Below are 288358 nucleotides of genomic sequence, written 5' to 3'. Positions count from 1 at the left end.
AATTTTAGGAATGATCTAAAAAATGGATCAAAATATTATGATCTTGGCTAATATTAATTTTTGGATCAGTTACCATAAAATATTCGAACGGTCTCTAAATCGAGTTTTCTCCAGATATGTAGTTCTCCAGGTATAAGGAGCACAAGAAAAATTTCGATTAATGAAATATTTTGGATTTTTTTTTTATAACGGGTCACAAAATTTTTGGACGGTCCCTAAATCGACTTTTCATATATTTTACGCAATAAGCATATCACACTGAGTTAAGTGATATCTTGGGTTGGGTTACAGTATATGTAGTTCTCCATATATAAGACATACAATAAAATTATTGATTGAATGAAATATATTGGACTTTTTGGATCAGGGGCTACAAACGTTTGGACGGTCCCTAAATCAAGGTTTCGTATTTCTTTCGGAATAAGCACATCATGCTGAGTTAAGTGATAGTTTTGGTTTGGCTGCACTATATGTAGTTCTTCAGATATAAGACGTACAAGATTTATTTTTTATTGAATGAAATATATTAGATTTTTTGGATCAAGGGCAACAGAATTTTTGAATGGCCCCTAAATCGAGTTTTCGTATTTTTCAGGCACTAAGCACATCATACTGACAAGGAAGGGTCACGTAGTGGCTCCGCTGAGATCCGAACGAGACAATTGTGTTTGCATTTGAAATGTTATAACTAGATGAATCCCAAAGTCATACGTGCCACCGGGAGGAATATCGTGAGTTACAACATATTTTGTAATGTAAGAACTACAAAGAAATTACATGGCAGAATAGTTTGAAACGAGTCATTTGTTCGGAAACGGTTGGGTAAGTGGAAAACTCGACCAACACGTATCCCATCATTTTCAACGACAACCTTTTTGGGTAAAAAACTTTGTCCCAGGGTCCCAGACGGGGTCCAACTCAAAATTTTCAAATGGCAAGGGGGGTTAAGTGGCACATCATTTGAAAGCTGTTGTAAAATAAAAGAAAATGCAGCAAGTCTCGACTCTCTATAACAACACTGTGCAAAATGACGGAAGGTCAAAATGTGAACAAAAACTTAATTGAAAAGTCCATGGTCACCCCTATAAATCGGAAATGGTGAGACTTGAAAATAGGAAGGGGGTCTGGCATTATATTCAAAGTACAACAATTTAAGTGAAAACTTCTTGTCCCAGGGTACTCACAGGATCCCAGGTGGGGTCCAACTAAAAAGTTTCAAATGGCAAGAGAGGTTAAGAAGCTCATCGTTTGCAAGATCTTGTTAAATGAAAGTAGATGGAGCAAGTCTTGACTTTCTACGACAACCCTGTCCAAAATTGTGGCGGTCAAAATGTAAATAAAAGCTTAATTGAAAAACTATGGCCACCTTGAATCCAAGACGGCCGCTTAAAACCTATGCCATTCATAACAGTACAAATCTAAATCTCTATTTTTCTCTATTATGTATTTAGAAATACTAGGAAGACTAAAGAACAATTGAATTTCGATTCACTTCAACTATTATTTCATTCGGTAACAACACATATATGGTTTCTTCTTAATGTACGTTCGTCACGGTTCTCTCGGCATTATTTACTTGAATATAACGAATATGCGATGAACACACAACTATGACTTCCTACTCATAGTAAAAAAAAAAAAAAAAAAAGTTGAATACCTTCGGATATTTTTCTAATTTTGTCATACGTAGTTCATAGAGAAAGAACTTGCTGCACCAGTAAGTTGGTGGCTCTATTGTAACGTATTCGTGATGGTTACATTTGTATGTCATTCGTTGGTTTGATCTCAATACTTCAAACAATACCAAATAAAAAAAAAATCATTTGCAAGATTGGCAGGTAGTACCAAACATATGTAAGTCATTTCAGTACATCGAACTGCGTCAAACTTTGTTGGCTTGGTCACAGTATTCCAAGAAATAACATGTTTATATACAAACTCATTTTTCACGCTGGCAGCCATATTGGATTACAGATTATACTCTTTGATATTTTGTGGACTATTAACCATAAACGTTCACTTCTCCAACACCAGTGGTGTGAGCTGGATATGCGTTCGATACATAGTGCGGCATTTTGAACTCAAGATGTCGCGTTTTTGAACATTTTGCATATTTTAGTCACTTACTAATCAACATTAATGCCAAATTTGTTTTCCTAGCTTCAGCAGTTTGGTATGCTTATCCTTTCGATATAGGTTTTAAGCGGCCATCTTGGATTGTTTTTCAATTTGTTTACATTTTGACCCACCGCAATTTTGGACAGGGTTGTCGTAGAAAGTCGAGACGTGCTCCATCTTCTTTCACTTAACAAGAGCTTTCAAACGATGTCCTACCTCTCTTGCCATTTGAATTTTTTTAGTTGGACCCCACCGGGACCAAGTGGGGACCCTGGGACAAGACGTTTTCACTTAAATCGTTATACTTTGAAAATAATACCACACATCCTTTTCTGTTTTCACATTTGTCTCACCATTTCCGATTTATAGGGGTGACCATGGACTTTTCAATTAAGTTTATGTTTACACTTTGACCATTTTGCACAGGGTTGTTGTAGAGAGTCGAGACCTGCTGCGTTTTCTTTCATTTTACAACAGCTTTCAAATGATGTGCCACTTAACCCCCCTTGCCATTTGAAAATTTTGAGTTGGACCCCGTCTGGGACCCTGCGGGGGACCCTGAGACAAAGTTTTTTTTTACCCCAAAAATATTGTCGTTGAAAATGATGGGATACGTGTTGGCCTTTCCACTTACCCAACCGTTTCCGAACAAATGACTCGTTTCAAACTATTCTGCCATGTAATTTTTTTTGTAGTTCTTACATTACAAAATATGTTGTAACTCACGATATTCCTCCCGGTGGCACGTATAACTTTGGGATTCATCTAGTTATAGCATTTCAAATGCAAACAATTGTCTCGTTCGGATCTCAGCGGAGCCACTGCGTGACCCTTCCTTGTGAGTTCAGTCATAGTTTAGGTTTGGGTACACTATATGTTGTTCTCCAGATATAAAGCCTTCAAGAAATTTTTTGTCTGAAATATATTGGATCTTTTGATCCAATAATAGTCCTTCATCCTCCATTTATACATTAAGCAAGTAACAATATAACGTGTACATTACGTGATACACTTTGTATTTTATGGTGTGATGTTTAATAATAAATTATTAACAGAATACCCGTTCCTCGCACGGGGAGAATAGTTTCATTTTGAGCATAAAGGGCAATGGTATCTGAGTATGGATTTAAATTGCATTGGAAGTGTTACTGTTCGTCTGAGTGACTCCAAATACTATTTCATCGACACTAATATCGGTATTATTTTTTATCGTTATATATATATATAGGGTGTAACTTAATTAATGTAATGAACGTCTGGAGGTGATTCCTGGACTCGGAAGAAGAATTTAAATGAAACGAAGTCTTTAGCTTATCACAATTATAACTTCTATGCTAATGGTAACGGATGATCAATGAACGGCTTCCTGTTCAACTTAAGAGTGTGTAAAAATGGAAAAAATAACTTTGATCCAGAGTCGGTTTATAACGACTGTGCATAAGACAGTCAGGGGCAAAAGATTATGTATGATGAACTAGAGTATAAAGGATTCTTCACATAACAACAGTGATTCCCACAAATTATGTGAATATAATTTGAGCCAAAGTAAGCTGCATTAAAAGAGTTTCTCCCCGTAATGCGTAAATCCGTGGAAGATAACTACGAGTACAGAAGGAATGAAACTCGACGATACGCAAGGTGTTGCGCGTGTTGCACAAGGAAAGAAAGAAATACAATTTCAAATTATCGATTTATTCTGTTTCGTACAAGGTAGGATAACTGTGAAATACTCAGCGGTACCTTGTACAGTATTTGTGCAATGCAGTATGTGTACACGAGACAGCTATGAAGAATAACAGTTCACAGTCTGATATTGTCGACCGTTGACCGCATTGCAAAGATGACATCGGCGAAGCAAATTTTTCCGCGTGTGGTCAAGCACATCTGAAATTTCGTAGATGATTGCCGCAGCTATATTAAATCGAGCTACAAGTTCTTCGACTGTCGTGGCCGGAGTTTCATACGTATGCCCGAAATAAAAAATCAAGCAGCGTGAGGTAGAATGAACGAGGTTGTCATAACAGGTTTTTCTCTCCCAATCAAACGATCTGGGAATGTTTCATTTAAGTAAGTCTGCATATTCCTGTCAAAATGTGCAGGTGCACTGTCATAATGAAATCACATCTGCTGTCTTATGTTCAAGGGCACATGTTCTATCAATTTTGGGAGAAAATTACGTAAAAATAAAAGATACGTACTCCCACACAGGCAGGCCGGTAATAAATAAAATCCTACCACAAAATTATCCACCATACCACACCAAATTTCTGCTGCTGATCGTTTACTAGAGTTGCATGTGGATTTTTACGCCATACACATGATAGTTTGAAGACGGTCTCTGATCATTCGACGTACGCTGTCTTCAAGTTCAGCTGTCCATATGGGGCTATTTCCTCCGATTTCACGTACGAGAAACTGAAGGGACCCCTCTCTCGAAGTCGAATATGGAGGCGTGGAAAAATACAAGGAAAGTTACTCTCTTTTGAGGGCGACGGTCTCGATATAAACGCCTCGCCTCTGGGCTATTGCCCCTTGCTACTCCATAAATGAATTGCATATCTGCCAGCTCGTGGACAGGGTAATCTTCCATTGCGCAGGCGTGTACAGGTTAACACAATCAATTTTACTTAAACACCAACGTCTACACTTTTACACAACCTTAAATACCTGGACACAATCCTCTACCGTTGAACGCAGCACTTCCCATTCTGTTATACAGCAATTACACGTGTAACAGTAGAGCATCTGACTATGTATATCACTCACAAGTTGCGTAGATGCTTATTACAACTCAGCCATGCTAATTGATGCCATTCCACAATAAAACTGCAAAACAGCCTTCTGCAAGCCACTCGCAATTGACACACAAGGGACGATAGTTCCGTAGGTATTCCTCCGTGTAGGTATTCCATACAGCTGTAAGGTACAAATGGTGTTCAGAAAAATTGAAACATCTGAACGAAATTGCAACTTACCAGATTAATATGGTGTCGGGCCACCTTTCGCCTTCAGAACAGCCTTGATGCGACGGGGGATGGAGGCATAGAGGTCGTGAATGGTAGCAAGTGGAATTTTACACCATTCCTCGTGCAGGGCATCAGTCAGTTCTGTGAGAGAGGATGGAGGGGAAATCATCGCTGGAGTCGTGTTTCCAAGACGGACCACAGATGTTCAATTATGTTGAGATCTGGGGATTGGGCGGGCCAGGGGAGGTATTGAATTTCATCCCGATGTTCCTCAAACCACGCTGCAACAACGCCAGCTGAGTGAATGGGTGCATTATCATCCTTGAAGATGGCGTCATTGTCCGGGAACAACATCCGGACCATAGGATGCAAGTGGTCTCCTAAAATTGCGACATAATTGTTGGCAGTGATTCGTCCGCTAAGTGTGACCACAGGACCCAATGAAAACCATGATATGGCGGCCCACAGCATCACCGAGCCTCCGCCATGTTTCACAGTTGGGCGGAGACACTGCAGATCATAAGCTTCTTTGGGCGTTCTCCACACATAAACACGGCCCGTGGTTGGGAATAGGGTGAAGGATGACTCATCCGACCATATCACACGTTTCCAGTCCTCAACGGTCCAAGTTGCATGGTCGCGGCACCATTTGCGGCGTGCGAAAGCGTTATGGTCCCTGATGAGCGGTTTGGCCCGTGCAACACGACCCCGTAAGTTTATGTCATGTAATTCGCGGCGGACTGTGATTGTCGAAACAGGCTGGGGGAGATGCTGATTGAGTTCCTCCGTCACTTGCTCCGCAGTGGCACGACGGTTCTGCGTGACAATGCGCTTTAATACCCGGCGTGACCTGTCACTCATGATTTTCTTCCGCCCACTGTACCGCTTCCCCGATGTTAGGGATGGTACCGAGACCGAGACCGAGACGGACTTTTGTATACCAGACGAGACCGAGACTGAGACGGACTTTTACATACCGAGACGAGACCTTGGTCAGTCTCGAAAGTCTCGGTCTCGTCTCGAATATTGATAGTTATTTTGCCTTTACTCAAAATTTGTTTCGTTGCTGTGTGAGCTAATATGGGAACGGTTGACTGATGTACAGTGGCGTATTTAGGGGGTAGGTATGGGGCTCAAGCCCCTTCCGAAATATATTTATGATCATTTTTTCGCATTACACGTATAACACAAAGGTTTCTTACCCGTTCCTCAAGCCTCTCCCGAAACAAAATCCACTGCTGTTGTACATAATATCCTCTCTCTCTCTCTCTCTCTCTCTATATATATATATATATATATATATATATATATATATATATATATATAGGCGCAGATCTAGGATATGATAAAGGGAGGGGCTTGAGGGCCGGGAGGGGAGAGGAGGGACCATACTTTGCCTCTTTATCCAGTTTAAAGCAGGAATGAAGCTCATTTTATTCAGTGTATACCTGGGCGTTACGGGGGAATATAGCCCCTTGGATCCACGTATATATATATATTCAAAATGCTGAAATTTTATACCATGTTGTGTGAAATATTGAAGGAAAAATTCTTCTAGATACCCTTCAATATCACTAGATAAAGAAGCAGTGTTGCTAACGCAAAATAAAGTTTTATTTTCTCAAATTGCATTACGTAAAGTATTACCTATTTCTAATTTAGGTATTAAATAAAACCACAATACCACATACATTATTCCGTGTAACAAAGGACAATACAGTATCACTAACATCAACATTTTGGAGATGACTAATAACTCAAATGGAATGGTGCAATGCTCATTATTTGTATCTTAGCGTCAAATACTATGATCATTGCATAATGCATTTCGAATGAATGAAGGAACAAAGTTATAAGAAATGAAAAAAATAAGTCTTTTGGAAGAATCTACATGATGAGACGTGATATGTCAGCACGTTTTCGAAGTAAAGTCTTCAGAAAAAGTTAAGTGATCATAATGTCATTTACAACAATTGTTATTTCAAACCGTTTCAGAGATACCAAACACTTGGATAGTGATTGTTATACTGCTTAAAATATCGTATTTATTTTAAATTTTTATAATGATTGGTGCTTTAGTTTGCTTCTATAACATTACAACAATAGTTTCTGGTGGTTTTAATTACAAGTCGCAGTTCCATTATTTTAAGCAGTGTTGCCATCTTAAATAAATGCTAGATATCATTCTAAATACAGTGAAAATAACGTAGCTAAACTGCAAAATATTTTAAAATTACACGTAATTTGTTTTATGGTACAAGAATGTTTTCAAAAGACGATGTTTTTCACAGTCTTTATAATGTTAATGTTAATGTCAAAGTTTTGGTTCCAGCAATACATGTAAATGCAAATTGTAACTGAAATTAAATGTAACTGATAACTTTTTAGTAACACTAGTTGTTCCCCATAGCCTTAGGCCTGATATACACAAAACCATATTTAATTAAAAGTTCTAATTACACCCTACTTACATTTCACTTGTTTTTTTGTTTGACTACCGACCACCTCACACTCGATCCATACCATATAGCTATATGCAAATTATTTAAGGACTTACAGTTAGTAATACACACTGTGTTGATTTTTGGTTTGGATTGTTTTAGTTTGGAGCTAATGATTATAATGGAATCCGAACCACTTCGGTCGTTCAACTGTACCCCCACCGGAAATCGAATTCGGGACCACGCGAAACGAAGTCAAGCGTGCTAGCCGCTAGACCAAATGGAGGTCCTCATATTGTGTTGATTTAAATCATTGAGTCAGTGTTGTCAGATTCAACACAAAGATCAAAAACTAGCGTTTCAGTGCTCCAAGAATAGCGGATTTGAACTATTTGTAGGCCAAATATATATAAAATAGAAAGAATTATTTGGCAATTAATGACTGGTACTAATAAAATTATTTTTAGCATGGGCTGGAAAATGTGCTGGACATATTGCAAGAAATTATGATCGATGGACGAAAACAATTCTAGACAGGATACCACGAGATAGAAACAGCCTAGGAAACGTCCTTATACAAGAAGGTTTGACGAAATCAAGAACAACTGGGGAGTGACCTGAAAAAGAATTGGTCAAGATAGATAGTTGTAGAGAAGACTTGGAAAGACCTTCATCCAGCAGTGGATTGATAATGGTTGATTAGGATTATGGCTATGACTTTATTATATCTGGACCTCAGAGGTAAACTAAACCAAGTCACAATTTCGCAATTTTACAGGAGAAGCGAAAATCCGGTTCCTTAACTAAGACCTATAGTACTGTTTTCAAACTATACTAAGCAGTTACAAAGTAATAGGTTGCTTTTAGGCTTACATTATTAAACCACTGGAAAGAACATAGTATATTAAAAAAAAGTATAGTTAACTCAATTTCGACCAAAAAGTGTCTACCTCTAAAATTTAAAATTCATATATATATATATATACTTTTACTAGGTAAGGTAGGGTAAAAACGGATCCAAAATTTAACGAAATTCGTACAGCGAAAAAAATATATATTGTTGATCCTTCATATTGCAGCAAAACTACGAAAATTAATAGAAAAGAAATCTAGAAAGTTAAGAATCACTTCTTTTGCCGGGACAGAGAAAATAGATACAGATAGCTCGAATTACCTATATACTTATATAATATGTGTGTCCTTGTTTCGCAAGTAATTTTCAATCAATATAAAATTTCAGCGTAATGAACGCATGATTAGTTTTCTCTAATAAAGATAACATGCAGCGCTGAGAGCTCAGGAATAAGCTTAATCTATGTTACGACACTGAATATATGCTTATGTAATACATTACGACATTATGAACTTGTATAAGAAACAGAATGTACTTATACGCATACTATACGAGACGCATACTATACGAAGCATCGGACTTTGAATCTAATTTGTTTGGTGATCCAACCAGAGACCACAAACAGCAAAGATGAGTGTCGTAGCTTCCACCACAAGGTTAAGGAAATGCCTGTTTTAAAGTGTCAATTAAACACTGAGTTGTGAAACGGTAATAAAGCATTTGATCAATTTGAAACAAAATATATTGTAGTAATAATTTACTCTATTTGTTAAGATAAAGACCGTTATATTCTGTTTTTAAAATGACAGTCAAAGCAGAATGTATTGGATAGTAACTGAGAAATTGTAATATTTCAATTTCGGTACAATTAAATACATTCGTGTTGCTATGTGTTGCGTTATCCGTTAGGAGGTATTGAACAACTCTGTTTCAAAGGAAGGAAATAAACTACTGTATAGTACTGGAGTTAATTTAATATATTTTAACTGTATAGGCAGTACTGAGGCTATATGAGACAGTCTATTACTGAAAGTGAAATATGGTTACTATTAGGTTTTTATCCCAGGTATGTTATACCCACACTGATGATTGAACCTGGAACACACGCATGGAAAGCATTAGCGATAGCAAATTAGCTACGAAGAGGTACATCATACCATAATTCTAAATCAAGAATGAAGGCAAAAAAATAAGAAGCGAAAACGACAGACTGTACGATAATAATACTTTCACAATTTTAATTTCACACTATTTATTTCGAGACTTTCGAGACAAGACCCGAGACGAGACCGAGGCCGAGATCGAGACAAGCATCTGCTGACCGAGACGGCGATTTTTGACTCGAGACGAGATCGAGACCGAGACCGCTACTTATCTACCGAGACGAGACCGAGACTGTACAAAGTCTCGTCTCGTCTCGTCTCGATACCATCCCTACCCGATGTAGTTTTCCCGTGTGGTGTGTAGGCCGTCATCACCTTCGACACTGTCCCACGCGACACACCTAACACAGTAGCCACTGCCGTCATACTCACTCCACATAACCGCGCACCAATAATTTGCCCTCTTTGAAAATCTGAGAGGTCTCACATTTTACACTACCTCCGTCTGCTGCAGCCACTGGACACTGCTGTTCCACTGCGCCTGACGTAGTATGGAGACCGACCAAACACACCACCACCAGCGGTCCGGCGCTGCGGGCGCACGACACCACTGCCAACCCATACATCTGACGTGTTGCCAACTACAAGTGTTTCCATTTTTCTGATCACCATCTGTACATTAGAATGTCGAAAAAAGACTATCCTTTTTTTTAAATGTACTTTCAACGAGCTTCCTTTTAGAAAATTTCTCCAGCAATGACAAAATCAAAATGTAAGTGGTCTACACTAGGATAGTATTTTGGTATATTCAAAATAGCAATGAAGTTTTTCATAGCTTAGGGAAAAGTGGAGGTTTGCCAACTCGAAGGAAGGGGAAAACGCCATCAAAATTATTCCTGGGAGAAGATTCACCTAACGGATAAATCAAGTATACTGTTCCAGCGCACTTCTTGGTATCCTTATGCAACGTGTACAACATCCCTTGTTTCTCCACTTTTGTTGCTTCTCTGCACAGAAGTACCATATTGCACGGAATTACATATTACGAGGAGGAAGCCGTTTAATGCAGCCTACTTTTGCCCCAAATGTATTCACACAATATTTGGAATCCCTGGGGTCATGTGGAGAATTCTTTATAATCAAGTGTGCAGGCGGGACATAGAGCCCGGTTCCTCTATTTACACCTAGAATTCTTTTCCTTTGCTTCAAGAGAGCTTGGTTTCTCCTTTATACCAGCGTTAGGGTCGAGTCGAGCCAAATCTGGTGTGTAGTTTTGAGTATTCTCTTCAAGTATCTTGCATAGACAATATAGGTTATCAATGATACTAGTACTACTACTAGTACAACTTTTATTATTATTATTATTAATAATAAATAATAATTATAATTATAATTATAACAACACTGTGAATAAACATGAAAGATACGCGGTCTGTATTTGAATACTAAAAAACTAGTTGAGTGCTAACCTCGGTAGTCGTGAATTCTAGGAGTCAAGGATATTGTTTACGAGCTTATGAATTTGGGTTGAGGGTTTAGGTTGAGTATTCGGGCTCAAGCCAAACATTGTTAAAAGTTATAGGGCACTGGCCAAATATCTTCAAAACTGTTCGCCCCGAGTATACAATTGTCAACAACTTGAGCAGCTCGGCTCACAGCGCACTCACTATCGACCCGAACCGAGAAGTGAGCCGAGCCAACAGCTCACCGAACCGAGTCAGCTAGAGCCTTCGGCCCAGATGAGCCGAACCGAGCAGATGGCTCATCCCAACCAAGCCAGCTCGAGCCGATGGTTCACCCCAAGCGAGCCGGCTCGAGCCATCGGCTCAGTTATTACTTCCCAACTGAGGTTCTTATTAAAAAATCTCTTGTATTCTCGATATCGAGACGAGAAGACATGCGAGCAGTGTTTCCTCTAATGAGCAACTTTAAAAGTATTCCATATTAATACTTAGCTAACATTTCTCATGGCTTTCGCTTTCTAGTGTAATCAGGCCATGATTTCAAAACGAGTTAAAATTTCAAAACGAGTTAAAACGTAATAATAATAATAATAATAATAATAATAATAATAATAATAATAATAATAATAATAATAATAATAATAATAATAATAATAATAATAATAATAATAATAATAATAATAATAATAATAATAATAATAATAATAATAATAATAATAATAATAAAAATAAATATTTATAAGTATTCCATACATATAGAAATGCTTTTGACCAAGCACACAAGAAATTATATTTTGTCCGTTTAGCACTATCATTCTTTTGTCACTCACAATTATTAATATTCATATAGTAAATATCTTAAAATTCTTATATTCTAAAATCAATTGACAGGGCTCTGATTGCTTTTATGAGAAATAAATGTTTGGTTTTATAGATCCTACGCAGTGGCGATGATCGTGCGTCGTTTCGGTCCTATGCCGTTTCGGTCTTGCGCCGTGTCGAGCCGTGTCGATCCTGTGCCGTTTCGGTCCTATGCCGTGTCGATCCTATGCCGTTTCGATCCTATACCGTGTCGGCTCTATGCCGTTTCGATCGTACGTATTCTATGCATATAACTTGCACAGGCATAGAATCGACAGGAGTTTATAATTTGTAAGAGCAAAGATTAAACAGATAATAAAAATATTATTTTTTAGGCACATGATTAAAAGATAAATTATTTCAGAGCAGCGGCGTGAGAGCAAAACGGCACAGGACCGAAACGGCATAGGATCGACACGGCATAGGACCGAAACGGCACAGGACCGAAACAGGTTTCTGAGCTGAATTGTCGGTCGTATGCCGTGTCGATCCTGTGCTGTGTCGATCCTGTGCCGCATCCCCCCAATTACCAATTGTCCTTTGGACGAAATGTTCTTTGGACCAATTGCCTTTTGGGCGAAATGTCATTTGGACCAATTGCCTTTTGGAGCAAATGTCTTTGGTTGAAATGTCCTTTGGACCAATTGTCTTTAGGCGAAATGTTCTTTGGACGAATTGTCTTTTGGACGAAATGTCATTTGGACCAAATGTCTTTTGGACCAAATGTCTTTGGACGAAATGTCCTTTGGACCAATTGTCCTTTGGATAAAATGTCCTTTGGTCCAATTGTCTTTTAGACGAAATGTCCTTTGGACCAATTGACTTTTCGACGAAATGTCCTTTGGACCAATTGTCTTTTGTACGAAATATCCTTTGTACCAATTGTCTTTTGGACAACTCTAAGCGGCAAAATACTTTTTATATCTCGAATTTGTCTTTAAATCTTGATATATATATATATATATATATATACTACATCTGAATGTCCCCCCAAATTTACAGAGAAATCGGCGCTTTTTTATGGGGCTGAGCCCCCCTAGGATATCAATACACGTGCATTGAATTATTTGCTTTCTCTGTTTATTTTTCGGAAATAAAAGTCTTAAGAGCAAAGATTTTTGATTTTCGAAGAAAATTTGTTTTTTTCATTTGCTCAAAATAATTGTTCTAATTAATAAACCGCGTTCTCGTGATATTTTTGTGGCATAATTATTAATGACGTATTTTCTCTTGATATCGTACCCATTCTTTCCTTATTCTGTGATTTTATTTTCGTATATATAGCACGAAGAGAGAAAGGAGCGCTGGGATTGGTATAAAATGTTGATATAAAAAGATTGGGAGGTGAAGCACTATAGTAAGGACTTGGTAAACAAAATAAAAGAACCCCGAATAAGATTCAAATCAGCCGTCATCCTCTTGACTCATTCTTCACATAGTGTCTTATTAATAATGTTATGTACAGGGAAAGTCAAAATGATGGATTTTGTTTCAGAAATTTACAATGTATATATATATATATATATATATATATATATATATATATATATATATATATATATATATATATATATATATATATATATATATATATATTAGGTTCATAAATAACCATATAGCATATATTCAAAGTCCCCAACATGGCGATATTTATCGCTGAAAAAGAAAGACTAGATATACCTGTATAAAGGGCCTCATTACTTTCAACAGCTTAGGGCCCCATGAATCCTAAATCCGGCACTGAGCACACTTGAGATTAGTTTTTATTTCTAAACTGTTGAAGTGGTTTAATTTTATTGTGGACAGAGTTGGACCATTTCCACGGAAAGGGAGATAGCACAGGTATTTTGAGTGAGCCATACCAGTTGGTCAGAGGGGGTGTATTGCGCCATTCATAGACATTTGCTGCTATAGACATCTCATATTATGTTTGCAACTACTTTTGATTTTACTAGTAGTAACTATAGCATAAGAACCCTTCCATCCGTACGTAGATATAAAAGAGGACAACTGAATGACCCATTATCGTCCAGGCAAAATTACTATAAGTACAGTAGAATTTACCACTCTTTATTCAGATAATGTAAACTGTAAGGATTCGTGTGGTCCCGCGTGGCGTAGTTACTAACACTCTCGCCTTTGGTGCGAAGGTCACGGGTTTGATGTTCATAGGGTTGGTTTATAACAGCTTTGTCTTGCCAGCCATTATGATGGACGTTTTTCCTGGTTTTTCCTCATTTACACAAGGCAAATAGCTGGATAATACCTAACATTCAGGTCCCTGGCTGCTTCCTTCCTTCCTCAATCCTTTCTTCCTTTCCCCCGGATATTGCGCTCGCCTAGAGGCGTCCTCTCTCATACTTGACGGGCTTAAGGCCGTAGATGAGAGTAATGCTCATAAATATGTATAAATAAATAAATAATGTAAGGATTCATTTAAGTTGGAGATGTGAAATTAGGCATTTACTCTCTTACCTAAAATTATAGTTTCAACATTTTTTAAGGTGTCGCACCTAAAATTATAAAGCATATATTTTCTTGAATATTAAAATTATCCACTATTTATTCAGTAAACATCAAACGTAAGGATTCGTGAAAATTGTGGGTGAAAAAGTTCGCATTTAATCTCTTAACTGAAAATAATGAAATCCGTGTTTCAGCGTTTTAAAAAGTTTCGCTCCTAAAAGAAATGGCAATTTCTTGAATATTAAAGTTTCTCATTATTTAATCAGAAAATACCAAATGTGAGAATTAGTTTAATTTTGAAGTATTAAATTTGGTATTTGAACTATCTAAAAATTGTGGCATACGTGTTTAAGCATTTATGGAAATTTCGAGCCTATGGGAAGAAAGGGAATATTTTTTTGAATATTAAAATTACCCACTATGTATTCAAAAAATATCAATTAATAGCATTCATTAAAGTTGGACATGTGAATGTTTGCATTTAAGCTCAGTAAAAATAACATATTACGTGTTTCAGAAAGTTACGTTCCTAAGTAGTGAAAGAGAGTATCTTCATGGATATTCAAGTTACCCTCTATCCGCTCAGAAAATAACAAATATAAGGATTTACTTAAGCTGGAGGTGTGTAATTCGTTTGAACTCTTACCAAAAAGAAAAAATGGAATACGTGTGCAGCGTTTTCGAAGTTCCACTCCTAAGGGGAAAAGGTGTACAATTCCTATCATATTAACTCTAGGAGGACCAAGGTGGGTCAAATTTGCCCGCACTTCCTATTTCTCTTTGCTCTGAACAAATCAATTTTTGAACATGTTTGATTATTTTTTGTTTTCTTCTGTTAGTCCTAACTTAAATTTAGTTGTACAGCGGGGGACACTTCTAAATGGTACAGCCATATGGAGATTTACGGCTAAGGTGTACCATTTAGAAGTGTCCCCCGCTGTACTAGAATGTATACTATCATGGTAAATTACGAAAAAAAAAATGTAGCGCGGGTGATTGGTCAATACATTTGTAAGCAACATAGAATTGATTAGAGAACTACGGTATTACTCCAGTAATATCTTTGTAATCTTGTATGTTCATTGAATTCATGATTAAGCTAATAAAATCTACTTTCAGATATTGATCAAACATAACACTGGCAGATTTAGTATTGTAATTTGTCCACAAATGATAATGTATTTAATGGCACTTCATATCTGCTAAACAAATGTCTGTAGCCTGTACTAAGATATATATATTTGAAATATTTCGTATTAAAATAAAACTTCAGAAGATTCAATATAATTTTAAAACTCATACTTATTAGTAGGTCATTAAACAACTTGAAATTATATTAGTAATGGTTAAAATGGTTTTTACAACCTCGGGCAAAAAATTGACCCCCTTGGTCTTCCATGTGTCAGATTACACCTCGGTCTTTCTATGGTAACGTTCCCATTATGTATCGAGAAAAATGTAAAAATGTAAAAATTTCCTTAAAGCGTAAGTGCGAAATTTGGCAACTAAAAAGTTAGCTAAAAAAATGTAATATGTATTTTGGCATTTTTCATACTTCGGCTCGTAAGTGGGGGAAAGTGAGCAGTATTTATAATATTAAAATTTCCCTGTATTTATTCACAGAAAAAAAATATATGGATTTGCTTAAAAACTATTTTCTAAATATTGGTTAACTCATTCGAAGTATTCGGTAATTATGTTTCGAAAGGGGAAACCTGGACAATTTCTAATATATTCTCATTTTATACATACGAAATGGCTAAAGCGAGGAAGTGATTTAACCGTTTAAAATAAAGTTTTGACCAAAGTACTTGGGTCGACCTGGGATTTTTTCGGCTCTTTTTGACTGAAATGTGTATCCTAAGCGAGAAAGACCGAACAATTTTTTTCAAGGAATATTCGCTGCACCGGTTGTTACATTTGTATCATATGGGTCAATTAATAAAGTTGATTTTTTTTCACATTTCACCTTGATTCAAATACTGGGAGAAAAGTTTTCATAATACCTTCCAAAATTTTTTCTGTAAACGTATTCTTCCCGTGTGAGGAACGGTATTTTACATACTTTGCATGTTTGAAATAAAGATACTTGAAAGAAAAGTGCTATTTCGTTTTGATGCTCGATTAAGAACGCACTAAAGCTTCTAATACATTTGTAACTTCAGATCAGTTAATCTTTCTCGCGCGGCATAACCGTGGGACGTAAAACTCAAAGATTTCATTTCATTTTTTCTCGCGCCTTGAAAAGTTATTATCAACAGATTCACGAGATACGCGAATTATTTTGTTTTAGTACAGAAAAATAGTTTAAATATATCAGGAAAATTTATTCATTTGGTTTTCATTATTAAACATTTTTCGTGGGAAATGGGTACCATAAAGTGGAAAACGAAAAGGGCGTTTGCCCGGTTGCCCGGCGGACAAGTCCACCTCTGATTCAGGACATTGAAAATCATCATTCACGGAGATAAGTTTACAAGAACTGAATAAGTATCACGTAGCTACATTACACAGAAGAACATTTAAATGTATTATAATTGTAATATGCACTGCTCGTCATTACAAACGTTACATTAAAAAGAAGACAAGATAGCAGCCCAAACTTAGAAGACAGATAAATTAAGGTTTCATTAAAATATTACAGTATCCGCTTAGTATAATTAGTACAAAATAACCACAGTGAAGCAGAATTGCTAAAAGTTAATAACGTGTGAGCAAAGCATTTGCTTTCAGAAAACCTGCAACACGACGAATGCCTAGAGGAGGCAATCAACTGACAAGCAACGACAACACATCTCATAAGCAATAACTATAGGAGTTCACTAGCGTGAGAGGAAACATAAGATAATATATTAGACTTGTTCAAACGGCGAGAGAACTGTTGAAGGAATTGTCCAAACAATCGGATACATTACTCCAGCTGGACAGTGTACGTATGACCCTGCTGGAATGACGTCCATTTGACTATGCACCTGAACTAAAGAAACCAAAATCACGAAAAGAACACCTAATTGGATGTCAAATTTTCCAGTGTATAAGAAAAACAAACGTCCAAGGAATCAAACAACACCAAATGATACTGAAAGAAAAAATGAGTTTTGTTTTATTTTCTTTGAGTTCAAGAAAAACCGACAGGGCGGTAAGAATATCCTAGGATAGATTTACCCCCCGGTATATGTTCACTGATGTAGATGTACACTTCAATATGGTATTAATATTATATCTTTTGTCTTCATTTTCTTTGAGTTTAAGGAAAACCGACAGGGGGTAAGAATATCCTAGGATAGATTTACCCCCCGGTATATGTTCACTGATGTAGATGTAAACTTCAATATGGTATTAATATTATATCTTTTGTCTTCATTTTCTTTGAGTTTAAGGAAAACCGACAGGGGGGTAAGAATATCCTAGGATAGATTTACCCCCCGGTATATGTTCACTGATGAAGATGTACACTTCAATATGGTATTAATATTATATCTTTTGTCTTCATTTTCTTTGAGTTTAAGGAAAACCGACAGGGGGGTAAGAATATCCTAGGATAGATTTACCCCCCGGTATATGTTCACTGATGTAGATGTACACTTCAATATGGTATTAATATTATATCTTTTGTCTTCATTTTCTTTGAGTTTAAGGAAAACCGACAGGGGGGTAAGAATATCCTAGGATAGATTTACCCCCCGGTATATGTTCACTGATGTAGATGTACACTTCAATATGGTATTAATATTATATCTTTTGTCTTCATTTTCTTTGAGTTTAAGGAAAACCGACAGGGGGGTAAGAATATCCTAGGATAGATTTACCCCCCGGTATATGTTCACTGATGTAGATGTACACTTCAATATGGTATTAATATTATATCTTTTGTCTTCATTTTCTTTGAGTTTAAGGAAAACCGACAAGGGGGTAAGAATATCCTAGGATAGATTTACCCCCCGGTATATGTTCACTGATGTAGATGTACACTTCAATATGGTATTAATATTATATCTTTTGTCTTCATTTTCTTTGAGTTTAAGGAAAACCGACAGGGGGTAAGAATATCCTAGGATAGATTTACCCCCCGGTATATGTTCACTGATGTAGATGTACACTTCAATATGGTATTAATATTATATCTTTTGTCTTCATTTTCTTTGAGTTTAAGGAAAACCGACAGGGGGGTAAGAATATCCTAGGATAGATTTACCCCCCGGTATATGTTCACTGATGGAGATGTACACTTCAATATGGTATTAATATTATATCTTTTGTCTTCATTTTCTTTGAGTTTAAGGAAAACCGACAGGGGGGTAAGAATATCCTAGGATAGATTTACCCCCCGGTACATGTTCACTGATGTAGATGTACACTTCAATATGGTATTAATAATATATCTTTTGTCTTCATTTTCTTTGAGTTTAAGGAAAACCGACAGGGGGGTAAGAATATCCTAGGATAGATTTACCCCCCGGTATATGTTCACTGATGTAGATGTACACTTCAATATGGTATTAATATTATATCTTTTGTCTTCATTTTCTTTGAGTTTAAGGAAAACCGACAGGGGGGTAAGAATATCCTAGGATAGATTTACCCCCCGGTATATGTTCACTGATGTAGATGTACACTTCAATATGGTATTAATATTATATCTTTTGTCTTCATTTTCTTTGAGTTTAAGGAAAACCGACAGGGGGGTAAGAATATCCTAGGATAGATTTACCCCCCGGTATATGTTCACTGATGTAGATGTACACTTCAATATGGTATTAATATTATATCTTTTGTCTTCATTTTCTTTGAGTTCAAGGAAAACCGACAGGGGGGTAAGAATATCCTAGGATAGATTTACCCCCCGGTATATGTTCACTGATGTAGATGTACACTTCAATATGGTATTAATATTATATCTTTTGTCTTCATTTTCTATGAGTTTAAGGAAAACCGACAAGGGGGTAAGAATATCCTAGGATAGATTTACCCCCCGGTATATGTTCACTGATGTAGATGTACACTTCAATATGGTATTAATATTATATCTTTTGTCTTCATTTTCTTTGAGTTTAAGGAAAACCGACAGGGGGTAAGAATATCCTAGGATAGATTTACCCCCCGGTATATGTTCACTGATGTAGATGTACACTTCAATATGGTATTAATATTATATCTTTTGTCTTCATTTTCTTTGAGTTTAAGGAAAACCGACAGGGGGGTAAGAATATCCTAGGATAGATTTACCCCCCGGTATATGTTCACTGATGAAGATGTACACTTCAATATGGTATTAATATTATATCTTTTGTCTTCATTTTCTTTGAGTTTAAGGAAAACCGACAGGGGGGTAAGAATATCCTAGGATAGATTTACCCCCCGGTATATGTTCACTGATGTAGATGTACACTTCAATATGGAATTAATATTATATCTTTTGTCTTCATTTTCTTTGAGTTTAAGGAAAACCGACAGGGGGTAAGAATATCCTAGGATAGATTTACCCCCCGGTATATGTTCACTGATGTAGATGTACACTTCAATATGGTATTAATATTATATCTTTTGTCTTCATTTTCTTTGAGTTTAAGGAAAACCGACAGGGGGTAAGAATATCCTAGGATAGATTTACCCCCCGGTATATGTTCACTGATGTAGATGTACACTTCAATATGGTATTAATATTATATCTTTTGTCTTCATTTTCTTTGAGTTTAAGGAAAACCGACAGGGGGGTAAGAATATCCTAGGATAGATTTACCCCCCGGTATATGTTCACTGATGTAGATGTACACTTCAATATGGTATTAATATTATATCTTTTGTCTTCATTTTCTTTGAGTTTAAGGAAAACCGACAGGGGGGTAAGAATATCCTAGGATAGATTTACCCCCCGGTATATGTTCACTGATGTAGATGTACACTTCAATATGGTATTAATATTATATCTTTTGTCTTCATTTTCTTTGAGTTTAAGGAAAACCGACAGGGGGGTAAGAATATCCTAGGATAGATTTACCCCCCGGTATATGTTCACTGATGTAGATGTACACTTCAATATGGTATTAATATTATATCTTTTGTCTTCATTTTCTTTGAGTTTAAGGAAAACCGACAGGGGGGTAAGAATATCCTAGGATAGATTTACCCCCCGGTATATGTTCACTGATGTAGATGTACACTTCAATATGGTATTAATATTATATCTTTTGTCTTCATTTTCTTTGAGTTTAAGGAAAACCGACAGGGGGGTAAGAATATCCTAGGATAGATTTACCCCCCGGTATATGTTCACTGATGTAGATGTACACTTCAATATGGTATTAATATTATATCTTTTGTCTTCATTTTCTTTGAGTTTAAGGAAAACCGACAGGGGGGTAAGAATATCCTAGGATAGATTTACCCCCCGGTATATGTTCACTGATGTAGATGTACACTTCAATATGGTATTAATATTATATCTTTTGTCTTCATTTTCTTTGAGTTTAAGGAAAACCGACAGGGGGGTAAGAATATCCTAGGATAGATTTACCCCCCGGTATATGTTCACTGATGTAGATGTACACTTCAATATGGTATTAATATTATATCTTTTGTCTTCATTTTCTTTGAGTTTAAGGAAAACCGACAGGGGGGTAAGAATATCCTAGGATAGATTTACCCCCCGGTATATGTTCACTGATGTAGATGTACACTTCAATATGGTATTAATATTATATCTTTTGTCTTCATTTTCTTTGAGTTTAAGGAAAACCGACAGGGGGGTAAGAATATCCTAGGATAGATTTACCCCCCGGTATATGTTCACTGATGTAGATGTACACTTCAATATGGTATTAATATTATATCTTTTGTCTTCATTTTCTTTGAGTTTAAGGAAAACCGACAGGGGGGTAAGAATATCCTAGGATAGATTTACCCCCGGTATATGTTCACTGATGTAGATGTACACTTCAATATGGTATTAATATTATATCTTTTGTCTTCATTTTCTTTGAGTTTAAGGAAAACCGACAGGGGGTAAGAATATCCTAGGATAGATTTACCCCCCGGTATATGTTCACTGATGTAGATGTAAACTTCAATATGGTATTAATATTATATCTTTTGTCTTCATTTTCTTTGAGTTTAAGGAAAACCGACAGGGGGGTAAGAATATCCTAGGATAGATTTACCCCCCGGTATATGTTCACTGATGAAGATGTACACTTCAATATGGTATTAATATTATATCTTTTGTCTTCATTTTCTTTGAGTTTAAGGAAAACCGACAGGGGGTAAGAATATCCTAGGATAGATTTACCCCCCGGTATATGTTCACTGATGTAGATGTACACTTCAATATGGTATTAATATTATATCTTTTGTCTTCATTTTCTTTGAGTTTAAGGAAAACCGACAGGGGGGTAAGAATATCCTAGGATAGATTTACCCCCCGGTATATGTTCACTGATGTAGATGTACACTTCAATATGGTATTAATATTATATCTTTTGTCTTCATTTTCTTTGAGTTTAAGGGAAAACCGACAGGGGGGTAAGAATATCCTAGGATAGATTTACCCCCCGGTATATGTTCACTGATGTAGATGTACACTTCAATATGGTATTAATATTATATCTTTTGTCTTCATTTTCTTTGAGTTTAAGGAAAACCGACAAGGGGGTAAGAATATCCTAGGATAGATTTACCCCCCGGTATATGTTCACTGATGTAGATGTACACTTCAATATGGTATTAATATTATATCTTTTGTCTTCATTTTCTTTGAGTTTAAGGAAAACCGACAGGGGGTAAGAATATCCTAGGATAGATTTACCCCCGGTATATGTTCACTGATGTAGATGTACACTTCAATATGGTATTAATATTATATCTTTTGTCTTCATTTTCTTTGAGTTTAAGGAAAACCGACAGGGGGGTAAGAATATCCTAGGATAGATTTACCCCCCGGTATATGTTCACTGATGGAGATGTACACTTCAATATGGTATTAATATTATATCTTTTGTCTTCATTTTCTTTGAGTTTAAGGAAAACCGACAGGGGGGTAAGAATATCCTAGGATAGATTTACCCCCCGGTACATGTTCACTGATGTAGATGTACACTTCAATATGGTATTAATAATATATCTTTTGTCTTCATTTTCTTTGAGTTTAAGGAAAACCGACAGGGGGGTAAGAATATCCTAGGATAGATTTACCCCCCGGTATATGTTCACTGATGTAGATGTACACTTCAATATGGTATTAATATTATATCTTTTGTCTTCATTTTCTTTGAGTTTAAGGAAAACCGACAGGGGGGTAAGAATATCCTAGGATAGATTTACCCCCGGTATATGTTCACTGATGTAGATGTACACTTCAATATGGTATTAATATTATATCTTTTGTCTTCATTTTCTTTGAGTTTAAGGAAAACCGACAGGGGGTAAGAATATCCTAGGATAGATTTACCCCCCGGTATATGTTCACTGATGTAGATGTACACTTCAATATGGTATTAATATTATATCTTTTGTCTTCATTTTCTTTGAGTTCAAGGAAAACCGACAGGGGGGTAAGAATATCCTAGGATAGATTTACCCCCCGGTATATGTTCACTGATGTAGATGTACACTTCAATATGGTATTAATATTATATCTTTTGTCTTCATTTTCTATGAGTTTAAGGAAAACCGACAAGGGGGTAAGAATATCCTAGGATAGATTTACCCCCCGGTATATGTTCACTGATGTAGATGTACACTTCAATATGGTATTAATATTATATCTTTTGTCTTCATTTTCTTTGAGTTTAAGGAAAACCGACAGGGGGTAAGAATATCCTAGGATAGATTTACCCCCCGGTATATGTTCACTGATGTAGATGTACACTTCAATATGGTATTAATATTATATCTTTTGTCTTCATTTTCTTTGAGTTTAAGGAAAACCGACAGGGGGTAAGAATATCCTAGGATAGATTTACCCCCCGGTATATGTTCACTGATGAAGATGTACACTTCAATATGGTATTAATATTATATCTTTTGTCTTCATTTTCTTTGAGTTTAAGGAAAACCGACAGGGGGGTAAGAATATCCTAGGATAGATTTACCCCCCGGTATATGTTCACTGATGTAGATGTACACTTCAATATGGAATTAATATTATATCTTTTGTCTTCATTTTCTTTGAGTTTAAGGAAAACCGACAGGGGGTAAGAATATCCTAGGATAGATTTACCCCCCGGTATATGTTCACTGATGTAGATGTACACTTCAATATGGTATTAATATTATATCTTTTGTCTTCATTTTCTTTGAGTTTAAGGAAAACCGACAGGGGGTAAGAATATCCTAGGATAGATTTACCCCCCGGTATATGTTCACTGATGTAGATGTACACTTCAATATGGTATTAATATTATATCTTTTGTCTTCATTTTCTTTGAGTTTAAGGAAAACCGACAGGGGGGTAAGAATATCCTAGGATAGATTTACCCCCCGGTATATGTTCACTGATGTAGATGTACACTTCAATATGGTATTAATATTATATCTTTTGTCTTCATTTTCTTTGAGTTTAAGGAAAACCGACAGGGGGGTAAGAATATCCTAGGATAGATTTACCCCCCGGTATATGTTCACTGATGTAGATGTACACTTCAATATGGTATTAATATTATATCTTTTGTCTTCATTTTCTTTGAGTTTAAGGAAAACCGACAGGGGGGTAAGAATATCCTAGGATAGATTTACCCCCCGGTATATGTTCACTGATGTAGATGTACACTTCAATATGGTATTAATATTATATCTTTTGTCTTCATTTTCTTTGAGTTTAAGGAAAACCGACAGGGGGGTAAGAATATCCTAGGATAGATTTACCCCCCGGTATATGTTCACTGATGTAGATGTACACTTCAATATGGTATTAATATTATATCTTTTGTCTTCATTTTCTTTGAGTTTAAGGAAAACCGACAGGGGGGTAAGAATATCCTAGGATAGATTTACCCCCCGGTATATGTTCACTGATGTAGATGTACACTTCAATATGGTATTAATATTATATCTTTTGTCTTCATTTTCTTTGAGTTTAAGGAAAACCGACAGGGGGGTAAGAATATCCTAGGATAGATTTACCCCCCGGTATATGTTCACTGATGTAGATGTACACTTCAATATGGTATTAATATTATATCTTTTGTCTTCATTTTCTTTGAGTTTAAGGAAAACCGACAGGGGGGTAAGAATATCCTAGGATAGATTTACCCCCTATTGTGAGTAAACAATTTTTCCTTTTGTGAGTAAGATTCATCGAAAAATTTGATTGTTGTCTCTTTTGGCGATGTTTTACCGGGGGGTATATCTGTCCTAGGATAGTTTTACCGGGGGGTATATCTATCCTAGGATAGATTTACCGGGGGGTATATCTGTCCTAGGACAGTTTTACCGGGGAGTATGTTTATCTGTGGGACTATTTTACCGGGGAGGTACATTTGTCCTAGGATTTTTTTACCGGGGGTACGTTTGTCCCAGGACTGTTTTACCGGGGGGTATATCTATCCTAGTACTTTTTTACCGGGGGGTATGTTTTACGGGAGGTACGTCTATCCCGTTACACGGGTAACTATCTTGTTGCTCTGGATAAATGCATTCATTAAGTCTTATAGGAATCCGCTCACTGAGGCGACGGCGACAGAAAAGTTTCCGAGGTGTCGCCAAGCAGGCACTCGGTGACGGAACAGTTGGGCAACATCTAAAAATGCATTGAGTATGGGAGTCCGTTCACTGCGGCGACGGCGACAGAAAAGTTGCCGAGGTACTTCCAAGTAGAGAGATGAAAAATAAATGTTTTCTTCAAGTTTTTGCACATAACAGTTCGTTCCGTGTGTAGTGTATGAAAAGAAGTGTTTGCAATGGAAGGTAATACATGTATGTCTTTAATTAGTGATAACGACAATGAAAAATTGAGGAAATAGGGAAATACCCAGCGTTATATATATATATATATATATATATATATATATAGTGGACTCTTTTTAATTCGAAGTCCAAGGGGACACGAAAAAACTTCGAATTATCCCAAATTCGAATTATCCAACAATATTCATTTTCACATATATAACAACAAACAAACCAAAGTACTGTACATCAGAAACATATTCATATGGTGTAGACTTTACCTTTAAAGCAGCTTATTATTTGCGTGATAGAATACCGCAAACTCACAAACGACATTGACTTCACGTAATTCAAACTACGTGTACAATGGAAAATATATTTACGTACAACACTACAACATACATTGAATAGCCCAAACAATTAAACACCAGTAACAATTTGAATGTTCTGTTCTCACTTTTAGGAAGTCGTAAACCTCATTTCCTTAAGTTTGATTGTTTTTGTACGATCAATAAATCTTGCATTTCATGTATTGCGTGGAATACGATATTATTAACATTTGGTTGACTTTATCAATAATTTATCTTAAATTTTCAACCAATTCTGAAACAAGATGAGATTGGCACACGTTCTCTATCTTTACTTCTTCCCCAATTCACCTTCATCTTTATCATTACATAGATTTTATATTTATCTTTTGTATTACTCTTCCCTATGGCTGCATCTGGATAACTGAAAACATGTTAAAACTGTATTTCTCTGTTTACATCTGTCCAACTGTATTTACTTCGAATTATCCAAAACATAGGTTCAAAAGTTCGATTTATCCACGTTCGATTTTTTACTATTGTTTTCAATACAGTTTTCAAGGGGAATGGACTTCTGTTCGAATTATCCAATATTTCGAATTATCCAAGTTCGAATTAACGATAGTCTACTGTATATAGATAGATAGATAGATAGATAGATAGATAGATAGATAGATAGATAGATAGATAGATAGATAGATATAGATATAGATATATATAGATATATATAAAGTTTGCAATATTCAGATATAAATTTAAAGAAATTGTGGAAGGAAGTGTGTTTCGCTATTGATGAAACTAGAATGAGCTTTCCGGCCAAGAAAAAATAACACAAGTACAGTGAAACATCCCTTAAAGGGCCCCTCTCAATAACGGACACCTCTATAATAGGACAATTTTTTTTTTGTCCCGGCAAAAATATAGGTTCTCTTACGGAATAAAACCCTCCTTTTTACGGACACCCTCAGATACGGACGCGGACAGTCCTTTTCTTCCTAGGGGCCAGTGGTTGAGGATTTACCTCTGGTGTTTGGGGTCCCGGGTTCGATCCCAGTCCCCGCCAAGTGAACTTTGTGGTGGACAAACAACGCGTTCGTGGGTTTCCTCGGGGTTCTCCCGTTTCCTCCCACTTTCTTCATTCCACCATTTCATTCATTACTCATCATCACCGTCTCCTTTAGCCTAACCGGCATAATCGTGGGACGTAAAATTCAAAGATTTCATTTTCTTCCCTAAACGTTTAATAACATCTTCATAACGGACAGGTATTATTCTCAGTTCTGCGATATATTACACTAGACAGAAAAGTCTTTTCCCCACAGGTGTATATGAGTGTATGTAGAATTAAATTTAGTGGATTCAACAAAATTCTAGGTTCTAGGATTATTTTTATATTACCGGAGTGTGGAGTGATTCTCTAAGTATTGTTGAGTTTTGATGTATTCCAAGAAAGCGAAAACTGCATCTAATAGCAACGAACATGTATCAGTCGTAACATATGCTTGTATTATTTACTGTCTTTCTAGAGTAATGTCATACATTTAATGACATGTGTGGCATTTAATAACCAGTTTCAATATATATTTTTGGAAAACAAGCCTCATTATTCATTACTATGGTTAATATTATCATTTCTATTTATTTCTTTTGCAAATTTGTTGTTAAATAATCTGATCACACAATATTTTCCAGACAGAACTTTAAGATGTTCATGAGCAAGGAATCAAATCTCTTCTTACACCTTTTATTACTTATTTTTCTTTTTAATTTTAAACTTATTTCGGAAAAACAACACGCAAATGCCTAATTGAGTAATGGAAATGGAAAAGGCTGAAAGTGCCACAAAGTAAAATTTCCAGTATTCAATAAAAAACTTCCTAAAACTGTACTTTATCCTTTAAGGTGCTGCTCCTTGCGAGTGCTCTAGAAACTAGTAGGAATTTTTCTGGCACTTTGGACCTTCTCTAGGTTATTGGCGATGTCGTTTACAACACATTCCATGCAAAAAATCGATTTTTTATTTTTTGGCACTTTCAGCCTTTTCCATTTCCACTACACAATTACAGTTTTCCATCATTATATGGGAATACACTTTAAAAGCATATATAGATATATTAAAATAATAATATGAAAGCAAAATATACGTTAAAATACAGATAGCATAATATACGGCATACAGCAAATTTATATAAAATAAAAATTTTGTTTTTACCTAAAAATATCTATAACTGGGTGTCTTTGTGACATCTTATTACACAATATACACATTATCTTGACAGGCGATACATCCAATGCATTAGTCCTTTGCGCTGAGAGATGAAATATGTCATTATGGTGTCTCGTTGCTCTATGTGGGACGCGAATTTTGATTTTTGATAACAAATATTCTGAATCTATTGCACTGTGAATTATTTTATGTAAAAAAGATAAAATGAAGTGAGTTCTGCTTTCAAGAGATTGTAATGAATATTTGTTTCGAAGACCTTCGTAGTTCTCAAATTTTAGATATATCCTTGTTTCTTTATATGTCAAAAAGCACACAAATTTATTTTGAATGTTTTCGATTTTTTTATGTATTTCTTACTATTAGAATCCCATATTATCGCTGCATATTCCAGCATAGACCGTACATAACCAGTGTATAATATTTTGAGGACATTAGTGTTTAAAAAAATCACTTCCTAATCTCATCACAAAGCCAAAGTTTCTAAAGGCTTCACCAACTACTATGTTGACATGAATATCGAATGATAGGTTAGATTGCAGAGTTACTCCAAGATCAGTAACATAATCCACTCTCTCAATTAGCTTTTGGTTAAGAGTATACACATTGCGTACATAGTTCCTTTTCCTGGTGCACGATACTACTTTGCATTTTCTAATATTTAGTAGCAACTTGTTTGATTCACACCATTGGGAAATAGCATTAACGTCACTTTGCAAAGAAATAGCGTGTAATTCCGTGGAAATACTGCGACAGATTTTTAGATCGTCAGCAAACAATTACCCTTCACTGTTTAAGAGTACAAAGGGCTAGTATCTTCTTGCGTTACTCTTGTCAATTTACTTAATAATATATGAAATTCGATATACGGTATTATATCAAACTCAAACTCAAAAAGGTAGTATCCTGTTAGTTATACAACCTTTCGTTAAACAAAGTGTTAGCATCAAGCAGGGAAACTAACACTGATATACAAATATTCAGATTATGTCTTGCCTCCCCACTTTTATCGTCCAATCGCCGCCACTGCTGATTACTTACCGTTTTTCCCAAACCTTTAAGAAACTTGTTTCTTCCTTTCTTATTTCTCCCTCAAGTGTTGAAGAATAGCTGAAGGAACTTGAGAATATGTTCACAGAGGTTTTGTTAATCTTAAATAGAGTTGGTCTTGGTATTCAAGAAACTAATTGTAAGGAAGAAGACACATATGGTGAAAGAATGGGAGGTCCTAAGGTGAGGTAACCAGAGGGGGAAGAGTACAGGAGGAGGGAAAAAGGAGTAGGTATATTCCGATATCAGACCAAGCTACGCACGTATGTGGTCGTTTTAGACAATGTAGAACGTTAGAATTCGAAACAATAGACTATTATCTAACTGTAACATAAATCTGACCTTTCTAGGATTAATACAATACAAGATATTGACAGTTGAAATTGACAGATAGCTCTGTGAGAATAGTCTAACTGTAGGAAGTCAAAAAGTTAGCAGAATAGCCTTTTTATGTATCTGACATATAACTTAGATGCTTCTATTTAGAAGAAGTGTAAAATCTATAGAATAGAATATTGTTTAAATGACATAGAATGATAGCTAAGTGGTTGTGGGAGGCTGAGGATATGTACAGAATCCTTTGACGGCATGTAAAGAAAGGAAAGAGGAACATATGTTTGAATGTGGGTGTTCCAGGTGGTCGGGGTAAATTGTGAAGTCTTTTTTTGAGTAAAGGAACTCCTTTTAATTGGGTTGTGACTTGTTACGCAGTTGTTAACGACCTTACCACCTGAGGTTACAGGAAGAGCAACCCTTCTTACCTGAGTTTGAATGGAATAAAGAAGGAATGAAATGTTTACGTAAGGTGAGGCTTCCTTTGTTGCTTTTGGAAGAAGGCTTGAAAGATTTCTTTAAGATATTTCTGCATAAATTAGTTTAATTTTTAAAACTAGATTAATGAATTAATTATTTATGAATATTAATGAGCTGGCAATGAAAGGGTTAGAAAGAATGATTTTTCGTGTTTTTGTATATTTTAGAGGTATATTATATATATATATATATATATATATATATATAGAGAGAGAGAGAGAGAGAGAGAGAGAGAGAGAGAAAGTAGTACATATTATACATAAATGTATGAGATATTTTGGGAGGAAACGGACGCAACTCTAAGAAACGTATTTTATGTATTGATATGGTATTTTTACTAGTTGATATGGGATTTTAGCATAGAATATCATCTTTTGGATGCTGTAAGGGTATATAGGTGTACGAAAGGCAGATGCATGACAAATTACATGTATATATGAATATATGTATATATGAATATATGAATAGTTTGTGAATGGGTGCATGTATGTATATTGGTTCTGATATCGGGACAGGAATATATGTATCATATTGTAGACATATTATCTTTCGTTTTCATGTAAGTGTTTTAAGCATGTATTGTTGGGTTGCATAACTTTAGGCGCTATGATAGCCTGGATGCAAACATTTTAATTGTTTGTATTGTTTTAATATTGGTTTTTATTGTAGAGTTATATATTGTGACTTTTTATGCATGTAGCCTTATTTTAACGTAATGTAGGGTTGCATATCTTGTTTAGGTGATATGCTAGGTGAATGCAAACACCTGAAGTGTTTGTATTGTATTAATATTGGTTTGTATTGTAGGGTTATATATTGTGACTCCTTATGTATATAAGTGTTTTAGATTACCTTGAATACAATGTTAGGGTATATATTGTGATTTTTACGTATGTAGATGCTTGTTAGACATGTCCTAGTTGTATTTTAAGCACAAATTATATTATTGTAGTATAAGCCATTTACTTATTGATATCTTTTAACTAAAGTCTTCTAACGAAATATATTGGTACCTTTACTTACTTCTAAGATGCTTCAGCTTGTAGAAGACGTTATGGCATCAACATGGTTTCCAACGTAGGATGATTTATTGTAGGAACATAAAATATTATAAATACGTATAAATAGCCTTATATGAAGCATACGTATTCTTCCTTTATCTTATATAGAATACACATACTTCGTAATATATCAATATTTGTTTGTATATAGGCATAGGAATAAAACATATTATCGTAAATTATAACGATTTATTGTATTTATATAGTCTACAATATTCTGTTTGCAATATATATATATATATATATATATATATATATATATATATATATATATATATATATATGTATATGTATATGTATATTTAAATAAGACATCTACTGTACTTAGAATATTCTTTAATAACTTATTCTCATATTTACATTATATATACGTAGAAGTACCAACTGGTAGATCTTGTGAAAATCTTATGAACATATTTGACGATATTATAACTATGTTACGACATCATGGTAACTTTAGAAAGTTTACTATTTACATATTTACTTATATATACAGAATACCTATCATTTAACACACTTAATACTTTGATAACCATATGGCAATGTTCTATAGTCAGTAATACTGTTATGATTTAATCGTCGTCTTTTATTTTGAACTTTCTGATGTGTTTTAGTTTCAGACTTGGATACGATGACAAACCCTGGTTTACGTACAATTCTTCCTGGATTGTTTAACTGTTTTTGGTCAACCTTATCCCGAACTAGTTGATAAAAATGTTCAAAGTTAATTTCTTGTCGTGTACGATGATTTAAAGTTATTCCTCTGATTTTAAATACATAATCTACTTTCCCCGTTTGAACTTCTTTCATTCTATAGGCATAATTTTTTGGCCCTAAGCCTATAAATCCATCAATTTCCCAGCCACCAGGAACTTCATTACTTAGTTGACCCAAATAGGAACCCAAAGAAAGTGGAGGCTTTTCATTACGTCGCTGTACAAACATAATACTATCAGTGTCACAGTACAATACACGATCAGGATGTACAGCTGTTAATAACTCGTAAAGTTTTAGACGTGCCCAGGATGTGATGAATGCTGCAAGGACAACATTTGAAAATTTCCATGGTTTGTTTTTGTTTTCAATGTTTTTATATGATACAATGAGATTTACTCTCCAATAGATAATACAGTGTGTACCTCATATTGTGGTGCCCATAGATAACTTAAAAATTTTTCTGGAGTATCTACAATTACAGATTGAGATAAATCTGTTCGCTGTCCCCATTTTCCATATAAGGAATTCAGGAATATTTTGGAAATATACCTTAGACCAGGATTTGATTCAATGTTATTTTCCGTTAACTGAATGCTTTCATGGACATAATAGTCTGCAATATATTTCTCTTGGTTTTGTTTAGTTTTGCACCAGCTAGGAAACCCTGAAGACTCCTGTTTCATTTTTAAGAAGAAATTGACATAATCTTTAAATAGATTATTTTCTGATCCGGATAATTTGAATTCCCAAATTTCGATAATTTGTAAAATTTTGTATCCGAGATGTAAAGCTACATGAAGTTCAGGAGTACAGTATGTACCAGTAAGGACACGTTCGGTATCGTTATGCATGCAATTGTTATTACTTTGTTCCATACACGTACGACATAACCCAAAGAAAAGGCTTCATTACACGTATATGGTAAAATTGGAAAATATAAGTTTTTGGGAGGTAAGATACTACATTTGACTAATCCATGAATACTTTGCACTTGTGGAAAGTCAGGCCCCTTGTATATTTTAGGTTTACCTATAGGCAATGGCTTACGTGCCATCACACAAGGATATAATGAAGTTACATCATAATATGCCACAAACTCTTCGCTGGTACATTGGTACAATGCATTGAAACATTCGGTACGTCCACCATGAAAACTATCTTTAGGTACCAGATGATGAACAAGATCATGACACTGTGTTTGAATAAACTGCTGTAATTTTTTGTCATTTTTTACCATGTGGTCCCATTCACATTCCCACATTTCAATGACATTAAGATTTAATTTTTTAAGAAATGCTATTTTTGTAGTGGTTTATTCATACCGATCTTGTAGTGATGTACCTTGCTTAGAGGTGGAATCTAGGGACACGTGTCGTAGTGTAGGATAACAGTTTAAACACCCGTGATAGTAACACCCATGAAATTCGTAAACTGTATTTGTTTTACTTTCAAATCCATCGACCTTATACCTTCCAAATTGTTTTTCCAAGCTATTCCCAGAATGGAGAATTTCATTACCAGTAGTACGTTCTAAGTATCGTAGCCAGTACATTGGCTTTAGACTTTGACGATCACGATGGTCAAACCCATAGGGTGGAATAATTGGAATAATTTCTTTGGGTAAATATAAGGTACGATACGTTAGTATTGCCAAACTAGCAATAGTTGGTGCGGCGATAAAACATGGGATACTATTTGTTTTGTCTTCAATTAAGTTTGAAAATTTAATGACAGCCTCTGCTAAAATTTTAACATCATTTCTACAATATTCCATCATTTCCTTTTGGAGATTATAATCCTCATTACTTGCAGCACGTTCTTCGTGCCAGATGATAAGTTGGTTTCGATCTTCAGTGTTCCTTGAATCAGGATCAAAATAATTTAGCTAAGGAATTTTGCCTATATAATTTTGGTTTTCTAGTGTATTAAACAAGTACGGGAAATCTGCCTTTCGTAAATTTGCAGAAAGACCTAACGTCTTAGGTAATTTTGATAATTTAACTCCCATATAAAAATATATGTCACGGAAGTAAATCTTTTGTCCTAAACGCATTTCAACAATTTTCAACAATTCAACATTATTACTTCAGGTGTAAAAATGATGGTTTATTATCAAAATTTTAGCACAGAATTGCATATCATAATTACTGCCATTATGGGAAAGTACAATGTTTTTTTTAAACATTGGTCGAGTTATTAATACATGATTAACAAATCCATCAATGTTGTGGAAATCAAACGAACGGAATCCATTTTTATCTCCGCATACAAAGCATGTATCATCAAGTTTCATGTCCTTACACTTGTAACAGGCATGAATACAATTTACGAAATTCACGTGATGTTCTTGTTCTCCCTGTTCATTTTTAGGAAGCAACATTGTTTCTACATCAAAGATGATGTACAAAAAGGTATCTACATGCTGCATCATAGCCATTTGAACAAAACAAATATGGTCAGCGCTTACATATGTTTAACATGTTTTACAATAACGTTCACCACATTCATGTTCAGACTTGCGTGAACGCATGTCAACCATATCACCACATTGGACACAAATTTTCTTTGTTTCGTATAAACTCTTTCCGCAAACATTTATCGTTTTATGATTGGCAAAGCATTCATCCGTAGAAAACAGTCTATGACAATCAATGCACTCGAGTTTAATATTATTATCATTATTACAAACATTGTGATACTTTTCACACATTCTGCATTTGAAGTTACACTTATGATTTTCTGTATGATAACCTTCCAAACAATATTGACAATAACTTTTTTTGTTTAATACTGTTGTAATATTAGTAGTTAATTCATATTGTCCTTCAGTATACAAAATTAAAATTTTCTTTGATGCATGTATTCCAGGATAAATTACATTGTAGTTTCGAGTTAAACGATTTTTTCGTAAACAACAATTTGATAATGAGCTAGCTTATTTTGAAACTTTTTCACATCATCAATAGACATCCATAATGGATTTCAATGTCAACTTTAACACTGACACACAAATCCTTTGCTTGTTTTATCAATCGTTCAGGATGATTTTTCAATTGATATACATAGTTATAACGATGTTCAGCCCTACCTTTTTCAAGGACAATACTTTTGGGAAGACAATACACATCCTTTTATATAGGAATAGTACATTGTTGCATGTGTTACAAGATCAACATATTTTGCTGAACCCATAGTTCGTCCCCTGGTACTCTGTGATCTGTACCATGTTGTCAGCACAAGAAGCGCGCGGAAATGAAAATCCAAATGAAGTTTTATTTACGTAGGAAGTGTTAACACAATGTCATGCAACGGGTGCAAGGGTAAGCAATGAAGCTTATTCCAAGCTATTGCAAGCGTTGTTTATGCATTTTGGTTGTGATCCTCGTGTTGTTTTGAAAAAATCTAAGTCCGCAAAAGATATTATTGATTTATATCATGTAGGCTTCTTATGTCAAGATAATATAAAGAATTTAGCTCGTGAGAAGTTTATGGAACTTGTGTCTGAAGGAAAAACTAATAGTTTAACTACATATGACTTTAGCGTGTTCATGGAAAATTTTATAAACTCTCCAAGTCCTAATACTAATTTTGTATCACAACCTAACATGTATGGGAGTGGCAAAACAAATGAATATTTTCGTATTGTTAATAGTACAACCAAACATTATACTTATTTTGGACTTACAGGAAAGGAAGTTACAATTGAACGTATGCAAACTAGAGGAATAGATGATCCTGAAAAATATATTCAGTTATTATTTGAATTTGTAAAGGAGCATGTTTTAAATGATGCCGACGATGATATGTATGTTGGTATAACAATAGAAAGTTCTGCTTCCACGATTAATAAACCAATATACATTTCGTGGCGTCAAAAGTCGGATTTAAGCTCCGACATTCTATTTCGTAATATTGAAGAAAAGTAATTATTAAAGTGCATAAGAAGGGTAAGTCTTTGAGAAAGATAGCAAACCTCAGGGGCAGATCCAGAGGGGGGCGATCGGGGCCATCGCCCCCCCACAAGAGGAAACTTTCTAATTTTATATATAAATAAACCCATCCATAACAAGTTTGGAGCTCTTAAAAGTAGCAGTATTACTGCCGACCGCCCCTTCCCCAGGAGTCCGTCCTGGATCCGCCCCTGTATAGAGTAGCCACAATCGAGTATTTTCCGCTGTATGTTTGGAGTCGTTGTATTGCTGAACAATAAATTGTTTTCAAGAACCATCTTCTGCGCACTAGTATGGAGATATTCCTTTAATATGTTAATATACACTTTGTGGATCATCACTCCATCGATAAGGTGGAGACGACCCACTCCTGGGGCACTCATACAACCCCAGACGAGCACGGACACTCCTCCGTGTCTTACTTTAGGGACGAGATTTTGAGGATTCATCTCTGTATTCACCTTGCGCCATACCATACGCCTCCCATTGGACTCGATAAAATTAAATTTACTTTAGTCCGAAAATATGATCCTATTCCAGAAAGAAGCCTGATCCCTTATCTTTATACTCTTTTTCAAACTTTAGTCTCTTTATACGATTTGTCTTGTTCACCCAGAACATTTTCCTGGCTATCCGACCATGATACCCTGCAAATATTCCGCACTGTACTGGCTGATACTTTAACACCGCGTGTTTCCAGATCCGTTGCCAATTGCACAGCACTACTTTTTGGAACCTTTTTTCTTTCCCTAATAATGTAACGTTTAACTTGTTCACTTAACACTCTTGGTCTTCCAGTTCTTTTCTATTATTATTATTATTATTATTTTATTATTTTTTATGGTTTCGCACAGTGATAGAAACATTATACATCGCAATTATTATTTGTACTGTTGAACGAGGCCTGTCTGCAAGGTTTGCCAGGGACGGATCCAGGACGGACTTCTGGGGGGGCGGTCGGCGGTAATACTGCTACTTTTAAGAGCTCCAAACTTGTTATGGATGGGTTTATTTATATATAAAATAAGAGTTTCCTCTTGTGTGGGGGGCGATCGCCCCGATCGACCCCCTCTGGATCCGCCCCTGACTCTATAATACCTTGAAACAGCTTCGCACACCTCCCCAAGCCCCAGACATGAACCCCATAGAACATCTACGATCTGTTCTGGACACAAGAATCAGAAGGCACAGCTTGTCTACTAAAGAAGGCCTAAGAAAAGCTATTCAAGAAGAATGGGACATAATCAGTCCCGAAGCTACAGAACTACGAACTACTACAGGTGAAATCAATGCCACGAAGACTACAGACAATCATTAACGCACAGGGTAATCCCACAAAATATTAAATAACGTAATATACTTTATAAGCATTAATTCAAGCATAAGTGTACGGTGACTTTTTGCGTTTACAAAAAAGGAATTCTCTCTTTTCTTCTGAAAAAAACAGTGATTGTGTTTGTTTGGCCTTTCTCTTGTAGGCCCTATATAGATATAAAATGTATGAATGTGTAGTCTTAATTCTGGTTATATATATATTTTCCACCTCCCGTTCTCATGTTAGCTGTTTTCAATATAAAGTATGCACGGTGTACGAACACTTTCTGCGCTCACTGTAGGTATGTTGACAATAAGCGAATGTTATTAGAATATTTGTTGAGATTTATTTTCCTTCACTGCCTTTCGCCTGGTTAAAAAGTAGTTTGCAGTGCTTTCGAGCAGCTGCAGGTGGGAACGCGATAATGTTTGAGACATACCGGCGACTTTTTTGTGTGTGAAAATAAGACCTTTCTCATAAAGTAGTAAATAACTGCAGTAGCAATTGTCTACGAAAATGATAAAGACATATCCAACTACAAGAAATTAATACAGTATATATAGCCTATTCATTATTGTGTTCTCTTTTAACAGCTACTAGCTAAGGATGGCCAATTCCAGAATTTTTACTTTCCGGAATCCGGAAAGTAAAATCAGAAAAATTCCGGATCTCGGAAAAATTCCGATTTTTTCTAAATTCCGGATTTTTTCCGAATGTCGGAATTTTTCCGAATTCCGGATTTTTTCTGAATTCCGGAATTTTTCCGAAATCCGGAATTTTTCTGAATTCCGGATTTTTTCCGAATTCCGGATTTTTTCTGAATTCCGGATTTTTTCCGAATTCCGGAATTTTTCCGAATTCCGGAATTTTTCCGAATTCCGGATTTTTTCTGAATTCCGGATTTTTTCCGAAAACCGGATTTTTTCTGAATTCCGGATTTTTTCCGAAATCCATAATTTTTCTGAATTCCGAAATTTTTCTGAATTCCGGAATTTTTCTGAATTCCGGAATTTTTTCGAATTCCGGAAAGTAAATTTTCCGATTCCGGAAAACAAAATTTCCGGAATCCGGATTCCGGAAAATTTTGGCCATCCCTAATATATATATATATATATATATATATATATATATATATATATTGCAAATAGAATATTGTAGACTATATAAATACAATAAATCGTTACAATTTACGATAATATGTTTTATTCCTATGCCTATATACAAACAAATATTGATATATTACGAAGTATGTGTATTCTATATAAGATAAAGGAAGAATACGTATGCTTCATATAAGGCTATTTATACGTATTTATAATATTTTATGTTCCTACAATAAATCATCCTACGTTGGAAACCATGTTGATGCCATAACGTCTTCTACAAGCTGAAGCATCTTAGAAGTAAGTAAAGGTACCAATATATTTCGTTAGAAGACTTTAGTTAAAAGATATCAATAAGTAAATGGCTTATACTACAATAATATAATTTGTGCTTAAAATACAACTAGGACATGTCTAACAAGCATCTACATACGTAAAAATCACAATATATACCCTAACATTGTATTCAAGGTAATCTAAAACACTTATATACATAAGGAGTCACAATATATAACCCTACAATACAAACCAATATTAATACAATACAAACACTTCAGGTGTTTGCATTCACCTAGCATATCACCTAAACAAGATATGCAACCCTACATTACGTTAAAATAAGGCTACATGCATAAAAAGTCACAATATATAACTCTACAATAAAAACCAATATTAAAACAATACAAACAATTAAAATGTTTGCATCCAGGCTATCATAGCGCCTAAAGTTATGCAACCCAACAATACATGCTTAAAACACTTACATGAAAACGAAAGATAATATGTCTACAATATGATACATATATTCCTGTCCCGATATCAGAACCAATATACATACATGCACCCATTCACAAACTATTCATATATTCATATATACATATATTCATATATACATGTAATGTCATGCATCTGCCTTTCGTACACCTATATACCCTTACAGCATCCAAAAGATGATATTCTATGCTAAAATCCCATATCAACTAGTAAAAATACCATATCAATACATAAAATACGTTTCTTAGAGTTGCGTCCGTTTCCTCCCAAAATATCTCATACATTTATGTATAATATGTACTACTCTCTCTCTCTCTCTCTATATATATATATATATATATATATATATATATATATATATATATATATAATATACCTCTAAAATATACAAAAACACGAAAAATCATTCTTTCTAACCCTTTCATTGCCAGCTCATTAATATTCATAAATAATTAATTCATTAATCTAGTTTTAAAAATTAAACTAATTTATGCAGAAATATCTTAAAGAAATCTTTCAAGCCTTCTTCCAAAAGCAACAAAGGAAGCCTCACCTTACGTAAACATTTCATTCCTTCTTTATTCCATTCAAACTCAGGTAAGAAGGGTTGCTCTTCCTGTAACCTCAGGTGGTAAGGTCGTTAACAACTGCGTAACAAGTCACAACCCAATTAAAAGGAGTTCCTTTACTCAAAAAAAGACTTCACAATTTACCCCGACCACCTGGAACACCCACATTCAAACATATGTTCCTCTTTCCTTTCTTTACATGCCGTCAAAGGATTCTGTACATATCCTCAGCCTCCCACAACCACTTAGCTATCATTCTATGTCATTTAAACAATATTCTATTCTATAGATTTTACACTTCTTCTAAATAGAAGCATCTAAGTTATATGTCAGATACATAAAAAGGCTATTCTGCTAACTTTTTGACTTCCTACAGTTAGACTATTCTCACAGAGCTATCTGTCAATTTCAACTGTCAATATCTTGTATTGTATTAATCCTAGAAAGGTCAGATTTATGTTACAGTTAGATAATAGTCTATTGTTTCGAATTCTAACGTTCTACATTGTCTAAAACGACCACATACGTGCGTAGCTTGGTCTGATATCGGAATATACCTACTCCTTTTTCCCTCCTCCTGTACTCTTCCCCCTCTGGTTACCTCACCTTAGGACCTCCCATTCTTTCACCATATGTGTCTTCTTCCTTACAATTAGTTTCTTGAATACCAAGACCAACTCTATTTAAGATTAACAAAACCTCTGGGAACATATTCTCAAGTTCCTTCAGCTATTCTTCAACACTTGAGGGAGAAATAAGAAAGGAAGAAACAAGTTTCTTAAAGGTTTGGGAAAAACGGTAAGTAATCAGCATAAATTGTATAAAATCATAAATTGTATCAAAAAATAAAATAAAATTCGTAAAATTTTAATTAAATAGTATTAAAAAAAGATTATTTTTATCATGGAAAGTTTGCATCCATTGTCGTGAGATTTTCGGTCTCTGGGTCATTTTTTGTAAAAATGAGGGGAATTTGCAGCAATTCTGGTGAGATTTTCGGTGTCTGGGTAAATTTTTGTAAAAAAATGGCGGAATTTATACCCATTTTGGTGAGAATTCCGGACAAATTTGGTGACAATGACGGTCTATACTACTAAGGTTTATAATCCACACCTTCCCTAAAAGGAAACGCAATTAATTGTCAATCAATATTACACGAAATGACGGTTGAAACAATAGAAATATCTGTCTAATAAAGCTAATCAGTGCCGATTTCCATATAAGCTACAAGCTTCGGGTCTCACAGAAAGAAATGTAAAGAAAAAAACTGAATATAGATTAAAAATAAATAAAATAAAAGTTTAACTATCTTAGAGGCTCCCAAAGAAATTTAAAGGAAAAAGCTATGAATATAGGTGAAAAATGAAGTAAACGTTTCACTTTCTTGGGATCCCCAAGAAAATCAAAGAAAAAAGTTGAATGTAGGTGAAAAATAAATAAAATAAAAGTTTTACTCTCTTGGGGCCGCAAGGAAATTTAAAGGAAAAATGTATGTGAATTAAAATATGAATAAAATAAAAGTTTCACTTTGTTCAATAACCTCAGAGAAATTTAAAGGAATAAGCTGAGTGTAGATTAAAATATACTTAAAGAAAGTCAAAGTATATTGTGTTGTTTACATTCTAAGGTCTTATGATACAAGTAGTGGGGCCCCATTTACTAGCCTGTTTCCTAAAACATCACTGTTTATTTTTTTGTTCACATATCAGTTCAAGAGAAGGGTAGAAAGAGGGGATGAACCTAATGCTTTATTAGGGTAATAGAATTGTTGCCAACTGAAAGTTCTTTGGTGCAAACGCTATAGTCACAGATTCACTTGTTTATCTTCTGTCTTTCTCTTTTGTCCTTTACAAGTTGAATTTTCAGCGAGCGAAACCCTTTTGCTTAGCTGGTTTCCCCATTTCTGCTCTTGTTTTTTTTTTTTTTTTTTTTTTTTTTTTGGCGTATGAATTTACATTTCAGCCCACAAATTTAGAATGAAGAAAATGTTCAATAAGAAAACGTGTTCAAATATTCAAAATACTTCAGCATTATATTTAATTCAACTCCTGATTGTTCTCATGTGGAACAGTTGTCACAAATCATTCGATTTGTTGACATACAACGTGATTCTGTTCAAGTTCGTGAAGCATTTATTGATTTTATCTCTGTCAAAGGAAAGACTGCTGAGAGTATTTCTGCTGAAATACTGAAGTAACTACAACGGGATAGGATTGATATTAAGATAGCAGAGGCCAATCTTGTGATAAAATCAGCCTACCATGATCGGGCAATATTCTGGAGTTCAAACTTTGTAGGAATATATATGTTCTTTGGCCTTTTTCGTTCCTTGTAACAATAATTCGTTGAACCTTGTGGCTTACATGGTGCGCACGTTAAAGTTCTGGGGAACCCTTTGTTTGGAGCAATGGAACGTTTTTGATATTCTTCTCTAGATTTACTCACCGATGGAATGTGCTACAAAATCATGTAAAGATCGGTCTGAAACGTAAAACTGACACTAGATGGAGTTCAAAAGCAGAAGCTTTTAAGACACTTTCTAGTCGATTGGATGAATCTGCGTGACACTTCGACTGAAACACTTGGTACTAGAGGAGTTGCTGGTCTTCTTCTTGCAAGCATCCAGTCATTTAACTTCATCGGTTTACTATATTTCTGGTCTTCAGGTCTCTCATATATTGATCGGATCCAAAAATTCCTTCAATCTCAGGATGAGTTTCAATCAAACTCTTATTCAGTTAAAGAGCCTGATTGACACCATTGATACCTAGAGACTTAAGCTGGGCAAGGAAATCATATCTGCAGCTGAAGGAAGGTGAAGGGCATGGAACATAACTGTGGATACACACAAGAGAAAGAAATGCATGCCTGGAGAAGCAAAGAATGAACCCCTGACTGCATAGGCCAAAGTGAAGCTCTCTATCAATGAAATTCTAGATGAGATGAGACAAGTGTATGATCATTTTACTCAGATGCATGACCTGAACGACAGATTTGGATTCCTGTGTTCTATGGCCAACTTTGTGCAGCAGCTAGATAATGAGAGCGAGGAAAGGCTAAAAGATGTTGCTCTGATTTGACTTTGTTCTACCCGAATGACCTGGATGGCTTAGAATTATTTCAGGATTGTAAGAATATAATCCGTTTACTAAGGTGTGCTCAGAAAGCTAAAGAACAGCTTGACTTTTTCCCACAAGGCATCCTGAAATATGTATCTTCAATGGAGCTTGAAATTTACTAAAGTTTGCCAACCCCTCTTCAGATTTTGATAACACTGCACGTATCTGTCGCATCATGTGAAAGGTCTTTCAGGAAAATGAAATTGAAAAAATCATACTTGCGTTCCACAATGAGTCAAGAGACTTTCGCTGCTACCAAAGCAAGGAAGGTATCATTCTGAATGTTGGTGGAACACAGGCTAATATGGTAGTGGAACTACTGTCTAAAGTAGTTTCATGTTTCAAGTAAGGGAAATAAAACTACAAAAGTACCAAAAGAGTAATAAAACGCCGTTAAGATCTGTCAATTGACTAGTGGTAGCTGGTAATGAAAAGTAGGATGGTATAACCCGTAGTAGAATTCTGTGCTTACATATTTAATCTATAGTATATCCCCAATTATTCAATACATTCAGAATTTTTTGTTATATATTCTAATACTATGTTAGTAAGAGGTAATGGAAATAGTCATAAGTGATAGAATATAAACATGACTGAATTATTAAATACAAAATAATATAATCATAAAACAAGTGTGAAATCTGGAAACAATAGTAAAATAGACAAGCAGGAGAGAAATATTCTAGTGCTTAACTATTCATTGATACTTCGGAAAAAGTAGTGGGACTAAATAGATCGTACATTATCACTGGAGAGAAACCTAGTGAAAGATAAATGAAGAAGACGCACAGGAAAGAAATCTATTTTAGCCATTATTTACTGATAGTTCGGTAAAAAAAAATGAGTATTGTGTATGATCACTGGAGAGGAACCTAATGTTAAAGTGAATGGGGCTAATTGTACCAGAAAAATCTAATCAAATAAAACCCGTGTAGCACAAATTCAGACAGGGAATAACTATGAATAAACTTACTCATATGAGAAATTGCACAGGAGATACACCAAAGGCGAGAACCGAACAAAGAATTCTAGAAAAGATAGAGCTTACATTTAGAAATCGCTTCGGTTATATTATTATTTGCAATTTTTGCAATATCAGCTCATTGTTACATTTTGTAGGTAAATTTGTCTCTAAATGTATTATTAGGAGCATTACTTCCACTATTCCATCTAATTACAGTACGCGTTGATACTAGGATAGTATAGGTGTAGGATAAATTCAGGATTCTTGATTGTTAAGTTTTGTTTGTTCTTAAGATTATGTTATTTCTGTCGTGGGTTGTAGTTTCCGTTACACTTGTATCCCTAATCCTTTTTCTATCGTGTGCTTTGTTTAAAAATGAATAAAAAAGAAAACAATATGCAATGATAGTCCTGGTCCAGTTTTATTTTTAGAGACCAGCCTGAAGGCGGTTCTAAGTATTAGAAAAATAGACAGGGATGCTGAATGTCTCCCCATTTGTTATATATATATATATATATATATATATATATATATATATATATATATATATATATATATATATATATATATATATATATATATAAAATCTCAGATTAAAATGATCTAAACACAAACACAATGGGAAAGGGGGAGGAGTAAACAGAAAAAATGATTATGTAAATGAATGTCAAAAATAGAAGTATAAATCACGATTGCTCGAAAAGGGGCCCCGATCTACTTCACTGGCCCCGGGCCCCAGTTTGCCTTACGCCGCCACTGAGGACATAAGAAAGAATTTTTGGAAATAAGTATCGCAAAAAGGGTGGGGCAAGGTTTTTTTAAAGGGTAGTGTATCTCGCAAGTTTCTGAAGCTAGTAAAATGAAACTTGGCATATAAACTTTCCTGTTTAAAAAACTGAAAATTGAACACATAAAAGGGAAAGAGCAAAGGGAGCACTTTTTTAATGTTCGAATTCCCCATTACTTACTCAGAAAATATGTAAATAAATTAAGGAAGGATTGTTTAAGTTAGGTGCGTGAAACTCGGTATTCGAACTTTTAACTAAAAGTAACAAAATACTATATGTTTCAGCGTCTTGAAAATTACACATATACACACATACACCGCATAAGTGCGTAAATTTGAGCAGCGACAAATATATTAAAGAATTTAACATGTGAAACTTCCGTTCGTTATTCTTAAAGACTAGCAGAATACTCGTTCTTCACACGGGAGAATAGTTTCATTTTCGGTATACGCAGCATCAAAACTGTCACCAGTGAACTTAGGGACCCCAAAACTATGAGTTTGACACTAGTATCAGTCATTTTCACTTACTATTACATGTCATCCTCTCTTTTTAGCAGTAATAATGGGGGCTGAATTTGGATTTAAACGGCATCGGAAGTGTCACTGTTCATCTCAGAAACCCAGAAAAGTATGGATTCGACACTGATATCGACCATTTTCGACCATTTTTATATACCCACTTCTTCTTTCCCCACAACTTGCGGTGCTGAATTTGGATTTAAATGTAATCGGAAGTATCACTGTTCATCTCAGGACCCCAAAAACCATGAATTGAACACTAGTATCGGTCATGCGGTCATTTTGGATCATATATATATATATATATATATATATATATATATATATACAGGATGTTTAATAAGTAATGGTCATAAATTAAACCGTAGATAGTACACGCCAAAACTAACAAAAAAGTCTTAGTAAACATGTGTCCGCAAACGCTTCGTAACGGAGATAGGGACTGTCAAAAGTATGGGAAAATGAAGTTTAGAGACGAATATCTCAAAAAGTATGAATCGGACAGGGGGCGGTCCAATAAATAACTATCGAAGTCAGATCTGCGCTATGCAGAAATGCATGGTTGATAACTCTGCAATGCGCGCGCAAGAGATTTCCCAAAGAAACGGAGGAATTCCCGGAAAATTATCCAAGGAAAGGGGGCTCGATATGAACATCGAGGGCGAGTCTCTCCACCAGTAATTCATAAGTCGTGGTACCAGGACGAAAGCTCGAAAATATACAAAATGGCAGACAATGTTTAAGTGCCGTGTGTAGTTGCATAACCAGCAGGAAATGAGAGAGGCAATGGAAGTGTGGTGATGTACGTTGTAAATGGCTCCAGGAAAAATTCCGACAACTAATGCATACGTACAAATGTGGCAGCACTTAGGTAAATAAAACGGTATGCAAGGCACTGATGAAGCATTATATGCTAAGCAGCTAATGTAACTAATATTCGCAATGGGAAAAGCATGCCATGATTCGAGTATGTCGGAGGCGAATCTGAAATATTCCGCATGTATTGAAGATATCCCTCTCGATAGGCGTCAGCGACTGTGGTATGTGCATGATGGAGCACCAGCACATTTCTTTAACCTTGTCAGAGAACATTTACATGCCCGATTCGGACGAAAGTGGATAGGACGTGGGGGTCCTATTGCTTGGCCACCGCGCTCTCCGGACTTAAATCCATTCGATTTCTTTCTCTGGGGCCATGTGACATCGCGAGTTTATTCTACCCCTGTTGCAACATTAGAAGACCTTCGAGAAAGGGTGGAACAATGTTGCGGACATATTCAACAGGATGCCGATGTGTTATCACGAGTACGTGGATCTTTGCGAAGGCGGGTACGAGCATGCATTCGTATGAATGGACGACACTTCCAACATTTACTTTAATGATAGAGGTACGTTAATTTCTCATGTATCTCTTCTGTGGTTACACATCAGGGTATTTGCTGTTTACCTTATGATTAATACTGTACACATTACCAACATGAAGATTTCTGTTTGTTGATATGGACAAACACGACATGTCCATCATTTTTTGCTTGTTGTAACACACTTACGCGTTCAACATGCGGAATGTTTCAGATTCGCCTCCCACATACTCGAATGATGGCATGCTTTTCCCATTGCGGATATTAGTTACATTAATTGCTTAGCACATAATGCTTCATCAGTGCCTTGCATCCGTTTGATTTACCTAAGTGCTGCCACACTTGTACGTATGCATTAGTTGTCGGAATTTTTCCTGGAGCCATTTACAACGTACATCACCACATTTCGATTACCTCTCTCATTTCCTGCTGGTTATGCAACTACACACGGCACGTAAACATTGTCCGCCATTTTGTATCTTTTCGAGCTTTCGTCCTGGTACCACGACTTATGAATTACTGGTGGAGAGACTCGCCCTCGATGTTCATCTCGAGCCACCTTTCCTTGGATAATTTTCCGGGAATCCCTCCGTTTCTTTGGGGAATCTCTTGCGCGCGCATTGCAGTTATCAACCATGCATTTCTGCATAGCGCAGATCTGACTTCGATAGTCATTCATTGGACCGCTCTCTGTCCGATTCATACTTTTTGAGATATTCGTCTCTAAACTTCATTTTCTTACACTTTCGACAGCCCCTATCTCCGTTACGAAGCGTTTGCGGACACATGTTTACTAAGACTTTTTTGTTAGTTTTGGCGTGTACTATCTACGGTTTAATTTATGACCATTACTTATTAAACACCCTATATATATATATATATATATATATATATATATATATATATATATATATATATATATATATATATATATATATATATATATATATATCCGCCTCCAAGTTGCGGGGATGCATTTGGATTTAAACTGCATCGGAAGTGTCACTGCTCATCTCAGCGACCACGAAAACTATTGATTTGACACTAATAACGGCCATTTCCAGCCATTTTTATATATCTCTTCCTACCCAAGTTGCGGGCCTAAATTTGGATGTAAACGGCATCGGAAGTGTTACTGTTATCAAAACAACCCCAAAAACGATGTATTTGACTATAATATCGGTCATATATATATATATATATATATATATATATATATATATATATATATATATATATATATATATCCCCCTCTCCTCTGTCCCCAGGTCACGGCGCTGAATTTGGGTTTAAACGGCATTAGAAGCGTCACTGCTCATCTCAGCAACCCCAAAAACTATAGATTCAACACTAATATCAGTCATTTTCAATCATTTTTTATATATCACCCCCTTCCCCCTCCCTGAAGTTTCTGCGTTTAATTTGGATTTAAACTGCATCGGAAATGTTACTGTTCATCTCAGTGGCCCTGAAAACTATGGATTCACCCTGATATTGATTATTTTGCATCATTTTAATATACCTCCCCCTCCCTCAATTTGCGGCGATAAATTTAATTTTTTTAAACGGCATCGAAAGTGTCACTGTTCACATTAGCGACCTCGAAATCTATGGATCCACACTACATATGAGTGAATTATTAAATAGTTCCGATCCCTTATGTTAACCAAACAGTTGATGAACAAGTATTTTCCTTAACTGGAAAAGAATTGAAAATGTTGATGGAAATAAGTACATTATTTTGTAAGTTTAGTATTTCCACCAGTGCCGGATTTAGATTTGATGCGGCCCTAAGCTATTGAAAAGGGCCATTTATACGTCATGCTTTCTTTTTCAGCGACAAAATGTCGCCTTTTTCATTGTTTGAATCTTTGCTATATGCTAATTTATGGACCTAATGGATATCTAACTGGAAACAAGGTCCATTAGAAGCAGAACTTGAAACGAGGCTCCATTATAAGCGGCCCAGATAACAGGGGCCTTATACAAGTGGGGCTGAGAAATAGAACCCTATTACTTGCTTCATAAAGCCCTGGTATTGTCTGTCAAACAAATAAATGCATGTTTTCTGTGGGATAGTATCTTGCCCCTTGCTGCTATGAAAATAAAATACTACACATTACCCCATATCATTTCGTCAGTAGCTTTCTATTTGCTGATCAGTTAAAACAGTATTCTTGAGCATTCTGGCGAAAAATGTATTTGCTTTTTCGTGCATTGTACGAAAAACACAGAGTGAACGCAATAAAAACGAAACAACGGGAAAAACTACATTGCGATGTAAAGTGCTTGGACTCTTTCGACAAATCACTCAATACAGAGCTTTCCTTGTAAGCAGGTCTTGATAGTGTAATCGGTAACACCGTGAGTTCAAGTTCACGGGGTCCTAAGATCGATTCCCCCTGAAGACATACTTTTTATTTTCTTTACAACAATAGAAGTTTTTCTTAAATTATCCACTCATCCGAGAAAAGGAAATTGTGAAGAAACACAACATTTCAGTTTTGTATTCACATTATCGCCAACAAATATGATCATTTCTTGTAGTTCAAACCGTAGACAATAAGTTAGTGAATAATGTTTATCGGTCTTTTTATAACCAATGTCCAGTGTGTTGTCGTCGGCAGAGCTCTACACTGAAGACCTTAAAGTCGCAAGTTTCTGAGAAAAACAGGGCCCATTTTATTATTATTATTATTATTATTATTATTATTATTATTATTATTATTATTATTATTATTATTAAAATGACAAAAAATGGAAGAAAAAGACACATAGTCGAAGCTATTGATAGGAACAGAAGAGATATACTTTATGTCAGATTCTTTTTAGGTTTACACATGAACGTAATAATACCTTATTATTGCATTTAGGGATTGACGGATAGAATTATTATTTTATTATGAGAACAAGAAATGGAGTATAAATATTTGTTAGCTGGTAGCATTAATGAATTTTGTTTCGCTCTGCTTCTAGATAGATTGAGTTGATTTTGAGTTTAACGTCCCTTTCAGCTTTTCAGCAACAAGGCTTAGTGCTCTCAACGGGTCGGGTCGGGTCGGGTTGAAGACCGACCCGACCCGACCCGTGACCCGAATTGACTGACACGACCCGATGACCCGACCCGACCCGACTGACCCGAACCGTGATCCGATCTGATTGACCTGACCCGATAACCCGACCCGAGTAGCCTGACCCGACAACCCGACCCGTTTGAGAGCTCTATGGTCATGACACTGGGTGAACGCCAAAATGCACTCACATTGGGAAACTAGTTTTAAAAGCATAATTTTAGAAAATAAAGCATAAAGCATAATTTAAAATATATAGCACAATTCTTGGAAAATTCTCTTTAACTGAAAGTTTAACATACTGTGTTAATATTTTTTAAAGCCAATATTTACAATGCAAAATCATTGAGAACATAACAATGCAACAATGAAAAGCTTATTTTCATTTCTGTAAACTTTTCGGTGTAATCCTTTGATGTGGAGAAAAGAAAGTAAAAGAAGAAATTTTTCCGCCAACAATGAATAGTATGCAAGAACTCCAACTATATTGTTACAGTGACGACGCCAGCTTTAAGTTCTTAGGGGGGCAAAGGAGGGGCAGATACATTTTCGGGGGGCGGCTATTTGCCATACCAAAAATGACATATTTATTACGTTTGACTTATTTTACATTACATTGTGTATTTCGTTGCTGTTTTTATGTTAGATCTATATGATTATAAATTAAACTTATTTCAAACAAAATTTTTAACTAACAAATAAGTAACGTCTGCACATGAAATATTTTTCAATGAAACTTTTGAAGCCTAAACATAAATTGAATTACTTTCGCGTATGCTACAAGTAACACATTCGTCTATATGCTACGTATCTCTCTCTCTCTCTCTCTCTCTCTCTCTCTCTCTCTATATATATATATATATATATATATATATATATATATATATATATATATATATATATATATATATATATGTAGAGAGAGAGAGAGCCAGAGAGAGAATTTACGAGGAGCTGCTGAAAATGTCGTAGTCCAATCCAGAAGGAGTGTAGGTACTAGGTAGAAAAATGAAACCGTAGTTTAGAAAAACATATCTCTGTATGTACAAATATAAATGTTCATATTAATAATGAAATTCTTATTGTTTCTGAGGCCTCTGAAGTGATTATGTGTGCCCAAACAGATAATTTCACGAACATCCAGATCCTTACTGTTATAACATTTTTGTTCCACCAAGGAAAGTCACCGAAGTAAATTAATTAGGAAATCAGTGAAACACCACGGGACTCTCCTTCGTTATATATAGTGGTGAAGAAGTAAGTGGCTTAGTATAAACGTAGCAATTTCTTAACAAATTATGCTTTACATCCAGGATGATTAAAAGCAATGACTCTTCCTGGAATCATGGATGCAATTTGTGACATTATTCTTGAAAATTGCAGCATTTCAGCCAGTGGTGGATATAGCCCGGGGCCGGAGGGCCTAGGCCACCCCAGTTTTTGTGTGACAAAAATAATTTAAGCTATTTATATTTATTATAGTCTGAGGTCTGCACCCCGCTTTCTCAGTTTTTACCTTCTCAGGAAAACTTGTGTCAGGGATTCTGGGCATTTCTTTGGAACTCGTCGGTAGCATAATTCAGAATGGCTTGGGTATGCGCAAGTTCTCGGCATAATGGGTTCCCAAAATATATGTCAGGATAATAAAAGGGTAACGGCATTAAGAGAAGTATTCTTCCAATTTGACCGTAATGCTGATCAATTTCGCTGACGAATAGTAACCATAGATGAAATATGGTTGTACCACTATGATCCTGAATCGGAACAACAGTCAATGGAGTAGTAGCACTCATTTCTCCATCGCCCCAAGAAGTTCAAGACACAGAAGTAGGTTGAGAAACTGTTTGGAACATTCTTCTGGTATAAGTATGGAGTGGTAGACTACCTCCTCAATGGTCAGATATTTAATCCAGAATCTCTACATTACTTACAAAACTGAAAGAAAAATTCAAAGTTCAACGCTGCGGAAAATGAAAAGAAAGGAATTCTGTTCCTTCAGGAGAATACACCTGTCCATCAAGCCCCTGCGAACATAACTGACATTGCATAATCTAGGATTTCAATGTCTAGATCATCATTCTTATTCCGCAGATTTAGCTCCGTCTAACTATTACGTGTACTTATTTCCCAAACTTAAATAACACTTGAAAAACACCATTTTAGATCTGATAGGGGTAGTGCTACGAACAGTGGTGCGAGGAAATCTAGATTTTTTTTTTCTGCAAAAGCTGGAGCACTGTACAAGGTAGTATATTGACTCTCGGGGGAAGAGAAGAAGAAGTAAAACTTCACCAATCCACGTGCACTCCTTCTGGATTGGGCTACGGATTTTTCAGCAGTTCCTAGTCAATATGGTAGACGTCACGTCAGTACTTTGAAACAAAATAAGTAAAGGAGCACTAGTATAAACCAATTACTAACTAAAGATCAGCACTCTGACAATACATTTTATTGGGAATCAATTTCGTTCCATAATTTTATTATTATGATTTGCAGGAAGGGAAAACAACTCTTTTTATCTCCTTCAAAAAATTAAGCCCTGGTAGTTGCAAACTAAGCTGTTATAAGCACATCCTCTGAATATTGGAAGCCGAGAATAATGTTTCAGAAAAAAGAAGTTTTAAATAAAACAAAATATGAAACTGAAAACTTCAAACCTGGACAAATACAAACAAGTTACGTAACTGATTTTACCTTTCTTTTGTTTCCAATTGAAGTTGATCCAATGAGAAAAAAACAAGTCGACCAAATCTACTATTGTTCGCTAGGCACAATTATTAAAAATCATAAGAAAGAACTATAACTAAAATTTACCTCAAAAGGGGCTAAATTAGAAAACAGAAATATGCGTGCATACCCAGACGCTCAAAGAAGAAAGCTTGAGGATTAATCTGCCACATAGTAAATTCATGGAAAATAGACTACAATTTGTCAAGGAGATTGATTATGATACTGATATATAATACTACATGAAGAATGTTTAAAGATTGTACGAGTCTGGGGGGGCAGTCTAGGTGGCAGTCAGGGGGACAGAAGAAGCTACTAGGGGGGCGCTGGCCCCCCTTGCCCCCCTCTGGCGTCATCACTGTATTGTTATGTTTACTTTTTGAACTTAAGCACTTTCTGTACTTTTTGGTGGCATCTTTTACTTTCCCTTTCTGTATATATGTACTGTACCTGTAAGGCGCACACAAATGATAGAAAAAATTTATTCGAGCAAAGCACATCTCTTTACAATGAATTAAGTAGAAAGTTCATTAAATATGAGAGAAACTAGTTGCAAAAAAATATCAATAAATAGATCAAGATATTTAGAATATTTGATGTATAATAAATATACATTATACACGATTAATGTAAAATAATCATTGAAATTTACAATAAAGCATAATTTAAAAAAAGCATAATTAAACAAGAAATAAAGCATAATGTGGGTTGCTCTAACAATTAAGTTGTATGAAGACGAGAAGAAAACGAAAGCTGATTCCTTAACGAATTTCGTTGATCTTCTTTGTGTCTACAAAAACGCATTCCTAGAAACCTACAAGCTAGGTATCATCTCTGTGATTATATCAGTTTCTAGTGCTAGAAAAGATTAAAGACTTGTATACACAAGTCAATGACTCATGATAGGTTGAAAAACTTAGTGTTACTTTATATTGAGAAGAAAATTGCTAAATCGTTAGATCTTTAACAAGTTGTGGATATGTTTGATGCTGCCCACACGAATAGAAAGATCCTCTTCAAGTAGAGGCATGAACCTATAAGTTATTTTCTTTACCTGTAAAAGTGTATTTGCTTCCACTTAAGTCAACCAGCTACACATATTTTAAACGCCATGATTAAATAACTATTTACTTATATTAGAAATCAATTGCATTAATGAATCCTAGTTGTTTGAGGTACTAAATTCTTATATTTTCACTGTTTTCCAAAGAGTAAAATCATGAACAATAAAGATTGAAACATTCACCTTGAATACACACACACATAATATATAGACCTATATATATATATATATATATATATATATATATATATATATATATATATATATATATATTGGAGATGTCCCTCTCAAAATCCTCTTGGGCCCTTCATTGGCCCCCCCTGAAAAAAACTAGCTACGCTACTGGACACCATGCACCAGAGATGAATTCTCTACCACTGAGCCACCGCGGCCCTGCTTGGGCTTGGTCGTCCATATCCAATCTCTCTTTTGGCGTTGCTTAAACAACTTCTAGTTTTGTTCTAAATCCAGTCTCCATATTGGCGTAGATATTAATATTACAGTCGATTGGTAAAATCAATCTTCCACATTTAAAAATTGAAGTACACACAAGTAGAAAAATAAGCATTTATCATAAAAACACTAGCTGCAAGTGTTCAAAATAGATTTATGGTTTCTATAAAATCAATTGAAAATTGCAATTTTTAATTAGGCAGCTAGTGAAAACAGCAACCTTCGACTCGAACCGAATTTAAATTCAACCCAAACTCAGTTGACCAAAGTGAACTGACCTGACTGACCCGACCCGACAACCCGACCCGAGCTGACCCGATTTACCCGACCCGAATAACCCGACCCGACAACACGACCCGTGCTGACCCAATTGACCCGACCCGACAACCCGACCCGAATAACCCGACACGACAACCCAACCCGAGTTGACCCGATTGACTCGACCCGACAACCCGACCCGACAACCCGACCCGAGTTGATCTGACCCGACCCGTTTGAGAGCACTAACAAGGCTATATGAGACGGGACCTACTGATTAACGTGGAATCTGAAACACATTAGCTCCAGCTCTAGATAGAAAGGTGAGGTGACACCTTGAATAGAATCGTTCTTGTGACTAGAGTTGTAAGTTCGATTACTATTTGTAATTTGTGTTATTCCTTTAATGCTTTATCAACGTTGCATCTAGCGTTAAATTTAATAATAACTTGTTAGCGAAATCACGTGTAAAAATTGAAGACCGAGTTTGTTGTCTAAATTCGCACACAGATCGAGGTAACGAAGCCAGAGTAATATGCGTATGTCTCTTGAACAAAGAAATCAGTTTCTCTGCTCTGGCCATCCTCCCTCGTAGAGTATTTAACAACAAGGTGGTCTGAAGAACTTGTAGTCCACGGATCGATTCCAGCGCAGAACCATTTTTAATTCTTAAGCACAAGTAAAAAGGCAAAAAAAAAGAAAAACAAACGAATCGAGACGCATGAAATTTAGAGCTAACAAGTAAGACCGAACCAAAGGTATGGGTCATTACGTGATTTGTTTAAAAACAATAAAATGGAGAAAAGTTGTTTTGTCTGTGTATAGGAATGGAGTATAAATAAAAGAAGAAACTACAGTTGTGTCCAGAATTTCTGTCGCATGTCTTTCAAAATTATATAAATAGAAATAAATCTCTTTCTTATGATAGAAAATGTTAAATGTCTTCTTAGAAATATGCAGAAAAAGGAAACCACAATTTTACAAAAAAAAATTGTTCTGTAAAAAATTAAGAGATATAGAAGTTATATATAATAAAAGAAATCTCCGAAACTCATCGCCAAACTCTAAGTTTCATTTTCGTAAGCGTTTCAAACGTGCGGCGATATTTACAGAGGGTGAGAGAACGAATTTTATGCTTTATTAGAAAAACAACGTAAATCTTTCATAATGTTAGTTACTATATATATTACACAGCTCTAATAATAATATATATTAAACATTTTATACAAAAACAAAAAGGAAAAGAAAATAAGCGACAAAATATGCGAAGCGATTCGGCAGTTTGTGGTAGTGATTTTCTAATATGCGTTTACTAAGAGAATGAACCTTAACATACCTTCGTAGAGTAGACGGTTATCGCATGCTCCCCGAATATTTTGTTTTTATCCACGATCATCAGTTCGAGTTGATTGAGTTGATTTTGAGTTTAACCTCTCTTTTCAGCAGTGAGGCTATATGAGACGTAGACCTACTGATTAACGTGGAATCCAAACCACATGAGCTCCCGCCGGGAATCGAACCCGGGTTTCCCGCGCCGATCATCAGTTCGAATCCCACACCCTACGCTGCCCTTTTTTAAAGGAAAGCTGTCAGTTTCTTAAACAACAATGTTTTGTTCTAATAATGTTGCTTAGTATTATCGTCTTCATTCTAGTTTATTTGAATATTTTCAAATAGTCCAGAATTACGTCCTTTAAATAAGGTATTACAATTATGAAGAATTTTATGAAAAGAGGGAACTTCCTTCCTAATCATTATCCTAGCCGGAAGGGGAAACATAAATATTTGAAATAGTAATTAACATATTTCTAAACTTCAATGAAACTTACTAAAATAAAACATTTACTCCGAATAATCTCTGCAAGTAATTTATAGAAAATGGACAAAAATAGTGAACATAAACTCGTAGTTGTCAATTAAAAGTGTAGTAGCGATAGCTCTAAACCCAAGTAGAATATTCACTCTTTGCTTCATGAAAATAATAAATATTTTACAAAAATAATGATCTTTTGGTTGTATCGTAAATCTTTTAGTAAATAAATAAATAAAATACATATTATGAATAATTTAAATATCGTGACTCGATAGCTGATTTCGAGGGTGAAGATAATGAATATTATTACAAACTGTTACAAAGCTAGGGGCCGCAGTATCCTAGTGGGAAGTCGATGGGTGTAGCTGAACAGCCTGAGGTATTAGACTGTAGTGTTGTCAACGGCTTGAGCGGCTCCGTTTACGGCTCAGTCACCACCGAGCCGAACCGAGAAGTGAGCCGAGTTCACAAGAATGGTTCTATTCAAGGTATCACTTCACCTTTCTATCTAGAAAAAAACCGGGTTCGATTCCTGGCAGGAGCTAATGTGTTTCAGATTCCACGTTAATCAGTAAGTCCCGTCTCATATAGCCTTGTTGCTGAAAGGGACGTTAAACTCAAAATCAACTCAATCTATCTACAAGCAGGGCGAAACAAAATTCATTAATGCTACCAGCTAACAAATATTTATACTCCATTTCTTGTTCTCATAATAAAATAATAATTCTATCCGTCAATCCATAAGTGTAATAATAAGTTATTATTCTTTCATGTGTAAACCTAAAAAGAATCTGACAAAGTATATCTCTTCTGTTCCTATCAATAGATTCGATTATGTGTCTTTTTCTTCCATTCTTTTGTCATTCTAATAATAATAATAATAATAATAATAATAATAATAATAATAATAATAAATGGGCCCTGTTTTCCTCAGAAACTTGCGACTTTAAGGTCTCCAGTGTAGAGCTCTGCCGACGACAACACACTGGACATTGGTTATAAAAAGACCGAAAAACATTATTCACTAACTTATTGTCTACGGTTTGAACTACAAGAAATGATCATATTTGTTGGCGATAATGTGAATACAAAAGTGAAATGTTGTGTTTCTACACAATTTCCTTTTCTCGGATGAGTGGATAATCTAAAAAAAATCTGGTATTGTTGTAAAGAAAGTAAGAAGTATGTCTTCAGGGGGAATCGATCTTAGGACCCCGTGAACTTGAACTCACGGTGTTACCGATTACACTATCAAGACCTGCTTACAAGGAAAGCTCTGTATTGAGTGATTTGTCGAAAGAGTCCAAGCACTTTACATCGCAATGTAGTTTTTCCCGTTGTTTCGTTTTTATTGCGTTCACTCTGTGTTTTTCGTACAATGCACGAAAAAGCAAATACATTTTTCGCCAGAATGCTCAAGAATACTGTTTTAACTGATCAGCAAATAGAAAGCTACTGACGAAATGATATGGGGTAATGTGTAGTATTTTATTTTCATGGCAGCAATTGGCAAGATACTATCCCGTAGAAATCTTGCATTTATTTGTTTGACAGACAATACAAAACAACACAAAACAATACAAAACCCATTGTTGTATGTGCGTTTTATCTTATTTGCTTTCTCTTGTTATTTGAAAATTACATTACAATCAGTTTTTCTGTTTAATTTTTCTGGTCCCCAAGCGAATGGGGCTCTAAGTTATAGCTTATTTAGCTTATAAATAAATCCGGCACTGATTTTCTATTATGCTTTTGTACCATAATCTACTGAACGTAATAAAACTAGATAAACTTCATTCTTTAGTCATTTCATATGGAACTATTTGGAAGTTGGACGTTTATCCTTTTATTTTCTTCCGTTAAGAAGCCTCATGCCGGCGAAATTAAAATACCGCTAATTTCACAGTAATTATGTGTGACATCTTCAAATAGATAAAATATAATCGAAATGTGGAACAAGAGCGCCCTATACAATATTATTTTGCGTGAGGTATCGTTATCACGACTCATTTATCTGTTTTCCATTTCGAGCCATTTTGAAAATCGGCATTTATTTTGCTTTTCTAAACGACTGAAAACGGAAAGTCACTAGGTGATTTGTGATAACGGTACCTCACGCAAAATAATATTTAGTCTGGTCTGTTAAGGATACGATCGTGACAGACCGGACACAAGTATGAAACTTGGCAGACTGAAAGTATTTCGGTATTCAATTCGTTTTAGGGTCGGGTGCCAAAATTTTCTGGCCGCCATTTTGAAATATGCCGCCATATTGGATTCTATGTGATGATCTCTTAAAAGATAATTATCTCGGTAACCAATGGTCCGATTTTGATGATTCTTTTTCTAAAGTGTAAGTTAAGCCCGAATGCAATCGATTATAACAGTAATGAAGACAAAGAAATATGATAAGAACGAGAAAATTAGAAATATTTAAGATTTTATGAAACATATTTGCATATGAATGAGTTTTTCTCCAAAATGGTCCATTTTATGAAAACATGTACCCTATAACGTTTGAAAGAGCATAAAAAGAGCTTTAATTTGATGTATAATACGTTAATATGCGATGAGAAATAGCCGAAATATAAGTCTTGGAAACAAACTCAGTGTAAATAGGAAGACTGCGTAATCGGTCAACTTTGTGAAATTTAGCGGTGTCTGGCAGAAATTTTTTATCATTAAATTATCTAGTTTTTATTCTTGTTATGATTACTTAATAATAACTACGTTTAATCATTACTTAGAATAGTTATGGGAGTTTTCATTGTAGGAGTTCTTTGTAAACATGAACAGCTTGTTCCTTTTTTTTTTCCATAATATTGGTTATTATAATGTAACTGTGAACACATTAAAAGTGTATTGTGCCTTTTAAGTTAAAAAATATCATTCCTTGTAGTATTTGAAATTATGTGTTTATTAAGTATTTTCTAGGAGAATCGTGTTCAGAATTCCTGAGGATCTATAAAGATTTCGATAACTTAGAAGATATATGTGAAACTTGTCACTAGAAAATAATAATTAGTAAACACACTAATTGACAATGCAGCGAAGTGGCATAAACAATGCAGTCTGAAGTTTGTTGCCTCAAAACTAAAAAGAGAAATCGCAAAAGAATAGAAAACAAAAAGTAAACAGAAATCAACAGAAAATAACCAAAGCGTAAGAGGAGAAATGAAAGTAGAGGAAACGTAATTCCACTGGTTTATATTTTTTTATAATTCCGGGAAAGGAGTTAGAAGAAACTGTCACTTACATTTGACAAAAGTCTTAAGGAAATGGCTTAATAATTACAGGATATATTTCTGCTTTCTAAAATTTCCGGAGGAGACTTGGTAGCAATGGAGGCTACATACCACATACAGTGCTTATGGATGTATAAAAATAGGTACAGAAGTTGGGAAAGGGAGAACAGATCTTTAAATGAAACCGAAAGTCAAGATGATGATGTTTTAGAATCTCGTGTATTTGATGAACTCATATATCACTTGGAATGTAAAATAGAAGATGTTCATTTCATTTTCAATTTGCCAGAGCTGCATAGTCTATATGAAAACAAGTTTAGAGCTGTAGGTTTATCAAAAGCAGTAAATAAAACAAAACTAAAGAACAAAATTCTCGTTCATTTTATTTCTGATTGTACTAAACAGTGATGGCAAAATATGTTATTGGTATTTAAAGAAAGGACACTAGAAATTACTCAAGGGTTTCATGTCTAAACGATCAAATGAAGAGGAGATTTTGCCTTCTCAACGTGTTCAAAGTCTTTAAGAAGAAATATGATAAACTGGGAGTACCAAACATTTTCAGGATACTTTACAGAAAACTGTCAAGATGAAAGTGTTCCAGAAAATCTAAAGAATTTCGTTCAATTGCTGTTGTATGGATCTAACATAGAATAAATTTCTATAACATATTCTCAAACTGCCATAACAATATGTCAATTAATATATTTTAATCTTAAGAACAGAAGATTAGCACCACGAAAAAAAGGCACCTCATGAACCGCCGCTCCCACTGTATGTAGGTTTACAGGTACACACTCTTACTTGCTAGAAAAAAATTGTCAGTAATTTACATGACTTAGACATTTTTGCAACATATAATCGTGTGATCCAAACTGAAGATCAGATAGCAGCAGTGACATGCAGACGTTACAAATTAGAGGGTCTTGTGCGTCCCTTTTCATTAATGACTAATGTGTACACCATTGGTACATTGGACAATTTAGACCACAAAACATCATCAACTACTTCGACAGGATCTTTCCATGGAACAAGTATTAGCGTATTCCAATTGCCTTCCGATTCCAACCCTGGTTTACCCCCAATGCGAATTGAAGTTTCTTCATCAGTAGAAGATTACTTATTACCAGATATCTATCCTATTGTGCCATCAGTATCATTATGTGATTTTGACAAACTGCAAGTTCAAGAACCAATATAATCAGGGCTCGAAGAAGCACTTTAAACAGAGAGGCGGTGGATTGAAAGAAATTCTCCGCTAGGTGAAAATAAATGCTTGTGGGCAGAGTATAATTTGACTCAACCAGGAAGTGTACGTTCTACTAAAGGTACCAACTTCATGTTGCGAATTTTTACTGAAAAGCGGCCTGTCTTTCAATGGTGAAGCATGATATGTCTATCATAAAGAAAATTACTGATCGATGTAGTCCTAATCAAATACATGTTATTTTCCTTGACCAACCTCTCTTTGTAATAGCAAAACAAATAAAGTGGAGATGGTCAGATTCATACTGTGGAGAAGTTCTATCGTTATGTTTGGTGGATTACACATAGAAATGGCCCTTTGAAGAGTGTTAGGCCACATACTAAGTGGTACTGGATGGACATCGTCCTTAGCTGAGGCCGGAGTAGCAGGTTCAGAGTCAGCTGATTTATTCCTGGACTGCTCACACCTAACCAAAGCCAGAAGAGACAGCAGAAACCAGCTGTAGTTGTAGGCTTTCTTCAAGTGGCAGGGTTTCATACAGAACAAGAGTCCAGAAACTGTAAACAAGAATTCCAACAGTGGCGGGAAGGAATGATATAGAAAAGATGTATGTTTTCATATTGGGATCTTGCACTGGAATTGAACTTCTAATTTTGATATTTGTTAGAGCTCACCGACAAAGTAACTTCCAATTATATGTAACTGTGTTGGAGCGTCTTCTGCCTCTATCTGTGCATCTCAAGGACATGAAGAGTTTAAATGAAGGAAAGGCAGAATTTAAGAAGAACTGGGTGTTTTCAAAGACTAACCAAAAGTTTTGTTTCATGCAGTTCGACCAAAATAACAGAAGTGTTAGAGACTCCAGTGGAGCCATTAACTAAAAATCCACTTGCGTTTCAACGGTGGATGCTCACTGCTCCTGAGTTATGCAGACCCACAAAAGAATTTGAAGATGCTGCACACATTGAGGAAATAATTAACGAAAATTATGTTGGAAGTGATGTAAGTTTTAAGAATCTTTGTCAAATATTGCATGACACAATTTCTGCTGCAGGAAATCCTATTTTAGATACGTAACAGTTAATGAATCTATCATCACATGCGTATGCCTTACAGGATCTTCAAAATCTGTTGCAGAAATAAAAGTGATTGGTAAAAACCAATATGAAGATTTTGTTGACTCGGTGTTTGTAAAACGAAGCAAGTCAATTTAGTCTCCCATAAAAAAGAATAGTTTTTTGTTTTCTTGAGAAAACTTAAAGAAAGGTAGGAGATCATCTGAACAGAAGATAGATGAATTGAGAAATGATTACAGTTTGTTCAGTGGGCTGTATATGTCATGCAAACCGCGTGAGGGTGATCTGCAACTCTTTTTCTCATGAAAATCGTAGTTGGCTATCATTGATCACCAGAAAGTTTTACTGTCGTCAAACAAGTCTGAACTACTGAATATTTTCAAGTCCAGAAAACTTCGGCTGGGTGAAAGAAGGTGGATCGTGGAAGCCCTTATGGATGACCAAACCAGAAGTTTCTAAAAGTTCAAGAGAATTACTAAAGTATGGCTGCAAAGCTCTTCCTCTTTGCTCAAAACAGTGCGTATGTTCAACGAATGGTGTTCAATATACAGATTTTTGCTGCTGCGGAAGCTCCTGTGATGAACAGCAATGTAACTAAGAAGAATTTTTTCTTTGTGGAATAGACGATTGGATGTTATCAATTTTTGTCACTTTGTTAGCATTTTGATTTGGAATATTCAGTTTTTCAGTAGCTATTTATTATGTTTGAAAGAGTTAAAGTTAAAAATTGACATATATGCAAAGACGTATTTATAATGTAGCTTTTTAGTGTTTTACATAATATAATTTATATTAACAGTATAATGATCATTTAATAACAACAGCAATAATGTAAATAATATTGATTTGAATAACAATTCACAAAAGTGGAGAAAAATATTAATTTGCCAGGTTCCGAGCATGCTTGTTATCAGATAACACCAAGTTTCGTCTAGTTGACTCCCTGCACACTCCTTGTATTCTATTGTACTGATTTCATAATTTAACTATATTTCGGTTATTTTTCATCGCATTTTAACGTATTATACATCAAATTGAAGCTCTTTATATGCTCTTTCAAATGTTATAGGGTACATGCTTTCATAAAATGGACCATCTTGGAGAAAAATTCATTCATATGTAAATATGTTTCATAAAATCTTAAATATTTCTAATTTTCTCGTATTTATCATATTTCTTTGTCTTCGTTAATGTTATAATCGATTACATTCGGGATTAACTTATAATTTAGAAAAAGAATCGTCAAAATCGGACCATTAGTTACCGAGATAATGATCTTTTAAGAGAACATTATATAAAATCCAATATGGCGGCATATTTCAAAATGGCGGCCAGAACATTTTGGCACCCGACCCTAAAACGAATTGAATACTGAAGTACTTTCAGTCTGCCAAGTTTCATACTTGTGTCCAGTCTGTCACGATCCGAGCCATTTTTGTTGTTAAGAGACCAGACTAATTGTCTAGGGCGCTGTTGTTCCACATTTCAATTATCTTTTATCTATTTGAAGATAGCACATAATTACTGTAAAGTTAGCGGTATTTTAGTTTCGTCGGGATGAAGCCTCTTAATTCTTTTCTTTTATTCATTCTCTTTTTTCGATACCAGAGTACAATTAACGTTCCATTAACGGTACGGATGCGGATGCGATATTTTGTATCCGCGCAGACCTCTACTCATGAGTGACTCATAAATGCAAAAACCACGTAATCTTGTTACAGAGGCGACGCCGTGATATCATATATCATGAAAGTGATCTCAAATCTCTTTCTGTTCGGGTTCAAATTGTTATTTCTCCTGGGCCAAGAAACTAAACTTTCAAGAATTGTATTGTCAGGCCACTATACTTTCGGCTCCCTTTAATATTCCGCGATAGGAAGCGTGTTGGATTTAACTATTGTTTTTGCTTGCACCATCATGACTCTGAACCTGGCATGGCCCATTCTTACTTTAAGAGGACATGAGTCGCAGCAAAATTTTAATAAAACGTTCACAGAGCTTGATGTATGCAGATTACCGTCGTGAATGTTCACAAGAATATTAGTTGTAGTACACGCTTTCCACATTTTCTGTCTTTTTCCTGACCTTCCCTCTTTATTAAAATTTTCATTTGGCCCCCTTTTGATTTGGCTCCTGTCTGAGCGGCGATCGCCGCCTAGCCACATGGGCCAGTCCGGGCCTGCCCACGGGGGGTCTTATACATGTCCTAGTAACAACTGCATAGTAACAGTAACTCAAGGTCAAATTAGCCGAAGTATATTATTCACTACTATCATTATCGATGGCTAAAAAATCGAACCCAGAGAGAAATGAGAATTATAGAAATATTATCGAATGTAGCAAACATTTTGTTTCGAATACTAAACAGATGATTGCATAGAAGAAACAAATGAAAAAGTTGAGGAGGAAGAGTTTGGATTTAGAAGAGGTGAGGGCAAAGAGATGCTTGGATGATTAAGGGTAATCAGGGAAGGGCCTATAGAGAAAGGAAAAGAGATGTATGTTATATTTATGAGCCTAGAAAAGAGTTTGACCGCCTGTATTGGAAATTGTAGTTAGGAGTTCTAAAGAAGGTTGGGTTGGAATGGATAAGAACATATATGAACCAACAAATGAGTGTTAGGATAGAAGAGAAAAAAATGAAATGAAATCTTTAAGTTTAACGTCCTACGGTTATGCCGGTTAGGCTAAAGGAGACGGTGATAATGAGAAATGATTGAAATGGTGGAATGAAGGAAGTGGGAGGAAACAGGAGAACCCCGAGAAAACCCACGAGCACGGTGTTTGTCCACCACAAAGTCCACACGGCGCGATCTGGGATCGAACCAGGGACCCCAAACAGCAGAGGTGAACGCCTAGGATAGATCATCTTCATAGGTATTCTGCCCTTACTGGCAGGTCACTTGCAGCAGCTGAGAAGCTTCCATGCTCCACGGTCCTCCGCTAACCTCTTCGTCCTCACGTATGATCTTTCTGTTTTTATATCATCCATTAATTGTAATCTCCTTCGCCCTCTGCTTCTCTTTCCTGCCACCATACTCTCTATGATGTTCCTCATGATACAATTTCTTCTTAGGCACTGTCCCAACCATTTTCTCTTCCTCTTCTTAACAATATCTAAAAGTGTTATTTTCTCCCCCATCATTCCTAACACCCACTCATTCGTTTTCCGCTCGACCCAACTATTTCTTTCCATTCTTCTCCACACCCACACTTCGAATGCTTCCAGTCGTATTTCATCACTTTTACATAATGTCCACGTTTTCGCCCCATACAGTACAACAGTCCACACGAAGCATTTTATGAGTCTTGTTTTCAACTCTCTATTCAAGGTCCCACAAAACAGAAGAGCTTAGGATAGAAGAGAAATGAAAATGAAATAAAATTAAATCTTTCAGTTTTACGTCTCTCGATTATGCCTGCTAGACTAAAGGAGAGGGAGGAGATGAGAAATGAAAGAAATGGTGGAATGAAAAATGGAAGGAAACGGGAGAACCCCGAGGAAACCCACACACATATTGTTTGTCCACCACAAAGTTCAATTGGCGCGAATGACAGAAGAGAGCGCAATTGAAATTGAAGTTGACAAGGATGCTGTCTCTCGCCAACATTATTTAATAGCAGTCTAGAAGAAACTCAAAAACAGCCTATATAAGGAAGACCGTATTTCGATAGGAGGTAGAATGATTAGGTATATATAGTTTGTAGATTATATGACACTTCCTGCGGAACCAGAAAATAAAATCAATAATACGTTAGAAAACTTAAGGTAGAGCTGTGAAGAATAAAGGATGAAGGTAACCGTTAGGGGAGAAGTAACAGGGGAGAAAATAGAATAAGTTACTAGTTTTTGATACCTGGGTAGTACTATTAGTGATGATACGAAGCGCGAACGCGAAATTAAAGCAAGGTTAGAAATGGCGAAAGAAGCCGTTAGAAGGAAGACCTTGAATAAAGAGTTGAGAAAAAGATTCATAAAATGGTTTGTATGGAGTAATGTACTGTATGAGACAAAAACATGGATATTATTTGATAGTGATGAAAAACGACTGGAAGTATGCGAAATGTATGTGTGAAGAAGAATGGAAGGAAACAGCTGGGTTGAGCAGAAAAAGAATAAGAGAGTGTTAGAAATAGTGGAGGAGAAAAGGAAAAATATATATTATTGAAAAGAGGGAGAGAAACTTGTTGGGACATTGGCTAAGAAGGAACTGTATCAGGAAGGACATGCGAAAGGTATGGTAATAGGAAAGAGTGATTTATGATTTCACGGTTTTTGTCGTGAGGCCTCGTTTCGTATCGGTTGTGAACTCAACACAAAATTTCCCATAATCGTCATAGTGTTTTGTTTTTCTTCGTTAGGTTGCGTTACGATCCGAAAATATTGTCCGTTACGCTATTAGACTCCTTAGGCCTTATTTCGTACTAGCTTTGTACCAGAAATTGAGGAGTGTACCATAAACGCGAACTTGCGATAGTCAATTATACATAGGCCTACAACCTTATTTTAGGGGCATATTTATATTAATGAAATAATGCCTTCTCTCAGCAGGAAATTAATTCTTATTTGCTTAGAAAGTAGTGGCCCCATGCCGTAAGCGTCGGTGAAGGACCGATGGGCAACTAGCTACATCTAGCCAAAAATTGACGGTCCTTCAGCAACGATCCACAGTGATTCCAATTCCATTCTGAAAATTATACCACCACCGGCAGAGGCGCGACGAATCACCAATGAACCACAAAATTATTCCCTCAAAATATGTTAAATCGCCTATATGCGCAATTGGTTTACATTAAGATGATTCTAAAAAACACATTTAAAAAGTTTTAAAAAAAGTACCCGGTGGTGGCCGCGAACAATCAACCTTAAGATTACTAGACACGTGTTCTACCGACTTTTTTTCTTTAAAAAGGTCAACTGATCATACCCCAGTTTCCTGAGCAACCCGAGTTTCCTCGTATACAAGGCCTCTTTGACCTTTACCAAATTCAACAGGGACAAGAACAAGCTGTCGCGTGGGCGGGGGACCGGGGCGATTGCCCCGGGCGCCGCATCGAGAGGGTTGCCGGGACGACAAATCAACAAAATTCAAGGAATTCAGATTATGTTGGTATATGTTTTTTTTAATTGATGATAAAAAAAAACTTGAGAAGTTTTAGTACATAGAGAAATATCATTAATAACAAGAAGAAACAACAACGCATCTAGATTAGATCATTGAGGGACTTCCGATAGAGTATTATACTTGAAAATTACTAGGATTGTTCAATTGGAACTCTCTCCGGGGCGCTGTGGCTCAGTGGTAGAGCGTTCACGTCTGGTGCAAGGGGTCCCGGGTTCAAAACCCGCTCCCGCCAAGTGAACTTTGTGGTGGACAAATACCGTGTGCGTGAGTTTCCTCGCGGTTCTCCAGTTTCCTGCCACTTTCTTCATTCCACCATTTCATTCATTTCTCATCATCACCGTCTCCTTTAGCCTAGCAGCAGAGATGTGCGTCTACGCGTAAAAAACGATAGTTTACGTTTACGTGTCAACTATGCGTAGACAATGTAAACAACGTAGACTATGTAGAATATGTCAACAACACGTAATTTAATCTTATATATAAAAGAGAACGCACAAATCCTTTGTTCCCTCATCACGCTAATACGGCTGAACCAATTTCTTTCATTTTTGGGGGGTTATTAGGATTTGGACCCTAGATGGTTTTTATCATATCACTTTAATTTTTAATTACCAGTGTCTTGAGATAATTGACCATTCAAGTGTCCATAACGTACAAATCCTTTGTTAGTTCATCATAGGTAAAAATAAACGTATTTATATGCAACCCGCATGACCGTGTCACTCGGCGGGTTAACATAAATGACAGGCGATATAATGTTAACATTTACTGCAATCTACTATGGTTTTTATCATATCACTTGAAAGCGAAAAAGTAAAAATTATCTAAGTAACAAGGTTTATTGCGTTCCGGGGTGACCCCAGCGAAGCGGGGTGAACGCTGCTAGTATGGCAATAAAGGAGCTTTCTTTTGTCGTTACCTTGCGAAATTGCGTACAAAATAAAATGCCTAGACCAGCGAATAGTAACTTTCGAATACTTAGTTTCGTCTTGATGAAGGAAACTGAAAAATATTATGCATTTTGTAAAATATGAAAGAAAAAATTGGCAAATACAGCATATTCAAGACTGAAAGCCCACAGGTGAGAATTAGTTTTGTAAATTTCATTATAAAAGCAGTGCTCGAAGTGGAAAATCTAAGGAAGTGGTATGTGCAGAGCAGAGTAAACATACAGATTAGATAATTCCCTCTACTTTTTATAAGTTAGTCGTTTCCCTAATCTTTCGCTGCACCGAAGCAAAACAACTGAATGAGGAAATATAAACAAACGAGCAACGAAATTCTTCCTTACATTTGATAGTGGTTGTCTACATAGTCTACACTACGTATATATTACAGTAGAAAATCGCGTAGACGTAAAATTATAGTTTACGGCACATCACTGCCTAGCAGGCATAAATGTGGGACGTAAAACTCAAAGATTTTTGGAACTCTCTCCAGCCCTCTGTAAGAAGTTTTTTTTTTAAATGTTGGAATTTAATATCTGTATCGTTATTTGTACTTTCTATGCTATTACTATGTTGATGTGTATCAAATTCAAAATAGACAAGAATAGCACTCGATTTCAATAATTCAAAACCATGTTTTCATTAACTTTTATGTTTTAACTACAAAAGCCATTCGATTTTTTAAAAAAGTGATATAATAGAACTTCTTTTATTTTACATTATGATCTTACATTCCATATTTAAATCTAGGAATACAGAATAAATACTGGTCGTATCTCATGACACACTTGAAGGGAGGCGCCTGAGAATTCTCGCCCCGGGTGCATACAACCCATGCGACGGCCCTGGACACGAACATATACATATCCAGGACAGTTAAAATTCCAAAGGCTCTCCCACCGGTAATCGAACAAGGGACCCCGTACACCAAAGGCGCACGAGATCCTTCGTGGCTAAGCGGTTAGCGTATGCGCCTTTGGCGTGGGAGACATTGGTTCGATTCTCGGCGGGAGCTCATGTGGTTCGGATTCCATGTTAATCAGTAGGTCCACGTCTCATATAGCCTCGCTGCTGAAAGGGGCGCTAAACTAAAATCAACAACAACACCCAAAGGCGCACGTGCTAACCACTAGACCAGCGGGGGAGGGCAGACTAGGCCACAGAGGCGTTGAAAGAAACGTCTCTTGTAGAGGGATAAATCATTGAGGTCTTTCTAATTTGGCTAATCAGAGTGCTCCTTTAACAGTATGTATTCGACGATAACCATTTGGGATCAGATAAAATGGACTCGCCAATTGATTTTATAACAAAATAACGCGCGTCTATTTACTTTGTTTCATAGTTCTCCCACACTCACTTTCTAATGATTGGTGACAGTTGTCCTCTAAATTCAAAAAAAAAAATATAGGCTTTCATCTCAAGATTTTTCACTTCATGATGTAGAGGCAGGGGTTACTCATGACTCCTGGAGTTCCCTTTAGGAACAGTTCGTCAAGAAAAAAAATTTTATATATATATATATATATATATATATATATATATATATATATATATAACCGCATGCACATGACTCGTGATAGTTTGTGTTGGTCCCTTCGCGATTCTCCGCGACGAATCGAAGGAGAACGGACCAAAATGAAATCCTCGTTGCTACGCGGTGGCTAACTTCAACACTTCGACTCTAGATATCTGTTTCGACTCGATGAAATCTTGCCGCCAGTGGCACACTAGCTGCAATCCTTCGACGCGTCGCTATATCGACGATTTACATTTATCAGCAGTGTTGGCGACGTTTACGGCATAAGGGGTATTAATGAGTGCAGATTACCTTTAGGATGGCTGTGTAGAAATACGGCATAAAACCACAGTGCATAAGAAACGAAACAACTTAGAAACACACACCAACTTGTGCTAGGTGGTCGTTGGAAAGCACGAATGCTAACTAACCGAGCCAGGGCAGAAGCGCAGCAGACGAGTCTGCAACGGTGGAAAATGCATAAACGAAGATAGTGAAAAATATTCGTTAAAACACATGTTTTGTGTGTGTCACAGCTCTGGGGCCTTGCCTCACTGTCCTCACGTTGCAATTCTCTTAATCATATCTTCCCTACGGAGTAAAGAGAACACTTTGCATTTCGTATTTCTACCTTATTATGCATGTAAGAGGCAAGACCTCATATTGTATTGTATAGTATTTTCATCTTTTTTCATATACTAAGTACAAGAATACATACCAGACGTATAGTTTGAGTCAGGGGGTATTTAATAACCCTGCAAATGCTGGAATGAGCGGTGCCTCAAGCCATTAGGCCCCCAAAATCATAAAAAAATTAATTCATTTGAAAACTTTTAATAAAGTGTTTATTACAGAGTGCCAGTACCAATTGTATTTGATGAGTTGATTTTTGAGTTTAACGTCCCGTTCAGCAGCGAGACTATATGAGACGTGGACCTACTGATTAACATGAAATCCAAGCCACATGAGCTCCCGTCGGGAACCGAACCTTTGTCTCCCACGCCAAAGGCGCGTACACAAGCAGCTTAGCCACGAGGGAACTCAGCACCAATTGTAGTAACATACTAAATATTATTAATATTGCTGATGTTGTAGATTAGATTCATAAATTGTTCCAGTAGGTACTCTGCTTTAAAACATGTATGAGTGCAGAAATCAAAAGAAGGTTTACTAGGTTGGCAATTTTTTCAGCCGCAGAGAAGAGGTCGGATTTCTTAAGTGAAAAATAATTTAAAAAAAAAAAAACAAAAAACATTGGTTTGATTTCGAGAAATCGTCTAAAAATGTTTAATGTTTCTAGTGTATCTGACATCCTGTTTCTTAAATTGTGTTGTTTTATGTTCTCTCTCTCACATATGTATGTTTAATATGTTTGATTTCTTACAATCAAATACGGCATGAAACCATATAGAATTCAGTTCTGTATTCAGAAGCAGGTCATAATGAGAACTTATGCATAAGTGTGTATGCCTAAACTATGACAGCATAAGCCTTCATACCCAACACATCTATGTTTTGTTAAATTGATTGTATTCTTCTATTTGTAGGGCCAAAATAAACGTTTTCTGTGTTTGAGTCGTCCAGTGGATCAAATATTTTCAGTTGTATAAAATATATCGATCCTACATAGTTTCTGTTTCTTGAGATTTGCTGTAAACAAACAAATACCGGTTTGCAACTGAATGACTCACATAGCTAGGACTTTCAAAGCCCTGTCCAGGAATGGTTTCCGATCTATAGTGATGAATTTCACAAGCAATTGTAGCATCAGTAGGTAATCCTTGAAAGTTGCAATAAATGTATTGTCTTCTCAGTAGAAGCATGGAGAAAGAACTTAACTTTCGCTGTCTGTTAGAGGAGCCCCGAGCCTTAATCACGCCACTAGTTTGGATATGTCATAAAGTTACAAACTATCTTAATAAACACATAGTATATATCTATAACATTGCTATAAGTATAAATGATTCGCTGTAATTTTCATATATTCCACAAATTAATAATCTTCAAGCTATATAGGTCTATATATTAATCGAGATATTTATTCACACAAGAAATAATAATAATAATAAAAAAATGGGAAATCAGAAATTCTTTGACTAGTTTTCTAAATTCCCATACTTTCTACTGCTTTAAGTTTGATGAGTAATTTTGTTATATTACTAATTGTATATATAACATAGGCCTATATGTATCTGGAACCTTGCTCATATAACGAAGCAATATCAGGAAGCATATGGAATTCCTTCTGGTTTCTCTTGTTGTATGAGTATTTATGTTCATTTAATTGTATTACGTATACAATCATATTGTAAAATAAATTAATATATTTTTTCTATAGATTTTACAAATGTATGCTCCCTAGAATAGGATAGCATACAAATACGAGTAACGAAAACGCAGATTTTGCGTTGCGTTGAAGCAAATCATTACGGAATGGGATCTCTAGGTAGAATTTGGGTACTAATTTTAGCAATGAAATCGAAATGATTACCATCTGTTAACTGTATCTGTTAAAATTACGAACTTCCGCCGAACGGTAAGACATAATCAAATGGAAACCGAAACAAACGTTACAATACAAAGAAAATAAAATAAAGGAAATAATGTGTTACACATTTTCTGAAATTAAGAATTTCAAGTAATTTGTAAAATGATATGGTGTTAAGTTGTAAATTGACTGTGTCAAGATTAAATACAATTTAATTGCTCACTAGATTTTTTGGTATCAATTTGATTAACGTAGTTGCGCACTAGGTCAGCAACAACATGGCTGTTTTTTTTTCGATTATTGTGTTAAAAGTGTTTGTAATATACACGAAAAATCTATCAAGAATGTGATAATGATATGAGAATAGATGATAGTGGTAAGAATACTTCATAAGTTGAATTTTAAGTTAATTTTGTTATCGCAATTTGCTAAGTGGTACAAAATTGATTAGTTTCTGAAAGATGATGCTTCGAATATAATTAGTGACAGGATAAATTCGCATTGTACCTATTTATTAGTCTGATTTTTAACTTCGATATTTATGTTAGAATGTAAATTTTGTGATTTTATTAACTCCGTGAAAACATGCAGATGATTCGTAATAGTTGTTTCTTCAGTTTATCGTTCACTATAAAGGAGGTTATATTGCTTAAATCTTACATGATAATAACGTATAACAGACAATTACGATATTGATATGTGAGATAGTCGCTAAAGCGTGCAAACTTATTTGCAATACAGACAAATTATTACGTTAGTTCTGTAACTGGTGTTCATATATAATTTACGTTTTATTTTGATAGGTCAATGTTTCGTTACGGCGTCTTCTAAGGAACAATGTTGCGTTGCTGGTTTAATTAACTTTTTATATTTCGTAGGATACCTTTTAGTTTCTCCCCCGATCATGTACATATAAGGTCTCCAGTGTTACTTACTTCACAAAATATAGCTGAACGAGCGAAGGGGGTTGGAAGCACCGCAGGGCTCGTTGTTTTCTACCTTTGTCACAGTTTAGACAAAAACTAGGTACTCGATTCTGAAACCATGTAACGAGGGATACTGAATGTCATCCATTTGGTAAATAGACTTTTATGCCCCAGAGTAGGTCCATTATTTTCATGCTGAAAGTCGTAAAATTTTTATTTATGAGGAAATTCATTGTCATTACCGTGGAAAGTGTTCCTTAAGAATTCGTCGGTTCACAATCACTTGAAGAAAACTCCACCGTTGTGTGTGTAAATAATGCGTCCGGAAACATGCCATTACGATGAAAAACTATAAAATAACCTGTGCTGCTTCACCTTCTTAAGTTTTAGAGTACCCCTCCAGTTTCAAACCTACAAAAAAGCCGTTAGAACAATAAAAAATGGTTAGGTTTGGTTAGGCTAGGCCAGGCTTGGTTAGGTTAGTTTAGGTTAGGTTACTTGTTAAGACTAATTAACTAGAACTGTGACTGGAACCAGTTCTCATAGAAGTTTCAATTATCACTTAAGTTCAGTAATCCGTGGTTCTTATAAAGATTTAATAGATTCTCTTCATTATTCTTATATAATTTTATAAAACTGAACGCGGAAATATCACATTCAACGCACTGATTCGGTATCGTATACGACTAACATGCTGCTGAATCATCAAATAGTATCCACTTTTACGCATCTTCTCATATAAAAAAACGTAACTTTACTGCCAAACTTACGCAACTAAACATCACATAAGAACTTCAAATCATTATTTCTTACCCCCATTTCTCCTGTAAATTTTCCTTTATATATATATATATATATATATATATATATATATATATATATATATATATATATATATATATATATATATATATATATATATATATATATATATATATATATAAAGTGGAGGGGCAACTCTAAACTTAAACCCACTTCACCGGCAAAAGCACGAATGTAATCTAATGGAGTCAGAGTAGGAGAGCAACATGGGGGCCCGAGCCGTTTGAAAAAGGGCGTGTTCGTAGGGAGCAGGCACGTAAACGAGAATGCCGCGAAAAAACACGAGGTTTAATCTTTAATTTTGCACCAATACACTATGAATAATAACATCTCTGTTGACAACTTTGTGTCCTCGAGAAAAGTACCTTTCAGTGCCGACTTTCCTCAATAACGTTTCACACTATCAACACGATGTTCACGTTGAAAAGTAACGTTCCTCTTCTTTATTTTCATTGCTTTCCTACATTTGCTTCACTTTGTGCCCAATTCTAATAATCCATGGCGACCCACAAAACGTAATAACTCTTCTTCTGCAGCATAGGTTGTTATAAAACTCACGATCGAAATGTCACGTCCGTCACATGCAACTCCCATCTTTGATTGCTGGGAATTACTTTCCTCATTACATTATAATGTCTGGCGTCAGCATTCCTCTACTCAAAATAGTACCAACAACACTCAGCTTCTAACACTTGAAAAATGCCACGTAGTACGTCTTTTGTTAGCATGAATTTCATTAAAAGGAACTAATGAACCTGTAATTTTTCCGTATTTTTGACATTTCTGGACCTAATCTGCGGCATTGTGGATCTTACACGTATTTAATGCCTCAATTGGGGCATTTACAGCATATCGCAAAAATGATTCAATGTTTGATTCAATGAAACAGTGCGGATGATCCAACTACGTGGATTGTTACATAAATACAATAATAGGAACAGTGAAACGGATATTTCAAAATAATCAGTAAGTCTATATCTGTACTTTACATAGGTGATTTCGTCGTTTTTGGAAATTGAAATTTTTAATTTTACACTTCACATTTATGCCCTTTGGGCCAAAGGTGGCTTGTTAATAAAAGCGAATCTTTATGAAATAATTGATGATATACGTAAGAAATCTGTTATCCATTGGAAACTCTCATGTCCTGGGATCGAACCAGGAACGCTTTGCACCTGAGATGAACGCAGTGACACAATCACTGTTTCCTCCTTTTCCGAAAATTTTGCTAGTAAAATCTTTGAATTCGCCAAGGAAGTGATATTTTTAAGGGGAGAACGTAGTATATTCTTAATCTGCACATCCTCTTCACATCGGACAGGAAGTACTTTCAGTTCATTCGTTTTTAGCACAGAAAGTGATTTTGCAGTTTGAAAACAAATGTGCGATACAGTACGGAGACAGAAAATCTCCTCCCTACAAAATGTCCTTATTATATTTCTGTGATTCGGTAAATTAAACACAGAATGATTGGGTCAAGCATGATATGCTTCCGCCTTTATTTAGGATTTATATTTCTGGACTTTCGGTATCTATGGTCATTTAGCTGTCATGCATGAGGGATGTCCTGCGGCGAGCACACTATCAGGGGAGAAGGAAGCGGCCTGGGACCTGTAAGTTAGGTATCACCCTGGTATTTGCCTGGTGTGAAGGAGGAAAACCTCATTCATTATTGCTGGCTTGAGAAAGTTGTACACTTTTTCGACCGAGTGCCTCCACCGGCACTCCTTTCGATCCTTTTTTTTTTTTTTTTCAAATGTCTTTCTGGAGAGAAATCTTTAAAAAAAAAAATAGATTCTTTGTTAGCCCATTTTTTCGTATAGATCTTTTATAGAAAGTAACTAAAAATGTCACATTGTCGAAAACTTTCGAATACGAACATAATGTAAATTGATGTCTAGGTTGAGCTGAAAGATCAGTTTGTGCTTTTGCTGTTCTCATATGAAAATTCGGAATGAAACCTTCAAACAGGGAGGAAACAAAATAAATTAGTTTAGAAGTGTGGCAGCGTTGACTCCTTCGCGAACCCCATTGAAGTTAGCAGTTGCTAAGCCACAGGGGGTAATAGAAAAGCCTTCCGTCTTCTATGGAAAGTGATTATCCATGGCCCCCTAGATTAAGTGGCGTTTTCCTTTTTCTTTTAGTTTATTCGAATAACAACTCATTCTTCCGTATATAGATGATCTCTGAAAAGTTTATCTATTTCTAAATTCAGAATCGTTGGACCAGTTATGTTAGAGGCTCTACAGAGATGAATGATAAAACATTACATAATGAAGAAAAGAATATGTCCGCGCTTCTGGTCGTTCATATTACAGTAATAAACAGTAGTAATACCTGTGATTGCGATGCTGACCAATCCTTAGGATTATTCACTTGTCAGTATTTTTCTTCTTTCATATTATTTTGTTAGAAGTTATTGCCATCTATATTGTAGTATCTAGTTCCCCTTTGTATTTGGATACATCGGAATACACTAACTTAGTGAATTGTATGCACTAACTGTCATGTGAACTTTCGTGAGTGACTAATTGTACTTAGTCTGTTTTCTGCGTCTTGTGCCTTTCTGTTCTTTTCTTTAGTTGAACCTCAGGATTGTGCAGCGAGGATAAGGGAGACAGTAATGAAGACAGTGAACGAAATAATGGAATGAAGAACGTAAGAGGAAATGGCTAAACTCCGAAAAAGTCGATGCAGACTGTGTTCGTCCAACACAAAGCCCACTTGCCTTTCCTGCTGGCCTAGTGGCTAACGCGTGTGCTTTTGGTGCACATGCATCTGGTTTCGATTCCTGGTACAGGAGTACAAAAATTTAATTTCACAATCATTAACTTCAATTTTAATGATCCGTTTTCTGTAGCATACGAGGGACTATCAAAAAGTTCGTACAATCACCTAGAGAAGGTGACAAACTACAAACCTTCTTGTACATGAATTTTACAGTAAGTCTTTGTATATTAACCGTGTATAATTCTGGACACGTTAGAACTTTTTTTTTTTTTTTTTAAAGTTAAATCGCCGAAGGTGTAATGATTGACAAGCATGAGGCACGGAGCGTCATTAAGTTCCCCCGTTTTCAGGAGAAATCAGCAAACTAGATCCACGAAGAGATGAAAAAAGTCTATAGGGGTAAAAGCCAATTCTGTGAGATGGTATCCAAGTGGAAACTGCAATTCCGAACTGGTCACACAACCACCGCGGACGCCTCTAGATCTAGAGGAGCATCTTACACTGGTGATGCTGTCTGGGCGGAGAAAGTTGAGATCATAATGGAAGACAGGAGGATAACCATTGAAAGTGTTATGTGAGCAATAGGTATAAGTTATGAGTCTACCTAGAATGTCATTCACAACCAGCTGCACATCTTTAGTAAGTATCAAGCATGGTGGGTACCACGACTGCTCAGAACTTTCCAGAAGAGAAGTCGAGCTAGCGCTGCAAGAGAAATGTTGCATCGCTGTGGAATGGATGGAGAAAACTTCTTTCGGCTGACTAGTGACAATTAATGGAAGTTGGGTTTAGCTTTATAACCCAAAACAAAGGAAATGAGCAAACAATGGAAACACCCGCCGCTAAAAAGTCACGAGTGCTGAAGTCTTCCTCCTAGGTGATATATATATATATTACAGGGTGTTTCAGGTAAAACGTCCAGTGCTTATAAATCCGAAACGGCTAAGAACAAAAAGATGAAACAAAAACTGAGATAGGAAAATGTCATAGGGCACATCACGTGGTGTTGTTGTGGAGACCCCCAGGGGCCCCCTTGGGGGGCCCAGGGGCCAACTTCAAATTTTCAAATAGGAACACGTATTGAATCATACCTCATTCAATAGTACTTGAAAAACGAAACAACTTTTGTAGGAAACAATTTTCGATTTGGACCACCGTTTTCAAAATGGCCGCAAAAAGTGGGTCCTGTATCAGATAAAACGTCCAGTGCTTATAGGCCTAAATCAGAAACGGCTGAGAATAGAGAGATGAAACAAAAACTGAGATAGAAACGATGATAAAGCATATCAAGTGGTGTTGTTGTGGTGACCCTCAAGAAACTCCGTGAAGGGGGCCAAGGTGCCAACTTGAAACTGATACAGGACTTTTTGCGGCCATTTTGAAAACGGTGGCCCAAATCGAAAATTGTTTCCTACAAAAGTTGTTTCGTATTTCAAGGACTATTGAATGAGGTATGATTCAATACATGTTCCCATTTGAAAATTTGAAGTTGGCCCCTGGGCTCCCTTGAAGGAGGGCCCTGGGGGTCACCACGACAATACCGTGTGATGCGCCCTATGACATTTTCCTATCTCAGTTTTTGTTTGATCTTTTTATTCTCAGCCATTTCGGATTTATAAGCACTGGACGTTTTATCTGAAACACCCTGTATATATATATTTTTTTTCTGGACTGTGAAGGATCATGACAAATTACCTACCACAGGGTCAAACTGTTATTCAAAAGGGGTACTGCTATTGGCAGACAATGCACCAGCTTATTCCACCCATCTGCCCATGATGCAGGCAGTGGAATTAGGATATGATATATTGCCCCACCCCATACTCACCGGACTTAGCACCAAGTGACTTCTTTCTCTTGACGTTATTTCTGATGCTGAACTGTGGTTTCAAATCCAAACTGCAGACTTCTACGAAACAGGATACGAATACTGAAGGACAGCTAGCAAAAATGTGTCGTTAGGCACGGTGACTACGTAGAGAACGACTAACACCATGATGGTGTCAGAGTTCTCCAGAGTGGATTTCTTCTAGATGATTGCACCAACTTTTTGGTACCACCTTGCAAAGGGTATAACGTGGAACAGTAAAAGATTTCATTTCATTTCACAAAACCCGCTTGGCAGCAGCTCTTGTTCTTTTCGTTGTCTGTCCTTTGTTCATGGAAAAAAAAAAGTTGATAATTTTTGTACAGAGTATTAGTGTACTGAAATGTTTACGAATCCATTATTTTTGCTTTATATGAGGCTTGTCCAAGAAAAAGAAAGAAAGAAAAAAAAAAACTAAATATAATGACACTTTGTGGAAATTATTCAAATTTGTTTTCTTCAAAATGATTCCTTTTAATGTGAATGTGTCTTTCTGAGCACATTTTCCACTAAACGTATCCCGGAACAGACTTTTTGGAATGGCCCGAAGATCTCGTATTGAATGTTTTGTTTTCTGTATGTGTTGGAAACAGCGACCTTTCAGGATGGTTCAATTACACAGAAAGAAGTGTGTAGGTGTCAGTTTAAGCGTGTAGGGTGTTTATAGTAGAACAGCCTAATTATTCTTCTCCAAAAACTTCCTGATGGTGAGAGCCTAATAGCTAGGAGCATTGTCATCTTTTCGGTTATTCTTCCTCACAGCCTCCCTCAAACACCTAATTACTTCTAAATGATAATCTTTGATAATGGTTTGACCACGTAGGACGTATAAGTTACTGACCAACACCACAAAAATGAAGGATAACAATAAGCATCACTTGAACGTTTGAGAGTGCTTTTTTGGGTCCGGCGATTTTCCCACCTATTGGTTACTTTTGGTGTATGGCTATTTTGTTTTTTAATTTTACATTTTCATTTAAATATATAGTATTTAATTATGTAGTAAATCCCTTGGCTAAGGTACTTTATAAATTATATACTTAATGTAATTTTGTATATGTCTGTAAACGAAGTTCATTATGTATACTATGTGTGTTTATATATTTGGCTTAGCAGTTTTAGGAAGTTGCAGGGATAAAATAAGTTCTGGACATGCGTCCTCCTTACATTGCGGGAAGCTTCGGTTTGTGTAAGGGGAAATTCGTTGAAAGGCTGAAACAATTTCAGCATACTCTGCGTCTAGGTTGCAAACGTTAGACTTCATCTATTGTTTCGGACGTAGTTTTGACGAGGCGTTCTTCTTAGTTGACAATTATGATTCTTCTTTCGGTGAGTGATTTTTTTTTTTTTTTTTTTTTTTTATGTCCATAGTTCAGGATATTGAAGTGCACAGCATTATCTGTAATTCCCCCCTTTTTTTTAACATTGACGGAGCGAACGGAATGAGCTACACTGATAGTTTTTTGTGTGTGTGTGGTGGTTGTTGTTGCAAATGTCAAAGTGATTGAGATTTACGCTTTTAGTGATAGCTAGCTTTTATTTTTTATTTATTTATTTTTTAGAAACAGAACATAGGTCAGAGTAGCCCTAAATGATCAATACTCTTTAGATCTTCCTGGCAGTTGGTGACTTGAGGAGTGTTCTTAATGTGCCCGCCGTGAAGAGAATTTTAATGGGATTCTCTAATACCGTAAAGATTTGGGAGTAGCATGAGCTTGAATGAAGTCTGCCTCCCATACAAGTGTTAAATATTTTTTTTTTTTAGAGAATTTTGATGGGAAACAGAAGGCTTGATAATAGAGTAGTCTGCCTATAGTGTATCGGGTGTTCGATTGAGCTGCCCTGGGGGAAATACTTATTTTTAGTATGGATAAATAGAATCGAAGTAAACCATGAATTCGAAATAAAGGTTTCACTCGAGAGTAAATTCAGCTTTTTACTTATTTATTTATTTATTTTGTCTTATATCGCTCGTAACTTACAGTCCTAGCTCGTTTTGTGGTTATCTTTTTCTTTTCCATTTCTTCTTCATTCTTATTTAGGGTGACAGAAGAAGCAGACGGAAAGAGGATCCTTTCTCAAGCACTCTGTGCAAATCTTGAGCTATATATACATACATAATTTTAGTATTGGAAGAAATAGAAGCAAAAGGCTGGTATAGCCACAATGCATGTTCAGCTGTTTTGCGGATGGCCAAACGACAGTTTCTCTATACACATGACGCCCTTTCTGAACGCGAACATCTTCACATGATGTTGATGGGTGTCTAGGTTTTCCACTGGAGCCACTCACAACACTGGGTTCGACTCATAAAATTCTTCCCCGTATACTTCCTTCAGCATTTTCAAAGTTTCTCTTGTCTTTCTCAATTTGAAATAAAAGTTGATGCTTTTTCTTCATTTTTGTTTTCGTAACATTACAAAATTGCCACAAGTGCGGAACACAACTTCACTTCAACGCTCGCAGTGAAAAATGAAGATGGTTTCATCGATCGTGGTTTTAGAAGATCAGTGTCTTTCTGGACAGATTTTTGCATGTATTGTGTTAGTAATGAGCAGAAGGCATTTGCTAAAAAGGTGTATCATTATTCTGCCTCAGCTTATAGAAATATATTTGCTGTTCTATCTGCATCGAATAATAGTTAATTGTGGTTTCATTCCAGAGATAGGAATAGATCTCAAAACAAAGGAGGAACACAGCTCAAAATACTGTTAGCTGCAGAATATGCTTAAATGGCAGATACGTAGTACAGTCGTCATCAAGATTTGAATGCACATTCTAGCAGTGGGTTGGTTGTACATGTAAATGGAGAAACGTGGACTTGTTATTGTGACAACTGGTGTGATATTTCATTTCTACGCAACCAGGAATTTCAGATGAAAGGGGTATGCAGTATATCATAGTAAAATTAATATATTTCATCCTTTATATACACACCGACTTATCACTCAATTATTAGCACATACATAATAGTGCGTAAATTTTCCTTTGTTGTTCGACGTGACATGATGTAATGGCATGTCGCTAGTCGTCCACTGGTGTGACCAACCTGGTTGTTTATAATGAGACCTTTAAAACCGAGATGAAAGTGAGCCTGTTTTGAGAGACTACAGGTGTTCAGTGTGGTTGAGATCCATGGAAGATCCTGAAAATCCGCATTGCGTTCCTCGAAACATTTATGCGCAGTACGTGGGTAGATGAATTAGAAATAATGCAAACCGGTGGGATATATCCTGTTTGTGACAAGTTTTTCGATACAGGACACTAGGCATGTGTTTGTTTAAAATTACCAATGGTCCTAGTTCTTGCCATGTGGACATTTTCCATACCAAACGCTTGCCGCCACCGGCCTGTAATGTTGGTATTACGCACAAGGGCTTCAGTACTTCATGGACTTGCAAACACACACACTCCCATCCGTTGAGTGTAAAAATTTTGGTTCATCAGACCTGCCAATCTTCTACCGTCCAAGTTTTCATTTTCTTTGCACCAGAGTCGTCTATTTGAAATGTCATGTGCGCGAATATACAACGTAAGGTATGTTTTTTGAGTTGACTACGTTGTAATGGATAATCAGGTCTCTGTCTGTGAGTCTTTTAAGTCACAAAATGCGACGCGTACTCCTAAATCAACCTAGGTCATCCTGTTAATACTAGTCTAGGATGCACATTCAGAACGAGTGCTTTCCAGCAATCCAAAAGTGCAGCCGTTCGCATGATCGTGGCATTAACACCATGATCTGACAATTGTCAAACATAGGTAAATATTCGCATTTACTCATCACGCATAAACTCTCTGCTGATTACCTAGGCCTGTAACTATCCACGGCTGAGGTATTCTCTGTATTCTCTGCCTCATCAGGAAACACGTGGTAACAAGATCGAATCCACTGTTCAGAGAGGTGGTCAAAATTCAGTGATAGGTCGGTGTATATATTACGTCCAATTGGAAAACGTGTAGTTAGCTCACCGCCTCACATTGCCATTATATTAATTGAATTAAAATATAACTTTCTTGCTCTTAAAGAAAATCAAATTGAAGCTATAAATGCATCATAATCATGCTCTATAATCATTACTGCTACATTTTAATATAAATAATTCTCATATTTTACCTAAATATTAATGTTTTGAAGTATTATTGTTAATACTCGTAAGACATTATATCAGTTGTATGCTTATAATATGCATTTATACACTTCTCATGGAATTATTTGGAATGGAAGTTTTTTAGGAGACAAGCATTATGTGTATATTGCTTTTATTTAAAAATATTTAATTTATACTTGATTCTTAGCTTGCATCATTATGAGAGCATATCAGTTCATCGGGGTTCATTTAAGTTGTCCGGAGTAGTGTTGTGAAGGCCTGGCAAAAAAAAAAAAAAAAAAAAAAAAAAGTTTGGGAAAAATTGAAATTTTCAAATATTTTACTACATTATGCTTTTAAAATGAAAACCATTTTATATTGACTAGTTTAGAATTAAGATCATTGAGTACTTATATTGTATTTTGAATAGGGAAATTTTGTGACAACAGATATATGTGCATCAGTCATCCAAACTCTTTAAACTTAGCACCGTGACAGGATGGAGTTACGGCTATAAAAGAAACTAAAATATAATCCTAGTTGGATTAATTAATATAGACGCATTTAAATTATTTTAACCAATCTTATGAAGCAGGGTGGAAAAAAATCATGATATTAAAAAAAAAAACATTTTTGTTGATTTTTTTTATTTAAATCGATTTTTTTTATTTAAATCAAATCTTTCTCCTTGTATAATACAAGTCGCGAACTGAAGAAAAAGCATTAGGAATTAGTATTAAATGCTAATTATGCCATTTAAGTGAAAATATTGGGGTTGAATTTTGAATTATCCCCAGTCGTTAACCTATATCAATCCCAAGCAATGTTTCTTAACTCTTTTAAATTATGGCTCTTTTTAAAGGGAAATTATAGACTTTCAGTCAAGCAGCTACAGCATCATCCCCATTTATCCTAGGATCATGGTACATACATCACTCTCTTTAGAATAGAACAGCTTTCGAAGCGGTAACATTCACATTTCCCTATCTTGTCCCTGAAGCGGGAAATTTTGCGAGTAATCGGCATTTCTTTTTACTTTTTTTTTTTTTTTTTTTTTTTTAAATTTTGATCCCCTCTGGATTCCCCCTGTGTCAACGCACAGATCTCAAAATCAACTGGGAAATACTAAGGGTGTACTTAATGTGTGTACAAAATTTCAAGCTTCTATCTTGAGTGGTAAGGGTGAGGAAATTATTTAACAGTGAGCTAAGAACATTCCCATGATGACCCGGATGTAATATAAAAAATTCCTCAGACATCCCTATTTATCCTAGGATCATGATTTGTACATTATTCTCTTCACAATAAAACAAATTTTCAAACGGTACCATTCAAAAGTTTCCATCATGTATCTGGGGCGGGTAAGTCACGAAAAAAGGAATTTTCTGTTAAAAATATCTTTTTCAATTTTTTTTATTTTTCTTTTTTTATTTTATTTATTTATTTTTTTTTACCTCTGTGGACCCCTTCGCCTGTTCTAAGGCAGAGATCTGAAACAAATCTGAAAAATACTGAGGGGTGCACTGAGTAAATGTGCAAAATTTCAGTCTTGTAGGTGCAAAAGTATTCTAAGCCTACGAAAAATAATATTCCCCAAATACCCCAGATTCCCGTATAAAACAGGATCTCAGGTAACAGTTTCCTGAGACATCCCTATTTATCCTAGGAGCATAGTACGTACATCATTTTCTTCAGAATAGAACAGCCCTTCAAACGGTAGCATCATATGCCTCCATCTAAGGCGGGAAAACCACGAAAAAAGCTATTTTTGTAAAAAAAATCCTTTTTAAAAACATGTTTGCCCCTCTGGACCCCGCTGTTTCCACGCAGAGATCTGAAAATTATTAAGGGATGCACTGAAGGAGTGTGCAAAATTTCAGTCTTCTGAATGCAAAATGTAACCTGCCAAATAATAATAATAATAATATGCTTAACAAAAAATACCTTTAAATTTATGACGTCATCACACACTATGCCCCAACGCAGAAAGGCGTGAAAGCATATGTAACGTGTTCTAAAATGCCTCTAGTCTTGAAGAAAACTAAGTAAAAAGCCTTATTGGTACTTTTTTAATCGAATAATGAAGATTCTACCTTATCACCTAAAAATAGGTGATATCATTTAAAAGGCTAAGAATTAAGAAAAAAGTACAACAACGTTTATCAAAATGACACTTTTTTCACAAAAGTTACTGATATTTGGCAGGGGCCTATTTTTTAAAACTCAGAACTAGCTTGCAGCATGAAATTTCGCCTAAAATTAACAAAATTTTTTTTGGGGGGAGGGGATAGGATCCCTCTAAATACGCCCTATTATCTGGGAACAAACAAACACAGACACGCACAAAAAAAGAATTTTCGTCTTAAATGTCGATGGTGATTTCCCCGTTGAAATAGTTAACGATTTTAAAACCCAAACCCAATGTTACGAAAAGAAGAAAGCAGGATTGCTCCCTTATCTGTTCAAAATGGGATTTTCCCTAATCATCCTCTGCATGACACTTGTTTTCATACTATACTGCACATTTGAGTCTCATTGTGTTATGATTATTAACTTCCATAATCGAAATAACAGAACAGAAACGGGATTTTACTTATTTTCACTTTAAATTAATTTATTTCGGAATTTGATTTAAATCAACGATTTTTATTAAAAAAATCAAGTGATTTAAATCGCGAATTATTTTAGTTAATATGTTAAAATCAAATCTAAATTTTGTAGAGATATCTTCCTTGTACTGTGTAAAATTTCCGTAATTTTGAACCTATTAGAAAAAAATAATCATGTAAATTTTTTAATCAAAATATATACATTCTGTTATTTCTGCAAATGCCGGCAATCGAGAACATTGTTGAGATTCCATTATACATTGTTGATTGTTTGGAATAGAACTTAAATATATTCCATTGTTATTTGACGTGAAATACGAACACCATTGAATTTTTAAATTTAAATATGTAATTATAACGTCAAAAGAAAAACTATTGTCCAGGAACTATTATATATAAAACAATTCTTATCAGAGTATAAACACCTCATCCAGTTCCTTGCCAGGTGATAAAGTGCCAGTGACCGACGAGACGTTACCACGTTGGATAGAAACGGTTATGCGCTGTATTAGATAAAATGTGGAGCGAACTTCGCCGGAAACACAAGAAATGCGTCTTCCTATCTCCCTAATGAATTCAAGACTTCTTGCACCCCAAGCACTACTGGTTTCAATAGCAATTGGAGCGAAAACAAACTTTTCGAGAAGGTTGTTGTTGCTTTTCAGCTTCTCTGCGATTAGCAACAGCTCCAGCGTTCATTACTGACAGAGGGAGACGAATGAGCGTATGTATCAGCGCATGTGAAGTCCCACAATAAACATTTACCTCTCATCCATGGAACCAGTGTCAACCCATCTGGTCGCTTTCCATCCGAACGACAGCAGCCAGAAGGTTACCGTATTGTTTTGTTCAGAAATATTGGCAAAAACCGGAAAATATAATTTAAAAACTATTTCTTCGTCTGATGCTAATCTTACTTGCTGAAACCTGTCTGCAGCATGTATACAATGTATTTCGCTAGTAGGAAAATCTTAAAGCGAAAATTACTGTTTTAATTTTACCTTTTAGTTTTGTGATTTGTGGTAAAATCCCTCTTTACTATTTATATTTTTCGAATAACTCAAAAAGAGATAGAATCTTAATTTACACATACTGACATACACCGTACAAGTGAGTAAATTTGAGCAGCGAGAAATACGTATATTAAAAGGTTGAATATGTGAAACTTCTGTTCGTTATTGTTACAGATTTGCAAAATACCCGTTTTTCGCATGGGGAGAATAAGTTTCATTTTGAACATAAAGAACACGAAAGATGTCACCAATCAACTTAGGGACTCCAGAAACTATGAATTTGACACTAATGTCGGTCATTTTCAATTATTTTTACATGTCACTATCCCCTTTAGGAGTACTAATGAAAGCTGAATTTGGATTTAAACGGCATTGGAAGTGTCACTGTTCATCTTAGTAACTCCGAAAACTGGATTCGACACTAATATCGGTCATTTTTATCTCTCTCTCCCTTCCTCCTCTTTTAAGTTGCGGAGCTGAATTTGGATTTAAACGGCATCGGAAATGTCACTGTTTATCTCAGCGATCCCAAAAATTATGGATTCGACACTAATATCTGTCATTTTCGATATATCTTCCCCCTTCCTCCAAGTTTCACAAAGTGAAATGATAAAAAACATCTCAGGCCTGAATCTCATCTATGTTGAAAATTTGATTTTAGATCGGTTTGGTAGTTCAAGAGTTATTAAGTTACAAACATAGTCATTTTCATCTTTTTACATGTATATATATAAAATTTGTTGCATTTTAACATTAGAAAACAGGTATTTGCTTACATACAAAATTTTGCACGTAAAGTTTATAGAGAAGTCCATATTAGAATATTAAATAATAATAATTACATGTTTTAGTGCACGACTATTTGTGAAATTTACCTACTGCTCTTTCTTTTAAGAAGTAATTTGGGTAAAATTTACAAAACATCACCAGATCAAAGAGCATATTAAGAACCGTTTCATTCAAGAGCGTGATTTCTCGCAACAGAAATCTTCATGATTGTAGACTTCTATGTAACTGTCAAAGCTGTGTAATTAATGCACATCGACGAATACACGACTTAAAAGCAGAGACTAAGTGCAGACTATTAATTTTCAAGAATAATTATAAGTTTCATTTCCGAGTGTTTTTTTCTTTTCTTTTCTTTTTTTTTAATCGCAATATTGAAATTTCTCAACTTATATTTTTCACGGATTCGAGAAAAAAAGGTTACATTACTAGTAAAATCAACTTGATATAAAGATTTTTTTTAAAAAAAAATCCAGTTTTTCTGAAAAAAAAAATAGAAAATTGGTTTTTTATCAACAGGTTCAAAATTTCGGGAAATTTTACTACACTAGTCTGGAGTTTACGCTTTTGCATAGTTCTTTAAAACCACTCATTTCACTTACGAGGGGAGCTATCCAACTCCACGACGATATCACATTGAAACTTGCACAAGTAGAAGAACATGTTGAAAGATGGAAACATGCTTACTCCGACGATTCGCAACGTCGTCGAACAGGAATTATTAATGATTGTTCCCCATAGCCACTGAAAGTTATGTACTCTGGTCATACATTATTATTATTATTATTATTATTATTATTATTATTATTATTATTATTATTATTATTATTATTATAACTAAACAAAATAATGAACAAGAAGACAACAAACAATATCTACTACTACTACTACTACTACTACTACTACTACTATTGTTGGGACCGTTCAGTTACGAAGAACTTCGGCCCGTCTTTGAGTGTCCTTTAGTACTGCTATGAAGGGTTTAACATCCAGACAACTATACCCCAGCTGGGACCTTGGAATTGCTGGTTTGATGCTTCAACCCACACGATCACTATGTCGACAAGAAGACGAAGATCCATAATCATCACTATTATTATTATTATTATTATTATTATTACAACAGCAAAACGGTACTAGTTCGGAGGTGCACGGGAACAACGGCGCTGCGTCAGTTGAGCTTTGTCTGTTTTCAGTGCTGGAGTGTAAAGTTTCCGAGTCCTGGAATTTCTGTTTTGTGTGTTCGTGAAAGCGAGGGAAGCAAGTATTTTTGTGTGCGTTATGAAGGTTAGAAATATACCTTCATAATGTGCTACTCCGAATGCGCCTAATCTTGTCGTTTGATACAGATATTTTGTAAAAAGAGGAATGGCGACGCGCGGGGCAAATTGCCACAAATAAGATGGGGCATGTTGTCACTGTGACAATGTGCCCCACTGTGTGTTATGTTTGATACAAGCGATGTATTCCTCGTTTAGTAAAGGTGTATCTCTGTTTCGCAGATGGTGAGAACATACAAATGAAAGACAGAGATGAAAGCACCACTAATGGAAGACCTACTGGCTGCAGCAAGAACCGTGAAAAGAAACGACAACCCCATATCAATACGTAAAGCTGCTAAAGAATTTCATGTCCACTACAGAACATTGGCAAGATTTTGTGCACGTGTTACAGATGGCGAACTACATTCCGGCCAACATTCATTTACATTGGGTTACTCAATATGCAACAGAATATTTTCGTAACACTAGAAAGAGTTACTAGTATCATACCTAAAACAAGCTTCGGACATGTACTCTGGACTCACTACAAAAGAGGTTTGCGATTTGGCTTACGACTATGCAAAAGTGCTAGGAACGAAGTGTTCGGTGTCGTGGAACGATAGGGCCATTGCTGGTCCAGACTGGTTTCCAGGATTTCTGAAAAGACATGGTGATCTCGCTATTAAAACTCTCCAAGCAACCATACTTGCACCGAAAAAACAATGTCGACGAAGATTCAAAGATGATAACGACTCTTCCTCAGGACAACGATATATTGTGTTCAGTTTCTGGCGATCCATACAGTGCAAGTACATGTAGCGTGAAGTTGATTCAGTGCATTCGATGTAAGGAATCGGCGTACGAAAAGTGACGGACGCAGAACTTATTTTACGTTTGTATTAACTGTGACTGCTGATGACCTCCAGGTATGGTACTTCGTAGAAGCAAAAGAATAAAAATATTCAAACTAGTTTGCGGTGCATACTGATAAAAACGCAACACAACTTGTAATAATAATTACTCCTCTTCTAGCTATACAGTAGTTCAATCATAGGAATTCGTGTGCAATTCATAAACTACAATCAGAAGCAAATTAAATGCAATTAGCTAATTAAGCCTATTGGAGGAGATGTAGGCTATCATTTGATAATTTTGTTCATTTTGTTATGACCTTTCAGTTTGCAGTTTTGATTCCTTACCAATGAGTTAGTTCTGTTTTCATATCAGTTTTGGTTTTCCTACAAAGCTTGATGTAACAATAAATCTTTTTATGTTGAGAAAATATAGGCTACAGGTCCTCCTACTGTCTTCTCTGTTTAACTAGTGTAATTTCCCCTTTCATTTAATTATGTTTTAATTCCCTTTCAAACGCTAAGTATTCAATGCTGGTAACATTTACAGTCTTTTTCGCATTAGTAATAGTTGCAGTAATAATATATACCTATTTCTGGAAACTGCCATTAGAATAACATGTGACAACTCACCCCGCATATGGGGTACATTGTCACAACTGTATTGATCATAAAACAAACTTCATAAGTCCAATTCAGAACGAGCTACATTGGACAGAGTAATATATGTTATGCACAAGATAATCAAGTATGTTCATACTAAAAATTATAATTTTCAGCCTTACATGAGCGGAAAAAATAATGGTGACAATGTGCCCCGGTCTTCTTCTTCTTCTTCTTCTATTATTATTATTATTATTATTATTATTATTATTATTATTATTATTATTATTATTATTATTATTATTATTATTATTATTATTATTATTCGTGAGAAAACAAGTTCAGTGCATCAGATTCATATCCTATCCAAGGTATTTATGACCAGAGTACATGATTTCCAGGGGCTATGGGGAACAATCATTCCTGTTCGACGACGTTACGAATCGCCGGAGTAAGTATGTTTGTATCTTTCAACATGTTCTTCTACTTGTGCAAGTTTCAATGCGATAATCGTCGAGGAGTTGGATAGCTTTCCTTGTTAGTTATTTGAGTTGACTACCTTATTCATAGAAAAGTGCTTCCCTAGCGTGTGTTCCTTACAACGGAGGAAGAGAAAGATACTTAAGGTGGTCAGGTGAATAACGAATACAGCAATTGGATGTGACCACATTCCCTTATAGGTTCAACTGACAAGGGAACCTTCCGAAAATGATAGTTGCAGTGAAAGATGTGACCTATGCCAATTGAAAGAGCTCTAACAGAGATGATCATTCCCAAAAAATTAGCTGCCCATGACAATAGGTACAAGTAATATAAGGGGTTGAAGTTCGGGAAACAGCAAGGTTGAACAAGGGGGGAAAAGTGCAAATTCCGCAAAAAAGGTGGGCACGGCAAAATAAAATGCTGACAAGTGATATATAGAAAGAGACTTGCCATAATAGGGAACAAGTGAAGGCCACAAGTGGGGTTAACAGTGTTGCCAACTGCAATGAAAAGAACATGTTTTGCAAAGAGTACAATATTCAGTGTCAACCTGTCATGTAGAACATAAGATATGACGTATATAATCAGTGGTACAATCTAACAAAAGAAAATATAAAAAACAGAAGTACGAAGAATACGGAAAAGACGGAGTTGGCCATAATGCACCACGTTTGATCACGAGCTGTGCATATTAGAATGAATAAAACAAAAAAGCACCAACTATGCAGGAAACCGACGTACCTAGGTTCGAAAAGAAAAACGAGTTCCGGAGTTGGCAACACTGGCCTTGAAAATCCAGACAATTCTAATATAGTTAGGCCACTCGCTTCACAAAAAGGAAAATTCCGGCAACAGGCATTAGCTTTCGCATCATTTGTGTATGCTCGTCAACATTGTACGTGCAATTGTTCGATGAGACAATGGTCCAAACAGAAGATACATTTGCAGTGAGCACAGCGGAATACTACCAATCCGTCACATATGGTACAATAATCGCCTGTGAATGTCTCGAAACAGTACTCTAGAGGTGTCGGAACCTTTGGTGGTCTTTCTATCACATATCCACACCTGTAGAAAGCAAACATAATCAAAGGCTTGAATAAACATGCCGTAAACTGGTAATGGGTTAAGGCTTGAAGTTTCAGAAAATTCTCGCGGGACCAAATGTTAAAGTGAGTATCTGATAACACAAGCTCTATAACGTAGCGCACAAAGTTCTTGTATGGTCTAAAAACATAAACACACAAGTGGTTGTATCAGACCCGTGGAGCCAGGAGGGATCAGCTTAACTTTGAAATTCCCTCCGGATGGTACATGCTCGTAGAGCAAGTTGGTGTCTTTGTTCGCTGTCCAAGAATCAACAAGTTGCAAAACATCAGTTAGGTTTCTTTCTGCCAAACTTGGCCAAAACATGTTGGCATAAAACACGTTTAAATCACTCTTCCGCATGTTTGCGATTGTATTTGGGAAGGCATTAATATTCAGAAGAGTTGACAAAAAGGTTTTGGTCTTCTGGGGTAATGTTCTTTGCCTTCTGCCACATGCACATACATTGGTGACAAGAGAGTTCCATCAGCAGAGATGACAGGCATTATCATATACGAATGTGATGAAGACGTGATGACGGAAGAAACCTAACTGATGTTGTGAAGACCACCAAAGGTTCCGATACCTCTAGAGTATTGTTTCGAGACATTCACAGGCGATTATTGTACCATATGTGACGGATTGGTAGTATTCCGCTGTGCTCACTGCAAATGTATCTTCTGTTTGGACTATTGTCTCATCGAACAATTGCACGTACAATGTTGACGAGCATGCACAAATGATGCGAAGGCTAATGCCTGTTGCCGGAATTTTCCTTTTTGTGAAGCGAGTGGCCTAACTATATTAGAATTGTCTGGATTTTCATGGCCAGTGTTGCCAACTTCGGAACTCGTTTTTCTTTTCGAACCTAGGTACGTCGGTTTCCTGCATAGTTGGTGCTTTCTTGTTTTGTTCATTCTAATATGCACAGCTCGTGATCAAATGTGGCGCATTATGGCCAACTCCGTCTTTTCCGTATTTTTCGTACTTCTGTTTTTTTCTATTTTCTTTTGTTAGATTGTACCACTGATTATACACGTCATATCTTATGTTCTACATGACAGGTTGACACTGAATATTGCACCCACTTCATATAGTGCTCTTTGCAAAACATGTACTTTTCATTGCAGTTGGCAACACTGTTAACCCCACTGGTGGCCTTCACTTGTTCCCTATTATGGCAAGTCTCTTTCTATACATCACTTGTCAGCATTTTATTTTGCCGTGCCCACCTTTTTTGCGGAATTTGCACTTTTCCCCCCTTGTCCAACCTTGCTGTTTCCCGAACTTCAACCCCTTATATTACTTGAACCTATTGCCATGGGCAGCTAATTTTTTGGGAATGATCATCTCTGTTAGAGCTCTTTCAATTGGCATAGGTCACATCTTTCACTGCAACTATCATTTTCGGAAGGTTCCCTTGTGAGTTGCTTTGTGATCGGGAGCATTGTTAGTCAAGAAAAGCATATTTTTTGTGTGTTTTTTTCTTTCTTTCTTTCTTTCTTTCTTTCTTTGAATGGAATGCTTCGCATAGACGTTCTATTTGGTGATAGTTGCAGTAATGTAATGTCTAAATTTCAGTAATTATCAGAATCCCTGTGCAATCTCTAGACATCGATATCATTTACTTTCTTTGCATTGTGGCTATTGAAAGACGGGTATGTAAAATGTTCCCGCTCTATGCGCATCATTTCGTCATTTCAGAATCATAGTGTTGCACTCAGGAGTCATTTGTTTTCACCTTGTTTGAAAATGCTGCCACTGTTCTGATGTGCCGCTAAGACATGTGAATAGGTGACTGACTGTTCCTTCGAAATAGAAATCAGGAAGCCACCGAAAACAGTTTGTACAAATGCCGATTTTTATGAAGTGTAGTCTGATCCATAGTTCAGTCTAATCAAAGTCATAGCAGCATGAAATAGTAATCCTTATGGCCAAAAGGCTTTTCTCGCTGGTCTAGGGTCAGCGCTTGTGTCTTTTGGTGCACGTGGTTCTAGATTCGATTCCCGGTGGGAGAGCACAAAAATTTAATTTCACAATCATTCACTTTTATTAATCATCCGTCTCCTTTAGCGTAACTGTTCATTGTTAAATGAAAATATTTTATTTCAGTTTCCCTATCAGATTTCAAATGTAACGCGTTAACAGGTGATTACGGGTCTGCCAAGTTTGAATAGTTCAATATATTTTCTCATATAGCTCCATTTGCTTTGTCTCCTCAGGCAGAAAAAATATATGATTTCTGCAAAGATTACTTATATCAAAGCACTTAAAACTAGCTTTAAATATTCAGGCTTTCCAATGCTCTTGTATTTCCTGTTTTTCCTATATATTTGCGTCCCTTCTTATAAACTCCTATGTTCCTACATTTTAACGAAACCTCCTATATTTTTGTGACATTGCTACTTCTACTTGCGAAAATAACGTAAGGAAATAAATTGTGGATAGTTGGAAGGCTTTTTGTCTCCAGAATAGGTTGGTTGAATGAAGACTCTTCTACTCAGAGTTATCAGAGCTATCAGAGTTCTGCTATTGAGGTTTGTGAAGCCAGATGTGTTGGAGAAGAAGGAGGGTACTGACTGGTGCAGTTGATTTCAACAACTGCGAATACCATCTGCGGTAACCTGAAGTTCAAGAGTTAGCGCGAACTGTAATAGCTAACTGCTCAGAGCTGCAAAAGAGGGAATTCAGGGAGGATGTGAAGCGATTCTACATGTGTGGTTTCAAAACTGCGTAAGAAATTACCAATATCGAAACCATTGTTGAAGTATTTACAGTGTGTACATCCACTATTCAAAAAGGAGGTTATTTGTTTATCCCTTGCACGGAATCTGGCAAAAAAATGAAGCATGTATATATTTGCAGATTGTAAGAACATTGATGTCTTCATGGACGAGTGGAAACTCTATTCTGTGGAGCCACTTATCGAAGATTCTTGGTTTATAGAAGAAACTGAGATGGTGATCTCAGATACTTGCGCGTGAATCAATACTGGGTAAGAGTATGCAGGATGTCTACCAGTCAGGGAATTTGTAGGGCCAGGGAATTTCATTATGTGCCAGGGGAAAATCTTTCCCTAGACCTCTATAATGGGAACTAGCCTACAACTAGCTGGGGCTTCACTCTAAGACCTTCGCGCTAGCTCAGGCTACGGTCTCATACCTCATAAACCTACAAGCATGCCAAATTTTGATGTTATCACCCTACCGGAAGTACCAACATTTTGGGGTGCAGAATATGTGCCACTTAAATAACGTGGGAAAGATTATTCAGTTTCCCATAAAACCCACAATTTCTTCTTTAATTCTGTGCAGTTGGAACCTTTGTTGGTCGCTCTTCAGACAAACAAACCAGTAGTTCCTTTTTTATATACAGACCTTACGTGTGTGATGATGAATTTAATGATGAGGTTCTGAAGTCATCTGTTATCAGTGAACCAGTGGTAAAAATAGATGCGTTGAAAAAAGAAAATCAACTTCTTTACCATGAGTGTGGTATTGGATTTGCTGCAAAGGCTGCCCTGAATAAGTGAAAGTAAAATACGGGAAGATTTAGAATTCCAAAAAGGAATGTGACACCATTTTGGTGGCAAGATTAAGGATCGTAGTCCCCTGAAATATCCGTTAACCAAAGAACTCACTGCTTTGAATTCTGAAATTATCGTTACTCAATCAACATTGTCAGTACCAGTCATTGTCATAGTGGTGTGTGTCTTGATGGGCATTGGCGGTTGGAAGAAGTTTAGAGGACTATGATGTACAGAGTGCGGCAGTGGAGCGGGTGATTTTAAAAACGTTATTACGAGAAAATGATATTTATTTGTGAATTTACATCACTGAACAGAAAGCAGTGTTGCACAAAATAATAATTAAAAAAAAAAAAACTATTGCACCACAAAAGATTTTTTTTTTTTTTTTTTTTTTTTTTTTTGTCTGTCAAAGATCGAGTTTTCTTGTGTGTATATGTCAATTCGGGAACTGAAAAGTTACATTCAAGAAGAAGTTTCGAGAATGCTGCAAAGAGTAATGAGTGGCCTTAGCAAGAGGGTTACTGAATGTGTACAGCGGAATGGCGATCATCTGCAAAATGTCACTTTTGGGCACTTACGATTTCGGTACATTATTTCCTTTATTTCGTGTCACATTGTGTTCTGTTTGGTGACTTAAACCTACATATAACTAAATAATTTCATGTCTAGTTTGTATTCCAACTTATTAAACCCAAATAACTTTCGTCATTTTCTCACTTTTAAATCGCCCGATCCACTGCGGCACTTTATATGTATGATTTTATCATCCTCTAGAACCTAGAATGTCATTTAAGAAGTCTGGCAGTGATCGTGTGTGGGTATTAAAAATGTTCCAGGAAAAATATCGCCTCTTGTACTTGAATGGTAACAGGCAACTGACGTAGCACTCCACATAACTTGTAGAAATAAGCATGCTTCTTAACAATCATTCAGATAAAAAAAAAAAAAACGCAAATCTAAGTTTCTTTTTCATTACAGTATTATGGTTTCTTTTTCACGGAGGAGTAATTTATTTATTTTATTTCAAAAGGATTTCTGTAATATATATATATATATATATATATATATATATATATATATATATATATAATATGTGTGTCTAAGTTTTATAATCCGTGTCCCATGAGAGACATCGTACTTAAAAAATGACAAAAGTTCAAATTTTTAAAATTCATATGTGTAGGAAGAACTTACCAGTGTTGTTACTATAGCTGCAGTGAGTATAGTGCCATATATAATTATAATAAGAAAATCAACTTTAATATTTTACCTTTTCATTATGAACTTCATTTGTAAAGAGGAAAAATTTTTAAATTACGATACTAAACCAAGGAAGTAATTTTCACCTGTTAGAGTTCAATGAACGGTTTTCATGTTAATAAATAATAATAATAAATAGAGAAGATAAGGTGCTGAAGCAAATGGTGTTTGTTGCAATGTTTCTGAATAATACAGTCATAAGATGTACAAGTATATGCTAACATTAGGAAAGTCACTAATTGGCATGCACTACTTAATAAAAAGTACCGCCACTCACAAATGGGCTGGGATCACTGTTTTTAAACAACAGTTTTGTGTTGCCAGTGTATATGGTAATAGTATATATTTTTTTTAAAGTATCAAAAATGGTTAAGGAACATACATACATACATACATACATACATACATATATATATATAATTTTATTGGATCACTTCATATGGATTGACTCTCTAGCTTTTATTTCATCACACTTCTGTGCATCACCTACTATTTATATATCATCACAGTTGATCACAGTTTAGTATTCAAGTTTCAGGAGAATACTATTTTCCATCGATTTGAGTGTCCTTTCTATACATCAAATAGATGTTCTTAGCTATATGTTTGATTTTTATACACAGGTTAAGTTTCATACTTCCAATCAGTTCTTATGGGGGAAAATTAAGTTCCAATCAAATTTCACAAATAAGTATAGAACACCCAACTTAAATATACACACACTACTAGTGAAAGCTCATAACATGAATCTATTCTTTTACCCAATAAATAGTTACGCAAAATCATCTTTGTAAAGAATCATGCTTTTTTTGTCAAAGTTTTTTGTAAGTAAGTGCACAACTACTGGTTGCACATATAATTTACCAGGTACAGATGTTATTGCCACCCCATGTAATTATTCGATGCCATCTGTCCATACCAGCAAAATATGGGGAAACTGGTTCTACACTGAAGGAAAAAGCTGGCAGTTTAAGGCGGGACAGTGTTGCTAGGCTGGAAATTGCTCTAGAAAGGTTCTACTTTAAAAACTGATACAATGTGTAAAATAAGTTGAAAGTCATCTTTTTCATGTGATTTTTAAATTCCGATTTAATTGTTTTTAAATCATAATATTTTGATGTACAGACGTGTTCAAATTATTAGACTCAACATTCAGTTTCTGAATATTTTACTGTTCTTACAATATTACGTGAGAAAATACGTTCGAACTTAGTCCAAATTAATACTTTGTAATTCTGTCCTAATTTCTAGTGGGTGTGGCATATGCTTTTCAATATCAATAAAACAAATGCGTACGTAACATTCAAATATAATTATTATAAAGTGTGTATATCCAAATTGGAAACAAAAAATGAAATGGAATACTTACAAGAAAATTATCTCTCACACAAGGCTTAATATTTCTTATGAAATCCCTTATTCTTTATTAAGTCTTATCCTTTGTGGCATTCTATGTACGAGTTTAGTACATTTTGCCTTCAGTTCAGCATCGTGATACCACAAATTCTTGATTTCCTTAATCAATAGAAGTTTGGTTCTAATGTGCTTCTTCTTTAGCTTTTCTTTCATGAAGCTCCAAAAGTTTTCAATCGAGTTCATATCAGGACTAGTGCCTGGCCACGGAAGAGCACTAACTTTGTTGTCCTCGAAGAATTTTGTCTCAGCTTTGGCTGGGTGGCATGGAGCTCCATCATACATCAAGATGAATTTTACGTCATCAAACTAGAGTGCAGTCTGGAAAAGCAGTTTTTCTTGAAGAACTTGTATGTATTAGTCGTGCTTCATTGTTCTCTCTACTATATACAGTCTTCCAGGCCCGAAGACAGAGATCATACCCCAGACCATGATTGAAGTAGGATGCTTCACGGTTTATTAAAGACATTCCAACTTGAATTCCTCCTAGGTCAACGTCGCACATATTGTGAACATTCATCAGACACAAAGGTACATGATTCATCACTGAGAAAACACTATTCTCCAATCGTCAGTAGTCCAATATTGTAGACCTCGTGCTCATTCGAGACTTTTCTTTGCCATGATTGGAGTAGACTCTAATTTTTGTTTTCTTTCTTGACCGTGTGCTTTTATTCCCTCAACTCACAGAATCCTTCGAACACTTCCAGGCCAAATGTCTGCGCCATTCCCAGCCATTTTTATGCTTAAGTCTATTAGAAGTTGCACATCTGTCTCCCAGAGGCAATCTTTTTAGTTTTCTGATACCTCTTAGCGATAGCTTTGGTTTTCGCCCACACTTCCCAATCCTATTTTGACTCTTGTTCATTTCAGCAGATATTCTACTCACATATTTTTGTTCTATCCCAACTCTACTAGCAATGTATTGCCGTGTATATCTTGTTTCCACCAGAAGTATTTTGTTAACTTCCGTTTCACGGTCTTTTGCTTTTCCTACTATGATGCAATTCCAGGACTACACAGAACAAAAGATTGATACATGACACACGTCACGATCATTTTAAACTGGCCTATTCGAACTGTTGAACGCTTTGAATCTCGTCAACTTCTTACGACAGCAACCACAATACTTCAAACTGTAACTTGTTGATAGGAACCACAATAGCTATCTACAACTGAAACACCAGTTTCAGAATTTCTCCCCCTCATTAATACCATCTGCTATTCAACGGTGATATCACCATTTCAACTGTACAGTAAACAAATGAAGGATCCAACATTGGTCGTTTAACCATTAAATTAAATGTTCTAGAACTCTGAAATTAGGACTCCTACATCAGTTATACTTTTTTCGAGCGTGAGTCTAATAATTTGAACACGTCTGTAAAATTGTTGCTTTTTTTTTGTTTATTGTTGATGCACAGAAAGAAAATAATTTTTATATATATGTATTTCATGACACTGAACGCACAGAAAGTGAGAAAAACACTTACTACCAGTAGGACACAGTTCTTTCATGTAATTCCGGAGGACCATTTCACTGAACTATCTTCCTGTCGCACACCTTGCTCACAATATGTTAAAAAGAGAAACATTGTGCAAATGTAATTTTTCGATTATACAAATTCACTATAAAAGTCTCTACAATTGTAAGGATTTTAGTTTCATTTTTAATTTCTAGCTTCTTTATGGTATATTCATAATTATCTGATTCACTGCTGCACTCTATGCATCACTATAAAACAGTTCGTTGAAATTGAAGAATCTACTATGTCTGCAATTTGCCTACTTCTTTCCTTCGAACTCATTTTTTTGTTTGTTTGTTTGTTTTAAGAATACAGTACTTGAAATTTTAGAAAAGACCAAAGCAAAACAGTCATTAAAAACTGTTTCTTTTTTCTTTCAAAAAGCAATTTTTTTTTTCTGAATCCTTGTGCAACTATTTTGAATTGAATGAAATTATATATATATATATATATATATATATATATATATATAGGGTGTAACATAAATGGATGGCCAAAAGTGACGAGCTGATTGCAGACATCCAAATAAGTAAAAATGTTTCTATAAACATAGGTCCGATGCCGCTTTGTTTCCGAGATACAGGGTGTTCAAATGTCGAGTTCCTCCAATGGCTCAATATGAGAAAGTGTATGGAAATGTTCAATATTACGGGAATAATACAATTAAGTGGAATTGTGTCTGTGCAAATACATTTACACTAACATAAAGAATGAAACTAATCAACATTTGAGGCTATTGGGTTGCCAGTGTTGCCAACCTGATACAAAGTGTTATGTTTTCAAATAGCACTAGACGTCCATACGTTAGCATATGATTGCGGACATCAAAACGTTCCTAAACGTGATTCAGATTCCACTTCATTTTCGAAAAAACAAGGCGTCCAAGTGTGATGTCAATTAACGGCGCACAATAGAAACAACGGTTCATAGATCACAACTCAAACGAAAGTGTTACTATGTCGTTACAAATGAATGTACATGAGAATAACTTACGTATGAAGCCACAAAGTAATTTAATGTTAAAAGTCACAAAGTAATGTTGGATAAGTGTTGCCCACATCGCGTGGTTGTCTAGTGTTATTTGAAAACATAACACTTTGTACCAAGTTGGCAACACTGACAACCTCAAATGTTGATTAGTTTCATTCTATGTTAGTGTAAATGCATACACTATACAATCATAATTCCATTTGATTGTATTATTCCTGTAATATTGAACATTTCCATACACTTTCCCATATTGAGCCATTGGAGGGACTCGATATTTGAGCACCCTGTATCTCGGAAACGAAGCGGCATCAGACCTATGTTTATAATAACATTTTTACTTATTTGGATGTCATGCATTTATGTTACACCTTGTATATATTCGCATTCACTTCAGATTTTGTGATGAATGTTTCTTGTTATGTCGCATCAAAATTAGAAACAAATTGAAGACAGTTTAGAGCCACCTGGAAATTTGTTTTGAAAAGAGAAGCTACGTCTCGAGGTCAAAGATCACCGACAGAGAGCCAGTCATAAGCACCGTGGAGGTGGTTACAAGTGGAAGACCCTGTAGAAAATGACAACATAGAATGTTTCCGCTCTGTAACACATGTTTCAGAAGTGTTCATCTACCAAAGTGGACACCTGAGCGAAATACTCACGGTCTGGCATCAGGACAATCGTGCGATTCCAGATGTCAATTTGTTTCTTATTTTGATCCGAGTATAGTTGTTTTATTTGCCTTTAAAAATGAAATGAGATGGATTCCTAAATTTTCTTAAGGAATGCCTCTTGTTAGTTGTTTAGTTTCTCTTTGGAAGTAAAATGAAATGAATTTCTAAAAACAAATAAAAGAACTAACAAGAAACATTTTTTCTAAAATAAATGCAGTGTGAGCATACTATAGATTTGACGATTGAAGCAAAATTTATTTTCAGATCGAATGCAGCAACATGTCTGGCAGATACTCGCGAACATACAATCGAAAACATACAACTGCTCATTCACAAGCCAGTATTCAGTTTGACAGAATTTTCAATACTAATCGTCCATCTGCAGCTAAATCAGCAGGAACAGTTGGAAGATGGGGAATAACATCCTTTACATCAATAAGAAGTTCAAATATTAACGGTAAGTCGTAAAATTCGGACATCAAATTAAAACTGTTTTAATGTCTTTTGTGTTTGGCAACTGTAGAGATGTATACATACAGATACAAATTAAAACTGTTTTAATGTCTTTTGTGTTTGGCAACTGTAGAGATGTATACATACAGATACAAATTAAAACTGTTTTAATGTCTTTTGTGTTTGGCAACTGTAGAGATGTATACATACAGATACAAATTAAAACTGTTTTAATGTCTTTTGTGTTTGGCATCTGTAGAGATGTATACATACAGATACAAATTAAAACTGTTTTATGTCTTTTGTGTTTGGCAGCTGTAGAGATGTATACATACAGATACTAAATAAAGTTTGATGCAAGTTGTGGTGTGAATATTGAAATGTGTATGAAGTATCCGGGAGGTGATCCATATGTCCACACGTGTATAACATCAATTTAAACTATACTCACCTACAGTGTTCTTAGACACTGCCCAGCATGGGAAAATTTGGATCTGTTATTCACAGTTCGTTCGTAGCTGAGACGTCAAAGTGTCCATCTACTTCAGACGCATCATTTTGAAATTACACTGGAAAAAAGTAGTGGAAGTGGTGATAAAACAATTAGGATCAAATTGTGTAAATATGCAGGATAACAAAGGATTACGTATGTCCAGTACATATGATGTCAGTTGCATTTTTTATAACATGTAGAGACAAGCGATACCTTGTACTAATACTATATAGTATATACCTATTCGCCAGTTGTGGCGTCTGGTGAATTTACTAATTCAGTTCTCACAATTTTACAGTAACGGTCTAAAATTTATAGAATCATTATGCCTAAGGAAGAATCATGAATAATACTGGAAGCCATCACACAAACAGAAGCGCTTTTGATATAGGAGTAGTTTTGGTTACTTACTGCTGATTCAGAACCATCTAACCACTGAAATCATCCTGGGCAGTTGCAGTACCAAAGTGATATTTCGTCATGGCAGAATTACTTAACAATTTTTTTAAGGAGTTTGTGTCCTGTATAATGTAATAGTGAATGGACACTTGTATACCTGATTTTTTTTTAAAGCTTCCCTGTTCCTATTGATATTCATACAATGGAATGTTGCATATACAGTTTCTTGACCCTTGGTTTACTCGTCTCAAGGTAATAATAGTGTTTTCTGTGCTAAATTCGCATACCACTCACAAATGATTCGTCCTTTACCTGTATGTATTTAGTGTAATGATTTCTGTAGCAGTGTAAGCAGTTTGAATGTGGACAGAAAATCGCAACCCACTTTGTTTTGGAAACAGATTAATATCGAAATTATAGACATCAGATTACTTTCTCTAAAGTGATAATTGCAATGGGCAAGGTGCATCGAACTTCAAATTAAAGAACAAATTGAAGATTGAACAAGCTGCAATATTGCTATTTTTTTGTATTCGAGCATAAAAGCTCAGATACGCTTTCGAATCTTCTTACATTTTTACAAGAAAACAATTAGCTTTCACTTAAACTTTCTTGCACAAAGCTCCGGAGGGCTGAAGGCCACGATCTGGCGAATTTAAATTCAGGAATGTGTGGCCAGCACATTACGAATCGATTTTTTTTTTTTTTTTTTTTTTTTTTTGTTTTGGGTTTGCATTTATTATAATTATTATTTTTCAAGTAGCTTCATAATTCACTCCATAGTTCAACCAATCTGCTACGCAATAAAAAAAAGCTATTATAAACTTTAGATTAAGGTAATGTGCAGTGTCAATTAAAAAAGTTCAATTTTTGGTGTTTCATCCCTGTTTTATTTATTTTATTTCAACTTGTACAGTGAATGTGTTCATCGTTAGACGTCAAGTAATTTGAGAATTGTATAATTATTGTGGTGTAATTTGAATTCTAATATTTTATAATTTTATATTTCAATATGAAACAATTAAACATTGCTTTAATTTATGGTTTTATCCGAATTCAAAATATTTTCTTTATTATTATTATTATTATTATTATTATTATTATTATTATTATTATTATTATTATTATTATTATTATTATAAATCACTTAATTTTAAACTTTCCTCTCTCCTCGGTGTTCTATCACGTAACATTATGTCCCCTTTTCTTAATCTTTTGTATCTATGAATGGATTTACATATAACCGACGCATTGATCTTGTATGCTCCTCACATCTGTTTCAGTTGTTTGTCTAATGTATGTTAGGCCACACTTACATGGATCAAATAAATACTTAAGGTGTCTAATCTTTCTAAATCTAAGAAAGAACGCCCTCCCCGAAACACTATGCACTAATGCCTTCTCTTCTTTCACTGATTACTGTCGGCCCGTAAATGGCACACAATTCCTGAATTCCGTCCTTTCGTGTTTAGAAATCATATAACAGATCTAACTTCACATTTGGCAGAATTTTGTAGTAGACAGCCATCAGAATTTTGTAGTAGACAGCCATTTCACCTTACTGCTACTTGCACATGCAGAACTCCAATCGAACAATTCGATCTCTGTTACAGACACAGAATACTAGGGCATGCTCAACTTCATCAGTGTTGCCAACCCTGCGTAAAATATTATTAGCCTTTTTTGACATGCATATCGTACTATTGGTTTTTGTGATTTATTTCTACTTGTATATTGAATAAAACTATTGAAAGATATTTTATAGGCTGTTAAATATTACAGCATGCGGTCGTATGTGGCACTTTTTAAGTTCACCGTAGCATACTTGAAATTTTTCTACCAGGACACTGGAAATATCCAATTCACCTCCAGTAGACATCCTGTGCAAATCAGGGAAACCTTGTGTTGATCATCTTCAAAGTTTCTCTATGTATTGTCCAGAATACTTACATGAAGTCATCACGTCTTCTTTCTGTTCTGACTATTGAAAGTTCATCTACGTGGGAAAAAGTTTCGAGATGACAACGAGCCCATTGTGCGTGTGAAAAAGTGATAACTAATCTCAAGTGCTTCACACACATTCATTCATGTGATGGAAACAAAGATAGCTGCAATGCAGTGAAGCAGATGGATCATTGGGTGACATTTCTAAACAACCAATGCTTGTACCTACAAAATTTCATTTCTTTAGTGATTACCATTTTCAAGCTACAGTGGATTTTGCGTTACTTTTTGATCGATCTTTATATTTTGAGTGGACAATAACTTCATCGTATTCTAATGAGGTGCGTAAACTGGAAAGCGCAAATTACAAAATCTTGGTAAGAGTTTAAATTATTTGTGTAACGTGTAACGTCTTATGTAACCGTCCTCTTAAAAAGAAACGTTAAACTTTAAAACAACCAACGAGTCAGATTTTTTTTTTTGTGCTTCCCTATTTTATATTTAGTTATTTATTCTCATTTGCCCTTCCGTCTTCTAATGACTCGTAAGCGCTAGATTAAAGTGCGCAGTACGAGAATTGTAAGGTTTTTAGGAAAAAAGCATTGGTACCTTAAAATTTATAATTTTTGCTTTGGATAATTTTTCTCAGAATCTGTCGAGTTATTGCATATGTGGCTGCTGGAAGATACAGTATTAGTGTACGGAAATGGGATGAATTTCACGGGTGTTTGCGAATTTAAACGTGATAATGCGACTTCAACTATTTTTTTTTTTTTTTTTTGGACTATTAGAAACTGGAAAAAAATCGAAAAAAAAATGTTGTGGGTAGTGGTTTTAAGGGTAATCATTTGAATTCGCTAAGAAACACAAGGGAAAAGATAGTCAGAAGAAAATTATCACCGAATGATGTGCATTTCTGGATAGCCAAGCAGAGTAAATTTCTTTTTAAACCATTGTATGTAATTACAGACAGAACTTTGTTTCTCTGTTATGCAGTAGATCCGAAGTAACGTTAAATAAGTCTTGTTGTTTCAAGACAGTGCCCATCGTTAGTTGTTTTTGTCAAAAATGAATACACTTCCATATGGTTTAATACATAAGACGGGTAGCCAACCACCCATTCTTTTTAGATTTGAGAGCTACATTTCGTTTCAGAGTTACTTGCGATCTGTTTATCGTAAATACGGGTAGTCGAGTGTAGTTTAAATGGCATGGTTTCTTGGCGCTCTTCCAAAGCAAGTTTAACTGTACTGATTTTATTCATATTTCGAGACAAAACTATTTTTGAATAGCTACGTTAAATGTTTGCATAATTATTCCTCTTCCTTTAGATCAAAAAACTTTAGCAGTATTTTTTATATCCAATTAAATAGTTAATTAAGCAACAATACTTTTGTGTAGTAACACGATAATCATTTCAAAACTTACTTCTGTATCAAGTACTGATTTCTGTTATGGTCATTACGATAAAATTGACAAAGATGTTTTAAGTATTTAAAAAACATAATTACAGCCTTATTATCTCAAAAACGTTCATTTTTTATTGTTCAGTGGCAATCAGTGCATCGAAATATGCATATCTAGTTTATTAACATTTAAGGAGTATTGAAGTATTACACTTATTGTTGGACATCACATAGTGGAGGGAAAAATAAAAAGACGTTGCTCGTTTTGTACTTCATAAAGGGACAACTGACTTGTTTCTAGATTCTTGACAGAACATTCCATGAATGAGTTTATCATGTTGCAGTCATACGACGTATTTGCTACTCTCAAGTTGAAAAGCAAGTGATCATCAGTTATTCGGTTCTCACTTTTTATCGAATTCATTGTAGAAAACGCTGACTTACATAGATATGTAGATCCGAAAAGTGCTGTCAAATGAAGCGCCATCTAATATTTAGATATGGTTCTTCAATATTCCGAAATCAGGTAGGTTGCTATCAGTAGCTCTTATCTTCAGGCGCATATCGCAGCGCAATCTCACTACTTCCTCTTCTACTTTATCGGGGCCTCCGCCTAATTCTGGCATTTTAGAAAAGAGTATATCCACATACGTTCATTTTTCATTTCCTTAAAAGAGTATGCTATCTTCTTTCAGATTCATGCCCAAGTCGCCTATTTGCATTGCAAAATATTTGAAAGTGGAGAATGTTTTACCAGTGCACTCATCTTTCATACAACTTAAGTTTTTAAAATCGCTGAGTTCTCATCTTAACATCATCATCTTAAAATTCTTAATCACGCTTGTAATTTCCATTACAGATTTGTTTTCCTTTGTAATTTAACATTTACTTTTAGTTGTCTGGTATATATATAAAATGCTGATCTAACACAATACACACTCCTCTGGATTTAAAAAAAAAAAAACTGATAATTGGAGGAAGATTAGTGAATCCTCTTGAAACTACAGCACACGACTGAGCCGGCGTACATCTGTGTACAAAATTAGATTCTACACTCCTTGAGCAAAGCCCAGTCGTTGCGAGATATTGACGTAAGTGAAGTTCATAATGTTGAATTCCATTCGAACTCAGAATTTTGAACATAGCACTTGTTGACGAATGATGCAATGGTACAATGTGAATGTAGACATATCTTCATTATCCTTGCAGAATGTAATGAAACCAACTTTATTTCCCACCATAGCTGATGTACCATATGTTATAAACAAACTTGTGTAACGGATAATTTGTATCTCTAATGTTATCTTTGAAATCATTGTGAATGTCTTATGTTTACTTTGGCTTTTGGCTATAACTAGTTAGCATTTCAGATAGAAAATTGCATTTAGTTCAGTCTTTCTGCAACTGGTCTTCCAGATTCCGTTTTTCTCATTATTTTGTTCCGTGAAAGGATGTATGTTTTTATGGCACCTTTCCGGCTTTACAGAAAAACTGTTGGTGACTCGATCATCATTATACATTTATTTACTTATTTTTCTTTCATAAGAATGTCATAAAGGATGTTAATATTACTGCTTTTTACTTACCGTCAGTTTCGTGAAAGTGAAGCCCTGAGCACTCGTCTTTGGCAGATCACAAAGTCTAATCTGAAGTTCACTACCCATAGGACATGCAGTAGCGATTAATAATAAGACATATACACTTACCTTTCACCATAATAAATAAGAACTCCTCATCCCATTCAATAGTTAACGGTAAGTTTTCAGTGTTTTTTCATGCTTCTTGCAAGACTTCGACTGAAAGCTTTTCGCTGTCATAACATCTAATACCAGCAGCTGAGTTCAGTGGTAACACATGTACACTGTAGCGAAGTCAGATCGGCTGCTTGTGGCACAAGTAATCTACACTTCACTTTCCTCTAATATCTATAGTCACAGCGAGTCTAGAGTTTTTACGATCGGTGAACTTCCGAGGTTCGTCCATGTTGCCATGTGAAAGCCGTTCTAGAGGAATTTTAAGCAAGTTAGACCTTTAGTTCTTTGGAAGTTTACAACCAATTAGTTCGTTAGGGGTCAGTTGTAGACGGAGTCTGTTTACTAGCTCGCTCTCAGAAATCATAAAATAACAATGATCGATACAGACTATCGCAGTCACAGTCCATCGCGGGCTACCTCTCACGACTTATCGATCAACTAATAGACTGCAGTCGACGCATTGGCCACTCCTCCATTAAATCGAGTTATCAGAAAATAACTCACCAAGTCGGCAAGTATGGTAAAATATATTTCATATTTCACTATATATTTCATATCGTCGGTCTTGAATTGGAGAAATGATAAGTAAAGAATGGGATAAAAATGATAGAAACAGCTGATAAATTTGTTTTAAGTTAGGAAAGTGAACTAGTTAACTTAGTTTTAAGCGGGTGTACGTTCAATTTAGGAGTATGAACACTCTTATCTTAACTCAGTTTTCATCTCTCTTTTAATAGGGTGGAATATCAAAATTAATTAAAGCACCAAGTTGTGACAAGTAATTTATCTTGTGTGAAACTATGAATGTTGAGAATTTGATTTATGACATCGTTCACAATATATTCTTCGTTTTATTTTTAGTTGTAACGGGGAGAAATTTCAGGATGATACCGTAAGGTTGAGGGTTTTTTCTTCGTTAGCTTCGAATAATTCAACTGTAAAGAAAGAAAGATGTGTACTAATGTACAGAGTGGTCAGAAAGTCCCTTTACACCTGCACTAACACACTTTCCAACAGGAATGGTGGAGAAGGTCTCCAACAAGATCCTGTACGCTTCCTGCTGGTGTTTTAAGTCATCGTCGGTTAGTTCATTGATGGCTATTGGCCAGAATGCGTGCAGGCCTAAGTTCATTTTCATGTAAAGCTGCATTGTGCTCCTTGCAATTCCATGTTGTGTTGATTCTAAGTATAAAGTGTTTTTACTCTAAAGATTACAATTAGATATGATACACTGAACTTTGCCTATATATGACTGTAACGGCAAAGAAATTACGAGCAATACGAGGGTTCGAACTTACAATAGTGATGTGTACAGATGCTTATTAATTTAATAAACATTTGGAATTGGCAACACGTCAGATGTTATGTGGCGACATCAGCGCTGGACTGTCGGTGCTGATACGTTTGAGTAAACTTCGTAGTACGTGAGGAGCAGTAGAACTACAGTGTGCAGTAAACAGAACAGACGATGATAGTTGAAAATGGACTCCCTCTGTAATTTCCGAAGAAGGCATATTGTTTGCACTTGGTTATGTGGTACGAGCGTGACGCAAGTGACAAATGTGTTGGGTATGTAGCGAGTCATGACGGTCCCAAGGTGATGACGGTCTACAATACTTACAAATAAACCATATCGGCAAAGAGGAACAATGGTCGGAATAAATCCCTCAGTGATAGGTCCGCTGAGCATTAAAGCAGATTGACACTCAGAACCGTCGTATGAGATAGCGGAGACAGCGAACTGTGGCTGCAGTGCAAAGAACGGAGAAACTCAAGCAGCACCTCTCACAGCCTGTGTTGACAGCCACAGTTCGCTACGAGTTACATGACATGGATATACCGGGTTGGATTGCAGGGGGAAACCGCTGATAAGGGATCATAACGCTGAAGCTATACGATGTGAGTGGAGCCACGAACATGCAACGTGGACTATTGATAACTGGAAACGATTAGGTGAGTAATTGGTCACCGTATTTCAAACCACGGGCCATGTTTGTGTGGCGGATGCCCAAAGAAACGTATGATTCACAATGTCTGCCCAGGCGTGAAAGATGTTGGTCATTTTGTGATGCTGTGGGCTGCAGTATTCTGGTTTCCAGTGGGTCCTATGCTGATGCTTCCTGTTGTGTCACTGTTCGTGAATCTGTCTCCATTTTAAGGAACCATGTGTATTGTTACCGGATAGTGACGCCATATTTCAAGATGATGATTCCTCCATTTATACAGCCGAAGCTGTTATGGCGTAGTTCGAGGAGCATCGGGATGAAGTTAAATACTCTCTGTGGCTACCCAATCCCGGACCTTAAGCACATATGCAATGACTAGGAGAATAGAATCTTGTGTAAGTAGGCAGTCTAAAATTGTGTAGCCGTAATGTTCTCGAAGAGGAAGATAAAGTAGAATAAAAATCGATTATGTACTTTGCCATATACAATACGACAGTGTCATCAAGTTATTCGTGAAATGGGCAAGGATCTGCGTTTCCATAGAAGTGTCACTGAGTAAAACCCTTCAGTTTGGGAACGTTCGCCGAGTTACCGTAGTGTTAGTGAAGGGGAAATGCAGGCTGAGACGCGTTTCTGGAGACAGATCGACGTATGAGATAGCGGCACGACACTATTTAGACTCACTTGTAGTGCTATGAGCCTACGCCATATCATTACAATGGATGAGACACCGGCAAAATCGTACGACCTAAAACTTAATTGATAATCGGATGAGTGACATTGTCACCTCGAACATCACAATTTTGTCCGAATTCCAACAGTGTGAAGGCTATGGTGGTTTACAATTGTGATACGATATCCTTATGCATATCATACCCAACAACAGGCCGTTAGTGCGAAGTATTACTTTCATTATTTGGAATACAATTTGCGACCAGCGTTCCGAAAAGGCTGGGACACTTTTTGCGAAATTCTTGCATCCTATTTGAAGACCGTGCTTGGATGCATATAACGCAACCTGTGATTGATTTGTTCGCTCAATGAGATTGGAAAGTACTCTACTGGACTTAATGCCTTGTGACTGTAATCTGATTTCTAAGATAGGGGCATTAGTTTCTGAATTGTTCCAGAGATTCTTCAACCAATAGACAGTTTCAGTTGAAAAACCAATCAGACAGGTATACTATGACTTCCATATCACTCGCAACGGGTCACTTACTGACTATTTCCATAACACTGATGACTGCGTCGGAAAACAGGAAAGGTTTCATAAAAGTTTCCCCTCTTGTATCAGTTGTAAATAAATAGTTGCCATTACGACTCTTACGGTAAAAATGGTAGAACACGAAGCCCCAGTCAGCGGGATGCAATAGGGCAGCATTGTTAAGTGATTGAATATATTGTTGTTGTCACTTACAATAAAATGTAGTGTACAATCTGAGTTGACTTGATTTTGAATTTAACGTCCCGTTCAGCAGCGAGGCTATATAAGACGTGGACTTACTTATTAATGTGGAATTCGAACCACATGAGCTCCGCCGGGAATCGAACAGTGTACAATGTGAACTCTCAGTATTAAAAGTAATACTCTTCTGTACATTTGTTAATATATAGTTTTATTATAGGATCGAAATACAAATAGATAAATTAAGATAAAGAACTTAAGAAATGTGGCATGCTTTATTAGAACTTAGTACGGTTCCAGTGAACACTATCAGCTTCCTCAGTTGACAGTCTTTGAATAAAGTCTTCACATCCAAAATTCTTTCGTTTCACTAACAAATTACAACTAGAAACTTGTTGAATGTGTAAATATTTTGTTCACCTGAGTTCATGTTAGGTCTGCTGGTTTCTTCCTTCCAATACACATAATTATGGCAAATCCTCAAAAAGTATTACATAGAAAACACTGCGCAAAAATAAATAAAGGAGTTTAAGATATTGAACAGCCTTTTGACTTATCAGCGTTGCATGGCCCAGCTATGGATATTCAAATTTTAATAATTACTAAAATATTGATGTTTGAGCGAGAACTTTTTTATATCTCTATCTCGTACTCATTGAATATTTAACGTTTGTGTAAAGTATTTATTAAACCACTGAAACAGGAGTCTAATAACGTCAATTTAATTTGTATGTCTTACGTGAAGTCTATGTGGATACTTAGCACAAATCGCTTTTTAATTGGTCGCCAGGAACCTTCAAACAACCCTAAAATCGCTGGTGTCACTAACACACACGATCTTGAACGAAAAGCACAGTACTGTTGCAACTAATAAACGTTTCAGGGTAGTGATACATAGAGGGCGTTTCATGCAAACTATTCACTTAAACCCTGACAACACAGTAACCAAAGAAGTTCTTGCCGTTCTAGAGCAGTGATAAACAAAGAGCATTACAGTGGACACGGTACGTACGTTTAGATTTCTTAGTAATTTGCATCAGCATACAACACCTTTTGCGAACGTTCTGCAACTGCACAATAACCTAATGAAAAAAACTGGACGGTCGGGGATGCAAAGAAGTCCGTGAGTGCTTTCCGCAGGTCTCCCTCATTTGAAAAGGATCTCCCACGGAGGTTTTTGTCGAGGAAATGAAACAGGTGGTAATATGTTGGAGCAGGATCCAGTGAATATGGTGCATGGAACCGTCTCTCCCAGCCAATTTGTTGAAGGGTCTCCTGGGTCCTCTTTGCCTCTTGGCATTGTTGTGCAGGAACAGTACACACTTGTGATTCCGGCTTCTTTTGGCGCAATGCACGGTGCAGCCTTTTGCAACTGTTGAGAGTAGAGGTCAGCAGTGGTAATCTGACCAGGTGGGAGGAGCTGGTAATGCACCACTTGCCGTCATTTTCACTATAGAGAGAGCATAATCTTTCGTGGGCGCAGAGATGGTCTTGAGGTGCGAGAACAGGGTCACGTGGTGACAACCAATGAATGTACACTCATGTCAAAATTATTGTCACATGTTTATAAATATATTGTAGGAATACAATTTGATAACGAATTCGCCCGGTATTTCTTATAATGTTAGTAAGTGTATAATCAGCAAAGACATGTATGTGGCAAATTTCATGTCAAAAGAGCAGTAAATAAGAACAATAAAACGAAAATAAAATTGTCTTATCCATTTAGCAACTTTTTATTTTACTCACTGTAATTTTCGTATTTATAATTCTTTTCCTATGAAATTTACTATAAATATACCAGGGTTGGCTGGTTTAAACCAAGGTGGTTTAAACCAGCTGGTTAAAAAAAAAAACTGGTTTAAACCAAAAAAAAAAAGTTCGTAAAAGTGTAAGTGTTTGTAAAATTTTGATGAACACACATTTGTGGATTATCACGTTTCACTCCCGTATAATATTCGTATTATATTCAGACCTAAATTCCCCATTCATTACTCAAAAAGATTATACTATTTGGTCTAGGAATTAATTCGTGCTGTTGGTACGCACACATTGAAGCTGTAGTACAAACACAAAATACATAAATACCTTAAGAAAAATATTGTCCATCGCTAGCCACCACTTTCGCCCATCTGTCAGGCAATGTACGGATTCCGTGGCGAAAGAAGTCCTCATCCTTTGAAGCGATCCAGTCAGAGACCCATGTTTCGATATCTTCTGAAGAAGTAAACCGCTGTCCAATCAAATCGTTGTTCATGCAATCGAACAAGTAGTAGTCCGAAGGAGCAACGTCTGGTGAATACGGCGGGTGGGGTAAAACTTCCCATCCGACATTTTCTAAATAGGTTTTGACCGGTTTTGCGACATGTGGGCGAGCGTTATCATGTTGAACAATAAGTTTATCATGTCTGTTCTCCCATTCTGGTCGTGTTCTGGCCAGAGCTTGCTTCAAACGCATTAATTGTCGTCGATAACGTTCTCCATTCATAGTTTCACTCGGTTGCAGCAGCTCATAGTACACCACACCTTTCATATCCCACCATATGCACAGCATAACCTTTGCACAGTGAATATCTCGTTTTGGTTGTGATGGACCTGGTTCACCTGGTTTCACCCAGGCCTTTTTTCGTTTAGGGTTCTCGTAATGGATCCACTTCTCATCACCCGTAATAATTCGATGCAGAAACCCCTTTCTGCGCTGTCGTTGAAGCAGCAATTCGCAAATGGTTTTGTCTTTCAACGTCTCTGTCTTTCAATTCATGTGGAACCCAATGTGACATCTTTTGAATCATTCCCATGGCTTTCAAGCGTTTGGAGACTGTTGTTTGATCAACGCCTAATGCTGCTGCAAGTTGTTCCTGCGTTTGACACGAATCCTGCTCGAGCAATGCTGTCAATTCTTCGTCTTAATTTTTTTTTTTTTTTTTGGCTGTCCAGCTCGCTCTTGGTCTGCCAAGCCGAAATTACCACTTCTAAACCGTGCAAACCACTTCTGACACGTTCGCTCAGCTAGAGCATGGTCACCATACACTTCCACCAAAATACGATGACTTTCAGTCGCACTTTTCTGTATGTTAAAGTAATGCAGCAGGACACCCCGCAAAAACACTTTATCAGGCACAAATTGCGCCATGTTCACTTAACTACAAACTGGTGTTGTTGACGCTTTAATCCACTGCCCTATACTACGAACGATACGCGATGACAGGGGTTTGCAACACATGTGTGGATACACGGAACTGTGGGACGCTCCGTTCGTTGCGCCATCTCTTGTCCACCCGCACGAATTAATTCCTAGACCAAATACAAACTGGTGTTGTTGACGCTTTAATCCACTGCCCTATACTACGAACGATACGCGATGACAGGGGTTTGCAACACATGTGTGGATACACGGAACTGTGGGACGCTCCGTTCGTTGCGCCATCTCTTGTCCACCCGCACGAATTAATTCCTAGACCAAATACAAAAGCAACTTTTTTTTACAAGTTTATAAATGTTTATTTTGTGATTTTTTTTGTAGTTGTTGTTATTGTTATGTAATTGCAATCGAAGAAAAATTCTAAATATTGTTTCGTTTCAATGTTTACTATTGACAAAATACATCGAAAATGCCGTACTTTGTGTGTGTGTGGGGGGGGGGGTGTCATACAGACCCCACGAGAGGCATTTAGTGAAATAAGTATCTTTGGTATCTATTTATGTATAAATGAGTCTGAGCCAAAGTGGACTCAAATAATTCGTATCTTTATTCACTTTTCTTATTGATATACAGATTAAGTCGGTGTATTTCTTTAATTTGGACCAATAAAAGTCGTTGTTAACTAACTCGAACTAAATTAGTTCTTCTGTACTCCGTCGTACTTTGAAATTGTTCATATGTAATTCTGTGTAATGGTTTCACTTGTGCAACTGTTTATCTTTTTGTCCTTCTGAAATGACTCTTGACAGTTATATTAAGAAGCATGTAAAGATCAGTACAACGTATTTTTTTTTTTATCAGGATTCCTTCGTGAGTGAGTCGGCAGACGTATCGCATTTGAGGCCAATTAGTTCTGGTTCCGAGTTCAAATGGAGGACAATTTCTCTCGGATATAACTCGAGAAGCGGTTTTTATTCCGCTTTAAGCTTATGTGACCCCTTCCAGCATAACCCGGTTGTTGCATAATAACATCAAGGCGAAACAAACTTATTTCTGTCCATATATGGTATGAATATATAGAGCAAATCATTTAAACCAAAAAAACCTGGTTTAAACAAACAAACAAACAAAAAAAAAAAAACGGTTTATTTGGTTTTTTTTAAATAAAAACCATGGTTTTTGCCAACCCTGAAATATACATTTCCCGATTATACACATAGTATTAAAAGTACCCTGCAAATTCATTATCAAATTATATTCTTACGAGAAAAGACTTATAGATATGCGACAATTATTTTGGACATGAGTGTACGTTTGGTAGTATCATAGAGGACCAACTTTTCGTTACCAGTGAGCAAGCGATCAAAGATGGGTGTGTTCAGGTACCGAATGAGCAAGAAGAAACAGGCTGTCACTCGTTACTTCTTGGTGGCTATCGACAGTGTACCCACTTGCTTAAATTGTATGATTCCCTATTCCATGCAGATGCAGCCTAACTGTTTCAGCAGGAACATGAAACTTCTCTGCAAGTTCATCATATTTCAGATTATTGTTGTCCTCGATGGCTCCTTTCAGGGCATCATCATCTAATATATGTGATCGTCCACTGAAAGGCTTACATCTCCCGAACGGAGTTTCATGAACCAATGCCTGGTGGTGCGTTCGTTCACTGCATTCTGCCAAAATGCTTGGCATGTGCGGCGACTCGATGCGGAAGCTAACAGACCCACTTCAAAGTGATACAACAAGCACACTCGAACAAGCTGCTTCGATACCTCCATTTCTCGTCGATACTTGACGAGCTATGACCCCTGCTGTATGTGCGCAACGTGCCTGTATTACTGAAGGTCGATGGTCAGACTAACTTTCGTTCGCTTGGCAGACACGTTCATTTTGTTTCCTCCCTTATGAATGCATGATTAATGGGACGTCATAAACGGCAAGAACTTCTTTCGTTTTACGCTGTAAATTAATCCAACGGTAGGATCAGTGAAATCGAATGCATTTCTTTCGAGACACACCTGAGTGATCTTCGTCTTGGGAAAAAGTGCAGTCCTGCTAGATGTTCCTTATTTATTGAACGTAATGTCGATTTGACGATTGCTTCCAGCACTGTTTTCCCAATACGCTGAAACGTGTTTCCACTCTGCAAAATTCGTTGTAGTTTAACACCTCTTTTTAGCTTCGAGGCTACGTGAGATGAGGACCTACAGCTTAACATGAGTTCCAAATCACGTAATCCCACCAGGAATCAGTCTCAATTATGCACCGAAGGCTTGTATTCTAATAATATAGCACGAGGGAGTCCTTCAATAAAGTAAAACCTCATCAAATATTCACAGAGCCTGCAGAAACGTCAGAACTTCTTTGAAACAGTGCAGAGGTTTGTATATACATCTTGTCATTTTGGCGGATGAAAGTGTGCTTGATTCTTATACTATTATCATTATTAATCGTAAAGAAGATTCGTTTGCCAGTTTCCAGAATAACGCTGCAGGAGGTGCTTATATTTTATTCTGTGTATCTGTTCTGATTGAGGGATGAAGAAATGACTGGTGGTCCTCCTATAAGGCAATAGTCTTAAGTCACCTCAAAGGATGTAAAGTATTGATATGTTTTAAAGCTTCATTAACGACGCTGTCGTCAGTTGGTGTCTGATGGGAGTTCTTGACCAATTCGCGCCGTTAGAAACTGTTGCCCTGATAACGTCGTGTATGACCTGCACTACAACGGCTTTCCTTCGACAGTCGGTGTCTCTGAATTTTTGAATGAGTTACAAATCATCCTCAAGAGTTTGAAAAATCTTATTGGTTGATTTACGGCAATATGGTTTCCATAATTGCTGTCCCATCTTCATTATCACGCAACAGTATATGCTTACTGTTTCTTAACATACAACAGCGGAATGGTCCTGTACTCCAGCTCTCTTGAAGGCAAATAATGCGATGGGAACAGCCCGTGTTGTAATGATTAATCTTGGATGATGCTTTGCGTACCGACCGATTCCACCATATTCAAGCAAGTTGTTGTTCGGAGCTCACGTTCATAGTAGATCATGTGTCTCATTTATCGGTGCTGTATGGGAACCTAAAACAAAAGCTAAAACTCAGCATACGACACCAGTCACTACTGCTTGAACTAAACTGAGTTTCTTAATCTCTAACACCGGTTCTACATCATCTGCCCTACTTCGTTCCAGTATTTGATGAGATGGCGTGAACAATTATTAAAAAAAAAAAAAAAAAAAAAAAGCGGTACAAATTATTTAATATGTTCAGTCATGTTGGCAAACGGTCTTACGTTCATTGAAGTCCTTGGTACATTGAATCGATTTCTGCGTTACATCGTCAGCTTGTTAATCAGACGTGTCAAGATGTGTCAAATAAGAACTTTTCTATTTTCCCTACTATATAATTGCACTCGCCATATAAGAACTTTTCTTGATTCCCTACTATATAATTGCACTCAAAATAATGAACGAAATCTTTATTTGACTTATCCCTTCCGTATTTTGGAGAGGGAGCGTTCATTTTCTTCGGGGAGAAATATCATATTTTGAGTGTTCAATATAACTGGAACTATTCCAGTAACTGTATCATCTTATCTGAGTAGTTATCACGTTATTGATTTAACTTCTGCTGTACTGTATGTTATATGTTAAAATACGAGGGTTTGTTTCTTTATATAATAATAATAATAAATATTATATCACTCAATTTTTACAGACATGTTAGAGTTATTTGGTCTTTTTAAATTTAGGTTCTTAATTTTGATTAAATATGATTACAATGTAAGTATTTCTTTGTTTTGTGGTAAATGTTTGATATTTTTCGTATGATTCTTCGTTTCAATACATCTGTTTAAAAAGACTTCAAACAGCTATTTATGTTGTAATATCGTCAGTTTTATTTATTTATTGTGCTTCCATATCTGATTCGTACATTCCGTTCCGAAGTACACTATATATATATATGGTGATCAGAAAAATGGAAACACCTGTAGTTGGCAACACGGCAGATGTATGGGTTGGCAGTGGTGTCGTGGCGCCCGCAGCGCCGGACCGCTGGTGGTGATGTGTTAGTTCGGTCTCCATACTACGTCAGGCGCAGTGGAACAGCAGTGTCCAGTGGCTGCAGCAGACGGAGGTAGTGTAAAATGGGAGACCTCTCAGATTTTCAAAGAGGGCAAATTGTTGGTGCGCGGTTATGTGGAGTGAGTGTGACGGCAGTGGCTACTGTGTTAGGTGTGTCGCGTGGGACAGTGTCGAAGGTGATGACGGGCTACACAACACACGGGAAAACCACATCGGGAAAGCGAAACAGTGGGCGGAAAAAAATCATGAGTGACAGGTCACGCCGGGTATTAAAGCGCATCGTCACGCAGAACCTTCGTGCCACTGCGGAGCAAGTGACGGAGGAACTCAATCAGCACCTCCCCCACCCTGTTTCGACAATCACAGTCCGCCGCGAATTACATGACATGAACTTACGGGGTCGTGTTGCACGGGCCAAACTGCTCATCAGGGACCATAACGCTTTCGCACGCCGCAAATGGTGCCGCGACCATGCAACTTGGACCGTTGAGGACTGGAAACGTGCGACATGGTCGGATGAGTCATTCTTCACCCTATTCGCAACCACGGGCCGTGTTTATGTGTGGAGAACGCCCAAAGAAGCTTATGATCTGCAGTGTTTCCGCCCAACTGTGAAACATGGCGGCGGCTCGGTGATGCTGTGGGCCGCAATATCATGGTTTTCATTGGCTCCTGTGGTCACACTTAGCGGACGAATCACTGCCAACGATTATGTCACAATTTTAGGAGACCACTTGCATCCTATGGTCCGGATGTTGTCCCCGGACAATGACGCCATCTTCCAGGATGATAATGCACCCATTCACACAGCTGGCGTCGTTGCAGCATGGTTTGAGGAACATCGGGATAAAGTTCAACACCTCCCCTGGCCCGCCCAATCCCCAGATCTCAACATAATTGAACATCTGTGGTCCGTCTTGGAAACACGACTCCGGCGACGATTTCCACCTCCATCCTCTCTCACAGAACTGGCCGATGCCCTGCACTAGGAATGGTGTAAAATTCCACTTGCTACCATTCACGACCTCTGTGCCTCCATCCCACGTCGCATCAAGGCTGTTCTGAAGGCGAAAGGTGGCCCGACACCATATTAATCTGGTAAGTTGCAATTTCGTTCAGGTGTTTCCATTTTTCTGATCACCATCTGTATATATATATATATATATATATATATATATATATATATATATATATATATATATATATATAAACAATATCATATTTGGCATTCTCTACCTTCTTTCCTATCCTGTTCCTAGCATATAAATAATTGTATGTCCTTGATTATCTAAAATTCTAGCCTGTACCCCATAATATGGTTTCCTGTTTTATGATTATATAGACTAGAGACATGATCACTTTTGTACCAACCAAACCAAACCAAAACCAAGATTTACTGTAGTGTTTCAATGAGAATAAATGCCCTGAACCATCATGAATTCTGTATTACTATCTTAGGTACTTCATGTGTTTATATTTTCTTTACTTCGTATTCAAATGCTTCTCTTGTTTTTCAGGTCGAAGAGATGAAAACACCTCCAAACGACTACGTTTAGATTTTAGCAGTCAGAATGCACAGATATCATCTCCTTCTAAGGATCCATTTTTATTTGATCCTGATCCAGAGACATTACAGTCGAAATCAGTTCCCGCTGTTGCACCATTGAAACCTCGAAAGTTTTTCAAAAGCAGGGTAACTGATCAGTATGCAGTCCAGAAGAGTACAAGCGCCGATGATGTGAGGTTAAAGTCTTCAAATTACGCGGATAATAGGAACAGAGGTTTACGGGACTGTGAGAACGTGTCGCAAGAAAATGAAGAACAGTATTCTGGTAGAACATACAAAAGAGAAATGTGTGGCGACAATTCTCAGTGGCAAAAAGGGTACCAAAACGAAACTAAAAGCAATTCTAAGTCAGTGAAGGAGAGTGCGTTTTCTACTACATCAAGTGGGTCCAAGAAATTTTTTACTTCTTCTAATAAAAATAATGAGAACGTAGGACCAAGTAATATTGTAGAAACTGAACAAACGCAGGCTATAAACATGTCATTCTCTGCACTGAATAATAGCACACATTTGTTAAATGATAGTGTAACAAGTGGACTTATAAATTCACCAAGTTTCGGCACTACCTCAAGTGATTCTTTGCATTATTCATCGGGAAGTGTTAATGCGGTGCAACACGGAGATTCGAAACCTCCAATTAGGTTGCGAATTTTTAAGGACAAGAGTACGTGTCATCTTGTAAGTGAAACTCAGGAAGGTAGTAGTTCGTATGCTACACGTAACACCCAAAAGCACATAGTACAAAGTAAAGGTGATTCAGATAGTGAAACGCTTAAGGAAACAGACAAAATTGACAATTCTACTGACCAATTAGTGCAAAATAAAGTAACTGAAGAGAAAATTGAACCACCAAAGAATATTAGCGAAAACAAAAGTGAACCAGAAAACGTAAAAGAAATCGAGGTGTTAGTTAGGAAATGTGTAAGTGACGATATAGAAAAGACGACCAGTGAAGAAAAAGATCCTGCTAGCGAGAAGGAAAGCATTGCTGTATCGTCTCAGAATAGTGACCAGCTTAGTGCTGCCAAAAGTGTAGAAGATAGTAGTGATCAAGACAAAACAGTTTGTGTGAGTGATACTGAAAAAGATGATAGGGAGAAACTGAAGCAGGTTGAAGAATTATTATCAAGCACTTACATGGATTTTCAGTCTGCTACAGAAAAACTTTTAATGGACACGAAGCCAGAACCACCGAAAGTATCCCTAGAACAAGATTGGTTTTCGGATTCCGATGAAGATAGTAACAGTGAAGCACGGATCAATATTGCTCAGTGTGAGAAGGCTCTTGAACCTAGTCCACAGCCAGAAACTTCCGAAAGTCAGACATCAGAAGAAACTTCGCAGGAGCCCTTATCTGTAAATACACAAAAGAAAGAAAATACTGAAAATCCTGGTGAAGAACAAAGTGAACGAGAACAAGAACAAGAACAAGTGGTTGAAAGAAATTCAAATACAAGGAAGGGTTGCATATTTAAAAGCAGATCCATCGTGTCTGGAGGGAACAAAAAGAGATTGGCTTTGTATAAACATAAGTGGTGTGATGAGAAAGAAGAAAAAGACACAACAGCTTCTACCTCAGAAACTGTTGAATCGTCGTCTCAACCAAATGTTTATAGTGATTTTGATGAAGAATTTGAAGCGCCAAAGCTAACAAGAGTAACTACGTGGCCAGGTTCAAAATCAAGTCCTGACGATTCATCTGAGGGTGTAGTCAGTGTAAAATGTTCCAGAAAAGTAAAAGAGGTATTTATTCATTTATTTACTTACTTAAATCTATATGTTTAAACATTAGATTGCTTTAGATTTAGATAAGTTGGCCTGAAATTTATTATAATAATAATTTACAGGGTGGGCCATAAGTCCCTTACCACCCCGTGTAAAATCCATGTTCGTGGAAATAGTGAACAACAACCATGTAGTAACATAGTAGGCCGAGGAGGAAGTCGGATTGTGATGGTGACCAAGATGGCGGCCATCTGGAAAGCCGCCATCTTGAATTCACGTCAAGATTTTTAAATGGGAACATAGTAATGCGGCACATCATTTTAGGCTAGAATTTAAAGACAAACACAATGGTGAAATTGGTTTGTTGATACCTTAATTTGTTCAAAAGTTAATAGGCATTTCAAATTGCTAATTTTACCTGTCAAGCATGGCGGAGCACGTGTTCTACGTGCCCCCCCATCCCGAGTTATGCACAAGGTAAGTCGTTCAACCCAATTGTCCATGACCCTCAAAAGAGTTTCTGGTTAAATATCGGCACAGGTTACAAATATGCGTTCTTCCAGGTATTCAAGATCCCGGATCTTTTCGGCGTGTACCTTTGCCTTCAGATTACCCTACAGATAAAAATCCAAGGTGTGTCAGATCTGATGATCGTGCTGGCCATTCAATGGGACCACGGCGCCCAATCCAACGTCCAGGAAATTGTTCATCCAGATAGGTACGGACCTGCAATCCGAAATGCGGAGGGGCACCATCCTGCTGAAAAAAGAGTGGAAGTGTGCCGTCCTCGAACAATATGGAAGGAAGAATGAGATCCCGCAACATATCCAAATACCGTTCAGCAGTGAGGGTACAAGGAATGATGAATGGACCAATTAATTTGGTGCCCCATAGACCACACCACACCATTAATTTGCCGCTACCTACCATTTTGCAAGGGCCAACCCACGTGAGAATTTGTCGGGGACCAATAGCGACAGTTTTGCTTATTCACTTCCCGAGTGACAAAAAGTGGCCTTATCGGAAAATAAAATTTGTGTGTGGAATGTGGGATCCGTTTGCAACTGTGCAAGGGCCCAGTCGCAAAATTCCACACGACGATCAGGGTCATCTTCAGATAGATGATCTTGAAGTTGCAATTTCTACGGATGCCACTTGCTTTTCTGTAAGATACGTCAGATGGATATATAGGTGATCCACATTCCATGGACAGACGACGGGTACTGCGGTGTGATGATGTAGCAAATGATGCCAGCACTGCTACTGATGTGGCTTCATCTGTTTCGGTCGTGGGTCTTCCACACCTGGGTTTATCTGCTATGGAACCAGTATCCATGAACTTCTGAAAGAGTTGGGCGATACTAACATGGGACACAGGATGTCGATCTGGGTGCCTGGCATTGAATTCAGCTGCTATAGCCCTTGCACTCCTTCCTCCCCATGCTCTGATCAACTCCTTCCTCTCTGCTGTCGTTAGCGGCATAATTATTCACCTGCAGCAACAGAAACAGAATGGTAAAATTAGCAATTTGAAATGTATGTAACTTTTGAACACATTAAGATATCAACAAACCGATTTCACCATTGTGTTTGTCTTTAAATTCTAGCCTAAAATGATATGCTGCATGACCATCATGTTCCCATTTAAAAAACTTGACGTGAATTCAAGATGGCCGCCATCTTGGTCACCATCACAGTCCGACTTCCCGCTCGACCTACTATGTTACTACATGGTTGTTGTTCACTGTTTTCCACGAACACAGATTTTACACATGGTGGTAAGGGACTTATGACCCACCCTGTAAATATTAAAATGCTAATTTATATGTTCGTGACCAATCGCATACGACATTGAAAGCTCGAGAAACATGGCGTTTTCGTTAGTCTGCTCCAAAAATTTTATGTGGGTTTGCCAGTTCTCTTTGCGATTAAAAAAAAAAAAAGTTCATTATTTTTTTTATTCAACGTTTTAGGTTCGTTTGTAGTCCGTAAGTTTAACATTGTCGCTAGGACGTTGCTAATGTAAACAGATACCGATACGAAATAGAATGAGGGCATACAAAATTCTCATCACATGCATTCATATGTATTTACGATCCTTCAATAAATCTGTTCAAATAGCAACGCTCGGTTTGCTCCATCCTTTCCCGAAAAGTGCATTTAATCGTAGTTTTCTAAATGTGCTACTATTCTCAGCCAAATTTTGCATGAGCATCAGCAGCATTGGTGGCCAGGTTTAGAAGAAAAATAATCTCGAATATTGCGTGCCACAGAAAAATAATCATCAATAAACAACTTCTTCCATAGAAGTCAGTGGAGAAACCTGAACACATACAACTATTTATGTATATACGTTTCTTAATATCATTTAACTTCTAGGAATAAGAATATAACATAAATTTTCCTGAGATTTGTTGTTCTCTCTTGAAATATTTGACAACTTTAGTGCGGTTTGCAGTGGCTCAGTAATAGAGGACTCATTCACCTCTGGTGCATGGTGTCCCTGGTTTGATCCCAGCTTTCGCTGGGGCACCGTTGTTGACAAACACGGTGTGCGTGGGTTTCCTCGGGGTTCTCTTGTTTCCTTCCTCTTCCGTCATTCCACCATTGTCATCCATCTCATCATCACCTCCCCTTAGTCTCGTGTTAATAGTGCGACGTCACATACACTAAAAAGTTTGACATCGATATACATAGTTAGCTTGCAAGAGTTTATCGTACACAAAGAATTTCATCCATAGCAAATACGGATAAATTAAATAAAGTTCTCTCGAACTTCGACATTTTAAAGTTTTATTTTAATTTTCTCCCATTTTCTGTTATTATTTCGTATTCATTAGTTGAATTTATCTAAAATAAACTATACTCAGAGCAAAAATAATAAACAAATGACATTTAGGGAACACGTATTTCGTTGAGGCGTTGCAGTAACTACTACTTTTAACAAAATAGTTCGAATGACGATAGGAGAAAGTATAGTGATCATTAAAAAAAAATCAACAGCTATATACGTTTCATGGTCCCTACATGCCGAGAAAGGGATTTTGGATATCTGTCCGTCTATTCGTCCGTCCCGATATAAATATGTTCATTCATCTAGAGGCTATATACCGCTCAACGCATCGAGACCAAATTTTAAATTCAACATTTTTATAAGATGCTCTAGAGGTGTTTTTCAAATTTCCTTCCAACCCGCAAAAGTAAGAGTGAAAATAAAAATTCGTGACTTTCTCAAAAACGTCACTAACAATAGTATGGCACACCTCATTTAACCTGAAAAAATCTACAAGGGATAGCTCACTCTTTGGGGTGAGTTTTTTTTTTTTCTAACAATTTTCTTAGAAACGAGGTTTATTCTTATATGTCATACATAAATATTTCATTAACCCTTTTAAGATATATCGTAGTTTTTACTACGAAATAATGATAGTGTCTTCAAAATTCGATTAAAAGAGAACTAAGAAAGATATTTAGTTCCGGTTTCATTATTATTATTATTATTATTATTATTATTATTATTATTATTATTATTATTATTATTATTATTATTATTATTATTTTACAAGAGAGGAGGCATTGAAGAAAGCCTTGGAAGGGTCTATACGCTTTTGGGCGTTGGAACATGGGGGGTATGACGTCATCACTTTACAAATTCCCTTTTTTTAGTGAGGTCTAACTTCAACATTTTTCGATGAGTTTCTCTTTAACCCTATAACCGGCATAAACGTGGGACGTAAAACTCAAAAGATTTCTCTTTAACCCTAGATTTCTGAAGTTTTACACAAACAATAGGTGGACCCTTTAGTTTTTATCTGATTTTTTTCGGATCTCTTCATCAGCACAGAAGGGGGGTTCAGAGGGGCTAAAGGGTGAAAAAGGGACATTTCTTGACCAAAAATCCCACTTTCGCGATTATTGTTCTGCTCGAGTACATGATAGGGACATCTGAGTTGTACTTTCTGAAAGCCTACTCGATTCTGAACAAAACGACGTATGAATCATTATTCTGCAATAATTAGGGACATGTCAGGGATTTTTTTTAATGCTTATCCTTTTTGTTACTACTGTAATTTGGAGCGCTTTGTGCGCTTTTCCCAAACGGGAAAATATTTTTCCCGCCCTTAGTATTGAAGATAGAAGATTGGTATTTGTTACAAGTAATTAGTACCACAAGTACTATTTTTGCAAGTGATTTCCAGATCTGTATGTTTACCCCCGGCCGCGCCAGAGGGCCCCAAAATGAAAAAAAGGGATTCACAAAATCCCTATTTTCCTCAATTTTTCCCTCCTTAGGGACGTCTGAGGGACATGTGAGTGGTAATGTCTGAAAGTTTACTCTATTCTGAAGAGAACGACGTATGAATCATCATCCTACAATAATTAGGGACGAGTCAGGAAATTTTTAGTTTCTATAGGATCTTTGGCAAATTCTGGTGATATTCGCAGAAGAGGAAAATAATTTTTCTCACCCTTAGTGTTGAAGATAGGAGATTGGTACTTCTCACAAGTAATTAGTACCACAAGTACTATTTTTGCAAGTGATTTCCAGATCTGTATGTTTACCCAGGGCCGCGCCAGAGGGCCTCAAAATGGGGGGAAAGGGATTTTTTACAAAAATCCCTATTTTCCTAAACTTTTCCCTCCTTAAGAACGTCCGAGGGATATGTGAGTGGTACTGTCTGAAAGCCTACTCTATTCTGAAGAGAACGGTGTATGAATGGTGATCCTACGATAATTAGGGACGTATCAGGAAATTTTAAATTTTGTAGGGTGCATTTTAGGGAAATTTTTTGCGTTTTTTGATGCTCTCCCAACATGGGTAAAAACATTTTCCCGCCCTTACTATTGAAGACAGGAAATTCTAGTTTGTCACAAGTAATTAGCACACTAAGTAGTATTTTTCAAGATTTTTTCAGGTTTGTGCGCAGACCCTTGGGAAGGGGGGGCCCCAAATTTAGGTTTTTTTTTCAAAAAAATCCCGATTTCCCTTTAAAAAAATCCCCTCAGGTACATGATAGGGACATGTGAGTGATATTGTCTGAAAGCCTACTCTATTCTGAACAAAACGACGTATAAACCATAATCCTACGATAATTAGGGATGATGCTGTATTTTCTTGACTGAAAGTCAACAAAAGCACCTAAAAACTCATTTTTTAAAAGGGTTAATAGCGCACGATTTCCTCAAATACAACTTATGCGATATTATCTCATAAAGAAATACTTCACTAATAACCCTAATATATGACATACCGTAAGTCATTTCTCATGAGGAAGTTCGCAAAGGATAGTTTACTTTTTGGGTTGAGTTTTTGCTAATGAAGTTTTCCAAAAATTTAACTTTGTTCGTATTTCATAATTAAATATTTCAGTTACAACGGTATCACAACATGATTTCAGGGTTGGCAAAAACCATGGTTTGTATTTTATATATTAAAAAAAAGGGCTTTTTTGGTTTAAATAATTTGCTCTATGTATTTATATCACATATGGACAGAAATAAGTTTGTTTCGCCTTGATGTTATTATGCAACAACCGGGTTATGTTGGAAGGGGTCACATGACGCTTAAAGCGGAATCCAACCGCTTCTCGGCTTACATCCGAGGGAAATTGTCCTTCATTTGGACTCGAAATCGGGACTAATTGGCCACAACTGCGATACGTCTGCCGACTCACTCATGAAGGACTCCTGATAAAAATACGTTGTACTGATCTTCACATACTTGTTAATATAATTGTCAAGAGTCATTTCAGAAGGACAAAAAGATAAATAGTTGAACAAGTGAAACCATTATACAGATTTACATATGGACAATTTCAAAATACTGCAGAGTACAGAAGAACTAATAGACTGAAATAGTGATGTCGTCATTTCCTCTTCGTTACCATGGTGATCGCCATGTTGTTTTCCAAACAAACGCATGAAGCCATAGGAATACTATGAAGTATACTGTTAATAAGAACACACATTTAATAATAATTTTAGAATATTTTGAGGACAAAGTAAAGTTGACAGGGAAATATACAGATTAAGAATATGGGTCCAATATTTAGAAAATTTTTGAGTGAAATCTAGTTATTAACCAAGTAATATATAAGGAACCTTTTTCTACAGGGGGCACATCTCTAGGTAATCTGATAAGATAGAAATTTCATAAGTAATGCCAACGCCATTACCAGGTAATGCACAATGAACAAAAGCAACTACACGCAGTGCAAATACTCATAAGGTACAGACCGACGAGCTGTCGGCACAATGAAAATAGATCAAATACTTAATTTGTCTGTAAGAAAAAAATAATAGTCCACTTTAAAATCCTTGATGTTAATTATATTGGCATATTCAGTTATTTTACTAACACCGTTTAAAATATGAGTACATAGTTAGAGTGGCTACAAAATAAAGAAACAATCAATCAATAAAAAAAAATAATAATAATAAAAAAAAAGACACGAAGCTTGTAACCATATACGTTCTGAGAATTTTCAATCTGGACCAATTTCTGGTCAGTTAGCATGCGTCGGATCTTTCCTTATATATTTCCTACTTACTTTAAAAATATAACAACAAGGAAACATCGAATTATGAGTGGTTCAGCATAAGTTTTAAACACTATTTTTGTAGACCTACACGTTTGGAATGTAATGTGTGATATCGATGGTACTAAATAAAAAATTTCCACAATTATTTAAATTCAATATCCGATAATAAATAAGCTAAATATATTTTGACACTTAACGTAACCTCTAAATGTATAAAACACAAAATCTGCGATATCAAGGGAAACATTTCACTTTCAACGCTTGACATATTTTAACATATTTACCCAATTGCTTGCTTTTTCTGTTTTCGTAGTTTCATTCATTGGAATCTTTTAAAAACATAGAAGTGTTTCTTTTACTCTGATATTTGCAATTCGGAAGTTAACACGTCACTGTTTTCGCTTTGTACTTAGGTTCTAAGGCCATGTTGTTTAGAAAATAACTTTACGATCACCATAGCAACGAAACGGATGTAACGTCACACTATTTCAGTCTATTTAGTCCAAGTTAGTTCACTACGACTTTTATTAGTCCAAGTCAAAGAAATACAACTGCTTAATTGGCGTATCATTACGAAAAGTGAATAAAGATACGAATTATTTGAGTCCACTTTGACCCATTTATACATAAATAGATATCAAAGATACTTCTGATTTCAATAAATACCTCTCGTGCGGTTTGTATGACACCCCTCCCCCAAAGTACGGCATTTTGATGTATTTTATCAATAGTAAACATTATTAGAACGAAACAATATTTAGAATTTTTATGCAACTGCATAATAATAATCTTATATATAAAAGAGAACGCACAAATCCTTTGTTCCCTCATCACGCTAATACGGCTGAACCAATTTCTTTCATTTTTGGGGGGTTATTAGGATTTGGACCCTAGATGGTTTTTATCATATCACTTTAATTTTTAATTACCAGTGTCTTGAGATAATTGACCATTCAAGTGTCCATAACGTACAAATCCTTTGTTAGTTCATCATAGGTAAAAATAAACGTATTTATATGCAACCCGCATGACCGTGTCACTCGGCGGGTTAACATAAATGACAGGCGATATAATGTTAACATTTACTGCAATCTACTATGGTTTTTATCATATCACTTGAAAGCGAAAAAGTAAAAATTATCTAAGTAACAACGTTTATTGCGTTCCGGGGTGACCGCAGCGAAGCGGGGCGGGTTAACATAAATGACAGGCGATATAATGTTAACATTTACTGCAATCTTCTATGGTTTTTATCATATCACTTGAAAGCGAAAAAGTAAAAATTATCTAAGTAACAAAGTTTATTGCGTTCCGGGGTGACCGCAGCGAAGCGGGGTGAACGCTGCTAGTAAACTATAAAAAAATTACCTAAGAAACATTCATAAACTTATACAAAAAACAAAAGTTGTTTTTGTAGTATAATCCCTTTAAATAATGAATGGGAAATTTAGGTCTGAATATAATACGAATAATATACGGGAGTGAAACGTGATAACCCATAAATGTATGTCCATCAAGATTTTACGAACATTTTTCCCTTTTTGGTTTAAACCAGCCAACCCTGCATGATTTAGTTTTAAAAATTGGAGGGAGAAAGTTCAGTGCGGTGCCTCGTGCCTTTTATTGTTTGTTGGATGAGAGGGAATATTTTGTTTTTGTGTGTGTATATATATATATATATATATATATATGAGAGAGAGAGAGAGAGAGAGAGAAAGGATAAAGGAAGGGAATGAAAGAAGATACTTTGTGTACGGTTGTCAAAATGGTAAGTTCGCTTGTTTGTTCATATTGTTTAAATATGAATAAATGAGAAAAAATTAACAAACTGAATAAAATAAATATCAAATGAAAATGCACTTTGCTGCCTCTGAGTTTGTATTTGAATTTGGGAAACCTTAACTGCATTTGAAGCTCGCTTTTATTTCGAGCAGATATCTTTTATCGAAGAAAAGTTTGTTCTCTCCCAGCTCCATTTGTATCAGTAATTTTTCGACCAACCTTTCCTCATCCATTCTCTTGTCTAACATGACATCTTGTGACTCTTACTTAATTTCCTCTGAAGACAAAACGATCGTAGAAATTACACTCACGTAATCAGGAACTGCAATTTGCTCATCCGTAGACTTTCATTGGTAATCATGGTAAGAGTCAGCCACATTGTTCTAATAATAGAAATCACCACTGTAATCTAGGTGTTGCTGTATCAGGTGGTGTTCTCATTTGACGGGTTGAGAATCGGTTACTATTTTGAAACTTCTACCAAATAGAAACATGTGAAACTTACACACGGCAATAACTAGTGCTCGCTCCTCCTATTCGAACTGTGAATAGCTCTTTCGTGCTGTTGACAAAATTGTCAAAGCGCAGGAAACTGATCTTAATTGTTCTTTAAATTCATTATATAGCACCGCACCAACTCCATTCAGTGACGCATCCGTCATTACTACAACTGTTGGCTGATCGTCAAAAGGATGGAGAATTTCAGCATACTTAATCATTTTTTTTTTCAATCTTGCTCTGTGTTTGCGACCACCTCCAGTAACTGTCTTTTTTTTAATTACTTAAATAAAGATGAAACCAGTGAAGATAACGAAAGGAGATGACAATGGCAAAAATGTACCACTCCCTTACAGGTGGTAGGTAATTAGAATAGATTCTGTATTCAAAATAGGTTGCAGTTTGTCTGTAGCCGTGGTATTCCGTGTCTGTAAATGTCATAGGCCAGATATAGAATGCATCCGAGAAGAAAATGCATTTATGTACATGTATGCTGTACTCTTAAAATTTTCTTAAAACTTCCATTGTCCTCATGAAACACTCTCGTATTGTAGATTTCCAAATCAATACTTGTGTAACAACATACTCCTATCATATTTTGTAGCACGTGATTCATAAAGCGCTGATTTTTTTTTTTTTTTTTTTTTTTTTGAATAGTTCAATTCGAACGACAGACTTCTTTTTTATAGAACCCCCAAGTGATGTTTATTACTAAATACCTTTGTGCTTTTTCTACCACTTCTAGTTGAAGATAAGCCTGTGTCAAATCTAATAACACGAACCATGCTGCTTCCTTCAATTTGTTTAGCAAATCTTCTGTACGTGGCAAGAGATAACAAGCTTTCTGTTACTAGATTGAGAGTCCGCTTGAAATCAAAGCAGAATCAAAGATTTCCATTTTTCTTTCTCACTACAACTATGGGAGTAGCCCAATCCGAAAACTAGTTTGCTTATTACATCGGCTTTACACAGTTGTTGTACCCTAGTCTTAGTTTCTCCACAAAAATATATGGGGAAAAACTGAATACAGATGTAGAATTTTGTTTCAGTGTAATATGAATTTAGTATCCCTTAATAGGAGCATTAATTGATTCATCAAAAACCTGTTTAAACTGTTTAGTTGCCTCCTGCATAAACTTCCAGCGACCTTGTTGTACATAATGTATTGGGTCCAAAATATTCTGGAAGACAAGTCTCAGTGTAGGTATTATAACATCTAATCAATTTCTCCCTAAAATAGGGCATGAGTCTTATTCAGTGCTACCAGTGGCACAATGAAACTTTTTTCATTGACCACAACTCTTTAATCTTAATGGGGAATCCGTCAACATTCCTGAATATCCCTTCATTTGGTAATTTAAATTTATCTTGTATGAATCTTCGTTATTACTAATAGCTGAGACCGCTGCTCGTGTGTCTATAAGAAATGTAATTATTTTGCTATCACATAACAGGAGATAAATTTTGACGTCCAACTTTTGCGTCATGCTTCTCTAAATAAATGCAGGTTCAAGCGTGAAAGTGCGCCAATAATGTTAAGACATGAGCTTTCATGCAACTGTGTCTTAACAATAACATTCTGTAGGTCAGAAACAATAATTATTATTATTATTAAGACTACATAAATACGTAAACCATTTTTCTTATTAATCATATACTTTCAGACATTTTTTTTCTTTTTTTTCCATTAACAACAATATCTGTTCTGAAACAATTTTCAACTTCTTAATTCTGCATCTTCAGTTTTTGCAAAACATTTTACCCGAACTCAAAACTTCATCGTTTATTTTATTCTCAAAAGCTTAGTAAAATTTTAACGCTGTCCTCATTTAAGTCCCTCTTTTGTAAACTTTGCCAAGTGTATGTAGAACTTAAGAAGATTGTATATTATTACACTATAGTCTTTTATCGACCCAGCAGAACATCTTTTTAACACACTATAGTTTCACTGATACAGTTATGTACCATGATAGTGAAATGTAGGTGGTGAATGGTATCACTTCAGCTGTTCGTTACAGTTGCAAGGGAAATGATATTTCATGGCAAATTCATGCTGCAGTTATTGCTTTACGAAGAGCGACCCTTATATGTAGCAAACATTCAAGGTATTTGTACTAAAGATGTCGATTATGCAATTGAAAGCCATGAACAAGCAGTAATAAGGATCGTTTCCCTTCTGGAAAACCGAGAACGACCTGGAAAATGGAAGTCAAGTGAATTAAAATAATGTGTTAATTCATTCGTTTCAAACATCACGTCATCATTGTAGGACTCAGTATGCAGAGGAAAATCCGATATCCGTACAGAAGGTTGCCCAGGATAAAAATAGTCAGCTTTTAATACCACTTACCTGGCTGGCAAATCCCCTTTCTACACCATTTACCTAGCTAGTAAATCCAAATGTGTTCAGTTCTAACGGCTATGGCCCTGAACGATCGCCCGGCTGCATAGTTTTCATTGTAGCAAACTCCTGCATAAAAATGAGAAGACTAATATCTTGCCGTATCGCTTTGGCAACTTCCTGAAGACCCTACAAGGTACAGTATCGGCATCGAGCAGATGTCTGTTTGAAGAATCCTAACCTACAATAATTTATTGGTGAAGCATCAGGTAATTTTGGGATCACTCGAATTTCCGTCTCGTCTGACGACCTGCATGGTCTCGTTACCAAACAGGTGGTAGATATGTGTGTCATATAGTGGGTCCATGATGTTCTTCTGGCAGTAAACTTCGTTGATTTTGTTGTTGAAAGGCACTTCAACGAGTGGCAGCGTTCCTCGACTGCCATCACAAGAAATCTTTTGGAAATACTTTCCTTGCACTGCAGCACAAAGTGCGAACGACTCTTGTGATCAGTTTGGCGGTAAAAGATGAACTCTTGAGCTCTGCTGGTCTCATCTAGGTAGAGGCACCTCTTATCTGTTCCTCTTGTCCCCTGCGACGTATGGTTTATACAGTTTTATGATGTTTGTGAACCTCTTCTGGATCTGCCGCTTTGTGACACGCTTCCAGTGCGGGGTTCTTCCGAATGATGATGTAACCTGTTCTTTTGGAGATACCGTGTCGTATGACCAAACCTTACTGCTGGATGCTTCTCATTACTTTTCTAATGGCTCATACTGTATTGCGGGTTCAGGTAGGCTGGGGCCGTGCTCATCTCACAAATTCTGGTCGACCGTCTTTTGCACGGGCCTGTTGTGCACATCTTCGAATAATGAGACCCATGCCAATTTTACTGACGCTGAAACATTTTTCTTTGCAAAGTCTTACTATTGCTGAGTGACCGTAATAGTCGGCGGAAGGTCCATAAATGAATCCTTCCTAGAAAACTGTCACTTTTGCCTTCATCGTTCTTCGTATCATGCTCAATTGATACTGTTATCAAGTACCCATGTAGTCACCAATGCGTCAAGACGTAGCAGCGTTAGGGAGGATAAGTGAAATTCTACTGATTTCATTGGGGCAAGCTTCTGTATACACTGTGAAAAGTAGACTTGTAAATGCAAATCTCCTTTGTAGACTTGCAAAATAAATAAATAAAAATAAAAAAATGCCTCCGCTAAACAAGAGGAAATGTAATGGACCAAAAAGATGAATAAGTGAAAAAAAAAAAGTGTTCTGAACTGTTGAATCCAATTTTGAACTTATTGTTATAAAGCGTGGAGAGAAAATATATTACAAGAAATCTGTAGCATCAGTATTTTATCACGCATAACGGTTTCATCAAAATTTCGCTATGCAACAGGAAATGATCCTTAACAGTTATAAATTAGGTCAGTCGTATTTGCAGAAGAAATAAAATATATTTACTGTATATTTCTTGCCTCAACCCACTTCGTTACTCTCATCGAACTTCTCATTCAAATTGTTGTATTCAAATTGGTATATTGTCAACATCGCATTCTATTGCGTTATCCGCACGAATTGTAACTTAAGTGACCGCTTAATTGGCATAATTGCTTTCATACAATATTCATATACATGATTTGTGAGTCGCTTGTTTAGATATTTCTAATGTTTGTCAACAGTGGACAGTCAAATTTAGTATTGTAGAAGCTATATCTCCTATGTTCCGCGAAAGTTCCTTTTTCTTTTTTCTTTTCTTTTTCTTTTTATTTGTGGTTTCTTGCTCTGTAGAAAGATATTTCAACGAAACTGCTCATAATTACTGAAAATATTCTTATGATATTTGACCATAATAGGGCAATGCTTCTCAGTAGCAACACATAAGACCTGTTTTATGACAATGTTGCTTTGAAGTAAACATCCTGTATTTTTTAACCAAAGTACAAAAATACTTTTAAAATTACGAAATTATGATCAGGAAGACATAGTTCAATCATAAAAACAAACTAAATATTTTAATCTTAATGCTATCAATGCGTGCTAGTTCAGGGGTTAAAATGAAAAAAAAAAAAAAAAAAAAAAAAAAAAGAACGAGATTACGAAACTAAAACGGGAAAAATGTTTGTGCTGGTCATGCATGCTTTCGGGCGCTTTTTCTTAATGCGTCACTATAAGAAGTAATTGTTTTTGTGTTACATCCCTATGCAGAAACACTTAATTGTAACAAAATGTGTAGGTACTTCATATGTGCCTATTCTATGTTCTTGTTTTTTGTTAAGGAAAGTAAGGAAAAGAACACAGTAAATGACCTTTGCACCAAGTAAATTCAAAGTTGTATATTGTTAAAATATTAGAATTTTAAACAAAGGTCATAAATTTAGGTAAATGTACTCCAAATTTGAGTTAAATTTTGCAGGGCTCATAGCGAGTCACTTTTTTTTTTTTTAACTAAAAGTTACTTTTTTTCAAGTTGGTCACTAAAAGTTACTTTTTTTCAAATTTGTCACTAAAAGTTACTTTTTTGGAAGGTAAAATGACTTTTTCGTGTGATTTGTGTTTTGCATTGGCAGTTTTCTAAGAAAAATATAAAAAAATAATGGAAAAAGGCAGAAACTTGTTACTCATTATTCTTCTGAAAGCTTCAGTACTTGCTGCCACATATGAAACAGCACTTCAGATTTATTCTCACTTCAGATTTTATTCTTTCTAAAGTACAGCTGATGGTTGGTGGATGCTTAAGCTCTCAAGGTGGGGTTGAGAACCCTTCTGTGTCTATTCTTTCTTCTATCATAATAGTCTTTTAGTTTTCTCTAGTAATACTTAAAGTTCCGCTCAACGTTGTGTATGTGTGTGTTTGTGTAGTTTATCATGTTCGTCTTGTGTTATGCTTCTTGTATGTTCTTCTTAAGAGTAGGTGATGAATTTGAATATTTCATGGCTTTGAGAACTCTCAATGCTAAGTTAAATATAATATCTGGGATGAAGAAATTCGGAAATAGGCCAGAACTGGTTCCACTTACTCTGAAGCTTCTTACATTTGCTGTGTCTGCTTACCGTAACTACAAAGCATGCTTAGAAAACCTAAGAAAGGAGGAAGCTCAAAAAGAATAAGTAAAGAAGAAAAGATGAAACAAAACAACAAAGAGAGAGGTAATGGAGAAATTGACAAAGGAAAAAAGGGGCATCATGAGATTTTGGTCACTTTTTCGTGTGCTTTTGGTCACTTTTCAACTATTTACAAGAAACCAGACCACTATGAGCCCTGATTTTGCCTGCAGGCAGATTTAGTCGATGAGTGACAACCCTTGTTTTTCGTTGCTTGGTTTGTTGGATTGAAGTTTAGCGTGCCCTTCAGCAGCGAAACTATATGAGGCGTGGACCTACAGCTTAGCATGGGATTCGAACCACTTGAGCTCAGCTGGAATCGAACCCGGATCTCCCGCTTTAAAGGCTCGTAACCTAACCGTATAGTCATGAGAGATCTCTGCTCGTGATAATAACTACAATAATGATACAAATAATTTCTGCTCGATTCCGATCATCATACAGGCAAAAGTAAAGATAAAACGAACCGAAGTTATTAGGTTCTTTGAAAATAACGTTTTTTTTCTCTTTGTTTAGACCAGCGTTTCCCAACCTTTTCCAACTTGCGGCACACTATAGGTGTAACTTGAATTCTCGCGGCACACCTATAATCACACCATTTGTAACGCTAATAAAGAACGTTGTCTCGTAGCGCACAGAGAAACTGAGAGTCACTTAGACGAAATACACGACGAAGTCGTAGATTTAAAAGAACAGGTTCGAAAGAACGAAGGGTCACTTCAGATGTGTTACCAAGAGATTAGACAGTTAGATTATCACGTCAAAGTTAAAAATGAACAGACTTTCGAGAACAACGCTGAAATTAAAACAGCACAGCGTGAAATAGGAGAAATTAGGCACGATTTGGCGTTAGTATACCAAAAAGTAGAAAGAATCGAAAACAAATCACGGGAATCGGAACCTAATATCGATAGTGACATTCATGTTAGAACTGGATACCAACCTAACAGTGATTCAGCTTACACCGAACATAGTGAAATTAGCAGTAGTGACGAAACTCACGTTAAGCTACTGATCTCCTTACAGAGAAGAAAGCTCGATCACTGATTTTCCCCCGTGGTAAAACATTATGCTTATTTTTAATTTTAATTTTAAAATAGAAAACAATTGCAATGAAATATAGGACTCGTGTTTTTAAAAATACACTTTCTCTTTGGAAAACTGTATCTAACCTTTAACTAAAAGGGAAGATCACTAAATAACGAATAAATAAACAAATTTCCTATACTTTTAAAACACAAATGTAGGTAATTTGTATGCATATTTGCTTTGTTGAATTTATTGAATGATAGGTTAAAATTTCAAGTTACGAAATAGTCTGCAACAATAAAGAAGCAATAACGGTCATGACAATGATAAATACGTTTTCCAACATTAAAAACGTACAGAAAAGTAACACAATATGAAACTTAAAATTGTAGATTTATAGTAGAGGTTCATAGTAATGTGAAATACAAATATACATTTTCCCCTATGTCTTGCAATTTGATTCCTATAGAATTAATAATTTGTTTCGATTTCCTCGCGGCACACCAGCGGCCCATTCGCGGCACACCAGTGTGCCGCGGCACACCGGTTGGGAAACGCTGGTTTAGACAATGATCAATTCATGCCTGTTGTAATAGTAGTTTACAACAGGCAGACGGCAATAGCAGTTTACTAGTACAGGTATACTATATTTTCTTCCAAAAATCGAAGGATACATATACAGTATCCTTAAACACTTCACCAAACCTTAGTACCTATTCTGTAAAGAAAGATTTTGTGTGTGTGGAGAATGTGACAAGTGTTGTGTAAATATTTGGTATCTTGTGTTTATTTATTTATTTATTTATTTATTTATTTTTTGTTATTTTCACAGTATTACACAGTAGTAAGGAATGTGAAGAAAGCTCATCAAATTCAGGAGTCAGGAGAATTTCAGGAGTTCAATGATGATGTAGAATATATTCTTGATGCTCTTCAAGACAACAATCCTATGGCAACAAGGTACGTTTCATTATTTGCGTTCCTAGTAATGTCGTAGGTAAATCAATGTAAACCTCTACAACAATAAGAATTATGTAACCAATACCTTTAAACAGATCATTGTATTATTGTCTCAAAACAAAATTAAGCTGCGTATAGATTTAGGAGAGGTTTATTTTGTGGTACGTTAAGACTCAAAAATTGAGAAAGTGAATCATACACACTTAGCAGGAAAAGGGAAGCAAATTAAGTTGAAGCAGAAAATTAACGCATATGTGTAAGAGTAGAGTAGTAGATTCAGTAAATTGTATGCAAGATGTGTTAGAATTTTATGGCAATATTTTAGGAAGTATGTACACTCATGTCCAAAATGATTGTCGCATATCTATAATTGTCTTCTTGTAAGAATATAATTTGATAATACTTTGCAGGGTACTTTTAATACTGATCCTATGAGTATAATCGGAAAATGTATGTTTGTGGTAAATTTCATAGGAAAAGAATTATAAATACGAAAATAAAAATGAGTAAAACAAAATGTTGCCAAATGGACAAGAAAGTTTTATTTTCGTTTTATTGTTCTTATTTACTGCTCTTTTGACATGAGATTTTCCACATACATGTCTTTGCCGAGTACACATACTAACATTATAAGAAATACCGGGCGAATTCGTTATCAAATTATATTCCTACAACAACATATTTATTAATTTGTGACAATAATTTTGGACATGAGTGTACATTGTATATGTTAATCTTTTCGCCTCCTTTTAGTGCTTCGGTAATATTTTTTTCCTTATACTAGATTAATGATGTTTTGAGTAACATTCATGAGACTTTCCTTGAATGCTTTATTGTAAGAAAAACTAAATATCAACTGAATGATTGAATATTTCCGTAATTATTGTACGATAATAAGTAAACCGTTAGATAGAAAAAGAGATAGAAAAACAGAAGTTCCTTGTAATTTAGTGAATAATAAAATCATAAATTTAGTAAATTTTAACCAACTTGAATAAAATATGTACAAATCATAAAATTTACAGTAGAAATAGATTGAAAGTATGACTGTCATGACTAGGGTCACCATAAAATTTTCAGCTTAAAACGGGGCAGGTTCCGGCATTTTAAAAATTATGAGAAATAGGTCAGTGCGTAAATAAGTTCCTGTTTACCTAAGCAATACCTAATACATTAATATTGAATATAACAACAGTGGCGTTAAAAAATTTCACGTTTAAATTTCCTCTATCTACTTACAATTTACTTATAATGAATATATATTTTTAGAGACGTAAGAATGAATATGAAAAGTGGCTATAAAATGGCTAGAAGTGAAAAGAATGTGGTTAGGATGGCTATTGGTACTGAATTAGCAACCCTGGACTTTTAGACTTACCTTTGTTCTTATCAGAGCTCCCTTTCCTCTCTGTCTTTTTGTTCCAGGACGGGGTCAAGTAATTCGATGTTTACGAAAAATTAAAGACACGTTGAAGTTTGTTCAACAAACACTCAACTGCTAAAGCCTCTGCTGCGTTTCGAACAGTACTGCGAACTGTAGATCATGTTTAATGTAGGGAATTTAAGTTGAATTCTGACCTCTTTATTATTGCTAGTTTTTAGTACCTTTACAAGGAGTAAAGGTACTGACTGGGTTTGTTATTTACTTCTTTCACTTTGCATAAAACGGGACAAGTACTACTATTTCCATCGACTGACGGGACGGTCGGGACACGCTCCCAAAACGGGACTGTACTGTTCAAAACCAATAACGGGACGTATGGTTGCCCTAGTCATTATCTAAAAGTATGTCGATTCAGCACTAAGGCACAGAAAGTTTCAAAATTATTTTACTTTTTCATCAGGTGCAAGAATTAAAAGGTAAAATAAAGTTATTGTTAAAAAAAAGAAAGATATGTAGCCTGTTACATAAAACATAGCTCTCACCTGATAAGCCGCGCGTAGTTATCACTATGTCCAGTGGTCAGTAATGGGCGGGATAACTAAACCCTGTTAGCGGGCGTACACTGAATTTTTCATATATTCCCACACCTGTGTTCCAATCCTCCAAATTCACGGAGTTAGGCAATTTTTGATGGACAAATGCTTTCATTGATTTCCTTCCAATATTGTTATCGTATTTTTTGCAAAATTTTAAATTTCTTTTATATCGTGTAGGTTAGTCTTTTCCAATTCGTGATCCAGGATCCATGGAATAATTTAGTGAGTCCGTTGTATTATTTGCGTCTCATAATTTATAAAAGATTCCCGGCGGGAGCTCATGTGGTTCGGATTCCACGTTAATCAGTAGGGCCACGTCTCATATAGCCTCGCTGCTGAAAGGGACGCTAAACTAAAATCAACTCAACTCATAATTTATAAAAGATATAAGTTGTACGCGTACAACAAATAAAGGTTTGTAATTCAATTGCGTTTGATATTGCTACTTCAGTGGGTTTCCTCCCATACACTCATTCCACTAATTCTGGTATTATCATTCACTAGTCTTAATCATCCATCTCTCTTGTCCTGAAGGGCAAACCATGGGACGTTAAACTGAAGGATTTTATTTCTTTTTTTTTCTTTCTTTCTTTTTTAAATATTGGTACCTACCTGCCAACGACAGATAACAATTTGATGTGCAGTTCGTACCATGCCTTAAAAATAAAAAGGGAGTACGCAACTGGGAAGTAAAAATTTGAGCTACTGGTGTGAGCGATTATTTTTTAAAATGTTGAGACAATCCCAAGACTGGGGACTCATTCATACAATTTCTAGTGTGTTCTTTAATTCTTCCTCTAATATTCCTTTTTATGGTTTCAATGTAGAAATTAATTACACGTACAAGTAACGTTATGCATTCCATTAGTTTGTAACTGTGTGTCTGTATAATAACTTTTATAACATGTTATATTATTTATTTGTTTGTTTTTAGGTTTCTGGTCTATTTTGTGTTTTACTTATACCAAATCTCGTGAAAATTATTTTAAATGGTTTAGTGCTGTGTATATTTGGCACATCTATCGATTTTTGCCCGTTACTTGTATTTAATGGAAAAACTAAAACTTCATGTTCAAATTTCTGCATGAAAAGGTCAGGACTAACAGAAGAAACATACAAATAACTTGCCACATGGAGATCAGCTGTCCCGCTGAGGCCAATTGTTAGCACAATAGGCAACACGAACTTATCGCTTAGCGAAATACTTGACGTCCCATCTACAGCTGTTAGTGGGTCAATGCAAACATCATGTCAAGAACTAAATAGACTTCATAGAAACTTTAAAGAAAATACGTTTAGCTTCAGGCAATATGTTAGCTTCAATGATGTCTCTTCACAAAAGTACCAGTCCAGAATACTCACCATACTCATTTTAGAGAAGCAATTTCCACCAGGCATCGAAGAGTTATTTCGATATATACTTACATTCACTTACTTTCTGTACGTTGGACAATTTTGTGAACAAGCGGATGGAGTCGCCATGAGATCACCACTTTCGCCTGCCGTTGCAGACATTTTTATGGAAGAATTTGAACATTTTTTACAATCAGTCCCATTAAAACCAGCCCATTTTTATAGATATGTTGATGATACCATGGGATCATCATTTTCGCTTGCCGTTGCAAACATTTTTATGGTAGAATTTGAACAGTAAATTTTACAATCAGTCCCATTAAAACCAGCCCATTTTTATAGGTATGTTGATGATACATTTGCAGTATGGCCACATGGACAGCAGTCACTACAGATCTTTTTTGGAGTTTCTTAACACGCGCCATCCAAGCATAAAATTCTCTATGGAAGTAGAAAGAGGCAATTACTTGCCGTTCCTGAACATCTGATCAGAAGAAAATCCGACGGAAGCCTAGGACATACTGCATACAGGAAGCCTACCGATCTTTACCTCAATGTCAAAAGCTTTCACCACAAATCTCAATGACTAGAAGTAATTAACACACTAATACACAAAGCTTTTGCCATCTCCGATGAGGACAGTCTGCAAACTGAATTTCAGCAGGCCACTCTACTTCATAATGACTATAACTTGACAGACATACGGGGGATCCTTAAAAGGACCACATCCAATCTAAGCCATAAGATACCTACTCCGAAAGAAGAGACAAGAATAATCGCCTGCCTTCCGTATGTCGGCGAATTGTCAGGGAAACTGAGCAGGATTCTATCCAAACAAGGAATAAAAACAATTCACAGATCTCCAGCAAAACTCAGATCGTTTTTACGTCCTCCGAAAGATAACTTATGATTCAAAACACCAGGAGTTTACCGCATTCCGTGTAACTATGGTAAAGCTTACAGAAAGTGGAAGGAAACGGGAGAACCCTGAGGAAACCCAAAATGGTTTTTTTTTTTAAAAAAAAAGGTGGGGAGTGATGAAGTACTCCCTATCTTTTTCTTTCTAGGGCAAAAGGAGTGTTCAGAAGCTGAACTTGTGAAGAAAAGCAATAACGTAAAACAAATAACTTTCTTTATTTCTTAGTAACTATATCCAGTTAAATGATCCAGATATCTCAAGTTAAGTTTATAACACATGAAGACATTTTAAATTCTGTAAAAGAGGGAGTTTCTTAATACTACCTTCCCTTAGTTGAGTTTGGAAAAGGTACATAACTCGACAAAGGTCTTAGTTTAATGAAATATTTATTTATGAAACATGAACAAAATTGCTTCAGTCGTCTGATTCACTTCCCTCCAAGGATTGTTCTTTATTCAATTTTTTTTTCTGGTTTTCCAACACAGAAAAATGGTTATATCAACACCACACGGACCGAAGTTGCTTGTTTTTTTTTTGGAATTGATCAAGATAGGTTGTTAATATTGAAAGTAAAATAATTGAATTTATGCTTAACAAATTTGATTGAAAAGTTGAAAGAAGAGGTTCAACGTACTGAATTCTTCCTGAGACGCCAAGAGATCGAGAACCAATACCCAAAAGGAAGAGAAAATACCTCGCTGTGGACGACAGAGCGAGAACATTACTCCCTTTATGAATCCAATTAGTTTAATAATATTAGAAAGAAGCTCTTCTCTTGTACCTTTTTTTCTCCTGAATTAAAACTGGTCCTCTTTTTTTTTTTTTTTTTTTTTTTTAAATCTTACCTTACCCTAGGGGCGGATCGAGGGGGCGACCGCCCCACAAAGAAGTAAAATCATGTTGGGAAGGTGAAAGAAGAATAGTGAGCGATGGTTCAGTGCACGATAAAATGTTAACAATAGTCAAAATAAGCTTGAAAAGATGAAACTGCGGCGTGATTCTTTTTATTATGAAAGAAAGAGGAAATTTGGGGAGATAACAGTGATTTGTTTTCAGTTTTACCATCTAACATGAGCTGCTGATGCATACTACTATAGATGTTTCGTCCTTTGGGCTCATTTCTGAAGAAAAGAAGGAATTTCTAAGAAGAGGCTACATCACATTCATCATTTAATTTAAACTTTCCATTCTTTTCCAAATTTTGATTATATTTTCATTCTTTTACTAATTTCCTTCTTATTCTCTCTCAACGTTAGTTACTGACATATTTAAGGATAAAATGAAAGAACGAAACACCCAAGAAATAATTGAAAGTAAACTTATCTACACGTTGCATTCCAGTAACTCTTATGTTTTCTCTCGCTGCTAAGAAAAAGAAGGAATTGAGTGATTGGAACGAAACTTGGAGAGTGATCAAGTACTCCCAAACAATCTCTCTTTTGAGAAGTAAAAATAAGAATCAGTATTTTGAAACATGTAATTCCTTTTAAATAAACGTACATGAGATTTCTTTCTTTTTCCTCTTCGCACTTCTTCTTGCCTTTCGGACGTCAAATTTCAAAATTTTGGGTAAGAAAGGAAAGAAAAAAAGATTATGGGGACTGGAATGAGAGTGTGAAAGGGAACTAGAAGAGGTGAAGCAGTATTTAGTGCGATCTATTCAACTTAAGAAATGTATTTCTTCTCCTTATACATTTTTAAAACACAGTTTACGACAATTCCGTTCTTTCCTTTCAAGGGGGGAAAAAGGGGGAAACAGTTTCTAGTCCTTTACTCATATTTCTGTATTTTCCATTGCTTTTTTAAATGATTTTTTTTTTTTTTTTAATCTCAAAAGGGGTAACATACTCCGAAGCTTTTAAAACAACAAATTATGCAATTTTGCAGCCCTTTGCCGATGGCGGCCCGCCAGCGACGGTAACAAAGAAGCGAATCATTGAATGAAAATATGATCTTGAGAGATACAAGACTCCTCCATGAAAAACACGTGAGGATCAAAGGAATACCATTGGAAGATTGGATCTTTGATCTCGTTTCAAATACAAAAAAATAAAAAATGAAATGTTTACTCACCTAAAGACTCCCTTCTGCTTCCAACAAGCTTATTTATTAACTGAAACTAATTTTTACCTCAATAATGCGGCTTACAATCACCAACTTTTCCATTACTTCGTGGTACTATTATGAAAGCTAATTCCGTTCTTTCATTTTGTTCTTAAATATAACTTTTTCTGAGCTTTTCTTTTTTATTTAATTTCCAAGAAACCTTCGAAAGTTGGAAAGAGGGGGCCAAGAATTAGAAAAACAACTTTTTCTAGGGGGAAATTTTGTGGACCCTGATCCAAAAACTAAGTGAGGAAAAGTACACAGATCATGACAACATACCGTGATAAAAAAAAAAAAAAAAAAAAAAAAAGTGTTAATTCTTTTAGCATCGAGACGAGACGAGACGAGAAATTTAAAAGTTACAAAAAGGAAAGTGGAAAGAAAAGTTGGAGCAATTCTTTCTCTAATCGACTTCTCAGTGTGAGTCTTTTTTTCATTCCCCTTCGTTCTTCATGATAGTTCAGTGTTAAAATTTTAAAACAGTTCTGTCCCCCCACCTCTCTATGTTTTTGCACTTGCGCTACCCTTGCCGGCATTCCAACATCTTTTTTCTTTTGGGAGACGCAAGTGACCGAGTTTCCTTTTCCTCGTTGCACAAATTCAAAGATGAGAAGAAAATGCCGCTTCTTTCCTTCCCCATCCTTTCTTCCTTTTCTTCCCCTCCGCCCAGTCCTCAACTATGGCTTTCCTGTGTGGATCTCCGCTCCACTCTCTATAAGAATGGCATCTATGGACTTGTTACTGAATCGTTTGACAACTCAGTTGTACCTATCAGACAATTTACAACATTCGCCAGCTTCTGCAAGGTATTGTGGCCAGAAGAAAACTTTAAACTTCCCTTCTTCCAACCCCGGGGAAAGGGAAGGAAGAAAGAATTGGGGAAAGAAGGAAGCGGGCCAAAGGAGTGTTCTGAGGCTGCTCCAGACACTTGCTGTTCGTTAGTTGCCGACATATTTAAGAATAAAAGGAAAGAACGGATTCCATTCTTTCCTTAAGAAAAGAACGGAATTGTCGTAAATTGTCTAAAAAAAAAAAAGAAAAAGAAAGAAAGAAAAGTTAAATTCTCGACAATGGCTATTATTTTTATATAATATCTTTAAATTATTATAGATACGAGGAAAACTGGTGAAGAATTTATGTTCATAATGGAATATTTTACTTTCGCATAATTTTCAAATCACTTTTCCGTAAAGAAACTTTTAAATGTGTGCGTTTGATCTTCGTACCAGAGTGGTCAGCTAGTCAGTTAGTAGTGGAAAATCTTGCTTCGTTAGCGGTGCTTTCCACAAAAAAAAAAAAAAAAAAAAAAAAAAAAAAAAAAAAAAAAAAAAAAAAATCGCCTTCACTTTTACGAGTATTTTTATAATTTCCTTTTTTCATTGTCTTTACGTACAGACTCACCCAACGAGGAAACAAACAAAAGAAAGAAAAAATGAAAAATTGAATCAACATTTAAAAATAGAAAAGTTCGTGTTCTTTCCTTTTATTCTTAAATATGTCGGCAAATAAATAAATACCAGAGCTATCAAGTTTAATGAAAATAACTGTCGCTTTTTCTTGGAAAAGCAAAATGCCATCTTTATTTTTATTTTTTATTTATTTTATTTATTTTTTTTTTAGGAAAGAACAGAATTGTCGTAAATTGTCTGGAAAGATCAATGAAAGAAGAGCGAGTAGCGAATGGGGACTTTCTTTTACTGGGGGAGAGAGTGTTCAAGTATGTTTTTCGAATATATGAATTGTTCAAGTTTCTCCTAAAATTTGGAATTTAGTGGATATAAAGGTATAATTCATACGTAAGCATATTTTGAAAGCAGGTCTTAATTTTATTTATCCATTTTACAGGTGCCTCTCTGCAGTTTCATTGGCTTCCAAGTGCATGGTACCTGCTTTTCGTATGCATCTCAGGGCTCATGGAACAGTGGCTAAGTTCTTTCGTGCCTTACATGATGCCACACGTGATCCTGTAAGTTAACTTTCAGAATACGTTGGAACGTACGTAGCAAATGTGTATATAAACATCTGCTAATTTGAAACAGTGAGAGTATTTATTCTTTTACTTCATACTGTTTTAGATTTTCATACTCAAATTTTAAAACTTCATAATCTCAGAGAATTTTCGATATTCATATCATCTGTAGTTAGAACTTATGTCTTTTTAAGCGTGAAATAATATGACATACTTATGAAATAATTAGTAGTAGTACTGAAAAAAAAAAAAAAAATATCGGGAATATATTTTGGCACTAGGATATAAATTGCTGAATTTCAGTTTCTTCATCGCAGTTCCTGATTTTCCACATTTGAAGTTAATCAATAAGTTCTAAAAATTAACTTTTCGTTCAGTGTTTGGGCGAAATTAAGTAAGTTAAAATAGATAGAACGTCATATGTTGGTCCAGTGTTTAACTTGCTATAGTGAGTGGTGCACTTTGTGAGAAACTTGGACAAGAACATCGCAGAACTGACTATCCGAATTGATCAAATTATTACATAAGTCGACATCACTCATAGTCATTTTCCTTTACCCTTGAGAAACAAAATGCTTAATAAATTTTTCATTAGGATCACCAGTGGAAGTACTTATGAGATATTCTCTATTTTTATTGTTATTAAAAATGCATTTGAATTCTATTTGTTAGAGAACATAGTAATTTGTATCCGACATGAAACTACTCATGTTTCTTTTTGTTTCTGCGAAGGGAAGGGACGTTAAAGTCCACATATATAAGTAGGATATATTTAAATGGGCTCATTGCAAGATATAATTCTCAACAGAAGGAGCAGAAATGTCCAAAATACTTCATAGAACGTTCAAGAGTGGTTATCTATGGTATTTGCCATAAGTAGAAGCTTTGTTTTGTTATAATTAAATACACACTAATTATTTGCATTTTTGTTGAATTTTTAATGAAAAAAATATAGTTTTGCTCAGCAAATAATTAGTGTGTATCTATGTTTGTTTTAAATTCGAATTGAATTGGTAACGAAGTGGAGTATTGGAATATGTACAGACGTATTCAAATTATTAGACTTAAGCTCGAAAAATGCAAACTTGAAGTTGCAGTCCTAATTTTTGAAATTCTGGAATATGTAATTTAATGGTTAAACCATCAATATATGATCCTTCATTTGTTTATTGTACAATTGAAGTGGTTATATCACCGTTGAACAGCAGATAGCATTAGTGGATGGGGAAGAGTTCTGAAAGTAGTGTTTCAGTTGTAGACAGCGATTGTGGTTTCTATTAACAAATTACAGTTTGAAGTGTTGTGGTTGCAGTCGTAAGTAGTTACAATATTTAAAGCGTTCAGCAGTTCGAATGGACCAGTTTAAAATGATCGTGATATGTTTTGTGTATTGATCTTTTATTCTGTGAAGTCCTGTAATCGCGGCATAATGGGAGAAACCAAAGAAACTTCTCCGAGTGAAGTGGAAGTTATCAAAACACTTCTGACGGAAGGAAGATATACATAACGACAAATTGCCAGTAGAGTTGGGCTAGGGAAAAAATCTGAGTAGAATCTCTGTTGCAAAGAGCAAGAAGCAAGTGTATCAGCAAAATAGGATAAGGAAGTGTGGGCGAAAACCAAAGCTACCGTTAAGAGGTATCAGAAAACTAAAAAAAGATTGGCGCGTGGAAACAGAAATGCAGACTCTAGAGACTTAAGCATAAAATGCCTGAGTATGGTGCAGACATTTCGAATGAAAGTGTTCGAAGGATTCTGTGAGTTGAGGGAATAAAAGCACACAGACCAAGAAAGAAAGCAAAAAATTACTCCAACCATGGCAAAGAAGGGCCTCGAATGGACACGAGGCCTAGCACATTGGACTGCTGATGATTGGAGAATAGTGTTTTCTCACTGATGAATCATGTCTCTGTGTCTCTGATGAATGTTCTCAATATGTACGACGTAGACCTAGAGAGGAATTCAAGTTACAATATCTCCAACAAGCCGTGAACCATCCTACTTCAGTCATGGTGTGAGGGTGTGATGTCTGTCCTCGGGTCTGGGAGACTGTAAATCTGTATATAGTAGAGGGAACAATGAAGCACGACCAATACCTACAAGTTCTTCACGAAGAACTGCTTCCCCAGACTGCTGTCTGGTTTGATGACGCACACTTCATCTTTATGTATGATGAAGCTCCATGCCATCCAGCCAAAACTGAGACAAAATTCTTCGAGGACAACGAAATTACTACTCTTCCGTGGCCGGGCAATAGTCCTGATATGAACCCGATTGAAAACCTTTCGAGCTTCATGATGGAAAATCTAATGAACAAATACATTACAACCATCGAGGAGATCAATAATTTGTGGTATCACGATGCTGAATTGAAGGCAAAATGTGCTAAATGCGTATATATCATACTCAAAAAAGGATAAAAGACTTAATAAAGAATAAGGGATTTCATAAGAAATATTAATCTCTGTGTGACAGATCATTTTCCTGTAAGTATTCCATTGCATTTTCTTGTTTCCAATTCGGATATACACACTGTACAGTAATTATATTTGGATGTCACGTAAGTATTTCTTTTATTGATATTGAAAAGCATATGCCACACCCACTAGGAATTAGGACAGAGTTACAAAGCAGTAATTTGGACAAAGTTCGAAGTGTTTTCTCACGTAATAATGTAAGAACAGGAAAATATTCAGAAACTGAATGTTGAGTCTAATAATTTGAACAGGTCTGTACTATAAAATACCAGTAGTCGCACTATTACTGAAGACAGTATGTAGTTACCAAGGAAGCTATAAACAAAATGCCGGATGCATATTTTCCGATCCCAAACCTTTGGGTATAGAGTTAGAATTGTGTAATCTTATTGGCCGACATACGTATGATAACATCAAGAATCAGAATGTTTGGCTGTTCATTGAATCGAGAAAGATGTCTCGTACCATAACAAATAGCGCTAATTGTGCTGTCTACAGACACAGGCAGTCGTAACCCCTATAAAAGAAAACAACCACCTGTAACACAGACGCTGTAAAACACCCGCGTTACATGTGCATGTGCAGGCACCTGAAAATGACCCCAGTTTAAACGCCTGAGATATGAGTGTGGGTACGTACGAGGCTCATTTCATAAATAATGCACTCTAATTTTTTGTAACTTAAACACGTTTATTGTTTGCAGAGGATCTCTTTACAGCCTTCAATGTAATCTCCCTGCTTGGCATTGATGGAATCTTCTGTATTCTATGAAGGACGCCATCTTTGTGAAACTGTCGTATGGTTCGGGTAACAGCTGCTGAAAGCTCTTCCAGACATGGAAACCGAGGTTCACGTATACGTTGTTTGAACTTTGGGAATAGATCGTAGTCTGTTGGACTCCATGTCCGGATTGTAGGAAGCATGATGTAACAGTTTCCAACAGTATTTGTGAAATTTTTTGACAGACAGCATTAGCTTTGTCGTGCGAGCGTTGTCGTAGAGAATCAATGGACCCGCCCTGAGCAACTGCTGTCGAGTTTTGTGCATTTTTCTGCGCAGTTTCAGTAGAGATTTTTCTTCCACACGGAACTCTGTTCGTTATGATAATGTCTTGGTGATCGCAAGCAATTTGCTTAACCTTTAAAATCGGCGATACTTCCTTGGTCTAGAAGATGAAGCTCTTCACTCATTGGATTGTGATTTCAACTCTGTCTGTGATCCACGTTTCATCAATATCAATAATGCGACGGAGAAAGTCCTCACATTCAACGTTGAATCTTGGTTTCAGCACCATTGCATTGTACAGACGTGTCTGCTTCTGTTCAGCAGTCAGGAAATGAGGGACTCATCAATCAGAAATTTTTCTGTTCTGTAAATCACTTGTCAGAATTCGGTATGCTGACGTAGGTGGAATTTCTGTGATGTCATCAAGTTCCTCACATGGCAATCTTGTTTAAGTGCATCTGCCACAAGTTGCATACTTCTTTCATCGGTTGGTGATTTCGGCCTTGCTGGTCTTTTATCATCCTTTATACCCATACGAAAACGAGTAGACGAATGAAAAATGTACTACGGTCCATTGTTGTCTCACGCAAGGCACTGTGAATTTCTGTGAGATTTTTGCCACGTAAAGTTTCAATCTTTGTGTACGATCTCTGATCTTCAATAGGCACATTACCCGAGATACCTGCTGCTTCCATTTCCAACACTTGTTACAGCCACAAGTGTTCACTAGAGAGCGCACAAGTATTGCCTCACGAGAGAGAGTCCTATTGCCTCAAGACCTCAGCTCCAACTGACGAAATGTTTATCTAGATTTCATCATCTACTCCGCATTGTTGCCATAATGTGCATTATTTGAAATGACCCTCGTACAGTGGATGTAAAAGTATTGCATGACATCTACCATAGAAACTCATGTCAAGTGCCTGCCATTGAATAAGATATGCAAAAGCAGCCGCTTTACAGGTATGGAACATGTGATACACACGTACATGGAACATGCATGTTAAAAGTGAGGTGGACGCCTGTGTTATGAATGAAAGTTAGACAGTTACATTGCATGTTACAGGTAGTAAAAATGCATCTAAGCATAACGGATACATGTTATGTGCGGGTTCTGCACTTGCGCGAAACAAGCATGTCTTTTGTGAGTAACACACATCTGTAAGTGCATGTAATCTACGTGTACATATAATGCTACACAGAGTTGAATCGTAATGTATATTTACATAGAGCTCTTAATGTGAACAGACGAAAGTAGAAAACACGAAACAAAAATGCACGTATATAATATGAATACTCAGTCGTACAATCAGTCGCACTTAAAAATTAGTCAGTAGAAGTGAGCATAGAGGAACGAAACTCGAAGTTTTCATTGTCTCTGGAAGCAATTAACACAGATATAATTTTTATTGCCTTAGAAGAGACTTGTTCTCTTAGCGACACTCGTTAATCACAGAAATAGGTAAAGGATGCGTATTACACCGTATACTGATCAAGCTACACTATTGTGCTATTTGTTTACATAAACTGTTGATACTGGTTAAGAATCTTGGACCACAGATTTGTAAAATTTACAGAAGAAATGAGTATTTCAAAAGACGATCTCTAAATATAAAAGAAAATAGATGAGTATGTTACCTCTAACTTGTTATAATAGAAAACCGTGTCTGCTATGACTATGCTGTAATTTACCATGTAATATTACATAAGAAAGCCAAGATTGTGCAGGTCAAGTTTAGGCATGTCATTTTTCAAAATTTACAGGTAAAATTCAATATTCTGCGTGGAAAGACGTGTTTAAAAGGAACAAATTTTTGTTGGCAGCAAAATTAATAGTAATACAGCTTTGTTTACTAGTATAGTGTTACTAGTGTAAAATCATTACAAATGTATACGACAGTTAAAGTGAGTGAGTGTATGAAGGATGATTGTACTAGATACTACGAGATATTAGATACTAGAGAAAATACGATACTACTCGTATTTTACACCGGCAGAATATTTCTTCATAGTGCACAAAAGCTGTATTTTATATTTACAAGTGTAGCATTACTAGTGTGAAACCATTACACATCCTATAGGAACTCTTATCACTGCGTAAACTCACGTTTTCACAGTCCTTGCTTACGTTCATACTCACCATCGTTGATGAGCCTATTGCTTTACCCCCGCGGACCCACTACTTCGCCCTGCCTCGACTCGGTTAGGTAGCATTCTTGCTTTCTGGTGGGCACTTAGCTTTGGTATTTGTTTTATGGCATGTGTCCGGACGCCGTATTTATACGTAAATTATGAAAGAGTAGTAATTTTTCAACAGTTATTTTTGGTGGCCGCCTTGAACTTATCTATGTTAGTGGGATATTGTCATGTCGCTCAGGGCAAATCCTTTGGAGAACAAAACACATGAGCTTTTGACTCTCCATTCAACAAGGGTTCCAGTTCCTAACGTCATATATATGATTGGTCAATAAAATTACAGGACACCAACTTCGTATGCTCAAATGTTTTGGATCGTGCAAATATGTATGCCGGAGGCATAACGTTAGAACGAGGAAGCACTGTTGAATTAATTCTTCGTTTCCCGAAGTTCACACGTCCTCGAGTTCTACTGCGAAGAGTGTGGTACACTGTACAAGATCAACAATAGTGGCTGCATCGCGGCAAGAAATGAAATGTGGTGAACAGTTCCTGTAGACAAAGTAGTCAATATTATTTGTGTATTAGCAAAATCAGAGGTATCTTTATGCTAATGATGATCACTTTGAATACCTAATTTGATTGCATAAGTTAAAAACACGATTTACATCCACCCTTTTATATCTTATACTAAAAGTTTTGTAGATATATTGTTCATGTTCAAATATGTATACACTTTTCAACGTCTGTATATGTACGAGAGCAATATGATAGGCTCTTGGAATGATCCACGAATGAAAGCACTAGTTCCAAACCGACATTATTATGGACAGTCGTCCGTTATAAGAATTTTGCATTATTATCTGGATCAGCAGTTGTAGTTATAGGTAATTGTTGCACAAATGTTAGTTTTAAAATTTTGAATACAGAGCGGTTGTATAATATTTAGTGAAGAAAGGCATAAAGGCAACACAATTAACATAATGAAATAAAAAAATATTTTGAGGCATTTGGATTTGTAATTTTAAACTGTTGTCAAATAGACATCTGAGTTTAAACATGGTTATGAAAGCTTGAAAGATGACGCACGAAGTGGGCGACCAAAGTCTGTCACTACACCAGACATTATTGAAACTTGCATCAATTGTACTCCAAGATCGCCGATTAAAGATAAGTGGTATTGCAAAAGCTATATGCATTTCAGTTGAAAGATAACTTTAAGTTTTGACTGAAGTATTGTGCATGAAGAAACTGCAGTATGGGTACAGCAGCTACTGACACTTGAACAAACTTCCTCTTGGCTATATCGTTAGCCTACGCGTCTTTGGCGCGGGAGACCCGGATCGATCCCCAGTGTGAACCCGTGTGGTTTGGATTCCACGTAAAGTTGTAGGTCTACATTTCATACAGGCTCTGTGTTGAAAGTAGGGAAGTGACATGTAGGTCTACATTTCATATAGGCTCTGTGTTGAAAGTAGGGAAGTGGCATGCCTGTAAAACAAAGAAAAGTCAACTAATTTGAAAAGGCCGACAAAAGTCAGGGAATTTTGAAGCATGAGATTTTATGAACATTCAAATTAAAATTCTGAGAACTTCAGATGTGGTTGAGTGTTTTTTGTAATTGCAAACTTCGAACTTATGAACATATCAGTGTTTTCCACTAATGATGTGCAACAAACTTATATTCTGAAGTTGTGCGCATTATTGTATGCCTTCGCTTGTGCAGTAGAATATCTTATTGGTATCATCCATAAAATGCAGTATCAGCGATCCAATGGTAAATTCATTTTCAATGCACGCATAATTTCAACCTTTTTATCGTTTTTGCACGCAAAATTCCAACGTATCACACTAGTTAACGATTTTATCGGAGTTTCTTATCCTGCTTTAAGTGAAGGTGGTTAACCAGACGAATGAAAAGATTTTGCAATACGGTTACTCCTATTTTAGCTTCTGTGTTTTAATTGTAATATATTTTAATTCACAAAGAGGTTTATTTCGGAAATGCATACGAGTTTACGAAAACCGCTGATGAAGTTGCACCATCACCGTATGCATTCGGTCAGTACTAATTTCATCGGACTCTTAACTCCGTAACACCCAAGAGAAATATACCTGAGCTATTTTAACGGAACTTTGTGTATATAATAACACTATAATTTGAACATAAACATTTATTAAAAATAATATCTTATGCCCATCCGGAGATACAGATGCGTACCTTAAAAGTACACTGGAGTTTAAAGTGACATTTTTTAACATAACATAATTTCAAAGGACCTTCTATTTTGTTTGAAATTCTTCGAAACAGTCTCTTTCCTGGCACAGGTATACATCACATTTCCAGACAGTTCTCATATGACACAAGACGCACCAGCAACGATTTGCAAATTTGGCGGCAAAGTGTCCAAATGGGCTAAAGCGCACAGATTGTGGAATATTTTCTGGCAATTTGCTTCGCCCACCTCCGTATGTTGCTTGCAGTTTTCTTGTTTACTTTTACATGAAGACCCTCACACAGAGACCAATATTGCATTTCCCTTTCTAATGTATGATATTCCGATAAGAGTAAAATAATGAAATTCCTAATCAAGTCAGCAGTAACACTGAACTCGTGATCGTTTTTCTGCTCGGTAATATGTTCAAATACTTCATCGGACGTAAGCAAACAAAATATTTCATATGCCGAAAGATTCTCAGGTTCTTCCTTCCTCTTTTGAAACATTTCTTCAGCTCCCTTTGTACATTTACCTTCCCAATTACTCGCATATACAATATCTCCTTTCTTCCACTTTGGGAGAGGTTCACTTAGCAAAATTTTATTATTCTTACATTTCGGAACGTTTCTGCATTCTTGGAATCATTATCCTTGGTACATTTTAGACCATGAATTTCAGCTTCTCCTGAAATGTCCCTGGGATACTCTGGTTCTAAGTCATCGTCACCTCCTTCTTGGTCTGTAAGCATATCAGTCTTAGATGGGAGGAAAGTCACATCAATTGTATCACACTCATTATTCACGGACACGGTTTCTAATTCGTCTAAAACATCTTGCAATGACAGGAAGCGACGATGATGAGAAACTCGGCTTGTGCTAGCCATTATAAAACATCACCGAATGCAATATCAAAACTGATGTTAGTGGTAGTAATAGTGTACATAATATGCTCTCACATATATATTATCAAGAGGGGAATATCAAACTAATATCGATAGTGACGTGTCTACCTTTCGAGGAATACCTTTATTTCTCGCTGTCTGACTAGCATACAACACAAGCGAATACTGCATTAACACAACTAACACCACTACAGAGACCTTACAAACATATAACAAACATATTAAAAACAATTATTCTTGTCATTTTACAAAATTATTGTAAATTTTCTAAAACAAGATGACGAAATTGAAAAAGATTGACTATTAAGGAGGAAGTGTCGTTTATTTCTTTTTCATTCCAAAGTTTAAAACACAAATATGCATTTCAGTTTAACGAGATCACAGTGATCTCATTTAAAATATTTCGTAAGGCAGCGACAAATATGAAGCACTCTGTGAACCAAAAGATGATTGTACCTTTAAAGGTACACTGGGCGTTAACGAGTTAATCTTTAAATATTGGGTACGCCTATAGGTATTAAAGTGTACTTTCTACTTTGTGCGTAGAATGCAATATTTATTAATTGTTATACATTTATAGCTACATATTTAATCGTTCTCCGTCAGTAGTTGACATTTATATGTTATATTAATAGTGATGTTTCATTCATATATACCGTATATATATATATATATATATATATATATATATATATATATATATATATATATATATATATATATTGCTTATTCTAATTCTAAAATTATTCTGACGTTGAAAACGTTGCAGCAATTTGCGAACAGTGTTTATGGTACATGAATTCAAAATTCAATGTAATTTTCTCTCTCTTGAATCACTCTTTGAGCCAAATTCTTGTATGCTTTTTCAATGCGAATACGAAATGTCCAAAATATTATATAACAAGATCCTTTCAAACAAGACGTGTAAAAATATTTTGTAACTGGAATGCGGTTTTTGAGGGCATACAAGAACTGTTCTGGGTGTTGGAGGGTGGTCATGAGAACACCACGCCCCTCTCCAAAAGTACGTAACAAACAGGAGATTTCTTTATTTAACAATTCCCAGTGAAATGAAAGATAAGAAAAGGGATGGTCAGAATCTGATTCAAATTATCGTAAAGTAATGGTAATAATTTATTTCCGGTACACTGTGGAAGTAAGAGTTTCATGATGTGCAATTCCTGTTTTAATGTTGATACCTTTATACTTTTATTGTAGGGGGAAAAATCGTAAATGGGATCCATTATGCTCATATGTTGCTGTTCCATTTCTTATTTTGCGTTTTGCGCCAAATCCTGTGGATTTTGTAACTAGGGAAGCAAACAGTTCCTTGTTGACGATTCATTATCACGTGTTACATTGAATAAACGGAACTAATCCAAGGTAACAAGAGTAGTTTAGATGTTATGCACAGCGCATCATTCGCATATGAGCATAAATATGCTTCTCATTCCTCACATCTGTACACGTCCCTTTACAGACACAAGTGAAAAAAGTCTTGATTTAAAAAAAAATCGGCAAGGCGTATCATAAAGGGGGCCTCAATATTTTGCACCGTTTGCAAGATTTGAGCCTACTTCCGGTTGGAGTTTCTAATTCATGCATGACCAGTGTTTCCTTTCTTGTTCCATGCAGTATGTAATAAGCAAATACATTACATACGCAGTTAATTATAATCGCAGTTATATATGTTGTTCATGGGGCAAATCACTCCAAAAATAAAGATTCATCTTACTGGTTAAACTGGAGACATGGTTATCGTTCCTTTTTCATTATTTGGCCATGAAATAAACGCCTGAGACATATGTAACCCCTATATACAACATCGTGGTGTTGGAATGTATAACGCGTAGGATGTGGTGCTTTAGTTTTTTTTTTTTTCAACGCTTCCATGCGTACCCTAAAAAATGTAATAAAGAAATAACGACCATGTTTTTAAAATATTCAATTAGAACTGGACAATCTACTCAAAATTTCCAATCGATCAGTGAAAACGTCATCTTTCTAGAGCCGAGATCTCATTGTCGAAAGGATTGGCCACAAACATATAAATTTCCACAACATATAGTTTAAAAGAACTCGGAAGATGGAAGCACAATTCATGTGCATTGATTTTAGAGAAGGCTTATTAAAATACAAAGGCTTTGAACAACAATTTTATATCATAAACTTTATGAAAAAGATCTAGTTAACTGATTTATTTAAAGTACTCGTACTTAAAATGTTTGTCTCTGTTAAACTTGAAATCACACATAACCGTAAATGAAAGATTTGAAAGCCATAGTTATACGTTGGAGCTCGGGCGCTTTTAATTGCTATTGTAGCATTTTAATAGATAGATTAAAATATTAGGTTTATATGTTTGTCAACAATCCTTTCGACCATGAGATCTCGACAACCACAAGTGCTAGAAACGTGCCGTTTTCGCTGGTCGATTCCAAATTTTGTGTAGATTGTTCAGTTCTAATTAAATATTTTAAAAAACGTGACCGTTATTTATTTATTACATTTTTAGGGGTACACTGGAAGTGTTGAAATTAAAAAAAATTAAAACAACATATTTTATGAGATATATATTTCAACACAACATAGTTGTATACAGGGGTTGTATATCTCTCAAGCATTTGTTTCATGGCCAAATGATAATGAAAAACGAATGATACATTTCTACAGTCTAAGACGAATCTTTGTTGTTTGGAGTGTTTTGCCCAATGAACACCGTATATCACTAGCATTATAATTAATTGTGTGTGTAATGCAGCGTTTCCCAACCTTTTTCAACTTGCGGCACACTACGGGTCTAACTTGAATTCTCGTGGCACACTCATAGGTATTATTATTATTATTATTATTATTATTATTATTATTATTATTATTATTATTATTATTATTATTATTATTATTTGTAAATAGAAAATACCGTCGTATTTGTTTTCTTTGATTACTGACCTCCTCCTCACAAAGAATAAAGCTCGATCACTGGTTTTCCTCCATCGTAAATCATTATACTTACTTTTCATTCAAATAAAAAAATGAAAAAAACAATTCCAATGAAATATAGAACTCAGTCTTTTAAAAAATACACTTTCTTTTTCGAAGAATGTATCCAACCTTTCACAAGGAAGATCACTAAATTACGAACGAACAAACAAATCTCTTGTACTTTTAAAACAGAATTGCGGTAATTTGTATGAGTGTTTGCTTTGTCGAAAGGATAGAATGAGATTTTAAAATTTCAAATTACGAAATAATCTGTAACAATAAAGAAACATTAATGGTCATAACAATGATAATTAATACTTTTTTCAACATTAAAAATTAACAGATAAGTAACACAGTGTGAAACTTATAACTTATTAACATGGTTAATATACGTCACAATTTTAAATATTAATAAAATTCTGTTTTCGAAATACAATCTATGTAGTAGTAATGTATGTACAATAATATACAATTACAGTATTTTTTCATTGTAGAGGTTCATAGTAATGTGAAATTTAAATACACATATTTCCTGCCTTGCAATTAGGTTTCTATATAATTAATAATTTTTTCATTTCCTCGCGGCACACCAGCGGCCCATTCGCGGCATAGTAGTGTGCTGCGGCACACCGGTTGGGAAACGCTGGTGTAATGTATTTGTATGTATGTATGTTGCTCATTACTTTTAGTATGCCCGTTGTACATGTATGCGGAGTTTCTGTGGAATGCGATAAGAATATGAGAATGTATTAATTTCGGGATGACCTTTGCAACTAACTCGCAAAAATCCTGCTACACAAAGTTCAGTACCAGTATTAGTTATCATTGTCGTATGTACTTTGAATGATGATGAGAGAGAAACATTTTTTTCAGAAAAAATAGATGCTTTGGTGTTATTTTATGGCACTTGCAAAGGAAAAGTTTACTAGGTAACTCTAATGGCTAAGAGTTAATGTGAATTTGTAATAGCATGCCTTTTTTTTCTTTTTTTCTTTTTCAGAGTCTGGCTTTGTGCACTGCTACTGTAATGTTTGTTTTAAGTCAAGATCGACTTAATATGGATCTTGATAGAGACAGTTTAGAATTAATGTTAAATCTGTTAGAAACAGATGCAAGTAATCGAAATGCTCTTGATGAACTAGCTAATTGTGGAATAACTGGAACTCAACTTGAAAAAAATAAACAGAAAGTTCGAGAGCTTTGTGCAGAAATACAGAGTCAAGGGCATGCAAAGCATCTGAACCTTGATAATATCACGGTAAGTAAATTATAGTGTATAAGATCATCATAGAGATACAAAAAAGCCGGCTTTTTTGAATCAATTGTTTTTTGCACATAAAAAGCCGGCTTTTGGGGAAAAAAATCGAGAATTTTGGAAATTTTGGTTTATTTTCATTTTCATTATTTTTCTGTTTATGTAGCTTTCGCACAGTATACTTTAAAGTTAAATAAGATTTAATGACCTAAATGCTATATTTCGCTCTGGAATTCACCATCATGATGGATGGATCACATATTTTATGAATTAAAGTAAACATAAAGTACGTAGTATTTGAGGGCAACTGTAGAAGATATTTAACTTTATTTTAACTTCTGAGTTATCGACATCATTTCTTTTTAGTCATCCGTGTTTCATTTCCTAGAGATTAGTAGGCCTACTCGAGCTTCTAGCACATAAGTTAAACTTTTGTTTTCAATATATCCGTCAGAGCGTACGTTTGTCAGTATATCTGTCAAAGCGTACTTCCACATTCTTGTTATACTGTAGCTGTGCAATGATTTAGCAGTAATCTTCCGGATACAAACTTGAATACCATTTTATACAAATAATCAGTAGCGGATTCAGAAAAGTATTTTGGGAAGTGTTTCTCTGCTTAATGTTTGTTTTTTCTAAAATTTCCTAATTTTTATTTGGGAGTTTGAGTACAAGCATAACTAATATTTCGTTTTGTTTGTATATTCAGCAATAACCTTCCGGATACAACCTTGAAGACCATTTTATACTGACAATCAGTGGCGGATTTAGAAAAGTATTTTGGAAGGGGTTTTTCTTATTAATGTTTAGTTTTTCTAAAAATGACTAATTTTTATTTGAGAAGAGCTTAAGTTTATGAGTAAAGGCATAACAAATATTTCGTTTGTTTTAGAAATTCTGTAATTTCGGGGTACAAGCTTCTCCCGTAAAACATCCCCACCCTAACCCCCTTCGCAAATCCGTCACTGCTGATAATTAGTAATAACAACGATTTAAAAACGATGGCCAGAACTCACAGTACACGCATTATCTCTACATTCACAGATACAATTGAGAAAAACTTTTGTCAAAATGGTCGAATTCGGGGTTGAATCAGGTTTCAGGATTTTAATTTCAAATACTTTCAGTCTGTGTTCTTCCCTCAAGCCACAATGTTTCACAACCATAAAACACAACAGGCCTGATTATTGTTTTATATATTTTAAGCTTTAAATTCCTCGACAGAATTCTCGACGACAAAATACATTAAACTGAATAATAACACGAATTTTGTGATTTCAGTCGACATTTAATTTCTTGTGGATCTGGTTTTGGTCTGGTGATATCGATCCCAGATATTTGAAAGTATTCATTTTGTCGAAAGTGTTATTTGATATTTTAACGCATCCATAATTTGCCATATTACGATCCCGATGAACTTCCATGTATTTAGTTTTCTCTGCATTTCTTTCTATTGTTCTCGTATCATCCCCTGTTAACTTTACATCATCAAGCATACGCCGTAACCTGGTGAATACAATTCAGCTCTAGGGCCTGGTTGCTATCTTGAATTTTCCTTATAGCGTACTCTGGAACAAAGCTGAACAATAATGGCGATAACGCATCTCCTTGTTTCAGGCCATTGTCGACGTGGAAGCTCTGGACAAGAATTTTTCTACTCGGACTTTACTTTGGGATTCATTTAAACACATTTTAATTAATCTAACTAGCTTTTTTTGGTATTGCGAATTCTGTAAGAATATTGTACAATGTTTCCCTCCTACCCGAGTCGTAAGCCTTTTTAAAAGCAATAAACAACTGATGTACTGGGTAATATATTCCCATTTCTTTTCGAGTATTTATAAAATAGTAAATATCTGGTCGATAGTTGATTGATTTCCCTAAATCCACACTAATAATCTCCAATAATTTCATCTGTGTGTGGAATCAATCTTGTTAATAGAATGTTAGGAGAAATGCCTCGATAATTATTACATTCAGTGCTGTCGCCTTTCTTGTGAATTGGAACAGCGATTGATTCTTTCCACTCTTCTTAAATGTATTCCATAGTTTTTCTTTTCTTTTTTTCTTTTTTTAAAAAAGTTTTGTAATGATATGTTGAATTCCTGTTGTTAAAAATCCAGAAACCTTCAGGACTGGGTAAACCGTGATGGTGGTTATAAGTCTAGGAAAACGCACGATCAGATGAACAGTCTATTACGCATATGATTCATTAACAGAAAATTTGGTACTTTCCCGATTCTGAATAAGCTTAAGAAACAGTCAGTGCACTATAGAATTCGGAATTTTACCGATTTTGCAGATTCCAAGCACATGATAGGTGGTAACATTATTACGTATGTGATCAATGAATGAAAAATTTGTTCGAAATGTTCATACAATGTATATGAAAGTTAAAACTTGAAAGTTTCAAGAATGTACAAAACCACCCGAAACCAAGCTCTTGATGTGCAGCTTTTAAGATTATCATATAAATGCATTTCTCTCATGTTTTATTTTTTGTTTCAAAAAGAGGGTGTGTGATATTTTAAAGTAAAATTACTACATACAGTTTTACTAGTTATTTGTGTATCTTTTTTTTTTCTTAAAAAAAAGTACTTATTTTTGTGTATAAGAAGTTAAAAAAATATTATATATATTGGTTAATCCTTTGGAATTCATAATGTAAATATGTTAAGAATTTAAAAAAAAATCTTTTCGAAATTCATGGTTTATTTTAGAGGTTCTATATTATGTACATCAACCACTAATCAAATGAGTTCTTGTGCTGTAGAGAAGCGAAACAAAGTATGCTGTATCAATTAAAAGCAAAATTTCGGAAAAAAGTTCCCAAGCAGAAAAAAACGAGTTTTTTTTTAAAGCCGTTTTTTTTTCGAGCCCTTGCATCTCTAGATCATCATAAAATTAATCTTGGGATTTCGTTACCGTAATGTGAGGTAATTTCATTATTATCGTTTTGGTATTATTATTATTAAGAGCTAGCAGAAAGCGTCTTTCTTAATGCAAAGATGTGATAAAGATGAACGGGCTGAAATTCGTTTGGGAGTCCAGGTTTCCATTTCATCAAAATTTATTGAGCCTATATTGTTATGTGTTGTCTATATTATATGCCTAATATTGCTTATTCTTTGAGTTTTCTGTGAAGGATTTCATTGAATATAGATTTCAAGTTCAATAACTGTTTCTGGCTCTTTCTAGAAATTTAAAAAATAACAAAAATTAAGTTTGTGCAAATTAAGGTCAAGCTTCAGCCAGATATATATATATATATATATATATATATATATATATATATATATATATATATAGAGGACCGGCGAGAGCAGTTGCGGGCCCCGGGGCTGAGCAATCCCGGGCCCCTTACATGTTCCCTTATAACTTTTTTACGTACTTACCGTTTAGGACGGAGGTAAACTAAAATGAACATTAAGGCTTATTTTGAACTCTATTAGATCATTAACCTTTTCAGGACGAACGGCTCAACCCTTGAGCCAGCAATTCAAACCTCTCTAGCTCAGCTCCTAATTAACCTAGAGATATGATTTTGGTATGTATCTCTTCAGAAAGGATGGAACTTTCTAACCCTGTGTATATCATTCATGTAATGGGTCCCGCCGTGAAGGGGGAGGGGGCAAAGTTGGGTGTTTATAGTTTTCCCTCTCTCCCTTCAGAATTTGGGGGGAGGTACCCCCCTGATGGAGCTACAAGGATAAAAAATGGCATCCATAGAGACAAATGAACATACTAAGTAGCCATACCCAGTTCATGACTTTTGGGCTTGAGAGGGGTGAATAGGAGGGGTATTGAATTTACCCTTTTTCTTATTGTATATTTTCTTATAAAGACAAAAAAAAAATATTTCAAATTTGAGGAATTCTGGCAACATTATTATTCATCGTACGCAAGAAAAAAAAATCTCACATTTACGACAGACACTGGAGACAATGATACACAAAAGTCAAACCCATCGGTTCAATACAAATGGAAAAAGAAATTCAGAACCCCACACCTACGTGACACATTCTGTATATTATTCAGTATCCACTGTAATGTACTCTAACGTTGACAGCCCTAGCGACATTCCTAATTATCACAGACACACAAACCATACCTCGTTGAAAACCTTATAGATCAGCCATTCCAACAATGTAACTTTTGTGTGTCTCGGGCCAAACCAGTAGAAGAAGACGAAAGTCAAAATTTTGGGTGGAAAATCAAATTTTTCGAAATTTTTCGGACTATGGCAACGCTGTTATTTTTCGTACGCAAGGAAAAAAAATCTCACATTTACGCCAGACATTGGGAACAACGATATAAAAAAATGAATGGTGTAGGTGCAATAGGAGTGAAGAAAAAAATTCGGAACCTCGAACCTACGTGAATCATCCTGTATTTTTTCGATAGATCGGCAGGCTTGGTCACGCTCCTAATTGTCACAAGCATATCAGCTATACCTCGTTGGAAAGCTTACGGAACATACATTTGAACAAGGTAACTTTTGTGTGTCTCGGGCCAAACCAGTAAAAGAAGAAGAAGACGAAAGTCAAAGTTTTGGGGGGAAATTAAAATTTTTCGAAATTTGTCGGACTATGGCAACACTGTTATTTGTCGTACGCAAGGAAAATAATTCTCACATTTGCGCCAGACATTGGGAACAACGATGTAGAAAAATGAAGGGTTTAGGTGGAATAGGAGTGAAGAAAAAAGTTCGGAACGCCGACCCTACGTGAATCATCCTGTATGTTTTCGAGAGATTGTGGTATAAGCTAACATTGGCAGACTTGGCCACGCTCCTAATTGTCAAAAACATATCAGCTATACCTCGTTGGAAAGCTTATAGAACAGACATTCCAACAAGATAACTTATTGAACAGACTGACACACACACACAGAGAGAGGGAGAGAGAGAGAGAGAGAGAGAGAGAGCGAAAGGAAAACAGTTATCACCTCAGAACGCACCGTTCTATTTTTAGCTTGGTCAAAGTCAACTGTAGCTATCAGTTGAACCTAAGGGTCGTAAATATGCATTTCTTTCAACTCCCTCCTTTGACAAGTTATTTAGTTTTAGAAAAAAATCTTCCTGACGAAGCAAAAGGAAAGAAAAGCAATGATCTTGCGACGAACAATGTTAGGTGAACCAATGCGAGTTTATTCTCTGCCGTTAGTAAGAGTGCATTCCTACTGCACTTACACGGTTTATTTTTTGCACAATTGTTCACAATAACGGGGGTAAATGTGAGAATTATTTTTCTTGCATACGACAAACAACAGTGTTGCCATAGTCCGACAAATTTTGAAAAACTTGATTTTCCACCCAAAATTTTCATTTTTGTCTTCTTTTTCTTTTACTAGTTTGGCCCGACAGACACGAAAGTTACCTTGTTGGAATGTTTGTTCCATAAGCTTTCCAACGAGGTACAGCTGATATGTTTGTGACAATTAGGAGCGTGGCCAAGCCTGCCGATATTAGCGTATACCACTATCTATCGAAAAAAATACAGGATGATCCACGCAGAATCGGTGCTCCGAATTTTTTCCTCCATTTCTATTGCACCTACAGCATTCATTTTTTATATCATTGTCCCCAATGTCTGGCGTAAATGTGAGATTTTTTTTCCTTGCGTACGAGAAACAACAGCGTTGCCATAGTCGGTCAAATTTGGAAAAAATAGATTTTTTCGCAAAAATTTTGACTTTCGTCTTCTTCTTCTTTTACTAGTTTGGTCCGAGAGACACGAAAGTTACCCTGTTGAAATGGGTGTCTCATAAGGTTTCCAGCGAGGTATAGCTGATATGCTTGTGACAATTAGGGGCATCGCCAGACTTGCCAATGTTAGCGTATACCACAATCTATCGAAAAAATACAGGATGGTTCACGTAGGCTCGGTGTTCAGAATTTTTGCCTCCATTCCTATTGAATCTAAACCCTTCATTTTTTGATATCATTGTCTCCTGTGTCTGGCGTAAATCTGAGATTTTTTTTTTTTTTTGCTTGCGTACCGTATATATCAGCGTTGCCACAGTCTGACAAAATCTGAAGAATTGTATTTTTGAAGAAAAAAAATGATTTTAGTCTTCTTCTTCTTTTACTAATTTGGTCCGAGAGACACGAAAGTTACTTTGCTGAAATGTCTGTTCTATAAGGTTTCCAACGAGGTATGGTTTGTTTATGTGTGACATTTAGGGGCGTCGCCAAGCCTGCCAACGTAAGGGTAGACGAAAATTTCTCGGGAAAATAGGAACAGGATGATTCACCTAGATTCTATCTTCCGATTTTTTTTTTTTTTTTTACCTAGCTATTGTACCTTTGCCCTTCATTTTTTGATATAATTATTATCAATGTCTGGCCCACAGGTCAGAATATTTTTTCTAGCGTACGACTAGAAACAGTGTTGCCAGACTCTCACAAATTTCGAAAAATATATTTTTTCTACTTTTTCTTTTTCTTCTTCTTCTCTTATACGGGTTGGGTACGGTAGTCTCAAAGGTTATCTTACTAGAATCTTTGTTTCATAAGCTTTCCAACAAGGTATAATTCATACCCATGGAAGAATTAGGAGGGGTGCTAGGGCCGCCAAAGTAAAGGTCTACGATTTTCTTGAAATCCCTGCCCGTCCTGAAAAGGTTAATGCGTTTAATTTACATGTTAAACAGTATTGCTATATCTCCAAGTAAGTGAATAACAAGAACTCTGAACCTAGCCTATGTTCACTATTCGCTGAAAAAAAAAAAAAAAAAAAAAAAACTCATTAATTCACTATTTATGATTTTGTTTAGACCCTATACTTGTTGGTTCTAAGATTTTTGAAGGTTTCAAAACTGAAATGAATATATATATATATATATATATATATATATTAAATACAATGGTAACAAAATACAGAAAATTGTAACTTATCTATTTGTAATAGCAAAAGTTCTTCCCCAATGCTCAATCAAATGCTCAAAACAAAATAATTTGTGAACGAAATGCAAAGAGAACGTATTAAATAGTTAATAAAGTTGAGAAAGTAAATTTTCTCAACCATCCAACCTACCCTGTACTATGCATATCTTTGCACAAATTGTTGATATAAATAATTATATAGAAGTAAACTATGCAGTTAGTCTTCTTTAACTAGAGACATGAGGCATTAGGTCTAATTTAGTTATTTCAATGAAATATTGCTCAAATTAATTATAGTGTGATTAATATCGTGATATTGATAGTAATTGTCTGTAGGAGAAATTTTGTATATGAATTACTACTAGACAACTGTTACAGTTACGATGTATCCTTTTCTACGTATAGTTACAACAAAATTCCCTTTCTGGCCTTTTTCAGGGCGAATTCATCAATGATAGCATCCAGGTTGGTACACGTGACAAGTTCTGTCTCCACTGCCAACATGCCTAAGCTTGATAATCTGTCTTGACACATTGTAGAGCGTAACATTTTTACTCCATTTAACAGAGAGAAAGAGCGCTCTGCACTAGCAACAGTAGCAGGGATTGTGGCGAATATACAAAGGGCCACTGTCAGATTTGGAAATAAAGTTTCTAGATTCAAAGTTCTGATGTTATTTAGGAGATCCCATGGTGAAAGCGTTTTCTCAACAAAATTGGCCGAATATATCAATTTCAGGCTATGCAGTTCATCAGTAAGATCATCTCCTAAATCTTTTGGGTATCGCTGGACTAGTGCAGCTGCTTGTTCTTGGATCTGGTCACCTGTAATTTCTTTGCAAGACCACAGTACACAAAAATTGTTACACAAAGAGCGCACTGATTAAAAGCGAACTGAATAAGAATATACAACATTTAGTAATTCTTAACCTCAGCCGCCGGGCCCCAGGGCTCTGGCCCCTCCTGTCCCCCCTCTCGCTGGCCCTGTATATAGACATAATGTCACTGCAAGAAATGTAAGAAAGTTATTAATGCTAATAAGGGCATAAACAATGGCAAATTGCTAATAAGGGCAAGGGCAAATCAAAGAGAATTGGACAAGTGCTTAGATGTGAAAATACACAAATCGACACACTGTTTCTTGCTTTAAATATGGTTTGGTTCTATCCGTGAAAATAGAAAGATTGCTTTAGATTTTGAAAAATATATTATATGATCAGATGTTATCATACGATAACTTGGAAAATATTTTGCTATTATATATAATCGCAAATGAGTCTTAACGAAATCGTAAAGCGTCTGTTTTCTTTCACTTTTTCGTCAACTTTGTGCACTAAGTCTTCTGTGATGACAGAAGGTCGCCCACTTCGTTCCTTATGATGAAAGTTCGTACGGCCATCTTTAAAAGCTCTAACCCATTTCCGTACTATTTCATCGTTCGTGTTTTCCCCATATACTTCACTAATCTGGCTATGAATTTCAGCTGCTTTCACGCCTTTAGCACTAAGAAAAGGAATCGAAGAGTGTATTTCACAGTCGGCGGGATTCTCAATCGGTGGAGGCATTTTAATCACTCACAAACAAACGTAAACACGGTCGAATATTCCCGTAGAGGTGTCTGTGGCTTGCCAAGAGATGTATCTACACAGCGCTGCAGCGGCCGAATTTCAAAACGGTACTTACGTTAAAAAAATAAAATATAAAGAGGCCTCATAATACATTTTCAGATACAATATTTTTAAAAAGAGTAACCTCATAAAGCAAATATAGCTACAAAGTCCTAACAATAGATGGGGCCACGGTAGCTCAGTGGTAGAATGTTCCCCTCTGTTGCATGAGGTCCCGGGTCCAAAACCTGCTCCCAAATGAACTTTGTGTTGGACAAACGCCGTGTGTGTGAGTTTCCTCGGGGTTCTCCCGTTTCCTCCAACTTTTTTCCTTCCACCATTTCATTCATTTCTCGTCGGCACCATCTCCTTTAGCCTAACCGGCATAACCATGGGACGTAAAACTCAAAAATATCATTTTTTTTAATTTTCTTAACAATAGAAGGTAGTCATAAACAACTACAACGACAGCAAAAGTGTTTTCCATGTTTTGCAGGCACACACTGTGATTTAGCGTATTTTTTCATTCGTCACATCGTATCTACAGCAGCATCTTGCTATCGCTTCACTCGTTAGAACTTTCACGAAACGAAGTTAAACTGAAAATCAAATCAACTAAGAGACTACTAGAGTTCCCTTGTGGTTATATGGGTAACGTACGCGTTTCAGCGCAGGAGACCTGGGTTGGATTTTCTGTGGGAGTGGTTTGTATTTCACGTTAAACTGTAGTTCCACGTCTCATACAGCCTGGATACCGAAAGAACTTCAAATCAACCATCAAAGGAACTTAACTACATGTGAGGCCTAGATTTGATCCAGATACTTACATCGCAAGGAGTAGTACCGTAGAACAGAATTTACTCGTTGTATTTTTCAATACAGTTATTACAGACGTTACTATTCTTTGTCTAGAAAATATTGTCGTTGAACATTGCGGAAGTAAGTCTACAGACCATTTGCTGAAAGTGGAGAACCTATTACATCTACTGTGTGCTCTTTTCCTTTCTTCAGAATATAAAACATTATTATTTTAGTGTTGTAATGGGGAAGACAAGGCAGAACAAACTGTTTCTTCTTTTAAGGTGAAATTTTGAAAAAAGAAATAAAAATATCTCCAGGCTTTTTCATTCATTTATCTTTGAAAGTTTGCTGCTTTTGGTACGATTTAATTGTGCGATATATTCATATAATTATTGTTAACATTGATTATTTTCTGTAGGTTGGTCACTTGGCAATGGAGACATTATTAAGTTTGACATCTCGTCGAGCTGGAGAATGGTTCAAAGAAGAACTTCGAGAGCTCGGAGGTTTGGAACATATAATAAATACAGTTTCTGACTGCTGTAAATATTTGGGTGACTACGTGGAACAATGGGATGGACCACATCTTGAAAAATTAAGAAAAGTTGATCGTTGCTTGCGCGTTTTAGAAAATGTAAGTTGATGTTATTTATTTTAGTAGAAATATATATATATATCTTTACTATTGTAAAGATTTTTTTCTAGTCTCCTGTTCAGTTAGATAAATTGTTGCTATTATCTTGATTAATGAGCAACCCTGACCTTCTTATTGATGTTGAGAAAGTTTTCGTATCTCGAAGTAAGCCTGTCTCCTTGTTTCCATTAACTAAGAAAATTTTCTAACTTAAATCTTTAGTACAAGTGTGGTCAGTGGTTCTATTCTAGATGATGCAATCTTATAATAGACAATATTGTTTCCGTGATAGCTCTCGAGACCTTTTATCCCATTCATCTGCTTTTATTATCTGTGTAGATTTTCTGTTCAGCCCGAATCACATCGCTAATAAGTTTTCCGTAAAATGTTCAAATATTCTTTCGTCAGTATATCGTTCCGTGACTTAATAGTATTAAGGGAATAATTTATTGTAAGAAAAGGAAAGAAACTAAGGATTTAAAGGTGTGTCTATTTTGGGAAAAGTGCAAGAAAAGAAAAGAAAAAATGTTAAAGGTCTATTCATTTTGGGAAAAGTGCGCTGAAGAAGCCAAATATTTACCATGATACTTGTAAGTTAAGTATTTTAATATATATAAAGGTTAAACCTTCTACAACAAGACAGGAAAAGATAGCAACATTAGGCATTAAGTAGCGTAGGAAAAGGATATGTATTGTAAATTTCTACTTTTCTTCTACTTAGTTATGTTGCATGTTTTTGCTTTGAATATTTGACTGAAATTTATTTGTTATTTTAGGTAACAAATCAGAATGAAGAAAATCAAACATATCTCCTGAAGTATTCAGATGGAGCTGTAATTGACATTTTAATGAAACTCTACAAGCTGTGTGAAACTGAAATTCCACTGTATCCTGTGATGGACCCATTAGATAAAGAGTCTGTTGGAACTGTAATACGAGAGTCACTGCTGACAACTATGAAAGTGTTAATTAACTTAACGCATGATTTCCACAGCAAGTGTAAGTTAAATATTAATTTTTCTTTACAGTTAAAACTATTTGTTCCATTCGTGCATCGATAGAAGAAAGAATTTGCTGACAACACAGCATTTATACAGGGTATCCCACAAAAGTATACACTATTTGAACTTTAATAACTCGAACCAAAATAAACAAAACATGATTTTTCTTTAAGTCACAAAGATATTGAAAACATTATTGAGGATCATCTAATGTGGAATATGTTCAAAATGTCCTCTATTAATAGCAATATATCGTCGACAACGATGTGGAACAGACCTACAAGCATGTGGTATGATTTCCATTGGAATGGATTCACAGGTAGTACCGATCGCCTCTCTCATGGGATCCAGGGTACGTGGTTTTGTGGTGTAGACAGTGTTCTTGAAAGTTCCACACAGAAAGAAGTTTAATGGCATTAGATGGGATATCTAGGTGGATACCCGACACTTCCTCGTCGGCCTATCAACCTCTTAAAAAATATTTTATCCTTTTCGATGGTAATGTGACGGTACGCTGTCTTGTTGAAAAAATAATCTCCATCATTGTACAGTTGATGAATAGCTTACACAATTTTTACATACGTTAATTAAGGTACTGTACACCTGTCACTGTTCCTTCAAAAAAGAATGACCCAGAAGACCTCTGACATACCATACCACACTGATAACCCACGAAGAGTCAGTTCGTTCTTCCGTAACATGGGGATTATCTGTGGCCCAGAACACGCAGTTGTGGCGATTGATGGTTCCATTCAATTTAAAAGTCGCCTTATCTGACCAAACAATGAAATCGGTCAACTGTTCATTGTTATAAATCCATTCACAAAATTGGAGGCGCCTATTCGAATTGCCCTTATTGATTGCGTGAAGCAAACTAAGAATGTGAGGTCCTACTTTATTTGCTTTCAAATGCGGTGAACACTTGATTTGCTTACACATGATTCACGCGAAGCTTGTGTGGAGAAATGGCTGTAATTTTTTATTTTTATTTTTAAAACATTATTTTTTTTTTCTAATCTGCCTTTTTAATACAGCATTTAATAGTGTGTTTCCATACAGTAAAATTCCTTTTGCTTAAACCTATTTTTGTCTGTAATGGTGAAATTTGTAGTGCTCTGTGTCTATCTAATACGTATAGAATTTTTAATAATTCCTAATTCCAGACTTCGTCTAGATTTAATTTTTCTGAATTAAAAAGACTCAAGTTCTTGTTTGGACGTAACAGTCAAGTGCATCTCATTCAGTCCGAGGGATCACCATCAACATAATAAGTCTTGTGTAATTATTGCCAGGTTATTTTCCGTAATTGAGAAGCTTCCATGTTCCTCTGTCTTCAGCTAGCCGCTTAGTCTTCAAGTACGATTTCTCTGTTTTGATACCATCTATCAACTTATCCTTCTGCACCCCCCTCTCTTTCCTGCCACCATACCCTCTGATACGTCCCTCATGATATAGTTTCTTCCCAGCCAATGTCCCAACCAGTTTCTCTTCCTCTTTTTAATTACATCTAAAATTGTACCTTCCTGCCTCACTCTTCTATCAACACCCTTTCATTTGTTTTTCTCTCGACCCAGCTAAATTTCTTCATTCTTCTTTCTTCAAACCGAAACTTCCAGTCTTTTTTCATCACTTTTGTGTAATATCCATGTTTCTGCCTCATACAGTACAATACTCATATAATACTTCATACAAAGCCTTTTATGAGTTTTTTCTCAAATCTTTATTTAAGGGGACTTTTCTTCCCCCAAATGTTTCTTTCACCATTCCCATCCCTGCTTTTATTTCACTTTCGCATTTACTATCACTAGTAATACTACCGAGATATCGAAAACTAGTCACCTGTTATATTTCTCTTCTTCTACTTTTATATTTGATACCGACCGCTTTGTTCCAGTCACCTTTGCTTTTGTCTTTCCAACATTTATTTTCATCCCATATTCTTCACAGCACTTCAAATTTTATAACTTTTTCTTTCCAGATTTCGCAACGAGAACTATATCATCTGCAAATCTTATAGTTCTAGTCATTCTACCTCCTGCTGAAATACTGTCCTTATGTAGACTCCTTTTCGTTATCGTCTAGATAAATATTGTACCGGAATATTGAACCACTCCGGATGCCTACAGCGCCACTCCCAACTTTGTGACAGTATTTATGGTATAACATGGTATAACTAGGTATTTTGTGAGAGTAAAGAATCGTATATTGGCGTGACAAAAAGAAGTGTTAGCACCAAAGAAAAGGAACAGGAATATTGGGAGAACAGATATGCCATTTCAGGATTTTCCCAACATCTGCAAAAGTCGAAACACACTGTTCGCTATTTTGCATCGTGCCATCTTTCAGATTAAAAAAAATAAATAAAATAAATAATAGTATAAAAGAAAAGAGGCCTATTACATTAGAACCGAGAACTCGAATCTTATTACAGAAAAGAAAACCTAAAGAAGGACTGGAAGGTGATACTATCAATAATTTTATTGAAATTAAATTATGAAATATATTTTTTTTAAAAGATGGAAATGCAGTTTGAAATTATGTTACATAGTATTGATACAAAATAATTAAAAAAAATTCTTTACATATTAGGTTGATACAAAGCATTACGAATGCCATCATTATGAACAAAAACAAGTTGAAATAAAAAGGATTTTTTAAATATGGAAACACATGAAATTTTGTACAAGAAATCGTATATATATGTATATTGTTTTTATTTAAAAAATATCATCAAACTGAATACAAGTATGTTTTGGATACAGTGATTTTCCAACACTATATCGTTTTCTATAGGGATATGGACGAAGAAGCAATTTTTCACTTAGAGTTAATAATGTTCATAAATTTGGTAAATCTGTAAATAGGGAGGAATAATTAATATTGAATTAAAAAGCACTTTTAATTCATTCAAAAATTAATTGGAAGTAGAGATATTGTATATGAGGCATTTTCTGTAGAGAGTTTTCGGTGTTTGTTTAATTATTTAGAACACACAGATTGTTGTAAGTGTTGCATTAACATTGAAATAGAATATTCAAATATGTGATAGACAAATATCTAACACAATTTAAACTTGAAAACCATCCCGATGAAAGGAATCGATACTTTTGCCTGAATATCGATGAGAATTTGAAGGAAGAAATTCATCGTGGGAGCACATCGAGGTTCATATTGTGATATAATTGATGTTTGTTCTTTAGATTCAGTCAGTTGTTACAGAGTTTAATCTGCAATGTGTTCCATAATCTTGGTTAGCAGTTAAAATACAATTTAAGTTGCAGCTAAATTGTTCCAATATGTTACTGTAGAAATACACAAATATTAGTACTCACTTGTAAATATGGTTACGGCCCTTTCCCTATTTTAAATAGTTAAATTGAAACGATAATTCTTTTAGTTACAATTAAAGGATCACAATAGTTTAAATCGGCAAATTACTTGCACGCTATCAGCATCTATTAACATCCGGCAGACAAACGATAACGGAGGTAGCTATCTATTTGCGTGACGCACTGCGACATTTGCTTTTATAACTGGGATACATCAGTTTTCTTGATGACGCAATATTTAGATATACAAAGAGATAGGTAGTTATCAAAATAATGGATATACACATGTGCTGCAACATGCAGTCCATGTGAGTTAGTGATACTGAACTTATGTGTTATGATTGTCGTGTATTCAGCGTTGGGTATAGAGAGAAAAAAATGTAGATAAAAATTACGTTTCTTAATATTATATAACATTCATCCGTAATTTTGTAGCGTGAAATAAAAATAGGACTCAATTAAAAGGCGAGTATTTAGAAGGCTAAAGAGGGATGGTGGAAACCGCATTCAGACATTTCTGTCATGGAAATAGGTAAACTTTAGTCAGGTAAAAAGTCTGTGGGAACCTTGCAGTAGTGCACGAGGCAATTTGCTGCAAATTCGTATGTCCAATAGATCAAACGGTGGTGGTGTAAAATGAGAGATCTCTCTGATTTTCAAAGGATGAATTGTAAGAATGCGCGGTTTGCTGGAGCAAGTGTATCCAAAATTGCCAGTGGGTTAGAGATAACAAGAGGAATACTATCCAAGGTGATACCTGCATGCAAATCACGTGGCAAGGCATCAGAGAAACGAAATCGTGGAACGGAAACCAAACTTAGGTGAGAGGAATCAGTGAACATTAAAGAGGATTGTCACAAAGAATTATCACAACTATCTGCAGAATTCAGTCAGCATCTGGAAAGCCCTATTTTTACAATCACAGTCCAGCGAGAGATGCATTACATCAACGTTTGCATAGCGATTCGAACTCTGCTTACCATCGAATACGTGCTAGCACACACAAGATTATCATTGTAAATCATCTTTGTTAACAAAAGGGATTTATCACTTGTCTTTAACAATATTTGTATTAGGTTATTGAAATTTAGAGAATAAGGGGTGGTGGAATACTATTTCTGATTAGTGTACAGCAGCAAATGTTGATCATTTTTATCATTTTATTTATTTGTTTTTCAGCATATGGTAGTACCCTGGCAGGACAGAGAAAGGAAATTGTGGATATAACTCTGCACTCGATGTTGAGAATACAAGCATATGTACCGGAAGATAAACATTTCGAGCTTCTTGTTTTGGTAAATATTATGTTATTCATTTATTGTCACATTGCCTAAAATAGACGGAAGTAAGTCAGTTTTATATACTATTAAGGAAATGAACTCGTTTTATAGTAAATTATTAAAATTCATTTCATACTCGGATATTTTTTGTGGAAAACAGGTATTTTCGCATCATTACCTGTCTTTGCTAAAGAATTATCGTAATTTAATGAATTATACGTTATTTTATTAATCTCAGTTGGTTCAAAAATGCTGTCAAAGAACTTCTAAATAAAACGACCAATTTAGCTGAAATTGAGGTGAACTTGTGAAATTTCGCAGCAGAATTCCCTCCCCTCCCCCCATTTTCTTCCACTAATTTGGTATCCGTTACTACAGAAGAAAATTACCCATGGATTTTTGATTGCCTTATAAAAATACTGTTTTATCACCAATAACTCTGTAAAGTTTAGTAAACATCGAATTAATTAGTCAAGAAAATATATGTATTCAGGGAAAAAAGGAAAACATTTTCATTTTGAAATGTTATAACAGGTGGAAACGCTGCTTTCTGATCCGTATGAGAATATGACGAAAGTGAAACGGTAAGTGTTATGTATTTTTAAAGACATAATCATCGTAGAGAAACGCACCGAATGCATCTGTTTGCCACTCTCCCTTGTTCTGTTTATAACGTATCTTGATGTATATTTGGCGTCAGCAGACACATTTGCTCCACCTCAAGAAACTATTTCGACGAAAGCAACATAGTAAGAGTTTTCTTCCTACCTTATAAGTTGTGATTGTGTAGGCAACTAAGAAGAAAAAGCATGTTCGGCTGATGTGGCTGCCATTTCGTGCGCATGCCGGTGAGTTATCAGCTGGAACTGCTCTGTGAGTCTTAACGAAAAAGAAAATCTCTTAATATTAGTTTGTTTAGATTAATGAAAGGATATGTTTGTTGTCCCAGTTCGTGCATGTTGAGAAGGAGGGGATCTGTGTGTGTGTGTCTGTTTTTTTAACCACTTCCACGCACAAAGAAACGAAAGACTGAAATAGCTTCTTTCCTTCTGAAAACACGCGTTTACTAAACGGCAACATTGGAATGTTAAGGTCTATTGTCGAGGAAACCGTCCACCCACTGTTGCTAAAATGGCATTATCATTCGACCCTCGCTGAGTGACCGCAGTAACTATATGACGTAGATTCCCTTCTTCTAAGGGGGGCGCGGTGGCTCAGTGGTAGAGCGTTCACCTCTGGTGCTCGGGGTCCCGGATTCGATCCCAGCCCCCGCCAAGTGAACTTTGTGGTGGACAAACACCGTGCTCGTGGGTTTTCTCGGGGTTCTCCCGTTTCCTCCCACTTTCTTCATTCCACCATTTCACTCATCTCTCATTATCACCGTCTCCTTTCGCCTAACCAGCATAACCGTGGGACGTAAAACTTAAAGATTTCATTTTCCCTTCTTCTAAACAAATCTGCATGTGCTTTTGACCTGTCAACTTGTTTGTAGTTTTCAAAGCACTTTAGTGAAACTGCATACAACATGATAAAGAGATGTGCTTCATTAGCGAATGTTATCACTTTATTGATCTATGAGCTGGGCCAATGGAAAATGGCAAAAATGGTGCTTTATTATGAAAACTATATTTTCGATTTCGGCAGTCCCTCCGACAAATGGTTTTAAGTGCTTGAGTGTCAAGCTTTGCTTTCTCGATAATGGAGACTGATTGATATTTCTGTCTAACCGAAAGGGGAAGGGGGCATTCGAAAAGAACAAAATCTAATACTGAGTACACTAATTTTTCATCCACTGTAAAATCGATACTAATGAACCTGAACTCCAGTCATTAGTCTACTTCCAAAAGTTATAAGAATCCTCTCCAACAGAACAGACAGATTAATTACTCGGAGCATCATGTTCTTTAACCCAAACTATATACCAGAAGATGAAAAGAATTATTTCTTTCCTGATCAATTTTTCAATAGTGATATGAATCTCACTAAGCATCAAGCTTTTGATTTGCATTGCAGGAATGGAGATGACTAGATTCCAGTACTAGAATATCATTTTTCATGAACACAAATGAACAATTTTCGGATTAGTATGTAATGAAAAATATTCCTTTATACACAGGGCCGGCGCGAGGGGGGGTTCGAGCCGTGCCATCGCCCAGGGTGGCAAGTCTAATGGGCGGCAAAATTTGGAAAAGGAAAGTATACTATCAAAATATAATATTTCGTAATAGGCCCACATGGAGAAATAAAATTGTATTCACATGAGAATGTAATTGAACGTACTTCACTCACATTCGGGACAATATTCACTCAGGAAATTCGGAGCATTCTCCTTCATTTTCAATTATCAAACTACTAGCCACAGGTATCTCGTTCAGTATTTCCCTTGCAGTGGCGTAGATAAAATTTTCAGCTAGGGTGGATAAGACTATCAAGGTTTATTTTATTTTATTTATTTATTTTTTTCTATTCAGTAGTGTTCTAACGCTCCACTTTAAGTATGCAAAAGGTACACTCCCACTCGAGGTAAGCCGTTCTAGCCTACAGCTTCTAGAGATATTTAAGTTCTAGCAACGAGTTGTTAACCAATTTACTGAGCAAATGACAATAATCGTTCGTTTTGTACAAATTGCATACAGTAATGGAGAATGCCTTGTAAAAATTTGGTTCGTTCTTGGTTTCGTACCGGTAACAGATATCACAAGTCTAGGGCTCACAGAAGTAATAATTAAACAGCTAAAGGAAATTAACATTCGTATCGAAGACATGAGGAGCCAAAGATACGACAATTGTTCCAATATGAAAGGCAGACATTCAGGTATTCATAAAAAAATTTAAGAAATAAATTGCAAAGCCTTCTATGTTCCTTGCGGTAGTCATTCACTAAATCTTGTCTCAACGATACAGCCACAGCATCTCAGTACACCGTTTCATTTTTTGTATAGTTAAAAATGTTTATGACTTTTTTTTTTTCTGCGTCAGTTCAACGTTGGGCCATACTAAAGGAACATATTAGCAGTCTCACTTCAAAACCATTAAGCACCACAAGGTGAGAGGGCCGAATTGATGCTCTGACTCAACTTAGATATCAAATAGGGGAGGTTTATGATGCCTTACTTCAAATAAGTAGCGACGATAGAACAGATGGAATGGTCGCCCACGATTCTGTGTATAGCAAAACCAGCTGCGTGGCTACTTTGCTCACTCGTTATCTGGTATGACTTTTTACTCCACATAAACATAGTAAGCAAAAGTCCTCCAATGCATTGATTCTCATGTGTTGGATGTAGTCGGGTTTCTTGAAAATATATCGGAGTACTTTGAGAGGAGAAGAAATGATGCAAAGTTTCAATCTTACGTAGTTCATGCGATGAAGTTGGCATCATCATTAGATATGGATGATCCACGGATAGGTAACACAGTGCATGCTCGAAGTCGAAAGAAGAAGAGACAGTTTCAAACAAGGCAGAGGACGAAGCTATTGAAGATTCACAAATAAGATATAAGATCGATTTTTGTTACAAAGTTCTAGACGTGATTGTGTTAGCTGTAAGAGAAAGGTTTGAGCAACTTAAACATAACAGCGAGTATTTCGATTTTCTTTACGATATAAGTAATCTTAAAGATATGCCACCTGAACTTTTGTCTGAAAAGTGTACTAAACTTGCCAGCCAACACACGAAGAATCTAAAGATATTAACCCCAGTGCTTTGAAAGACGAACTGAAAGAAGTGTTATCCGCTATAATTAAGCCTAAATGTTCACCAAAAGAGACTTCAAAATTGATTAAGGAACATGACTTTGCTCCCAATGTCAGTGTTGCACTTAGGATTTCGTTAACCTTACCAGTAACAGTGGCAAGTAGAGAAAGAAGTTTTGGAAACTTAAGCTTATTAAAAACTGTCTACGTTCTTCTGTATCGGAAACACTCTTGAGTGGTCTAGCGATGATAGTCAATAGAACACGAATTGGTTGACTGGACTACGTGAATGCGATAAAGGAATTTTCTCATATCAAAGCAAGAAAACTTTCTTTCAATTTGATGTTAAATTATGTATCTCTATTGTATTTTAGTACATTATAAGGTTTAGGCTAATCACTTAGTTTTGCCGTAATGTCTGATTCACTATATTATCTTCATGCTCCATACTCTATTGGAAACACCTTTTGATATAAAAATAAGCTTAAAATTCTTAGTCGTGAATAAAGCATACTTCTTTTATTTTATTTTCTGTATGCGCTGCTGTACATCACACAGTGTTGCCAGCGACCTGGAAAACCTGAAAAAACTGGAAATGTCAGGGAAATTCTGGAAAACCTGGAAATGTCAGGAAATTTTGTGTACTGATGATTTTAATTTTTAAAGAGGACTAATTACCTCTTTTAGAAGGAATCATGTGGCAGTAAGTCTGTGTTATTAGATAGAGATCATTATTACAAGTACTGCTGGCAAACTTGTGGAGATTGGAAGGTTATTACTATATTGCTACGATTACAGGGATAATTTAAGGTTCTTTCTTCCTCTGGGACAGTAAGGTATGAGTCTCACTACATTGTGCAAAACTGGCCTCTGAGAAAAAGTATACAGCAGAACATCACAATGTTAAGTATGTTTCTTTAGTAAATTCCCACAGAGTGCTGCCTGCTACTTCCTGTGCATGTAAGATTTAGACTAATGGAAATATCGTTAGAGTTATGAACAGCTCGATTGAAAATTCAGTTCGTATATTCTCACCTAGACTTTCCCCCGAAAACTTACGAGCTGTGTGTGACGAGCAAAATGAAAGTTCCATCATGATATTCAGAAAATCGAGCAGAGGTGTCAAGGTAGATAGAATCTTCATATGATGCGCTATTACTGGCGGTTTTTAGTTACAAGAAAGTGAAACACATTATAAGAGAAAGAACAAACTATAAGATTAAAAGACATTGTCATTTTTATAATACTTTGTATATTAGCTGGACATTTTGGTTTAGTACTTACAGCTGTAAGAACATAATTCTAGATTCCTTTTATAATTATAAAAAATATTTGATTTCTCAAAAACTTTACTAAATAAAAATCGAATTTTTTAAATCAAAATTGTGTCTCTGTGGTTTATCTCTTGAGTACTCCCGTTTCCTCCCACATTTTCATTCCACCGATTGTTCTTCGGGCCGCGGTGGCTCAGTGGTAGAGCGTTCACCTCTGGTGTATGGAGTCCTTGGTTCGATCCCAGTTCGCGCCAAGTGATCTTTGTGGTGGACAAACACCGTGTACGTGAGTTTTCTTGGGGTTCTTTCGTTTCCTCCCACTTTTTTCATTCCACTATTTCATTCATTTCTCGTTATCCATCTCCTTTAGTCTAGCCGGCACAATCGTGGAACGTAAAACTTAGATTTCATTTTATTTTCCACCAATTCTTCCATCATCATCGTCCATTTCCCTTAGCCTAAAGGGCATAACGTGGGACGTTAAGCTAAAAAGATTTTTATTTATAAGGGTGAGTCGTAATTTGTGCAATATTCTGGTATACAACATACCTGTATTTATTACAGCACAATGAAAACAGGTTAACATTTAAAGTATAGCCCCTGTGCAGCCATCTTCCTATCAGTTCCTCGATTCCACGTCACTTCCTTAGAGGCAAAGAAATCAGTCACTGCTGTTCCCACCACCTACTGGTTGATGAGGCATAGTGTTTTCAGGAAGTGCGCCATGGACCGAAACAGATAGTAATCCGAAGGAGCAAGATCAAGATTGTATGCCGGATGTGGCATCAGTTCAATACAGTCAGACTCCTGAATTCTTTTTACGTTTTTCAAGCTGAGTATGGATTTGCGTTGTTGTGTTGCAAGGCGCGCTTTCGGTTCACCAATGCAGGATATTTTTTAGCGTATTGCAGCATATATCCGCTTCAAATGTTCGGAACAAAGGTCGGCATTGCTTGTACGATCGTGAGGAATGAACTAGAAGGGTTACCCTCGTAGTGCCACCACACACAGAACATGATCATCCTCGAAAAGGCTCCAGTTAACGAACGGTTCCGGAAGTTGGTCCTTCCTCAGTCATTGTTTTTGCACATTCCGATTTCGAGAAAGCAACCACTGACAATGTGACAATCCGTTTGTGTAAACATACATCACGCGAATTTTGTAGGAATTGTCGGAATACATCCTCTCTCTTCTGGGCCTGAACTGGGATCAACTCATAACACAATACGGCAGCTCCTGATTGTCTTCCCGAGTTCGTGAAGGTAATGTCCTGCAGTAGACTGGGACATGTTGAGTTCATATGACAATCGTTGTGTGTTCGTGGATGGATTTTCCTCAATGGCGTGTTATACAATTCAAAATCTATTTTCGTATATCGGTCGGACCTTGAATGATATTCGACGTCTTTACAACGTGTACGAAATTTTTGGAACCAGCGAGTTGCTGTGCTGTGTTCACTGCACCTTCCCCTTTCGCATGACAAATGCTTTTGATTGCTGCCACAGCGTTGTGCCCGAATTTGAACTCTTATAGAAACAGTTCACGTACCAGACATTGTTAAGCGCTCTTCGTCACTGCTACTAAAAACTGACTGAAAATACTGATGGAGTGGCGACCTTGTGTTAAATAATCCGCTAGCCACACCCCTAGCTCTTGGGCCAGTTTGATCTTGTATCTACAGTGTATACACTCGCCTGTTTGGATTGTCGAAATATTGCAATACTTACTCATCTTTGTAGTATATTAGAACAAGTTTAAGTAACAAAAATAGAAGTATTTATAGAGTCATATTCAAATTAAAAGAAGTGCTAAAGCAGTATTAGTTTACTACATTCTTTGATATCTTATCTGCAAAACGAATCCACTTTCTAATCATGTTGAGTAGTTAAGTATGTGTAGGGCTCATAGCGAGTCACTTTTTTAAATAAAAGTTACTTTTTTCAAGTTGGTCACTAAAAGTTACTTTTTTTTTTTCTTCAAATTTGTCACTAAAAGTTACTTTTCTGGGAGGTAAAGTAACTTTTTCGTGTGATTTATGTTCTGCATTGGCAGTTTTCTAAGAAAAATAGAAAAATAAATGGAAAAACGCAAAAACTTGTCACTTATTATTCTTCTGAAAGCTTCAGTACTTGCTGTCACATGTGAAATAGCTTTATTCTCACTTCAGCTTTTATTCTTTGTAAAGCACAGTGGATGGTTGATGAATGCTTAAACTCTCAAGGTGGGGTTGAGAACCCTTCTGTGTCTATTCTTTCTTCTGTCATAATAGTCTTTAATTTTTCTCTCGTAATAGTTAACGCTCCGCTCAACGTTGTGTGTGTGTGTGTGTGTTTGTGTGGTTCATCATGTTCGTCTTCTGTTATCCTTATTGTATGTTCTTCTTAAGAGTAGGTGATGAATTTGAATATTTCACGGCTTTGAGGACTCTCAGTGCTAAGTTAAATAAAATATCTGGGATGAAGAAATTCGGAAAGAGGCCAAAACTGGTTCCACTTACTCTGAAGCTTCTTACATCTGCTAAGTCTGCTTACCGTAACTACAAAGCATTCTCAGAAAACCTAAGAAAGGAGGAAGCTCAAAAAGAATAAGTAAAGAAGAAAAGATGAAACAAAACAACAAAGAGTGAGGTGGTGGAGAAATTGACAAAGGAAAAAAGGGGCATGGTGAAATTTTGGTCACTTTTCAACTATTTACAAGAGACCAGACCACTATGAGCTCTGTATGTGTATTAGTGACGTATTTAAAATTGTAAATCAACAAAATTAATTGTAGTTTTCGCCAGAATTCAATTCTCTTCTGTGACACAAAAACTTTGTGCTTTGGAACTTTTTATTGCCATTTTCGTATCCAGAAGGGTCCATTTAGCTAAAATGACCTACTTTCTTCTATGTGGCAAATAAAAAGTTTAAATTTGTTGACTATAGTCCGCGTCACCCAAATTGGCGTGTGGCGTCAGTCAATAAGCTCCCAGTGCGCTGTTACTAAACTTTCAGGGAGGAATCGAATCATTCATAATTGATTTTGTTTGGTTGTCAATGTGTAACAAGTACGATATAGTCTAAATTGCAGTAACAACGTGGTAAACCTCTTTTTTATAACTGGATTTTTCCCCTTGTTTTAAACTGTGAATTGTTGTTGAAATTGTGGCTACATTATCTCACAATTTCAATGATGCTTTCTGGCGGGAGCTTATGTGGTTCGGATTCCACGTTAATCAGTAGATCTCGTCTCATATAGCCTCGCTGCTGAAAGGAACGTTGAACTCAAAATCAACTCAATGATGCTTTCCAGTGCGAATTTAATTTTGTGAATTAAGCGGTTACAAGCTAAATGTACCAAAAAGTAGCATTAGTTTCGAATATCAGTGGAAACTAAATTATGTATTTTTTTTCTTTTTCTTTTACAGGCGTTAAGTTTGTTAATCAACCTTGTAGAGCATTCTCAGGACAATAGAAAATTGCTTGTTGCTGCTAATGCTCCAGCAAAATCAGATGGCATTTTTCGTGGTATGTACGCTAAAATATTAATATTTATTTAACTGATTATTGGTTTGCATATGCTTGTGTAAAAGCTAAAGAAGATTAAATATCAGTAGAAGCTCTATATTCTGTGGTAACGGAAGATAAGGTGATCGACCTACGCATTGTTGAAGCAAGAAACAAAGAACATTCAACTTCTCGTGAGTTCTTAATCAATTGAGTTGTAGTGCAGTCAAGTTACAGTCCAGTTAATTGCTACCACAATAATTGATTATTGTTGCATTGATAATAACTTGCATGATTCTGAAACTACTTCCGAGTATTAGTTAAAATAGTTCAGATTTTTTTTGTTTTTGTTTTGTTTCTTTTGTATGAGAAAAATTGAAAATTCTTCGTGTGATCACATTCATTGTTAGTTGTTCATTTTTCACTGCTTACCGTTCATTGTCTTTGTTTTTCTCTGAACTACAAAATAGGTACTGGGATCATATTGAGTATATTGCTACAAGAAAACTTAACAAGGAGTTTTAAATAAACATTAAAGAGTATTTGTTTTATTTATTTTTCGTGGTTGACAGGGAAAAGAAAATTTACATTCCAGGTTAATATCTGAATTTGTTTACACGCACGCAAACGTTCTGTCACTACACTCCGCAACAATCCTTAAAACGCTTAGATTAAACACGAAGACTAGCTGTGTCTTGAAAAAGAAGAGAAGTAGCAAATGCAAATTTGAGTTGTGCATTGGATCGAGGCAGGGTACATGGCAGAAGAAAAGTATTTAATCCAGTTGTCAAAAGCAGGCTTTTATATACAGTATCATATTGTATAGAAAGACAGTCGAGAAGCGGAGTGCATAGTAACAGCTTTTCGTTGCTTTAGCGTGATTTTTAAAGTTGCAGAGACAGAATCGAAAGTAAATGAGTGTTATATTGTGATGTTCGGCGTACGTTATATCAATTATTCCTATGCATTTAACAAGCAAGTCAGTTTCCAAGTATTCCGAGACCATGTTCAACCCTACCTGATTGTTAGATAATTCTTTATCATGGATTTGGGAAGTACCAGGACACAAATTTTCTGCTCGCTACAGGATTTGCCGGAGCGTCTTTTAACTGAGTAACATAACGGCAAGCTGTAGCAAGTCACAAGATAAAAAGCATATGTAAATGGCTATGTCCATTTCAATATTAAAAACAGTCATGACTTTGTGAATCAAGAAGACAAACCAATACTTTCTGACTTGATGTGAAAGTCACACTTATGTTCCCAGACAGTGAGATGGCCGGGAAAATACAGCTTCAATGTGACAAAATAGCATATATTTTAGTTTATGGGTTATCACCATACTTCAGAAGGGAACTGATTCTCTTGTTGAAGGAGACAAATTTGTGATTCTGAAGTGCCGTAAAAAGGCAAGTGTGCACGCGTTATTTGGCATGGGCGTTTTGAGGGAATACTACGGCTTCTGATCTTGTAATAACTTTCAAAGAGACACTTTCACCCTTGAACTGCGAAGATGATTCAAATTTGAATGGATGATCCTAATGTAAACTTCACATATCTGCATATTTTCAAGTCAGATATCAAGATGTTGGCAAATAATCGTATTAGTACTTCATGTAGGAAGCTGGGTTACTAACTACGTTGGCTTAAAAATAGTAGTCATTAACATTTATCCGAATACTCTATTGTAGATTTAATGTGTCAGGAAGGATAAGGAAGTACCGAACTCTTCGAGCTATTAGATCGTGTCAGGTATATTGGAAGAAGAGAAAATGTTCGTTCTTTTTTATAGCACTTGCTTCAGTAGTATCATATTTCCTCACTGATTTTCAGACTGATTCTCCTCTAAATCCATTTTTTTAATAACACTTTATCGGTTGTGGTAAACAATGTGATTGAAAATAAGTTTATGAAACTAGAAGTTTTTAGTCCTTCGAGTTCATGTATACGAATTGATGTAGGAAATGAAGAAAATCTTGCCCCTTTGAAAAACAGTAACATTGGGTTTGCTACACATACCGCCTGTAAGAAAAGTCAACCAATACCGGATTTGGACATTTTGAATTTTCTCCAAAATTAGAGAAAGAGTCTACAGAAATTGTTCTTAAACTTCTGCAAAAGACACCTTTAAATTATAAATTGACTAGAGTTCTTTCGTGTTTGAATCTTAATGTTTCTGCAAAATCTGATATTTGAACGAATTGCATGAAATCTCTTCTAGCTGAACTGGTTGACAGTTATTTGTTAGATGGCAATAGGGCAGATATAGTTGTAAGTCAGTTCAGAGAGTTTTGTTCGAATGCAAATTTTAAAACAATTACGAGTTAGTTTTGTAGAACTGGTCATTGCTTGAAAGATTTTTGGCTAAAGAATGTGGACACTTCAGAGTGAAATGATTTAAAGGTGTTGAAGTGGTCTTGATTTTCTTTCATGAACGTTCAAATTTAAAAAGAGGATTTTCACTCAATGCACAATGTGTACCAGATAATTTAAAAGAACAGACTTTAGTAGCACTCAGTAGTTTCTTTGGGTGGCCTTGACAAACTGTTCATTAACAGGGTGTCTATCGGTCACGAAAGTCACGAATGTCACGAAAAAGTCACGAAACCAGAAAACGGTCATGAAAGTCACGAAATTTAGCTTTTGGGTCACGATTTTTTTTTTTAACTGTGCAAATGTAAGTACAGATTGGAAAATTTTGTTCTGTAAAACGTCAAAATTTACCACCAAAAATGTTTATGGTCGGCTTTAGACGCTACCAAATCGCAAGCAAAGTACGTTTCTATAGCATGGATGAAAATTCGGCCTAATTCACACCCAAATTCGCTCTTGAAACTGTTACGAAATTTTATGATTGGATAAAGAAAAAGTCACGAAATTTCATTTTGGAATTTTTGTAGACACCCTGATTAAAAATAAATCAGGATTCATTATGCACAAAATGCTCATCGACGAAAAAAAGAAGAGAGAAAAAGAGAGATAGAAGCTGAAGAAAGGGGGAAAGAAATAATTCTAAACGAGCTGGAAGCTAAGACGACTAAATTAGTGATGAGGAAATGAAATGTTTGGAGAAACGAAATGAATTACATAATACTATTTATTTTTTTTCTAAAGATATATCGTTATTATGCCCCAGCCAGTTTTATATACATATGTCCACCTTTTTTCGGTGAGTCTCTCATTGTGACTATTCCCTTCCTTATATGACGAAACTTATCATCTGACAGTTACAGATTAAAGTTTCAGAAAATATGTTTTAATTTTCTGCTTTGTAGGAATTTGTATTAGGTAAATATCATGTTTCCTTGGTATTGTTTTTCCATGAAACAGAGAAAACGTGACATTTGGGAAAGTCTGTATAGCTAATTACACCAGAGAAAATTTTAAGAAATGTCCTGGAAAACCGGTAAAAGACAGTTTTTTTCCCCCGTAATTTTTGTCGCCATCTTGTATTGACTGTTAGGCCAATCCTGCCTTATGACATTGTGCTCTGTTAGCCATAAATTGCATGGGGTTTCGTAATAGTTCACCCAAGGATAGCAGTTCATCTTGCAATTCCCCATGTGCCTCGTAGCATTGATGTGCCCATCACAAGAAAATGAGATTAATACGACCATCTTTCAACGTATACCCTATATCATGACAGCCACTGCCTTTCACCGTAGGATAGTGAAATTGTGATTAAATGTTCTTTTGATCGGCACTACATTTACTGTTGACCGCTGTCCGAGAATTGGCAAAATTGGCTTTCATCAGAAAATGTAACATGGTTCCGAAAATGTTGTAGCTTGTTGCACATGGAGATGACCCAATTGTATCTTTCTGTCATTTTTGGCTTTGTAAACAGAGGCTTTTTTCGGGTGATGCATCAATATGTTTCCTCACTATACATATATTGGTGGACGGTCCATGCTAATCTGTCAACCTCGACTGTGATCATGGGCAGATTTGGATGGGTTGGTCTCGATCGAACTGATCTTGAGCATATTGGGAAGATTGGACGCCAAGGGAACTGAGCGTTCTAGTATGTATATGTTTACGTAAATGTGTGTCTGTGAAATCTAATTTAACTGACTGACTGGCCGTGTATTTTCGAAGTCTTTACCTAATGAGGTTAGAATTCATAGGGTTCGTACAGTTCCATCTTTCTAGTCTGTAGAATTATCGTGAAGTTTTTTAAACACTCGTCCTAACACTATTTGTATTGATGGTTCTTGTGAAACACTAATAGTAGATTTAAAATATTTGTACAGCATATGCAAATTAGTGCAACGAATATGTACGCCGAAAAATGCGTGTTCTATACGTTAATAATACGTTTAATATGAGTGCTATCACCATATTTGAAAAAAACATTTTTCCTTTGGACCATTGTCAATTATCAGTTGAAGATTTTCATAATAATAAATTTGGTTATGGCAGAAATTATTTGTGGTCATTTTTCGGATAAAAATGTTACAGGATTTTTAAATTGCGTAAAGTTTGGTACACATTAGTCCACTCTTTATATGTGTTTCCTTTTGCATATTAAACCTGATTTTTCTTTTTTATGTTGAACGCTGCAGATACTCTTTCCTTCATCCATGAACTGTGTTAGCACCTGTCCTCTTGGATGCCATATTTTCTTGTGCTACGGTGGTTTATTATACCTGATATGTTACCTGGCTTATTATTCACATGTGATTCTATACACTTTAGTAAGCAAGTTTATCACGAAATAATTCTTGTTAAATGTAAAAGCTTATTCTGTATTAATAGGTAATTTTGGGCTTTATCATGAATTATCTTTCTTGGCTATTTTTGACAGTTTGGAAAAGTTCCATTGGGTAGTTGGCAACACTTCAAGGAAACAATTAAGGTTTTCAGATATGATTGGAATATTCATATTAAACTGCTTCTAATGTACGTATACTAATCTGATATTTTTCAGAGTAAATACTAATTTACCTATTTTGTATATACTTGTATTTTATTCGTTGTTCCTCACAAGGATCATCAGTCAGAATTAGTACAAATATTCTCAAGAAACATCGAAGCTACCCTTGCTAGCAAGATATTTCTACTTTTAACGGTTGTTCACAGGTCAGGAGATTCAGATGAAAAGCAAAGCCATTGATGGACACCACACATTCGTTTTTTTTCTTTTTTTTTTAAATATTGATATCATACGATCTTCCATCACTAATATCTTGATAGTAGTTTCTTTTTGGGACAGTTGGAACAATATTCTATACAGGGTGTTTTAAAATAACACCGACAACGTTTGGGAGGTGATTCCTGACACCAAGATAAGGCAAAAAGTATGGACCAACCTGGGTGCACAAATGCTTCCTTTCGTAGTTATTGACTGCCGAAAACGTGCAAAAATGAACTTTTAAAGTCCATAGCTCCGAAACTATGGGACTTACTGTAGTCGGGTCAAGACTTCACGTAGAAACTAATATGAGAGCTACCCAGAAATATTTGTTTCATAATCCTGCGGTACTCACGCGACAAGTTTTATAGAGGGAGTTTGGCTACGAGCATATAATTTGAAGTACTCACCAACTACCTCTATAAAAATTGTTGCGGAAGTATCGCAGATTCTGAAACATGGATATTTGGATAGGGCACGTACTAGTTCCTAAGTGAAGTCTTGACCCGACTACGGTAGGTCCCATAGTTTTGGAGTTATGGACCTATAAAGTTCATTTTCTCATGTTTTCGGTAGCCTATAACTCCGAAAGGGAACATTTATGCACCCAGGTTAGTCTATACTTTTTGTCTTATCTTCGTGTCAGGAATCGCGTCCCAAACGTTGTCGGTGTTGTTTTGAAACACCATGTATATGTTGCAGCAGATGTCACTGAATTAGATGCTACTATATAGGTAGTAGAAGGTTGCAATTCCATTACACATTAAAATATTTACTTCATCCTCAATTTCTTGTGTATCCTCCGAATATAACAATTCAAAACCCTGTTCAAAACTACTATCCACTCTTGTGGTTCTTCATAAACTATATACCATTTAGGTGAGATTCTTCATCCGGATTCAAGGGAAACAGCTCCTCCTCAGGATTTAAAATAAACAGATCCTCCTCACAATCCACTACATTTTCCAGAGCTTTTTCAGTTCTATTAAAATACGTATTTTTATTATGTTCTTTGTCGTCTGATATTTGAGATTGATATATTTGTTGCAGCTGATTTGTTCTCGCGCTTTTTGTTGCACCTGATTTGTTCTCGCGCTTTTATAATAAGATAATTAACGTAAGTTTTATATACTATAGAAATAAGAAGTTTCAATACCTATTCTTTAAGATAGTCCGTTGGCTGTTTAAGTAACTTCAGTGAGTCCGTTGGCTGTTTAAGTAACTTCAGTGAGAAGCCTATAGTCGATTATTCTTAGGATACGTTCCTATGTAACATTTAACAATAATACGTGCAAACAATTGAATGAAATTGATTTCAGCTAAGTGATGTTACTGTTGTCATCTTTGCCCAATCTTGTTTTTCAGTTTTGGTTTTCAACATTATTTGATCGTGTACGGGAACTTTTGATCAATCAAATGTGAGTCACTTAATCTTACGTAATTATTTGATTCTAATTACAAGATTCTGATTTTGTCACAGAGTTTCTTCTGGTTTTTTAATGAAGACTTTACCCTTTTAGAAGCGGAATTTTTGAAAATGGTGAATCACTTATTTTTAATTAAGCGTTTATATGCTGAATTTCACACTTCGAACTTCAGCGATTCCTGAGTTTGCATCTTGTGAAAAGTTTAAATGGAACATTAGAACTCCCTCGTTGCCTTCTCCCCTCGAATTCACGTTTCGAGGTATAGTAGTTTGATGTAAGCGTAGATGAGTGAATGAATGAATCACTTTAACCCTTTTTATATAATAGTGTATGTGTTTTTAATGTCATTTCAGATGATGGCACCAGCGCAATAGAAGCACTTATAATTTTGTTTTATGAGAAGGAGGAACATGCAAGAATGGAAGAAGCAAAAACGGATGAAATTCTAGATGGAAAGAAGGATGACAATGAAACTGAAAGTGAACCTGCGTCTAAGAGTCAAGAAGAATTTATAGAAGAAACTGTAGCTAAGTGTATGTGAACACATGCTTTAAATTAATTAACCTTACATCAATGTCAATTGCCAATTCAACAATTTCTCGTAGAATTAGTTTTCAAATATTTCTTACTATTTTAAGGGCTGCTACGATCATTATGAAGGATGTTTCAAAATTTCTTGAACGATTTTAGCTTATATATATATATATATATCGTATCGACTATATTATTACTATTATTATTAATTGTGCACATTACTTAAATTTTACACATGAGTACTATAACTGTCCAAGTTTTAGTGGTAAAATATTAATACAGTGACTCATGAATGTTCAATGTTGTTCCCCTTTTGTTACCTTGCATACTTCTATTTGGTAATCTAATTCCTCCAAGAACCGTGTACACATGTTTCATCAACAGTATGTACAGGAGAAATGTGCTATTGTAGTTAACGGACATTTGGGGTAGAGATGGTTTGTACACAATGTCCTTGAGATGGCCTCACAGAAAACAGTAATAATCACAGGGGGTTAAAACGAGTGTTGGCAAAACACATTTCTTTTAAAAATCAGTTGTTTTGTCTAAATAGATTTGTTTATTTTAGGTTAAATATAGATAGAAATAAGTTTGTTTGGCTTTAACGTTCTTGCAACATCGGGTATATGAAGAAGGGGACCTACAGCTTATAGGGGATCCGAACTAGTCGGTTTGTACCCGAGAGAAATTGTCCTCTTCCTAGACTCAAACCAGAATTCCTTAATTAATTACAAAGGCAACGAGTCTACCGACTCATCTACGGAGGACACGAGATAGAAAACGTTATACTGATCGTCCATGTTTTCTATACTTTAAGAGTAAGCTCAGAAGGTTAAAAGGACACACAGCTGCAAAAGTGAAATCACTGTACAGTGTTATACACACTATTAAAATACATGGACAGTTTCAAAGACTACAGAATACTAATTTAGTCTAAGTTAATTAAGTTAGAAATACGACGACTTATTTCACTTTCCGTATTATTAAAAGAAGTAAATGAAGATACGAATCATTTGAGTTCACTCTAGCTGTGAGCCGTTCATACATATACTGTACATATGCAGAATATACTTTTGATTTCAATAAATCACTTATATTCTTGTTTCCTGGGTTTGTAATGTATGAGAAAAGATCTAGATCAGTGGTTCTCAACCTGGGAGGCGCCCTCTTTAGGGAGTCACGAAGAGCGATGAAGGGGGTGGAAGTTACTGATAGAAATTAATTATATTCATATTATATATATTACGAATGTTGTAACAAAAAAGCATTAATTTAAATACCGTACAAACACAATAACTGAGTAAGAATTATGGTTTCTGTAAGAGCAAAGCTGGTAAAGAGAATACTTCACTACAATAGTATGCACACGTTTTCTTGGTAATAAATATAAATTGAGGAATTATTATTATTATTATTATTATTATTATTATTATTATTATTATTATTATTATTATTATTATTATTATTATTATTATTATTATTATTATTATTATTATTAAAATTAAAATTAAAAAATTCAATGCTGCAACTGAAATCGCAAAAGGATTCAGACAATGAGCGGCAAGAAGGAGGGGCGTGAAGTATGCAGGGTTCGTGAAGGAGGTCGCCAGGTAAACAAGGTTGACACTGTTCTAGGTGGTTTGAGATATGGGAAACGTCACCAAGAAATTCACGCAATATGTGGCATATTTGTTTCTAAATTTACACATATTTTTCTGGTTTAAACAATTTGAAAATTTCACTTGATTTAAACCAGCCAACCCTGGTTAAAAAATCCACTGAAACGCAGTTTGCTCAAAAAATTAGCGTCACTGCACAACTCTTTGAATAAGTCACAGAACCTTTTGCGGAACGGATATCATAAGACATTAATTGTTGTAACAGCTATACTCGACAGAGATATATTTGCAAACGCTTACGCACTATGTGCGTTACAATTGTCAGAGGCATTTAAAGTTCTCGCTTAACTCTCGCTGTAGACTTTCGAGAGCTACATTGGAAACATGCTCGAATTCTCTCGACATCTGCTTTAGACGTTGAAGGCCTATCTGACATTTTTTCCTTGACATCTTATTGTCTTCAATTCTTGACGCCATTTGCGAATTGAGTACTTTGATGGTGATTCTTTACGAAATTTTGTACGAAACTCACGTTGACACACTCCCAACAGACCAACTAATCTGAAATTGTAGGACGCGAAATATTTTATCTTCACTACAGGCTTGTCTGTCTGCCACTCCTTGAGAATGTTTTTAAACAGTGCAGCTGTGCCCAACAACAGACCCTTAAGTTTAAAGTGTTTCAATACAATTTTAATCGTTGATAAACTTTTAATGTTCCTAGGACGATTTTTTGTCGTTCAGATGATTTTGAAAGACGTTGTGTTAATTGGTTCTAAGAAAATAAAGTTTAATTGTGACGGAAACAAATAGATTTGCTGCTGACGTTTTTATAAAACCCCGAACTAACCAATCAATTCACAGCATTTTTCGTGTTCATTTTCCACTAAAGGTATCACCCTGTAGGCGCTAACAATGCATTCCATTTGATAAAATCATGTAACCATTCTGTTTTCTCTCAAATAATGTCTGATATAAACAAATGCACATGTCATAATGTTTTAGAATTAGATTTGGTAGTAAAGTTGTGTTGAAAGTGTGAAACTATACACAGAACGTTGCAATTTACATTTCGTACAGATAAATGATGAAAACTATAACTGTAGAAGAATGTTAGATATAAATGCGAAAACATTGCCATTTTTAAGAAAATTAGATTAATTCAAGACATATTAGTGCGCATAAAGATCAGTACTTCTATTGTCTAGCGCTCAAAACAGCTACCCAATTACGTAGAAAACGATGAATTCTGGGAGTTAATAGTTTGTTTACAAGTCTGGTTCTTAGAATAAATTGAGTGTAGGCATTAATACTTAGATTTCTCCTGCAACAATAATAATCAAGTTTTGTAACGTGATAGAAGACGTGATAGAATGTGATACATTAGAATTATAGTCTACTGAGTTCTGGTTATACATTGACTAGTGGTCCGCTAACCCATTAGGTTTTGTTACGTATTACCATTTATGGTTCGCTAGGGTAAATTTTATGAAAAGCTAGAAACAATGTATTGAGAGTTGCAGCGCTACCACACATCTCTAAATTAAAAATGTTTCATCTGATCGGCCATAGCTTTGTAAATCTCTACCGTTTTTTAAATAATTTATTTGTTAAACATTTTTCTTTTTAAAAAATATTGAATTTAGGGCTAATTTCCATACTAATTTCGTATAGGACATAGGTTTTCTCGAATTTAGTCCGTTTTGTCCAACTTGCTTGTCATAAAGTCTTCAACGGAATTCGTGTACATTTATCATCTAACTTCGTAACCTCTGGACATGATCGTATGCATAAGTTAAATTTCATCAACTAGTGTTATTATTATTATTATTATTATTATTATTATTATTATTATTATTATTATTATTATTATTATTATTATACAAACGTTGATAATTCATTCTAATCCTATCTCAGATATTCTACTAGCCTTCAGCTTGCTGGAGACTTTGCCTCCACGGCCCAGCACTTTATATTTCAACCATTGCTTCCGTTCTTCGCACAGTTTTAACCCATTTTTCCTTTAGAATGTGGATTTCAATCAAAATGAAATGGTAAAAACCAATGTCGGTCCAAATACTATGTTCAGAAATTCATTCCATATAGTTCATCCTTTTTCCCATGATGATGGGACTGACAACCTAGAAGTGAGGAAAACATGCTCTGCATATAGTGAGGAAAAATTATAAATTGCTTTCTTTCTCCGCGGAATTTCCGATAACGCTGTGACATATGCGTACTTGTTTTAATTAAGGAGTTCATATACCAAGTTTTATATCTAACGTGTCTTGAGAGCTTTCGAGATGTGGCCACCTTATATGAAATATAACACCCACCCTTTTTTCGTTTCGTCCTAAGGGAAACATCAAAAAATCCTCAAACACGTCTTTAACTAATCTTAAGGGAGTCCAGATATGACCATCTTATTTACAACAATTGTAACTCCCACCTTTTCTCGCCCCTTCTAGGGAAAATATCAAAAATCACTGAAACACGTCTTTAATTATTTTAAATGAAAAGGCTGAATACCAAATTCAGTCTCTCTAAACCTTGATAAAGGATTTCAAATTATGTCCACTCTATCATAACAGTTCATGGTGTCCACATTCTGGAAAGTCAGGGAAAATCAGGGATAGTCAGGGAAATGGATTTTAGTCAGGGAAAGTCAGGGAAATCACAAGAAAAGCTTGCCAAGTCAGGGAAAGTCAGGGAAAATGCACAAGAAATTGTACGATCAATTACAAACATTACAATTAGAAAGATTTCTTGTATGTTTTGCAATTGATTCCTGGAGGGACAAACACCATATGTTGATGGAAATGTACAAGTATTTTTGTATTCACCTTCTGATGCTTATCAGAAGGTACTTTCCCGCCTTCCTAGCGGCTCATTTTTTTCTTCCGTTTTTTTTTTTTGGTTTGTTTTGTTTTGTTTGTTTGCTTTTTACTTGACAGTAGAGTATTTTGAATCTCTTCTTGGTTTCATACATACTTTGTTTTCATCTTTTTCTAACACCTGTACTATAGGAATACCAAGTCAATATTTCAGGCTCTTTGGTAGGCTAAGCGAAAAATATTCAGTTGTTAATATCAGTTGAAATGTTTCGCACGACCTGAGCCCAATAATGAAACATACCAAAACTGAGGGCTTGTCTAGATACTTAATAGATTGTTTCGCATGGCCTGTACCCAATGATGAAAAGCAACAGGATGATTCAAAAGACTTGCACCATAAACTACATCCGTGAACATGTGATTGTGAGTCAATGATGCAGGCATAATGGGCTTGCTTATTCCGTGAGCGCTTGCTTCCCGTAAACAAACTTGGCCTAGCTGTCAGTCCAAAGTCTTTATCAGTTAACTATTCCTTTGAACACAGTGTTTTTTATATAAACAGGGCTCCCACTTGTCCTGTTTTCCTATATTTTGGAAATTTGTGACAATTATTATAGGACAAATATATATGTCCTTTATTTCCTTTATTTTTCAAGTGCAGTCCCAATGATGATTTAAATTGCTACATATTAGCAATATGCTAATTGTGTCTTAGGATTTTTTCTGAGGGACTAGAATATGCATATGCCTTTATGAGCTATACATATTTGCTAATTTAATTGTATTTAAATTTTTCTTGTATAGATCATTAGTTTACAATGCCAAGAAAAACTCGATTTTGCGATCAGTGGCTAAGTGATCAGTCCATATTTATTTTATTATTATTTTTTTAAGGATACAGCAGGTCTACTAAGTTTAAAAAGTAAAAAGATACTCTTATTTTGTATTAATCTAAATCTTGTTTCCGGTTGCCCTTGGAGGTGAAGGGTGACCTTTTCTTACAATACATTTATATTTTTTTCTGTGCTTCAGAGCATAATATTCTATTGTATCTACCTATCTACATAATTTCTAAACCGCAAAAGTTGGACCGCTTTGTAGTTACTAACATTGATATACTTACGAGATAACAGGTGCTGATAGTAAACTGTTACCCCAATTTGATTACCATCACTAATATATGTACGAGCTTTCGAGAACTAACTCACTGTTCTCATCATCAGGCTTAGATGGGAGAATAGGATGGGTGAGGGCAGCACGGACGATGATGTGAACAGTGAGTTAGTTCTTGAAAGCTCGTACATATATTAGTGATGGTAATCAAATTGTGGTAACAGTTTACTATCAGTACCTTTTGTCTGGTAAGTATATCATTGTACGTAATTTCTAATTTCACTTCCAAAAATATTTTAGATGCCTTTCTTTGCATTGCTTCAGAAATTAATATCACTTTCTCTTTTTGCAGGTTTAAGTGGGATGTCAACTCAAATAATCTGAGTTGAGTCATCATAATGGCTAATAAGTCAACTTCTTTTAATGATCAATGGCTTGATGAAAAGTTGTACCCGGAATTTTCATGTTGGATTGGACGTGTACCTGGAAATAGTGGATGTGCGTTTTGCAAAGTACGTTCAAAATCATTCAAGCTTAGTAACATGGGACGAAGAGCAGTGTCCTCTCATGCTAAAGGACCTCAACATCTTAAGAACTTGAAAGCTAAACTCATGCAACCTGCTGTCAGTGTGTTTGTGCCTTCCAGTTCAACAGGTCAGTCATCAGGTACAAGTGACTGTAGCCAGGAATCTGATCAAACTGTGTGTAAGCATAAAGATGATCAGCCAGAATCAAGTGAAGGAAGTGGTGAAATCAATAGCAAAAATAAAGAGCGTGGTTTACATTCATACATACAGACCGAAGAAGTTATGAAGGCAGAAATAATATGGACTTTGGAGTTGGTTGCAAAGAAAATATCCTTGAATGCTTGCCAGAACATTAGCCAAACTTTCCAGTTGATGTTTCCTGACAGCTCTATTGCTTCCAAATTTACCCTTGGGAAGACAAAAGCCTCTTATCTAGTAAATCATGGCTTGGCTCCATATTTTAAAGATTGTGTTATGGATAGAGTTAAACAGGCTTCAGATTATGTCATATATTTCGACGAATCTCTGAATAAAGTAGTTCAGAGAGGCCAGATGGACCTAGTCGTAAGATTCTGGGATGTAAATCAACAAAAAGTTTCTACATCATATCTAAATAGTGTATTTTTGGGACGGGCAAGAGCCGATGATCTTTTGGAGAGATTCAGAGAGGGAATAGGTCTTTCATTAGACAATTTACTGCAGGTTTCCATGGATGGACCAAACGTAAATCTCCTCTTCAGGGAAAAACTAAAGAGTGAAATGTGCCAACGAAATCCCGATGGAAAAAGTTTGATAGACACTGGTGTTTGTGGACTACATGTTTTGCATGGTAGCATGAAAAATGGGCTAAAGGCATCACAGTGGCATTTAGACGAGACTCTTAGGGATATGTATTACCTTTTTAATAACAGCCCAGCTCGCCGGGCGGAATATACTACCATTACAGGATCCACCGATTTCCCAAAAAAGTTCTGTTCTATCAGATGGCTTGAGAATGTGGATTGCTTGGAAAGGGCTGTGAAAATTTATCACAATGTGAAGAAATTCATACAAGATTCTACACTACCTAGTTGTCGGCAACAATCTTCTTTAAAGGAACAGATGAAAGACCCTCTGTTGAAGAGTAAGTTGGCTGGTTATAGAGTTGTTTCAGCAGAATGTGAAACTTTTCTTCGAAGATTTCAGTCTCCAAAGCCACTAATGCCTTTCTTGCACACAGCACTTTTGGACTTAATGCATAGTTTATTGGCTCGATGTGTGAAACCAGAAATATTGCAGCAAGCTGACTCTGCTCAAAAACTGATGTCTTTGGAACTTTCAAATGAGAACCTTCTTCCTTCAGCAATGATTGACATTGGTTTTGCTACGAGGAAAGTATTAAGAGAAACCGTACGTACAGACAAGGAAAAAGCAGAATTCAAACTTGAGTTTCGCAAATTAATCATAGGTTTAGTTCAGAAGTAGCGTGAAAGAAGCCCGCTGAAGTACAGGTTTGTGCGTGGTGTCACTTGTTTTGCCCCAAGTATTATTTTGGAGCAGCCATCTCTAGCAAGAAAGAGAGCGCAGATTGTTCTTGAAGACCTTCACAGTGCAAACAGGATTTCGTCAGATGTGGCTGAACAGGCAAAGAAACAGTTCAGTGTATTGTGTGTTGAAGCACAAGGTTCCTTGAAATCATACTTTTGCGAGTTTACTGCAAGACACGACGATTCTGTAGGATTAGATGAGTTTTACTACAAGATGCTAAAGGATGATGTCAAGTTTGCTAGCCTTTTGAATGTAGTGAAAATTTGCTTGATAATGTCACATGGCAATTCACCGGTTGAAAGTGGTTTCTCCATCAACAAATCACTACTTGTAGAAAATCTTGTAGAACACTCTCTGGTGTCTCAAAGACTTGTGCATGATGCTATCAGCAGTGCTTGAGGTGTAGGTAATATATCCATCACCAGGAGCTTACTACAGTCTGTAAAATGTTCCAGACGAAGGTACCAAGATTATCTGGACAAACAGAAAAGTGTACAGCGCGAAGAAGAAAAGAAAGTTGTAGAAAAGAGAAGGATTAATCAAGAGCTAAAAGATTTAAATGACAAAAGACAAAAGTTGCAGAATAACTTGAAATCAGAAGAAAGTGCTCTTCAAGCAAGAATCGATGAGCTGGAAAAGAAGAAAGGCAGTTTGTAATATGGAACACTTATTAAAAATATAAACTCTTTTATTCCCCACTTTTATGGATAGCTGTGCAATCATAAGTGAGAAATTTTCATGTGAACACATTCTCCATATTGTACAGAAGACGCTTTATTATTATTATTATCATTATTATTTTTTATTTTAAACCATAATATTTTTCAGTTTTATGTCAACATGTGCTAATATAATACATTTTGTAAACTTGTAAATGTACGTTAAAAAATCTTTCTGTATCTTTGTAATCTTGTGTGCATAATGTGTAATAAAATGTAATAATACGACAGTAAATAAGGTGAGAGTTGGCTGGCTATGGGGATGGTGGAGGCCAGAAAAAGTCAGGGAAAAATTGGAAATGCAGTCAGGGAAAATCAGGGAAAGTCAGGGAAATTGAGATGGAATTTTCTGTGGACACCATGCAGTTTGAACCCCACCTTTTTTCTTCCTTTCTAGGGGAAGTTTCATAAAAGGTGAAATATGTATCTTGATTATTTTGAATGGAAAGGCTATATACCAAATTTCATATTTCTGCCCTTCATAGATTCGGAGATACGGACATTTTACTATGAAAATTTCCATCCCTATACCCCTACCTTCCTCGCCGAATTTCCAAAAATCCTTCATTAGTGGTACTTTCCGTCACATATCCCATGCCATACCCAAGCTTCAGGTTTCTAGCTGAAACAGTTTGGCTGGAGGGTGATCAGTCAGTCACTCAAGACTTCTTTTGTATATAAATATATGTAAATAGGTTCATATGGAAATTTAGCACTGGAAGACTCATCTATTGCAATACAAACAAGAACATGGTTTGAACACAGTTACAGGAAATTTGATCAAGCGCAAATGAAGTTTCAAGGTTGTGCGTGGCGCTTGCTGTAGTGTAACATTTTCATGCGTTTCTTCGTAGCATGGGAATGGAATTTGGTTGAGTAGGGTTAGTCATAATCAGTCGGAAGAACAGTGGAGTGATTTTTGATATTACAGTTATTAATTATTTCTACTTGTCCAACTTAACTGATCTGTATTTAAATCTTACTCTTGGAGAAAATGGTTAATATTATAAATTTGAATTAAACTGTAATTTGTAAAAAATATAAATAGAAGTCTTCATAACAGCTAAATATTCTTCATTTATTCTCATTTCCTCTAATTAAATCTGGAGCTGAATTTAGTCCTAAAAATAACAACGGATGATTTTGTTAGTTGCCTACAACCCCATTTACACTGTTGTTGTTTGTTCCTAGTTGTAAATATTTTTTATTGCTTTAAAGTTAACATAGTGTTAATAGGGTTCCAATTCGTCCTGGAAATCCTGGAAATGTCCTTGAAAATGTATTTCTGTCTTTGAAATTTACAGAAATACTAAACATCAGATTTTTCGTAATTATAATGAAGATTTTAATTGATTGCTATTTTTGTTCGCTATTCCTGTTTTTGTGCTGAATAATAATTTGTCATGATCCTGCATAATTTGTCATGGTCCCTAAGTGTATCTGTCACACTGTCACACGCAATCAAGATGCCATTGTTAGTAAATTTGCTCGGTGCACAATTAAAATGTCATGTAGAAAGAATGAAAATACATGTGCTGGATGTGGGTGGATCGGGCGGCTATAAGGGGAGTTAGGAGCCCCCCCCCACAAAAAAAAAGCGCTCCGCTTCATGTATTTAATTATGTATTAGTATTGTATTTGCATTAATATTCACCGCATAAGCTACTGTACTTTTCATTTCACTGTTGTGAGTTTTGCACCTACAGTTGCAATCCTGTTGTATCTTCCTGTGTCGAAGTCCTGGAAAATTGGTGATTTGTCCTGGAAATCTATTTTGAGAGAGTGGGAACCCTGTTTTAGGGTATTTCGCACCTTCCAAAATATTGTTGGCAATCATTAAGCGTGTATGTTCCATGTTAACTAGCAATCAGTAATGTTATAGGTTTGACTTTTAACATACTCATGGTTCCGAGCCGATCAAATTAGTGGTAGGAAGATATGAACCGATTTTAAGTTTAAAGGCGTCGTATGAACGTCTTAATTTTATGTAAAGTGCAGTAACAAGAATTTAATTTCTGCATAGTGCGTAAGAAAAAAATGAATGAGTATTGCATAGTCCATATCAATTCAGACACAGGGATTAAACAGGAAGGCATTTTAGTATTTAAAGGAGGATGCGACGTAGTTTAATACATCTTAGATCATTGAATTGCTAATTGCAGTTTCAAACAGAGTGCACAGACGTGGTATGGTTTAGAATTTGCACATATTGTTGAAAGTTTTAATATGTTTGAAAGCTGTGTCTGTTATTTATCCTTATGCAGAATTAAAATGTATTGTCAAATAAGACTAGATTTTGATTTCACGAAATCAATATGTGAGAATGTGCTAACGGAAACTGGTTTAATGTATTGCAAAATTTTCAGTTGTTTATAAATCCTGTTTAACTTTAGAATGGAAGTTCTCCTTTTCAGGACATGTAGTACGGTATGGTACTGATCAACAATCATACAATCAATATTTTTGTTTTTGAGATGGGTATTTTTTAATTAATTTATTATGTTTTAAAGAAAATGTCAGAAGGCTACACCACGAGAACTCTACACATATTTTCAAACGGAGAATACCATTTGAATCAGTAGATTATTATCTTTCAAATAAAACAAAATATCTTAGAACAGTTCCAGAGATAGAACATTTTAATATTTTGCCGAAATTCGTACCTTGGACCAGGATTTTTTTTTTTTTTTGAACGTTTTACTTTGTTTTGAATTTTAACATCTGGGACTATAAAGGTAAGATTTTTTTTTTACCTGCCTGAATTATTTTGGACTATGCCAGTTACTTACAACTCTACAGTACTAATTTGTTTTTTTATTGTTTAATTGTAGTGCTTCAGAAAGCAGGGCGTCATATGGAGGACACACTGATTGCTGCATATATTGCTCTATTAATAGGTTATATCATTATGGAAAACAAAGTAAGTAAATAATAATAGTAATAATAATAATAATAAATATAGCTTGATTATTTGATCACGTACACACCTGCAAACTAACATTTTTTCCTTTTCTTTAAGTGCGTATATTTCAAAGTCAGTTTAATTTGTGTTTTTGTATTGTCTCTCTTCTGATAATATACTGCGTTAAACTTCATACAAAACAACAGATAAAAAATTCAGGTGGTTTACAGGCGCCTGAAAATGGAACACTTTTAAACGCATGAGACAGGTATCGATTTGTTTCAAGATCATTGCATGTTCAGTTCACGGAAACAGGTAGTTTTCATGTTGATAGGGTTGCAACCTTGCATCGTGGAAAATGCATGTAAACAACATGTAGAGAGTTGAAGGACATGTACGTAACCGGCATATTCCATGTAGTTGACATATACATTACCTCATGAGGCTCTGACGACAGCTGCTTTTGATTTGATAAAAATGTAATTGGCGTGTTAAATACATGTGAAATACAGGTGTTAGCGAATTAGTGGACGTGTGAGCGGAATATACATGTAAAGTACATCGCATTAGGTGTACCTAAAATTTGCGTGTCACAGATGATGTATGTTCCATGTATATATACGGCAGAAGAGACATATAGGTAATATGTAAATGGGAGCCATATGTAACATGCAGTTTGCGTGTTCATAAATTGGGTATGTATTGTATAGATCACATGCATGTTAAAAGTTGATCATATGTACACGTAATATACATGAGACCTTCGTGTTACAGGTCTACCTGTGACATATATGGGAAATGTATGTTACAGGTGGATTACTAGAATGTGGGCTGCATACTTTAAGGAGTAATACTACTATTTGATCCATCTAATCCAAGGGTCTGCGCATGCCTCTGTATATAAGTGTCAGCACCTTGCATATGTGCATGTCAAAAGGGAGACTTGATGTCTGGATGTTGCATGTTCCCTACGCCTGTAACGTGAATGTTTCACCCTAATTAACCTTGTCCATTGCATTTAGCTGTTTAAGCTATTTACTCACTACACATATCTGTTTAATCCATTTATTGGCAATCATGATTATTGCATGTTCCCGTTCATCTGTACATTGCTTGTACACTGCACGTACGAGAGTTACACACTTTGCATGTACACGAAAATGATAAATGTAAAATAACATATTCTACATCATGCGTTTTCGATGCTATACGCTAATACATGTCAGGGTTCCCACATTCTGGAAAATCAGGGAAAGTCAGGGAAATAGAAACATATCAGGGAAAGTCAGGGAACGTAAATGTGCAAGGATGGAGTACTGTATGTAAATGTGGACATGTGAAGAGAAAGGCAATGATACATTATTCCCAGTGATAATAGTGATAGTACAGTGTTGCTGTTTCATACTGAGGGAATAAGGTAGTCTATGTATGTATATATATATATATATGTGTGTGTGTGTGTGTGTGTGTGTGTGTGTGTACAAATAGAGTGGCAAATCAGTATTACAATAGTGCGTTTTTGGATCATGCAACATCATCAGATCTACTGCAATCTTTTCTCAGCGGACTGTGTCCTCTTCCGCCAAACAACTTGCTGCAGGTGTCAATGGATGGGCCCAATGTTAATCATTGCTTCCTGAAGAACTTGAAAGAAAAACTGAATAAAGATTTCCCAGATATTAAAAAAAAAAAAAACAACAGACATTGGTGTGAGTGTGGTTTACATGTTATCAGTGGTTCAATCAAATGTGGTATTCAGTCTGCTGGATGGGACTTGCACAGTTTTCTTCGTGGCATATACTGTGTTTTGTAATTCTCCAGCTTGTCGTGCAGATTACACTGCTTCCACTGGTAGCAAGATGTTTCCTTTAAAACACTGTGCAATAAGATGGGTAGAGAACATAGCGTGCGTGGAACGTGCTTTACTTATTTTTGATGACATAAAGCAGTTTGTACGAACAAATAAAGAGATCAAGAGTAAACCATTTAAAATTATTGTGGAAGGTACAGGTGATGCTTTCATGAAGTGTAAATTATGTTTCTTCAAGACTGTCTCAGCAGAGTGTGAACCATTTTTAAGAAAATTCTAGAGTCCTGAGCCATTTGTTTGTTTCCTGTACTAGAACTTCTAAGTTTTTAAGGAATTTAATGACTCGTTGTGTCAAACAAAGCAGTATGAAACTTGCTGACAGTGCAGTGAAGCTTCTTGCATTAGATTTGACAGCCAATGAAAACTTGTTGGAAGTAAGAAAGGTAGACATTGGTTTTAAGACAGAAAAACTACTGAAAGAGCTTAGTTTATCTTTATCTGATGCATTATCTTTCAAGCTTGAGTGTCGAAACTTTTTGCTGGGTACAATCAAGAAGATTGTGGAAAGAAGCCCTTTGAAGTACAAACTGGTACGTGCTCTGTCAGCTTTGTATCCCAGTCTACAGAAGAACAATCCAGAACGTGCTCAGACTAGGATGAAATGCATCCTAAAAGCTACATGAGCATAACAGGATATCTGATTCTATAGCTGAGAAAGCAAAGAGTCAGTTTATGTCTTTCTGTACTGAAATCCAAGGATACCTTGCAGTTGACTTATGAGAATATGAAGAGAAAATGTGCAGCACTAGGTTAGATGACTTCTTTGAAAAGGTATTGTCCAAGAAACAAGAGTATGCTGATTTGTGGCATATTGTGAAAATATGTTTAATTTTATCCCACGGCAATGCTTCAGTGGAGGGCGGGTTCTCAGTCAATAAGACACTTATTGTAGAAAACCAAATAGAAAACTCTCTAGTTGCACAGAGGCGGGTGCATGACGCAGTTATGTACTGTGGAGGTGCAGAATCTGTTCCCATTGATCGAAGAATGCTTCTTTCAATTCGTTTAGCTCGGAGACGCTATGATAAATATCTTCAGCAGAAACGAATCCAGAGTGCAGAGGAAAGTAAAGTCAAAGCTGAAAAAAAGAAAAGTATGTGCTGAAGTCAAGAAATTAGAAGCAAAGAAGAAACAATTGGAATTACGTTATAAACAAGAACAGGACGCTCTCGTACAACAAATTCAAGAACTGAAAGCAAAACATAGTTCTGTTTAAAATGTGTGTAATACATATCTCAGAACTGTCACTGTTAGGATTTTCTTGACTGTATATTTTGTTGTTTTGTCAAGCGAAAAAATAACTAATTTCCAATGTCAAGGTATGTGGTATTGTTTCATACATATATAATATTCTTATATACTTAAATATTAAATTTTGTCTAAATTGTTTAATATAATAAATACATAAATGGTAATTAAAGGAGTGTGATGGACGGCTATGGGGATGGAGGAGGGGATTAAAAAAGTGTATGATAGGACTTACCACATATCTTCCCGTTGATATTGAAGAATTCAAGTCAGGGAAAACAAGAATTTGAGTCAGGGAAAAGGATCTTCACTTTTCTGTGGGAACCCTGCATGTTATTTACATGTAATGCGAATGTCACACATGTATATTACATGTTGATAAACAGGCACCTTCCTTGTACTTTTCATTCTTACTGTATTGCGAATGATATCAACAATCCATTCAAGGTACTTTACATGCACATTTTCCCTCCATTTAGTTGCATTTGAGTGACTACGTGTACATTGCATGTTCTCATTTTAATGTACAGGCTCTGTACAATGCGTGGTTCCGTGTAAAATTTCCAACAGAAGTTTAATACTTTTTCGACATGCATACCACCTGAAGACAATGTGCGTGTAATATTTTCTTTACATGTGTTTGCGCCGAAATAGGCGTCTGTATAATGCCTGTCGAAATCTGACAGGCTTTTACAGGCACTTCCATGTACAAAACATTACATGTTTCCTAAAAAAATTTTCATAATAGAAGATCGAAATGTACAACCTTCGAAAGAAAGAAAAAACGAAGGGCATATTTTTTATAACTTTAAAGCTATTCTCATTCGGTCAAAGCCAAAAAGTAATACTACACCATAAACATGCGTAATGTTTGAAATATTCTGTTTAGAATGTTTGTTTTAAAAAAAGTACTAATTGGTCACTGTTTAGTCAGTCCATATAGCAATATAAACGAATAAAATATTTTTATCCCAGTATCCTGTTAAAATCTAATAAAGTTAAATTATTTCGACATTCTCTAGTGTCTTCATCGGCAATGAACTACTGAGTTACACTAGACTGTAAATATCTTTATTTTGTGAAAATATCCTAGAAGAGTTAAAGCAAATTCTGGAAATTTTACGTTCTTTTACGGGAAAGGAAATAAAAATCACCACAGGGTTTTTTGTTCACAAACGAATATTACCAGCAATTAAACGGGTTGAATTTATCAGTGACTTTCTTTTATTACTCTTAAGGGACGCTGGTGTGATATTATTGTTCTAAATGTACATGCCCCAACTGAAGGTAAGGATGATGATATAAAAGACAGTTTTTATGAAGAAGTGGAACGGATATTTGACCAACTCCCGCGATACCATATGAAAATTCTACTAGAGGATTTCAATGCGAAGGTAGGACGAGAGGATATTTTCAAACCGATTAGGGAACGAAAGTCTGCATAAGAACAACTGTGTTAGACTCGTAAACTTTGCAACATCCAGAAAACCTAATCGTGAAGAGTACAAAATTCCCACATAGCGACGTTCATAAATACACTTGGACATCACCAGACGGAAAAACACATAATCAAATTGATCACGTTTTAGTAGATAGAAGGCGGCAATCTAGAATAATTGATGTCCGGTCGTTTAGAGGGATTGATTGTGACACTGATCACTACCTGGTAGCAGCGATAATACGAGAGAGATTATCGTTGAATAAAGGTAATATTCAATGTCCGAAAACGGAGACATTTAATTTAAAGAAATTAGAAGAGAGTCAGGTAAAAGAGGAATATCATATTGAAGTTTCGAATAGATTCTCGGTTTTAGAAGATTCGGAATGCACTAGTGTTTGAGGATACTTAAATTGAAATTAGAGATAGCATCAAAAGTTGAGCAAAAGAAAAATTGGGACACGCTGAAATATGTAGGAACAAACCATGGTTCGACCAGGAATGCATTAAACTAGCAGAGAAGAGAAAAGAGGCAAAATTACGCTGGCTACAAAATCCGAATGAAATAACTACACAAAATTTCGCAGATATCAGGCGGGAAACTTCCAAAACTTTTGGAACAAAGAAACGCGATTTTTTGAAAGGTAAAATTAAGGAACTTGAAGATAATAGTAAATATAAAAATATTCGGGGCATGTATAAGGGAATCAGCGAATTTAAGAAAGGCTATCAACCTCGTGCTTGTATATTAGAGAAAGCTGACGGAACAGTTCTCACTGATAGGTATAGCATCTTAAATAGATGGAAAGATTTCTTTAACGATTTGTTGAACACGCAGCCAAAAACTAATGTGCGCGGAGAAAAGGAGATACACACCGCAGAACAGTATATTCCAGAACCCAAACAAATAGAAGTAGAAACCGCTATAAAGAAATTAAAGAAACACAAATCTCCGGGTGTAGATGAAATTCCGGCTGAGTTAATTTTAGCTGGAGGCGAAAAATTGTGGAACAAGTTACACAAACTCATTCTCCTTATCTAGAACAAGAAAAAATTTCCACAAGAGTGGAAAGAATCAATCATTGTCCCAACTCACAGGAAAGGCGACAAAACTGACTGTAATAATTATCGAGGCATTTCTCTTCTGTCAACATCCTATAAAATCCCTTCAAATATTCTCTTAGCAAGATTGACCACATACACAGATGAAATTATTGGAGATTATCAGTGCGGATTTAGACGAAATCGATCAACTGTCGACTAAATATTTACCATTCGCCAAATACTCGAAAAAAGTGGGAATACAATACCCCGGTACATCAACTATTTATTGATTTTAGAAAGGCGTACGACTCGGTTAGGAGAGAAACTTTATACAACGTTCTTACAGAACTTGGAATACCGAGAAAGCTAATTAGATTAATTAAGATATGTTTAAATGAATCCCAAAGTAAAGTACGGGTAGGAAAATTTTTGTCCACGAGCTTTCACGTCGAAAATGGCCTGAAACAAGGAGATGCGTTGTCGCCATTATTATTTAACTTCGTTCTGGAATACACTATAAGAAAAATCAAAGATAGCAACCAGGGCCTAGAGTTGAACGGTATTCACCAGGTTATGGCATATGCTGATGTAAATTTAATAAGGAATGATAGGCGAATAATAGAAAGAAATGCAGAGATCGTATTAAACGCTTGCACGGACATAGGTTTAGAAGTAAATGCAGAGAAAACTAAATACATTGAAGTGCGTCAGGACCGTAATACGGAAAATTATGGATGCGTTAAAATATTAAATAATACTTTTGATAAAGTGGATACTTTCAAATATTTTTGATCAATATTAACAGACGAAAATCATATTCACGAAGAAATTAAATGTCGACTAAAAGTAGGGAATTCGTGTTACTATTCGGTTCAAAATCTCTTGTCGTCGCGAATTCTGTTGAGAAATCTGAAGCTTAAGATATACAAAACGATAATCATGCCTGTTCTTCTGTATGGTTGCGAAACATGGTCACTTACTCTGAGGGAAGAACATAGACTGAAAGTATTTGAGAACAAGATCCTGAGACGAATATTCGGACCCAAGTGGAACGGGAATGGGGAATGGCGGAAACTTCGTAACGAGGAACTACATAATTTATACGGTTTACCCAACATTGTTAGGGTCGTCAAGTCTAGGAGGCTTAGGTGGGCAGATCATGTAGCTAGAATGGAAGAAAGTAGAAACGCTTTCTAAGTCTTGACTGGAAGACCAATCTGAAAACGACCATTGGGAAGACCTAGTCGCAGATGGGAGGACAATACTAAGATGGATCTCGCAGAGATAGGAATACAAAGTAGAAACTAAATTTAATTGGCTAAGGATAGAAGTCAGTGGAGAGCTTTAGTGAACGCGGCATTGAACCTCCGGGTTCTATAGGCCATAGAGCTAGTTAGCTTAGTTAGAGTTAAAGGAACTTGAGTCATCGGCAAATAATTATAGTTTATATAGAAGTTCAGAAAAGCTAATGATCACTTTATCCACTTAAATCCGTATCATTCCTGAAAATCGTTTCCTGCTGTTGCGAATTAAGCATACGGTATAGTGTTTGCTTTGTTACCACTGTTACCCGAAGATTGCTTACGTGCATTAGAAGATATTTTATATATAAATTTTGCTTTTGTCTGGATTTATGATCCTGAAATCTTTACATGGTCATTAACAGCCGCAACTTCAGGAGAAGTTACATCTTTGAAGAATATCCGAAATCACTTTTCAGATTAGGTAACCTCTCCATTTTTTTTTTCTTTCTTTCTTTCTTCCTCAGTTCAGCTTCTTTGTCCTTCAAATCAATCTCATGTATCAAATCTTGTAGGGTCTGTGATTAAGTTTGTCATTAGCGAAACGTAGTTGAGCCATTTGTTCCCCTTTATTTATTCATTCCTTGTACGTATATTCAAATGCATTTGCTGTTAAGAATGTTCATCAGCCTCACCTCCATTATTCACGCGTTTTTCTTAAATATCTGTTGTGGAAATTAAGAACAATACTATTTTTTAAGGACTATTTAGTAAAATAGTTTGTTGTTTTCCATTATCAGAGAATACGTCATTAAATCAGCTGTGACGACATAGGCTAATACTACAAACTAAGGAAGAGCGAAGATCAAAAACATTGACTGCCTTATATTTTTAAAATTTAAATAAATAAAATTTATTTATTTTTTATTTTATATTTTAATGTAATGTACTTGCATAACGTGCCAGTGATTGCGCACGTACACACACACACACACACACAGAGAGAGAGAGAGAGAGAGAGAGAGAGAAATGAAGAATCTGAATACTGGAGAAGGTCGGATGTGAATAAATCTAAAAGATATTGATTACTTTACTTACTAGTTTGTTATACTTACTTAAAGAATCGATATTATCCTTTGATTTTTCCAGTATTTTGAAGAAGCTAAAAAAGTAGGGATAAGGCAGATATTAACCCAGAATGGCGGAAGTATATTTATATTGCTTTCTTTTCTGGAAAGAATAAAATTTATTCCGTATTCCATTCATATGTTATGACCACTACATATGGACGGACTCAGGGTAAAAGGTAACAAGTCTTTTTTTTTTTTTTTTTTTTTTTTTTTCAATTTTCGGTTTTTAACACAGAGTATTTTAAATGGTGCTTCTTTGTATGAAAAGCACTATAAAAAACGTGACCAAAAACAAGTACAAGGGATGTGCAAAAGGGAATAATTAAACTACAACGGAATCCACACTGGGTAAAAGGGAATAAGATGACTTGTTACCTTTTACCCCGAGGAGTTTGTATTAAAAATACTGACTGTAGGTTGTGATTAGATAGTGACTTATTCCTTCATGTTTCCCAATTCAGTTTGTAGTAGAATGCGGGCCGGACTAAAATCTACTGCAGGAACAATGTATTCAAGAGGGAGGAAAGTTTTAAAAATGGTAAAAACAAAACATGATGAAGAACGTAAAACTGAAACACCGGTTCCTACAGTAAATCCAACTGTTGGAACAAAATTGAATTTTATGGCTAAAAAATTAAAGCTGACTAAACCTACCAATGGCGAAGGTACGCATCAGCCTAGTACATCCAGTGTGGAATTAGAACTGTCAATCGTACCTAGAAAATAATATTTTTTCGGAAATGCAGAATGAAACTGTGAAAGAAACTGAAGAGGAAGGAAGTGTGTATTATGTCTTGACTAGTGACGAAAGTGATAATGATCCTGTTTACGAACCAAAGGTTGAGGAAGTAAGCCCACTGGAAGAAGAATATGAGTTTAAGAGTGCCAGTACAAGAAAAGGTGTTAAAGGAAGAATAGAGAAGTAAGAAGGAATAGTAAGCTATCCAGAAATACAGGACAGGGTTACGTAACTGAAAGTGGAATATATGTGACGAAAAGATCTTTTATTATGTTAGGCAAATGCCGTATAAAATGTAAACAGAAAATTGGTGAAGGGACGCAAAGGAAGTTGTTTGATATCTATTACAAAATGGGTTCTCGTGACCGTAGATTTTTTTTTTTTTTTTTTTGTCAGCCTTAATAAATTTTAGTTCCCCGAAAGCAGGGGCAGATCCAGGGGGCGATCAGGGCGATTTCCCCCAATCAGAAGAGGAAACTTTCCTATTTTATATATAAATAAAACCCATCCCAGAGTTTGGAGCTCTAAGTAGCAGTATTACAATCCAACGTCTTCCCACCCAGAAGTTTGTCCTGGATCCGCCCTTACCTGAAAGTTTCAAGAAAGAGAAGACACACACTAGAAAAGCAGGAAAAAAAAATGAAATGAGATCTTTAAGTTTTACGTTCCACGGTTATGCCGGCTAGGCTAAAGGAGACGGTGAATATGATAAATGAATGAAATGGTGGAATAAAGAAAGTGAGAGAAAAACGGGAGAACCCCGAGGAAACCCACGCACATGATGTTTATCCACCACAAAGCTCACTTGGCGGGAGAAGGGTTTGAACCCGGGACGTTATGCGCCAGAGGTGAACGCTCTACCGCTGAGCCATCGCGGCCCAAGAATAAAACAGAATAGTTACTTATCAATACTATATCTCCGTAAATGGAAAGAATGTAAAATGTGCAAGTCGTGTTTTCTGAAAGTGTTTGATGAGAGACGCAAATTTATGTGGCTTATTTGCCAACAAAAGCAAAAATCTCCAGGATGTACAGTGACTCCTGACAAGCGAGGCAAACTTTATCCTCCAAATAAAATAAACTCATACAGATTAAGAAACAATTGTGATGTTCTAAATTCTTTGCCAGTACATGAAAGCCATTATTGTCGAAAATAAACTAATAAAAAGTATTACCACCGTATATGACGTTAGCTGAGCTGTATAAGAAATACAGGGAACAGACACAAATTCCTGTTGGTTATTCATTTTTTGTGAATATCTTCCATAATATGAATATTGCCATTAAAAACCCCAAAAGGGACACAAGCCATTCTTGTGATGCATTTAAAATTAAGCTTACATATGCTTTGAGTGAAGATGGGGAAAAATATTAAAGCAGCAGGAAAACATCATACAAAGCAGAATTAGCTTATGAGACTAAAATCACAAATAAAATGCTAGCAAAAGAAGAGACAGTGCTTGTTTTCGATCTTCAACAGTGTCTTCCCGTACCCTGCATGCAAACATCAACTGCGTTCTACAAAATACAACTCAGGGTATAAAACTTAACTGTCCGTAATCTAAAGAAAGAGAAAATCTCATGCTATGTGTGGTATGAAACCGTACGAAAAAGAGGGGCAAATAAGATTTCTTCTTATGTATCAAATGCTATTTCAGCTTTACCAAAGGACATTGATCACGTAGTGATTTACAACGACTCTTGCTATGGACAAAATAAAACCACTCCATTTGTGGCAATGTGTGTATCACTTATATATATATATATATATATATATATATATAACTCATAAACATTTTGGATCACAAGTCTCTCGTACCAAGACACAGCAGGATGGAGTGTGACTCTGACCATAGGAAGATCGAAAAACTTTAAAAAAGGACACCAATGCTCATCTCTCGTCCTCATGACTGGGCACAGTTAGTAAGAGTTGCTTCCAAGAAGAAGTCCCTTTGAAGTAATTGAAATTACCCAAGATGATTTTCTTGATTTCTCCACACTGGCAAAAACTGAGCTGCAGATAAAGAAAGCAAACGATGAGGGAGCAAAATTTGGACGGCAGTCTGTGAAGTGGCTACGTTATTTTCGTTATGAACCACTGAAGCTATATCATAAAACATCACTCAATGATGACAGATTCTGTGTTATGGACCTTTCTCGACGACGCATAAAGAATCTCACTTTGAAACATCGAGTGTGTTACAGTGCATTATTGCCAATTTCAGCAGAGAAAAAGAGAGATTTGTTATCTCTTTTGCCTTATATTCCATTAATATTTCATGACTTCTACACAGGTTTAGCTACTGCAACCAATGTGCAAGATCCACAGCTTTATTCTGAAGATGATGAATAAATGCAGTTGATGGGGAAAGTTTGTAGTTAGCTCCTTAGTGTCATCATATTATTTCTAATTTTAATATAAACGGAAGGAGTTTCTTTGAAAATGTACTATTGATCGGTGTGCACGCAGGCATAGTTAACAATATAAACATTTCTAAGCAGAATCTTGACTAATATGTTTAGTACTTTGTAAGGACTGCAGAGTTAGAAAGTATGTTATTCATTAAATTAATAGTAAACTTATTAATAACTTCACTGTTTTTATCATAATTTTTATATTGCAAAAGTTATATAAGAATAGAAATTACATTCCAATAAAATAATAGTTGACAAACTTTTTTATCGTGTGTCGTAAGACTTCATCTCATAGCATCATCACCATCGGTTGTTAAATATTAAAAAGACAAAAAGGAATTGGAACACACGCGGTTGGGACGAGTGAGGAATAATAGTTGAAAACCTCAACGAGTATCCGAGATTTTCAAGTGTTATTCCTAATTCGTCCCAGACGCGTGTGTTAAAATTCGTTTTTGTCTTTTTAATGTTTAACAACCGGTGGTAGTGATGCAATAGATGAAGTCTTACAATATACGATAAAAAAAATGTTGAACAGTATTGTCAACTATGTGTGCCCCTGTTCCTTTTTATTATTTTTAAATGCGTGACAATCTATGGGAACAATGTGATATTGCTGAAAACGTTCTAACAACATTCTGGTTACTTTGTACATTTAGTAAATCAAACTATGTATCAATGTAAACGTTTGTGTAGTCTAACACGACAGTTCTGTAGTGTTCTATTAGAAATAATGTAATTTTAATTGAATATGATAATGATCTGTTCCTTTTTTACTATATCAATATGTAATTGAACTGAAGGGAATAAGTCACTTAATGTCGTTATTAATGTTGGTAAGAGTAAAATTCCAATTCGTAACTTCAAAGTATTTACAACGAAACATATTGTAAAAATTTCAGATTTTAAAATTATTTCTTTAGGTGTTTTTACTATACTCCAATTAGTTTTTTTGACTCTCCTGAAAAATGAATAAAAATTACTTGTTACCTTTTACCCTGAGTCTGTCCATATATCTACTAGCAAAATACTGCATGTGCTGTTTCTATAAATTGTATGATTCTGTGTATATGGACTAGACATTTACACAATCGTATTGTTAGTTTAAAAGAATATTATCAGCCTACTGTAGGATGAATACTTGTACACTTTTCCACCTCTTTGAGTAATCGCCTTGTACGAGGGCGGTTTCTAGATCTGTTGTTGTCTCTTGGTATCCAGTTAAGGATCGCTTTTGTCCTTCGGTCATCATTTCTAGCAAGATGTCCGGCCCTATGCTACTTTTATATCTTTATTTTCATAATGATATCCATAATTCCTGTCACCTTTCTGATCTGTGTGATTCATACTCTAGCATACATCTTTTCGTGCTTTATTGTTTATAATGAAGACGATCAGTATCAGATTTATTAGTATCCACGTCTTCGATCCATATGTCAAAATAGGCAGAATATATTCATTGAAAATTTTACTTCTTAATTATATTGGCATTTTACTTTTCGATACGAAGTTGTTCCTTCCAAATGTACTTCAGCGTAGCCTCTGTTAATTGCTCCTTTAATGTTGTCTTCCACTGACATATTGTCTCAGGTATACGCAAGTATTCTCTTCGAATTTCGTATTTTCAACTTCAGTTTTAGATTTTTTTGTGAAGTTGTTAAACATAACTTTCATGTTTTGAGTATTCATTGTCCTTCAAATCAGTTTCATGTATCAAATCTTGCAGTTCTGTGATTATGTTTGTCAAGAGAACTATGTCATCAGCGAAACGAAGATGGGACATTTGTTTCTTTTTGCATTTATTCATTTGTTCTTTCAGTTGAGATATCCAAACACATTTCAAGTCTCTTTTAGTAGTCAATAAACTCAGCACGCAAGAGTAATCTATATTCATTTGATATTTCTCTCAGTTTTCTCACTACCTGAATGTAACCTATTGTAAAATAACTACGTTTAAATCTAGCCTGTTCTTCTATTTGGATATGAACTAACTGCTATTCCAGTCGAAGCTTCTGTATTTTCGTGAACACTGTAAATTGTAATAGGTATATACATGTATAGATCTTCTTTATATCCTTTTTCACGTGACAGTACAACCAATTCACTTCTTCGCTTTTCGGAAGCTCTGTGTATTCGTAGATATTTAGTTCTGTTACACTAGGATGTTTTCCGCTTTTTCACCAATTTTCTTTAATATCGCTAAGTAACTCCTTTCTTGTAGTTCTTAGTAGTACTATTTTTTTCTTTGTTTTCGCCTTTTTCACTTCGGTTTATCGCTTAAATGTAAAATGTTAGAACTTGAATTCGTGTCAATATTTCTTGGCGGACAGCTATGGTTTGTTTTTCGTTTATTTCTTATGGTCTGCTTGGCCTTTTTAAAGCCTATGTTGTATTAAAATATTTCTTTTCACGAGATAGCTGTTGAATTATCTTAAATACTCTACATTGCTTTTCCATCCAAAGTTTTACATATTTTATTTTAGATGTCTTATTGTCTTCGTTTTAAATATTGGTTTCTCTAATTTCCTTCATTAGATGGTGTATTTCTGATAAAATTATTTCATTTTTCCTCGTCGGAAACTTGCTATTTTTGTATCGGTATCCACTAAAACTTATGTCATTACGCCAATTAGACACTTCACAACTGTTTAAATTCGGGCTGTTGAATTTTCTTCCTTTCTTTCTACTTCTTCCCTTTTGTATCTGATAAAATATATAGGGAAGTACGTAATAGTGTATCTTGTTTCAGTTTATGTGATTATGTTTTCTTGTTAAGTTATTAATTTTATATAACTCACATTTATGCAGGCTGATAGTTCACACAAACTCAGAGTACATGATTGTATTACTCGACTTTTCCAGAAATATATTTTCATAGTCATATCTAATTGTTTCACATCTATCATGCTTCTTCCTTTCTTTCTCCCGTCTCTGCTTATTTTATATATATTTATATTTGAATGTGAGTGGTAAATGGAGAACGTATGTGTTTGTTAATTAGATTAGATATTCCTAATTTATAGAATATACAGTCTTAAGAATATGTAATTAAATTCCATAATTTCTCTTCCATGTCAGTTTCACTAACCTTTTTGACGAGGATACTTCCATAATGAAAAGAATAGCTTTAATTGCAGTTGATAATACAAACTTCAGAGCTTCTGCTTTTTCAAGATTCAACGTGCTCTCTCAGGTTAATTGCTTATTCAGCAGGCAAATGAACACATACGATAATAACCAATTAACGAATACTAGACTTCATTTCTTTCTTAAATTAATATTCTGTTAAGAATTATTTGTGTTATACATCGTTATCTACATACTTTTGCGGTTAATTACCTATTACGCTAGAAAACTTTTTGGTTGACTGTCACTCTAGAAAATTATGTATTTTCGTGAATTCTAGACAAACGTAATTATTTGTATCCTGGTATCACGCTTTATAAAGTCACTACTGTTCATGTCAAATATTGTACTTCCAGTTAAAACTTAACATGAATATATTTATTAAGTAGAATATTTTCACCCAAAAGAATCCACGAACAGTTTTCAGAATAAATCTATGTAGGTAGGATGCTTTGTCTGAAATTAGACACAAAAATCGCGTATTTAGTCAAAGTTACTGCTAAAAGAAAATTATTAGATAGAATCCACAACACACTAATTGCTTTTCAGTGGAACTTTTCTGCAATTTTACTATTCAAAATTTTATTGATACTTTTCAGTCCACCTACACTGATGTTCATATAAACGCATTATAATGGTGTAATGTATCCGTAGATATGAAACGAAAGTTAAGTCTTTAGAAGTTTTCTATTCGTTCTTAGCAAGCTGAACCAACATATTGATAGTTTTGCACTAGATTTATACATAACTGAAATTTGTTTTCATTTCTGATACGAGGACGAAATATAGTTTGTTGAGTAGTAACCATTGATAATTAAGGAACTAATGATGTTTATTACTCTAAAAGAGACAAAGTTAAATTGTTCCATATGAAGGTAATATGAAAGTAAGACGAGAACAGTATTATATAGGGTATTCCGAGACGAAGTGGCAATATTTTGGGAGATGGTAGTATGAGTGATTATAAGCAAAAAAAGTCATATGGGCATGGGTCTAATTTTAAACGATAACTGAGATATGAACAGAAATAAAAAATCCCAATACCAAGATCAATGCACTTCATGTTTTGAAAGTAAATAATGAATTGAAGTAGGTAGGAGAAAGCTAGCAGTAGCGTCCTCTCTGGGTGTGCAAGTCGTGTGTTAACGCCCAACGAAAAATGAAGAAAAGAATTCTTCATTTAATTAAACGGATCGTCAGAACTAGGATTTTACCTTTTTTCTTTTCTTTTCTTTTCTTTTCTTTTCTTTTCTTTTCTTTTCTTTTCTTTTTTTTTTAATTTTCAACGAGACAAAATCAACTGTTGAAGTGCGGAAGAACAAAGAAGTGCTACGCGATCTTCGTGATCTTTTGAGCAGGCACCTATGCGAGTGAGTCGTTAGCAACGCTTTGGCTGCATTTTCAATGCTTTACAAGACTCATATTGCGCATGCGCTTCATGTTTCGCACCTCGTGCTTCTGTGATACAAGGTCTTGTTTAGAAAGTTACCGTCTTGAATTTTCTGTTTATCTCAAGCGTTGCCAAATCTAGCAATACGAATACAGAATACAGTATATTTCTTTGGCATGATCTACGAACTTTTTTGTTGTTGTTGTTGTTAAACATATCGTTGAATTCATAAGTTAAGGGTGCAATCGACTTCTTGCTAAAATATGTGTAAGGAACACGGGGAAAAGAGACATCATCAATTTTTTCTCGATCTAATAAAGTTGTATTCGAAGAATCAGTTGATGAAAAACAAAAAGCCTGGACGCTGATCTACAAAATAGTTTTCCATTTTGCCTTTTCCTTATTGATGGATTGATCATGTATAGTGCCCTAATTTTTATTTACTTTGTCGCTAGTGGGTCATCCTCAAGACTTGCGGTTTCGGGCCCTTTATCACTGTCTTCGAGTGCTTAGTAAAAGTTCCTTTTCTTTCTTTAAGACATCACTTTTTGTGTTGTCTCTGAATGCTGCAAGAAGGAATTGTTTCACTTGCTCCATTTGGAGATCATCTATTAAATAGACCTACTATATTGAAATCAGTAGGTAGCCGAGAACAGTTCAGATATAGAACAATCATTATAGATTTTTTAAAATATGAAGTTATAAATTGATATTTTGGCTTTTTAATTTGGCAATGTATTTCCTTGTCTTTCCCGTTTACGATTGTAGTGGGTTCAACTTTTTAAGATGACTAATAAAAGTGTAATTCAAAAGCTATTAAAAAGTTCTTTTCCATTAGTTTGTTATAATGAGAATGAGCTGGAATTCAAGTAATTTGTAAGTAGATAGTTGGTTGCTTTTGATGTTCAGTTTCATATTTTGAGGGTATATTTTACTTATATAATTATTGTAATTAAATATATTGCTTGCGTAATAACATCCTCCTTGATTTACCTTTATAATTTGCAGACTAAATTGTTAGAAGAAAATTACTATTTATAGGTTGCAAACATTGGCGTAACTAGGACATTTTGCAGGGGACGGCCATGATCCCTTCCGAAAATTGCGAGAATTTCCAGGAACAGACTACATTCAAGAAATCGATGGGTGGGCAAAGTATAGTCACTATTAGATATGTCGAATGCAAACATCACTAAAATAGTTATGTGTAAATTAAGGTAAACTTATCACATTATTTTCAATCAATATAAACATGTGGGTGGGCCCAGCTTTGCTCCTGGGGATAGGTGTTTCCCTCTAGTTCCTATGGTTGTGAGGATTAATAAATTTTTCCTTTCTTGCCAGCGCCCTAACATCCACGTCTGGAGGCGCCACTAATAAGTAGTAAACCATCACGTTCCCTAACAATTACTGAATAGTAGTTTTGAGGCTCGTATTTGTTAAAATGGTTGTCGATTAGGAATGTTTCATACGTAGTTCGCAAGCTTGCCAACATGTGGCAGCACACGTGACGCAGTTACTTATCGGTACGTCACACATACCATGTTGTGAGAGTTTGTACGTGGATCACGTACACATTTTGAGCAGCTGTTTACTTTTTTTGTTCTCGAAGTGTTCCACATATAATAAAATGGCACGTACATACATAGATGAGTAGTATGCAGACGTAGTGTTTGTGTGCGGGTTTTGTAATGGAAATGTTCACGCGGCTTTCGAAGAATACAGGAGGCGTCGTGCACTGAGTCAAGAGCATGAAACATCTCCCAGTGCTAAAGTGACATCCGAACGTGAAACCAGACAATGTGTGGAAGAAGAGGAGGAAATAATTGTCCTAGTGCAACAAAGTCCTACCACAGTACCATACAAATTTCAACATGTCTGGATATTCTACATACCCGTGTGAAATGGACATTACATGCGGACAATCTGTATCTATTTCATCACCAACAGGTGCAGCACATACATCTTGCTGATCAAGGTTCTCGAATTGTTTTGGTTACTACACAATACAGTGCAAGTGCCATACATTTCATTCACTGAAGAATCGACTTTCGCTCGTACTGGTGTGAAGAATAGACGTAATAGACACACGTTCTCGAGAAAACCCTAACGCAACCGCGTCTTTGTCAAAGGGTACCAAGACAGATTTTCCATGAACACGTGGTGTGACGGTTGCGACATTTTTCTTGGCCCCTTATCTTTCATGGACATATGAATGTACAGTGGTACCTTCGTCAATTAGAAAATTATTAGACGAACAGTTTAGACGATGTTCCTTTGCATATGGCGGGACCTAATCTTGCAGCATGACGGAGCACCGGGTCATACCAATGGAATTGAACATCTGTTTGCTGCCTACTATAATTGATGGATTGATCATGATAGTCTGTTTACTTGGCCCCCTCGTTCTCCTGTTTTCACTGTTCTTGATTTCTGTCTATGGGATTGGATGAAACAAGAAGTTTACCGAGAAAGGGTAAATACAAGGGATGAACTGAAAGTTTGTATTATGAATGCTGCTGAGTTAATCCGCGAACGTCATCGTGAGCTTCGTAATGCAACACACAATGTCCTTCGGCGCGCTCAGAAGTTCATTGACTTTGGTGGCGACATTTTTGAGAATTTGCCTTGACTGCTATGTGGCCTTTTCACCTTACAATCATTAATGTCAGTACTGACCAGCACGTGTTAACACTGTATTTTGCACCATTAATTACTCTCTTAATTACCAAATTACCATGAACTAATTAGTGCTACTCCACAATTAGTATCAGCATGTCCCTTCTGGTATTTACACATGTACCCTTACGTTTCAATGTTTTACATGTACTGTTTTGTTTACGTTTTTTTTTTTTTTTTTACTTAATTTTTATTTGTTTAAATCTCAGTTATGGTACGAAATCTGACCCATGTTCTCTTAGAGTCACTCATACTACCATTTCCCAAAGCATTGCTACTTTCTCCCGGGACACCCTGTATAAAAAAAAAATAAAATAAAACATTTGAAGTTTAAATGCAAAAATGATCGAGGGAAAAAGAAAGAATAGAAATGTACGGTCACGTGGAAGAGTAAAAGTGCAAGCACAGTGTTATTTTCCATAAATTAACAAATACAATATCTAGAATTAATTTATGTATTATCATTTTTTGTAATGTCACATATAGTTTATGTAATTTTGCATTTTCTTCCACTAGGCATAATTACGATTAACTGTCTTTTTCTTCATAGGAACATGAAGATTTTGTACGAGCTTTCCTTCCGGAAGGAAACTTTAAGACCATGCTAGCAGTCCTGAAGAAGTTTTTCAACTTCATGAATTTAACTGCTTACGTAAGTTTAGTAGTATTTTGTACTTCAAATTACTTGCACTACCTAATTAATGTATTCTGTGATCTATGAAAAAAAAAAAAAACTTCCTATGCCATTTTTATTAGCTTTCTGTTCCCAAACATTGGCACTCAGTAACAATCTGATGAAAGAATTGATTGATTGGGGGGAATAATAGGGACATCAGCAGCGTGTCTATTTGTGCCTGTCACATGAAGAAGCCAAAAGAAAAGAAAAAAATATCTTCCGCTTTTATATAAAAATGTCTTCCGCTTAAGGATAAAAGTAGATTTTTCCACATTCACACTAAACTGGAGATAGAGATAGTTTGAACATACAGATCCATATCAGTTTAATGGAAACACGTGAAAAAGCGCGACTTTCCAAAGTAATGTGGTGTTGGACCATTTTTGTTCTCATAACAGCTCTATGGGCCCTCAGACGTCATGAATAGTAGCAAATGGAATAGTATACTATTCTACGTGTAGTGCATCGTAGTAGTCCTATAATTGAGGAAGGGAGCGGGAATATGCGCTGGATTCGTGTCTCTAAAACGGATGCAGATGTTCAATTATATTCACGTCCGGGAATTGGGCGGGCCAGGGGAGGTGGTAACTTCGTCCCAATGTTCCTCAAAGCTCGTCGCAACAGCCCCAGCTGTGTGAATTGGCACACTTCCATTTTGGAATAAAGCGTCATTGCCCGGAAACATCATCTAGACCATAGGATGGGTCCCCTAAAATGACCACATAATTACGGGCAGTGACGCGATCTGTAAGCATCAGCACAGGACCTATTGAGGACCAAAATATTGCTGCCCACAACACCACAGAGTCATCAACATATTTCACGGTTGGGCATAGACAGTGCGGATCATAGGCTTCTTTGTCGTCCTCCATACGTAAACACAGCCTGTGGTTTGAAGTGAGGTGAATGATGACTCATCCAACTATATTAAACGTTTTGGGTCATCAGCATCCATGTTGCATATTCGTTTCATACTAAAGCTTGGCGTCATACTAAAGCGTTTTGGTCCTTTATCAACAGTTTCGCCTGTGCAACCGACGTCATATTTGGTCTAGGAATTAATTCGTGCGGTTGGTACGCACACATTGAAGCTGTAGTACAAACACAAAATACATAAATACCTTAAGAAAAATATTGTCCATCGCTAGCCACCACTTTCGCCCATCTGTCAGGCAATGTACGGATTCCGTGGCGAAAGAAGTCCTCATCCTTGGAAGCGATCCAGTCAGAGACCCATGTTTCGATATCTTCTGAAGAAGTAAACCGCTGTCCAATCAAATCGTTGTTCATGCAATCGAACAAGTAGTAGTCCGAAGGAGCAACGTCTGGTGAAAACGGCGGGTGGGGTAAAACTTCCCATCCGACATTTTCTAAATAGGTTTTGACCGGTTTTGCGACATGTGGGCGAGCGTTATCATGTTGAACAATAAGTTTATCATGTCTGTTCTCCCATTCTGGTCGTGTTCTGGCCAGAGCTTGCTTCAAACGCATTAATTGTCGTCGATAACGTTCTCCATTCATAGTTTCACCCGGTTGCAGCAGCTCATAGTACACCACACCTTTCATATCCCACCATATGCACAGCATAACCTTTGCACAGTGAATATCTCGTTTTGGTTGTGATGGACCTGGTTCACCTGGTTTCACCCAGGCCTTTTTTCGTTTAGGGTTCTCGTAATGGATCCACTTCTCATCACCCGTAATAATTCGATGCAGAAACCCCTTTCTGCTCTGTCGTTGAAGCAGCAATTCGCAAATGGTTTTTCGTCTTTCAACGTCTCTGTCTTTCAATTCATGTGGAACCCAATGTGACATCTTTTGAATCATTCCCATGGCTTTCAAGCGTTTGGAGACTGTTGTTTGATCAACGCCTAATGCTGCTGCAAGTTGTTCCTGCGTTTGACACGAATCCTGCTCGAGCAATGCTGTCAGTTCTTCGTCTTGAAATTTTTTTGGCTGTCCAGCTCGCTCTTGGTCTGCCAAGCCGAAATCACCACTTCTAAACCGTGCAAACCACTTCTGACACGTTCGCTCAGCTAGAGCATGGTCACCATACACTTCCACCAAAATACGATGACTTTCAGTCGCACTTTTCTGCATGTTAAAGTAATGCAGCAGGACACCCCGCAAAAACACTTTATCAGGCACAAATTGCGCCATGTTCACTTAACTACAAACTGGTGTTGTTGACGCTTTAATCCACTGCCCTATACTACGAACGATACGCGATGACAGGGGTTTGCAACACATGTGTGGATAAACGGAACTGTGGGACGCTCCGTTCGTTGTGCCATCTCTTGTCCACCCGCACGAATTAATTCCTAGACCAAATATATCCATTTCATGTAACTCGCGGCAGACTATGATTGTGGACACATTCTGTGGGAAGTACTGCTTGAGTTTCTTCATCAGTTGGACCGCAATCGCACGACGGTTCTAAGTGACAATCCACGTTAATGCTTGGCAGACCTGTCACGAAGGGTTTTCACCCGACCATTCCTCTTCGCCGATGTGGTTTCGCCGTCAGTTTTGTAGGGCGTGATTACCTTGGACACTATCAATCGCGACACCCAACATATTTGATACTTTTGTGACACTCGTACTACATAACCGAGGACAAATAATTTGATCTCTTTGGAATTTAGATAGGTCGTCATTTTACGCTATCGCCGTCTGTTTGGTTCACTGCACATTGCCATTCTACTGCTTCTCAGGTAGTATTCCCTAACGCAAGCAGACGCTGAGGTCGCCGCGTGACTTGCCAACACAGATATTGACGAAGTGTTTCTGTTAAATTTACCTGAATCATTGTATCAGTTCGTGTCTAATGAACTTTACCATGTGGTCGCTTTCTAAAGTTTTGCAAAATGATCTCGTTTGATTTTAAAGCGCACACACATTTTGTAACGTGTTGAAAAACGTAAAAATTACGATCACAAAGATGTATCTTGAGGTTCTTATATTCGTAACAAAATATCAATTTTACAATCCGTCTCACTACTCACGGAACATGATAATCAAGGACTTAACCTCAAAGTATCGTTTTTGATACAAGCTTTCGCCCCCTTTTTCGGGTTTTAAAAAGGGTAAGAGGAAAAATTAAATATATTTAAAAAAAAAAAAAAACATTAAAAGGAGAAAAATGTGTAGAAAATATGCCCAATTTCAAAAAGCAGTTGTCTTTGATTTTTTTTCAACTAATCTTAGGTTTCACGTATTTCGAAACATTTAGAAGCATGAGGCAATATTGTAGACTCAAGAATCTTATTTAGAATCAAGAATGGAACCAAGTGTTTCGAAAATTTGTTTATTCTTTTAAAACAACTAAAACTGTATATAAGAGTTGGTTAAACCACTAGTGGAATATTGTGATTACCAAATACATTGAGTACAGACACAATAAAAGTACGAATATAAGTTGGCAATCTTCACTTTCCAAACCGAGAAACACACAACTTGTCATATCACATTGTCGATAACGAATTACAGTGTGCTGTTTTTATAGTCTTCGAACCACGCTAATTTAGACCTCTCTTTCTCAAGAAAATTTACGAGGATTCCCCACTTCCTTTGGGGAATCCCTTGCTCACGGGCTTCACGATTGCGGCATAAGCATTTTTGGATAGAGCACATTCGATGTCTTTGAGTTACCATATCGCCTTTGCTCTATCGTTTAGGACAGTGAAGATATAGATCTCTAAAGTTCATTTTCCCACACTTTTGGCACCCTATATCTCCGAAACTATGGACTTTTGACCAAAGTTGCAGAGGACTTTTTTTTCTTGGTTTGACATCAGCTATCTACCCTTAAATATTTTGTACGCTTAGTAGGACAGCCTATATATATATAATGTGTCCGTAAAGTTGCTCAAACCAAAGTTTGATTGCGTTTATCTTTTGATCTAAGAATGATAAAAACCTGAGACTTAAAAAAATGTAAGCATGTTCTTTGAGGTATTTTCGAGATCATGACCAATGCTGGAACTTGTAACTTTTTTGTGCAGTAACGAAAGAAATTACTGTAAGTGTAAAATAAAAATTATGCAAAATAAAGAAAATCAATATTCAGCTGCAGAAAACTGATTTCCTGCGGGTGAATTCCTGTGTATATGTACAGTATGCATCAACATTTATCCATTGGTACGAAAATGTGACAAGGTTGATGCGGTATTGCCAAATAAAAAGGCTGTTTATTGCAAATCCGTAAAATGGGTGTTTTCTTTCACAAAAACGCGGCCCCTGTCTACACTGTTGTCGCAAAATTACTGCAACAGGTGTGTTTTGGGTTAATTAATGATAAGCAATGAGAATTTGCACATAAATGATAAAATGAATTTTTGAATAAAATGAATATATGCATACTGTACATATACACAGAAATTCACCCGCAGGAAATCAGTTTTCTGCAACCGAATATTGATCTTCTTCATTTTGCACATTTTTTATTTTACACTTACAGTAATTTCTTTTGTTACTACACAAAAAGTTACAAGCTCCAGCATTGGTCACGGTCTCGAAAATATCTACATAGATATTATATATATGTGTGTCATTTGATGCATTTGCACGTTTACTTAGGTAAAGCCATGTTCATTAGCATTCCTTGTTGTAATAGTAGAAATGTTAACAGGTTACACTGTATCATTACTAAGGCTCAGCACCTTAATTAGCATATCCGATCACTACAAGCATTACTAGTTATGTAGCTTTATTTGCATAATCTTACCAATACTTACCGTAAAATCGTCCTTACATAATTATACATTACTACATAAACAGGGTTTCTTGTCATATGGTCTAACAACGTCTTTAGTTACTCTTATCCTGATATATTCCAAACTATCGTGATTCCAGTTCTAATGTTACTTTCCGAAGTATGAATTCAACAACAAAAAGAGTGATCATCATTCTTCTTTTTCTAATAATTATATTTCATGGTATTACACACACTATATATAAGCCAGTCATCAATACTTCTACATTTGTAGCAATAAGTGGTCTACTCAATGTTAAAAATATATAAATGACTGAAGTCGTGTATCTCAAGAACAGGAGATGATAGAGACAATTGGTTTGCATATTTGAAATCAGCATGTTTCAATTGCTTTAGAATGTGTGTTGGATGTTGAGTATTATTATTATTATTATTATTATTATTATTATTATTATTATTATTATTATTTAGTATTTTTATTGATAATTTGCTCAGTAATACATATCTTATAAGACTGAAAAGATGTCATAAATTTCGACACGTTTAATGAGTTTAAGGTAGTAAGAAAATGCAGTACATTTTGTATAATAGGGTCATAACGCATTAGAAAACAATTAAACAAGTGGATAGTATGGCAATATGGGACTAAATTTATTTATTATTATAAAACTTGACACCATTATCATTACTATGTAATAATAGTAAACTCTGCTAGACAGCAAAAGGGATCACCCACTAGAAGTTTCAATTTCGTTCGGCAGATGTCAACTGCTGGATATGTTTGCTGTCATCTAATGGATTTTGTTTAAGTTATTAACGAACTTGGCCGAGATAATTACTCTAGTTATCTATTGCAAGAAACAGAATTCAAAATTTCTCGTTCAAGCGTTACCGTGTGGAATACCGTACGAATCTACGGACGTACTAACAATACAATGTTATATGTCCCATTTCCGTGAACCTAATAATAGTATTAGTTTTGTAGCATCTCATGTATCTAAATAATTTTTATTACTTTCCTTAGTTATCTCATTGTTTTTGTATGGTATTAGCGAAGTGATAACCATTTCTATTAAAGTGATTTTCCCATATCTTATGAATTAATTTTATAGTAGGAAACATAGAGTGAACATTTTTCTATTACATATTTCATTATCTTTTTTTTTAGGCTGTAGGAAGCAATCGAGGTATAGCTGCTACAGAACGAGTAATACATTATTTGGAGAAATGTGATGCTAGTGGTGAGAAGGAAACGACACAAACAAAATCTGGTGATAGTAGTTCTTAGTTTGGTGTGAGAACATAACAAATCTATTTGTATATGATAAAAACTAATGTAAATTTTGTGAAGAGATGTAAAGAGAAACATATATTTTCTTCCATTAAGAGCTTTGTACATTGTACAAGCACGTCTGAAAACGAGATCTCAATGATTTGCTGAGTAAGACATAACTTATAAGACTGGAAAGACATAATGAATTTCATTACCTTTAATGAGGTCAAAGAAGTAACAAAGACATTTTGTATAATAGTGTCATAATGTATTGGAGAACAAATAAACAAGTGGATAATATGGTGAAGTGTGAGGTGATGGTGAAAAGTACAGGCACGAGTGAGTTACGAACGCTTGCTTTTAAAAAGCAACAGAAATAGAAGAAGTATAAATAGAGCACCAAAACAGATTCAATTAAGAACTGAGGTGAAGCTCTTAGAAGACGAAGTATTCTTTGCAGAATACTCGTTAAAACGTGCAAGTTGATCTTAGAGGTCGTTAAGAAACTTAAGTGCACCGAGTTTTGCTATATATATATATATATGTAGCAGAATTATTACACAACTTCCATTTGTATTTCTTCTTGGGTGTAATATAACTTTTTTATATGAAGTGATTCATGCTGATTGAACTTTATAACTTTGTAAAACACTGCACTCTATGGATATATTTTTCTTCTTAATTTAACTTTTTCTGTTAAAATCTTCTTCCAGAGTACTTTTACTCCTAGCACAATGATACATATATATTATAAAATGGATTTACAGTTGTTTACTAAGAACGATTTTATACGTAAGTGCCTGTAGCTTCTTCTTTGGACTGAATATTTGTTTTATTATACATTTTATTTATTTAAAGAAAATACGTATGCTTGTCGAACCCGTACACTATGTTGCAGGAAGGAAGTACACATTCTTGTATATAATATATATAGATAAATATTATACGAAGTGTAAGTGTATACTATGCATTGGTTTTATTTATTTATTTTTTCTATCATATAGACATAGAATGTTCGTGTATATGAAGTTGGAACACCAAATTTAGTCATTATTATTGAATATGTAAATTAAATTTTTTTTTGTTCTGATAAAAACCTTTAAGTGTTTTTAAAATGTGTATATTTAACGTACAGAACAGACCAAAAAAAAAAGCCATAAATTAGTGACTTACAAATTTATGTATTTTCATGTATTGTAAGCCTAACAAGGAGACACGGCGTCTCTGTAGTAGAGCGCTTACCTCTGGTGCGTGGTGTCCTTGGTTCGATCCTCGACCAAGTAAGTTTATGGTGGATAACATCGTGTCTGTGGGTTTTCTTGGGATACTCCCTTTTAATCCCACATTGTCATTCCACCATTATCCATCTCCTATAGCCTAAAGGGCATAATCGTGGGACGTTAAATTGAAATATTTTATTTCGTTTCATTTCATTTGTAAGCCTGACAATACGAGATCACATAAACATGCTTTCTTGGTATCTCCTTTCCTATTTCTTCTGAAGGAGATGCTAAAATCATTTTCTCACTATGTGGTACCCTTCGTTGCTGTGGCAACATTAGTAGCACTTTTATGTGCTCACATAATTTCGGAGAGAATAAATTGTTAAATTATATATAAAACATACTCCTTATATGATAGAAAACTACCACGAAGAGAAATAGGACATTTATTTTCCTTTCATTCGATACCACGTTTTGAGATGAATAATTTGCTTATTGTACTTAATAATCTATTGCGAGAAACTGTTTCTTAAAGAGTTGTAAATTTATCTTCAAATCGGCTGTGTAAGAAGTTTACAAATTTTCGTGATCATTTTGTATTATAATAATACATAAGAAGTTACAACTTCACGAAAACCAAGTAAGCGGTGTTCGCAGAAAGGTTTTCAAGGACAACTACATTTAATCGTGAAAAAAGTCAACTATTTTCATGAAGTTCCTTGAAGATTCAATTCTTGGTACGAGAAAGCGATGCAGATTATTAGGTTTAATGAAAATTTATTCAGTGGTTTCTGCAGAAACAGTAATTCTGAAAAAGTGCCTGAATTTTTAATGTGTGTGTTTCAAAACTTTTTGTTTGTTTGTATTTTATTGTTTTCATACACATTTTGAGACATGGGGAAAAAAGAAACCCGCTAAGTTAAAAAGTACCCGATCTGTTGAAATAGGTTGTTAGTATTAGGCCGATAATACATCAATAACAGAACACAGTTTTAACGCTTCTTTATGCTTTAAGTTATGCCGTGCATAACAATGAGAAGTCTTACAGAACGGCATTGTTTATCCATCTGTCTGCTGATAAGTACACAATATGGGTGGCGAGAAATGATCCTTCGATGTGGATCGAACGTCCCAAGAATAGGTTTCACCTTCATCCTTATCCTTTTATTGAAGTCGGTGGGAGATTTACCGCTACTCCAAGTTCCGACATTAGATTTCCGTATGTTTAAAATTTTATTGTAGTTTCAAACCGTGTCAGTTCAGATGTTGAATTTGGTACATGCTAATGCTGTATAATGTCTGGCTCGGGAGACCCAGGTTCGATTATCGCTGACGGCTTGTGTGATCGGGATCGCACGTTGAGCTGTAGGTTTACGTCTCATATAGCATGCACGTTTGAGAAGTTACGAAGTTCATATGCTCCCACGGAAAATCTCTGCTGTGCGAGTCAACGCAATCAGTGGCCGAGAAGTCAGATAAACACACAAGACAAGGAATCAGTGGAACCTCATGCCAGACCAGTGTGTCGATCGAAAATGCATGCCTCGCTCAATCTGTCGCCGCGATACAGCCAGACAAGGAAGCGACCGTCATGGAGCTGCAGAAACAAAAGGTTTCTCGAAAAAGATAACGTTGTGCTGTTCGGCCTGCCATGTGCGACGTGCCCGGCAGCAGACGCCTATGGTGTACAGTCAAAGATCACCATAAAAAATCCCCGACTTACCAGGCGTCGCAACATAATCTGTAAGTGTGTGTACAGCACTGGTTACTATACAACAGTCACGAATTATTGCGTGAGGATTGGAGTTATGGCTGTTTACTGTCCACAGTGGGCATTAGGATGTATCGGGAAAAAAAGAAAAATTCAAAATGTTAAGGTAGGTAGTGCGGAGAAGTGGCCATTGTGAATACCTTTGGAGGTCGTTTAGGTGGCGCGATTGATCTTGAAATTTTGATAGTGATTTGGATATGCAACCCGCACAACATTTTCACAAAAATGTCATTATTTGGCTATTTTATGTATTTTTTCTGCATTATGGTCATTCATTGTTTCGTTTATGGTAAATATGTTAAATTCTTGCCTCAAGGGAGATTTCCTATGCCGTTTACTTATGCTTTCGGTCAAAAGTTGTCGATTTTAAGCTAAAATGCCTTTATTTCTATTGATGTTTTCCAATTGGTTTTGACTGTGGGTTTTATTCGAATACTTTATGATACAAAAGACTAAATAAAAGATTTGGATTTCTAATTACTAACAGTTCTGCAGCGTTTCACTTATTTTCGTAGCTTATTATGCTTTGAAAATAACCTCCTCACTACGAGGTGGTGGTTGGATTGCGAGGTCCACCCACCACAACGTATGTTGGCAAGGGGCAGGCCAAGATTTACGTCTAGATTCCAGTTTCGTTTTGATGTAGCTATCACGTACACTAACGCCGAAACGGGCAAAGGCAGCCTCTGTGATGATTTTCACAAGTCGTTCCTTGTAGGGGGAAAGTTGAATTTCCACAATTTTTTTTTCTTTTTTCTAATATAGTCATTCGCTTTTTCATTTGTAATATTATTGGTTAGCGAAAGTTCGTGGAGAGAGCATGATGCCCAATCATTCATTCATGTCATTGTATTATTCTGCATAAAAACTGATGGATGGTAAATGAAAAGTGCGAAGTCTTTGGCCTTTTTTCAGTTCTCTGTTTTAATTTCTCGCCAACGAAGAGTTCTTATGTCTGAGTTTCGGTCGGTTATTAAAGGCAGGAGAAATTTTCAGAATGGGCGAGGAATGCGTTTTATAAAATGAACGTATCAATCAGATCATTCAAGTGGTGTGGAAGAAATCTGGACATCTGGATAATATTTCAGAAGTATCGTGCTCTGTCAGTTATCGATGATTCCTTTTTGATCCCAAACCACACCATTGAGTACATGTTCATTATGTACGTTACAATAAGCTGCTCGAAACAACTAGACAGATATCCAAAGGATATTATTAGTCCGTGCTTAAATCTGTTATAAGAAATCCAGTTGAGGTGGTTAATGACGGTATGTTGAGTTCTGGAATGTATGTAATCACACTCCAATCCTCTGAACAACTGCAGTTTATTGCAATGTACGTAATGAAGATGTACCAATGGTGTAGATTAGGATCAAGAAAGAACCATCGATAACTGACGGAACACGACACTTCTGGAATATGATACATTTGTCTCGATTTCTCCCATACCACTGAGAAATCTGCTTGATAGGGTTATTAAACTAAACTCATTCTTTGACCATCCTGAAAATCTCTTGCTGGCCTTAATAACCGGCCAAAACTCAGACATAAGAAATTTTGGTTGGCAAGGAATTCAAAAAGCAAGAGGATTGATAAAAGGCAAAAAACTTCGCACTTTCGTTTTACCATCCATCACTTTTAATGCAGAACAAAACTGTGACATGAATTATTGAGTTTCATGCTCCCACCAGGAATCTCCGTTGACCAACAATATTACAAATGAAGAAGAAGATGACTATATTACAAACAAAAAGAAGGCGGACATTCAAGATTTTCGCGTACATCCAAAGAGTGGAGCGAATCGTAAAAATTATCAGAGAGGTTGCTTTTTCCGTTTTCGGCGTCAGCGCAACTGATGGCTATATCAAAACGAAATTGGAATCTAGAGGCCATATGCTGACATTTCGAACAAAAAGTGACTATAAAATCTAAGGTGAAAACTAAAAGAAAATCTAAGCCTGGTCCTTAGTAAAATCATGTTTGCCAACATAAGTTGTGGTGAGTGGACCTCGCAGTCATCGTAGTGAGTTCTGGGTTATTTTCAAAGCATAATAAGGTATTGAAATAAACGAAGTGCTGGACAGTAATTGAAGAACTGTTAGTAATAAGAAAGCCAAATCTTTCATTTAATCTTTTGTATCGGAACACTTTCGAAGAAAACTCATCCAAAACCAATCGGAAAACATCAATAGAAAAAGGCATTTTAGCCTAAAATTGGCAATTTTTTAACCAAAAGCATAAGTGAACGACATAAGAAACCACCCCCGACGCACGAATTTAACATATTTGCCATAAACAAAACAATAAACGACCATAACACAGAAAAAAAGTACGTAAAATAGCCAAATAATACATTTTTTGTGAAACTGTTGTGCGTGTATCGAAACTTCCAAGTTCGATGCACGCCACCGAAACAACCTCCAAAAAATTTGAAAACATTCAGATGTCCTTTTGGTCACAAATGGCCACTTTTCCGCACTACCCACCTTAACATTTCGAAAAAAAAGAGTTTCGATACACCCTAGTGGGCATGCTCATCAGAAGTTTTTAATCTTAGTCTTGTATATTTGCTCTCCCACTCCTCCATTGCACAGCTTACACATTTACTTCGAACTAAGTTAAACACGAAAAAGAGGGAAAGCAAGGCACAGGCAAGACACATTGTACAGGATCATTTGCATTCTTACTACCATGAATGAAATAGAAAAGGTTGTCGCTATCAAACCAGGCGATGGCAAATTGTTGTAGTTGTTTTATATATATAACTATTGAGTATGTTGGGGTGTATATGCCCTGAAACACACACACACACACATTATATATATACAGATGGTGATCAGAAAAATAAAAACACCTGAACGAAATTGCAACTTACCAGATTAATATGGTGTCGGGCCACCTTTCGCCTTCAGAACAGGCTTGATGCGACGTGGGATGGAGGCATAGAGGTCGTGAATGGTAGCAAGTGGAATTTTACACCATTCCTCGTGCAGGGCATCAGCCAGTTCTGTGAGAGAGGATGGAGGTGGAAATCGTCGCCGGAGTCGTGTTTCCAAGACGGACCACAGATGTTCAATTATGTTGAGATCTAGGGTTTGAGCGGGCCAGGGGAGGTGTTGAACATTATCCCGATATTCCTCAAACCACGCTGCAACAACGCCAGCTGTGTGAATGGGTGCATTATCATCCTGGAAGATGGCGTCATTGTCCGGGAACAACATCCGGACCATAGGATGCAAGTGGTCTCCTAAAATTGCGACATAATCGTTGGCAGTGATTCGTCCGCTAAGTGTGACCACAGGACCCAATGAAAACCATGATATGGCGTCCCACAGCATCACCGAGCCGCCGCCATGTTTCACAGTTGGGCGGAGACACTGCAGATCATAAGCTTCTTTGGGCGTTCTCCACACATAAACACGGCCCGTGGTTGGGAATAGGGTGAAGGATGACTCATCCGACCATATCACACGTTTCAAGTTCTCAACGGTCCAAGTTGCATGGTCGCGGCACCATTTGCGGCGTGCGAAAGCGTTATGGTCCCTGATGAGCGGTTTGGCCGGTGCAACACGACCCCGTAAGTTCATGTCATGTAATTCGCGGCGGACTGTGATTGTCGAAACAGGGTGGGGGAGGTGCTGATTGAGTTCCTCCGTCACTTGCTTTGCAGTGGCACGACGGTTCTGCGTGACAATGCGCTTTAATACCCGGCATGACCTGTCACTCATGATTTTCTTCCGCCCACTGTTCCGCTTCCCCGATGTGGTTTTCCCGTGTGTTGTGTAGGCCGTCATCACCTTCGACACTGTCCCACGCGACACACCTAACACAGTAGCCACTGCCGTCACACTCACTCCACATAACCGCGCACCAACAATTTGCCCTCTTTGAAAATCTGGGAGGTCTCCCATTTTACATTACCTTCGTCTGCTGCAGCCACTGGACACTGCTGTTCCACTGCGCCTGACGTAGTATGGAGACCGACCTAACACACCATCACCAGCGGTCCGGCGCTGCGGGCGCCACGACACCACTGCCAACCCATACATCTGATGTGTTGTCAACTACAGGTGTTTCCATTTTTCTGATCACCATCTGTATATATATATATATGAGAACATATAAGCAATGAGTGCGATCGTACCCTTACGTGTGGCAACGCAGTGAAGGATATTTTAAAAAAATCATTTCTTTAATTTTGGTGCGTGAAATAAGAGTACTCCAAAATAGCTGCATACATATGAACCAAAACCACGCAATTTCAAAACAGACTGTAGAGTGAGAGTGAAATGTTAATATTAAAAGACTACAAAGAAAAGGTGTAAGCAACTTCTCTAGCGTGAGAACACATTAACACTATTTCAGTAAATTTATTGGATTACGGCAACTTATGTGTCGGTGCGTATTCTTTCTTTAAACATATTTTTAAAGTTTACACCTATTCACAATAATTCTAACCAAATCGAAACGAAGAATTCCAGTGTCTCTTTGTAGACCATGTGCGGTTAAAGCACATGGTCTAGGGATCGATTTGTAATAGGAGCTGATATATTTTGAGTTAGCATTAAGGTATCACGTCGGTGTAAAGAAAGGAGTGTTAAATGAACCGAACCAAACCAAATTATTCAATCAATCAAACAAACAGAAATGTTAGGAAGATAGATTATAAAAATAATATTGGTTTGACTGTAATGTCCAGCTGACTTGTGTCACTCCCCCTCCCCCCGTCGTAAGGTGAAAAAACTGAAAACTATACCATGTTAGTCAGTAGTCTCTAAAGCTGCACAGTTTTTGCCAAGTCTTAGCCAGCGATTGGATTCCATAACGAAGTAAGTCTGGAGTGTGCAATGCAGGGAAGTGGTGAACCGCACATTACACCGTCCGGACATCAGAGAATTTCTTCCCTAACAAGAAGTGATCGAAATATCGAAAGATGTTATAATCGATGGGAGAGATGTGAAGAAAATGTTGTGGGTGAAGAAGTGCTTTATACTGCAGATCAATAACAGTCTGCTTCGTCCTTTGAGAGCGGTATATTTAAGTGCATGTGTAAGCGAGGATTGAAGTGAACCTTAGAACACTGTTTGTCGACCACTATTGCGGGCTACTTGCGAACAGATTTATACTGTATATCACTGAGTTCAACATTGTAACAACCCGCAGTGATGGTTTCACTTCGAATGAGATAGCCATGTTGTTACCATAGATCACAGTACTAAGAACAAACCTATGGTTAGAGGGATGGTTTTGAAATCCATCCTGGACGTAAATCACGATTAAAGAACTGTCCTGCCCTTTTATGATTGTTGTAGCAGATTCACTTTTCATCAGAAGTGACGATATGGGACAGGAAATCTTTCCGGTTATTCCGTACATTTCAAGAATTTCCCATCTTCAGAAGGTGCTCCTTGTTTTCCCATGTCATCTGACAACCACGAGTTCAACTGTTTACCGTAACATGTTGCACAAATCCGTAGAACGATGGTTCGTCTGCAATCACACGAATACTTTCTTGAAGGTCCGTTCTCATTGTTCATAAGAAGCTCATCAGGAAATGCTATTCGTCGACGGCCGTAGATGTAAAAATTTTGTCACCGGCACGACATTTTACAAGCAAATGTCATATGATGCACACTACTCCTGGCCCAAATCCACTCTTGAGTTTCCACGCGGCTAATGCGCACAACTTCACTTTGAACTCCTAAAGGAAAAATCACTTGCAGTTTTTGTTTGTTTGTTTGTTTTGTTTTGTTTCCCATGGTACACTTTTACATCACCCTAATCAACAATCTGCTTGTTGTTGCGGAATCTGAAAAATCTGGATTAGGGTCATGTAAAAGTGCACTATGAAGACCATACAATTACGTGTACTTTTCTTTTAGGAGTTCAAACTTGGACATTTACCACATCTAGGTACGAGAAACCTCAAAGTGGTTTTGGGCCAGAAGTGAATGAACGCACCACAACGTTGTTTATGCTAGTAACACGACATTGAAAACTGAGGTCCACAGCCACCGATCGACAAGTGATGGACTGTTTGTGATGGGCGTGCTAGACAAAAGCGTCCCCAACGATTGTAATAGACATACAGTCAGTGCACTCAGACATCTGTCCGCAAACTTTCTTGCTTTCCTCCGATCCTACGGAGCGATGGAAACAGGCCTTTAGAAAAGATTCGTGTTATTGGAGACGAAATAGGTAAACACCATACACCATAACAGTCGTTTGACGGATTTGTGCAACAGGTTTCCTGTCTCATATTGTCACTTCTGATGAAAAATGGATCTGCTGTGGAAATCGTAAAAGGTTAGGCGTTTTTGGGTCGTGGTTAACGTCTAGGATGGATATTTCAAAACCATCCCCTCAACTGCAGAAGGTTTTGTTTCTACTATCGAAATTTATGGAACTTCATGTAGTTCTCATTCGGAGTGAAACCATCACTGCTGATTGTTACATGTTGAACTCTGTGAAATGCAGTGCAAACTTGTCCGCAAATAACCGTGAATGATGGTCGATAAATGTAGTATTCTAAGGTTCACATCAATGCACGCTTACATTATGCACTTCAGTGCACACCGTCAAAGGACAGGGCGGATTGTCCATGATCTGCAGTATAAAACCTTTCTTCACTCACCATGTTCTTCTGACATCTCTTCCACCGATTACCACATCTTTCAGTATGTCGATCACTTTTTATCAGGGAAGAACTTTTCCTGCAGACCGTACAGTGCAATGTGCGGTTCAGTACTTCTTTACATCGTAGACTTAAGATTGTTTTCGTTATGGAATCCAACTCTTGGCTGCGACTGGCTAACGTGGCATTGTAGTTTTCAGCTTCGAAAATGACACATGACAGTTTGACATTTTAGGCGCTCGAACATTATTTCAATAATGCATCTTCGTAATATTTTTGGTTGTTTGATTGATTGATTAGTTTAGTTCGTTTCATTTAACATTCCCGTTTTTTGCGCCGACATGATACCTAAATCTTATCGTTAAATCAAAATCCATTAGCTTCAAGCGCGAATCGAACCTATGACCATACGCTTTAGCTGAGTGGCCGCAAAGAGACTCATGGAGTTTCATGTTTCGATTTAGTTAGAATTATCGTGAATAGGCATAATCTTTAGAAATGTGTGTAAAGAAAGAATACGCACCGACACATAAGCTCCCGTAGCTCTTAACTTAACTTAGTTCCTAACTTAATGAAATATTGTTAATGTGTTATCACTCTAAAGAAGAAAGGTTGCTTACACCTCTTTATGGTGGTATTTTAATGTCAGTATTTCACTGTACTGTCTGCTTTAGAATCGTGTGGTTTTGGTTCATAGGTATACTATTATTTCAAAGTATTTTTATTTCACGCACCAAAGAATCTACTTACCGTAAGACGAGGTTACTTTGCACATCAGGGGTTTGCACAAAATATAAAGAATTTCACAGTCCTCTGTCGGTAAAACCATGAACTGTAAAGAGGAAATTTCAACTGCCACCGTAAGATAGAACATCTAACTATGTTTTGGCTATAATGATGGTTTACATCAGTTCTAATTACCCGGAGGGTTTGTTTGTTGTAGAGGTACCGTAAGAGATTTAACTTTGCACATCAGGGGTTACTTTGCACAAAATATGAAAAGCGTTTCACAGTCCTCTGTCGACAAAACCATGAACAGTAAAGAGAAAGTTTCAACGGCCACCGTAAAATAGAACATCGAACTGTATTTTGGCTATAATGTTGGCGGTTAACATCAGTTCTAACTACCGGGAGGGTCCGTTGTTGTAAAGGTATGGAAAGCAGTCACTGCAAAGGCCGACAAAATTTGAAAGATATCACCTACAAGAATTTCCGTCAAAGTTAAGTCACTTTCGTTGAATACTACTGTGTATAATGGGACTTCGATGCAATAGTTGAAATTGAAATGTGAAACGTTTTAAAGTCATAGAAAAAAAGTAAAACTGGGAGAAGGCGGTTTCAGCCTCTAATCGGGGTTACTTTGCACCGGTCCAAAATACCCCTTAGATAGGAAATTATTACTACTGGAACCTCCTGCATTCTAAATTTAGGCAAAGTTTCTATTTAAGTAGATGCCGGAATGAATTTTTTGTTGGAAAATAAATTATAAACAGTGACGGATCCAGAAAAGTAGTTTGAGAGGGATTTCACTCACAAAGGCTTCGTTTTTTTAGAAATAACTTGACTGGGGGGGGGGGGGGGATTGCAGCTTATACGCATAGGAATGAGGTTTAAAAAACCGAAAACGTACTAAAGACCCATACAGAACGTGACTTCCAAGGACGTTACATACAATCCTGTAACAGCGAATGAAGAAGTGTGTTGAAGCATAGAGGGACTACTTTGAAGGTGATACCACCGACAAAAACCAATAATGTAAGTACTCTGAATGAATAATGTTATTACTTCAGTCCGATTTTTGTGTCGCACCTCGTACACTGCTTTTGTGACTGGTAAACAAATCAATGCTACATTTGAGTAGAAGTGGTTTTCCTTTCAAAGTCATGTTAATAAGGTTAAACATCTTCCCTCCGCAGCAAGATTAATTGGTCACGTGCGATACGTAATAACTTGTTGTTTCAGAGAAAAAATCTGGGCAAAATACCAAAGACAAAAACTTTTAATGCCAAACTAAATTTTGGGCTAACGAGTTGATATTACAGTTTTATGCAGTATGAGAAGACGACTATTATTTTGTTTCCAGTTGTATTATAATTTACGTCAATAGTTTGTTGTATTATATTGAACCATTTAATAATTAGTATTTTGATGGAAGGAGCGACTTACACAGGCACGTAGCCAAGGGGTGGGACTGGGTGGTCCGGACTCCCCCTCCCCCTTCGAGACCAGAAATGAAAAAATTAAGGAAGGATGAACCAAAAAGAAACGAGAAAAAGAAGAATCAGCGTTAAAAATTTAAAAAAAAAGTTAGAGCAAGCGTTTGGTTACTCTTTCTTATGAGGATCTTTCTGTGAAGGAAACGGGGGAAGGGGTCAAGTTAAAAATGGATATTATTGTAACGGAGCATGCTGAATTCCGTCTAGTCCATGCTAATCCTAAGGACTACAAATGACGATCGATAAACCAGTTCGATCAGATAGACTCTCAGGTAGAACTTAAGAAATGCCCACAATCACCAATAATATGAGCATGGCAACACAGATTCCAGTTATACTTAGTAAAGAAATTTTCAGTTTCGCGGCAACACTAATACATTTTATAGGATGTCTTTACTGCCGAAAGAGATCTCGTTGCTATCCTTGACGACATTAAGCAAATATTTTTATATAAAAAAATAATAATAATAATAAACCTACTTCGAATGACCTCGGAAGATTAATCTTTCTCAATACTTTTTAAAATATTCTTTTATTCGAGATTTCTTCATAGTTTGTTATTAAAATACTTACTAACATATCCTCATTTTATTGTTCCAAGAAATCAATATGGGTATGTTGCCAGTAAAATAGTTTAGATGGATCGAGCCCCTGATGTGTAACCACAGTATTCCATGCCACGCCCCCTCCCCCCGCCGTTACGAAATCCTGGCTAAACGAAACAATATACGCTATGTTGCCACTAAAATAGTTTAGAATGATCGAGCCCCTGGTGATAACCACAGTATTTCGTCACGGACCTCCCCCCTATTACCCTGGCTACGTGCTTGCTGTATAGTAGGTATTGTATGTAGAGTTAGATTCTGGGTGAACACATAATATGTTTGTTTTTGAGATACTTACGGAGTAATTTGCTCCGGAAATGCATTAGTAATTAGCCAATAGATACTGAATAGTGTCGAACGTAGCTGTATTCTTGAAATAAAAAGTAACGTGTCAAGGTAGCTCTGCATCGAGAGGGAAGCGTAGTAAATTGGTACGACAAGGAGCTGGGTTTGTGTCGCGTATATAAGAGGAGTTATAGAGGGACTAAATATAGTACTGAACATATAATCTCCTTCGAGAATTCCGTTACAGAAAGGAACAACTGTGCTTAAACTAGCTAGCGTTGATTTTCAATTAGATTTTCATTTTTGTATACGCTTCCTGAAGCATGGAAAGGCTTGTATCATTAAATCCAAGGTCGGCATTAGCAGTTTTGCCGCCCTGGACGATACTTTCACATGCCGCCCCTGTAATCCGCAAACCTTATTTTGACAGAAGACGTTCAAGTGTCACGAAAAAGTAATATGCCCCATTTAGAAACATGTATGAAATGAAAAAGTAAACAACAAATTTGAACTACCACTCTCGAATGCGTGATGTACAGCAGCGCATACAGAAAATAAAATAGAAGTATGCTTTAGTCACGACTAAAAATTTTAAGCTTATTTTTATATCAAAAGGTGTTTCCAATAGAGTATGGAGCATGAAGGTAATATAGTGAATCAGATATTACGGCAAAACTAAGTGATTAGCCTAGCCTTATAATGTACTAAAACACAATAGGCAGACATAAATCTAACACATCTTAATTGAAAGAAACTTTCCTTGCTTTCTTATGAGTAAATTTCTTTTATCACATTCGCGTAGTCGAATGTTCCAGCTGATTTGTGTTCTGTTGATATCATCACTAGACTACTCAAGCGTGTTTCAGACATGGAAGAACGTGGATAGTTTTTAGAAAGCTTAAATTTCGAAAAAAAAAAAAAAAAAACTTTCTTCATTTGCCACTGTTACCGGTAAGGTTAACAAAATCCTAAGTGCAACACTGACATTGGAAGCATTCTTAATTAATTTTAAAGTCTCTTTTGGTAAACATTTAGGCTTAATTATAGCGGATAATACTTCTTTCAATTCGTCTTTCAAATCATTGGGATTAATATCTTCAGATTCTTCGTGTGTTAAAATGCTGGCAAGTTTAGTACACAGTTCAGACGAAAGTTCAGGTGGCATATCTTTAAGATTACTTATATCGTAATGATGATGTATACTCGCTGTGATGTTTAAGTTGCTCAAATCTTTCTCTTAAAGCTAACACAATCACGTCTAGAACTTTGTAACAAAAATCGATCCCGTATCTTATTTGTGGATCTTCAATAGCTTCATACTCTGCCTCGTACTGAAACTGTCTCTTCTTTCAACTTCGAGCTTGCATTGTATTACCTATCCGTAGATCATCCATATCGAATGCTGATGCCAACTCCATCGCATCAACTAAGTACGATTGAAACTGCATCATTTTTGCTTCTCTCAAAGTACTCAAGATATTTTCAAGAAACCCGATTGCATCCAACACATGAGAATCAATGCTTTGGAGACTTTTGCTTACTATGTTTATGTGGAGTAAAAAGTCATACCAGATAACGAGTGAAAAAAAGGAAAGTAGTCAACGCAGCTGGTTTGCTATAACAGAGCATCATGGGCGGCCATTCTATCTGTTCTATTGTTGTTACTTATTTGAAGTAAGACATCATAAACCTCCCGTATTTGATATCTAAGTTGAGTCAGAGCATCATTTTGACTCTCCCGCCTTGTGGTGCTTAATGGTTTTGAAGTGAGACTGCTAATATGCTCCTTTAATATGACCCAACGTTGAACTGACGCAGAAAAAGAGTCATAAACATTTTTAACTATACAAAAAATGAAACTGCGTACAGAGATGCTGTGGCTGCATCGTTGAGATAAGATTAATGAATGACTACCGCAAGGAGCATAGAAGGTTTTGCAATTTATTTCTTAAACCCTCTTCTGAATACCTGAATGTTTGTCTTTAATATTGGAACCATTCTATCCTTGGGCCCTCATGTCTTCAATAGGAATGTTCATTTCCTTTAGCTGTTTAGTTATTACTTCTGTGGGTTCTAGACCAGTGATGTCTGTTACCGGTACTGAAACCAAGAAAGTGTTCGCAAAATTTTACAAGGCATTCTTCATTACTGTATGTAATTTGTACAAAACGATTATTGTCAATTGCTCAGAAAATTGGTTAACAACTCGCTGCTAGAAATTAAATATAGGCTAGAACGGCCTGTCTGAAGTGGGAGTGTACCTTTTACATACTTGGAATGGAGCGTTAGAACATTGCTGAATAGGAAAATAAATAAATAAAATAAAAAACCTTGATAGCTTTATCCACCCTAGCTGAAAACCTTATCTACGCCACTGCAAGAGAAATATTGAACGAGATACCTGTGGCTAGTAGTTTGATAATTGAAAATGAAAGAGAACGCTCCAAATTTCCTGATTGAGCATTTTCCTGGGTGTAAGTGAAGTAAGTTCAATTACATTCTCAGGTTAACACAATTTTATTTCTCTATGGACCTATTACGAAGTATTATATTTTGATAGTACACTTCTCTTTTTCAAATTTTGCCGCCCTGGACGATGGCATGGCTCGACTTCCCTCGCGCCGGCTCTGATTAAACCCGCAGTGCAGTGGCGTAGCACACTTTTGCGGGGGGCCCCGCAAAGTATAGAGAAGGGGCCCTAGTTGTAAAGCCGACAGAAGTAAGGTTGAAGTTCTACTCCTTTAAATCTTTATTCATCGCAAGACTTCGGGGCCCCCCCGCCCTGTGGGGGTTGCGGGGGCAGCTGTTACGCCACTGCCGCAGTGTTAGAGAACTTTACATAGATAACTGAAATACGTGGTCAAAAGCCTTCAAGAAATCAGTGGATAAAATGGCAATGGGAGTGGGAGAAGCAGACTAATGATATGCTACAAAATATCGCATGTTAGCAAGAATTTCATAAGTAAAACTTTGTTGGCCATGTCCATATTGATAGAAATTAGCGAATCTCCCACATAGTATTGCATACGAAGTGCTAGACTTCTAGTTATTAAAAAAAAAAAAAAAAAAATCAACATATAAAAGGGTAATCGGGGATAATTGTTAATGGAATTAATATCTAGGCTGTTTAGATTTTAAGGCAGCAAACATCCGTAAGGCCCGTTAAGAGACTCCCAAACTACAGTTGTCCCGATATTTATTGAGAAGATATGTGAGAAAAGGAGCAAGAATACCACTGAATGTAAAATAAAATTCTAAAGTTAAACAGTCAATTCCACTACATTTTGTACGTTTCCCTGATCTAATTTATCGTTCAACTTCTGCGATTGTGAAGGGACTATTGAAATACTCTTCAACATATATATCTAGGATTTAAGAAAGAAAATCGAATAGATACATCGGCGTTCATTACATGAGCTGTTCCAGAGTTTTTTATTTGTAGCAGCTGAGGAAATACATTCAAACCTTCATAAAGTTGACCATCAATATCTTCTATGACGAATTTTGTTTACCTCTAAGTCGTTATTTTTGAATATGTGTGATATTCGCCTGTTCCATATCATCGTTAGGAAAAATTTTACTCCTTGTAAAGAATCCTCGCATACGTTGTTTCTGTAATTTGGCAATATTCTTGATTTCTTAAATTTGTGGCCTAACCAAACGTCCTCTTAGGCCGCGCCTCCATTGCTTCCGAATGCGATTGCAAATGCGAATTTCCCAGCACGCGTAAATAAATTGGGTGCCTCGACTAGTTCCGACTTGCGAAGTAAGAAAACCGACGAAAAGATGCGAATGATCCTAACCTTCTGGGATTGTTCGTCCGAATTCGTGCGAATGGAGAGACGTCTGCAGAGGAATTGAGCGGTACGTGAAAGGAGAAAGTTTGTTTTGCTCGAAAGCAGACGACGTTGCGAGGTGCAGAGATAAAAATAAAATTAAAAATAAATAAATAAATAAATAAATAAAGATGGAAGTAGATGTTGATGCTTTAATAAATTGTGTTTTGATAAAGTCCATTGTGGAACCAAGCTCATCCAAATCACCACAAACGACACGTCATGAACAAATTATGGGCACATGTAAGCAAGAAACTTGGAGTGGAAGGTATGTATATTTTTCTTTGTTTTGTCTGTAAAATATGAAGATTTAATTAATACACGAACCGCAACTTTTTATTCAATTTATATTTTCTTTGTGTTCCTCAAATAATGATTTTACTTATACATGTATTTATTGATAAATATGTTTGAAACAGCAAAAGCGGGTTTCTTTACTCATTGAGAAAATTTTCTTAGAAAGTAGGTTGATTTTGGAATCTCCAATTTTATTTAGTTAATTTATTTTAAAGTGAAAACAGTAGCGGTTACCACGGAAGCATTATAATAACGGGAGCGACAATCACTCTATTTTGCACAAAAGGAAATTAATAGATATTATTTAGGCTCTCAAGACTTTAAGGTACGAATTTTCAACAAAAATATTTCACATTCAAGCTTTGAGACAGACATTACAACTTGATTCGCAATCGCATTCGGAAGCAAGGGAGGTGCGGCCTTAGTGTTCGTACATATACGTTTTTAGCAGTTCGGAATAATATACAATAGTCTTTGTTGCGTTAAATACAGTATTATGTACCATTTGAACGGAAAGTTGTTTTTACTCGTTGCTGCCAAAAAGACAAGTTTGTCTTGATAGCGTGATCTTAACTTTAATAATTTCCACTCCGATCGAATGAATTGTTGATACTCAAATTCCATAAGGACTGAAGTATTGAAATGCCAAAGTGGAAAACTTTTCAAAAATTTAGACATAAGTAAATTAATTCACATAATAATAATAACATGGTGATCACTAAAACAAACAGGTTTGAGTGTAATTCCTTGCACCTGATTAGGAAGAAAGCGAGAAATATAAATGTGACCCAGTTTCGAAGACGAGTTGAAAGTATAAAAAGAATGGCCCGGATCGTTTGGCCGAAAGTGTCGCACATACATGGCCGTGCCGTGGGGAGGGGCGAGCGAGGCAACGGTCCCGGGCGCCGAAGTAAGGGGGCGAAAAATTTGAGAGAAAAAAGGAAAAAATGCTTGGAATATATGTATGGGGGCGCCGTCGTATACTCTCGCTGATTTTCCACGGCACGACCCTGTGCACATACAAATAACTGATATGTGCATATTATTCGCTGGAGTTCTGGAGAATAGATAAGATGCCGAACTTGTTCCTTGGAATATAAAACAAAATCGTAATCTTCAGCTAGAATACAGGGACTGGAACCATTATAGAGAGCCTGTGCGAAGTCAGTTGTAGAGAACTCTTTCCTGTCACCGCACAATTTGATGTGATCAAGTATGGCAATAGATACTTTCGTTGGGGTGATCAAGAATTTCCTGAAAGCTTAGATCACTGTGATATATGATCGCTGTACCTACCTCTTTCTTGGTAAAGCGGGAATAGCATTATGATTGATTAGATCTTGTTCATCGGAGACGGCCACCTCCTGAGCGAAAAAAACGTCATAATCAGTCTTGTATATTAAATCCCTTAAGGTTTGTTGTTTGACAGATGTAAAGCCATAAGCCGTTAACATTGATAGTTGTTAAACAATAATACATTAAGAAACATACGAATATTGAGAAAAAGAAATGAACGGAAGTTCAACCACATCATAACTATGTGGATGAAAAAAAAAAAAAAAACAATTTGATAAATAATTACGAGACATCCTTCAGCATTGGCACGCGTGTGTGTGCAATTGCAACCTTACATCCGAAATACGTAGTCCTTCATTAACTTTAGATAGAACATCATTTGATTTTAGTTTGGAAGGTCGAAGCTATAAGATTGAAATTACTAGTAAGCAACTGCAAATTTAAATCAATAGTATTGGCGAGTCTACTTCTAAGGTCAAATCGGTCGTATCCTTTGACTCAAAGCAACATTAGGATAATCTGATAATACTTCCGTGGCACTATGGTCACTTACCAGTATGATTAGTTGACATCCTGTGGAATGTCCTGGGCTGCGTCCCCATGAGAAGAGTGCGGTACTTCATTACAATCCAGAGTGTCAACGTCGAGATCAGTTGAGAGTACTCTCTGTTGGGATAGATCGGGGCGAATGTCAGGATTCTCCATGTGTTCTATGCCGATATATTTAGCATTAGAAGTTGAGACAGTCGTAGGAGAATTTAATAAGTATTGGAAATATAATTACTGATGTTCAATGAGTCTACTTCAAGTTGAAGATTGTGAGGGTACAGAGCTGTGAATTTGCATAGTGATCTGAAAATTAAGACCTTTTTTCATGAACAATTTCGGATCAAGTGGTCCTGAGCATTACACAATCCACAAATTTGTATTTGACTTACATAACTACAAAATCAGTGTAAAACACTAATAAATGAACGAATATTTTGTTTAATTTCCATATTATCTCATTTAGGTCAGAATGGGTAACATATACAGAATGCTGCTGGTCCGCAGAATGCTGCTCATCGACGATTGACTATGTATCACCATATTATGACAAACTTTTTAACTGATGATTAGTAAGTTCCATAGAGCACAATGACATTTTAATAGCCGTAGCACACTATTAAACATATAACACTTAATTTATTAACTTAATATAGAGTTTTGCGAATAAAGTCCATTTCAATGCTATGCACTACATCGATAGTTAATTTAAATATACTTCTCATCAATTCATGTACGAAAATAGAGGTTGGCTTTTGACTTTACCGGAGTTGATACAAAGATACGAAAATAATAATATAATATTACAAATATTAATACTATCTAAATAAATAATACTAACAACCAGAAAAGAGAAACAACCCAAAATAGATCCACACAAGGAAAAACTATTTTAACCTTTTTTTTCAACACCGAAAATATCAAGATAAATATAGTTCGACCCTCGTATTATCTCTAACACAATAGTTGTTATGGAAGTTTGTGCTCAAAAGTAGGAGAGGAAAGAGACAATAGGAACCTATTGTAATCGTAGCAGATGCTTCTTATGCAGCTGTCTCGTAATTTCATCATTGTGTCAATTAAGGAAGTAACAAAGTGTCAATTTATTGTGAGATATGGATGTTGCACAATACTTTAACTGTTGGAAAGCAGAGAGACACGTCAAATAAAATTTAGAAACATGAGAAACATGAAAGAAAAGGATACAATTTGAAATTGAGAAGGTTCTTGTAACTGTCTCGTAATTTGAACATTGTGTCATTAAAAGAAAGAAGAAAACTGTCAATTTAATGTAACATATGGATGTATGAAAATAGTCTAACCATGGGAGGTGAGAGAGAGATCTGAAATGACTTTTAGAAAGTTTGGAAACATGAAAGAAAAGGATACAATTTGAAATTGAGAAGCTTTTTGTAACACTGTTACAATTTGAACATTGTGTCATTAAAAGAAAGAATATATTGTTAGTGAAACGTGACATATGGATGTCTGAAAATAGTGTAACAGCAGGACGTGAGAAAGTCATGTAACCTAAGAATGGCATGGGTAGGGAGAGAATTCTTTGATGTGTACTAAAGAAAGAAAGAAAGAAACATATACACAGGTGTACTGTAATTTTGGGTGGTCCAGTTTTTTGGAGGTGGAGGGCGAACTGTGCTCTGGACATTGCTTAATGAGGGGACTGTGATTTCTACTGCATGGAAACTGAAAAAATATGTGAAAAAGAAAGAAATAGGAGACACCTGCTTGTATGTGTGTGTTCCAGGTTTTTGGAGGTGGAGGGGGGGGGTGTACTGTACTTTTGGAGAAATAGCAATGAGTATACTGAATGAGAGAGAATGTAAGAAAGAGATAGTTACGTGTTAGATTGCCCCATACTGAGAGACGGGGCATACAAGATTGCATAGGGAAAGTGTAGTGTCCTTTTGACCAAAGGACCAGTTTAAATTAACGTGGGAATAGTTAAAATTACTACAATAGAAAGCGAAACTTTTTTTGTGTGTGGATGAGAAAACGTCATGTTGGTTGCGACACACGTGTATGTCTAACTCTTTTTAGAAAAGAAAGAAAAAAAGATCTTAAGTTGTTAGGATATAGAAAGTTATTTGAGAAAATGTATGTGACATTTATTGTTGAGGGATGAGACTCCCTGTAATTTCGACTTGAACGTAACTTTTTTTAGAAAAGAAAAAAGATTTTTCTGACTTGTCAGACAGAAAAATGTTTCATTTAGCATGCCTTGATAGAATAAAAAAAGAAAGAAAAGAAAAAAGCCCTTTTTCTGGAAAAGATTCTTGTTAACTTTAAAGAATAGCTATTGTACTTGTTTTTGTGAAAAACGGAAGGGTGTGTGTGAACGCTGGAACCACCCAGGTTAACGAATATATATAACGAAGTTTGAAATGAGAGCAGATTATATAGTGTGCTTTTGGCGTTGTGGAAACTTGCCTTGTGTATTTTTTCTGTGACTGTGTTGTTTGGAGAATAATTTTGGAATTACGTGAAGGGAAAAGGTAAGTTAAAATTTACCATTTATATAAATAAATATTGAACTTTGATTTTAAATGTATTTACATGAATTAAAATGACTTGTGTTTGCTTTTATTTATTGGACAAATGTCAGATAGAACGTTGTTATGAGACTTATTTGTGAAGATTGAAATACGCAAACCAGAAATGCTGTGTATTTCCTGAATGGTTTTTATAAGGGTTTACCTACAATTTAAAACCATAAGAAGTGCATAGGGTTACCTACATAGCAATAAAAGTATGAACGGGAACGCGTAAGAAAGCGAAAGCCAGACAGAGAGGGAAAAAAAAGAAAAAAGTTTGCTTCATTGTACGCTATGGATCGGAGCGGAGGTTGGCGGGGCGGGAGGATTTTTGTTTGTTTGTAGTTTGACTTGAAGAGCGCGAACGATAGATGCGGAAAAAGAATGTATTTTTGTATTGGTGTGTGTATGCGTTAGTGTGCGTGAGAGGGGTGAAGTTAACCTGAATGCTGCTTCAGGGCATTTTTTTATTCCTAGTTGAATGCAATGAAATTTACGGTCTTTAAAAAGGAAGGGAAAAAGCTTGATTTTGAACACAGAAACTGCAAAAGTTTGTGTAAGCCATGAGAAAAGGAATACCAAATGAACGAAATCGAATAATTTATGTTGATATCAGTGGCGTATATGCGCTGTTTATTCAAATTCTAAGTGACTATTTTTTTTCTTTAAAAATATGTGTGCCATTTGAAATAATAGAAATGGATTTATCAGATATACCTATGTAAAGATAGATTATAGTGTACTAAAAAGTACATGTGAAGTATAGAAATGTTAAAATGTTAATACTTACCTAGGATAAACTGTTTTGTTTGATGATTGAAGCACATACGAAGCACTAATATATGGCGGGAAAAAAAAAGACGGGAAACGACAAAATGATTTCGTCGGTAAACGTATGATGGAATGCCGGTTGTACAAATAACACGAGACCGATACGATTTGATGCTAACCGAACAAAAGCATGTATGCTACTGACATGTGTTGCTATATAGGTGGCGTTGATGCAAAAAGACTAAAATTTTTTCGTATAATAACTTTAAATGGGCGTAGCTCCTAAACGATTGATTATACGATAAAACGGACTACAGAAATCGATTTGTTAGGTCAAAATCTATATAGAAAGACACCTTACATGATAAATTTGAACAATTTTTTGTGGGGGCTAACAGTGGCGGCTGGGTATGTAGGGCTCTAACATTACATTTTTCGCTTTTTTGGCCAAACTATTGGTTGTAGAAACAAAAGAAAGGTATTTTCTTGAATGTTAGGACCTAACGAACACTACTATACAGATTAGAACAATGTAACTTGAAAATAATTTTAAATGGTCATAAATCCTAAACGGTTCATCGTAGGTAAAAATGGACTACAGAAATCGATTTGTCAGGTCAAAATCTATATAGAAAGACACCCTACATGATACATTTGAACAATTTTTATTTTTTCTTGAAATTTATATACAGTGTGTTCCAAAAGTACAGTTTTTTATTTTTTCGCTTTTTTGGCCAAACTATTGGTTGTAGAAACAAAAGAAAGGTATTTTCTTGAATGTTAGGACCTAAGGAACACTACTATACAGATTAGAACAATGTAACTTTAAAATAATTTTAAATGGTCATAAATCCTAAACGGTTGATCGTAGAACAAAATGGACTACAGAAATCGATTTATCAGGTCAAAATCTATATAGAAACACACCCTACATGATAAACTTGAACAATTTTTATTTTTTGAAATTTATATACAGGGTGTTCCAAAAGTACAGGTTTTTATTTTTTAGGTTTTTACGCCAAACTATTGGTCGTAGAAACAAAAGAAAGGTATTTTCTTGAATGTTAGGACCTAACGAACACTACTATACAGATTAGAACAATGTAACTTGAAAATAATTTTAAATGGTCATAAATCCTAAACGGTTCATCGTAGGTGAAAATGGACTACAGAAATCGATTTGTCAGGTCAAAATCTATATAAAAAGACACCCTACATGATACATTTGAACAATTTTTATTTTTTTGAAATTTATATACAGTGTGTTCCAAAAGTACAGTTTTTTATTTTTTCGCATTTTTGGCCAAACTATTGGTCGTAGAAACAAAAGAAAAGTATTTTCTTAATCGTTAGGACCTAAGGAACACAACTATACAGATTAGAACACTGTAACTTGAAAATAATTTTAAATGGGCGTAGCTCCTAAACGGTTGATCGTAGGACAAAATGGACAACAGAAATCGATTTATCAGGTCAAAATCTATATAGAAAGACACCCTACATAATAAACTTGAACAATTTTTATTTTTTGAAATTTATATACAGGGTGTTCCAAAAGTACATTTTACATTTTTGGGTTTTTACGGCCAACTATTGGTCGTAGAAAGTAAAGAAAGGTATTTTCTTAATCGTTAGGACCTAAGGAACATTACTATACATATTAGAACAATGTAAATTGAAAATAAAAATTTAATGAATTTACATAAACAATATGGCGTCGATTTTTTTGAAACTTTGGAAATATGTTTATTAAAGGATATATTTTTATATGAATAGGTAAAATGAATAATATTACTAAAATAAATACCTTTTTCGCGCGTTTTTTACCGCAAGCGGTACGCGCCGCGCGTTTTTTACCGCGACCGGTACGCGCCGCGCGGTATTTACACCGGGGAAAAAGTTTTCGCGACGCGGGACGCGTAAAATATTGTTGCCCGGAAAGTGCGCGGGGTATTGCCGGTTATAAAAAACAAACAACACTCGGTAACTTGCTATGGCACATGTACACACACGCACAGTCTTATACACACTAATGTGAATGTTATGGTACAGGTGGCGTTGTTTTAAGAAACAAACATGGCGGATGGATTTTAATGTGCATTAATCTAGTATACATTATTTTTAAAACACTAATAATTAAAAATTTAAACAAGTTAACACGAACTTAACCGAAGTTTTACGAACATTGCCGAACAAACAAAAATGTATCTACAATTTTGTACATGTTGGTTAATGTAACACACAAATGGTTCCGAACTTAACCGAAGTTTTCCGAACATTGCCGAACATAATCCTATGAGTTTATTTACAATTTGTGTACATGATTACACAAACATTAACAAACTTAATCAAACATAAACATAAAAAACGTATTATGATTTACCGTACACGATTAGTATACGTATACTTTGCATTAAATATAATTTAATTACCGTCTAAAATAATAATTATAATATTAACACGAAGTATAACACTACTACTTGTATAAGCTACAACACACTTTGTAGTCTCGTACCCAAACGCATTTTGTTTTGTAGTCTCGTACCCAAACGCATTTCGTTTTGTAGTCTCGTACCCAAAAGCATTTGGTTTTGTAATCTTGTACGCAGGTGGTTTAACATATTTTAAATTTAGTAACAGTAATATTACACAATATGATGTAATTTGTACCTTATGTTAGTGGATTTAAAAAATTCCTTTGTTAGTAGTGCTAGGAATTTCTTTTGTTTGCTTTGATGCAGGTGTTTAAACCGGTTTAAACTGGTTTTATTTTTATTTTTTTTTGTTAAGCATTGTGTATATATACCCCCGTTGGTAAAGAAACATTATCATATGAATGTTGGTAACCGTACCTTTAACACGATATTTACTTAGTTAGTGATTAAATTTATACAACCATATAATAAAAGAAATATTAAAATATTATATTTAGAAAAGAGTATTAATATTAACTGTATTGTTACAGTTGTTGAAATTCAAAACAAGATAAGAAGAAAAAAAAAGAAGAAGAAAGGAAGGAAGGAAGAAATCCTGATTTTTATCAACTTTAGAATACATACCAGATTTACTTAGAAGATCATCGTAAGTATATTTATATATTATACATATTTGAATGATAATGTTTTTATACTTTGATTAAATATTGGTATATAAAGTATTATTTTTAAAAATTGTAAACTGTTAAATATTTACAATAATACCCCATTTTAAAACAAACGAAATTTGTTTTACCATTGCAGAAAATGTAATTTTTAATAGCTTCACACTTTATTTTATGAACAAAGTTGTTGCAGAATTTAAATACGATTACATTGTATTTTAACAGCAAAGTTCTTGCAGAATTTTAAAAATGATCACACTCTATTTTAAGAATGAACTTCTTGCAGAATTTTAATGATGATCACACTATATGAGTGTTCTATTAACAGAAAAAAATAAGTAGAACTTCTTAGAAGGAAACTAAATAATATTGTTAACTGAATAACACTATATTTTTATATATTGTTGTATTTATTTTAATGTAAACTAATTTTTGTTTTTATATTTTACAGATGGAATTTCTCGGTGCATCATACGTAAACGAGTTTAACGAAATTGATGAAATTTACCTGTCTGCTGTTATAGAAGGCCTGAACACGAAGGAGCGCGTGTTGGAGACCTGGTGGCGTATTATGGATAAGCAACGTCAAGGATTTCGTGGCAGTGAAAGGTATGATACCTTGCTATCAGCTCTTTTTAATTTTTATTATGATAATCAAGCACTTATATTGCAATATGCAATGTCTAGTGCAGACATTGTTGAGTTATTTGTACACGGATTTTTCCGTGAGCAAATCATGTACCAGTGGGCACATGATAAATTCATTCATTTTAATTATTTTAATTGCTCACAAGGTGATAGGATGAATGCAGCAGAGGTAGCCGAATTTTGTAATTATGGATCGCGTTTTATTTTGGTTCATAATAATGTGTCGCCATCTGTTGAAAATTCCGTAACCTCGGTCCACCAAGAAAGTCAACCCTTGGAAAACATACTTCAAGAAGAAGATTTTAATTTAATTGATGAAATTATTAATGAACAAATACAAAATGAAGCAGCAGATGGTACACAAACAAATCAAAATTCCGCAGTTTTAGTAAATTCCGATGAGTTTGGAACATCTGATTATGTGGAGGCTTTATTAAACGAGTTATGTGAAAACGGACAAAATCCTGTGGATGTTGTAAATAATGAAGTACAGGTATCAAGTGTACAATGTTCACGGGATACTCGTGGTTACGGAATGGGCTCTCCACAACCAAGTACTTCCGGTTACGTTCCTCCAAGTGAACGTAGCGGACATACAGATGTTCAAAATACAGGGGAAGGTAATTTCGAAGTAGTACATGAAAGCAGAAAAAGTTTCACTAAGTTTAACTTGGTGGGACATGAAATTGCGGTAAGGCCAATGGGAAATGAAGAAATTAGAAATCCTGCGGCCTATATTGAAAACCTAATGAACTTCGCATTGGATAATGTATTCAACAATGCGAGACCTAACGATTTTGTTGGAATGTACATTGATTCCTCCAATAGTAAGGATAAGAAAGCAGTGTATGTTCCATGGAGACGCCGCAAAGACATTTCTGCTAAGTCCGTTTTAGCTTCCATTACTAGAGTGTTAAATAGTAATGAAGACTTCCTTTTAGGTAATCATGTCCTGTTTCGATTTCATATAGTAAATTCCATGTTTGGTGCTGGAAGAACACGAGATAATAATTCCGCACTAAACAAATATTTGCCGTTAAATGAATTTTTAGTACAACATTTGGTTGAGCTTCCGGGAACCGATAATGACAAACTTTGTTTACCTAAAAGTATTGCTTGGGGTATAGCAAAGCATACCGAAACACGTCGAAATTTGAGTAATTTAACAGATCCAACTCGAGATACATTAAAAGGTAGAGCTATTAAGCTTTGTACTCAGGCAGGTGTTAGCGTTAAAGGTGGTTGCGATTTTAATGACGTTGAATTATTTGAAAAACATTTAGCTCCAAATTATCAAATTATTATTTATGAAAAAGTACCCGAAAGCAAACGTGAATTTAGAGTACGTTATCCGGAAACAGAAGTACAAAGAACAGAATTGCAGGATGCAAAACCCATCTATATTTATTATGATGAAAGGGGAAGTATTGGGCATTTCCGGCCTATTCGTACAATAACGTCATTTTTAAGAAAAGAAAAGTACTGCTTGCATTGTTTAAAGGGTTTTAATGGTTTGAATCGTTCTCATAAGTGTGAGTTGATGTGTTCATACTGCGAACATATGCATAAACTTGATGTTACGATGTATAAAATGAAATGCAATGCATGCAATAGATATTTTACTATGGGTGAATGTTTCGACAATCACTTAAAAGGTAATAAAATTGGCAAGAATGTGTGTGAATATGTGAAAGTTTGCATCAACTGTAATGCACTCTATGATTTAAGAAGACGTAAATCTGATCATACATGTGGTGAATACTTTTGTACTACGTGTCGTGAACATGTACAGGAAGGTCACTCATGTTATGTGAAGAAAGTAAAACCTACTCATATCAAGAGGTTTCTTTATATTGTTTTTGACGTAGAAACCATGCTCAAACCGGAAAATGAGCGTGGGGAGCGGGAACACGTTGTTTGCTTGGTATGCGCTAGACATGTATGTCATAAATGTATGAACACAGGCATTGATGAAGCCTGCAGTACATGTGGTGATGAAAACGGTAACCGCTCGTTTTCTTTTAAAACCATTGATGAATTTATTACACATATTTTATTAGATAGACCCCTATTTAGTAAAGTATGCGTTATAAGTCATAATGGTAGTCGTTTTGATAGCATTTTCTGTTTGAGATCTCTCATTGAGTCCCAGCATATTATTCCAAAAACTTTAATTCAGGGTCAAAAGATTTTTAGTATTTCTATTCATAATAAAATCATTTTTAGAGATAGTTATTTGTTTGTTGGTGTAAAATTATCAAAATTACCGAAAACGTTAGGCCTTTCAGAAAATTTAAAGAAGGGAGATTTCCCATACTTGTTTAATACAGTAGAGAACCAAAATTATGTAGGACCATATCCGGGAATAGAGTACTATGACCCTGAATCGCGATCTGCTGAAGAAAGAAAGCGGTTGGAGGGATGGCACCAAGAACGGGTGCAATTGGGAGAGCAATTTAATTTGCAAAAGGAAATGCTGGAGTATTGTGAAAATGATGTGAGAATTTTCACAGAAGCTGTTATTAAATTTAGTAATATCATAGAAGAGAAAACGGGTGGATTACAATGTTTTCTAGTATCGTCTACGATTGCAAGTTTAGCCATGCAAACATATCGTACATCATATCTTCCAGAAGAAAGTATTTCTGTTATACCACCTTTGGGGTACCATTATAAAACAAAAACCAGTGAAAAAGCAATGAAATGGCTAAAGTATATGGAACACCAAATGGGTATAGAAATCCAGCATGCTGGACGAAACGGAGAACAATCTTTTGGAAGGTATAATGTTGACGGATACAATGCAGAGCATAATGCCGTGTTCGAATTTATGGGATGTTACTGGCATGCCTGTAAAACGTGTTTTCCAAATAACCGTAATGCCATAATAGATAATGCACATGGTCCGTACAACACATTTGAAAAAAGGTACGAACATACGGAAATCCGGCGAAAATATTTCACAGAAATTCTAAAAATGAATTTGTATGAAATATGGGAGTGCTCTTGGGATAATAAAGTACGCACAGATGTAGATTTACAAAAGTTCCTTAAAGAACAATGTGATACTACTGCCGACTTTCTTATTCCTAAGAGTTGCTACAACGGAGGCCGTACTGAAGTATTTCGTTCTTATGTGAATTGTGCGGACGATGAATCCATTCTTTATTATGATATTACATCGTTATACCCCTACGTAATGGCAAGGAAACCTCTTCCGGTGGGGGCACCTAAGGTGCATAAGGGGCCGGTTTTCCCAGATGTGGGAAAAATTCATGGGATTGTAAAATGTACTGTATTGGCTCCTAAACAACTCTTTTTTCCCATCTTACCGTATGTAGCGCAAAGCCGATTAATATTTGGACTTTGTAGGCTATGTATGGAAGGAGAAACTATTGATAATTGCACACATAGTGATACTGAACGTGCATTAACTGGAACTTTTTGTACACCAGAGCTTCACCGTGCTCTTGAAAACGGATATAAAATCGTCAAAATTTATGAAATATGGGAATTTGAACTCATGGGTTCTGAAGATCGGAATTCACCTAGTTTATTCCGGGACTATGTGAATACGTTTCTTCAGATGAAGCAGGAAGCTTCAGGCTATCCTGCTTGGTGTAAAACTGAAGAAGACAAAGATAAGTATATTGACGATTACTATGCTCACGAAGGCATAAAATTAAATAAAAATAATATTAGGACGAACCCTGGACTTAGACAATGCGCGAAGTTGTACCTCAATTCCTTATACGGAAAATGGGGATATGTACAATAATAATTTTAGCTTGGCTTATAAGTGATTGTTTTTATTTATTTATTTATTTATTTTTTAACAAATCATTAGTAGAGTATGACTATTTATTTATTTATTTATTTCATCGTTTGCTGTGCAAACTTATAAATTGTAAACCAAAGTATACATTTCATTCTAGTCATTCATTTATTCTAGTCATTCATTCATATTTTAGTCATTTCAAGTTTTAATATTTATTGTTTAACTTATTCTTAATTTATTTTTAATTTATGTTGTTAATTGTGTGAGTGAGTGTGTGAATGAGTGTATATAAAGTAAAGTATCTATTGTATGCATTCAGTTTAATACAAGATGTTAAAGTTTCAACATCCATCAACCATTTTAATTGCTGGTCCTTCACGTGCAGGTAAAACATGTTTTGTAAATCGATTATTAAATGAACGTGATCAAATGTTTACTATGATATTTAATGAAATTGTTTGGTGTTATGGTGCAGTCATACCAAATTTAGATGCAAGTTCAGAAATTCGCTTTATAGAAGGAATTCCAGATATGAATAATTTTGAAATACAAGAAAATTCATTATTAATATTAGATGACTTAATGTCTGAAACCAATGGTGATGTTGCAAACTTATTTACAAAATATGCACATCATAAAAAATTAACAGTAATATTTATTGTTCAAAATTTATTTCCAAAAGGAAAACATGCTCGTGATATAAGTTTAAATGCACATTATATTATAGTATTTAAAAATCCTCGTGATAAATTACAAATACAATATTTAGCAAGACAAATTATGCCACGATATAGTAAACAAGTTGTGAATGTGTTCGAAGATGTAACACGTGAACCTCACACTTATTTGTTATTTGACTTAACTCAAAAAACAAATGATGCATTACGATTACGTACAAATATTTTTCCTAATGAAACACTGCATGTATATGCAAATGTAAAAGACAGTAATTTAGTTGTTTACGTTTAGTTTAGTTCAAGATGTTGAAGGTGAAACAACACTTTGATACTCTCCGTGCTTTGTGCAAATGCAAAAGCGCAAAGCGAAAACAAATTATACGACATGCATCTGGTGATTTAATACGTACTATTTCACAAGTTGCTAAAAACACAATAAAAGGAAACATTCCGTTGAATTCGCGTCAGAAGCAACGTTTACGTAGACATAAAAAGATCTTGCGTGCTTTATCTGCACAACGTACAGCACTTAATAAGAAAAAGAAAATTTTATTACAGAAAGGTGGGGCATTTTTACCATTAATTTTAGGACCATTACTTGGTGCAGTAGCAAGTAGTTTGTTTGGAAGATAAGTATGTCGGAATTTCGTAAAATGATATTAGTGCCAGAAAATGCAATGCAACAAATGCATGCAAATATAAAATCAATAGATTCACATCAATCGCGTTTAGATGAAGAAATGAATAGTATTTTACAACGTCGTAATCTTAGTATTGAACAAAAATGGAAATTGTATCAGCAAGCATTACAACAATATTTAAATTATACTTCATCAGTTTCACAAAATCCAATTACATTACCTATTATTGAAAAAGATGTTCCTCAAACATCATCATCATCAACATCATCTCAAGAAGAAGAAAAAAATAATTCTATTTTACCGTTTGTATCAGACATTTTACAATCAGTACCAAAAACACAACGAAGGAAAACAGATCTATTATTAAAACAGTTAACAAGTTCTGATAAAATTCATTGGGATCAATCAGGAACAGTACGTATTCAAGGAAAAATAATACCAGGTTCTAATATTATTGATTTAATAAATGATGTTGTTCGTACACGAAAATATTCAAGAAATCCTATAGGCATTCACGAGTTTAAAAATTTATTGGATGATCTTAATGTACCACGTGAATTTATTTCTACTCCTATAGTGAAATCACATAGCAAAGTTAAAAAATCACAAAGTCCAACACTAGTAACAAATATTTTTAAAAACTGGAAAGAATATAAAATGTAAATAAAAATGGGAAAATTGTCAAAATTATATTATGATTATACGAATCCTGCTTCTTTGTCAAGTATTAAAACATTACAAGGAAAAACAAAATTATCAAAAAAGAAAATTAAAAATTGGTTAGCATCTCAAGATGCATATACATTACATGCACCAGCACGTAAAGTGTTTGAACGTAAACAATATTATGTTAGTGCACCAAATGAAACATTACAAATGGATTTAGCAGATATGCAAAATATTGCCAAGTATAACAAAAATTATAAATATATATTATGTTGTATTGATATTTTTTCACGGTATGCGTATTGTGTTCCCTTAAAAACAAAAACAGGTCCTGAAATGGCAAAAGCAATCAAAAAAATTTTAAAAAATTTTAAACTACCTGTGTTTAATGTACAAACGGATTTAGGTACAGAATTTTATAATCGGCATGTAAAACGTTTATTTAAAGAATACGAAATTAATCATTATAGTGTACATTCAGAAATTAAATGTGCATTAGCTGAACGGTTTATAAGAACATTAAAAGAAAAATTGTATCGTTATTTTACGGCTAAAAATACATACCGTTATATAGATGTGTTAGATCAATTTGTAAAAAATTATAATCATTCGTATCATAGTAGTATTAAAATGGCACCGGCAAATGTAAATCATTCTAATGTTGATCAAGTTTGGAATACGTTGTACGGTGATAAAATGAATAAAGACAAATTAACATGTAAATTTCACCCTGGTGATTATGTGCGTGTTAGTAAATATAAACATAAATTAGAAAAGGGATATTTACCAAAATGGTCACAAGAAATTTTTATTGTTGATAAATGTATTCCGACAAATCCTATTACATATAAATTAAAAGATTGGAATGATGAGGAAATTAAAGGAATATTTTACACAGAAGAATTACAAAAAGTAAATATAAATTCAAACAAAACATTTTTAATTGAAAAAGTACTAAAACGAAAAAAAGATATGATGTATGTAAAGTGGTTGGGATATCCATCAAGTATGAATTCATGGATTAAAACAAATTCTGTTCAGTCTTCAAAATGAGTTCAATGATAGAACATGATTTCTATGTTACTCTTCCTTCAAATGCTAGTAGTGAAATTTTTACTAATAATACAACTTCTTCATTTATAGTAAAGTTAGCACAACCTATTCACTTAAGTGAAGGAGAATGGTATGTTGCCTTAACACAACTTAATGTACCTTTTAGTTTTTATAATGTTGGTAAAAATGAAAAAATTGTAATTGAAACCATCGTTAATGATGAACTTGAAATTGTAGATGTTGATATTACACCAGGATACTATACTTCTATTTCATCCATTTTAGAAATGATTCCTGAAGAATTACGCATGTTAAAATATTATAAAAATAAAAATCAAGTTGGAATTAGACATTCTTTAAAATTAAAAGATTTTTGTGTTATTGGAATGACACGCGGATTGCAACATTTACTTGGATTTATAAATGAAAATACAACAGAGTTTACAGATGCTGTTTTATAAAACCAGTTAATGAAGATGTTCCAACCGTAACACGCGCAAAATTTCCATGCAATTTAGAATATAATATACCAAACGTTTTTAATGTTTGTGTTGATATTGTAAAACAACAAGAAAATATTGGACCAGTACTTCGTAAAGTTAGTGCATATAATATTGAGCACGGGGATGTAAAATGTTTTCTATTTCACACACCACAATATGTTAAAGTTGTAAAATCTTATTTTAACACGATTGAAGTAAACTTAAAAGATGAGCACGGTTTAAAATTGCCATTTCAATTTGGAACTTCAAACTTAACACTTCACTTTAAACGAAAATGATTTCTGAAAGTATTGATGATAGTTTTTACATTACACTTGTATCAAACGCAAGTACTGATGTATATCCTACAAATAGTCCAACACATTTTATTAATCAACTAAAAAATAATATTCAATTATCAGAAACCGATTGGCATGTAGGAATAAGTGAATTACATGTTCCTTTAACATGTTATAATGTTAACGATGGAGAAAATGTTATGTGGTATAAAATAAAAAATGAAGAAGCACAAAAAGGTAAAATTGTAAGTGGATATTATCACTCTGCACATCATATCATTGATGAATTAAATAAAATATCAAAAGACATAAAATTTTCTATATCAAATATTGTACAAGTAGATTGTAGTGATCGTGTTGAATCGGCCTTATTATCAGCAACATTAGCAATGCAATTAGGACTTCGTCAACATAAAGATCTTGTTTTGTATAAACGTGGATTTAAACAACCATATGTTGATATTGGATATCCACATCAAATTTTTATTTATACTGATATCATACAATATCAGTTTTTAGGTGATACAAAAGCACCTTTATTACGTATTGCAACAATATCAAATGTAAAATACGGTAAAGTCAAAACATTAACATTTCAAGATATTCATTATCTTCCACTTGCAAAGTTTTCATTTAACAGTATTGAAATACTATTAAAAGACCATGCAGGACGAAATTTGCCATTTCGTTCTGGGACACTAAGTGTTACACTTCATTTTAAGCGCTCTCCTAATAAAAAGTAATTAATTAATTAATTATATTTTAAAAATGAAATTTAGACGACAATACGGACATGGTATCCCATACTTTTCAGGACCTGTATATCAACGGGGACATGGTATAGGTAGTTTCTTCCAAGGATTATTTCGTTTTGCATTACCATTTCTTAAACAGGGTGCAAAAACTTTAGGTCGACAAGCATTACAAACGGGAATACAAGTAGCGGGTGATGTATTAGAAGATAAACCATTTAAAGAATCTGTTCGTGCACGTGTAAAACAAGCTGGTGAAACATTAAAGACAAAAGCTGTTAACAAAGTTGGTCAGTTATTAACTGGAAGTGGTAAGAGACGGCCACGCAAGCGTAAAGCTCCGGCAATTGTTCGCTTTGGACCTCCAACTAAACGTAAGCGTACAAACAAAAGCAAAAGCAAAAGAAAAGTAAAAAGAAAAATAAGTCGTGTTACAGATATATTTTCATAATGGCACTACTTAATTCAAACAGTGTGGAATGTTGTACCAATGATTTCGATTTATTTAGTACTCCAATGACACAAACTGCAATTGAATCTTGCTTTAATGCTGAATACCGTCCAATTTCAACATTAAGTTCTGATGGACCTATTGAATTTTTTATTCCCGGTGAAACAGGAGAATTTATTCATACTGCATATCTTTATCTTTACGTACGTTGTAAAATTACAAAACCTGATGATACACCATTAGCTGACACTGATGTTGTAGCACCAACAAATAATTTCCTACATTCATTATTTAGTCAAATTGACATTTCATTAAATGATAAATTAATTACTTCTTCATCAGGATTTTATCCTTATCGTGCGTACCTTGAAACATTATTAAATTATTCCCGTGATGCTTCTGATACACATTTGAAATTAGGTATGTGGTATAAAGATACCGCTAAACAATTTGATAGCATTGGTAATGCTAATGTAGGTTTTCAACAACGTGCTAATTATATTAAAAATAGTAAATCGTTTGAAATGTATGGTCGTCTGTATACAGATATTGCTGGATTACCAAGAGCACTTGTAAATAAAGTAGGTCTTCGTATAAAATTACATCGTAGTAAAGATGCTTTTTGTTTATTATCTCCTGCAAATACTTCTTATAAAGTAAAACTTGAAGATGTTACTCTACATATACGTCGCATTGATGTTGCACCTCATTTGGCAATGGAAATCAATACTAATATGAATCATGAAACAGCAAAATATCCCCTTACAAGAGTACAAACAAGATCATATACTATTCCTGCAAACGTTAATTCATACAATCTTGATAATATTTTTCTGGGTAACGTACCTAAAGGTGTTGTTATCGGGTTTGTTTCCAATTCGGCATTTAATGGAAAATCTGAACTAAATCCATTTCATTTTCAACACTTTAACGTTAACAAACTGCAACTACAAGTTGGATCAAAATCTTTTCCTCCCAGTCCCCTCACCCCCGATTTTCAAAACAATTTGTACCTTCTAAGTTACCATTCTCTGTTTTCCGGTACTGGTTTATATTATAAAGATGATGCACATACTATTACTCCTGAAGAATATCCACACGGCTATACTCTTTATGCATTTATTCTATCACCTACAGCAACATTAGATGATTGTACTTGGGACCTTGTGCGTGATGCACCTGTAAATGTTAAAGTTTCCTTTTCTGAAAATTTAACTGAGCCTATAACATGTATTGTTTACGCTCAGTTTGATTCTTTAATTCAAATTGATAAAGATAGAAATATATATACTGATAATACTTTTTAAAAGTATCATTTTAATAAAAGTAGTATAACTGTTCACTTCTAAGCATATGAATTACATGCGCCCTACTGGTACAAAGTGCGTTAAACATTGTATATTGTAATATTTTTGCTTGATTATTCAAAGAGTTGCAAGGTATCATACTATGAAGTTTTTCAAAAGTATTTTTTATGCGTTAGCACCATTCATCGTTATTGGTAAAGTTATAAAAAACTCTGTCATGAATATTTTAAACATATTATTTCGTTTTATGAAAATATTCCATATACTCCACTAGGTCTTCCAACATATACGCGTATAAAGTGATGTAAAGTGAAGTGAAGTGATATAAAGTAAAGTTATGTACACGGATGATTTAATAAAAGTGTTACTTCGTGATAAAGTTACTGGTGCGAATGTGCATGGCATTTATCCTATTGATAGAATACCAAAAACTGTGCAACCACCGGCTGGACTTATTATAAATTTAAGCAATTCATCTTCAGGTGGCACACATTGGGTGTGTGTATTCATTGATGAAAATCAAAGAGGATACTATTTCGATAGCTTAGCATTACCATTTCCAAAAGAAATAAAAACTTTTTTAAATAAAAATTGTAAAATATATTTTACAAATAGTTCCGCATATCAAGATGATAATTCAATCTTGTGTGGACAATTTGTGTTGTACTTTCTGCATCATATTGTACGAAAGAAAAGCTTTAACGGATGTTTAAATTTGTTCAAAAAAAATAATCTTAAACAAAATGATAAAATTGTATTCAATCATGTAAGCAATATAATGAAAAATAAAAAAACAAGTAGATTAGTTTAATAAAAATTTTTTTATTTACAATTGAAAATCTTGTATTTTTATTTACAAGAACATATCATATTCTTTTTACAACTTTGCAAATGCATTAGTTAATGTTATAGTACGTTGAAACTTCCACCAATAACATAACTGTTGTGCATTACGAAATGCACATCCTGATTTTTTCTCAAGTTTAATATTTTGTTCATGAAAAGCACAATAATCATTAAATACGTTTGCATGCATTGTGTTTAATGGTGGACACTGTTTACTTTCCAAATCAATAACATTAGCTAGTGCAAAAATATTTTTAATCCAAAGTGTTTTTTCTGCACCTTTACAATAAAAGGTTGCATCTTGTTTACAAAGTTGATATATAAGGTTACGTATGTGTGATACAGTATAACCGCATTTATCATTCCAAGTTAAACCGTGTAAGTTTAATGTTAACCATTCAATTTGTTTTTGACAACCTAATGGAAGTATATTGTATTCTACTGGTGATTTTATTAAACAATGCAAATTTACTGTATCATCACACGCAGTTAAACAAAATTCACGTATAATAAATTCATGATTTGAAATCTTAAAACCTTGTATGTCAATAATGTATTCATTAACACATGGTGAAATTTTATGTTTACGTTCTAAGAAAAATGGTATAATTTGTCCAACAAATTCAGTGTTCTTTAAACATTCACGCGTTTTGCGTATAAAGTTTATACTTGAAATTTCACTATGGTGTTCTTCAAACACTTCATATAAATCAATAACAGTTATGTCGTTGGATAAATATCCTACAGCAAAAGTTCCAATATCATCGTGAAATAAACATTGATGTTCAAGATGCAGCAAGCAATGTTCACAAGAAATATTATTATTAAAGCGTAAGTATGCACTTATAGTTTTTAAAACACAAACTTCACTAATATGTTCTTCACTACATGATACACAAAAATTATTTTCGAAATACATTATGTACATTACGTTTTCTTAACACACTTCACTATAGTCGTTCGATCTGTCTTTTTCAAGGAAAATACTTAAAAGTTCTTTGCGTACATTCACATCCACTGATAGTTCACCAAATGTAATATTAAAATAATCTCTTGTTAATGTTGTAATAACTGTATGTGTTTCCGCATAAATATCAAATAATTCCTCCTGTACACGAGGATTCACTAACACAGACCAAACACGAATGTCTAAAACGTCGTCATTACAGTAAAAACATTCATGCGACCATTCACATGTATCATGCCAATAACATGCATAGCATATTAAATAATCATTTGGTTTCCATTTCAGTATACAATCTCTTACACAGTTCACATCCACATAATTAACACCACATTCACAGTTCCAACTTAATTCTGATAAATCAGGTGAACATGGCGGCGTATCCACATTTGATACCACTTCGTCATTTGATTCCGCCTCAAAATCTGAATTATCTTGCGAAAATTCATACACTTCATTATCTATTCCCGCCTCACTATCACTTGCATAAACTTTTATATTTTCGTTTTCATATCTTTCTAATTCATGTTCATCAAATGTACAATCTGAAGAATCTGGATATTCATTCTCACCGTCTAACTTATGCTTCACATCAATGTCTTCTACAAACTGACGGTTCTCCATCGCTAACAAAACTATACATGCCTATTTTTTAAAACCAATATTTAAATAAAAATTTCAAATGACGTCACGCGCTCGCGCCCGCGCACGCGGCTATTTTCCGTTCGCGCCCCCGCGCCTTCCCGCGCCGCGTCCGCCTTTCCCCCGCCGCCGGGTTAAAAATCTTTTTATAACAATCCGGTATTGTTCAACACCTAAATTAATATTCTTTAACGCATACAGCTGCAATGTTTCTCTTTACATACACCTGCAAGGTTTCTCTTTTATTATTCTTTATAACAAGCTTCCCATTGTTCAACAAGTTTTCCAAGGTTTTTTTTAAAATCATTTATCTTTACAACTTTGACATCTTTTATTATTCTCTTTTATGTCACTACCATACATATAATAGTACAACAACCATTACCTGTCATCATATGTCATTTAAACAATACTGTATTTCTATACAACTATACTTTCTACCTATTGTCTCCGGGCACCCTGCTGGGGCTTCACTATTACGAATACAATAGGTTTCTATTGTCTCTTTCCTCTCCTACTTTTGAGCACAAACTTCCATAACAACTACTTAACACTAACCCTAATAAATAGACAAGGAGGATGATTTGAGTGCTGGAAACTACGTAACGCTTAGCACACTCCGCGAAATCAACAGTTTTCAAATTCTGAAAATGTTCTCAAAGACGAACAGCTACAACTAGAGTGCTTTTACTATTATGGTCGGAAGCTTGCCGCAGAAAACGAGTCGTCAAAAATTCCATTCACTTATGTTACGCACCTGGAAATCAGTCTAATAGTTACACATAAGAAAAGGCAAAATATAAATTTACCTTTCCGAAAGAAGATGAGACATGATTGCAACAAATGATTACAATTTATTTAAAATAATCAGGATCTGATAATATACATTAGTCCTTCAAACAGTAATAATACGAATCTGTTTTGACTAAAATTATTAATTATACAGCTTGGTATTTCCGAAACGAAATAGCAAAAGTCGCTTAACAAATAGAACATTTTGACAAATACAATTCAATAGTCAAATAATCCTGCGGTAATTTTCCAAATTATTTTCGATTAATTCGTACTAAAAACTCTCATACTCTGAAAGCTCAAAACTCAGAGCTAGCTGATAAACGATCTACAGCTGGGGACTGAAGATGCTTCGAAAGTTACCTATTTGTTTGCCACTAAGAAACAACAAAATCTTAACGATTTTTCCATTCGCATATGTATAAAGATAACCAAGAAAGTTCTGTCGCTTTTTGTGAAGGTCTGTGTTCAATTGGCCCTTACACCATGAAGTTAAATGCGAATGGAGATAAGGCGAAGGCCAGTTGTTGGTATGGGTATTTCCAACATAATACTTGGTTGTAGCAGTTCAGTTACATCGTGAACTTGCGTAAGGACAGAGTGAACATGGGACCCCCACAGAACGTCATAAGGGCGTGTATGTTCTAGGAGTTGAACTAGGGTCAAACGCCGCTGCAACGGGGCGGAAGATATACCAGGCCTTTGATGAGGGTGTCGTGACTATGCGGACAGTGCAGCGGTGGTTTAACAAGTTTAAGGACGGTGACGGAGAACAAACACTCGAAGATGCACCGTATGTCGGAAGACCAACACATGTAAAAAGAAATGAAGATCATGAGGCAGTAATTGAAGCGAACGGTGAACAGATATGTGAGGAAATGATACTACAATTCAGTGTGGGTGGAAAAAGCATTCGGCAACACCTTCATCAACTTGGGAAATACAACAAGTTGGGTCGATGGGTCTCACATAATTAGACTCCGGGCCAGAAGGCAACGGGAGCACACACCCGTGTTTCTTTGCTGTCTCGTCTGAGGAAGCAGCCATTTCTGGACAGGATGTTGACATGTGATGAGAAGTGGATCCTGTACGAAGCTCCACGGCGCCGACATAATTGGTTTGCATTCCATGAACCAGTTTCAAAACAGCCGAAACCAGCACTGTACTAGAAGTTCCTCCTGTGTTTTTGGTGGACTGCTCGCGGCATGGTGCATCGGGAACTGCTACTAGCTGGTCAGGCATCAATGCAGGGACGTGTAGTGCGTATTACCGCTGTTACCGGCGGTAACGGTAAAAATATTAGTTTTTCGTTGTTTTCATATGTATCTTCAAATTTCATTATCGACATGGGAAGATGTTTACTTTTTTTTTTTTTTTTTTTTTTTTTTTTTTTTTTTTAGAGTTTGGATGGTCTATGCTTCATTTACATTGTGAACGAATGCAACATGCCAACACCAAATAGGAGCATACTGTTGTTGATACCGCAGATTTCAGAGGTAACGCGAACCCCGCTAGCAGTCATTCACTCCAGAAGCACCTTTCAGTGTGCCAGCGAGAAGCATCCTGTGGACTCGTATTTGGACTTTCGGAATGGCCCATATGTTACCGTTCGGCTGAGTGGAACAGGACAAAATAGGAATGTTCCCTGTCAAAACAAGGAGAATCTAGAATATCATCAACATGTATATTCTACTCACGGTCCGCTTAGGAGTCTATTCGCTCTCCTCTCGCTGTAGGGGATCGAGTGGGCGGTAATTCTACTATACTGTTTCGTTTGCTTCCCCATTCTAAGGATAGAAACTTGACTGCAATTTCAGTATTCATAAGGTTATTTCATTGTCTTAACAGCATACAATTTCGGACAAATATAAGTAGCAGGTTTTCATACTAATAGCATTTAACACGTGCTACTGTGAGACTGATGTTCCAGTGCATTATTTATATGTTAATCTATCATTTTTACACAACTTTTGTATGTTAATACGTTATCTTTAAATTTGAATAATACAGCAACAGTGAACAAGAAGAATATATTCCATAGGATATTCTAACAAAAATTTAATATAGGTTTACTTTGATTCAAAATAAAGTTTCTCATTGAATGTTAATTTGAGCTTATGTGCATTATTTTTTTGAATTGGGATTTTATTTCTGTTTAAACAGTATATAAATTTAGATGGTTGTCTCATACCTGAAGGAGCAAAGATATTGTCAGTAACTGAAGTGTCATTAAATATACAGAAATGCCTATTGATGAAACACATTGTGCTATATGGGAACTGTTTCAAGAGCAAGGGGAAATAATAATGATAATTAGAGCAAAGCAGAGGTGTTGCCCGCGCTCCTTCCAATTCGAGTAATTATTATTATTTAGGATTTATGCTAATTAAGTTGAAAATATTTTGTTTTTAATTTAATATAGAAAACTTTCGATGCAACAAATTTCCAACTCTAGCCGCTAACCTACTAGTTGAATTTGGACTTCGATGCAGTTTAATGTGTTGAAAAAGAACTGTGCAATCGTCTTCATCGTGCCGCAGTTTGACTGTATAACTAATTTTCAATACGGAAAACTTGTTGCTCAAACATACGATGAAACTCCAGTTATGGTTGGTGAGTTAGGGAACTGCAGCCTCTTGTTAATTATATTTTCATTCTTATGCCCATAGACTTAATTTAGTTTTAGAAAAGTCCGTTGATTATACAAAAGGGCATAGGCGTAAATATCACCCCCGCAACCCTCGCGGCGGGGGGCGCACGAGCTCCAGGGGCGCAAAATATATAGAAACTAGGGCGCATAACTAAAGGTTGCGGGGGCACTGAAGCTTCAAGTTACGCTACTGGAAAAGGGTATAAGTTGTTGTTGTTGTTGTTGTTTTAATTGTGTTGGGACTTGCTTCTTCTTCCTCGAAGTCTTCAAAAAGAACAAATGCTCTGGATTATGTAGTCAACAAAAGTATCCCAATAGTCTCAAACACAAGGTATGGAACTATAGGAGTAGGGTAAATGATGTGCTGTATAGCTTTAAAGATGAACTCTTAGGAGTCTTTAAATCCATGATGGATAAAACCGACGAATAGGGTTCTCAAACCAGAGTTTGTGTAGCAAAATTCTATCAAACCTTTCAAAGTTTTGACTTCAATTTTTTACTTGAACTGTTTTCTGTTATAAGATCAAGATGAGAAATCTTGTTCAATATCTTACAAAAGAAAGTTCATGATGTAGGTTACTGCAGAAAGAAAAAAAAAGACTTTTAAGAATATCTAAGATCATTGAGAGATAGTTTCAATTATATTTAGTAAAAAATGAAAGAACACGAAGAGCCACATTGTTCTAAAAGGTCAAGAGTAAATGAAGTGGAATTTGACCACTTTGCCAATGCCTATAGTTTGAAATGGTTGATACGCTGAAAGAAAAAGTGAGTACTAGATTTTCTGTTATTGAGAAACAAGAGTTACTTGTAGTATCAGCAACCGGTAACAATCGTCAAATTGTCACGCCACGTCACTGCATCAATGCAACTGTGTACTTTCAGCAGTTGAGCCGTGTTAAAGAAAATCTCAAAACTCTGGCGCCAGCACCTCTGAATCTCGAAGGGTCCTCCTTTTACAGGACAACGCTAATCTCCATGTGGCTAGGATGACCCGGGACGCCATTCTACGCCTTGGATGGGAGACAGTATTGCATCTGCCATACTCCCCGGACGTTGCACCGTCCGATTATCACCTGTTCCATTCGTTGAACAATCACCGTTGAGGACGCCAATTCAAATCCTTAGTAGAGGTGCAAAATGCATCACGGCCCACAAGTTCTACCGTGATGAAATCCACGGTCTTCCAGAACGTTAGCAGAAGGTCGTCAATGCTCATGGGGACTATTTTTTATCTTCCAGGTACGCCTTAGGTGGCATATCGATTTTCGAAAGTGGTGAGTGAAAGAGCGACAGAACTTTCTTGGTTACATTTATAAGTTACACGAGTAATGTTTTTAACAATTTCTTTAACCACGCGAAAAATATAATACATTATTCTTTTATACGTTATTCGTATAGGAGAAACATTTTCATTTAATTTGGACAAATATTTCTTTTGTTGCTTAGGTATATTGCTTTTTCCAAATTATGATTTCGTTTAGGGCTCTGGTCTATACCGCCGTAAATCTCCACCTCAAAAAGAGAAATCTTAGGATATTTTCATCAATATAATATGGTCTCTTAGATCAAGTTTGTCAACCGGAATAATTCCAAAAATTATACAAAAGAAAAATATGACCAATAAAATAAATACGTATTAATTAAAAATGATCATGATCATTCAAAATACATCTAAAAATCTTTCGAGCACTTTAAAAGTCGTTCAATTTTCTTTAAATTGATTTTATTTTCCTACATTTCAAAACAAAAGGAATTTTAAAAACATAATAAAATCATTCTTTCAATCTTTTTGTTACATTCTGACTAGAATTACAGAGGTCCTTATCATTAAAATTTATAATCCTAGATGCATTTTTACAGTGAAAATTAACAAAATACAACACGTATGTTTATTTTTACGTGTGAAGAAAGTTGGAAAGTATTTAGTTTGAATTAGGATCATTATCCTTTCTTCGGGAAGAATATTTTCTTCTGAGACGGAATCGACGAAAGGAATTACGGCTGCCTCGTTCATCACACAATACTGTATGAGGAGTAAGGAAGCTCGTACCAAAGAAGACGAGCCTATTTTTTGCTCAAATACTTTGGAATCTTTTCCCGTAAGCAAGATTTTCATTAAAACATGATCTTCAACACTAATAACTAGAGGACGACGCTTCATTAACATAATTCTTGAAAACGAGAATTTCTTTTATATTTCCACATACTAGCTTTTAAATAAATTTAAATCAGCTATAAATGTTCCAGCGGATCTCTAATGGACTTTATTAACGATGTCCCAAGAATAATTCAGCTGGAACAGATTCAAGCCCTGAATGTTCGCAAATATTTAAAGTAAATTATAACTCTAGTATGTATCTCGACCACTCGCCTTGTTTTTCTAAAAAGTAAAAGGGGAACGAAAACTTTCAAATCTTAATAAATCTTTCGCTTCCACATATTATGGCCTTATTCTGATATGTTCGATTTTAAGACCAAAGAGAAATAGCTTGAAGGTTTGCGAAATACCGAAGCTCTATCCGTTGATAAACTTTTAGGAAGTCCTATTTTGGGAAATATATCAAGCAATTACCAGCATATTATTTTAGAGTTTAAAACTGAGTTTCTCAAGAAAAAATTAGGAGAAACCATGTCAACTCCTATGAATATATATTTGAAGCTATTAAAGTTTGGAAGAGACCATACAATATAAATTATAATTCTCGCACATCCTAGTGCTATACTTTGAAATCAAAGGTCTCATTTCCTTCTGATTAGCTCTTTCACTTTGTGACTGCTTCAAATTCTAACAATTTTTAACGTCTACAATGGTGTACGATGTATACATATTTTGCTGCAACGAACGGGTTGCATTTCTGTGCCCTCTTGTTAGCCGTTCGTTATGGATCATAAGGCGTTGTAGATCTCGTAAAATAATCTTACACGGAAAATTACTAGCTTTACTTTTCTCATCAATATTCCGTTATCGAGAATATAATTTCTTATAACTTAGGCATACTCAATTCTTTCCATAAGATTTTGAAGCTCCCGTATTTTCACTGTAACTCTGTATTCTTTCACCAACAGAAGATTACATGTATTCGCAACTTTCAATTTTTTACTTTGTTTGGTTCTAGGTCAAAACCGCGCAAACAATAACAACGTTGAGCGAAAAGAGCGCGTATAAATACAGTGTGCACAGAAACAGCGCATGCAAATACAGCGTGGATTAAAACCGCGCATGGTCAAAAGAAGCATATGCAAATACAGCGTGGACAAAAACCGCGCATGGACAAAAACAGCGGAAGCAAATACAGCGTGGACAAAAGTCATAGATGAACATTTTGCACTAGGCTCGCTCGTGCTTGAGCACACTTCTCTCAACTGGGCTCGCGATCACTTAGCTCAATTGGGTTCGCACTCACTCGGGTTTGCACACACTTCCCTCAACCGGGCTCGAGCTCGCGATCACTTCTCAACTGGGCTCCCGATCATTTCCCCAAACTGCACTCGCTCTCATACGGGCTCGCACTGAATTCTCTCGAATGGGCTCGTGCTCATTCGGTCTTACGCTCACTAATCCTAAGTGAGCTCGCGTTCACTCGGACTTGCGCTCACTTGGGCTTGCGCTCATTAATTCTAAGTGGGCTCGCTTTCACTTGGACTCTCGCTCACTTCTCTCAACTGAGCTCGCGCTCACTCGGGCTCGCACTCACTTCTCTGGACTGGGCTCACGCTTACTTCTCTCAACTGACCTCGTACTCACTCTTGGCTTGCGTTCAATTCTTTCAACCGGGCTCGAGCTCGTGATCACTTCCCCAAACGGTTTGCGATCAACACGGGCTCGCACTCAATTCCCTCGAATAGGTTCGCGCTCACTAATCCTAAGTGGGCTCGCGTTCACTTGAACTCGTGCTCACTTCTCTCTACTGAGCTCGCGCTAGTGATCATTTCTCTCAACTGGACTCGCGCTCACTCGGGCACGGGATCACTTCCTCAAACTGGGCTCGTGCTCGGACTTACATCTCTTGACTGGCCTCACTCGGACTCGCGCTTACTTATATAATTGAGGTTCGGGCTTGCATTCAATTATTGAGCCCGAGCACAGCTGAGCACGAGTGCCGAGTTCGCGAGTGTCGGGCTCGTGAGTTTGGATACCTATGACAAAAACAGAGCATGCATGGCCCACAATGCACATCCTTTCCCAAAGCAAACAATGTACAATTCTTGATATCTCATTAAATATTATTGCGATTATACTTTTTATATTGTCTTCTCTTTATAGGTCAAGTAATCGGTTCGGTGTTTTATATACATAGTGTATTGATATACATTTCCCTTCATATCTATTCTGTCTATCAAAACGAAACTTGGTACACTCATTTTTTAACCCCTGTAGTATTTTTCAAGATACATTTGGATTGTGTGCTTTTATCTGGGGCCACTCCAGAGGGGGCCAAATTTGAAGGGAGGTATTTTTGGAAGGAATTTTTTTCCAATTTTCCGTTTTCAAATACGTTATGGGCGCCAATATATAGCACCTCTAGAGAACTTGTTTCATGCTGAAGAGAATGAACTATAAAGCATGACTTTTCAATGAACAGTGTTGATGCAATCTCTTTTTCACTGCGAGTCTACAATTTTTTAATGCTAACAGGATTAATGGGCTCCAGGAACTTATTCCATTGTCCATGGCACCTAACTTTTAGCGCATGAACATATTTTTGTTATGTTTATCGAATAGACTAGGTTTGATTCGGATGTCCGGATGACACGTTCATATATGTTCCTTGTGAGATCCGAATGTCATTTGAATACGGCAATGCGGATACTGGATTGTGCTTTCGTTCCGAGACATTTTTTCATTAAAGGTATTTATAAATATACTATTTACACAAAACACACTTTTCGACACCGTTCCTGACACACACACACACACACACACACACACACACTCGATTTATCCGGAGTTCGTATCCGGTTTTACCTGGTTATTTATTGAGTGCAAGCATACAGTTTCTTTTTGGGACACGCGTAATGCCGCAGTTCCTGGAGGAGTCCTCCGGCCCAGAAAGATTCACGGAAACTCTTCCATTCATTCAGCTGTACTATTATAAACATCATTCCTATTTCGGTGTTCCTCCGTTTTGTTTACAATTTTAATCATTTGTCCTAGTACTTTGTACTCTTATTACATCTGATTAGTCATTTGTCATTTTGCTTAATATCTTATAGTCCTCATTAGTTATAATTTCGTTTATTTCTTTCCTTTTTATTTGATCTCTTCCCTCTAGCCGTTCTTCCAGTAATAGACACCATAATACGTGATGTTCTGGTGTGCCTATTTCTTCGCATTGACATCTTGGATGCTACATTTGTTCCATTTTGCGTAACGCGTGACTTACAAGTAACACTTTCCAAGTGCAACACTTCAATTTTGATAAAATTTGGCAGGTAGATACTACACATGAGATAAACGAATACGTGTTTTTTCTGCGGAAAAACGGTTTCAGGGGGCAAAAGCCCCCACCCAAGATTTTGAAAGTTGACGCCCGAAAGGCAAAAAATGGACCAAAGTGAACGAAAATGTGCACAGATATTGTAGACGTAAAATGAGGGAGTATAGGTTTCGTATTTTCCCGGATAAAACGGTTGAGTGGTTCACAGACCCCTCCAAATCTTTGATCACGATATATCAAAAGTGCTAATATTATTTAACAATATGTCACAAGTGCCTAAATGACATGAAGAATTAGAACAAAACTTTGTTTAGTGACAATACATAAAAAATACACAAATACGGTTTTTTACTTTCTGCAGAAAAACTGTTTTAGGGGCAAAAGTCCCCACTCAAAATTTTGAAATTTGACATCCGAAGGGTAAGAAGAATTGGACCGAAGTGAATGAAATTGTTCACAGATATTGTAGAAGTAAGATGAAGGAATACGTGTTTCCTATTTTCTGAAAAGAAAAAAAAACTGTTCGGTGGACGGAGGCGTTGGGTGGCGGAAGGAGTGCACTGAACCGAACGAAACTGTGTGTAGATATTGTGTAAGTAAAATAAGGCTTTCCGTGTTTCACAAGTGTCCCCATCCAATTTCTTCAAATTTGGCAGATCAACAGTAAGCACAAGTAGTATAGCGTATTTTATAGTATTTCAGGAAGCGCCTTTAACGCTTACAATGTTTCTCCACATAAGCAAAAACACGTGTCAATTTATTTCCTCCTTGCTGTTGATGAGCCAAATTTGAAGTAAATCGGATAGGGAGGTTTGAAGAACACTAAAGGGCTTATTTCTCATATATAATATCTACACACAATTTCATTTGCTTCGGTGCACTCCTTCCTGCAATATTACGGTAATATTTACTTTTTCTCGGAGGGCGCCTTGGCTCCAACACTGTTTTTCCGCACAAATTAAAACATTCTACGTTTATTGTTTTGCAAATTGTCCCTACACGATGTTTCGTTGCAATTCTCCATATTCTTTTGAAACGTCTGACGTATACTTATTTGCATTTTTGATATTTTGTAATCAACGCTTTAGAAGGTCTCTGGCCCAGCCAACCGTTTTTTTCTTTTTTAGGAAAATACGAAACATATTCCCTCATTTTACGTCTACCATACAGTTTCATTCACTTTAATTAACATCTTGCCATTCGGTCGTCAATTTTCAAAATTTTGGGTGGGGCTCTTGCCCCCTAAAACAGTTTTTTCTGAGAAAATAAAAAAAACGTTTTCGTTTATTTATGCGTATTGTCCCTACACAAAGTTCCTGCAATTCTTCAAGTCCTTTACATACATCTGACATACTGTTATTAACCGTTTTGATATTTCGTGATCAAAGGTTTAGAGGTGTTCGTGCCCCATCTAACGATTTTTCCAGGAAAATACGAAACCCGTATTCCCTCATTTTACGTCTACAATATCTCTGCAAAATTTCGTTCGCCGGGCTCGGGCTTAATTGAGCACGAGCCTGAATGAGTCCGAGCCTCAATGAAATATGTAAGCGCGAGTACGACTGAGCGTGAGCCCAGTCGAGAGAAATGAATGCGAGACCGAGTGAACGCGAGTCCAGTTATGAGAAGTGATCGCGAGCTCAGTTGAGAGAAGTGAGCGCTAGTCCGAGTGACCGCGAGCCCATTCGAGAGAATTGAGTGCGAGCCCGTGCGGGCGCGAGCCCAGATTCTAGAAGTGATCGCGATCTCTAGTGAGCGCGAGCTAACTTGAAAGAAGTGATCCCGAGTGCGAGCCCAGTTGAGGGAAGTTACCATGAGCATGAGTGAACGCGAGCTCAGTTGAGAGAAGTGAGCGTGAGCGTGAGTGAGCGCAAGCCCAGTTAAGAATAGTGACTGCAAGCTCATGTTAGTTCAAGCCCGAGTGAGTACGAGCTCAGACGAGTGAAGTTATCGCAAGCGTGAGTGATTGCGAGAACAGTCGAGGGAAGTGGTTGGAAGCGCGAGCTCAATTGAGATAAGTGATCGCAAGCACGAGTGAGCGCGAGCCCAGTTGAAAGGAGTGAGCTCGAGCGCGAGAGAGCTTAGTGCAAAATATTCATCTATAGTCCATGGCAAAATGTCCATGGGCTGCTTTGTTCTTGCGCTGTTTCTGCATGCGCTGTTTTTATCTCTGCGTGGTTTTTGTCCATGCGCTGCTTTTGTCATCATATCTATTTAACTAGGAAGAGTGACTGTCAATTATGCAACCTGAAACACAGTAAAGACATTTGGGTTGTCAAACTTAAGGGACTTGTGCTGTAATTGTTTCTGACTCATCTTTCCTGAGGATGTCTATAAAAATTGTGGACAGTCTATTTTAGTGGTTCTCAACCTAATTCCTATCTTGACCCGCTGGTGTGAGTGCAAGCCCGAGTGCGAGCTCAGTGGAGAGAGGTGAGTGCGTGCCCAAGTGACCGCGAGCGCGAGTGATTGTGAGAACATTCGAGGGAACTGGTCGGAAGTGCGAACCCAATTGAGGTAAGTGATCGCGAGCCCAGCTGAAAGAAGTGAGCTCGAGCGCGAGCGAGCCTAGTGCAAAATGTTCATCTATGTTTTTGTCCATGGGCTGTTTTCACTCACACGGTATTTCCATGTGCTGTTTTTGTCATTGCGCGGTTTTTGTTCATGCGCTGTTTTTGTCCATGCGGTATTTGAATGCGCTGTTTTCGACCTTGTGCGGTTTTTGTCCATGCGCTGTTTTTGTCATCATACCTATTTAAATAGGAAGAGTGTCTGTCAATTATGCAACCTGAAACACAGTAAAGACATTTTGGTTGTCAGACTTAAGGGAGCTCTGCTGAAATTGTTCCTGACTCGTCTTTCCTAAGGATGTCTATAAAAATTGGAAACAGTCTGTGGCAGTTGTTCTCAACCTAATTTCTACCTTGACCCGCTGGTGTGAGTGCAAGCCCGAGTGAGTACTAGCCCAGTGGAGAGAGGTGAGTGCGAGCCCAAGTGACTGCGAGCGCGAGTGATTGCGAGAACAGTCGAGGGAAGTGGTCGGAAACGCTAGCGCAATTGAGGTAAGTGATCGCGAGCCCGAGTGAGCACGAGCCCAGTTGAAAGAAGTGAGCACTAGTGCGAGCGAGCCTAGTGCAAAATATTCATCTATGGTTTTTGTCCGAGCTGTTTTCGCTCACACGGTATTTGCATACGCTGTTTTGTCCTTGCGCGGTTTTTCTCCATGCGCTGTTTCTGACATGCGATATTTGCATGCGCTGTTTTTGTGCTTGCCCGGTTTTTTGTTCATGCGCTGTTTTTGTCAACGCGGTATTTGCATGCAGTGTTTTGGTCCTTGCGCTGTTTCTGTCCACGCCGTATTTGTATGCGTTTTTTGTCCTTGCGCGGTTTTTGTCCATGTGCTGTTTTGACTGAATACCACGTTGTTTCCAATCCCACTGAACTGTCAACTTGGACAAATTCAAATCGATCGTACATGTAGATTAAGAAATCTGCCACGAGATTATCATTAGACCTACAGTAATATGTTTACTGGTAAAAGAAAACTGGCATAGTGTTTCTAGTATTAGTCCATACTTATAGAACCACTTGGAATTTACAAGAGAGCCATATTATCAGTGTATAGTTCAAATTCGTTCCCGAATTAATGCTATGTCTTTCGATAGTTTTAAGGAGAGATATATACTCAATCTCAGATACTTCTTTGACAATCAGCTTGTGTCAATTCCTTAGAAAATAAAAGTGGAAGATTTCAGTTTAACGTCTTACGATTATCCCTTATATTGAGGGAGAATGATTTAGACATGTGAATGATGGTGTAATGAAAACGTGGGAGGAAATGGGAGTACCCGAGAAAATTCATATAGGCGATATCTACCACAAACTTGGTCGGGGATCGAACTAGGGACCCCACTCACCAGAAGTAAGCGATCTAGCACTGAGCCATCGTGTCACCCATAATTAGAAAACAGGCCATTAAAACCTATTATTCGTTTGAAATTGTGAAACAATCAGCTACCGCCTTCCCTGATCCGCCAACTTGAACCACGAATTTCTTCCAAAAGTCGGGAGTTTTCAAGACTACAGTACTGTGAATCAAAAATTCTTTAAGTTTTTAAAATCTTTTGATATTGCAAAGTCCATTTAAAATGCTTTCAGTTGACCTTAATTCGCTAATTGGGGCATTAATACCTGTATGACGCACAGGCGTTTTCCGAAATATCCAAATACACCGCAAATTTTAACATCTTGTCTATTTTTGATTGACGCGACTCTCCCAACATCTGTCTCAATGGTATCCCTATCTACCACAAAACTTCAATAAAAATCTTAGAAAATACTTCAAGGGAAATAGTATCCTCATTCTACCTCAACCTTGTCAAGCCCGTAGTAACATATTCTTGTTCTTTAGTGCTGTTTGAAACTACTAAGACATCATCGAAATAGACCCTTATTCCCTGATCTCGCATTCCCCCTTAGATTTTTTCATAGCACTTGGTAACATACAATTCTCAGCCTTTATTCCAATAGGAAACCTCGTATATTGATAACTACCTCACAGTATAACAAGGTAGTTATTTCTCTTGAGTCTTTATACAGCCTAATTTTATCATACGTTTTTTACAGTTCAAGCGTGTATATATTAATGTACCTGCAAGGCTAGTAAGGCATTCTTAATTAGGAAATAGGTATACTGGTAGATCATTCAATCTTAAACGATTAGCTTTACAAAAGTTATCAACTATACGATAGATATTGTTTTCAGTTTTTACTAGAAAGCAATTACTACCGTAGTTGATCAAACTCTACCAAAATTCCCTGCCGAACTAGTCCATCAATATGTTCATAAATTATTTTTTCTATTTCAAGGACCGAGAAGGGACTTTCTTTAAAAGGTTTCTTATCCTTAGAGTACAATCTCGCTTCAAAATCTTTAATACCCCAAATATTTTCCGAGATCACATCATGGAATTCTGCCCTGAGAAGGATGACAAAATCTCAGATGTCTGGATCACTATACTGATTAGGATTATTAGCTAACTCAGTCTTCTCTTTGTTATTGTTAAGCACATTCGTCTTTCCAACCACTTCCAAATCTGGAAAACACTGTTCTTAATTTGTAAAATCAATTAGATTTTCCCACGTCAATCTCCGATCTTAAGAATTGCTATCATCTAAACTGTTCTTATAATTCACCATTTCAACAGTAACGTGGCCCAGTTCTTTACTATTTGTAACCATCATAATATTCTGATGTCGCTGATCCATTATTGATTTGAAGGGAACTGTTATTTTTATTCCTAGATCTCTTCCTTTTGGACTCTTCCTGATGTAAGAAAATTTCCCGTTATCACCAACATCTTTGCAAACCTCAAAATTGAATTCCTATTGTAATGAATGCTTTTCAGAATTCAAGTTATAAAGGTAACCAAGAAAGTTCTATAGTTTTTTTGTGGAGATCTATGTTGAATTGGCCCTCACACCGTGAGTTGAATGCGAATTGAGATAAGGCGAAGGTCAGTTGTGGTGTGGATTTATCCAACATATTACCTGGTTGTGGCACTTCAGTTACACTGTCAACTTGCGTAAGGATAGTAAACATGGGACCTTCACAGAGCGTCATAAGGGTGTGTATGCTGTATGCGTTCAAACTTGAGTGAAACGCCGCTGTAGCGGGGCGAAAGATATGCAGGCCTTTAGTGAGGGTGTCGTGACTACGCGGACAGTGCAGCGGTGGTTTAACAAATTTTAGAACGGTGGTGGAGGACAAACACTCGTAGACGCACCACGCCGAAAGGCCAACACATGTGTAAAATGAAGATCTTCAGGCAGCAATTGATGCGAACAGTAGTCACACGTGTGGAGCTGGGACTACAATTCAGTGTGAGTGGAGAAACTATTCGGCAACATCTTTATTAACTTGAGGAGCTCTACAAGTTGGGTCCCAAATGATTTGACTACAGACCAGAAAACTTCGCATGCCGATACCTGTGTTTATTTGCTGTCTCTTCTAAGGAAGGAGCCATCTCTAGAGAGGGTGTTGACATGTGATGAGAAGTGGATCCCGTACGAAACTCCACGGCGCCGTCATCGTTGGTTTGCATCCTATGAACCGGTTCGAAAACAGCCGAAACCAGTACTGTACTAGAAGAGTATCTTCCTGTGTGTTTGGTGGACTGCTCGCGGCATCGAAAACCGCTACTAGCTGGTCAGAGCATCAATATAACTGTTGAGCCGTGTTCAAGAACTATTCACGGTGAAAGTAGTTCAAATAATCACCAGAATAATGCAAGTGCCACCAGTTCTGAAGTAAAATCTGGGCTTTGTACTCAGCATTTTCATTTTGGCACTTAGCACAGATTCAAAAATCACATTAATACCTCTATCCTTTAATCTCGCCTTAATCAATTCAGTGGATTTATTGAAAGATTATTTAAAAGCACGACTTGATATTTGTCAGATCGAAATACCAGTACAATTGGGTATTACCTTGCATCGAAATTAACATTATTGAATTACCCCCATACAAATAATCTAACGTATTTTTACTGAAGTGATGTGAACGGATATACCAAATCAACTGTCTTTGCACCAACTGAGATCTAATTCCTAATACAAGAAACTTTCTTTTGTTAGTAGTTCCACAAACTATCGTACGTATTACCAAAATCATTACTAGAAGTATTTGCGGACGGTACACAAAAATCTACGTGTCTGTTCTCAAGTAGAGGAAGGGTCGGAGGATGGGCCACCCTACTAACATTCCCGAACGAAGCGTATTCCTCCAATAACGCGGGTCTATTTCTAGGGAAAAAATCCCTCATTCCAGTAGAACTAGGATTGTATATTCATTGCACGTATGTGAACTCTATGCATCCCTTCAGTTTGCATCTAGATCGAGATCCGTCTTTCACGTAGTCTGGCGTGTGTAAACATGACCTTTTTTCGAAGTCCTGATGGCTATGGTGTAACCGTGCGTTTTCTCTTCCCTCTCGAAGTAGTGGCTGATGAATTTTGCTGTTTCAGAATTTGAATCAGATTCTTCAATTTGTAGAGATGTAGGACTCTTCTCATATCAATTCTGCAGCAATTACCTGAATTCTGAATTCAAAGTAACCAAGAGTATATTTCTTTGCAAATCTGTTAGATTTGCCATCTGCGATACTCAAGCCATGTATCAGCAAGTGAGAAGTCAAAAATGTGGTAGATAACTCTAACTATCGACTTATTAATAATTGCTAACATAGCATAATTTTGAAATAATCCTGTTCAAGAGATCAACAGCACCCATGTTGTTGTAATGTTTTATTGTCTTGTCGCCTATTTGTCTTCACCCTCCAAACAGCTTTCATTGTCATTTTGACTCGGGATGTAATTTTCATCAGCAGCACTGATTTCAGGTAGTTAAAGATCAGATATATTCCTATCAATAAAATCCAAAAGATTTCGTATGTGAGTATTCGGCACAATTTTGAACAAAGAAAAATTAATGCTGCCTAATTTCTCTGCGACTGCAGCTAGCGCGTACTACACCCTGTATTAATATCAGGGAAACTATTAATAACTCTCTATTTGCTTCCAAAAAATGAAGGCTATAACTTTAACCTCACCATAGCTAGACAAATTAATATATTTATACATACGAGTTCATGAGGAAAATATTGCAATTTAATGTCATGAATGAAAGACGTCTATCAACACTATTTTACTATGTAAAATAGTCGCTAGAACCCAATGTAGCACCTGCGCTACATACAAAAGAGTAACAAGGTGGAAAGTTTATTTCTGCCAAATTACACCAACAATCAATTTCTACATATTCTCCGTTTTATATTTTCTTTACTTCATAATAAAAAGGGCAAGTTTTGCAGAGAAATAATTAATTTACCTTCTTTTTTATTCCCGAACCTGAGACGTGCTTGCGATGCCATCTTTACATAGTTATCATTACCCTACAACTTCACAGTTTCTTGAAGAAAAATGACAGACTCTTTGCGTTGTGTGCAGCAAAAGCACTACAAGTTGTCATTCGCAAAACCAAAGCTTACAAGAGACATCACCCAATTGTCCGGCTCCGATTTCAATGAAACTTTTTTTTGCTGATAGAGGACATGCATTCATTACTTGTGATGACAGAAATTTTTGCCATAGTGCATGTTTTCTATTTTTAATAATTTTTCAAGGTTGTGATGTGGTTAATAGAGATTACTGCAGAAGTCCCTTACTACCCTTTGTAAATGGAGTGTTAATGAAAGAACAACCAAGTAGATACGTATAAGGCTTAAGGGAAGTCGTATGGAGGTATGACCTTAACCGCAGCCATCTTGAAATCCGCCATTTTGAATTAAGGTCAAGTTTTTTAAATGGGAATAGGATAATGTGATACATAATTTCGGGCTAAAATTTAATCAGGAAGACAATGGTAAAGTTAGTTTTAAGATACGCCCATTTGGTGAAAAGTTACAGGCATATTAATTGTTTATACTTACTATGTGCGTAAGTACCTTACCTCCGCTTCTAACCCGCATATTAATGATAATAAGTGGATAAAGGTTTCAGTAATACTTATTGTGCCTAGAGGGAAGTGATACGATAAGAGTATCCTTGACGGCAGCCATCTTGAAATCCGCAATTTTGAATTAAAGTGAAGCTTTGAAAAATAAAAACCATAATATGACACCTCATTTTAATAGTAAATTTTCCCAAAAAGCCAACAGTATGCTTATTTTTGTTCTATAGTTAACCAGTATGAATTTAAGACTGCTTCTAATGTGCACCAAACGTCCATTATTCAATCTTTCAAATTGGCAACACTCCTAATTTTCACCGCATGTTTTAATATTCCAACTAGTACTTGTTGCATGCCATGTCGTTTGCGCAACATGTAGGCTACATTTCATGATAATTTTGTGTTTGTATAACACCAATTTGTTATAATTTCATTTGTATTTTTTTACGTCACATAGGTCCATAGATTCTTCATGTACTCTGGGTTAAAATAAATAATTACATGGCAACTCTTAAAAACTTAGAAAGATTGCTGGATGCTTATCCCAACACTATTTACAAACTGACAAATCGCAACTTTTAAAAAATGTAATAAATTTAGAGAACATGAGCCATGACAACAATTGCAAAGTACCAGTTGGAATATTAAAACCTGCGGTAAAATTTAGTAATGTTGCCAATTTGAAAGATTGAATAATGGACGTTTGGTGCACATTAGAAGCAGTCTTAAATTCATACTGGTTAACTATAGAACAAAAATAAGCATACTGTTGGCTTTTTGGGAAAATTTACTATTAGAATGAGGTGTCACATACTATGGTTTTCATTTTTCAAACTTCACTTTAATTCAAAATGGTGTATTTCAAGATGTCTGCCGTCAAGGATACCCTTACCGTATCATTTCCCCCTAGCATAATATGTATTACCGAAGCTTTTATCCACTTATTATCATTAATATGCGAGTTAGAAGCGGAGGTAAGGTACTTACGCACATAGTAAGTATAAACAATTAATATACCTGTAACTTTTCCCCAAATGGGCATATCTTAAAACTAACTTTACCATTGTCTTCCTGATTAAATTCTATCCCGAAACTATGTATCATATTACCCTATTCCTGTTTAAAAAACTTGGCCTTAATTCAAAATGGCGGATTTCAAGATGGCTGCCGTCAAGGTCATACGTACCATACGACTTCCCTTAAGCCTTATATGTATCTACATGGTTGTTCTTTCATTAACACTCCATTTACAAAGGGTAGTAAGGGACTTCTGCAGTAATCTTTATTAACATCACAACTCTTAAAAATTATAGAAAAATAGAAAACATGCTCCATGGCAAAAATTTCTGTCATCACAAGTAATGAATACATGTCCTCTATCAGCAAAAAAGTTTCATTGAAATCGGAGCCGGACAATTGGGTGATGTCCCTTGTTAGGTCTTTCATAAAAAAAAGTAAAATCAAGATGTAGCATATATGCTACAAATGGTCGATAGATGTTAGGTGGATCCTGGCTGGTGATACTCCTAAATTCTGCGAGATAGAATAATTATACAAAAGTACAGCCTGGGTCAAATTTTCGGCCCACTCCGTATGTGAGTCAGCACAGAGTTCTCAATGCTAGCACTAGCTCTTGTTTACCATCTCAACTAAGTTACTTTCAGCACGGTAGTCCTGTGTTTGATAACATTGCACTTCTACATAGTTTGAGTAAACTGTTTCGAGTGAAATATAGCTGCGTTATCTGTAATGACCACATTTGGAAGACCAAGCATAGGGAAAAGTTACTCTTTAAAACATTAACGATAGCTTTAGCAGTGGAGCCCCTGAAGACAAAAGCTGTATAATAGTGAGTATAAGGAACAATTATAATGAGCACAAATTGTTTCTGTGATTTCCCTGTAGGGTAGCCTCACAGGATGTCAATAGAAATGCAATTTCTTGGTCTATTAGTAGGAATTGTATTAAGTAGTTTGGCACGTGAGTGTTGGTCGGGGTTCATACTACCTGTGGACGGCCACACGTAGTACAGTCACGAACAAAATTCTTAACTGAATTTCTTAATCCTTTCCAATGAAATGCCTTAGATATTGTGGCTGTCGTACTATCTGTTCCTGGGTGTCCTATATCAGAATGATATGCGGTGATCAGGGACGTACGCAGGGGGTGGGTTCTTGGGGTCCGGACACCCCGAAATTTCTATTTTTGTGTAAATTTAGCCTAATTTTAGGGGCAATGTTAGGAATTTTAATATAAAATACCCTCATATTGAGTTTGCACCCCTCCCGAAATAAATTCCTGCGTACGCTACTGGCGGTGAGGACATTGTGAACTAGAGCGGGCAGAATTCAAATTTTCCTGTTACCATGACGGTGAAAGTCTCTATTGAGTAGTATATTGTCTAATCTGTAATGCTGTCTCCATGACCTGCTATCCCTAAATTCTGTGTCGCTTACGGTTCCTTCTGAAACTCGGATGACATTTACGTAGTCTGAATACTCCCTCTGAAGACTCGCTAGACTGAATATGTTAAAGATTTCGTCTTGCAGCATTTGAAATGAGATCACTTCAACCCTTTCGCTGCCACCTTGACTTCAGTATCCCAACCCAATGTACCAGCCACACTTTTGCAACATATAGTCTTATATAGTCTTTTACAAAAAAAAAAAAAGCTATTTCTAGCGAAAACCAAGCATACTACAGAAAATGACCAGGCCAACACTGTGTGTCACCGGAGTACCTATACCTGCTAGAGGTCTGCATGGGCCGGAATTTTTTGCCCGGCCCGGTCCCTGAATTTATGATGTGAGGCCCGACCCGAGTCCGAAATACGTTTTAGCATTTAGACCCGAGCCCGGCCTGAGCTCGTGTGATAATCAAATTAGCCTGAATTACATAAACATATTCATTGGTGCAAAATTGTATTTTTATTTACAGCATTAGAAGTTTACATTTGTAGTTGTGCTTTAAATTTCTTCAGAAAGAACGGTTCAATAAATATCGTTGTGCAGTATATTTACAAAGTTTGGCCCGAGAAATATGGTTGTATATTTAAAAATTTACTGCCCGCGCTCGGTCCGGGCCAGATGTGATATATGCTTTGTAGGTCCGAGTCCGGCCCGCGGGCTAGGACCCAGCCCGTGCAGACCTCTAATACCTGCGTGCCATTTTACAGAGAATGTCTAGAATGAGAACTACCTCTTGACGCCAAATGGAGTCAATGGCATACAGCAATAGGTATGAATGACGCCATATGACGTCAAGTGGCAGCGAACGAGTTAAGCAACCTGTGTTCATGCGATGGAAACAATCTACTAAAAGTGTTACTAATGGTGTTCTCTTTTCCTTTCACGCATTCAGTTTCGTGAGAAAATTTATTTAATTCAATACTCTATCGTAGAAGTCTATTATTCCAAAGTTTCACCCTCTTAAGGAATAAGAGAACATGAAGGTCTGTCACAACAATTACACAGCGACCAAATAATGTGGACTTCCATTTACGCAATGCATAAATCACTGCAAGGCATTCGGCCACAGTGGATGAATACAGCTTTTCACAAGGAGTCAAAGTATGGCTAATGACTAATGCGTTTTTCTTCATGTTTTTGCAATAACGTGCAACCTAAGCCGGTCTGGCTGGCACCGATCTAAACGTAAAACGGTTTAGAAAAATCAAGATGGTCTTAAATGATGTTAGCACAAATGTAATCTTCATACGCCTTATGCAGAGTCGTTTTGACATATGATTAGTGTCATACTAAAGGCCTGACTACTGCAGGAAACATATGTTAGTAAAACTCTTTAGCATGTCACTAATCACACTTCCAAACGGCTCGGCATAAGGCCCCATCTGTTTAAATGCCTCGTCATACTGTTCATCCCACTGCCACTTATTCCCGTGGGTCAAGATATTGTATAATGGAGCTACTTTGGACGCATAATTTTGTATGAAATTTTGAGACTAAGAAAATAATTCTAACACAGAACGCGAACTCTGTGTTAGTAGGAATGGATAATTCTTTAACAGCTTTTATGCTTTTTCATCTTTTTTAATGTCAGTTGGGCATGGGTGTCTAATCAGCATTGAAATATTACTGCGTTCAACAATCTTCAAAGGTAATTTATCCTTCTGCTGTTGCAATATTATGTCTACAACACTTGCGGTATCTTTTTATGACCTTGAATAAATCCTAAGTAAGGCTTCTTCACACTTATATTTTCCCCAAACATATGTATCTACTGGATAGCCAAAAATTTCTTTACACCCGAACTAAATGTGCGTAACAATGCAAGATGTTAAAATATTTAAGATTGGAATATTCCGTCCTAATCATTGGTATGGCAGCAGTGCTCCTCACGTGTATTACGAAGTGCTTGCCGTGTATGGCCACGTGACTGTCCATGAAGGGAGGAGAATAAAATCTGCGTTGACTAGTTCATTGTGTCGCCTTTCCAAGTTTGATGAACAACAATGGTAAATACCAATGACTTCACTTTGGATAGGACGTGGGTCCCCAAATTCACCAGCCCCTTATTCTCGGCTATCCTGAAGTCCGGACCTTACGACACCAAACAATGTGCTGTGAGGTATTATCAAATCAGACGGTCGGAAGAAACGATAAGTGGACAATGCTCTCTGTGGACAAGTGTGATTGAAGGCTTCCAGCTTGTGACGCAGCAGCTGCTAAAGCGGATGAATAGGAGAACATAGAAGTGTATCAAGCTCTGTAAGGGTAATGGAGGTGCATATAGAGTCGTTTTGTACACTCAACTATAAAAGCTTTAAGCTGGATGAACTCATTTTGTATTTCTGGTGAAAGGTATACAGTTGATTTGGGTTTTGTTACATGTTCAGAAGGTGGCTGGCTCTTCTTTACTCCGCAACAAGTTTCATAAGTTTTATAAACTTTCCAGCGTTTCTGGCCTTTCCCATTTTCAGTAGTACCTCTCTGTGGTCTCTTAGAGCAAGGTGACTAGACGTTCCGTTTTAGCCGGGACAGTCCCTTATTTCCAACCATTGTCCCGTTTTTTCTGATTCTCAAACGGGACGCCTAAATGTCTCGTTTTTAAGCAAAAATGACCCAGATGTCCCGTAATTATTATTCAAAATTTAAATGGTCAATGCAAATTCTACGCTCTTTCGTACCGATACTCACTGGGAAGATTCAGCCGTGCCTAGAACTTCTGAATGTTCAAATGGTAATTGAGTGTTGTGTGGTTCAAGTGTAAATTGAGTTGGAATTCTGAGTGTTCAAGTAGTTAAAAGTATTGTTGGGTTTACTTAAGTTAGAAACGCTGTGTTATCATTCTTACTTATGTATTTTGTACATTGAAGACACTGCTGAGTCCCAAAATGCAATGTGGAAGTCACTCCCCCCCACCGGCGCCGATTCGTATGCGTCCCGTTTTTGAAAGTAAAAGTTCTGGTCACCTTGTCTTAGAGCCAAATTCTAATTAGATAAATGTTATGCAACATAACATTCTCTTAAGTACTTGTCGCCATTTTCCTTCTTTTCAGCAATTTGATTCTAAAACCGTCCATATATTAAACTTTCTTTTTAATCAACTTCCTTTCTATGTTGTGAAAGAAGCCCTATGCCCTTGATAATACCCACATGCAGTATTCTTTGTGTTTTTTAACTATTAAAATCATTTTCAGCATCCAGAGAAGAACAGTGACTGACTACATATAAGAAAGTCAGACACGAAAACCAAATGCTTCATCGTTCACAAGAGAATATACCAACCAGAATCAACTCTCAGTATCTCTTTTTCCTTTTCCTAATTGTGTCGTAAACTACGCTGAATACATAGTTGCTTCCATATACATAAAATGTACTCACATTGACTTTCCTGACAAGTGAAACTGAGGAAGGAAAGATTAACGGAGAAAGAAAGAACTTAACTCTTTATGTGCTAACCAAAGTGAGTGTTCATTGTGTCATTTGATGTTAGGGTGAAAATTGTTAGTAAAGATGGGATAATTTAAGAATTATCTTCAAAGAATAGGTGATATACTTGTCCAGCTACAACTATTTGATTTACAATTAAAGGTTTCATTTAGGAGTTTGTTGGTAGTCACAATATTTGCAGAGAATGAAAATGAAATTAAATTTTGAAAATGAGTTACAAGAAGGGGTGGATTAATCAGAAGCACAACAAACACTAATTAGGGTATCAAGGGAAGAGTTCAGCACTGAAATTTTTCATGGCGAAAGGACCCTGCTCAGAGCTTATGGAAATCGGTTTTCGTTAAATTGGCTGGAATTGCAGCATGTTGTGTATTTTTGTCCCCTGATTAAAAGTCTCAATGGATACGAAGCGCGAAAAACCCCAAGTTTGTCGATAAAATGTCGACCTAATTGAATGCCTGATTATTATCGTCACTTAAAGGCATACGTTCCCTCGTAAACTGAAAACAATAATTAGATCGACATTTTATCTATAAAGTATGAACGAGTCTCACTAATGTGTACTAGGGTTTTTGGGATCGCTGATTCCAAATCCGAGGTCGGTTAACCTCCATCACATCAGGTTTAAAGTCTTTTGAAGGTGAGAGGCGAATTTTGCAAAAGTCTGAACAAAAAATACGTAAATGTTTTTTTGAGTCGCTTGATCTGATTATGTCATTGTCGACCCGACAAGGTCATTTCAGGATTATTTTAAGGTAAAACTTGAAAATCGTCAGAAAAATCTTTAAAAAAATTATAGGTAGGGTGTTTAGAGTACTGAGAAAAAACTTACAAAGGATCGCAATCACTCCTACTGCAAGGTGTTTAGATCACTCATTTTAAATATATATATATATATATATATGTGTGTGTGTGTGTGTGTGTGTATGTATGTATGTATGTATTTATGTCTACGTTATCTACTTTATTCCCTATCCCCTTCGTCGGAAGCATCAACTAGTGGGATAGTTCTTCAAATCGCCACTAGGCACAAGAATACACTACGAGAATCCAAATCTATAGTCGTTGTCGTTGGAACATACAGTTATATTGAGAAGTCTGGAAATTATAGAGCATTGCGTCAATCATGTTCTGTTAATGAAGTCCGTCATCTCGTTAAATCAGTCCTGGTAGTAGCAGCAGGTGGTAGCAGCATTTTAGACATTCATGACCGTATTTTGCTGATTCAAAAACTAATGATGTATCAATCTTAATACATGAATTTGAACGAGATGTCAGTGAAATAAATGAATGGGTTCAAGAAGGAGACATTTTCCTTGTTGACCGTGGCTATCGTAATGCGGGATCGTTTCTCCAGAACAAAAGGTACGTTGTGAGCATACCACCTTTGCTTGCACCAAATCAGCGGCAACTTTCAGTGGAATTGACAAACCTCGCTCGCAGTATTACAATGCAGCGCTGGGGCGTCAAAGATTGAAATGACCATATAAAAATATAGCTTACTGGATGGGATTATCCCAAGAGCACATGTTTTACATTTGAAGGAATTTCATTTGATTGTTGGTGCCCTAATAAACAAATATGATGGTCGTTTATTGATACTGAATAAGAATGTACGTTGGTACAGCAAATTCGAGATCGTATCGATGATATTAATGTCATGCAAGCGAGAGTAGAAGCAGAGAATTTGGCGAGGCGAAGTGCTATGTGGCAAGAAATCACTCAAGCCGATATCTCAGAATTCCTCGATTTGATTTTGCGTTTCTTAAACGAATTACGTTGGGTGTTTATCAGATTAAACTAGCACCTTCTTAGATACAAGATTATTTAGACCATGAAAGTACTGATATTTTTCAATTTGATAGAAATAGGTTTGAGCTAGGATTGTTATGTATTAGTTTTTTTTTTAAGATTTAGAAACGCTACTCGGTATCAGCTTTGGATACGTTTTACAGTGAATGATGAAACTGCCGACTACGGAAGTAGAAGATGGTCAGATATTAGTACTATTGCACTTGTAAGTCCGGTGCTAGGACATTAGGTTCTTGTGCACATGTAGCCAATGTCTTATAGTTTTTAAGATGGTTGACTCGACATCAACAAAAAATCAAATACCCTAGTCGAGCTCTATTGGAATTCATACAAGATGCTGGTAATCGTAATGTGAACAACGATGGGAATGAAGGTGAAATACTGGAGTTTGAAGTTTAAGGAAGAAAAGA

General features: G+C 35.9%; 1 protein-coding gene across 2 annotated transcripts; it reads left to right on the top strand.

Annotated features, from left to right (window-relative positions):
- The first annotated feature begins 70997 nt into the window (after nt 1–70997).
- LOC145686363 (uncharacterized) lies at nt 70998–225455 on the top strand. 2 transcript variants are annotated; one of them, XM_081759625.1, is made up of 15 exons: nt 70999–71152; nt 79784–80006; nt 99556–99748; nt 117844–119636; nt 135753–135880; nt 144084–144204; nt 156928–157185; nt 166894–167109; nt 167886–168108; nt 172619–172734; nt 181097–181196; nt 188090–188269; nt 199441–199529; nt 218382–218483; nt 224390–225455. In XM_081759625.1, the coding sequence occupies exons 2-15, from the start codon at nt 79998–80000 to the stop codon at nt 224507–224509; spliced, it is 3648 nt and encodes a 1215-aa protein (XP_081615751.1). In that variant the 5' UTR covers nt 70999–71152; nt 79784–79997; the 3' UTR covers nt 224510–225455. The 2 variants fall into 2 exon arrangements, with proteins under 2 accessions (XP_081615752.1, XP_081615751.1); XM_081759626.1 differs by lacking the exon at nt 79784–80006 and having other exon boundaries at nt 70998–71152.
- The last annotated feature ends 62903 nt before the right edge of the window (nt 225456–288358 follow it).

Source organism: Thermobia domestica, chromosome 5 (genome assembly GCF_964235325.1).
Source record: "Thermobia domestica chromosome 5, izTheDome1.hap1.1, whole genome shotgun sequence".
NCBI lineage: Eukaryota > Metazoa > Arthropoda > Insecta > Zygentoma > Lepismatidae > Thermobia > Thermobia domestica.
The sequence above is the reverse complement of the archived record's forward strand: the minus strand, read 5'-3'. Positions and strand labels throughout refer to the sequence as shown.

What these genes read in the sequence shown, in the direction of transcription:
- LOC145686363 (XM_081759626.1), top strand. An exon ending in ATATCATTATGGAAAACAAA is followed by an intron (nt 199,530 to 218,381) that starts GTAAGTAAATAA and finishes TTTTCTTCATAG; the next exon opens with GAACATGAAGATTTTGTACG. An exon ending in TCATGAATTTAACTGCTTAC is followed by an intron (nt 218,484 to 224,389) that starts GTAAGTTTAGTA and finishes CTTTTTTTTTAG; the next exon opens with GCTGTAGGAAGCAATCGAGG.